The sequence below is a fragment of the Capricornis sumatraensis genome, chromosome 20 (genome assembly GCF_032405125.1).
Source record: "Capricornis sumatraensis isolate serow.1 chromosome 20, serow.2, whole genome shotgun sequence".
Taxonomy (NCBI): Eukaryota; Metazoa; Chordata; class Mammalia; order Artiodactyla; family Bovidae; genus Capricornis; species Capricornis sumatraensis.
Genome location: NC_091088.1, coordinates 60821306 through 61097140, shown reverse-complemented (window position 1 = coordinate 61097140; position 275835 = coordinate 60821306). Strand labels below are relative to the sequence as shown.

Here is a 275835-nt window from a genome sequence, read left to right as displayed (position 1 = left end):
GAAAGTTCCAGTTTTCTTCAATTTCCAAGTATTTGAAGTTTTCTTAAATATGTTGTTATTGATTTTAAATTTACTAACGTAGTCAGAGAATATACTCTGTGTGATTTTAATCTTCAAGAATTTATTGATATGTGTTTTATGGTTGATATGTGTTCTGCAGTTCTGAGGTTCTATAAATATCAATTAGGCCAAAGCTGCTGATAGCGTTTTTGGATCTTCATCTTTACTGATATTTTCGTCTTCTTTTTTCCTGCCAGTTACTGAAAGAGTGCTAACTTCTATTAATATTATGATTTTGGAATTTATTTTTTCTTTAATTTTTGTAAACCTTTGCTTCATGTATTTTGAGACTTTTATGTTTGAACACATTTGTAAATATTACCTTCGTGATGAATTGACCTTTTATTATGAATAAATGTCCTTCTTTATATCTGATAATATTCTTTATCTCAAACATAATTTTGTTATACTAATAGGGCCACTGGGCTTCCCTGGTGGTTCAGTGGTAAAGAATCCGCCTGCCATTGTAGGTTCAATCCCTAGGTCGGGAAGATCCCCCTAAAAAAGGAAATGGTAACCGACTCTAGTCTCCTTACCTGGGAGATTCCATGGACAGAGGAGACTGGCATGCTATAGTCTATGGGGTCACAAAGAGTCGAACATGACTGATTGAGCACACGCACACACACAATAGTGTGTTTGAGAATGGTGTGTGAAAAATAAAGACTCACCTACTCAAAAAAAGTTTTGCATGATATAACTTTTTCTAGTAATTGAATTTCATCTATCTGTATCTTTGAACTTAACAGCATATCTCTTCACAAGCATATAATTGGGTCTGGCTTTTTTATTCATCCTGACGAATTTTGCCTTTTAATTGGAATGCTTAAATTAAAAACCTTTAATGTAAATGATATGGTTGGATTTTAGTCTTCCATTTTATTATTTTTCTTTTTGTCCATTTTAGGCTTCCGTTTTTTCTTTCTATCTTCTTTTAGATAGTTTGAATAGTTTTTTAGTATTCATTTTAATTTATCTTTTGCTTTGGTAACTGTAACTCTTTGTAACATTTATTTAGCAGTTGTCTAGGGATTACAAGTCATGTTCTTAACTTTTTATAGTCTATTTAGAGAGAATATTTTATCAATTCACATATAATGTAGATATCTTGCAATTGTATATGTCCAGTGTATGCCCCACTGCTTTCAATGTGTTTTTCACATTTTTTCTACTTTCAATCTACTATGCAGTATAAAGCCTACAACTTATAAACTTTTTGTTTGTTTTCTAATTAATTTTTATTGGAGTATAGTTGATTTATAATGTTGTGTTAGTTTCTGCTGTACAGCAAAGTGAATCAATTCAGTTCAGTTCAGTCGCTCAGTTGTGTCCAACTCTTTGCGACCCCATGAACCACAGCACGCCAGGCCTCCCTGTCCATCACCAAGTCCCAGAGACCACCCAAACCCATGTCCATCGAGTCGGTGATACCATCCAACTATCTCATTCTCTGTCGTCCCCTTCTCCTCCCGCCCTCAATCTTTCTGTTATACCATTAGACCATGCAGTGAAATTTAATGCAGTTCTGCTTGACAATTTTATTTTATTTTTTAAAAATTTTACTGAAGTAAAGTTGATTTGCTATGTTTTTTAAGTTTCAGATGTTCAGCAAAGTGATCCTGTTATACATGTATATGTTTTTCATATACTTTTCCATTAGGTTTTATCATAGGATATTGTATATAGTCCCCTATGCCATACAATAGGACATGGTTATTTATTCATCTTGTATATGATTTTCATATACAGTTTGCATCTACTCATTGCAAACTCTCAGTCCTATCCTCCCCCGCCCCATCTCCTCCTTGGCAGCCATATGTCTGTTCTCTGTGTCTCTGAATCTGTTTCTGTTTCGTAGATAAGTTCATTTGTGTCTTACTTTATTGATAGATTTCACATATAAATGGTATCATATGTTATTTGTCTTTCTTTTTCTGATTTACCCTTATCTGGGCTTCCCTGGTCGCTCAGCTGGTAATCTCTGGGCTCAGCTGGTAAAGAATCCACCTGCAATGCGAGAGGACCTGGTTTGATTCCTGGGTTGGGAAAAATCCCCTGGAGAAGGGATAGACTACCCACTCTAGTATTCTTGGGCTTCCCTGGTGGCTCAGTGTGGAAGACCTGGGTTTGATCCCTGAGTTGGGAAGATCCCCTGGTGGAGGGCATGACAACACACTCTAATATTCTTGCCTGGAGAATCCCCATGGACCAAGGAGCCTGGTGGGCTGCAGTCCATGGTGTCGCAGAGTCAGACACGACTGAACGACTAAGCACACGTGATAATCTCTAGGTCCACCCATTAAATGACATTATTTCATTCTTTTTAATGGCTGAGTAGTATTTCATTGTGTATTTATACCACATTTTCTTTATGCTGTTATCTGTCGATGGACATTTAGATTGCCTCCATGTCTTGGCTATCGTAAGTAGTGCTGCTATGAACATTAGAATGCATGTATCTCTTTGAGTTATAGTTTTGTCTGGTCTGGATATATGCCCAGGAGCAAGATTGCTGGATCATATGGCTACTTTATTTTTAGTTTTTTGAGAAGCCTCCATACTGTTTTTCATAGTGACTTGTACCAATTTACATTCCCACCAATAGTGTCGGAGGGGTAGAGACCCTTTTTTCTACACCCTCTCCAGCATTTGTTATTTGTAGATTTTTAAAATGATAGCCATTCTGACTGGTGTGAGGTGGTACCTCATTATAGTTTTGGTTTGCATTTCTCTAATAATTAATGACGTTGAGCATCTTTTCATGGGCCTGTTGTTGCATTAATTGCTTTTTGAATGTTGTATTCATTCAGCCTTATATACATGGGATACATGGGATAAGTCCTACTTGGTCAAGATGTATAATTCTTTTTATACATTGTTGGGTTGTATTTGCTAATATTTTGTTGAGGATTTTTGCAACTATGTTTATGAGAGATATTAATTAATAGTTTTCTTTTTCTGTAATATCTTTGTTTTGGTGTCTAGGTAATGCTGGTCTCATAGAATTATTCCCTCTGCTTCTATCCTTCAAGAGATCGTAGAAAATCAGTATAGTTTCTTCCCTAAGTTGTTGGTAGAATTCATTAGTGAACCCTTCTGGTTCTTGTGCTTTCTGTTTTGGAAGGTTATTATTTGTTCAACTTCTTTAATAGAGACAGACCTATTTAGATTGTTTCTTCTTGTATGAGTTTTGGAAGACTTGTGTCTTTCAAGGAATCAGTCTATTTCATCTAGTTCTAGTTTAATTTGATTGTGGACTGAAAGCAGACATTGTATGACTTCAAATAACAAATCTGAAATTTGTTCAGGTGTTTTATGGATCAGAATGTGGTCTGTTGTGGTGAATGAACTTGAGGAAAATGTGTATTCTGCTGTTACTGGATGAAGTAATCTGTAAATGCCAGTTATATCGTTTTGATTGGTGGTATTGTTGAGTTTAACTATATCTTTACTTATTTTCTGCCTGCTGATTTTCAGTCTTTGTTCTCTTTGCTTTTCAGATTTGGAGGCTTCTATTTGAGATATTCTCAGGCTCAGAGATTACTTTCTCAGCCATGTTTGGTCTACAAATAAAACCTATCAAAAATATTTTTCATTTCTGTTACAGTATTTTTTTAAATCTCTGTCAGTCCTTTTTGGTTCTTTCATCGGATTTGCATCTTTCTGCTCACATTGCCCATCTGTTCTTGCGTGCTGTCTACTTAATCTATTAGAGCCCTTAACATATTAATCATAATTATTTCAAATCCCTGGTCTGATGATTTCAACATCTCAGCCATGTCTGGTTCTAATCCTTGTTCTCTCTTCAAATTGTTTTTTTTACTTTTTGGTGTGCCTTTTAATTTTTCCCTTGATAGCGTGAACTTGATGTAATGGTAAACTGCTGTACATCAGCCTTTAGTAATGTGGTGAGCTGTAGGACGAGGGGAAATGTTCAGTAATCCTGTGACTAGATGTCAGTCTTTTAGTGCCTGTGTTTCTGGACTGTGAACTTTACAAATGTTTCTCAGGTTTTTGTTTTTCCCCTTCCCTTTTAGGTGGGACAGGGTGTCTAGAGTGGGCTGGAGTTGGGTATTTCCTTACCCTAGGTCAATTTGACTCTGATATTAACAGATGAGGCTCTGGTTAACTAGTTTCTCTTGAGGGCAAGCATTATTAAGAACAGAGTGTTCTAGATTGGTTCAAAATGGTTCTTTTTCTTCATTTTAAAATTATGAAAATATGATAACACTAACATGGTTCTTTTTCCCCCTTCCCTTGCTGGAAACCCAAGGGGATTTTTTCCTCTGATATTGTTATTCAGTGAATTTTTGTATTTGCCTATCTGTCTCTCCAGTCTTAAGGGCAGTGATTTTCCCTCTGTCCTCACTTTCCTTAGGGATCCAACAAGAGTTGCTGGTTTTTCACTCTGTTCAGATTTTTACTTATTAAGATGGAGTGGCAGGCCCTCCTTACAAGCTCCTTACATGAGAATCAGACACTGGAAGTCCAAACCCAGATGTTTTTCAAGTTCCAGCATTAATTTCTTATTTTGTCATACTTTCAGGCTTACAATTGTAATTTTGGACTTAAAATTCTTTTGTCTTTTCTTGTCTTCTTGACTTCAACATTTTTAATGAATAGAGGTCAGTTACTTTATAGAATGTCCGTCAGTTTGGGTTGGTGATATTTCTTCATAATTAGATTCTGGTCGTACATTTTTGGCAAGAATACCACTGAAATGATGTTGTGTTCTTCTCAGTGCCTCATATCAGGAAGCAAATGGTATCAATTGACTTTCATTATGTGGTTAAGGTAGTGTTTAACACTGTAAAGATACTATTTTTCTATTTGATGGGGAGGAGAGTATCTTGTGGGGAGACATATTAATACTAAGCACTTATTTTTGTCCCTGTCAAACTTTCTTGCATGAGCAATGATGAACAATTCTTGCTCAAGTCAATTATTACTCATGGCAAATGATAATTTTCAAATTTCATCATTCCTATGCATTTATTAGTTTGTATTTTACTGTAAGGAAGAGATTTTCCTTTTCCTTATTTATATCACTGTGGATTCGTAGATTCTTATTTTATTCTGTGGGTTCTTATCTGTTATTATTTATCTTGATGCTCCAGTTGTCCACGATTTGGCTGATGGGAGCTCTTTCAATTTGACTTCTGTGTCCAGTATCATCATTTTATTTTTAGTTTTTATTTAGTTACATATTTTTTCTTGATTATTAAAGTAACACTTTTAGACAATTTACTGGACTGATTTAAAATCAGAGGGAAGGCTAGAAAAATACCTATAATCCTCGTCTTCTATATATTAATGTATTTTGTTTTGGCCTTTTCTTTCTTTGCATTTTTTTTAATTCTTTTTTTTTTCATTGCATTTTAAAATGTAGTAGAAATAGAACTAAAGATGGAAATTTACATGAGTTTTATTTTTTTAACCTATCATTGAAATGTAAGCATTTCCTGAGCTGCTTAAGAACTCTCTGTGAGCAGTGTGTCTCACAGCTGATTTATCCTTGTGATCCAGATGTGCCTGTGGTGGCTTGGCACCTACTCACTGCCTCTGCTTTTGGGTGGCGTACTCTTTCCTCCTCTGAAAGAAAACTCCAGTTCCCTCTCTTCCCCTCTTCCACATCCTGTTTTTTTTCCCTTTTCCTTTCCATCACGATCCTTGCCTGTTCTCTTGTAGAGCATTTGAAGAGCCAGCAACAGATCAGAGTGGTGGAAGCACAGAGAACAGAGAGGAAAGTGGCCCCAGAAATGAGGTAAAGCGCCATCCACTTGTTGGGGACAGAGCAGTGGGGTGGGGAGCACGGTTAGACTGTGACTAGATTATCAAGAGATAATCACAGCAGGAGGTGAGAAATGCTATGAAGAAAAATAAAAGTAGGTTTGATGGAGAGAGTTGTGGGTAGGTAGCTACTATTCTAGATAGGCTGGCAGGGAAGGCGTCTCTGGTGAGGTGATATTTGAGCAGAAACCTGAGTGTTTTACGAGTGAAACAGCTCAGAGAAGTACAGCAGCTTTCCTAAGATTGGCTTACCAGGCAGATTTAGTATTAAAGTCCTTTCTTTGATTCAGAAGCCCACTATAAATAGTACTGTCCTCTGTATGGAGTGTACCGCAAAGTTTTCAGAAACTTTTTGAGTGGAATTCCTCACTATTAGCTTGGCTATTTGTCTTTATCCCTTGCACTGAAATGTTTCTAAGAAGTAAAACTTATGTGAAAGATTCTTTTGTGCTTTGAATTTCAGTGGTGGAAGAGACAGAAATGGGTCTTCCCAGTGGAGCTAGTGGTAAATAACCCACCTACCAATGCAGGAGACATAAGAGACACGGGTTTGATCCCTGAGTTGAGAAGATCCCCTGCAGGAGGGCATGGCAACCCACTCCAGTATTCTTGCCTGGAGAATCCCATGGACAGAGGAGCCTGGCAGGCTACAGTGCATAGGCTTGCACAGAATCGGATATGACTGAAGCCACTTAGCATGCACACATGCATGGTAGAATCTGGGATTTCCCAGGTGGCTCAGTGGCAGAGAATCCATCTGCCAATGCAGGAGATGCAGGTTTGATCCCTGGGTCGGGAAGGTTCCCTGGAGGAGGGCATGGCAACCCACTCCAGTATCCTTGCCTGGAGAATCCCATGGACAGAGGAGCCTGGCGGGCTACAGTCCATGGGGTCGCACAGAGTCGGACACGACTGAAGTGACTTAGCATATACACAACAGGGACAGAAATGGAAGGTTTTCTTAGGAGGTATTGAGGATTGTTTTGTAACTCAGTCATCTTTTTACTCTAAAACCTAAAATCTAGTTTTTGGTGTCCTTCAGGTCTACTCACAAAATCAAATCCTCCCTTGTGAAAGTTGGAGCTGCTCCTGAAAGTCTCCCTGAAATGACAACAGAGGCCCAGGCTTCAGGAACGTCATTGGCCAAAGTCTCATCTGCTGAAAGCTGCCCCGGAGGTCACTCTTTGGAAGACAAGAGCACAGCCACCTGGTCTCTGACAGCCTGGGTCTCTGAGGTCCAGGCTTTTGAGGCCCGGGCTATGAGGGCTCAGGCCTGGGAGACGCAAGCTTTTGAGGCTCAGAGCAGGGCCAGCCATCCCAAGGCAACCCCTGTCATGGGGGCAGAGGCTGCCCCAGTCCTGAGACAGAGATTCTTACCTGAGAAAGTTCAGGTGCCAGAGGAGGAGAAGAATGAAGTCCTCATTACTCGTCCATTCTGGTCCAACAAGGCTGAGTACCTCCTGGTCCAGATGGGCTATACCATGAGGCCTTCCAGTCTCTGGAGTTTTTGCTACCTGTGGCTTCACAGTGGAGGTGGTAAGTCTGGGTACCAGGAGCCACGGATCCACAAGGGGCTAATAAGATGGAGGCCTGTCTAGACGTCAAACTCCCAAGGTCTCTGGGGCCTGTAGAGGTTAAAGACTTGGTATCCTGAGCAGAATAGGAGTCAGATGCCTGAATGTGAAGGATCATGAGATGGGTAGAGGTATAGAATATCTGAACAGGAGGATGGTGGGGCTAGAAGCCTGGGTCAAGGGTGGAGGTGAAGACTAGATGTTTGGGTCTTCCAGGAATTAGAGACCAAAGAACTGGATGCCTGGAACTGTAAGGGATATGCAAACAGTTGACCCCTGATGAGATGCCCCTGATGGAGATCACTGACGGGGAACGAGTTTTTCTGTACCCGTGAAGAAGTCCAGATACCAAAAAGCCAGCTGGTTCTGAGAGCTCCTCCTTGAATCCCCTCCACAGGCATTTTTCTCATCATCTACATCTTCTTGCTGTTCTTGATTGGGATTCCTCTCCTCTTCCTGGAGATGGCAGCTGGTCAGAGGATGCGTCAGGGCAGCATTGGTGTGTGGAAGGTCATCAGCCCCTGGATTGGTGGTATAGGGTATACAAGCTTAATGGTGAGGAGCCCTGGGCTGCCCAGGCCTACCCTTTACACCCCTTCCCCATCCTAACCCTCATCTTGGAATGGGTCCCAAGGCTGCACTTCCATGGGTCAGATCCCTTCAGTTCCCCAGTCCTCTGTCAAATCCCCTCCTTTTTCCTGACCCCTCCGTTCCTCCTCAGCCACCTCCTCCCTGGCCCCTAGGTGTGCTTCATCAATGCCTTGTTCTTGAATGTGATCACTGCCTGGATCCTCTTCTACTTGAGTCAGTCCTTCCAGTATCCCGTTCCATGGGAGAAATGTCCCTTACTGGAGAACGCCAGTGGCTTTGGTGAGGAGGAAGTGAAAGATGAGAAGCGGGGAAACAGAGAGGTAGGAGGAAATTTGGAAGAGGAGAAAGGAGCAAGGAGTGATAAAGAAGAGGAAGATTGTGGAAGGAAGAAGAAATGGGGGGAAAGGGGAAAGGAAGAGGGGGAAGTGGGGGCGGATAAAGAAGAGGGGAGGGGTCATCCTGTCTAGCAGACATGTCCAGAGCCAGGTCCCCTCAGATCCTGAATGTGCACGGACGACACCCTCTCTGTACTTCTGGTACCGGATGACTCTGAAGGCCTCAGACAGGATTGAGGATAACGGGCCACCAGTGTTCAGTCTGTGCCTGCCTTTATTCATGTCCGTGTGTCTTCTTGGTGCTTTCATGCTTAATGGCCTCAAGTGGACTGGGAAGGTGAGCCACCCATTTTTTTGATATCTTGACGTTCTCAGATGCTTTGGCCCTCACCTAAATTTGTTACTCTTTGATTTGCTAATTTTTCACTCCCTCTGACTTTTTACTCCCAGTAGCCCCTGACCCCTGCTAGAAGCTGTCTTCTAACTCCTCCTTATTTCTGATTCAGAACTTTTGATCTTTGCTGATTTTTGGTTGACTCCCACTGGTACATGCTTTGTCCCACTCTCAATTCAGGTAATGTGTGTCTTGGTATCAACCAGTGGTCTCATAATGCTCTGTTTTGTCCTGCGGAGTATAATGCTAGAAGGGGCAGTATTTGGCCTTCACCATATGACAGTTATCAAGGTAAGGTGTATCTCCCTCATTCCCCTATCAGGCCTTGGAGGACATTTCCTGCCTATTCTTAGGGCATGCTTTCCCCATTATCTCTCTCTGTGTCCCCTCTCCCCCATTTTAACCCTTTTAAGATTCTCCTCTCCTTCTTTGACATCTTCCCCTAACACTTGTCTTCTCCCTTTTAGATATCAGCTATATACAACGTGAACGTATGGCGCGGAGCAGGGAACCAAGTCTTGTGTTCCTTGGGCCTCGGCTTTGGCTCCATTGTCTCCATAGCCTCGCACATTCAGTCATCCAGCAGCTGTCTCAGTGATGCCGTTATTGTGGCTCTGGCTAACCTGATCTCCATGTTGCTTGTCACACCTTTTATCTTCTCTATCTTGGGCTTCTGGGCCACACAGCTCACGCACCGCTGCAATGAGAAGTAAGCCCAACCTCTTAGCTGAGGATCCCAACTTCAGGGAACTACAAAACACAGAGAGCCTAACCTTAAAGTTGCTACAAAGACCCACATTCACACGTCTCAATCTCAGGTGCACTTGCAAGCCTCTACTTTTCCCTGTAGTGGAAAACAGAGACAGTAGAATCCCTGTCATATATTATCCTTCTCAGAGCCCTTTTCTAGTCCTAGAAATCTTCAAACTCTGAGAATGCCAACTGTTCACCTCAGAGTACCTCCACAGAGATATGAAAGCATTCAAGGTTACTCTAGTCCCAGATCGCATCCAGAACCATAGTCATCTGTAGAACTCTCCACTTCTTGAATGCCTTCATTTTTTACTGTCAGCTCCTAAATTTAGGGATTTCTGTTGGTCTTTCATCAGTTAAGTTCAGTTCAGTCGCTCACTTGTGTCCAACTCTTTGTGACCCCATGGACTGCAGCACGCCAGGCCTCCCTGTCCATCACCAACTCCCGGAGTTTACCCAAACTCGTGTCTATTGAGTCGGTGATGCCATCTAGCCATCTCATCTTCTGTCGTCCCCTTCTCCTACCCCCAATCCTTCCCAGCATCAGGGTCTTTTCCAATGAGTCAGCTCTTCACATGAGGTAGCCAAAGTATTGGAGTTTCAGCTTCAACATCAGTCCTTCCAATGAACACCCAGTCTATCATACTTAAACCGTAAAAGGACTCTCAGAACTAGAGCCTTTATTTTTAAAATTCTTTTTATTTTTTAATTCATCCCCATTTTTAATACTTTAGCCATTAATTTCAAAAACACTCTTGAAACATTTAGAAAGTACTCCTTGTATAACATGAAGATTGGTCAGGTGAATCAGACCATAGACCTTGCCTTCACTGAGTTTTAAGGTTTGGAGGGAGAACGGGAGGGGAATTAGATACTTGATTATATGGTCTTAAACTCATGATAACCAGCAGCAGAAGTCATGGGGAGGACAAAATACAGAGCTATTCATTCCGCCTGAGCTACTCAGAGAATTCTCAGAGGAGGCAAACCTAAGCTGAATTTATCGCTGGTAATCCTAATCCATGCAAATGGCCACTGTTTTCCTTCTAGAAGGTTGGGCATATTCAGACGCACACCTGCAAGAGTTCTCTAATGTATATGTTTAAGAATGGAATTGCTGGGTAGGGTTGGCACACCTATAGACTTAACATACATTGTCCGATTTTCAACATGGTTTATGATACGTGAGAATTAGTGTATTTCACTTTCTGCACAACACTCGATTGAACTTGGTCAGACTTTAAAATTTTGCCAGCCTGGTGGGAGTGTAATGGTATTTTTAATATTTTAAAAAACAGTTTATTGTATATTACATACATATAGAGGGACTTCTTTCATGTCTCAGATGGTAAAGAATCTGCCTACAATGCAGGAGACCCAGGTTTGATCCCTGGGTTAGGAAGACCCCCTGGAGAAAGGAATGGCTCCCCACTCCATTCTTCTTGCCTGGAGAATTCCATGGACAGAGGAGCCTGGTGAGCTACAGTCCATGGGGTAGAAACATGCATAAAACAAAATGTGTAGTACCCATTGTAAGAACTAGAATGACCTTGGAAGCTCTTCATGTATCTCTAATTATATCTTTTTTCTTCCTTCCTAGAGGTACCCATTATCATGACTTTTATGATAATTAGTTCTTTGTTTTCTTTACATTTTCTAATATGTATGCTTATCTAAGCAATATAGTTTAATTTGAACATTTATACAAAGCAGTAGTTTAATGTATCCATTTATGTAGTCTAATTTGTTCATTTACATACACATTTTCTTTGTATTCTTTTGTGTTTTACTTTTTAAATTCAACATGTGCTTGAAAGATTCATCTGTATTGTTGTATCTTCCTCTAGTCTGTGCTTTTTTAATGCTGTATAATATTCCAGTAAATGAACATACCACAGTTTATTTGCCCATTCTACTACTAGCAAATGTTTGTACAATCTTTCTAGTTTTTGGCTATTGAAACAATGTTTCTGTAAACATTATACATTTTCCTAAGTGCACTACATGTGTGCACATTTTTCAAGGGTATAAAAGTGAAATTGTTGGAGTGACCCCAGTCCAGTGCTCTTGCCTGGAAAATCCTGTGGACGGAGGAGCCTGGTAGGCTGCAGTCCATGGGGTCGCTAAGAGTCAGGCACGACTAAGCGACTCCACTTTCGCTTCTCCTGCATTGAGAGAAGGAAATGGCAACCCACTCCAGTGTTCTTGCCTGGAGAATCCAGGGACAGAGGAGCCTAGTGGGCTGCCGTCTATGGGGTCACACAGAGTCGGACACGACTGAAGCGACTTAGCAGCAGCAGCAGCAGCAGTTATCTATTGCTGTGAGACATATCACTCCAAAAGTAAGTGGCTGAAAACAGCAGTGGTTTGTTAATTCCTTCTGATCTGTGGGTTGACTGGAGAGTTCTTCTCCTGGGTGTGGATGGGTTAACTCACATGTCTGCATTCAGCTGGGCCCAGCTGGAGCAGCACTGCTCTGCTGTACATGGTGGTGGCTGGGCTCACTCTGCTTGCACGGTTGGCAGGTCAGCAAAGCCTGTTCTCTTCCAGGAGGCCTCACCTTGTGGCTAGCCTGGGTTTCCTCATATGGCAGCTCACAGAGAATAAAGGTGGAATCAGAAAAATATCTTGAAGACTAACCATGAGAATGCTCTCATTGTCACTGCTGTTACATTTTTTTGGTCAAAGGAATTCACAAAGACACCCCAGATTCCAGGAGTGGAAAAACAGACTTTGTCTCTTGATGGGAAGAGCTGCTAAATACCGTGACCATGTTTCTTCAATCTCCTGCATCTATCTTCTGCTTCACTAGATAATGCAAATTGCTTTCCACAGTGTTGATAGAAAACACACTGTCTCTGTGTCTGTCTCTCACACACACCCATTGCTTAATTCTGATACTAGAATATGGCTTCCCTGATGGCTCAGTGGTAAAGAACCTGCCTGCAGTGCAGGAGACACAGGAGTTGTGGGTTTGATCCCACAACTTTCTGGGTCAGGAAGATCCTCTGGAGGAGGAAATAGCAACCCACTCCAGTATTCTTGCCTGAGAAATCCCACGGACAGAGGAGCTTGGTGGGCTACAGTCCATAGGGTAGCAAAGAGTAGGACATGACTGAGCATGCATGCACGCACACACACTACACTGATTCTATGTTCCAGTGTTTGCTGAAAACTTGTCTTTATCCTGAATTTTATGGTCAAAATGCTGTGGTTCTTTCTCCTCAGTTCAGTGTGGTTATGTTATTCACTTGAAATACAGTTATATTCATTTATTTCTGTTTATATGACATTTTAGCACCCCTAATTTTATTTTATTAAACATTAATATGGATTCCAAAGACAAAATTATGCAAGAAGATACAGAGAAATGTCACTCTCCCAGATAATCATGATAGTGTGATCACTCACCTAGAGCCAGACATCCTGGAGTGTGAAGTCAAGTGGGCCTTAGGAAGCATCACTACGAACAAAGCTAGTGGAGGTGATGGAATTCCAGTTGAGCTGTTTCAAATCCTGAAAGACGATGCTGTGGAAGTCCTGCACTCAATATGCCAGCAAATTTGGAAAACTCAGCAGTGGCCACAGGACGGGAAAAGGTCAGTTTTCATTCCAATCCCAAAGAAAGGCAATGCCAAAGAATGCTCAAACTCCCACACAATTGTACTCCTCTCACATGCTAGTAAAGTAATGCTCAAAATTCTCCAAGCCAGGCTTCAACACTTCATGAATCTTGAACTTCCAGATGTTCAAGTTGGATTTAGAAAAGGCAGAGGAATCAGAGATCAAATTGCCAACGTCCGCTGGATCATGGAAAAAGCAAGAGAGTTCCAGGAAAACATCTATTTCTGTTTTATTGACTATGTCAAAGCCTTTGACTGTGTGGATCACAACAAACTGTGGAAAATTCTGAAAGAGATGGGCATGCCAGACCACCTAACCTGCCTCTTGAGAAACCTGTATGCAGGTCAGGAAGCAACAGTTAGAACTGGACATGGAACAACAGACTGGTTCCAAATAGGAAAAGGAGTACATCAAGGCTGTATATTGTCACCCTGCTTATTTAAGTTTATGCAGAGTACATCATGAGAAATGCTGGGCTGGAGGAAGCACAAGCTGGAATCAAGATTGCCGGGAGAAATATCAATAACCTCAGATATATGCAGATGACACCACCCTTTACAGCAGAAAATGAAGAACTAAAAAGCCTCTTGATGAAAGTGAAAGAGGAGAGTGAAAAAGTTGGCTTAAAGCTCAACATTCAAAAAACTAAGATCATGCCATCCTGTCCCATCATTTCATGGGAAATAGATGGGGAAACAGTGGAAACTGTCAGACTTTATTTTTTTGGGCCCCCAAATCACTGCAGATGGTGATTGCAGCAATGAAATTAGAAGACACTTACTCCTTGGAAGGAAAGTTATGACAAACCTAGACAGCATATTAAAAAGCAGAGACATTACTTTGCCAACAAACGTCTGTCTAGTCAAGGCTATGGTTTTTCCAGTGGTCATGTATGGATGTGAGAGTTGGACTAGAAAGAAAGCTTAGCACCGAAGAATTGATGCTTTTGAACTGTGGTGTTGGAGAAGACTCTTGAGAGTCCCTTGGACTGCAAAGAGATCCAACCAGTCCATCCTAAAGGAGATTATTCCTGGGTGTTCATGGGAGGGACTGATGTTGAAGCTGAAACTCCAATACTTTGGCCACCTGATGCGAAGAGCTGACTCATTGGAAAAGACCCTGATGCTGGGAAAGATTGAGGGCAGGAGGAGAAGGGGACGACAGAGGATGAGATTTTTGGATGGCATCACCGACTCGATGGACATGGGTTTGGGTGGCCTCTGGGAGCTGATGATGGACAGGGAGGCTTGGCATGCTGCAGTTCATGGGGTTGCAAAGAGTCAGACACAACTGAGTGACTGAACTGAACTGACCTGACCATCACTTCAACCCAATTCCCACCCATCCTCTGAAGGAAACTCATTATTTTTTTACTTTATCCTTCTGGTATTTGTAAAAATAAGTAGAAAAATGTATATTTTCTTATTTACTTTCTTATACAGAAGATGGGATACTATATATACTCTTGCTTTTCAGTTTTAAAGAATTTAAAAAGATATCCTAGAAATAACTCCCTTCACATTTGTTCCTTTCTTATTAATTTGCCTTAGGCCTAGTGGTATTGCCTGCCATTCTGTATATCTGCTGTTTTTCTATACTTTATAGAGTTCTCATTGCTGCTAGTAAGAGAGCCCTTATTATAGTTAATAATTGGACACCGTTGGGATTAATATCATTTTCTCTTTGAAAGATTCCATTAAGATAATGAAAGTACATGTTACAAAATTGGAGGAATTTATATGTTCTGTAGACAGTTGATCTTTTGCACAATGCAAGTTTGAATTGCACAGGCCCACTTACTTATACGTGGATTTTTTTCAATAGTCCTACAGTACTACATGATCTGCGATTGGTTGAATCCATGGATACAGAACTGGATACTGAGGAATTGCAGATGTGGAGGTCTGACTATAAGTTAAAAGTGGAATTTCAGCTGTGCAGAGGGATGGCTCTCCCAACATTCCATTTTTAAAAAATAGATAACTTTCAATGAGCTTTTTTTTAAAAAAAATTATTTTATTTTTGGCTGTGATATGTCTTTCTCTAGTTGTGGTGCAGGGGCTTAATTGCCCTGCAGCATGTGGAATCTTCCCAGATCAGGGATCTAACCCATGTCCCCTATATTGGCAGATGGATTCTTAATCACTGGACCACCAGGGAAGTCTCTATCCCCCATTTGTTGAAGGATCAGCTACATGTTATTTGGAGTATGTAAAGAAATCTTTCAACTCAATGAGAAGGCAAACAACCCAAGAAAAATGTGCACTTAACTTTTTACAATCTAATTAGAATTAATATTTTACGACTTCAAGTGGCTCAGAGGTTAAATCATCTGCCCACAATGTGGGAGACCTGGGTTCGATCCCTGGGTTGGGAAGATCCTCTGGAGAAGGAAATGGCAACCCACTCCAGTATTCTTGCCTGGAGAACCCCATGGACGGAGGAGCCTGGTGGGCTACAGTCCACAGGGTCACAAAGAGTCGGACACGACAGCCACTTTCACTTCACTTTCACTTTAAGTGACATGTAAAACTGTATCAACATAATAAGACCCTTTATCTTCCCCACTTTGTTTTATGGTTGTCATATGTACCACATACACTGAAAATCCTATCAAACAATGTTATAAATTTTACTTTCAACTGACATACGTATTCTCAAACTTAAGAGGAGAAAAATATCCTGCTATATTTACCTGGATATCATTTTCGTGCACTTCCTTAGTTTCTGAAGTTTGAATTTTTCCTCCAGTGTTATTTCCATTCCATCTGAAAAACTTTTAGCATTTCTTTAATATTAAAGATATGTTGGCCATGAATTTTTTGAGATTCCTTCATCTAATAATGCCTTTATTTTACACTTATTTCTTGGAGGAATTGTGTGTTGACAATCCTTCTCTTTCAATACCTAAAAAATATACTATTTCTTTCTGGTCTCCATTTCTGATGAGAAACACAGTCACTCAAATTGTTGTTCCCCTGTATACAATGTGTTATTTTTCTTTGGCAGCTTTCAGAGTAAAAACAATTTTTAAAAATTGAAGTAGATATACAGTGTTGCTAGTTTCAGATATACAGCAAACTGAATACACAAATCCATATATTCCAGATTTTTTAATGTTTAGTTTTCATTTGTTTGATTTTGATGTGTCTGAGTATAGGTTTTTCAGGTTTATCAACTCCTGTTTAAGTTTCATTGAGATTCTTGAATCTAAAGTTTTTATGACTTTGACCAAATGCCAAAGTTTCAGGGAACTTTTTCAGCCAGGCCACTGACTATTTCTTCTGTCATCTCCATTCTGATATTTAGCCACTGCCGGGGTCCTGCCCCGGTGGATCCAGGGAATTCGAAGCGGGGACGGCGTTGGCGTGAGGAAAAACTTATTTGTTTATTAATATAAGATTAGATTAAGAAACAATAGTGTAGCAGGAAAATTAAGTAGAGAAAGAGGGCTGAATAACTTGGATTACGTGGAAGACCAATAAAGTTCCAGACAAGGAACTTGCACCATCCACGTTAGGCCACCGGCGCCCGTTTGAATATCGGAGAGTGCCCCGCCTTGGGCTCTCTCTCTTACGGATCTTAGAAGCCAGGACAAATAAGTAGACATGATGAGCCTCCCTGCTCCAGATGGGAATTCAGCCGGAAAAAGAAAAGAACAACATGGGGAAGCCCAGCATTGGTGCAAGACTCCAAAAACTACTTTTCAAAATCAGCTTATATACCCCAAGTTGTACATAAAGAAATAGAGTTATGCAGGGGCAGCAGTCCTGACCCTCATTGAGACAAGGCTTTCTTTTTGCATACCCTCCTGTATACAAAAGGTCTCAGGTGGTTTACATTATCTTCTGGCCAAGAGGCTTGTTAACATTTTTATGGCTCTCTTCCTGGATAATTGTCCAGAAAACTCCTTTTCTGAGAAGTGTTTTTTCTTTACTCTGCAATCCCTCAAAGTACAAAAAAGTTACATTCCTATAGAACAAAAGTGCAGTGGGTTATAACAAAGAAAGTGCTTATCAAAGATCTAGTGTTGCTAATACCAGGTCTACTACCTGTTTTTCTATATACCAACTATACCAAAATATAAAAGGTATGAAAATTTGGCAGCAAGTATTGGCTCAACAAATGAAACCTTTAATCAGTCCTATTCTAATGATTTTGACTCGGAAGCCCAGACATTCCTAGGATGTTTTAAGCTTCTTGTGCCTCCCGCAGTCGGGAGGCCTCAAACAATCACACGCGCAGCTGTACGAGTCCTGCAGGCAGGCTAGAAAGCCATCAGAGGGGTTTTTGGATTGAAACACTCGTATTATGCCCAGGAGATTTATTATCTAAAACCTCTAATTTTTTCCAGAAAAAAGTGGTGGGGGGACAGTCCCCTGTTAATGACAGAAGAGTAGGTAGAAAGCATAACATAGTAAAGCAAGCAGATTCTGGTCTTGGGGGGTGGATGCTCAGGAATTTCCAGGGGGAATCCCTGAAGCCGAACTCGTCCTTGTGTTTTGTCAGGCTTCCTTCCGCATGACCTTGTCACGGGTGGGATTCCTCACGCTGGCTCCCGACAAGCCACTCAAGTGAATTTTCTGTTATTGTATTTTTCAGTTATAAAATTTTCCACTTAGTATTTTTCTTGTATCTTTTGTCTGCTGATAGTTTGTCTTTCTACTTGTTTCAAGAGTGTTTGCTCTGACTTCTCAGAGTATGATTATAATAATTGCCTTAAAGTCTGATAGTTAAAACTTCTGTGTCATTTTGGGGTTGTTATGTGTTGATTATCTTTTTCCTTGTGGCATATTGAGATTTTCCTGATTCTTTATACATTAAGTAATTTTGTGTTGTATGTATTTATTTTAAACATATGAGACTATTCATTTTCTTTGGATAATGTTTTTTGTGTTTTTTTTACAGTTTTATGAGACAACTGCCCTGGTTAGATTTATGTTGTAAGTTTCTTCCCATCTTCTGTGGGCTGTGGACCCAATGTCAGTTCAGTTTTTAATTTCAGTGCTGTTTGGATCCATTTAGTTGTGTGCCACTAATAGTTTGGAAGCTGGGGAGTGATATACCTTATTTTCTAGTTGTCCAAGTCTTTGGAATGCTGTTCAGGGTCAGATATAACCCTGTGCTACCAAGAATTTTGTATAACACTTTATGGGATCACCTTCTTCAGCTCCTTCTTACCTGAAGTCTCCCCAACACTTTCCAGTTCTTAAGCCCCACTACCTGACTTTCTGCCTGGAAAACTAGAGCTTTAGTTTCCCTGTTCTGCGACTCATTTCATCAACTCCATCTGCCTCCAGGGCTACACATTGAGACAATAGAAAAAATATTTAAAGTAACAGGGATTTTCCTCCATTATCCGTGTACTTGGAACCACAGTTTATTTGGTCAGAGGATGGATTTCCATCTCAGATGTATAGGTACTTGCCCAGCCACCTCTGTCGCTGCAGGATTGTCTGACATGTTTGATAAAACAGAAAAGAGCAAGAAAAATCAGGGGATTTCTCTTGTTCTCTCTGAAATTTGAGGCCTCTTTTCCTTGGGCCAGAAATATTGGACTTTTTCTCTTGGAATTCTTTTCGTCCATACTCGATAGACAGTTCTTGGTTTCAGGCTACTTTTGAGTCCAGGTCAGGAGATGCTATCGGGAAAAATAATTGTAAATTCACTGCTAATACAGTGGTACTTTGAATTTGGCTTTCCTTCTCCGAGCTGCCTGTTGCTACTGTTTACTTTTCAGAGTCCTTTCATGTACAGGACTTTCAATTGCATCAAATAAAAGTAGGGTAGAATGTACATCTGAACTCTGTTATTTCTGATGAGAAGGCATTCAAAAAATATTCATCCTACTTGGAATTGGCTAAGCTTTGTAACTTTGTAAATGTGTATTTTTCACCAACTTTGAGAACTCAACCGTCATTCTCTCTTTAAATATTTTTTTTGCCTCATTCCCTCCTCTCCTTTTCGAACTCTAAATTACGTGTATGTATATTAAACTCTCTGTTACCGTCCTGTAAGCCCCCAAGGCTCTGTTCACTATGTTCTAAAATATGATTTCCTCTGTTCCTCAGATTGTATAATACTATTGATCTATATTTAAGTTCACCAACTTACCTCTGATTCAGTCCATCCTAGTACTTACTTATCTTATAACTGGAAGTTTGTACTTTTTGACTATCTTCATCCAGTTCCTCCACCCCCCTGCCCTGATGCATCTGGTAACCACACGTCTGATCTCTTTTTCTATGAGTTTCTTTGTTTTTGACGTATAATTGACCTACAACACTGTGTTCTTTCTTGGCACATAACACAGTAATTCACTATTTCTCTACATTTCAAAATGTAAGTCTAGATGTCATCTGTCACCATACAAAGATATTACATAAATATTGGCAGTATTCTCCACATGGTACAGTTTATACCTATGACTCATTTATTTTGTAACTCACCAATTTCTCTCCTCCCTTAACACCTCCCTTCTAGCAACCATCTGTTTATTCTCTGTAACTATGATTGTGTCTATGACTCTGTTTCTGTTAGGTATGTGCATTCATTTGTTTTTTAGATTCCATGTATGAGTGATCTCATACAACATGTGACTTTCTCTATATGATTTATTTCACTTAGCATAATATCCTCTAGATCCATTTGTATTGTTGCAAATGGCAAGATTTCCTTCTTTTTTGTGACTGAGTAAATATTTCATTTTATATATATATATATATATATATATATATATATATATATATATATGTAGTTGGGTTGTTCAGTCACTCAGTTGTGTCCGACTCTTTGCGACCCTGTGGACTATAGACTGCCAGGCTTTTCTGTCCATGGGATTATCCCTGCTAGAATACTGGAGTAGGTTGCCATTTCCTCCTGCAGGGGATCTTCCAGACCCAGGCACTGAACCTGTGTCTCTTACATCTCCTGCGTTGGCAGGCAGGTTTTTTTTTTTAACCACTAGCACCACCTGGGAAGCTTGGTGTGTGTGTACATATATATATATATATATATATATATCTTCTTTATCATCAATTAAAATTTTTTTTAATTTTATATTGGAGCATACTTGATTAACAATGTTGTGTTAGTTTCGAGTGTACAGCAAAGTGATTCAGTTTTACCTATTATCCATTCATCTGTTATGGACATTTAGGTTGAGTTCATATCTTGGCTGTTGTAAGTAATAATGAACATGGGGTGCATATTTCTTTTCAAATTAGTGTTTTCATTTTCTTGGGTAAATACCCAGGAGTAGAATTGCTGGATCATATGGTAGTTCTGTTTTAATTTATTGAGGAATTTCAACGCTCTTTTCCAGAGTGGCTGTAGCAGTTTACATTCCACCAACAATGTATAACGGTTCCCTTTTCTCCACTTCCTCAGCACACTTTTTATTGTTGTTTTTTGATAATAGCTGTTCTGACAGGTATTGGGTGGTATCTTGCTGTAGTCTTGATTTGCATTTCTCTAATAATTAGTGATCTTGAGCATCTTTTCATGAGCCTGTTGTCCATCTGTATGTCTTCTCTGGAAAAATGTCTACTCAGTCCTCTGCCCATTTTCTAATTGGATTGTTTTTAAGTTGAGTTATATGTGCTCTCTGTATATTTTGGATTTTAGCCCCCTGCTGGTGTATCATTTGCAAATATCTTTTCCCATACAATAGGTGGCCTTTTTTTGTTTTATTAATAGTTTCCTTCACTGTGCATAAGCTTTTTAGTTTAATTTGGTCCCATTTGTTTATTTTTGCTTTTGTTTCTGTTACCTGAGAAAATATATTGTTAAGACTGATGTCAAAAAGTATACTAAGTTTTCTTCTAGCGATTTCAGGTCTTATGTTTAAGTCTTTAATCCATTTTTAGTTTATTTTTGTATGTGGTGTGAAAAAGTCGTTCAGTTTGATTCTTTTGCTTATAACTACCCAGTTTTCCCAATACCATTTATTGAAGAGGTTGTCTTTTCCCCATTGCATATTCTTGCCTCTTTTGTCACTGGTTTTGGATTGTGATGTCTTAATTTTCATTTATCTCCTGGTATTTTTAAATTTCCTCTTTGATTTTTTTCAGTGACCCATCGGTTGTTTAGTAGCATATTGTGTAGCCTTCATGTGTCTGTGTTTTTTTGTTTTTTTGTTTTTTTTTGCAGTTTTTTCCTTGTAGTTGATTTTTAGACACATTGTGTTTGGTCATAAAAGATTCCAGTATGATGTCTGTCCTCTGGTGGGTGGGGTTGAATCCTGGGCCCTCTAGTGGTTAGGACTGGGTCTCCATCAAGCTACCTGGTTGGCCTGAGGCATCCCAGGACTGGTGCCAACTGACTGGTGGGTAAATCTGGGTCCTTGGGACTTGGGACTAATAAGCTAGAGGTACATTTCCTAGACAGCACTTGCCAGCTGCACTGTCCTCATGGTAGAATGAGTTCCCCGAAATGGCTACTGCCAGTGTCTTTGTCCTCAGGATGAGTCCCAGTTGTGTTCTTCCTCTCTGGGAGGCTCTCCAAGATCAGCAGGTGAGTCTCACTCAAGCTTTTTTCAAATTACTGCTTCTGCCCTGAGTCCTGGAGTGTATGAGATTTTGTGTGCACCCTTTAACAGTAGAATCTCTATCTCTCATAGCCCTGACTCTCCTGAAAATAAGCCCCACTGACCTTCAAAGCCAAAGATTCTGGGGGCTCATCTTCCCAGCGCAGAACCTAGGGGATGGAGAGCCCCATGAGGGGCTTGTACCCCTTGCTCCCCGGGGAGAACCTCTACAATTGTATTATCCTCGCACTTGTGAGTCACCTGCCCTGGGGCCTTGCTTATGCCTTGTCTCTGCTCCTCCTGCCCATCTTGTTGTATTTCCTTCTTTATATCTTTAGTTGTAGAAGATTTTTTTCTACTAATCTTCTTGTTGTTCATATCAATAATTGCCTTGTAAATAATTTTAGTTTTGGTGTGCCTGTGGAAGGAGGTGAGCTCAGGGTCTTTCTACTCCACCCTCTTGGCCACTTCCCCCATGTAAGTTTTAGAAATAGTTTGTCAATTTTTTCTTTTTTTACAAAAAGAGTTATGCTCTGCTGTTGAGAATGCACTGAATCTATGGATCATTTTGGGAAGAGTGAATAATTAACAAAATTTTGTCTTCTTATTTAAGAACATGATATATCCCTATATGTTCTTTAATTTCTTTCAGTAGTATTCTGTAAATTTCAATATATGGCATGTCTTATAATACTTTGTAAAGTTTTTCTGTAATTTGTGTTTTATGTTCTATTGTAAATAATATTCTGAAATTTTAATCATTTAATTGTTCACTGCTTAGTATATTGGAATATAACTAATTTGTGGGTATTGGCCTTGATTAATTCACTTATTTTTGTGGCTTTGGGTTTTTCTACATACACAATCACATATCTGCATATGAAGACTTTTACTTCTTTCTTTCTAATCTTTAACAAAATTATTTTACTTGCTTTATTTCACTGACTAGACTCTCCAGTAGAAGATAGAAAAAGTGAGAATGGATATTCCCGCATTTTGCCATTTTCAGGGGAAAGCAGTGAATCACTAGTATGTACCATATTATTTGCAGGATTTCCTCCCCAGATGTCTTTAATTAGGTTAAGCAAGTTCCCTTATATTCCTTATTTTGTGCAATTTTTTACATAAATGAATGCTGGAATTTTGTTATACAGTTACTCTATAACTACTGAGTTGATTGTTTATTTCTTCTATATTTTTAGTGTGATCCATTATATTGGTTGATTTTTGAATGTTTAAACATTCTTGCATTCCTGAAATAAACTCCGCTTGATCATGGTGTATTATGTTTTTATCTGTTGCCGGATTAAGTCTGTTGACTTTTGTTAAGGATGTTGAATCTAGGTTGATGAGCGATAGCAGTATTTTGTTTTCTTCTGGTGTCCTTGCATGGTTTTATTATCAAGGTAATACTGGCTTCAGAAAACAACCTGGGTTCCTCCTCCTTCTCTGGTTTCCAAAAGAATCTTTGTAATATTATTATTTCTGACTCAAATTATTTGACAGAATATGCCAGTGAGCCATCTGGGCCTAGAGTTTTCTTCGTGGGAAGGTTCTTAATTATACTTCAATTTATCTAGTATATTGTGGGGCTCTTTTTGTTTCATCAGGTGTTATTTTTTTAAAACTAATTTAAAAATTTTATTTATTTTTATTTTTGGCTGTGACAGGCTTTTGTTGCTGTATGGGCTTTTCTCTAGTTGTGGCACGCGGGGGCTGCTCCCTATTTGTAGTGAGTGGGCTTCTCATTTTGGTGGCTCCTCTTGTTGTGGACCACAGGCTCTGGAGCACAAGCTCAGGAGTGGCGGCACACGGGCTTAGTTGTTCTGTGGCATGTGGGATTGTCCCACATCAGAGCTTGAAACTGTCCCCAGCATTGGCAGGTGGATTCCTATCTACTGTACCACCAGGGAAATCTCCCCTGGTTCTTTTTTCTGTCTTCCATTTCTCTACTTGTTAGGTTCATATTTTTAAAAAATACTTTAACATTGTTTTTTTTTTTAATAGATATTTTAATATCCCTGACTGTTAAGTCCTTCATCTGTCATTTATTGCTCTATTTTATGACTGTTTTATTTACTGGTTTTTATACTGATCAAGGTCACATTTTTCTCTTTTGTCATTTGTTTACTAATTTTTGACTGGAGGTTGGACTTTGTGAATTCTATATTTTTGCGTGTCTGACTTTTTGTTGTCTTCCTTGAATGAGTATTGATTGAGCTTTGTTCTAGCAAGTAATGATACTTGTGATTCAGTTTGATACTTTTGAGGCTTGATTTTAAGCTTCAGTAGGGTGGGTCTAGAGCCCTCTTTTCTCCAGGAGTCCTTCAGTCCCATTTGGAAGGCATGGCCCTCCTGGACTCTCTGCTGAATACTCCATTCAGATTGGATGTTTTCCAGTTATTCTTTCTACAGGAGATCAGCCCTGGGTCTTCTTTGGAAAGAATGATGCTAAAGCTGAAACTCCAGTACTTTGGCCACCTCATGCGAAGAGTTGACTCTTTGGAAAAGACTCTGATGCTGGGAGGGATTGGGAGCAGGAGGAAAGGGGGACAACAGAGGATGAGATGTCTGGATGGCATCACCGACTCGATGGACATGAGTTTCAGTGAACTCCGGGAGATGGTGATGGACAGGGAGGCCTGGCATGCTGCAATTCATGGGGTCGCAAAGAGTCGGACACGACTGAGTGACTGAACTGAACTGAACTGAACTGAGTTGTTCTTTATATATAGCCTTGTGGATTTTCATCTTGTATGTGTGACTCTTAAAATTCAGCACACACTCAACAGACTGGATGCAAATTTTTGGAACTCTTTTTCTTCATAACTACATTTCCTCCAGAATTCTTTCTTGGAACTTCAACTTCTTTGGCCTCCCTGAACTCCTTCTTTGTCTCCCCAACTCAGTGAGACTGCCATGGTTTACTTGTGATCTTTTCTGCTCTGCAGATTAGAATGTGCTTTCAGGCAGAAAACAAGGATAATTACATGGTGCACCTCATTTGTTTTCCTTCTCTCAGGGATCATGGAGAAGGCAATGGTACCCCACTCCAGTACTCTTGCCTGGAAAACCCCATGGATGGAGGAGCCTGGTAGGCTGCAGTCCATTGGGTCGCAAAGAGTCGGGACACGACTGAGTGACTTCACTTTCGCTTTTCACTTTCATGTATTGGAGAAGGAAATGGCAACCCACTCCAATGTTCTTGCCTGGAGAATCCCAGGGACGGGGGAGCCTGGTGGGCTGCTGTCTCTGGGGTCGCACAGAGTCGGACATGACTGAAGCAACTTACCAGCAGCAGCAGCAGCAGGGATCACAGTTCTGTACTGCCTGTTCAGTTCAGTTCAGTCGCTCAGTTGTGTCCGACTCTTTGCGACCCCATGAATCGCAGCACGCCAGGCCTCCCTGTCCATCACCATCTCCCGGAGTTCACTGAAACTCACGTCCATCGAGTCTGTGATGCCATCCAGACATCTCATCCTCTGTCATCCCCTTTTCCTCCTGCCCCCAATCCCTCCCAGCATCAGAGTCTTTTCCAAAGAGTCAACTCTTCGCATGAGGTGGCCAAAGTACTGGAGTTTCAGCTTCAGCATCATTCCCTCCAAAGAAATCCCAGGGTTGATCTCCTTCAGAATGGACTGCTTGGATCTCCTTGCAGTCCAAGGGACTCTCAAGAGTCTTCTCCAACCCCACAGTTCAAAAGCATCAATTCTTCAGTGCTCAGCCTTCTTCACAGTCCAACTCTCACATCCATACATGACCACTGGAAAAACCATAGCCTTGACTAGATGGACCTTTGTTGGCAAAGTAATGTCTCTGCTTTTGAATATACTATCTAGGTTGGTCATAACTTTCCTTCCAAGGAATAAGCGTCTTTTAATTTCATGGCTTAATTGTATTATAATTTTTTGTAATTCTAATATTTGTAGTAACTTTGGGGATATTTTTATTGTATTATTTCTCATGATGTCTTGTTTTTATGTGTGGTTCTCTCCATGTCTTATTTATTTGACTGTTATTTGTAAGAACTCTTTAAGGCCTAAGAAGAGAGTATATTCATCTAGATAGGACTTTTGCTTTTACTTGATACATAGGGACATTAGAAAGACTCTAACTTTAGCTTTTGTGACAACCAGGCTTAAATATTTGGGCTCCAAGTTTAAGCTAGGGTTGGCTGTGGTTATGACATTCAGGAACCTTAAAAATTTGCCCTTGTTTTGTCCTTTTCTGAAGCAGCCTTCCTTGTGTTCCCTGTGGTGTGGAACAGTTGGGTGCAAGCTTCTGGTTCATTTTTTATTATTGAAGGTGCAACCCTTTGAAATGCCAGATTTAGGGGAAGACCTTCTGTTCTTATCCTTACTTTGGGCATGCTCTGGTGCTTTTACATCAAACTGCCTGGAAACTCCAGGTATAGTTTGATGTATGTGACGTACCCTTCAAGGCAAAACTGCTTTGCAAGTCTTCTTCCCCCACTGCTTTTGTTTGTACTCTGATTTTTGTCCAATACTGTAATTCCTTATTATCTTATCAATATTTTTATTTTTCAAGATTTAACAATATCTTTGAGTCTTTTAAATTATTTCCAGTGAGAAGTTTGGTCCAAATATTTAACTTGCCTATTACCAGAAGAGCATATAGTATTTTATTTTCTAAAATGTGATTAGAAATGCCGCTTTGTTGTTGCTGTTCAGGCACTAAGTCATGTCTGACTCTTTGCGACTTCATGGACTACAGCATGCCAGGCTTGCCTGTCCTGCACCATCTTTCAGAGTTTGCTCAAACTCATGTCTATTGAGTCAATGATGCCATCCAACCATCTCATCCTCTGTCCTACCCTTCTCCTCTTGCCTTCATCTTTCCCAGTATCAGGGTCTTTTCCAGTAAGTCGGCTCTTCATATCAGGTGGCCCAAGTATTGAAGCTTCAGCTTCAGCATCAGTCCTTCCCGTGAATATTCAGGGTTGATTTCCTTTAGGATTGACTGGTTGGATCTCTGCCACTTGCATTTTGCTATTATCAGCAAACCTTCCATTGAAGTTACTATAGAGCAATGAGCTGAAGTTTTAAGGATTTATAGGAATTAGCCCAAGTGAAGAATGATGGTGGGAGTGGGGTTGGTCTTGAGCATGAGAGAGCATGGCATGCCCTGGAACTGTAAGAAGTTAAGTGTGAGCAGAGTAGATCTGCAGAAGGTCATGGGGTAAGATAAAAGTTAGAGAGCGGGATCCAGATCAAAAAGTGCAAGAAGTTTCTCACAGCATAGTACAACTTCATGGGACTGTTATGCATATGGTACACTTAAGTAAATGCTCCCTGACATTCAGTTATACAAAGCTTAGAAGGTTGACTTTCACCTGCTAGTCTAAGAAAGAGGTAGGGCGTGAATAAGAGGTAGGGAGTGAATAAGAGATCCCATCATTAGAGCAGGGACTCAGAGTTTCCAAGAACTCTATAAGACTCAAGAAGACTATAGGAAAGGCTTCTCCTGCCCCATCCCCTCAGGGTCATAAATTATCCAGGCTCATAAAAATTCATGACTTTGAAGGTGGGTGGCTTCTAGATTTAATCCCAGGCTCTACCTTACCCTGGAGAAGGCTCTACCTTACCCTGGAGAAGGAAATGGCAACCCACTCCAGTGTTCTTGCCTGGAGAACCCCAGGGACGGGGGAGCCTGGTGGGCTGCCGTCTATGGGGTCGCACAGAGTCGGACACGACTGAAGTGACTTAGCAGCAGCAGCTACCTTACCCAGATCAGTAACATGATGTCCTTTCTTATCTGGAAGGTAAGGGAAAAGCAGATCATTTTCTAAGGAGCAAAATAATTCTATGTAATTCAACTCCTTATCCTCAGGAATACTGAAACACTTTTGAAGCTGGTAAACATGGGGATACTGCCTCCTGAGGCCCAGCCACCTCAAAATCTGATTGGTAACCCAACCTCTATCTTCACCTCCTGGTTCAACAGCCTCTCCAACCCCATCAAGAAGGAGGTCCTCAGCCATGTGGCTGAGTGCAACTTAGAGGAGCAGTTTTTGAAGGTCAGTAAAAATAGGTGAATGAGTCCTAGAGTTCCTTCAAAACCTTTTGTAAAACAGAAATTTCAGCTTTTATTGGCACCAGAAAAAAAAATCCCAGAAGCACCAGGATAAGCTGCAACCTTGGTAATGCAAAGAACTACAGTTTGCAGAATGCCCTTCTATGAGTAATACTAGGTGGACTGGTTTTCCATGTCAGAGGGTCAGCTTGGAAATCTGGTTTTCTCAGTGATGCAGGGGTTTTAAGAATATTTTCAGGAAAGATAGAATATATCTCTGTACTTTTTGTTAAATTCAAGGACACTTTAACTCCTCTCCTTTCTCCCCTTCACAGATTAAGGGGAGCACAAACTTTGCTTTCCTGGCCTTCATTGAAGCCATGTCTTTTATTCCTGGGTCTGTCTTCTGGTCCTTCCTGTTCTTCGTAATGTTGCTGAACCTGGAGATGTCCACCATGATAGGGATCGTGGATAGCATCATTACGTCTCTCCAGGACATCTTTATTTCTGTCCAGAAATATACAAAGCTGTTTACAGGTACTCTGACCTACATGTGTATACCCATCAATGACCCTGACTTCATTCAGATTGTTATACGGCCCTAGTCTATCACCTCTGCTTAGCCCTTGTTACCCAGCCAAACCTCTGACCTTGATCTAAATCCAATGTTCCCTCCAGTGGTTGTCTTAATGCACATGTTCCTGTGTGGCCTCTTCTTCATTCGACCATCAGGCAGCTACTACATCAGACTGCTATCTGACTACTGGACAATCCTCCCTATAATCATCGTCATCATATTTGAAAACTTGGCTGTGAAATGGTCCAGAGAGGCCAACAGGTGATAGCTTGGGTCTATAGGGAAGGTTGATCCCTTTCTTGTTGCCTCTATTTTCACTTGACAAGAGTGACATAGGGACCCTTAACTTCAGGGAACTCCAGGGCCCTCTGAAAAACCTTTTTATTCATTCATTCATTTAACATATTTCTGGGATGCTTAATATGTTCTGGGAACTGTTTTAGTAATCAAGGACAGAGCATTGAGTAAAACAAGCATTGAGTAAAACTCCCTGTCCCCAGGGAGTTTACATTCTAGTGGTAGAGATTCATAATAATAACCAAATGAACAAATACAAATGGCAAAAGGTGATAACTGACAGAAAAGTCAAAAAGTGAGGTAACATGATCGAGAGTGGGAGTATGTGCTATCAGTAACTTTGATAGGATCACAGGGAAGGCCTCTCTGGTAAGGTGACATTTGAGCAGACTCCTGAATGAAATGAGAGGAGGAACCATGAAAGGATTTTGAGAGAGCATTCCACGCAGAGAAAACAGTAAGTACCAAAGCAAGAGGAAGCATCATTCCTGAAGTTTTTGAGCAACAAGGAAATCAGAGATTAGAATGTTATGAGCTGATGCCAAAGAGGTAATGGGAGATGATGTAGGCCTTTGTAGCTAAGGCAGGACTTAGTTTTTTATGTAGAATGAGAGAGGAGGCATGGAAGGGTTTTGAGAAGGGGATTGACATTATCAGGTTTGTTTTTTCAAAAAGATACCTATGATTGATTGTTGTATGATGAATAGACTCTGAGGAATCAAGGGTGAAGCAAGGAGAGCAGTTAGGAGCTATTGTAATGTTCCAAATGGGAGTTAATGAATGGCTTGGGCTAAGGTGGGAGAGGTGTAGGTTGGGAGATGTGGTCTAATTCTGCAAGGAAAAGCTACTAAGGAAGAGGGAACAGGATAATCAGGAACATTAAGCATAACTGGAAGAAAGAGTGGGAAAATCCAAATAGAATACAAGGAATACAAACAACTCCCAGGCCCCATTTTTAAACAGGCAGATGGGTAGTCATCCACATGGTATAATTTAAGGGTAGAAGTTTCAGGTGGCAGCGTTTTCAGCTGACAGTGGTTCTTGGAGTCAGTTTACTCACTCATTCACTCATTCACATGTATCTTGAGTCTTTCTTTGTGTCAAGAAAGTCTTGTGGTAGTGGGGTACAAATGAATGGAATAAGCTCCTCTCAAAGAGTGCAGAGTCCAAGGAGAAAGACAATCCCAGTACAAGAAGGAAAGCCTATAGTAGAGGTAGCCTGGGACATTTAGGGGCATCTGGAGAGTCGGGGAAAGCATCCTAGGTACAGGATGGTTGAGCTTAGTCTGGACAGATGAATATGCAGACAAAGAGGGAGAGAGAAGGGCACTCTAGACCAAAGGACTCCATTTGTGTATTCATTGAGATTGAGAACACGCAGTAAAGGACGATGAATATATTGGCTGGAAGAAGCTAAGAAAAGCTTGCGACCCCATAGACTGCAGCCTACCAGGCTCCTCTGTCCATGGCATTTTCCAGGCAATAGTACTGGAGTGGATTGCCATTTCCTTCTCCAGGGAAGAAAAGCTGAAGGAGGGTCAAATGTTACTCTTAGAGTCTGTGTTGTTCACTATGGATGAATACCCAGCAACTAGAAGAATCCCTGGTATGTCATAGACACTCTCATATTCACAGAATGAATGAAAGGGACTTGGCCTTTATCCTGAGGGCATTGATATCCATGAAATGTTTTTGAGCAGTAGAGGAATATTTGAAATTTTTTCTTGAGTAGGGATAGAAGATTGACTGAGAAGAAGATAGAGGATGAGGCTTGAGCTGAGGCAGGGGCTAAGGTCTGGCTGATCTTGTCCTCCAAGACTGGGTAAGGCCCAACTGGGCCTTCTACAGTCTTGTGGCCCTTCCTCCCAGTTTCTTTGCAGACACGGCTAACCTCTGGGGCCATTCTATGTACTCCATCATTTGTTGGCTGTGGTCCTGTCTAATTCCAGTTGTGCTGCTAACCCTGTCTGCGACCACTGTATTTCAACTATCTCTGAAGAATGTCACGTATCTGGCCTGGGACTCAAGCACTGTAAGTTGCCCTCCTCAGACCCCTGACCTTCATAGGGAGTGGGGGGCTAGATTTTTCAATCCACTCTTGGTCTAAAGACTATCATCTCATTCTCCAATTCCCTGAAAACTCTTAGTCCTCTGTCCTGGTTCTCCTCTGACCCTCCCTTTCCCCAGTCCTTCCTCTTCTGGGAACTTCTACGTTCTGAACCCCTTTCCCATCTCTCCACAGTCAAAAGAAATGGTTCGACAATACCCATCATGGGGGCTGTTCATATTGTTCAGCTTTTTACTCATTGTCATCCTTCCCATCCCTATATACTTTGTATATTGCTTCACTCATGGGATTCCCTTCAACTCCACCAGCTGGGACAAGCCTATGATATCCTCCAAGTCCTTACCCCTAAGTTTCCAACTGACACCCATTAAAGAGGTTGAAAATGAAGAAATCCTCCAAGGTGATAGTGAAATTGCTGATCAACCTGTGGTGTGACTTCCTAACTATTTATTTGGCCTGATATCATATATCCCTCAAAACAGCTTTTAATAGGCAAGTCAGTATCAAATTGCAACTGTTAATGTCTCTAGACCCAGAGCTGCTTTTATTCCCAAGGATAGGGACATTTTTGGGTGGGGTGGGGGAGCTCATGGAGCCTGGCTTTGCAGTTCGTCTCCTAGACCACATCTTCCCTGGTTACTACTTTCACTGTGTTTTCCCCATCCCTTCCTCAGTATATACACTTATCATTTTATATGCCATTGGTGATGCCTACAGAACCTGCTTCTCAACGGGTCTACCCAGTGTCTGGAATGAATCTGGAGGAATAATGCTGTTGGTCAATAAATTAGTCCACTGGGATTCTAAGCACTGGGTGTGAGCAGATTTTTTTTTCTTCTATAAATATCTCAGATGTTCAGTCTTCCTCTCATGAGGCTTCCATTTTTTTGAGAGCCAAATGTCCAGCCCTGAGTTCCTGCCTTTCCTTGCCATGGTAAATTAAATGCTAGATTACTCGACTTGCTTTATCCAAGGATTGACCTTGAGCCAGAAGAAACCCAGGAAATGGTGACTTCAATAAAGATGTAAAGGGTATTAATACACTTGCTGATGGGAAGTGGTAACCCTATCATTCGTCTAAAAATTAATCTTCAATAGATTCCAGGACTGTTGCAGACTCTGTATCTGTGAATTGACACACAACCAGCTTGGGGAACTACCAAATTGTATTGCTGAACCCATCAGGGTCCCATATCTGCTTGGTAAGAGAAACGTGGCAGGTTATACCACAGAGTTACGTCAAATGAATTTGCCTAGTGGATGATAGGGCTTTCCTGGTGGCTCAGACGGTAAAGAATCTGACTGCAATGCAGAAGACTCGGTTTCGATCCCTAGGTCAGGAAGATCCCCTGGAGGAGGAAATGGCAACCCACTGCAGTATTCTTGCTTGGAGAATTCCATGGACAGAGTAGCCTGGACGGCTACAGTCATGGGGTCGCAAGAGAGCGGGACACTATTGAATGACTAACACACTTGGCTCCTCTGTCCATGGGATTCTCCAGGCAAGAATACTGGAGTGGGTTGCCATTTCCTTCTCCAGCCTATCTTCCCGACCCTGGGATTGAACCCGTGTCTCCTGCATTGTAAGCGGATTCTTTACAGCTGAGCCGCTGGGGAACCCCCACAGTGGATGATAGCTGAGTATTTCAAAACGTGTGTGTGTGTGTGTGTGTGTGTGTGTGTTGGGGGGGGGGGTGACTTCATAACAGCTGAAGCACTTCTCAAGAGGAGGTGGGGTCAGTCCCTTAGGAACTGGGGATTGGAGGCTGTGGGTGGAGGTTTTGGAGACTTCCGAAGATCCCGGGAATGGGTTTCCCTTAAACGCTCAAGAGATCCCAGGACTTCAGATTGCTTAGGACTCACAGGGAGGTTGTCCCTGTTTAAGTTTCTGTGACAAAAGAAGAAAGAGCGGACATCGTCAACCACTGGAGCGTGGGACCCCTAGGTGAGTCTGGTGAATGGGAAGAGCAGAGATCCCAGATATGTCTGGACCTCGGACGTTTGGAGCTCAAGCTTGAGGACTGCAGGGCTGGAAGGGATGTGAACCTCCAGGTCATCACCCATTGGCTCCGGTACCTTGGTAGCCCCACCCTCCCAAGCTCCTTCCTTCCTTCCGTGTCTCCCCACTCCCCACCCCAATCCAAACGATCCGTCCGCTTCAAGTCCCGTTCTATTGAGTCGGGTAAGGTGGGAATCAGAGAGAGGAGGCAGTCACCGTCTCATGATCAAATAATCTTTGAGTTTTCAGCCTCCTCCTATCTGGGAAACCGGGAGCTCATCCTCCTTTGTGCTTACACCCCGCTGCTCCAGTTCCAGTTTTGGGAATAGAACCTGTCGGTGCAGGGAGGATTGAAAAGTAGGGTTTTACCGGATAAACCAAAGGGAGAGGAATGAAGATCTTGGTGTTTTTCTGCCTCCCACTCTAAATCTTTCCTCACACCGCTTGTTGAATGTCCGTTGACACCTAACGTCAAGGATATTTAAATTGAGAATATCTCACATTGCTGTAAAGGAAAGTGATTAGAGTTAGGCAGACTGATTTCTACAGTAAGTGTTTCTCTTCTCTGGTTCATATGGTCTGAAATTGGGTTTCGTACACAGTATATGTGATGAGCGGATTTTCTTTTGGATTGTTATTGGGAATCTCTGTCTGTGTTAGACAAAATGGAGCCCTGTTACTTGGGGAGGGAACCTTACACGTCTTCACTTTTATTCCTCACAAGAGTGGTGTGAGATAAAGGTATTGTCATTTTCAAGTTTAATCGGGAACCCTGCAGTAAGAGGTTCACACAGGGAGTCAGGGGTAAAACCTGAGAAAGATTCTTGACTTGTGGCCTCTGGCCATTTTATTTTGGAAATTTTCAAACACATATGAAAAAATAATGTAGTGAATTGCTTTGCACTTATCACGCATCTTCAATAATGACCAACTTGCGACAAATATGATTTTCTCTCTCTCCTTCCCCACTACATGTCTCTCCATTATTTTGAAGCAAATCCCAAATATATCATTTCACCTGTAGATGTCAGTATATTCTCTAAAAAATAACACTTTTAAAAAACCTGGCAAAACTATTATCACACCAAAAACAAATAACAGTAATCCTTTAATATCATTAAATATCCATTCAATATTTAAAATTTTCTGATTGTTTCATAATTTTCTGGTAGCTTTATATTTTTTAACAGATTTATTGAGATATATCAATAATTCTTACACCATACAATCTACTCGTTTAAAATGTACAATTCAATGGCTTTTAATATATTCAGAGTTGTACATCTATCATTACAGCTTTTGTACATTTTCATTACCCCAAAAATAAACCCCACACTCCTTAGCCAGCACTGTAACTGTCCCAGCTGGCAACCTCAGCCTTAGATGAACACTAATCTTTTTGTCCTGTAGATTTACCTATTCTGCACATTTCATGTACATGGAATCATGCAATATATGTAATTCTTTGTGACTGGCTTCTTTCACATAGCATGTTTTCAAATTGACCCATGTGTAGCATGTATCATTACACATTTCTTTTTATTGATGAATAACAGCCCATTGTTTGGATAGAACACATTTTATTTATCCAATTATCAGTTGATGGGCATTTGGCTTGTTCCCACTTTGGGGCTATTATAATAATAATGCTATTATGAGCATTTATGTAAAAGTGGGTTTTTTTGGCTGGACATATGTTCTTATTTCTCTTGACGTATATTTAGGAGTGAAATTTCTGGATTATATGCTAACTCTATGTGTAACTATTTGAGAGACTGTCTCATAACTTTTTAAAAAGTTGGTTTGAATCATTATCCAAATAAAATTTATATGTGGCAATCCATTGCTATATCTTTTAAGCATCTTTTAATGTGTAGGTCTCCCTCCCTCTCTTTTCCCCCCTTGAAATGTATTTATTGATAAAACTGGGTTATTTGTCCTGTACAATTTCTGGCCATCTGGAATTTGCTGATTACCTCTTATGATGTTATTTAATATATTCTTTTGTTTCCTGTGTTTTGAGTAAATTGGTAATTAGGTGAAGAAGTTTATTACTTCTAGGTTCAATATTCTGGCAAGAATACTTCATGATTGGTTTTATATATTTCAGTTAGGAGGACAAAAAAAAACCCTCAAATGCCCAGATGGCTCTCCTTTTGTGGTGTTAGCAGCCATTGATGATCATTGTCTAGATTCGCCTTTCAACGAGAGATAAGATGTGGTATTCTAAGTTTATTATTCCTTCTTTTTTTCTTAGTTGGAATAATCCTAGGAAGAGAACTTCGTGTCAAACATTCATTACACTGGCATACACTTTGTACAGGAAAAGCAAAATAAATTTTTATTCTTTCCCTTTATTTACCAGCTTAAAAAATGAGTTCATTGCCTAATATCCTCTGAATGTGATCACTGAGATTTTTTATTTTAGTATCTCTCTGAACTCATTGATTTAAACTTATTTGATGTATTTCAGTCCATTGCAGTCATTCTTATTGATGCTCAAATCATCTCATCTTGGACCCATGGCAGTATCTTCAAGTTGACTCCTGAGTCCTTTTGACAAGACCCAAGTATATATAAAAATTTCCTTGCTTTCTGGTATTAACTGAATGGTCAATGAAATTAACCTTGAGATTATTGTACATTTCATGGCCCAAATCTGAAATCAGTTATTTTTCCAAGAATACCTAATTTATTTTAATGGAAAATGCTATTTCAGCTCAGTTCAGTTTAGTTCAGTTGCTCAGTCATGTCCAACTCTTTGTGACCCCATGAACCACAGCACGCCAGGCCTCCCTGTCCATCACCAACTCCTGGAGTCCACCCAAACCCATGTCCATTGAGTCGGTGATGCCATCCAACCATCTCATCCTCTGTCGTCCCCTTCTCCTCCTGCCCTCAGTCTTTCCCAGCATCAGGGTCTTTTCAAATGAGTCAGCTCTTCCCATCAGGTGGCCAAAGTATTGAAGTTTTAGCTTCAACATCAGTCCCTCCAATGAACACTCAGGACTGATCTCCTTTAGGATGGACTGGTTGGATCTCCTTGCAGTCCAAGGGACTCTCAAGAGTCTTCTCCAACACCACAGTTCAAAAGCATCAATTCTTTGGTGCTCAGCTTTCTTTATAGTCCAACTCACATCCATACATGACTACTGGAAAAACTATAGCCTTGACTGCTGCTGCTGCTGCTGCTGCTAAGTCGCTTCAGTCGTGTCCGACTCTGTGCAACCCCATAGACGGCAGCCCACCAGGCTCCCCTGTCCCTGGGATTCTCCAGGCAAGGATACTGGAGTGGGTTGCCATTTCCTTTTCCAATGCATGAAAGTGAAAAGTGAAAGGGAAGTTGCTCAGTCGTGTTCAACTCTTTGCGACCCCATGGTCTGCAGTCCACCAGGCACCTCCGTCCATGGGATTTTCCAGGCAAGAGTACTGGAGTGGGTTGCCACTGCCTTCTCCGAATATGCTGTCTAGGTTGGTCATAACTTTCCTTCCAAGGAGCAAGCGTCTTTTAACTTCATTGCTGCACTCACCATCCGCAGTGATTTGGAGCCCAGAAAAATAAAGTCTGACACTGTTTCCACTGTTTCTCCATCTATTTACCATGAAGTGATGGGACCAGATGCCATGATCTTAGTTTTCTGAATATTGAGCTTTAAGCCAACTTTTTCACTTCCTCTTTCACTTTCATCAAGAGGCTCTTTAGTTCTTCACTTTCTGCCATAAGGGTGGTGTCATCTGCATATCTGAGGTTATTGATATTTCTCCCGGCAATCTTGATTCTAGCTTGTGCTTCCTCTAGCCCAGCATTTCTCATAATGTACTCTGCTTATAAGTTAAATGAGCAGGGTGAAAATAACAGCCTTGATGTACTCTTTTTTCTATTTAGAGATTACAGTTTTGTGCTTGCAGTGTTTGTTGTATTGCATTGATCATTGTAAGCCATTTTAATAGATACAGGTAAGAAATCCTTTTTCCCCTAAAAATATATAATAAATGCTTACTTATGTTTTTTCAATTCAAATTTAAGACATAGAGTTTTTAGCCTCTTGGATCTTACTTTATATATTTTTTTCTCTATGTGGTTTTAGATTCTCTCTCTTTTTAAAAAATCTCTCTATTTGGCTGCACCAGGTCTCACTTGCAGCATGTGGGACCTTTAGTTGCAGAATCTTTGGTTGAGGCATGTGAACCCCTAGTTGCAACATGTGAGATCTAGTTCCCCGATCAGGGACTGAATCCAGGCCCCCATGCCACATTGGGAGCTTAGAGTCTTAGCCATTGGACCACCAGGGAAATCACCAGTTGAGGCTCTTGATGTTTGTTTCTCAGTTAGAAGTTGGTGCCCACATGCCCTCACCCTCGTCATCTCCCCAAATTGTCTCTTATCGTTGTCTCTTATCAATCTCCCCATTCCCAGACCTACATGTGTGTTTCCACCTAGGGAGCAGGGCAGGTGGAGCTAGACCTGGTGGGCCTAGAGTCTAGGTAGGAAATTGAGCCAAACGTGCTTTAAGACTCTTTGTGGTAGGGTTTGTACACATCTGAAATGGAAATGTTCACATGTTCTCTCACCGTGTTAGAGGTCCATGGGCAGCAAGACTAATCCCAGAGGTACTCACTGATGGTTCTGTTGTTCCACTCCCTGTCTTGAGAGGCTTCTGGGCCTGGTGGGAAGAACATAGCATTTGGAGATAAACGAATCTGTGTTTATATGTTACGCCATATCCTTAGATCATTCTCTTGAGTCTCTCAGCAAGCTGCTTTTTCTTCTTTTTCTTAGCTTTCTTATGTGTCAAATGGAGATGGTGAAACAATCCCACAGATTTGTTGGGTAAATTTAATGTTTAAGCATAAGGGAATTATCACAAAATTAAAGAGCTAACAGAGATGACAGTATGCTAAGATTATGTAATTTTCTCCAAATCTGTACTTTTTTTTTCAGGTTTTATACACAGGTAACTTTAAGTTACTAGAATGTAGGCTCAAGGAAGGTGGGACTTTTGTTTGTTTACTGCTCTGTCTATAAGGCTTGGAACAGGGTCAGACATATATTTTCAAGGACAAACAGGCAGTCAAATATTTGTTCAGTGAACAGATTAATCCCAGAAGTTGATATTTAAGTAGGTAAAAGCAGCTGCCAGTCTAAAAGTCAGAATTTTCCACTTCAAATTTTATTTCTCTCTTAAGTAAAAAAAGGAAACCTCTTTAACAGTCTGAAGTGGTAAACTACAAATATGAAAAAAATTTGTTTTCCCCCAAGTATTATATTCACCTTTATGTTGACTTTCTCTTCCTGTGTTCCAGATCTCTTAATTTCTCATTTTCGTTCATTAAAAATCTGTTCTAAGGTCCATTTTAAAACTGCAATCTTATCTAATTCTAAGCTGGCTATACTCTTTTTTATTGTGGAAAAATACACATAATATACAATTTACCATCTCAACCATTTTTAAGTGTCCAGTTCAGTGGTTAAATACATTCATAATATTGTATAACCATCACCATCATCCATCTCCATAATTTATTTCATCTTGTGAAACTGAAACTCTGCCCATGAAGCAGTATATTCCTTATTACTCCCTCCCTCTAACCCTAACAATTACCATTCTACAGCCGTCTGTCTCTATGATTTTGACTATTCTAAGTGTCTCATACAAGTGGAAACATACAGTCTTTGTCTTTTTGTAGCTGGCTTAGCAATGAACATAATGCTCTCAACGTTCATCCATGCTGTAGTATATGTCACAATTTCCTTCCTTTTTTGAGGCTGAATAATATCCCATTACATGGATATACCACATTTTGTTTACCAATTTATCTGTCAGTGAACGTTTGGATTTCTTCCATGTTCTAGCTAATGAGAATAATACTGTTATAAATATGAATGTACAAAATTCTCAAGACCCTATTTTCAATTACTGTAGGTATATAGCCAGAAGTGGAATTGTTGGATCATGCGGCACTTTTATTTTTAATTTTTTGCAGAACCTTCATAATATTTTCCAGACAATGAAGTGAAGTGAAGAAGTGAAGTCGCTCAGTCGTGTCCGACTCTTTGCGACCCCATGGACTGTAGGCTACCAGGCTCCTCTGTCCATGGGATTTTCCAGGCAATAGTACTGGAGTGGATTGCCATTTCCTTCTCCAGGGGATCTTCCCAACTCAGGGTTTGAACCCAGGTCTCCCGCACTGTAGACAGACGCTTTACCATCTGAGCCACCACTTTACATTCCCACCAACAGTGCACAAGGACTCCAGTCATTCCACATCTTTGCCAGCACTTGTTATTTTCTGGGTTTGTTTTTTTTTTTTAAGTAGCCATTCTCATGGATGTGATATAGTATCTTATTGTAGTTTTGATTTGTATTTCCCTCATAGCTCAGTTGGTAAAGAATCCACTTTCTGTGCAGGAGTCCACCTGCAGTGCAGGAGACCCGGGTTTGATCCGTAGATTGGGAAGATCCCCTGGAGAAGGAAATGGCAACCCACTTCAGTATTCTTCCCTAGGAAATCCCATGGCCTGGCGGGCTACAGTCCATGGGGTGGCAAGAGTCGCACACGACTTAACGACAAAACCACCAACATTAGCGATGTTGAGCATCTTTCCATGTACTTCTTGATCATTTATTTATATATCTTCTTTGGCAGAATATTTATTCAAATCCTTTCACTGTTTTTGAGTGAATCTGTGGTGTTCTCTAGGTGGCTCTAGTAATGTAAAAAACCTGCCTGCCAAAGCAGGAGACATGGGTTCAATCCCTGGTTGAGAAGATCCCCTGGAGGAGGGCATGACAACCCACTCCAGTATTCTTGCCTGAAGAACCCCATGGACACAGGAGTCTGGCAGGCTACCTCCATTGGGTTGCCCAGAATCGGACACAACTGAAGCAACTTAGCATACACACTGTATATTCTGGATATTGATCCCTTGTCAGACATATGGTTTTGAAAATATTTTCTCTTATTATGTGGGTTACATTTTTACTTTGTTGGTATTATTTTTTATACACAAATCAAAAATTGTTTTATGGAGTCCAGTTTATCTACATATAGTTTTATTGCCTGTGCCTTTGGTATCATATCCAAGAAATGAAATCCAGTGTCATGTAAGTTTTGCCCTACGTTTTTTCCTAGTAGTTTTATAATTTCAGGTTTTATATTTAGGTCTTTGATCCATTTTGAGTTAGTTTTTGTATAGGGTATTAGGTAAAGGTCCAACTTCATTCTTTTGCATGTGGAGATCCAGTTTTTCCAGCACAAATTATTGAAAATACTATTCTTTCCCCATTGAATGATCTTAGCACCCTTGTCGAAAATCAATTTACTGTATATGTAAGGGTTTTATTTCTGGGTTCTCCATTCTACTCCACTGGTCTATATGTCTATCTTTATGTCAGTATCACACTGTTTTGATCATTGCAGCTTTGTAGTAAGTTTTGAAATCAGGAAGTATGAGTCCTGCAGCTTTATTCTTCTTTGCCAAGATTATTTTGGCTATTTTGGGATCCCTTGAGAGTCCATGTGAATTTTAGGATGAATTTTTCTATTTTTATAAAAAAATTTCCTCAAAAATTTAAAGTAGAACTACCATATAATTAAGTGTGCAATAGCATTGTATCTGAAAGTTGTACATAATTTTAAAATATTTTATTGCTAAAGAATGTTAGCCATCATCTTACAGTGTGGGGTTGCCACAAACCTTCAGTTTGTAGGAAAAAATGCAATTTAAAAAAAAGAGGTGAAATATCTATACACTGAAATCTATAAAACACTGATGAAAGAAATTGAATACGATGCATATAAATGGAAATGTGTCCTGTGTTCATGTATTGAAAGAATTAATATTGTCAAAATGTCCATACTACCCAAAGCAATTTACAGATTCAATGCAATCCCCATCAAAATTCCAATGATGTTTTTCATAGAAATAGGAAAAACAATCTTAAAATTTGTACAGAATTGTAAAGGATCTCAAATAGCTACAGCAATCTTGAGAAAGAAGAACAACGCTGGGGGCATCACATTTCCTAATGTCAAATTATATTGCAAAGCTATTGTAAATCTAAACAATATTGTACTGGCATAAAGATGGACACCTAGGCCAGTGGAACAGAATAGAGAACCTGGATATAAGGCCACACACATTCAGTCAACTAATCTTAAACAAGCGAAGCAAAAGTCGTTCAGTCATGTCTGACTCTTTGCAACCCCACGGACTATACAGTCCATGGAATTCTCCAGGCCAAAATACTGGAGTGGGTAGCTGTTCCCTTCTCCAGGGGATCTTCCCAACCCAGGGATCAAAGCCAGGTATACCGCATTGCAGGTGGATTCTTTACCAGCTGAGCCACCAGGGAAGCCCAAGAATACTGGATTGGGTAGCCTATCCCTTCTCCAAGGGATCTTCCCAACTCAGGAATTGAACCAGGGTCTCCCTTATTGCAGGCGGATCCTTTACCAGCTGAGCTACCAGAGAATCCCCAATCTTAAACAAAGGATCCCAGAATACACAGTGGGAAAAGCATATTCTGTTCAATAAATGGTTCTGGAAAAGCTGGATTTTCACATGCAAAAGAAATAGGACCCTTATCTAACCCCATACAAAACAATTCTATGTTGTTTGAAGACCAGAGGCCATAAAACTCCTAGAACTAATGATTTGGAGGGAGGGAGTTATGATACCAAAACACAGGACAAAAGCAAGAACAACTGCATTAAATTTAAAAGTTTCTCCTCAGCAAAGGAAACAATAAAAAAAAATACAAAGGCATTCTATGAAACGGGAGAAAATATTTGCAAACCATGTATCCATAAGGTATTAACATTCAAAATATACTAAGGAACTCATACAACTCTGGCAAAAAAAAAAATCCAACTTCAAAAATAGACATTTTTTCCAAGAAGACATAGAAATGGCTGCCTATAGTTATATGAAAAGATGCTCAAAATCCCTAATCAGGGAAATGCGAGTCAAAAGTACAATGAGATCTCACCTTACATCTGGTAATATGGCTATTATCAAAAAGTTGCAAGATAACAAGTGTTGGCAGATGTGGAGAAAAATGAACCCTATACCCTGTTGGTAGAAATGTAACGTGGAACAGCCACTATGGAAAACAGGATGACATTTCCTCAAAAAATTGAAAATAGAGCTACCATATGATCCAGCGATCCCAATTCTGGGTATATATTGAAAGGAAATGAAATCAGAATCTTGAAGAGATATCGGCATTCTTACATTCATTGCAGCATTAACCTCAACAGCCAGGAAATGAAAACAGCTAAGTGTCCATCAGTGGTTTAGTGGGGTAAAGAAAATGTATTAATAGCACACACATGTACAGACACATGTGTGCACCCTGGAATATTATTGACCTTAAGGAAACTACCATTTGTGACAACATGAACCTCATGGACATTGTGCTGTGTGCTGTGCTCAATCATATCTGACTCTTTTGCAACCTTACGGTACTATAGCCTAACCAAGCTCCTCTGTCCATGGATTTTCCAGGCAAGAATACTGGAGTGGGTTTGCCATTTCCTTCTGCAGGGGATCTCCTCAACCCAGGGATCGCACCTGCGTCTCCTGAGTCTTCTGTATTGGCAAGCAGATTCTTTACCGCTGACCCATGGGGGAAGCCCTTGTGAACATTAACCAAGAGAAATAAGCCAGGCACAGAAAGATAAATACTGCATGATCTCACTTATATGTGGAATCTAAAAAAGTCTAACTCACACAAAGAGAAGAAGAGTGATTACAGGGTCAGAGGGAAGGAGGAAAAGAAGTTGTTCGTCAAAGAGAACAAACTTTCAATTATAAGATGAGTAAGTTCTCGATGTACAGCATGATGACTTTACAGTTAATGATGTATTGTAAATCTGAAATTTACTAAGAAAGTAGATCTTAAGTATGCTTACCACACTCACAAAATTAATGGTAAGTGTGAGGTGAGAGATGTTAATTGACTTCATTGTAGTAATCATTTCACAGTGTACACATATATCAAAACATCACATGTATACCATAAATATAATTTAAAAATATATATATACATATATTTACATATGTATATATTTATTTGGCTACACTGGGTCTTAGCTGCAGCACAGGGGATCTTTAGTTGTGGCATGTGGGTTCTAGTTCCCTGACCAAAGATTGAACCTGGGCCCACTGCATTGGGAGCATGAAGTTTAGCCATTGGACCACCAGAGAAGTCCCTACAATTTTTATTTGTCAATCATACCTCACTGAAGCTGGAAAAATAATAAAAATTTTTAAAATAAGTCTGTGTAATAATTCCATCATCTGGGTCACCTCAGGGTTGATATCTATTATCTTTTTCCCTTGGGAAATGGTCAGATTTGTGTGTATGTGTGTGTAAGTGGTGAGTTATGTTGGATTATATCCAACATAAAATTTGAATATTATATCTTGAGATTCAAGATCCTGTTAATATCCTCTGGAGAATGTTGAATTCGTTTGCTTATTTTGTTTTAACAGACCATCAACCTGGTTAAGTTGAGATGGCAAATTTTGTCATATCTTCTATGGGTGTGGTTACAGTGTTAGTTCAATTTTCACAGCCTTTGTGATGCTATTCAGGTTAGCATGTGCCACCCCAGGGTTAGTCTGTGGCTTGGGCAGTTGTTTCTACACTGTTCAGTTTTCAAAGCCTTGGTGTGCTTCTTTGCATTCATTCCATACTTGTGTAGTTCAGAGGTGAACCTCCAGGTTGTGAAGGGGAAATTGGTATTTCCTTCATCCTATTTGGGGGGAGGAGTAGGCATAGGAGCTCCTTTTCCTGGTCCTTGAGAAACAGGGGATTTCTCCTGGAGTTTTTTCATTTAGTGCTTGTTGTATAGTTCTGATTTGGCTTATTCTTGGATCAGAGACAAAGGAGGGGAAAAATATGTGAAATTCATTCTCTGCATTATAGATCATTATTCAAGTTAACTTAAATGCCCATTCTGATTGCTGCTATTTACTTTTCAAAGTCCTCAGGTAGTTGCTTTTTGTATTCTATCCAGAGATTTTAACTGTAATTAGTGAGGATTGGTTATATGTCGTTAGCTTACTCCACCTTTGTTCGTAGTGATGCTTTCTAAGGCCCACTTGACTTCACATTCCAAGATGTCTGGTTCTAGATGAGTGATTACACCATCGTGATTATCCAGGTCGTGAAGATCCTTTTTATACAGTTCTTTTGTGTATTCTTGCTATCTCTTCTTAATATCTTCTGCTTCTGTTAGGTCCATATCATTTCTGTCCTTTATCGAGCCCATCTTTGCATGAAATGTTCCCTTGATATCTCTAATTTTCTTGAAGAAATCTCTAGTCTTTCCCGTTCTGTTGTTTTCCTCTATTTCTTTGCATTGATCGCTGAGGAAGGCTTTCTTATCTTTTCTTGCTATTCTTTGGAACTCTGCATTCAGATGCTTATATCTTTCCTTTTCTCCTTGGCTTTTTGCTTCTCTTCTTTTCACAGCTATTTGTAAGGCTTCCCCAGACAGCCATTTGGCTTGTTTGCATTTCTTTTCCATGGGGATGGTCTTGATCCCTGTCTCCTGTACAATGTCATAAACCTCATTCCATAGTTCATCAGGCACTCTATCTATCAGATCTAGGCCCTTAAATCTATTTCTCACTTCCACTGTATAATCATAAGGGATTTGATTTAGGTCATACCTGAATGGTCTAGCGGTTTTCCCTGCTTTCTACAATTTAAGTCTGAATTTGGTAATAAGGAGTTCATGATCTGAGCCACAGTCAGCTCCTGGTCTTATTTTTGTTGACTGTATAGAGCTTCTCCATCTTTTGCTGCAGAGGATATAATCAATCTGATTTTGGTGTTGACCATCTGGTGATGTCCATGTGTAGAGTATTCTCTTGTGTTGTTGGAAGAGGGTGTTTGCTATGACCAGTGCATTATCTTGGCAAAACTCTATTAGTCTTTGCCCTGCTTCATTCTGCATTCCAAGGCCAAATTTGCCTGTTACTCCAGGTGTTTCTTGACTTCCTACTTTTGCATTCCAGTCCCCTATAATGAAAAGGACATCTTTTTTGGGTGTTAGTTCTAAAAGGTCTTGTAGGTCTTCATAGAACTGTTCAACTTCAGCTTCTTCAGTGTTACTGGTTGGGGCATAGACTTGGATTACCGTGATATTGAATGGTTTACTTTGAAAACAAACAGGTCATTCTGTCACTTTTGAGACTGCATCCAAGTACTGCATTTCGGACTCTTCTGTTGACCATGATGGCTACTCCATTTCTTCTGAGGGATTCCTGCCCGCAGTAGTAGATATAATGGTCATCTGAGTTAAATTCACCCATTCCAGTCCATTTTAGTTTGCTGATTCCTAGAATGTCGACATTCACTCTTGCCATCTCCTGTTTGACCACTTCCAATTTGCCTTGATTCATAGACCTGACATTCCAGGTTGGCCACAGGACTGGAAAAGGTCAGTTTTCATTCAAATCCCAAAGAAAGGCAATGCCAAAGAATGCTCAAACTACTGCACAATTGCACTCATCTCACACGCTAGTGAAGTAATGCTCAAAATTCTCCAAGCTAGGCTTCAGCAATACGTGAACCATGGACTTCCTGATGTTCAAGCTGGTTTTAGAAAAGGCAGAGGAACCAGAGATCAAATTGCCAACATCTGCTGGATCATGGAAAAAGCAAGAGAGTTCCAGGAAAACATCTATTTCTGCTTTATTGACTATGCCAAAGCCTTTGACTGTGTGGATCACAATAAACTGTGGAAAATTCTGAAAGAGGTGGGAATACTAGACCACCTAACCTGCCCCTTGAGAAATCTGTATGCAGGTCAGGAAGCAACAGTTAGAACTGGACATGGAACAACGGAGTGGTTCCAAATAGGAAAAGGAGTACATCAAGGCTGTATATTGTCACCCTGTTTATTTAACTTCTATGCAGAGTACATCATGAGAAACGCTGGACTGGAAGAAACACAAGCTGGAATCAAGATTACCAGGAGAAATATCAATCACCTCAGATATGCAGATGACACCACCCTTATGGCAGAAAGTGAAGAGGAACTAAAAAGCCTCTTGATGAAAGTAAAACAGGAGAGTGAAAAAGTTGGCTTAAAGCTCAACATTCAGAAAATGAAGACCATGGCATCCTATCCCATCACTCCATGGGAAATAGATGGAGAAACAGTGGAAACAGTGTCAGACTTTATTTTTGGGGGCTCCAAAATCACTGCAGATGGTGATTGCAGCCATGAAATTAAAAGACGTTTACTCCTTGGAAGAAAAGTTATGACCAACCTAGATAGTATATTCAAAAGCAGAGACATTACTTTGCCAACTAAGGTCTGTCTAGTCAAGGCTATGGTTTTTCCAGTGGTCATGTATGGATGTGAGAGTTGGACTGTGAAGAAGGCTGAGCACTGAAGAATTGATGCGTTTGAACTGTGGTGTTGGAGAAGACTCTTGAGAGTCCCTTGGATTGCAAGGAGATCCAAGCAGTCCATTCTGAAGGAGATCAACCCTGGGATTTCTTTGGAAGGAATGATGCTAAAGCTGAAACTCCAGTACTTTGGCCACCTCATGAGAAGAGTTGACTCCTTGGAAAAGACTCTGATGCTAGGAGGGATTGGGGGCAGGAGAAGGGGACAACCAAGGATGAGATGGCTGGATGGCATCACTGACTCAATGGACACGAGTCTGAGTGAACTCCAGGAGTTGGTGATGGACAGGGAGGCCTGGCATGTTGCGATTTATGGGGTCTCAAAGAGTCGGACACGACTGAGCGACTGAACTGAACTGAACTGAACTGAACTACTCCAACTTGGCCAGTAACAGAAGGTGTCTCTTCATTATTTTTGATACTTTATTCTTCTATATAAATTGTAGAGACTTCCCTGGTGGCCTAGTGGTTAAGACTGCGCTTCCAGTGCAGGGGGTGTGAGTTTGATCCCTGGTCAGGGAACTAAGATCCCACATGCCGCCTGGCACAGCCAAATAAATATAGAGTAAAATCTTGCTAGCTTTCATGAAAAAAAAATTGAGGTTTTGATTGGAATTGGGGGAGAAATTCCATCTTTATAGAATATTGTGGTGTCCTCCCAAATATTTTATTGTGAAAAAATTCTGAACCATACAGAAATGTTCAAAGATTTATACAGTGACCATCCATAAACCCATCAACTTAGATTCTACAGTTAACATATTGCCATACTTGATTTATCACATATACACCCATCTGTTCTCATTTGTGGTTTTAAATTACATTTTCTTATTGATGAATGAAGTTGAGCATTGAGTATCTTTTCTTCTTTCTTGGCCATTTGTATATCTTCTTTGATAATATGCCTGTTTGAGCTTTGTATTCCCTTCCCTCCACTTTTTCCCTTCCTGCCTTTTGTTATTTATTTGTGGATGTTTATATATTTATTTATATTTTTTTCTTAAATTTAAATTTATTTATTTTAATTGGAGGCTAATTACTTTACAATATTGTATTGGTTTTGCCATACATCAACATGAATCTGCTACGGGTGTTTCCCATCCTGAACCTCCCTCCCACCTCCCTCCCCATACCATCCCTCTGGGTCATCCCAGTGCACCAGCCCCAAGCATCCTGTATCCTGCATCGAACCTGGACTGGCAATTCGTTTCTTATATGATATTATACATGTTTCAATGCCATTCTCCCAAATCATCCCACCCTCTCCCTCTCCCACAGAGTCCAAAAGACTGTTCTATACATCTGTGTCTCTTTTGCTGTCTCACATACAGGGTTATCGTTACCATCTTTCTAAATTTCATATATACGCATTAGTACACTGTATTGGTGTTTTTCTTTCTGGCTTACTTCACTCTGTATAATAGGCTCCAGTTTCATCCACCTCATTAGAACTAATTCAAATGTATTCTTTTTAATGGCTGAGTAATACTCCATTGTGTATATGTACCACAGCTTTCTTATCCATTCATCTGCCGATGGACATCTAGGTTGCTTCCATGTCCTGGCAGTGGGTGTTTTTTAAAAAATAAATTTTAGAGGAAGAACATGCCCTTTTTGATTATGTATTTTGTTAGTTTCCTACTGTTGCTGTAACAATAACTACAAACTTAGTGGCTTAACACAACATGAATGTATTATCTTACAGTTATGCAGGTCAGAAATCTGAAATCAGTTTCACTGAACTAAAAGCAAGTTGTCAGCAGGCCTATGTTCTTTACATAGGACCTAAGCTTTGCCATTTCCTAGCGTTTTCCGCATACTAGAATTTATCTACATTCCTTGAATCATGGCTCCTTTCTACATATTCAAAAGATATCACTCTGATTTCTGCTTCTGCTATCCTATTTCCTTTTGTGATTTGGAACCTGCTGTCTCCTTCTTTCCCTTACAAGGATCCAGTAATTACATTGTGTCCAACATAGATAATCCCAAATAGTCTCCCCATTTCAAGATCCATAATTTAATCACATAGAAATGTGAGGTAACATATTGGCAGGTTCCAGGAATTAGGATGTGGATATCCTGATAGAGGGCATGATTCTGTTCACCATGTATGTTGCAGATATCTTCTGTGACTTGTCTGTGTTTACTCAATTAATGGTAACTTTTGATTGAAAAACACTTCTATTTTTAATTTTGCCCAATATGTCAAACTTTTCCTTTATGCCTAGTGCTTTTTGTGTACTGTCTAAGAAATCTGTGCCTACCCTCAAGTCATACAGATATTCCCCTGGGGTTTTCCTCTTAAATCTTATTGTTTTACCTTTTGTATAACTACAGTCTGCTCTGAATATATTTTTATTTAATGTGTGAAGTTGAGGAGGCCGAGGTTCATTTATTTCTATATAGATGTCCAATTGCGCAAGCAACTAGCCATTTACTGAAAGCAGTGTCCTTTCTCTACAGCTTTGCAGTGCCATCTTTGTTGTAAATCAGGTGTCTGTATATGTGTGAGTGTGTTTCTGAGCTCTCCCACTGGTATCCAAAGAATTTTCTGTGATAATGGAAATTTCTATATCTGTCCTTCTAATATGGTATCCTTGTGTCTACTGAGCATTTGATATGTGGCAGTATGACTGAGGAACTAAATTGTTAATGTTACTTAGTTTTAATTTCGATAGCCCCTGGCTAGTAGTTATCATATTGGACAGTGTAGCATATTTCTCCATTGATTTATTTGTGCCGTAGATCCTTCTATCAATACCATACTCTTTTAATGACTGTATCTTTATAATTAGTCTTTACATTTTTTCTTCTCCATCAAGATTGTGTTAACCAGTTTAGGCCTTTTGCTTTTCATGTACACTTTAGAATTCGCTTGTTAATTTTCTCAAAGACCCTGCTATGATTTTAATAAGAATTATATTGAATCTATAGACCAAATTGGGCAATGTGGATGTTGTTAGACTTCTGAGACTTCCAATTCATGAACATGTTAGGGCTTCTTTATTCTCTCAACAACATTTTATAGTTTGTGTGCATGTGTAAAGGTCTTGCTTATTTTTCGTTATAAAGTTATTCCTCATAAAATTATTTTAAGTCTTTTGGTATTGTAGATGGTATTGTTTTAAGTTATTATTTCCTAGAGATCTTTTCTAGAGTGGAGACTCCATATTCTTACCACATAAGGATAAGAAGGTTGGGGCGGCCTCAGGGATTTTTTGCCGGATTAATCTCATTTTCCCTTAGCTCATAAACCTAAAGTCTGCAGTTCTTAATGTCCTTAAGGTCAGTGAGGAAGAAGGCCTCATCCCTGCAGAAGCAAGAATTAGAGTTCACCCAGGATGACAACTGTTAATGAAGACATGGAGGCTCAGGAAGAGAAATCTCAGCTGTCTGTACCTTCAACTTCCATATCCCTGACTGCTACTACCTCAGCTTACCAGTTAATGTCCGAGATACCTACTGAGGACAGCCAGAAGTTTGACCTTCTGTCAGCACACGTTTGGTCTGATGAAGATAATGAAGACATACTGGAGACCCCAAACAAAGATGAGCCAAAGGATGAAGCCCCTCATCAACGACCAATCTGGGCCAATAAAATTGAGTATCTCCTGGCCCAGGTGGGCTTCTCTGTGGGGCTGAGCACCATCTGGCGCTTTCCTTATCTGTGTTTTCACAATGGAGGTGGTAAGCCTGGGGACCAGAAATCATGGACCCACAAGGGGGTGAGGAGCCAGAGACCTGTTCTGGCTACTCTGGGGTCTCTGAGATATGTAGGGGCTGAGGATTTGGGAAACTGGGCTAGGCAGGGGGCAGGTACCAAAACCCTAGAACCTTGGGAGGATGGGAGCAGGATGTCTGAATACTTAGTTTCACAAGAATGGTGAAGCTAGAGGCCTGGGTCAAGGCAAGAGAGACTAAGTATCTTGGTCTTCCAGGAATTGGGGGCTAGACACCTGGGACTGTGAGGGATATGGAAGCAGTTGACCCTTGATGCCTGTGGCCCTGAGGGAGGTCACTAGTGGGGAACATGTCTTCCTGGACCTGTGAAGAAGTCCAGGCCAGATGGTTGGTTCTAAGAGCTCCTCCTTGAATCCCCTGCACAGGCAGTTTTATCATCATCTACATCCTGATGATGTTTTTGGTTGGGATTCCTCTCCTCTTCCTGGAGATGGCAGCTGGTCAGAGGATGCGTCAGGGCAGCATTGGTGTGTGGAAGGTCATCAGCCCCTGGATTGGTGGTGTAGGGTATACAAGCTTCATGGTGAGGAGCCCTGGGCTGCCCAGGCCTACCCTTTACACCCCATCCCCATCCTAACCCTCATCCTGGAATGGGTCCCATGACTTCGCTTCCAAGGGTGAAGTCTGTCCAGTTCCCCAGCTCTCCCTCCGGCGAGCCTACCTTTTTCCCATCTCCAGAACTCTTCATGGTCCCTAGGTGTGCGTCATCGTGGGCTTGTACTACAGTGTGCTCATGGCATGGAATCTCTTCTATTTGGTTCAGTCTTTCCACTCTCCACTACCTTGGTTATTGTGCCCCGTATCAAAGAATTCCAGTATTGGTGAGAAGTGAGGGAAGAAAAGGGCAACTGGGAGGGCTGAGAGGACAGAGGAATGACGTAGGAAAAGGATCCTTGGGAGAATATGATGAAATGGGACTGGAAGGAGTGGGTGGATGTGAAGAAGGGGGAGGCACACCTGGTCTTGCAGTTTCCTCCATGGCCAGTTCACCACAGATTCTGAATGTGCACGGACCAGCCCCATGACATACTTCTGGTACCGGAAGGTATTGAAGGCCGCAGATGAAATTGAGATAGATGGGAAACCAGTCATACATTTGAGTGCCTCTGTCCTTGCGATCTGGTTAATCATCTGCATCTCCATGATCAAAGGGCCAAAGTCCACTGGGAAGGTGAGCTACCCTCTGACTTACTGAGGCAGTGGACTTCCTTCTATCTGAGATCCCCTACTATTCTCCTAACTTGACCTCATTCCCTCTAATCTAACCTCCCTCTGATTCCCAATAGCCTTTGATCTTAGTCTACAGACTTCTGCCTCTGCTGAACTTTCTTTGTGAATCATACTTCCTACTCAGATGCTGTATATCTCAGTACTCCTTCCCTACATCATCCTTTTCTCTCTTCTTATCCGGAGTCTCACGATGAAAGGCGCATATTTTGGCCTCAAGAATTTGTTGGCTACCAAGGTAAGGCATCACCCACCCTTTAAGTCTCTTATCCAAATAGTAGGGTTAATAGTCTGATAGAGACCCTCCTAGCTCCCTCTTTCACTCCCTTCTCATCTTCTGTCTCCATCATGGCTTGTCTCTCCCCTCTTTGTATCCCCATTTACATGGTACTTTTCCTTCTCAGGTTCCAGCCCTGTATTCTGCGGAAGTGTGGCGCCGAACAGGAAACCAGCTCTTTTTGTCCTTGGGCCCTGGCTTTGGCAGCTTCACAGCAATCAGCTCGTATATCCCTCGGTCCAATAACTGTGTCATCGATGCCTATGCTGTGGCTTTTCTCAACTTGCTTGCCTCACTGACTACCACAGTGTTTGTATTTGCTGTAATGGGCCACTTGGCCACAGAAAACAACGAAAAATGTTACTTGATGTGAGCCCAATCTTTCATATGGAGATCGTCACAAAAACCCAAGTCTTAGAAATGGCCCACACAACTCCAGTCTAGGCTCCCATCACTCAAGGAAGTTGGCTGTCAATATGGGGTCCTCAGATTGGATCATCCTAAACCTTAGAAACACCTGAATCCTACCACCTCTGTCTCTTTCAGAGATGCTTTTCTAAACTAGGACATTCCCAAAACTGGAAGTTTTCAAAAGTGTGTTCACCCCATCCTTAACTGAAGGCTGCCATGGACAAATTAGAGGATACTTTCAGCTGAACCATTAGACAAAAAAGGGCCTGCTGCCCCAGGGTCCCCATAGCCCGTTCCCCGTTTTCTTCTCCTATAACGTTCATTCCAAAAATGCTCGTCGGACGTTTATAAAAACATCTCCTATCTACCAGCCCCTGTGTTGAGCTCTGGCAGCACAGCCAGTGGTAAACTAGACGACCATCCCTGACCTCAAGAAAACGAGGAAGCAAATAGTAAACAGATAGTCACAAACTAGACGAGGACTAGTAGTAGGGAAGATGAGCGGACACAGAGGAGGAGCTACTAACTGGGAGCAGTCAGAGCAGGTTTCCTGGTAGAGGCAATCCTGAGCTGAGTTTGTTTCCTAATAAGTAATCACTAGGAGTGTTCTTTCAAGTGTTTCCAATTCAAGACCCGTATATAAAAACATGCCATTAAAAAAAAAATTGGCCTATACCATACTACTTTTCTGCAGTTTGTTGATTTGCCCTCATAAGAGACCATGAATAGATTTCCATGGCAGTAAATAGTGCAGTGAGCTGAGTAAGGATTTGTAGGAATTTGCCAAGTGGAGAATGTTTAGGGGGTAGAATTGGGGTAGACTAAGTGCGGATAGATAGCGTAGGATAGTTCTAAGCAGAGAGAACATCAGGGACCAAAGATACTAAGACAATCGAGAGAGCACGGCAAGTTGAAAAAAGCTTAATAATTGAGGACAGCTGAAGTATAGAAGGTTGAGAGAGTTGTGAGTAAAGAAGTTGAAGAGGCCAGCAGGTCAAGAAAGCTGAGAAGCCATAACATTATCCTGAGATTGTCTAGTAGGAGGTAAAAATCTGAAAACCCTCAATGGTACTGTAGGAAAGACCCCTCCAGGAGTCTGCCTCAGTCAGAAATTCTCTGGCCTCACACAAACATTTCTGTGATTATGAAAATAGGTGTCATGCAGGATCCTGGATACCTAGGATTCAGTACAGGCCCTACTTTAATCAAATCAAAAACTTTAGGCTAGTAATTTCCCTTTTCATCTAGAGGCTGGGGGAGGAGGTTATTATCAAAGGCCAAATGGTTCTATATAATTTTATTCTTATCCCCAGGAATGCTAAAAAAGTGATGGATCTGGTCATTGCCCAGGTCCTGACGCCTGAGGCCCACCCTCCAGACAGTCTGAAACATGATCCGAGCTCCACCTACCCCAAGTGGCTCAACAACCTTCCTGAACACATCAAAAGCAAAATCCTACCCAATCTGACCGATTGCGACTTATCTAAGGAATTGAATAAGGTAGGTAGGGGATTGAGGATAGGGCTGTAGAGCTCCCCTCAAAGCCCCCAGAGCACCAGAAACTTCCACATTGCTTAGGTGTCTGTAGAATTCAGAAAGGCAATTCTCAGAAGCATTTTGGACAACCAAGACCAAGATTCATAGTATCCTTTTGTGATAAGGCAGTTGTAGCCTTTGTAGCACAAAGCACTAGAATTCATATAAGCTTCTTTACCCCTACCCCAAAGACTTGCTAGACCAGGAGGAAATCTTCATGCCTCAAGGCCAGATGAGTATAATAATATCCATGATCAGGGCTACAGATAGTTTTCTAGAGGAGAGGATGGAAACAGAGTTAGGGCTCCCCCGACTGAGCTCAGAGCCCTCACCATTCTTTCCTTCATTCACAGGTTATGATCGGTCCAGGTGTGGTCATTGTGACATTTAGTGACATTGTCTCTTTGTTTTCTGGACCCACCTTCTGGTCCATCATTACCTTCCTGTTGCTGGTGAACCTGGGGCTGAGCACTGCGATAGGAATCATACAAGGCATCATCACCCCTCTCCAGGATACTTTCTCTTCCCTCAGGGAGCATTCAAAGCTGCTCACAGGTACTCTGACCTATGACTCTACTCCCACCTATGGCCATCATTTAGTTTAACCCCAATGGGACTTACACAGCACAGGTTCGATACTGACCTTGATTTATATCTGATGTTTCTCTCCAGTGGGTGTCTGTGTGCCTATGTTCCTGGGCAGCCTCCTTTTTGTGAGGCCCTCAGGCAGCTACTATGTGAACCTACTGGATGACTACTGGGTGTCTCTGCCCCTTTTCTTCATTGTCATCTTGGAGACCATCGCCATGGCCTGGATCTATGGGGCCAGAAGGTAATGTCCCAATCCAGGAATTTCCTGCCACACAGCTAAGAGTCCCTTTTGCTCTCACTGCCAGGCTTTTATCCCAGGGCATATGGAGAGATCCCAGGAGGGTGGGGAAAAAAGAAGAGCATGCTGGTTCCAGGGGAATATCAATATAAAGTGGGAAAGTGGCAAGCAGTCTATATCAAGTCCTAGGGGCTCCTGAGCTCTTCTTTCAACCAGGGTAGTGTGGACATCTGAAATGTGTAATCCCTCGCTTCTGAAAGCTTGTTCTGTGGACCGGTGGCATTGGCACCACCTGGAAGCTTATCAGAAATGCAGACCCTCAGGCTCCACCCCAGACCTTTGGATCTGTATCTGTATTTTAACAGGAACCCCAAGTGATTCATATGCACACTACCATTTGAGAAGCCCCGTGTAATCCAAGGGTGGTAGTGTTTATAGGTGATAGTGACTCTTGGCATCAGTTTGTTCATTCATGCCACCAGTCACTCTCAAATATTTCTTAGAGCCTCCTATGTGCCAGGCAGGCCTTGTGGTGAGTACTGGGGGATACTGAGATAAATTAAATTTAGTTTCGGCTCTCAGAGTCCAAGGAGAAAGACATATCCTTGAGCAGGATGGAGGCAACTGAGGGCACTCTAGAAACACAGATTTTTATCTAAAGAAGATCGAAGAGTCAGTCAAGGAGAGGATGCATGAATAGAATATAGAAAGATGAAGGAGAAGTTTGTCAAGGGAGAGAAAGAGAGAAGGGTGTTCTAAGCAGAGAGAACTTGAATTGTATGTATTGGGATTAAGAAGGTGCACCAAAGAAAGCTGGATATGTGGGCTTAAAGAATCTACTTTCAGGAAGTTGGGCTTTTATCCTGAAGGGTTATGGAGGAGAGAGATTTAAAAGAAAAACCCTGGGGCTGGGACAGAAACCAGACTGAAAGTGGATGAATTAGCGCCAAGAAGACTGGTTGTGGAGGTGTGAATAGAAAGGTTTAAGAAATGTTAAGGGTTTTCTCCCAGGTTAGGTTTGGACTGACACCCACACCAAGGCTGGGTAAGGCTTGAATGGGCCTCCCAAAGTCTTGTGGCCCTTCCTCCCAGGTTCCTTACAGACCTGAGTATCATGATGGGCCGCCCCATCTCCCCCATCTATCGTTGGCTGTGGTGTTTTGTGTCTCCATTTGTGCTGCTAGTCCTGTTTTTAAGCACCCTGATTCACCTGTCTGTGAAGGAGATCACCTACTTGGCCTGGGACTCAAGAATTGTGAGTCTCCCCCGCCCAGACCCCCCTAAGGTGTGGACATGAGACTTTTCAGTCCACTTTTTTCCTCCCCACTCCCACTCCTAAATCCACTTTTACAACTAGGACACACTCATCTGATTCCCTGGGGATTCCATTATTTAGTCTGGTGCCTTTGTTTGGCTCCTATCCCTACCCTCTTCAGCCTTCCACTTTAGAGAACCTGGGGCGTTCTAAACCTTCTTCCCTTTTCTCCATAGTCACATGAGGTGACCCGAATTTATCCATCATGGGCTAAAGCCTTGCTTATATTCTTCGTCATCATCACCGTCCTGCCTGTCCCTGTCTACTTCTTTTACACCGTCATCATTCGGGTGGCTTCTCCTGTCTCCATGAGCCACAGTACGGCCATAATAACCTTCCAACCTGAAGCTAAGGGGAACTCACCGACGGTTGGTCCACGGCTTCAGTTGAGGCAAAAAAGACAAAAGATTATTAAAATGGATAAACCAGAAACAGAGGGAAAACTTTCTGTCCTGTGAATAAATTCAATTGGAAATAAAGACTTGGTTCATTTGGCACAACATCACTCCTTTATCAAGGTGGAACTGTCTGGTTGGCAACTTTTATTAGAAGAGGCAAATGCAGAAACTGCTAATGTAACTGGACCCAAATACCAGTTTTCCTGGACTGGCAAAGTTTTTCTGGCCTGTTAGGGATTAACATAACAGTCATTCCCTGTATTTCCCACACTTTCCCTCACCAGACCTATAATAATGGTGTTCTTGACTTCTGGTATTTGGTTAATGGTAAATGCTGATATTACTTCTCCTAGGCTACTTTCCTCTTGGAATTGGTCTGTATAAGGTCTGGTCCCTATGAAATCAGAGGAAAAATAATCCTGGTAAATTAATCAGTTCAGTGAAACTTTACTTTTATCATAAAGAATATCCCAGTTTCCAGTATTGCCTCCCATTGACTGTTAAATTCAAATGCTAGAACCCCAGGTCCTCTCTTCCTGGTTCTTCCTGTAAGTACGCTAGACCAAGTAGAGTAGAGTCACTGATTACGGCAAAGTAGTTAGCTATCTGCTAATCGGTGACCTTGTCAATATCTTTTAAATACCAAGGGGCTTAAAACTTTACAACATCGTATTTCCTACTAAGGTGGGAGTTTGGAAGAAGGATATTTGGCAGGGAATGAGGGGGACAGTAGAGGCTGACTGCAGAAACTGAAGAAAACCCAAGGAGGACTCCTTTTGGGCAATGTGACAAAAAAATTAGACAAAACATGCTTTATTACAAGACACCTAAATGTAGCATAAAATATATCAACCATCAAGTGATAAATGTGTGTAAATGAGCTTAGAATAAATTAGAAGAAATCTTTAAGAGGCCAAAAATTAATTCTAAACTTGAATTAAGATAGGTAAGGTAGTAAAGCTAGTAATCACTTTGGGGGAATTGCCACTGTCTGGTAAGTTAGGGATTTTGATTTCAAAGGCTAGGTGTAGACAAAGCCTTGGTTCCATGAAAGAAAAAGAAACCCCTGTACATAGAAAGCTTAAGCACTGTGAAAGAGTTAAATAACAATAAAATGCATATGTCTATTGCTGTCTTTGATAGGAGAGAAATAGTTTATTTTTTGAGAATTTGTAACTCTTACATGCAATTTTGGTTCAAATTCACACAACTGGCGTAATCTGAAAAATCCAAGTTTGGATGAGCATAAAAGGTGTCTGGTGGATAGCACATTGCCCCAGCACCTGTCATAAGTACATATAAATAATCTTGGGGAAACACAACTTCTACCAGGCTTCATAGGATTCCCAGCAATAAACTACCAATGAACATGAGATAACAAAAAGAAATCACAAAATACGCAAGGAAATGAGGCACCCTAAAGGGAGGATTAGCAGAATCAACAATGAGCAGAATCAGACCTGCAAAAACCTTATATATCAGAATTATCAAGTATATAATATAGAATAAATGTGCTTAATATATTTAAAGACATAAAGAAAGAGTTGAAATTAAGAACAAGGAGCAAGAGATTCTCAGAAATGATCAGGGTATTTGAAAAAGGACCAAAAAGAACTTTTAGAAATGAAAAAAAACCGTTTGGATTTAAAACATCAATGGGTAGGTTAAACAACAAATTAGAAAACTAAGAAGAGAGACAAATCTAAAGAGAGCATAATGATGTAGCAGAGAAACTATAGCATTAAAAATATGAGATTAAACCTAAGTGTCCATTGACAGATGAATGGATAAAGATGTGGTGCTGCTGCTGCTGCTAAGTCGCTTCAGCCGTGTCCGACTCTGTGAGACCCCATAGACGGCAGCCCACCAGGCTCCTCCGTCCCTGGGATTCTCCAGGCAAGAACACTGGAGTGGGCTGCCATTTCCTTCTCCAATGCATGAGAGTGAAAAGTTAAAGTGAAGTCGCTCAGTCATGTCCGACTCTTCTCAACCCCATGGACTGCAGCCCACCAGGCTCCTCTACCCATGGGATTTTCCAGGCAAGAGTACTGGAGTGGGGTGCCATTGCCTTCTCCGAAAGATGTGGTACATATATACAATTGAATATTACTCAGTCGTAAGAAGGAATGGAATTGGGTCATTTGTAGAGATGTGGATGAACCTAGAGTCTGCCATACACAATGAAGTAAGTCAGAAAGAGAAAAACAAATATCCTACATTAATACACATATGTGGAATCCAGAAAAATGGTACAGATGAACCTAGTTCCAGGGCAGGAATAGAGATGCAGACAGAGAACGGACGTGTGGACACAGGGCAGGGGAAGGTGGGATGGATTGGAGGACTGGATTTGACATAAATACACTACTGTGTGTAAAGTAGAGAGCTAATGGGAACCTGTGGTGTAGCACAGACAGCTGCTCAGCTTGATGCTCTATGGTGACCTGGATGGGTGGGACTGGGTGTGGGGGAGATCCCGAGAGGGAGGGGATATATGTATGCATATAACTGATACATATAGCTGATTTATGTCATCGTGCAGCAGAAACAGAAGAAGGCAATGGCAACCCACTCCAGTACTCTTGCCTGGAAAATCCCATGGACGGAGGAGCCTGGTAGGCTGTAGTCCACGGGGTCGCACAGAGTCGGACACGACTGAAGCGACTTAGCAGTAGCAGCAGCAGAAACACAACATTGTAAAGCAATTATACTCCAATTAAAAAAAATATGAGTTTAAGAGACATGGAGGATAGTGGGACAAAGTTCAACACACCTCTAATAGGAATTCCAAAAAGAGATCTTTGAAAGACTACGGGAGAGACAATATACAAAGACAAATAAAAAGATGACCATATTCCCCAAATCAAGGAAAGACTCAAATCTTTGGACTGAGGAAACATAACAAATTGAAAAGATTAAACAAAAGGAAACCGCAGTATCCCCAAAATAAAGAGCAACCAGGCAGAAAAGACATTACCTATAAAGTATCAACAGAAACAATAAAAATCTATTATTAGGACTGGAAAAGAGTTTTATCTGAGCCAAACTGAGAGCTACAGCCCTGGAAATACAGAGTCAAGAAGCACTTGAATTGTGTTCTGCTAGACTACAAGATGGAGGTGGCTTATAAAGGCAAAAACTGCAAAATTATATATATTTTTAATCAAGATTATAATCAGAGGCTGCAAGAAATAAAGATGCTTATTAAGCAAGGATTGGTTGGGGTCCAAAATGGTTGCCTAGTTTTACGGAAAGACCTTGAGATCTCAGGTTGCAGCTGACAGCTGCTAGCAGACACTGTTTTGAGAATGGCTGGTGGAGTCTTTGAGTCTGATACAGTCCAGAAAATTCAAGTTCTCAGTGATGGAGGAACCTGTCTGAAACCATATCAACAATGGCCATCCAGCTCCAATTTGGATGCCTGAACTGCAATTACTCCATTTTTACTTTTTAAAATGCGTTATTTTCTTTAATGGTTAAAGCAGATGTACAATGACTCGAAGGACATGAGTTTGATCAAGCTTCGGGAGTTGCTGATGGACAGGGAAGCCTGGCATGCTGCAGTTCATGGAATGGCAAAGAGTCGGACACGACTGAGTGACTGAACTGAACTGAACTGAGCCATATATGTTTGATAGGCCACAGGCGGGCTGTTTTGGTTATCATAAAGCTGAAGTTACATCATGTATAAGTTAGAATGACTTTCATCTACCTCAATATGTGAAAATTTCTTCCATCAAAAGGAATGACAGGACTTCCCTGTTGGTACAGTGGATAGGAATCCGCCTGCCAATTCAGGGGACACAGGTTTGATCCCTGCTCCAGGAAGAAGCCCTCGCAATGCAGCAAAGAGTAGCCCTGCTCTCGGGAACTGGAGAAGGCCCTCCTGCAGCAGCAAAGATGCAACGCAGCCAAAAATAAATAAATAAAATGTACAAAAAGGAATGACAGTCCACAGCTGGTTTCTTATCAACTACAAGAGAATCCAGGGTACAGCAGAAGAGTATCTGCCAAGAAGTGTTTTCCAATGAGTCAGCTCTTCCCATCAGGTGGCCAAAGTATTGGAGCTTCAGTTTCAGTATGAGGCCTTCCAATGAGTATTCAGGGTTGATTTCCTTTAGGACTGACTGGTTTGATCTCCTTGCTGTCCAAATGATTCTCAAGAATCTCTCCAACACCACAGTTCAGTTCTTCAGCGCTCAGCCTTCTTTATCGTCCAACTCTCACATCCATACATGACCACTGGAAAAACCATAGCTTTAACTAGACAGACCTTTGTCAGCAAAGTAATGTCTCCACTTTTTAATATGCTGTCTAGGTTGGTCATAACTTTTCTTCCAAGAGCAAGCGTCTTTTAATTTCATGGCTGCAGTCACCATCTGCAGTGATTTTGGAGCCAAAAAAAGTAGTCTCTCACTGTTTTCATTGTTTCCCCATCTATTTGCCATGAAGTGAGGGGACCAGATGCCATGATCTTCTTTGTAGTGGGAATTCCCAATAATGTACTTTCACAGCCTTGAGAAATTTCACAGAAGCAGCACCTGGGAAAACAGTGTATATTAAGAAACTATGTTAATGATTATCTTTCACGTTTTTCTTAAGAATAATCGCCTTGTTACAAACTCCAAGGCCAGACCCAGAATGGAGTATGACTGGGATCATGAAAGGAAGGACCTTGGAACACCGGGTGGGCGCCAGGCATTTATGCTGCCTACGCACTTGCTAGTTCCTGAGACTAGCCCAGAAGGGAAGGGTCTGGGGTAAACACAAGGAAATCTGGACTATGTCAGCGTAGTCCATGACATTTAGGAGTACGTGATTAACACAGCATGAGTCTTGAAAAAAAAAATCTGAGAAAGTCTTGTAGTCTGCAATTAGGAATAAAAGCTGGACTCAGAGTGGACTCTGCACCTCAGTCCAACAGAGGTTGCAGGTCCCTGGACCCATTGCAACAGATTTCGTGTTCTGTCTTCATTCTCGTTGCTCGCTCCTGGACCATTTAGGGCAACACTTAGTTTTTTGAAAGTTGAGTTTTAAGCCAACTTTTTCATTCTCCTTTTTCACTTTCATCAAAAGGCTCTTTAGTTTTTCTTCACTTTCTGCCATAAGGGTGGTGTCATCTGCATATCTGAGTTTATTGATATTTCTCCTGGCAATCTTGATTCCAGCTTGTGCTTCATCCAGCCTGGCATTTCTCATGATGTACTCTGCATATAAGTTAAATAAGCAGGGCGACAATATACAGCCCTGACTTACTCCTTTCCTGATTTGGAACCCGTCTGTTGTCCAGTGTCCAGTTCCAACTGTTGCTTCTTGACCTGCATACAGAGTTCTCAGGAGGCAGGTCAGGTGGTCTGGTATTTCCACCTCTTTAAGAATTTTCCACAGTTTGTTGTGGTCCACACAGTCAAAGGCTTTGGCATAGTCAATAAAGCAGAAATAGATGATTTTCGGGAACTCTCTTGCTTTTTTGATGATCCAACAGATGTTGGATCCAGCAATTTGATCTCTGGTTCCTCTGCCTTTTCTAAGTCCAGCTTGAACATTTGGAAGTTCATGGTTCATATACTGTTGAAGCTTGGCTTGTGGAATTTTGAGCATTACTTTGCTAGCATGTGAGATGAATGCAATTGTGCAGTAGTTTGAACATTCTTTAGCATTGCCTTTCTTTGGGATTGGAATGAAAACTGACCTTTTCCAGTCCTGTGGCCACTGCTGAGTTTTCCAAATTTGCTGGCATATTGAGTGCAGCACTTTAACAGCAGCGTCTTCTAGGATTTGACATGGCTCAACTGGAATTCCATCACCTCCATTAGCTTTGTTCGTGGTGATGCCTCCTAAGTCCCACTTGACTTTGCACTCCAAAATGTCTGGCTCTAGTCCAGTGATCACCCCATCATGGTTATCTGGGTCATTAAGATCTTTTTTGTACAGTTCTTCTGTGTATTCTTGCCACCTCTTCTTAATCTCTTCTGCTTCTGTCAGGTCCATACCATTTCTGTCCTTTATTGAGCCCATCTTTGCATGAAATGTTCCCTTGGTATCTCTGATTTTCTTGAAGAGATCTCTAGTCTTTCCCATTGTATTGTTTTCTTCTATTTCTCTGCAGTGTTCATTTAGGAAGGCTTTCTTATCTCTCCTTGCTATTCTTTGGAACTCTGCATTCAAATGGGCATATCTTTCCTTTTCTCCTTTGCCTTTCGCTTCTCTTCTTTTCTCAGGTATTTGTAATACCTCCTCAGGCAACCATTTTGCCTTTTTGCATTTCTTTTTCTTGGAGATGGTCTTGATCACTGTCTCCTGTACAGTCTCACAAACCTCTGTCCATAGTTCTTTGGGCACTCTGTCTATCAGATCTAATCCCTTGAATTTGTTACTTCCACTGTATAATCATAAGGGATTTGATTTAGGTCATACATGAATGGTCTAGTAGTTTTCCCTACTTTCTTCAATCTAAGCCTGAATTTGGCAATAAGGAGTTCACCATCTGAGCCACAGTCAGCCCCAGGTCTTGTTTTTGCTGACTGTATAGAGCTTCTCCATCTTTGGCTGCAAAGAATATAATCAATCTGATTTCGGTATTGGCCATCTGGTGATGTCCATGTGTAGCATCTTCTCTTGTGTTGTGGAAGAGGGTGTTTGCTATGACCAGTGCGTTCTCTTGGCAAATTCTGTTAGCCTTTGACCTGCTTCATTTTATACTCCAAGGCCAAATTTGCCTGTTACTCCAGGTATCTCGTGACTTTCTACTTTTGCATTCTAGTCCCCTGTGATGAAAAGGACATCTTTTTTAGGTGTCAGTTCTAGAAGGTCTTGTAGGTCTTCACAGAACCATTCAACTTCAGCTTCTTCAGCATTACTGGTTGGGGCATAGACTTGGATTACTGTGATATTGAATGGTTTGCCTTGGAAATGAACAGAGATCATTCTGTCATTTTTGAGACTGCACCCAAGTACTGCATTTTGGACTCTTTTGTTGACTATGATCATTGCTCCATTTATTCTAAGGGATTCTTGCTCACAGTAGTAGATACACCCACTCTAGTCCCTTTTAGTTCACTGATTCCTAAAATGTCGATGTTCACTCTTGCCATCTCCTGTTTGACCACTTCCAATTTACCTTGCAGAGACATTACTTTGCTAACAAAGGTCCATCTAATCAAGGCTATGGTTTTTCCAGTAGTCATGTATGGATGTGAGAGTTGGACTATATAGAAAGCTGAGTGCCGGAGAATTGATGCTTTTGAACTGTGGTGTTGGAGAAGATTCTTGAGAGTCCCTTGGACTACAAGGAGATCCAACCAGTCCATCCTAAAGGAAATCAGTCCTGACTATTCATTCAAAGGACTGATGCTGAAGCTGAAACTCCAATACTTTGGCCACCTGATCCAAAGAACTGACTCATCTGAAAAGACCCTGATGCTGAGAAAGATTGAAGGCAGGAGGAGAAGGGGACGACAGAGGACGACATGGTTGGATGGCATCACTGACTCAATGGACATGAGTTTGAGTAAGCTCTGGGAGTTGGTGATGGACACAGAAGCCTGGTGTGCTGCAGTTCATGGGGTCACAAAGAGTCGGACATGACTGAGTGACTGAACTGAACTGAATTTACCTTGATTCATGAATCTAACATTCCAGGTTCCTACACAATATTGTTCTTTACAGCATTGAACTTCCATCACCAGTCACATCCACAACTGGGCATTGTTTTCGCTTTGGCGCCATCTCTTCATTCTTTCTGGAGTTATTTCTCTACTCTTCTCCAGTAGCATATTGGGCACCTACCAAGCCGGGGAGTTCATCTTTCAGTGTCATATCTTTTTGCCTTTTCATACTATTCATGGGGTTCTCAAGGCAAGAATACTGAAGTGGTTTGCCATTCCCTTCTCCAGTGGACCAAGTTTTGTCAGAACTCCATCATGACCCGTCCACCTTGGGTGGCCCTACACAGCATAGCTCATAGTTTCATTGAGTTAGATAAGGCTGTGGTCCATGTGATCAGTTTGATTAGTTTTCTGTGACTGTGGTTTTCATTCTGTCTGTCCTCTGATGAGGATAAGAAGCTTATGGAAGCTTCCTGATAGGAGAGACTGACTGATGGGTCTTGTTCTGATGGGTGGGGCCATGCTCAGTAAATCTTTAATCCAATTTTCTGTGGATGGTCAGGGCTGTGTCCCCCCGCTGTTGTTTGACCTGAGACCAAACTATGGTGGAGATAATGAAGATAATGGTGACTCCGAGGTAATATACAAATGCTTGCACTTTGTTAATTGCACCTTGTGATTTCATGGCTGCAGTCACCGTCCACAGTGATTTTGAAACCCAAGAAAATATAATCTGTCACTGCCTCCACTTTTTCCTCTTCTATTTGCCAGGAAGTGATGTGACCAGATGCTATAATCTTAGTTTTTTGAATGTTGAATTTTAAGCCTCCTCTTTCACCCTCATCAAGAGGCTGTTTAGTTCCTCTTCACTTTCTGCCATTAGAGTGGTATCATCTGCATATCTAAGAAATATCTTGTTGGTATTTCTCCTGGCAATCTTGATTCCAGGTTGTGGTTCATCCAACCTAGCATTTCGAATGATTTACTCTGCATATAAATTAAATAAACAGGATGACAATATACAGCCTTGATGTACTCCTTTCCCAATTCTGAACCAGTTTGTTTTTCCGTGTAAGGTTTTAACTGTTGCTTCTTGACTGGCATACAGGTTTCTCAGGAGACAGGTAAAATGGTCTGGTATTCCCATCTCTTTAAGAATTTTCCAGTTTGTTGTGATTCACATAAGTCAAAGGCTTTTGTGTAGTCAATGAAGCAGAAGGAGATGTTTTTCTGGAATTCCCTCGCTTTCTCTATGATCCAACGAATGTTGGCAGTTTGATCTCTGGTTCCTCTGCCGTTTTCTTCGTGGATCATACTTTGAGTTATATGGTTTAATTGACATTAGAACCATCTGTTTTTTTAAAGGTTAAACAAAACTCAGCACTGAACCCATCTGGTCCCAGTGCCTGCATCCATGGTAGATCTTTACTCATCTTCTAAATCATTTCTGTTGATTCCTCCTACCCTCAAATTCTTGGGTCATTTTTAACAATTTAAACTTGCTAAATAATGTCAGTGTCCTCTAGGATTTTAGATTTGTTGACCTAGAATTTCATATAGGATTCCCTTAAAATTCTAATTTTGGTGACGACGTTGCTTTTCTCCTTCTTAATGTTGTATACTTTTATTTTTACTTTTTAAAAATCAGGCTCACAAGCAGCATTTGGATTATTTAGATTTTTTTTTTTACTTTTTTTACTTTCTGTTGTATTAATTTCACCTTTTTTTATTATACTGTTTCTAGCTTGTTTGGGTGTTATTCTGATTTCTTAGGGGGAATATTAAGTCCTTTTTATGCTTCATCTTTAGTAATGAATTCACCTATTAAAACCCAGAGATGCAATACCACCAAACTACTATCTGCCTAGCAACAGGTGATCTCACTCCAGCCACAGCAAGGGAGCCTTCTCAAATAAACTTGGAGAGAAGATGCTCCAAGAAGGCAGGGATGATGGGGTGAAAGGAGTGGGAAGAACTGAACTATGCATCACACCTAAGCGCGCAGATCCTCAGGTTTCAAAGCTCTGGGAACCGTGGGGAACGCGGCTCCCTTCAGAGAGATAAGTCCAAGACGTCCGCAGCGGTCTAGGACTGTGGGTCCGAAGCCTAGAAGAGTGAGTCCATAGGGGCTGGGATGGGGGTCTGAAGAGGGCAGGCACCGCAGATGCGAGCGCATTTTCAAGGGAAATTGCCCAACTCACCTTTCGGCTACAGCGAGACATTAAAATCTCCTCTGACCCCAGTGGCAATGGTTTGCACCGACCTTCATACCCTCCGTCGCGTGCCCAGGCCGCCCCCACCACAAAGCGCCCGCAGAAGCGACCGGTCTTGTCCAGATGCGCGTGTCAGTGGCGGGTAAAGGTGGGGGGTGGTCCCAGTTCCTGACCTCTCTGGGAGCCAGGCGTCTGTTCCCCCTTCCTGCACCGCTCCGCCTCTGGACGCAGACCTCGGAACTTACCCTCTCATCTCCCTTTCTTCCCAGGAATTTAGGGGTCCAGGATGCCCTGACCCTGGGAGGGAAGGGTCAGCCCCCAAGCGGGGTAACAAAACGCCAGCGGTTAGAGAGAAGTCTGGCGGCCCGTCCGCCCCGTCTCTGCTCCCCAGCTCGCCTCCCCTCTCCTCCCCCTTTCTCTCTCCTCAACCAGGCCTCGGATGGGCCCGCCCTGGAGACAACGACTCCCTCCAGCAGGTGATGGGGCTGAGGCCGGTAGGGTTGTGTGATAGGCGCGGCCTTCACTGACTCTAGACTCCTGGTACTCTCCCGTCTGAATCAAAGAGCAAACTACAGGTGAGAAGCCTTGAAAGGGTGACAAAGGGGTGGCTGCTGTTGGAGGTAGGGTGGGGGCTGGGAGTCGGAGGGGGAAGCAGTGGGCTGTTCAGGAAGGGCCTTGGGTGCTAAACTAAACCGGGTGTGAAGCATACTCAGGAAGATTTAAGACCATAGATTTGGTCAGGTTTATATAATGACTCCAGAATATTACGTCACCATCAAAAACCATATTTTAAAAGAATGCCTTATTACCTAGGAAAATACTCATTATATACTCATGTTATAATGGAAATGTATATTATATATATCCAATAAATCTCCAATCTGTAAGAAATAACATGTATGTTCATACAGTATATATTAATGTATATTTACATACTCTGTGTTACATTTGGGGCTTCCCAGGTGACTCAGTGGTAAAGAATCTGCCTGCAATGCAGGAGACCCTTGGGGTAGGTTTGATCCTTGGGTGGGGAAGATCCCCTGGAGAAGGGAATGGCAACCCACTCCAGTATTCTTGCTTGGAGAATTCCATGAACAGGGGAGCCTGGTGGTCTACAGTCCATGGGGTCCCGAAGAGCCGAACACAGACTGATTGACCAACACTTTCACTTTGATGTGACATTTAACAGTATTATCCAATATATATGTTCTGTCATCGTATCTCATTTGTAATAAATAGACATATATGTATTAATAATTGTAGTTTTAAATTTTAATACTTTTAGTTTTAAAAACATTTATTTATTTATTTGGCTGCACCGGGTCTTATTTAAGGCACACGGGATCTTCAGTCTTCATTTTAACCATGTCTGTTTATGAACAGATATACTAAATTCGAATAAACTCACCTTTACCTATTGTTTTCCGAATGGTTAGCCCTTTCTAAGTTCTGTTTAAGGAATCTTTCTTAACCTCCACATCATGAAGATATTCTCCCATATTAATTTCTTTAGAAGCTTCCTGGATTAATTTTTGTAAGTTGTGAGATAATAGTCAAATTTTGTTTTTTCAGTATGAATATACATTTTCCCCATCATAATTACTTAATTCTGTCATGTCCATGATCTGAGTTGACATGGAATACCTCTCCAGTTACTCAAAACTTTTACTTCTCTCAGTAATCATTTGTAGATTTTGGTATAAAGGTCTTATCTTTCGTTACATTAGTTCCTAAATGCTTGAAATATCTTCATGTTATTATAAACACTACCTTTAATTTTTTCATTACCTATCTATTTCTTGTTGGTATTAGAAATGCTATTAGTAGTATTCCATTAACTCTGTATTCAGCAACCTTGTTATTGCTCACTTATTAATCCAATTATGTACTTATGGATTCTTTTTTATTTTTCACATAAATAATGACACTTTTCCTTCTCTTTCCAAACTTTATACTCTAAAAAATCTTATTCTACTTTCTAAGACCTCATATCAATTATCTATTGCCATCAAAATGCTGTTTAATACATCACTTCAGAATTCAGTGACTTAAAACAACATGAACTTATTACTGAGTCTCATGAGTCATCAGGCTAGGGTCAGCAAATATGTGTGGGGCTACTGACTGATCTAAGCTAGCTTGAGCTGGGACCTCTGGAGTGATTCAGCTCCGGTTTCTATGTCTCTGTTTCAGCAGATTAGTCTAGATGCATCCTCGTGGTGATAGCAAAAGGGTAAGAGAGCAAGCAGTAACAACAGAGGTTTTTGCAGCCTAGTCTCTGAGTCGGCACACCAGCCTAGATGCAGGTGATAGGAAAGTAGATTACAGCCTCTCTTAGTGAGAGGATCTTCAGAACATTGTGAAGGGAGTAGATGAAGGAAAAATTGAAGATTTGGGGCCATGGATGCTATTAACCTACCCAAATTTTAAATTCAGTTTGACTAGAAGGGATGGTAGTGGGCACCTTGTCTCATTACTGATCTCCAAGGGAAGGCTTTCAAAATTTTATCACTAAGTTTGATGTTTGCTGTAAGCTTTTCTGTAAATAATCTCTATGAAATTAAGAATGTTCAATTTTAGTTGTGGTGCATGGGCTTAGTTGCTCCGAGACATGTGGGATCTTAGTTCCCTGACCAAGGATAGATAGAACCCACGTCCCCTGCGTTGAAAGGAGGATTCAAGGATCTTCATTTTTAGTCCTACTTTCCTAAGAGTTCTTTTTTAATGAATAGTTTTTTGCATTTTATCAAAAATTTACACAAATATTGAGATGATCTTATGACTTTATCCTTTGTTGTGTTATCTTGATTGATTAAAAAAAAAAACTTTTAAGCTTCCTTGCATTACTGGAATAAACTCAACTCAATTGTGATGTCATGTTGTTTTTATGTCTTGATGTATTTGATTTGCTAGTATTTTGTTTGGGACATTTGCATTAATGTTCATGAAAGACATAGGAATGTGATTTTCTTTTTTTTTTTCATAATTCCCTGCCAGGTTTTGGTATTAAGGTTAGGCTGGTCTCGCTACTTTTTCTATTCTGGAAGATTTTTATTCCAGATTAGTAGTATTTATTTATTTAATGTTTAGTACAATTCATCAGTAAAATCACCAGGTCAGAAGTTTGCTATGGAGGAATATTGCTAATTAAGAAGCAATTTATTTGAAAGTTATAGGACATGTATCTTTTCAAGTTATGATTTTCTCAGGATATATGCCCAGGAATGGGATTGCTGAATCATATGGTTAGCTCTATTTTTAGTTTTTAAGGAACCTCTGTACTGTTCTCCATAGTGGCTGCACCAATTTACAGTCCCACCAACAGAGTAGGAGGGTTCCCTTTTCTCCACACCCTCTCCAGCATATAGCAATTTATTGTTTGTAGAATTTTTTGATGATGGCTACTCTGACCAGTTTGAGGTGATACCTCATTGTAGATTTGATTTATATTTCTCTGAGTGCTTAGTCACTCAGTCCGACTCATGGCGACCCCATGGACTGTAGCCTGCCAAGTTCCTCTGTCTGTGGGGATTCTCCAGGCAAGAATACTGGAGTGGGTTGCCATGCCCTCTCTCAGCAGATCTTCCCAACCCAGGGCTCGAACCCAGGTCTCCTGCATTGCAGGCAGATTCTTTACTGTCTGAGGCACCAGGGAAGCCCAATAATTAATGATGTGAGCATCTTTTCATGTGCTTTTTGGCCATCTGTATGTCTTCTTTGGAGAAATGTCCATTTAGATCTTCCAACCCCTTTTTTTTTGGCCACACCACGACCAGTTCCCCAACCAAGGATAGAACCTCTACCCTCTGCAGTGGAAGTGCAGAGTCTTAACCACTGAACCACCAAGGAAATCCCTTTCCTCATTTTTGATTGGGCTGTTTGTGAAGTATTTTTTTGTTTGTTTTTAATTAAGCTGCATGAGCTGTTAGTATATCTTGGAGGTTAATTCCTTGTGGTTCTCTTCATTTCAAATATTTTCTCCCAAGTTGTGTCTTGTCTTTTCATTTTGCTTGTGGTTTCTTTTGCTGTGCAGAAACTTTTAAGTTTATTTTTATTTTTGTTTTCAGTGGATCAAGAAAGATCTTGCTGCGACTTATGTCAGAGAGTGTCCTGCTGATGTTTTCCTCTGGGAGTTTTATAGTACCTGGTCTTCTTTAATTCATTTTGAGTTTATTTTTGTGTTTGGTGTTAGAGACAGATTTAGGTTTAAATTTATTATCTGATTAGGTGTTTTGTACTTGTCTTATCTATTCTATATTTCTTTTTCTCTTCTTTCTTGCATTATTTGTACGTTGATTGTTTTCATTAGTCCATTTTTCTCCTCTGATAGCTTAGGAATTATACATTTAAACTATTGTTTTAATGATTCCCCCACATATTAAAGATATATATATTTTATCAAATTATATTTGTTTGTACTTTTATCCTATTACTAGACAATGAAAAGTACTTACAGTAATTAAATTCCCATTTACCACCCTCCTAATCTTTGTTGTTATATATTTAATTCTTTACTTAATTAGAACTAAACAAGGTGTTCATGTTTTTTTTCAGTCTCAATTTTATCCACATATTTTCATTTCAATTATTCTCAATTCTTTCCTGCATGTCTGACCTTTCTTCTGGGGTAAATTTTCTTCTTCCAGAAGAAACGTCTGTATTATTTTTAGTAGTGCCAGGCTTCTGGCAACAAAACTCCATGGTTTTGTTAGTCAGAAAATGTGTTTACTTCATCTTCATTCTTGAAGAATATGTTTTCTAGAAATGGAATTCCAAATTCAAAGTTATTTTCTTTCAGCACTTTAAAGATTTAATTCCACTTCCCACTTGCTATAACAGTTATTAAACATTTTGAAATTGATCTATTGCTTATAAGATGAGAAAAAAAACTGAGTGTCAGAGAAATGAAATGATTTTCTTGAAGTCAGTAACTCACGAGAAGGGCCAAGATCGAAACTCTGGCCTTCGTTGGTCTAAAACATTTTTTAAAAAATTAGTTTATTTATGTTTGGCTGCTCTGGGTCTTCCTGGCTGCTAGGGCTTTTTTGCTAGTTGCAGCGAGCAGGGGCTACTCTTCATTGCAGTGCTCGGACTTCTCATTGCGGTAGCTTCTCTTGTTGTGGAGCAAGGGCTCTGGGGCACATGGGCTTCGTGTTGCAGCGAGTGGACTCAGTAGTGTGGCTCCCGGGCTGCAGAGCACAGCCTCAATAGTTGCGGTGCATGGGCTAAGTTGCTCAGAGGCATGTGGGATCTTCCCTGACCAGGAATCGAACCTGTGTCTCCTGCATTGGCAGGCAGATTCTTTACCACTGAGCCACCAGGAAAGCCCTCTAAAACCTTTTCTGTCATGGGGTTTTACAGTCTGGTATCTTGAGACATGTTCCTTAAAGTCTGCTCTGCTTGGTGACCCCAAGATTCCCTCAGGAGTTAGTGGGCTTGTAAGAGGAAAGTCATGGAGTCCCTTGAAGAAATATCAGAGGAAGAGTCCCCCAAAGAACGCCACACTTCCTCAACACCGTCCTGGAAGCTCACAGCCAAGGAGATTCTGGCCACCAAGACCCAAAACTACTTTGCTCAGACTAAAAGAGCTGAGAACATCTTGATCCAGGTTGCCTTCTCCATTGGTTTAAGCAGCATATGGCGGTTCCCTTACCTGTGTCATCTGAACGGAGGAGGTGAGGCCAGGGACCTGGATCCTGAGTTCAAAGAAGGAGTTTTAAGACTGGGCACCTAGGCTCCGGGGATCTGGGGGAAGAGAGAACTGGAGATTAAGAGGAGGGGGGCCAGGACTCCTGGCTGTCTGAGCACAGCCTCCTGGTTCTCTTCTTCAGGCAGCTTTATCCTGGTGTACTTCTTCATGCTCCTCTTTTTCGGGGTTCCCCTCATGTACATGGAGATGGTCATGGGGAAATGTCTGCGCATGGACAGCGTCCGGGTCTGGAAGCAGCTCGTCCCCTGGCTGGGCGGCATAGGCTACGCCAGCATACTGGTGAATGAGGGCCCAGCCAGGGGCATCCCAGCCCACCCCTGATGGTCTCCAGGCTCCCTGTCTCCACCCATCCCGCCCTGCCTCAGGCCCACTTGTGTCCACCCCCAGGTGTGCATGTTGGTGAGCTTGTACAACAGTATTATCATCACCTGGAGCCTCTCCTACCTAAGCAACTCGTTCCGTTACCCCCTGCCATGGGACGAGCGCCCCCTGGTGAGGAACATCAATGTCACCGGTGAGGAGAGGGCGGGGGAGGCCCAGCAGAGCCAAGGGAGGCAGGGGCACCAAGCAGCAAGAGACAGGGAGTGAGAACTGAAAGGGCGGCAGGGACACACAGGGCAGCCGCCGGGTGAGGTGGCACCTAAGGGACTGGCTTCCCCCAGACCTTTCTTGCCTTCAGACTGTAACCCACCAGTACTTCTGGTACCACACCACTCTGAACGCCTCAAACCACATTGAAGAAGAGGTCGAGACCCTCGTCCTGAATCTCACCGTGGGTATCTTCACAGTCTGGTTCCTCCTCTTCTTAATCATGATGGTAGGGCTAAAGATTTCAATGCAGGTAAGCCACGCTGACTGCTGGTCTCACTACCCCTTCACCTTTGCCAGGTCCAAACATCCTCAGGCTCCCTGCCCCCACACCATCCACCTCCTTCCTGCTGACTTCTCTTTTCCAGTCCTCATGACCCATGCCCCCACCCACCCCCCCAGAGGGTAAGCTCAGAGGTGCCCACACAGCCACTCCATCAGGGTCCTAAGGAAGACGCTGTCACTAAGTGACGTTGTCACTGCTCCTCTCAAAGAGAACTGCTCATCTCCCATCCGTGGCACAGAAGAGCACCTCAGACTGACCCAGCTCCCTCTTCCCCATCTCTCCTCTGCATGTCACTGCATGTGGGGACCTGCAGACAGCCTTGTAGATCAGACCACGGCCTCACGCCCTGAGCCTGGCATACCCCACCTTCCTGCATCTTGACAGTGCCCATTAACCCCTAAAGGAGCCGATTGGCACTGACTTCAAAGTTTCTCATTTAGATTACTTTATTCCAATCCTTATTTCCAACCCACCCCCTTGGCACCCGGATATTCTCCTTCTGTGGAAAAGTAATGTCAGATTATCTTGGTTAACATTACCTGTACCTTCTGACTCCTCTATGCAAGCAATCAACTTTCATGCCACGCATCCCTGGAAGCCCAGCTCACCATGTCTTTGCAGCCTTCACAATAAGCCAGTCACACAAAAGTGCGTTTTACTAATGGCTTAGTAGAGCACACTGTGGCAGGGAGGTGAGTTTCCTTCATCAATCTCTGAGCAAAAAAAAAAAAAAAATTTAATTCCTATTAAGCATATCATCTTCTCACAAAGTCTCTTTTCCATTTCTTCTTTTCCCCTTCAGCCATGAAGGTGTTACATCCAGTCTTCAGCCTCACTGGTTCCTCTCCCCTTTGCAATTCTTGTCCCTAAATTCAAAAAATAGGCCAGAAAAACCAAAGCCCATGAATTGATAGTATCCAACTGCACCACAGGGTTTCCCCGGTATGGTAAAGAATCTACTTGCAATGCATCCCTGGGTCAGGAAGATCCCCTGGAGAATGAAATGGCAACCTAATCCAGTATTCTTGCCTGGGAAATCCCATGGACAGAAGAGCCTGGAGAATTAGAGTCCATGGGGTCACAAAAGAGTTGGACAAGAAGTAGCAGCTGAAATACAACTGCACCGCCATTTAAAAGCCATCTTTACCTGGGCCTCTGCCTGATTGGTGGATTTTCCCCCCCAAACAACATTGTTGTCTCCTTAGAATAATCCTCCTGTAGCTCCCTCTTGTCACACCCCGGCCACATTAACGCTGCTCACCTCACTGTCTCTGCTCCTGCTGGCCCCTGCTAAAGCTTGCCTCTCTGTCCTATGCTCCCCTCCTGCCCACGTCTCCTGACTTCGGCTCTCTGTCCTGACCTCTCTGACCAGATGCTGATTTTCTCAGTATTCCTTCCCTACATCCTCCTCCTCTGCTTCCTCATCCGAGGTCTCTTCTTGGAAGGTGCAACCACCAGCCTCAGACGTATGGTGACCACAGAGGTGAGGCTGGGCGCTCCAAACCTTCACTCTCCTTCTCTGAGTTTCCTTCCCCTGCATCTTCTCTCCTTCTGTCCCCTGGGTACCTCTTGTCCCTCCTGTTCCCACCCCAGCCTGCCCCCTCTGCCAGCCCACTGGTGGCTCTGCACTCTGAGCCCATTCCCAAACTCCTCTCGCCCACCACCCCGATCGACAGTTCTCTGCCTGGGCCTCGCTGGACCTGTGGCGTCAAGCAGGAGGCCACATGCTCTATTCCCTGGGCCTGGGCATGGGCACCATCATCTTGTTCTCCTACAAGGCTGGAGGTGACAACTACGCACAGGTGGCCTTTTTGGTGGTCCTGGTCAACCTGGTGACGTCATTGCTGACTACGTCCATCGTCTTTATAGTGCTGGGCTTCTGGACCACCACCAGTGGGCACGCCTGTATCCAACAGTGAGTAGTCGCAGCCTTGCAGATCCAAAAAGAGGCCCCCCTTCCTCTACTTCTGCAGTCCCCCAGCCTCAGGGACCTTCAAACTCAAACCTCTCCAATAGCAACAACAACAATATCACGTTACTCTCAGAGAAAAACAGCTAGAAGGGAACAGTCTAATATCCGTCACTTTATAGACAAGTAAAGAGTCTCAGGTATATGACCGTCCAAAGACTGGGCTTCCCTGGTGGCTTGGGCGGTAACGAATCTGCCTGCCGTGAAGGAGACTCAGGTTCAACCCCTGGGTCAGGTAGATTCCACGACTGTCCAATGGTTTCTATAAACTGCAAATGATGTAGAGAAGTTTTCAGAATCAATTGTTTCAACTCACAGAAATGACTGTTAGAACATTCTGAGCCACAGTCAGTGGTTGTGGCCCAGGCTGTACATTGGAATCATCTGGGAAGCCTTAGAAAATACTTATGTCTGTGTGCTCCCACCCCACACCCGACCCCCGCAGAAATTCTCATTTACTTGGTCTGGAGTGCATTCAGGCACTGGGATTTTTTTTAAGCCTCAAAGTGGAATTTTTCTTCCAGTTAAGATATTGAAGGATGCAAAAGTCCATATTTGTACAGCAGCAGCACTTTTTAGTGGATAAAATAAAAATCATACTTTGCTGTACAGTTATTGAAGTGCAGTGGACCCAAGAAGATTTAAAGAACTAAATCTATACCAAGAGAATACGAAAGGAAATTCTTGAGGCTGAAGGGAAGTACACAGTTTGTATTTAGATTTCATAAAAAGTACGCAGAAGAAAAGTAATTTCACCTGTCTAAGCTGTTCTGAACATACTTGCTAGTTTTTCAATAACTGAATAACCTAGCTTCTTTAGTTTAAATTAGTTAAAATTAAATAAAATTTAAAATTCACTTTCTCAGTTGTATTAGCCATATTTCAAGTATTCAAGCCACATCTCGTTAGTGGCTGCTGTAGACAGCACAGCTCTAGCGTAATCATCCAAAACAAAACAATAAGAGATATACGTCAAACACTAGATTCCAAATATCAGTGCCCTCCCCTGCTTCAGCTGTACCAACCAAAACTGTCTCCAGATGTTGTTAAATGTCCCTGGGGAAAAAGATGGGGGTATCACCCTCCGTTGAAAACCATTGTGTTAAGAATATCAACAACAGAAAAACAGTTACCATCATCCTTTTAAAAAAAATTATTTATTTCATTTATGACTGCGCTGGGTCATCTTTGCTGCACACAAGCCTTCTTTAGTTGTAGTGAGCAGGAGCTACTCTCTGGCTACGGTGGGCTTCTCATTGCAGGGGCTTCTCCTGTCGCGGAGCGCAGGCTCTAGGGCGCCTGGGCTCAGGAGTGGAGACTCGCGGACTCTAGAGCACAGGCTCAGTAGTCGTGGCGCATGGGCTCAGCTGTCCTGCAGCGTGTAGAATCCTCCCGGGCCAGGGATCCAACCCATGCCCCCTGCCTTGACAGGGGGAAACTCAACCACTGCCAGAGAAGTCCAATGTCATTCTTAACGGTTAATTATTGAACATTTTCCTCCAATATTAAAAACAAGACAAGGGTATCTCTTTTCACCACATCTCTTCAATATCATAGTGAAGTTCCTAGCAGTGAAAGGAAGCAAAAAAAGAATATAAAAAGAATAGAGCATAGAAAGAACTAAAAGTGTCTTTATTCACAAATGGCATAAGTATATACTTAGAAAACCTAAAAGAATCTCAAAAAAAAAGAAAACTAAAATAAATAAGTGCATTTAGGAATGTCTCAAAAATAAAAATCCCCATACAAAAACAAACAAATTTTTCTACATGCTAATGGCAAACAGCAGTTAAATCAAAAATTAAAAAAGGAAAACCATTTACATTAGCATCAAAACCCACCAAATACTAAGGCTAAATTTAACAGAATTTGTGCAAGATCTCCATACTGAAAATTACAAAGCGTTGCCGAGAGAAAGACCTAAATAAGTGAAGAGCTATGTTATGTTCATGGATTTGAAGAATCATTGATGTTAGGCTATAAGTTCTCCCCAAACTGCCAAGTGAAATGGCAGTTTCACATCCCAGCAAACTTTACTATAGAACTGACAAGATCACTCTTAAAATGTATATGGAAATGCAAAGGATGTATATTAGTCAAAACGATCTTGAAAAAAAAAACAAAAACAAGTTGGAGACATACTACTTGAAATGTAAATAAGTATTATGCAGTACAATCCAGCAGTCAGGAGCAATAAACTTGATGTACATTCAGCAACGTATGCTAAGTCACTTCAGTCGTGTCCGACTCTGTGCGACCCCATAGACGGCAGCCCACCAGGCTCCCCAGTCCCTGGGACTCTCCAGGCAAGAACACTGGAGTGGGTTGCCATTTCCTTCTCCAATGAATGAAAGTGAAAAGTGAAAGTGAAGTCACTCAGTCGTGTCCGACCCTCAGCGACCCCATGGACTGCAGCCTTCCAGGCTCCTCCGTCCATGGGATTTTCCAGGCAAGAGTACTGGAGTGGGGTGCCATTGCCTTCTCCGTCAGCAACGTATAGCTATCAGCAAGAAAAAAAAAAGGGAGAAAAAGGAAAAAACAGAATGCTGTTTATCGCACAACACTTCAGTGATGACACACAAAACAACATATTTTTTCCACAAAGTAATATCCATGCTTGAAATACATGAAAGTGAATCACTATAGAAGCAGAGGAAAGAGTGAAATTCAAAAATGAAAGAGAGTTTGCCTTCCAATGCAGGGGATTCAGGTTCGATCCCGGGCTGGGGAACTAAGATCCCACATGCTGTGGGGCAGCTAAGCCTGTGTGCCTCAGTGGAAGGGTCCATGTACTGCAACTAAGACCTGACACAGCCAAACAAATAAATAGTTTAAAAAAAAAATGAAGGAGAGAAAAGATCAAACACACCACTCCACTCTGCTGGTTGAGGAAAATGTATTATGAACAGGCCTAATGAACCCAGCACTCCAAACTTAAGGTCCAAAAAGAGAAAATCCTGAGTGTATTCATTTTCTGAGGCTGCCATAACAAAGTTCCACAAACTGGGTGGCTAAAACAACAGAAATGTATTGTCTCACAGCTTTGGAGGCCAGAAGTCTGAGCTCCATGCATTGGCAGGGCTATGTCCCACCTTGGGCTGTAAGGAAGAATTTGTCCCATGCCTCTTCTGGTGATTTGCTGGCAATCTTTGGTGTTCTTCTCTTGTAGATCTTACTGGCATTCTCACAGGGTGTTCTCCATGTCGTGTGTGTGTGTGTGTGTGTGTGTGTCTGTGTGTGTGTGTCTGTGTGTGTGTCCAAATTCCCTCTTGTTATAGAAAGATACCAGTCACAATGGCCCCTCGCCACTACAATACAACCTCATCTTTAATTACTTCCACAACAGTCTTGTTTCCAAATAAGGTCCCTTTCTGAGGTAGTGGAGGGTTAGGACTTCCACCGGATTAATCCGGGAGGCGGGGACACACAATTCATAACACTGAGGAATTAGCTACTGCAAATATAACATCTCCTGCCACTTAGGTGGGGTCCCCAGGCCAACTGGCCCCAAGTCCATGCGGTTATCTTCTGGTCCCTGCCCTTGTTACTCAGCTGCACTCATCTCGGGCAGCTCACTTTCCTCTTCAGTCCTCGACATCCCTGGTCTGCAGTCAGCTCTCCACCACCTTCCCTTTCCTCTCTCCCCGCTTCAGGAGTGTCTCAAAGCTGATGCAGCTGATAGACGAGGGGGTGCTGCCTCATAATGCCAAGCCCCCCCAAGACATCCTGCTGCGGCCCACCCTGGACTACGTAAAATGGATCAACAGTCTCCCAGGCCATCTCCGGCGACAGGTCGTCCACCTATCCCCACCCTGCAGCATCAAGGTGCAGAAGGAAATGGTGCGTGTGTGGGAACAGGAGGGGAGTTGGAGTCCTTAACGGCCCCAGAGGACCTAGGGATCTGCATTTCCTAGGGTCCTTGGCCGGGGTGGGGGGCCACCTAATCATCACCATTATAATCACTTTTCTACCACCATTTCATATGTGCCCAGGCCTCTGGGGAAACTGTCCCTCTAATTCTCACATTGACCTCAGGATCCCCATGTATTAGAGATGGAAACCGAGGCCTCAAGAGATTAAGCTGTTGGATTTATGTAGTCCAGGGTGGGCAGCAGCTCCTGAAACCAAGAAGGGCACTCGGACCATCCGTCACCACTCTGGCCTCTTTCTTCCACCCACGGCAGACATTGCTAATCGATCACTGCACCACTTCCCTCCCCGCATCCAGACCGACCACTGCCTCAGAGCCCTTCTCCCCCACAGTTCATGGAGGGCCCCGGCCTGGCATTCGCAGCCTTCTCCCAAGTCATCTCGTTGTTCCCCGGCTCCTCTTTCTGGGCCATCCTCTTCTTCATGGCCCTGCTCATCATAGGCTTGAGCAACTTGCTGAGGCTCTTGGAAGGCATTGTCTTTCCCCTTCAGAACTCCATCTCCATCTTCAGGAATTATCCCAGGATACTCTCAGGTACTGTGGATTCTCACCCCAGTGACAGCCTTGCCTTTGGCCCCTCCTTATCCGGCCACCCCCGGTCTCCAGGGCTCACTTTGACCCCTGAACCCAGCCCTACACATAGACCTCAAGTGTGGCCAAACCTGCCCCTGCCTTAGTGATCGTCTGCTTGGGAGGTTTTCTGGGCAGCCTCGTCTTCACCAGTCGTGCTGGCAGCTACATAATGTACTTGTTTGATGACCTCCTGGTCCCACTGACCCTCATCATCACCGTGGTCTTCCAGAACATGGCCCTGGCTTGGATCTACGGAGCTGGGAGGTGAATGCCCAAGCCCCCGGGGTCTGCCCAGCCAGGGAACCCTCCCCACAACCTGGGTCTCTGAGGAGAGTTGGGGCCTGGTCTGGTCCCTCAGTCCTTCCCACAGCAGGAAGGTGTGGCTGAGGGTGCAGGGGTACAGGAGGGAGTGATCTGAGGGAATAATCTGAGGCTGGGAGGCCCTAATGGGACAAGCAGTCAGGATCTAGGGGACTCAGGGGCCCTGCCATTGGCCACATGGGCTATTCTGAAGACAAAAGGCTGGGAGCAATGCATTCCCCCAGGATTGGGGGTGGGGGGTGTTTCCCATGGGGAGACTAGATGCAAGAGCCAACCCCAAGGAGGGCCTGGCAGGACTTGGCAGCTCTTAAATGTTGAGAAATTGTGAGAGAACCAGATGCCTGGAAAGCCCACCCTTCTAAGAGCCCCAGGCCCTGGCGGCCAGAGGGCTCCCTTCCAGACGTCCCTGACCATTGCCCCCACCCCAGGTTCAGGGAAGAAATGTTCAGTGAGATGGGCCGCCCTCTGTGGCCCTTCTCCTCATTCCTGTGGTGCTACGTGACCTTGCCAGGGCTGCTGGCCCTCCTCACCATCCACCTCATGCAGCTCTACCAGAGGACACACCTCTACTACACTGCCTGGAATACCAGTGGGGTGAGACTGCCCCACCCTGGCCTCCCACGCCCACCTTGGGGACCCCTTGTCAGCGGACGCCTCGCAGGACCCCAAGTCTGGGCTCCTATGGTCTCCAGGGACCCTTTGACCAGCTTGTCAGCCCCGGGGAAACCTGATCCCCAGCATCATGTGGCCTGAGACCCCACCCCCGCTGCCTCTTCCTCTCACCCTGGTCTCCCCTCTCTCTGCCCCCAGAGCCAGGAAGTGAAACATCCCTACCCGCAGAACAGCCGGGGCTGGGTCATCTTCCTCAGCATCCTCACCTTCCTGCCGATTCCAGCCCACCCACTCCACCAGTGGTGGTCCCTCCAGGACTACGTTGCCCCGGATCCCTTTGAAAAGCTAATGTCTAAAAAGACACCCATGATGTCCTCCATGTCCTCACAGAGGCCGAAGCACCACTCGGTGAAGTCCCAGGAGAGAACCAGCAACACCTCAACCAGAGGGTTAAGCATGTCCTTACTCAGGTCGCTGAAACCTGAGTCAGGGGGTCTCAGCCAGGACTCAGAAAAGTATGAGAGCTCCTCCTGGTTCAGCCTGCCTCTACTGACCTCCCTGTCGTCTTCCTTGACCGTAAGGAGTGCCAGCCTCCATGTCTCAAGGCAGGTGAGCCCAACCTCGGCAACCACAGACAACAGCTCCAAGGGCGGGAAGACCAAGGAAGAAAGCCCAAAAAGGAAATCTGTTCAGTAACTCACGACCTGCCCACCTTTTCCAAGGCAGCAAATCTGCCCAATGACTGGTGGCATTTGTGAACATTTTTCTACAGAAATAGCTGGTTCTGCCGAAAAGGAGGGGAAGGGGCACATGGGAAACTTGCCTAGCGATCGATCACATCAGTCATTCGACCTTGGAAGGAAATGGACAACCCAGAAGCTCTTTGCTCCCCTCCACCACTTTTGCTAAGTGGAACACTCTGCTTTGGGCTTGGGGGACTCAGAAGAAGAAGTCACCTCTGTTGCTACCAGGACTGGACCTGGTGCCCTTTTCCCCCTGCGAAGTGGGGGCACCGTGCTGGCGTGATGGCATGGGCATCACAGCGCTTCCCAGGACCCAACTTCCAGTTACCAAGACAATGTTCTCTCCAACACCCCCACCTCTGCCACCAGACTGGACTAGTGGGGCGGCTGACCTCTCAGGGGCTGCTCTCTCAGAATGAGGCTGAGACAACAATGCTGTGAGTTAATAAATGGGTCCTCTGGGACCCCACCCCCCTATGCACAGGCCGCGGGCATTGTGTTCTTTGGGTGAACAGCCCAGATGTCAGCCTCCGCCTGCAAATACACCCTCCAAACTGCCAACCTCTGGCAAACTGAGCATCCAGTCTGGTGATCCCAGTTTCTCCCTGCCTTTGAGACCCTTCTGTGTCCTGGAGTCGAGCCAAATTGTATGGGGAACTTCGCAGCAATCAGTGTCACTCAATCCAGAACGTGTGTTAATCTCTAAAGCTAATTTGGTAATTGGCGGCCATACTGAATCTATCCCATAACTCTCCTCTCATAACCCCTACCAAGAGGGAAGTATGCCTAGAACATTCCGATCCTCGCTAGCTGGCTGTTATGCTTCATTCTTACTTGAGATAGAGGCCTTCAGCCGTAGTAGGTGGGTCACCAGGTTTCCGTGAGATCAGGACCAGGGAATCATAGAGAACTTGGGCTTTATTAGGGTTTTCTGTGGGAGCTAGATAACACCGCCCTGCCTCCTGAATGGGCTTCTCTGGTGGCTCAGCTGGTAAAGAATCTGCCTGCAACGTGGGAGACCTGGGTTCGATCCCTGGGTTGGGAAGATCCCCTGGAGAAGGGCATGGCAACCCACTCCAGTATTCTTGCCTGAAGAATCCGCATGGACATTGGAGCCTGGCGGGCTGCAGTTCATGGGGTCGCAAAGAGTGGGACACGACTGAGAATCTAAGCACAGCACGGCCTCTCTGAATGTCACATGGAGTTAAGGCAGCTGGGGTGCAGGGGTGGAGGACCTAGGCCCTTTCTGGAAGCCACACCCCTTAGTGTCTTCCTGGGCAAAAACCCGTCTCTCCCACTGCCTACCCCCAAAGTTCATGACCTTGGGAATCAATGCCAGCTTCCATCATCCCCAACCCTGGTTCCCAATCACTTCTCAAATCTTTATGTGCACCTTTTATTTATCTCAAACATGTCTAAACATCTTTTATGACACTCCTTTATCAGCGCCCACTTTCTGAAAAAACATCCCCAACCTAGGTAGAAAATTTACCTGTTCAGTTCAGTTCAGTCGCTCAGTCGTGTCCGACTCTTTGCGACCCCATGAATCGCAGCACACCAGGCCTCCCTGTCCATCACCAACTCCCGGAGTTCACTCAGACTCACATCCATCGAGTCGGTGATGCCATCCAGCCATCTCATCCTCTGTCGTCCCCTTCTTCTCCTGCCCCTATTCCTCCCAGCATCAGAGTCTTTTCCAATGACTCAACTCTTCTCATGAGGTGGCCAAAGTACTGGAGTTTCAGCTTCAGCATCATTCCCTCCGAAGAAATCCCAGGGCTGATCTCCTTCAGAATGGACTGGTTCCTTGCAGTCCAAGGGACTCTCAAGAGTCTTCTCCAGCACCACAGTTGAAAAGCATCAATTCTTCGGCGCTCAGCTTTCTTCACAGTCCAACTCTCACATCCATACATGACCACTGGAAAAACCATAGCCTTGACTAGACGGGCCTTTGTTGGCAAAGTAATGTCTCTGCTTTTCAGCATGCTATCTAGGTTGTTTTTTTACCTGTGAACTCCCATTATTCTATATACCTGATGTCAGTTAAGTTTCATTTGTTTTGCTCACTGGTTAAAAAAAAGTAGATGTAAGTAGAAATTCTAAATTTTTCTTCCTGCATTCCCAATGAAATGGCTTCTCTAACCCTGTTTGGAGAGCCCTGAAAGAGGCAGAGGCCCCCAGGCCTTTCCTGCCCCGAGACTCCCCTTGTGGCCTCCTGCCTCCTCCCTTACTCTTCATGGATCCTGGAGCTGGAGGTGAGTGGAGTGGGTCTGGTCCCCCTTCCACCCTCACCTTCTCTTCTGTGTCTCTCCTCCCCTGTCAGAGTCAGGAAGGGCCACCATGAATCAGTATTGCCAAGCATCTGGTGGGCTAAGAGAAAGGCTAGTGTAGACGATGAGTCCTACACGCAGAGCGGTAAACAGAAGGTGGTTTTATGCGAGGCTGGGGGTGAGTGAGAAGTCCTGGCATGGAGGACACCTTTCCAGATGCTATGAGAAGCCCCCTGCCCCTGTTAATACTTGAACAAGGCATTAACAGACAGGCCTGTGGCCAGTGTCCCTCTCCCACCTCTCCTTTCAGGAAGTGGATATTGCAGGAGGCCCAGAGAAAAGAAAGGACAGCCCTGGGGTCAAATCAACCAGTCAGTGACCCAGGTGTAGAGAGAAGCGAGGTGGTCTCGCTCCCAGTCTGGGATCCTTTCATTTTTCATTTCCCCACCAGCTGGTTAAGTGCTTCTTGACCCTTGCGTCTAGGATACCGGCATGTGACCTACATTCCCTGGTCTGAGGGCCTCGCACAAGCTTGGGAGGGAATTGAGGACGTGCGAGGAGGCCTCTGTGTGGAGGGAGATCGGTGATCTTGGGAAATGTGGGGTAGGGGCCTCAGGCCCCTGTGCAGTGGGCTGTGGAGGAAGAGGTGTCTTGGCTAGGACGATCCTGCTGCAGCGTGTATGTGGAAGGGTGAGTTTTGTTAACTGTGATCTGAATGACCATGACATTGGCTTGGGGAAGCCATGTGAGGAACTTCAGCAAGTAGTTTCTGCTAAGACAGTTCTGCAAGCTTTTCCTATAAAGGGCCAGATGATATTTCTGGTCTTTGGGAACATGGTCTCTATGGCACAATACTGTCCCTCAGGACTGCTTGCAGGACCCTCCTCCCCCACTTCCCAGATACCAAAACCTTCAGATGCTCAAGCCCCTTATATAAAATGATGTAGTATTTGCATATAACCTACACACACCCTCCCGTATGTTTTAAATCATCTCTAGATTGCTTAATACCTAATATGACATAAATGCTAGGCAAACAATACCCAGTGTGGTAAGTTTTGCATTCTAAAAAATTTTTCATATATTTTCAATCAGGTGTGGTTGAACCCATGGATGGTGGAACAGGTGGATGCAAAGGGGGCTGCCTGTATTCTCTTTATTTGATTTTTACAACTCTTAAAAAATGTAAAAAACGCTCTTAGCTCACAAGCCAGATTTATCCCACACACAACGCATATAGTGTGCCAACCGCTGATCTAGGGCCATATGATGCCTACAAAAGAATGCTGGTGACTAAACCAGAAATCACTTTGAACTCTCTAGTTGGCCCACTTTGTGCCAGGCAGCCACCTGGAGGGTATAACCACGAGGCCGTCCAGCAGAAGGGAAGGTGACCCAAGAATGGTCAGGGGCAGAATCCTAAATTCTCAAAATGGCCTATATAACTCCCCCACCCCTTAAATCTCAGGAGATTAATTATCAGGAGGCAGCCAAGAAGAGACGCAGCCTCACTGGGAGGACCATATTCAGTGCCCATCCTGCCCAACTAAGCCGTGTGGAAGAAGGTAGGAGAGGAAGAAGGTAAAGTCAGGAATCTTTTTGAGTTGATTACTTAGGAGATGGGTCCAATAACCATTAACACCAGATGCATGTGGACAGGAGGGAGAATAGGAAGTCCCACCTTAGCTTTGACTGCAGTGTATTCCAAATTTGGCTCTGGGGTTGGATGACTGCTGTGAAGCCTCCTCCACTTATAAATTTAAAAAATTTTTGGCTACCTCGGGTCTTTGCTGCTGCAGGCAGGCTTGGTCTAGCTGCGGCGAGCAGGGGCTGCTCTTCCTTGAGGTGCACAGGCTTTTCATCATGATGGCTTCTCTTGTGGAGCACGGGCTCTAGGGTGTGGGCTCAGTGCTTGGGTGCACGGGTTTCGTTGCTCGTGGCGTGAAGGAACTTTCCAGGCCAAGGATGGAACCCATGGCCCCTCTACTGCCAGACAGATTCTCAACCACCGGACCACCAACCACTAGCTTTTTTTTTTTTTTGAACCCCCCTCCCACCACCCTCCCCCTAACATCTCTCTGGGTCATATCCACCCCCCCACCCTGCCCCGTGCATCAGCCCCAAGCATGCTGTATCCTGCATCGGACATAGACTGGTGATTCGATTCTTACATGATAGTATACATGTTTCAATGCCATTCTCCCAAATCATCCCACCCTCTCCCTCTCCCTCTGAGTCCAAAAGTCCGCTAAAAAATATGGAACGCTTCACAAATTTGCGTGTCATCCTTGCGCAGGGGCCATGCTAATCTTCTCTGTATCGTTCCAATTTTAGTATATGTGCTGCCAAAGCGAGCACCAACCACTAGCTTTTAACTCAGCTCAAAGAGCAGTGATCCAGGCCTAGTCACTTTCGAGAACCTGTGTAAATCGAAGTCCTCACTAAACCAGCAGATTTGCTTTAGGCAGTGTGTGTGTGTGTGTGTGTGTGTGTGTGTGTGTGTGTGTGTGTGTGTGTGTGGCAGTGTGGGGGGTGGGGGTTAAGTTTTCTTCAAATAGGAAGCCCCTACTTTTCAATTGCAAAACTGAGATGACCTGAGGATCACCCTAGCTGTGTCCTTGAACATGCCATTGACATTTAACCATTTAATGCCTTAATAGTTGAGCTACCGCAAAATGGAGGCATCAAGTCAGACAGTCATAAGGTCTCCATGGGTCAGGCAGTCCCTTTCAACGGAGCTTCAGTTCAGTTCAGTCACTCAGTCGTGTCCGACTCTTTGCGACCCCATGGACTACAGCATGCCAGGCTTGCCTGTCCATCATCACCTCCCGAAGCTTGCTCAAACTCATGTCCATCAAGGTGGTGATGCCATCCAACCATCTCATCCTCTGTCATTCCCTTCTCTTCCCACCTTCAATCTTTCCCAGCATCAGGGTCTTTTCTAATGAGTCGGTTCTTCACATCAGGTGGCCAAAAGTATTAGAGGTTCAGCTTCAGCATCAGTCCTTCCAATGAATATTCCTTTAGGATTGACTGGTTGGATTTCCTGGGTTCGATCCCTGTGTCAGGAAGATCCCCTGGAGAAGGAAATGGCAATCCACTCCAGTACTATTGCCTGGAAAATCCCATGGACAGAGGAGCCTGGTAGGCTACAGTCCATGGGGCCGCAAAGAGCCGGACATTACTGAGTGACTTCACTTTCCGTGGTGGTTCAGACGGTAAAGCGTCTGTCCGCAATGCGGAAGACCCAGATTCGATCCCTGGGTCAGGAAGATCTCCGGGAGAAAGAAATGGCAACCCAGTCCAGTAGTCTTGCCTGGAAAATTTCATGGATGGAGGAGCCTGGTGGGCCCCAGTCCTTGGGGTCTCCAAGAGTCGGACGCGAGTGAGCGACTTCTTCACTTTTCTTGAAAGGGGTATATGTAGCAGATTTGTCCGGCAGGTGGCGCTCTTGTACTGGGAAATGGCTTCTGAGTGCCTCCGTAGCCATGAAGCAGTTAAAATTGTGATTTTCCTTTCTTCTTCTGGGCTTCCACGTGGTTTCTGTATCCTGCCATAAAGAGGATGACACATGCTACAGTCCCTGGATGGGAGAACACCCTGACACTTGTGGGGCGATCACAGGATGAACACGTAAAACATCAGTAGCTCACTCGTCCAGTCGTATCGGACTTTTCGAGACCCCGTGGACGGAAGCCCGCCAGGCTCCTCTGCCCATGGGATTTTCCAGGCAAGAATACTTGAGTGGGTTGCCATGCCCTCCTCCAGGGGATCTTCCCCACCCAGGGATCAAACCTGCGTCTCTTGGGTCTCCTGCATTGGCAGGCAGGTTCTTTACCGTGGAGCCACCTGGGGACTCCAAAATATCAGTACCAATTATCTATTCAAGAAAGGAACTGGCTCAAATGCCCCTACTCTGCAAGGTCACTTCAGCTTCCCTTCCCTCGCAGTGACCCTTATCAGTCGAATTCAAGTGCTCTTTCCTCCTTGAGGAACATGCATGAGTCAGGGACTACAGCATCAACTTTAGTGAAATTTCCACCTGGAGGATGTACTGTCTGCAAACTCCACAAAGACTGATCCTTGTTGAACATCCTTTGAATTCAGGGAGTGCAGGACCAACAGTTTGTCTTTTCTAAGCTCTGACATGTCTATTTAAGCCTAAATAGTCCTTAAGATGATGACTTGGACAGTAGGGTCTGTTTTTGTCTTCCTTCAAGACCCATCCATCCATGGTTAACTGTGATTGGTGGAGGGGAGTGCTATAGACGCAGTGGAGGTCATTACTAAAAAACCGTTTTTTCCCAAAGATATACAAATGGCTAAAAAGCACATAAAAAGAAGTTCAGTGTCATTAGTCATTATGGAAATACAAATCAGACTCACCATGAAATGTCACACAGGATGTATGAAGTCGCTTCAGCCGTATCTGACTCTGTGCAACCCCACAGACTGTAGCCTGATAGCCCCATAATCAGGGCTTATACATTCCATCCAGGACTGTAGCATGTCCTCTTCATGGCAGGCTACAGAAACCATGTAGAAGCCCTGAATAAGAAAGGGAAATCACAGTTTTAATGGGCTGGCTTAATGGCAATGCAGGTACTTCTATGAGATTCTCCAGGCAAGAATACTTGAGTGGGTTGCCATGCCCTCCTCCAGGGGATCTTCCCAATCCAGGAATCAAACCAGTGTCTCATGTCTACCGTACATTGGCAGGGGGGGTTCTTTACCACTAGCACCACCTGGGAAGCCCACCCACCAGGAGACCGAAACCAAAAAAAAAAAAAAGAAAAGAAAATAACAAGTGTTGGTGTGGATTTGAAGAATTTGGAACCTCATACACTGCTGGTGGGAATGTGAAATGGAGCAGCCGCTGTGAAAATCAATTTGGCAGGTCTTCAAAAACTTAAATGTAGAATTGCCAGCAGTTCCACTCCTAGTTATATGCCCCCAAAAACACTGAAAACAAGTGTTCAAACAAAAAGTTGTATCTGAACATTCATAGCAGCATTACTCACAATATCTAAAAAATACAAACAACCCACATGTTCATCAGTGGGTTGATGGATTTTTTTGAAGTTATATATCCATACTATGGGTATTATTCAGCTCTGGAAAGGATGAAGTTATACTACAGCATCGATGAACCAGTGTGGTTAGTGAAAGAAGCCAGGCACAGAAGATCACATATTCCGTTTATGTGAAATATACAGAATAGGCAAATCCATAGAGATAAGAGCAGATTGCTGATGATCCAGTGTGGTTAGTGAAAGAAGCCAGGCACAGAAGATCACATATTCCGTTTATGTGAAATATACAGAATAGGCAAATCCATAGAGATAAGAGCAGATTGCTGATGATCCAGTGTGGTTAGTGAAAGAAGCCAGGCACAGAAGATCACATATTCCGTTTATGTGAAATATACAGAATAGGCAAATCCATAGAGATAAGAGCAGATTACTGGTTGTCTCGGGCTGGAGACAGAGGAGAATAAGCGAGTTCTTACTGGTTGCAAGGTTACTGTGTAGGGTGATGAAAACATGGAACTCAACAGTGGTAATGATTGCACAACGTTGTGAAGGGTCTAAATGCCACTGATTTATACACTTAAAAAGGGTTAAAATGGTAAATCTAACATGTATTTTACCACACTCACAGAAATGCAAATTGGAAAGAATAAAATAAAATTGCCTCTACTTACAGGCAACATGACATAGAAAATCCTAAACAACCTGAAAAAAATAATACTAGAACTAGTAAAGTGAGTTCAGCAAAGTCATAGAATACAAGGTCAAGATACAAAAATAAATAGCAGTATTTCTGTATACTAGCAACAAGCAATTAGAAGTTCTAAAAAAATAATATCAAAGACAACATCATTTTGTGTAGGAATACATCCAACAAAATATGTGCAAGATTTGTATGCTGAAAACCACAGACATTCAAGCCAGAATCAAAGACCTAACCAAGCTAAGATGCATGAATATTCATTGATTAGAAGATACAATACGATTAAGAGGTCAGTCACTTTGAATTGACCTGTTGATTCAACACAAATGCAAACAAAATCCCAACAGGTTGTTTAGAGAAATTGACAACCAGATTCCAAAGTTTATATTAAAAAATAAATCAAAGGAATTAGGATAACTAAAACAATTTTGGAAAGACAAGGCAAAGCTGGAGGACTCACACTACCCAATTTCAAGATTTATTGTAGTAGAAAGCTACAATAATTGAAACAGTATGGTACTGGTGAAAAGACTGAGACAGATGTATGGAACAGAATAGAGAGCTCAGAAATAGACCCACACAGGGACTTCTGTGGTGGTCCAGTGGTTAAGACTCCACACTTTCACTTCAGGGGGCATGGGTTAAAAGATTGGTGGGGCAGGGGCCGGCGGGGGGCAGGGTTCGGGACTAGGATCCCACATGCCTCGCGGTGTGGCCAAAAAAAGAAAAAAGAAATAGACCTATATACATCATCTACTGCCAACTGATCTTCAACAAAGGTGCCAGGATAATAGCGAAAAGAAGTCTTTTTAACCAATGATGCTGAACAATTAAGTTACCCATGTGCAAAAATACACAACCTTGACTATATGTATGTATAAAACCTAGGTATTTAACCTATGTATAAAAATGAACTCAAAAGAGATTTCAGGGACTTCCCTGGTTGTCCAATGGTTAGTACTCTGTGCTTTCACTGCCAAGGGCACGAGTCCAGGAACTGAGATCCCACAAGCGACACTGCACGGCCAAAAAACAAAACCAAAACAGATTGCCGACCTAAATGTAGAGCCTAAAACTATGAAAGTCAAAGAGAAGATCTTTGTGACTTGGGTTAGTCAGAGATCTCTCAGGACAAAAAGGCATCTGCCGGGGTCCAGCCACGGTGGATCCAGGGTAATTCGAAGTGGGGACGGAGTCAGCGTCCTAGGAATTAATTGCTTAATTAAAGATGTAGAGAGAGATTAGAAAGAAATAGTGTAGTAGGAAAATAGTAGCGGAGAAAAAGAGGCTGAATAACTTGGTTTACGTGGGATACCAATAAAGCTTCAAGACAAGAAGCTTGCACCACCTACGTAGGCCACCGGCGCCCACTTGAATATCGGAAGGTGCCCCACCTCGGGCTTCCTCTCACGTGGAACTTAAAGGCCAGGGCAAAATTAGCAGACTTGGCGAGCACCCATGCTCCAGATGGGAATTCAGCCAGAAAAACGGAGAACAAGAAAGAACAACACAGGGGAATCAGTCTTTCCAGAAACTGATCTGATTTCTTTATTTTTAGGTTTGCTTATATACCTTTTGTTACACATAGAGACAAATGGAAATTTTAAAGTCACACGAGGGTCAGCAGTCCTGACCTTTATCAAAATCAGGTGCTTCATATAAATGTATACAAAAAGATCTTAGGGGTTTTACATCATCTTCTGGCCATGAGGCCTGCTGACATTTTATGGTCCTTTCTTTTCTGATAACGGTCAGTCAACCAGAAACTTATTTTCCAGGGGTGATTATTCTTAAACCAGGCACTGCCCTTGGTACCAGATAAAGCTGCATTCCTATAGGGTGAGGGTGTAGTGGGTTACAATTAAGAAAGGAATTTACTCAGCCTAAGGTTTAACATGATTAATCTTAAAGGTTAATACTTATTTCTCCTATATGCTAGTTATATATTCATTAACATGTATAAGGGCAGGGGACTTAGCAGCAAACATTGGCCCAATAAATGAAAAACCCTTCACCAACGTGATTTTTATCTTTAGAAAAACCCAATGCTAACTAAGACTTTCAAAATACTCCAACCTCTCTGTGCTGTTTATGGTTGAGAGGTTGTAAACAATCATGTACGTAGTAGCAAGAGTGTGAATAATCCTGTCACACAAGCTAGTCTGCCAGCAGAGAGGTTAGACCTGAGACACCCTTGTCACGCCCAGGAATTTTTATTAACTGGAGCTATAGGTTAACTCCTTCTCCGAGAGAGGTGATGGGGGAGAGCCCCCCGTAAAGTCAGAGGTGTAGGTGAGAGCATAAAACAGTAAAGTAGGCAGACTCTGGTTTTGGGGTTAGATGCTTGGGAACAGGGGGTTTCCTGAGGCTCGATCCCACCTTTGTGTATGTCAAAGCCTCCTTCCTCATGACCTTTGCCATGGGCGGAGTTCCTCATGCTGGCTCCCGGCAGGCATCAACTGTAAAAGAAAATGCTGATAAAATTTCATTATTAATTTAACAATTCTGCTCTCCAAAAGACACTATTAAGAGAATGAAAAAGTAAGCTTTTGAGGGAAAACATTTTCAAAGTACATATCTGATATAGGTGTATCCATAATACATTAAATTTTATAATTTATTGATAAGAAAACAACTTATTTTTTAAATGGGTGAAAGATTTGAACTGACACTTCACCAGAAAAGCTATACAGAGGGCAATAAGCACATGTGAAGATGCTCAACCTCATTAATCATTTGGGAAAGGCAAATTAAGGCCACAACAAGACACCATTACAAACCTATTAGAATGGCTAATTTAAAAAGTACTGATAACAGCACGTACTAGTGAGAATGCAGAGAAATTGAAATTCTCTCATACATTGTTGGTGGAAATGCAAAAGGTACAACCACATAGGAAAAGAGTTGAGTCACTTCAGATAAAGTTATACAGGGGGAATTTCCTGGCAACCCAGTGGTTAAGACTCAGAGCTTTCACTGCTGGGGCCCAGGTTCAATCCCTGGTCAGGAAACAAAGATTCCACTTATTATACGATCCAGACCCCCCTGTCTTAGGTATTCACGCAAAAGAGAAAAACATCTCTGATACTCAGTTTTTCTCTAGTTCAGTCTAGGTTTGCGTATCAGCCCCTTGATTTGTCTTAAGTCTTTGCTCCACAGCAGCTACCAAATCCATTCCAGTTTTTGGCTGCAGCTCTGCACAGCCTTCACAGCTGTCTTCTCTAGCCCAGCTTGTCCCTTTAACGTAGCAGGTCCTCAGCCCTCAGTCACCAAGCACATGCATTCATGAGTCCTCACTGCACCCTGCCACCTCCTTTTCTCTGATGACTTGCAGTCTCTTATCTGGGGTTTTCTTTTCTGTATGAAATAAACCTCTTGTTCAAATGACCTGCTTGTTTAGGATTTTAGTGGCTTGCATATTCTACGGATGGCCACTCTCCCTTCCCCATATCTGAGACTGGAGCAGATATAATTTTTTTGTTTGTTTTTATTATTTATTTATTTATTTGGGTTTCCCAGGTGGTGCTGGTAGTAAAGAATTCATCTGCCAATTCAGGAGACGTGAGAAATCGAACCCAGGGTTCAATCCCTGGGTCAGGAAGGTCCCCTGGAATAGGAAATTCCAGTTTTCTTGCCTGGAAAATGCCATGGACAGAGGAGCCTGGCGGGTCCTTGGGCAGGTCATTTGCAGTCCACGGTGTTGCAAAGAGTCAGACACAACTGAGCACGTATTTATTTATTGAGACTGAGCCTGGTCTCAGTGGCAGCAGGCAGAATCTTCAGTCTTTGTTGTGACATGCGGGATCTTTAATTGAGGCACATGGGACCTAGTTCTTCAACCAGGGGTTGGAGACCCCTGCACTGGGTGCTCGGAGTCTTAACCACTGGACCACCAGGGAAGTCCCCAGAGCAGATATCTCAGGGATATGGTTCTCTTGCATCACAGGATAGTGAATGATGCGCTCAGCAGCCGCTCCAGAGGACCCTAGACTAGCAGATCATAGCTATGCTGCTCAATCTTGGTTGATGGACATCCAGTCACTTACTGGCCTTGCTGGTGACCTACCATCACTCCTAAGAGGGGATATCTTTCACTTTCATAATGGTCCAGGTAAACTCTGTGTGGCTTCAAAAACAGCATCAAGACAAGTGCTTTGTGGCCACGAGTGGTCATGCAAAGGGGTCAGGATACCCACCACACTAAGGCTGTGCAATGGAGAAGTAAAATGGGTGCTTTGTGGGAAAATATACAAGTAGGAAAGATTCAAATATAAATTTATAGTATTTTATAATTCCTCAAGAACACCTAGCCTTCTCTTCAATTCCAGGACATTGTTTCCAAAATTGATTTATGTGTGGAAATGACGTGCAGGTTATATCTCTCCATCTGATGACTCATGCCCGGATTTCTACGTGCCAGACCTGGGGTTTTCCTGTCATACAAATATTTCAACAGAAATAAACAGGCGTCTTCCAGTATATGCAAAAGTAGTAAGTTAAGAGCTACCAGGAGTAACAAGTAAATTTGGCCTTGGAATACAAAAAGCAGGTCAAAAGCTAACAGTTTTGCCAAGAGAATGCACTGGTCATAGCAAACACCCGCTTCCAACAACACAAGAGAAGATTCTACATATGGACATCACCAGATGGTCAATACCAAAATCACATTGATTATATTCTTTGCAGCCAAAGATGGAGAAACTCTATACACTGAACAAAAACAAGACCGGGAGCTGACTGGCTCAGATCGTGAACTCCTTATTGCCAAATTCAGACTTAAATTGAAGAAAGTAGGGAAAACCAGTAGACCATTCAGGTATGACCTAAATTAAATCCCTTATGATTATATGGTGGAAGTGACAAATAGATTCAAGGGATTAGATCTGATAGAGTGCCTGAAGAACTATGGACGAAGGTTCATGACATTGTACAGGAGACAACGAACAAGACCATACCAGAGAAAAAGAAATGCAAAAAGGCAAAATGGTTGTCTGAGGAGGCCTTTCAAATAGCTGAGAAAAGAGAAGTGAAAGGCAAAGGAGAAAAGGAAAGATATACCTGTTTGAATGCAGAATTCCAAAGAATAGCAAGGAGAGATAAGAAAGCCTTCCTCAGTGATCAATGCAAAGAAATGGAAGAAAACAAAAGAATGCTCAAACTACTGCACAATTGCACTCATCTCACATGCTAGTAAAGTAATGCTCAAAATTCTCCAAGCCAGACTTCAGCAATACGTGAACCGTGAACTTCCTGATGTTCAAGCTGGTTTTAGAAAAGGCAGAGGAACCAGAGATCAAATTGCCAACATCTGCTGGATCATGGAAAAAGCAAGAGAGTTCCAGAAAAACATCTATTTTTGCTTTACTGACTATGCCAAAGCCTTTGACTGTGTGGATCACAATAAACTGTGGACAATTCTGAAAGAGATGGGAATACCAGACCACCTAACCTGCTCCTTGAGAAATCTATATGCAGGTCAGGAAGCAACAGTTAGAACTGGACATGGAACAACAGAGTGGTTCCAAATAGGAAAAGGAGTACGTCAAGGCTGTATATTGTCACCTTGCTTATTTAACTTCTATGCAGAGTACATCATGAGAAACGCTGGGCTGGAAGAAGCACAAGTGGAATCAAGATTGCCGGGAGAAATATCAATAACCTCAGATATGCAGATGACATCACCCTTATGGCAGAAAGTGAAGAGGAGCTAAAAAGCCTCTTGATGAAAGTGACAGAGGAGAGTGAAAAAGTTGGCTTAAAGCTCAACATTCAGAAAACTAAGATCATGGCATCTGGTCCCATCACTTCAAGGGAAATAGATGGGGAAACAGTAGAAACAGTGTCAGACTTTATTTTTGGGGGCTCCAAAATCACTGCAGATAGTGACTGCAGCCATGAAATTAAAAGGCGTTTACTCCTTGGAAGAAAAGTTATGACCAACTTAGATAGTATATTCAAAAGCAGAGACATTACTTTGCTGACTAAGGTCCGTCTAGTCAAGGCTATGGTTTTTCCTATGGTCATGTATGGATGTGAGAGTTGGACTGTGAAGAAGGCTGAGTGCCGAAGAATTGATGCTTTTGAACTGTGGTGTTGGAGAAGACTCTTGAGAGTCCCTTGGACTGCAAGGAGATCCAACCAGTCCATTCTGAAGATCAGCCCTGGGATTTCTTTGGAAGGAATGATGCTAAAGCTGAAGCTCCAGTACTTTGGACACCTCATGCGAAGAGTTGACTCATTGGAAAAGACTCTGATGCTGGGAGGGATTGGCGGCAGGAGGAGAAGGGGACGACCAAGGATGAGATGGCTGGATGGCATCACAGACTCGATGGACGTGAGTCTTAGAGATGGTGATGGACAGGGAGGCCTGGCGTGCTGCGATTCATGGGGTCGCAAAGAGTCGGACACGACTGAGCGACTGAACTGAACTGAACTGAGAGATCTCTTCAAGAAAATTAGAGATACCAAGGGAACAATTCATGCAAAGATGGGCACAAGAAAGGACAGAAATGGTATGGACCTAACAGAAGCAGAAGAGATTAAGAAGAGATGGCAAGAATACATAGAACTGTACAAAAAAGATTTTAATGACCCAGATAACCACAATGGTGTGATCAGTGGACTAGAGCCAGACATCTTGGAGTGCAAAGTCAAGTGGGCCTTAGGAAGCATCACTACGAACAAAGCTAGTGGAGGTGATGGAATTCCAGTTGAGCTATTTCAAATCTTAAAAGATGATGCTGTTAAAGTGTTGCACTCAATATGTCAGCAAATCTGGAAAACTCACCAGTGGCCACAAGACTGGAAAGATCAGTTTTCATTCCAATCCCAAAAAAGGCAATGCCAGTGAATGTTCAAACTACCACACAATTGCACTCATCTCACACGCTAGCAAAGTAATGCTCAAAATTCTCTAAGACAGGCTTCAACAGTACGTGAACTGTGAACTTCCAGATGTTCAAGCTGGAATTAGACAAGGCAGAGGAACCAGAAATCAAATTGCCAACATCCACTGGGTCATTGAAAAAGCAAGAGAGATCCAGAAAAACATCTACTTTTGCTTTATGGACTAAGCCAAAGCTTTTGACTGTGTGGACCACAACAAACTGTGGAAAATTCTTGAAGAGATGGGAATACCAGACCAGCTGACCTGCCTCCTGAGAAACCTGTATGCAGGTCAAGAAGCAACAGTTAGAGCCGGACATGGAACAACAGACTGGTTCCAAATGGGGAAAGAAGTACGTCAAGGCTGTATATTGTCACTCTGCTTATTTAACTTATATGCAGAGTACATCGTGAGAAATGCTGGGCTGGATGAAGCACAAGCTGGAATCAAGATTGCCGGGAGAAGTAGCAATAACCTCAGATATGCAAATGACACCACCCATATGGCAGAAAGAGAAGAAAAACTAAAGAGCCTCTTGATGAAGGTGAAAAAGGAGCGTGAAAATGCTGGCTTAAAACTCAACATTCAGAAAAATAAGATCATGGCATCCAGTCCCATCACTTCACACAGCAAATAGATGGGGAAACAATGGAAACAGTGAGACCTTATTTTTTGGGGCTCCAAAATCACTGCAGCTGGTGACTACAGCCAGGACATGAAAAAACGCTTGCTCCTTGCAAGAAAAGCCATGACCAGTCTAGACAGCATATTAAAAAGCAGAGACATTAGTTTGCCTACAAGGGTCTGTATAGTCAAAGCCATGGTTTTTCTAGTAGTCATGTATGGATGTGTAAAGAAGACTGAACACCGAAGAACTGATGCTTTTGAACTGTGGTGTTGAAGACTCTTGAGAGTGCCTTAGACTACAAGAAGATCAAACCAGTCAATCCTAAAAGAAATCAGTCCTGAATATTCATTGGAAGAACTGATGCTGAAGCTCAAACTCCAGTACTTTGGCCACCTGATGTGAAGAACTGACTCATTGGAAAAGACCCTGATGCTGGGAAAGATTGAAGGTGGGAGGAGAAGGGGATGACAGAGGATAAGATGGTTGGATGGCATCACCACCTTGATGGACATGAGTAAACTCTGGGAGTTGGTGATGGACACAGAAGCCTGGCGTGCTGCAGTCCATGGGGTGGCAGGGAGTCAGACGTGACTGAGTGACTGAACTGAACTGGGTATATGAAACATGTTTCAGAAAACTGGGAAAGAAATAGAAGCACAGAGTTAGAACAGAAATAGTAAACTGCAGGAAGCAGATATCACCCCATGGAGATGTCTCTCCATTGAGAGACAAAGGGAAGAGAATAGAGTTAGCAGAACCTAAACTTCTGGAGAAGTGCTTTTGGGAGCTGAAACCCACTCTAGAAAAGGGGGCTGCCTGGATGGAGAGGGTGTGACTGAGGGCATACACGGAACTTGTCGTGGGAGTGCTGGAGGGGAGATGAAAACTACAATCAGAGAAAGCCATGCTATGAGGCTGTCCTCAGGAACCAGAAGCAAACAGGAAGCAGCCCGTCCCCTTCTTCCTCCTCCAGTTGCCGTTCTCCTTCTGCTGTTGTTCAGTCGCTCAGTCATGTTCGACACTTTGTGACCCATGGACCGCAGCACGCCAGGCTTCCCTGTCCTTCACCATCCCCCAGAACCTGCTCAAACTCATGTCCATTGGGTCAGTGATGCTATCCAACCGTCTGGTTCCCTGTCGTCCTCTTCTCTTGCCTACATTCTTTCCCAGCATCAGGGTCTTTTCTAAAGAGTCAGCTCTTCGCATCAGATGTCCAAAGAGTTGGAGTTTCAGCTTCAGCATCAGTCTTTCTAATGAATATTCAGGACTGATTTCCTTTAGGTTTGACTGGTTTGATCTTGCAGTCCAAGGCACTCTCAAGAGTCTTCTCCAACACCACAGTTCAAAAGCATCAGTTCTTCGGCATTCAGTCTTCTTTATGGTCCAACTCTCACATCCATACATGACTACTGGAAAAACCATAGCTTTGACTATACAGACCCTTGTAGGCAAACTAATGTCTCTGCTTTTTAATATGCTGTCTAGACTGGTCATGGCTTTTCTTCCAAGGAGCAAGCGTTTTTTCATGTCCTGGCTGTAGTCACCAGCTGCAGTGATTTTGGAGCCCCAAAAAATAAGGTCTCACTGTTTCCATTGTTTCCCCATCTATTTGCTGTGTGAAGTGATGGGACTGGATGCCATGATCTTATTTTTCTGAATGTTGAGTTTTAAGCCAGCATTTTCACACTCCTCTTTCACTTTCCTCAAGGGGCTCTTTAGTTTTTCTTTCTGCCATAAGGGTGGTGTCATTTGTATATCTGAGATTATTGCTATTTCTCCCAGCAATCTTGATTCCAGCTTGTGCTTCATCCAGCCCAGCATTTCTCACGATGTACTCTGCATATAAGTTAAATAAGCAGAGTGACAATATACAGCCTTGACGTACTTCTTTCCCCATTTGGAACCAGTCTGTTGTTCCATGTCCGGCTCTAACTGTTGCTTCTTGACCTGCATACAGGTTTCTCAGGAGGCAGGTCAGCTGGTCTGGTATTCCCATCTCTTCAAGAATTTTCCACAGTTTGTTGTGGTCCACACAGTCAAAAGCTTTGGCTTAGTCCATAAAGCAAAAGTAGATGTTTTTCTGGATCTCTCTTGCTTTTTCAATGATCCAGTGGATGTTGGCAATTTGATTTCTGGTTCCTCTGCCTTGTCTAATTCCAGCTTGAACATCTGGAAGTTCACAGTTCACGTACTGTTGAAGCCTGTCTTAGAGAATTTTGAGCATTACTTTGCTAGCGTGTGAGATGAGTGCAATTGTGCGGTAGTTTGAACATTCACTGGCATTGCCTTTTTTGGGATTGAAATGAAAATTGATCTTTCCAGTCTTGTGGCCACTGGTGAGTTTTCCAGATTTGCTGACATATTGAGTGCAGCACTTTCATAGCATCATCTTTTAGGATTTGAAAAAGCTGAAATTCTATCACCTCCACTAGCTTTGTTCGTAGTGATGCTTCCTAAGGCCCACTTGACTTTGCACTCCAAGATGTCTGGCTCTAGTCCAGTGATCATACCATCATGGTTATCTGGGTCATTAAGATCTTTTTTGCACAGTTCTGTGTATTCTTGCCCCCTCTTCTTAATCTCTTCTGCTTCTGTTAGGTCCATACCATTTCTGTCCTTTCTTGTGCCCATCTTTGCATGCAATGTTCCCCTGATACCTCCAATTTTCTTGAAGAGATCCCTAGCCTTTCCCATTCTATTGTTTTCCTCTATTTCTTTGCATTATTCACTGAGGAAGGCTTTCTTATCTCTCCTTGCTATTCTTTGGAACTCTGCATTGAAATGGGTGTATCTTTCCTTTTCTCCTCTGCCTTTCACTTCTCCCTCTAGCGTCCCCTTTGTGCTGTGTGCTGAGTTGCTTCAAATCGGCCTTTCTAGATACTCAGTTCTGTCATCCTGGGGCCCTGCAAGGAGCTTCCCAGGTAGCTCAGCTGGTAAAGAACTGGCCTGCAATGCAAGAGACCCTGGTTCTATTCTTGGAGAAGGGACAGGCTACCCACTTCAGTGTTTTCAGTATTCTTGGGCTTCCCTGGTGGCTCAGACAGTAAAGATTCCCCCAGCAATGCAGGAGACCTGGGTTGCAAAGAGTCCGACACGACCGAGCACATAAGCATATCACAGCAAGTGCTCTTTACAACCCTATGGACTGTAACCCACCTTCTCCAGGCAATAATACTGGAGTGGGTTGCCATTCCCTTCTCTAGGGGACCATTTTCTAGCTCTGTGACTTTGTGAGTCACTTAATTTTGATTGTGCCTCAGTTTTCCAATCTGCAAAATGGAGACGTCAGCACTTACCTTATATGGTTTTCATGAGAATTCCTTGATTTATCACCCGTGAAGCACTTAAACACAATGCCAGGCACATAGCACTCTCTTTAGCTGCTGCTGTTGCCATCATCGTCATTACTGATGATATTACTACTTGGGTTACTGAGAATTGACTCGGTTATCTTCCAGAGATAGCTGGCTGCCACAAAACACTTGGCAACATTTCAAAGCTACTCTGCACCCAAAGTGGCAGACAGTTGGAATTCCTCCAATTTGGAAAAAGGATGTTTTGGTTTTCATTTTTGGATGTGTGTTGTTGGTGGCTTTCTTGCTATTTTACTAATAATTGCTGTCAGTTCAGCCTTGTCATTACCAGTTTAGTTTGTTACGGGTTGTTTAGTTAAATGGCATGTATAATGATGCATATTTGCCTCAATTCCGGGCGTGCGTGGCCTGCAATTTTCCACTAATTAGACTTTTTAAAGACACATATGCAGTTATCTACTCAAATTTGCATCATCTGTTCCCCTATTGCCAAAGCAGATGTACACAGTGCCCACCCACCCCTCCTCCAGGAAATAATTTGCTTTTTATCTCCAAGTTCTTTTTGCACTGGTAGGCAGGAATGGGTGTTGGGGGGTACAGATGGATGGGGTTCTTGTCCCACTGAAGTGAGAGTCATCAAGCAGTGCAGACAAGAGGTGCTGGGCCTGAGTCAGACAGGAGTAGTGGGGCTGAGAGGAAGCAACAGCCCCAGTGAGACCTGAAATGCAGTAGTAGCAAATGGACCAAGGACCCCAAACACACCCCCAGCTTCTGCTGCCATCCCAAAAGGATCTAGCCACCCACCAATTCCCCAAAGAATCCAGCATTCAGACCCTACTCCTCTCAAATGGCTTTATTTCCCCAGTGTGGGGAGCTGTGAGTGGACTCTCGTCCCTGTACCACAAGGACCTGGTAGCCTTCTCCAGTCCAGTGGGCTGAGATACAGCCCTCAGAGAGGGAACGCCTGGGCTCCAGAGGCTTATCCTCCTAGAGTAGGGCTGGTTCTGGGAGGAGCCAGGCCTGCCGTGGTCTGCATGGATGACACTCCCTGAGTGACCCTGACAGCATCCAAGGTGGTAGTCCACGGGCATCCAGTTCACCTCAAAGACAAGGTCGTCAGGTGCAGGAGTCAAGGACCTGCTAGGCCTTACTCTGGGAGCAAAACTCCCTCTGGCCGCTACTCCTTGACGTCCACCAGCAGGGCTCAGTCTGGGGGAAGAGAGGAGAGAAAAGAAGCGATGGGCATAGAGAGGAGGGCAGAAAAAATGAGAGACTGGCAAAAAGAAAGATGCACAAAAAGCCCAAAGGAGACCAAGAATGAACCAGGGGCAAAGGAAGGCCAGTGAAAGAGAGAAACACTGAGATATGGGAAGAGACCCTGAAAGCAAGGACACAGACGTAGGTGGTGACAGACGCCAGACATACACGCAAGTAGACGGTAAACACTGACCTTTGGGCCCAGGTGGGATTGGGGGGGGTGGTCCCCCTGGGGGCAGCAATGTAGAACGGCTCAGGGCCTCAGCTACCCAGCCCAGGACACGGGTACAGTGCTGGACCTGGGGAGCAGCGGAAGACATCGGGGCACCTGATTGGAGTCTGCTGCCCCTCACCCTAGCCATCCTCCTCCAGCCTGGCCCGGAGCCCTCACCTCCTGTTCCAGCCCTTTCAGACGCTGCTCGTACTCGCGGATCTGTCTCAGCTGCTTCAGTGCTGTGTCCACCCTGGGGATCCAGGGTTTTAGGTGGGCGCCAGCAGCCTACCAGCCCCGCCCACCTTGAAAGACCCGCCCCCTGCAGCTCCGCTTTCCTCCCTGGCGTTCCGGGACCCTGCCCCCGTAGGCTCCGCCTCTAGCCTGGGCCTTTGCAGGAAGTCAGTCAAGAGATCAATCCCGGAGGACAGAAGCCCCGCCCAGAGCCAGGCCCCGCCCTCACTTCTGCGACGTGCGCTTCAGACGTTCAGAGTCGCTTTCCCGTTTGTCCCGAGCACGCGCCAGCAAGAAATTTTCCTTTTGCACTGACTCCCATGTCAACAGCCTCCGCTCCGCTTCCTTCGAGAGGTGGACCCCTGTACAGTGGGGCCAGATTAAAGTCAAAGGGACTGCCCATCCTCGGGCCACGCCCGCTCCTAGACCCAGCTTCCCCACCCAAAACCTCGAGCTTCAGTGATCTCCCAGACTGCACTTCCTCACCGTTCTTGGTCTTCCACTAATACCCCACGCCCAGCCCCTTGCCAGAGTAAGCCCTGCCCACTAGTGCTCCTAAGCGTCCTCCTCCTGCATATACATGCTCTTCTTTCTCTCCAGGTTCCGCCCCCTGAGTTTCTCTCTTTTGGGCCAAGCCGGGCTCTCACGAAAATGCTCGGCGTCTGGGGACGGTGGCAAGCGCGCCCGGCGCCTGCGAAGTCGATGGATGAGGGAGCGCACGTGCGATATGAAAATGAGAGGCGGGGCCAGTGCGGGCCGAGAGTGAAATTCCCGGATGAGGCTGTAGCGCTGCGCCTTCCAGTAGAGGTCGCTGTTGCCCTGCACTTTGCCGAAGGTATGGCTGTAGGGACCGGAGATCAAGAGTCACTAGAGGTAGAGGCGCCCCTTGGAAAAGCGGATCAAGATTACCGGTCAGGCAATATCTGTTTGAAACCCCAAGCAGAAGGCAGATGTCAGGATCAATAAAGTCAGAGGCATTTGGTAGCTGGGTTAGGAGGCTCCAGAGTCGGATGTCAGAGATCAAGTTGGGAAAGCTAACACAAATTAGGTAGAGATTGGAGTCAGGCTCACAAGTCAGCCTGGACACAAGTAACTAAAATAAAAAATGAAAATGGGGACATTACTTTCTACCTTATAGAATCCTACTAAAAACCATTATGTGTGTGCTAAGTTGCTTCAGTCGTGTCCAGCTCTTTGCGACCCTGTGTGTAGCCTACCAGGCTTCTCCGCCCATGGGATTTTCCAGGCAAGGATACTGGAGTGGGTTGCCATTTCCTTCTCCAGGGGATCTTCTCGACCCAGGGATCGATCCTGGGTCTCCCACATTGTAGGCAGGTGCTTTACCATCTGAGCCACCAGGGAAATTAAAGTCAGATAAAAATATCACGATTATAGACCAATAGCCTTTATGAATATACATGAAAAAACCCTCAACAAAATACTAGAAAACTAATTCAACCGCATATTAAAAGGATTTTAATTGGGATGTGTGCATGCTAAGTTGCTTCAGTCGTGTCCGACTCTTTGCAACCCTATGGACTGTCGCCTGCCAGGCTCCTCTGTCCATCAGATTTTCCAGTTAAGAATACTAGTCATTAGGAAAATGCAAATCAAAATTAAAATGAAATAACAAGTTCATGCCCACTAGGATGTCTATAATCTCTTAATAAGGAAAGCACCTATTAGAAAGGATGTGGAAAAGCCAAACACAGAATTAACACATGACCCAGCATTCTATTCTAGAAATAAAACCAAAAGAAATAAAAACAGAGGCTCAAGCAGATATGTAAACACCAATGTGATTGCAGCATTATCCCCAACAGCCAAAAGATGGAACAACCCAAGTCTCATTAGATGAATGGATCAACTAAATGCCGTTTATCTGTACATCAGTATTGGTCAGCCATTAAAAAAAATGGAGTAGTGGTACATGAAAACCTTAAGCCAGACACAAAAGAACAAATACTGTATGACTCTACTTACCTCCAAGAGGCAGAGTCATAGAGACAGAAAGTAAAGTGGAGGTTACCAGGGACTGGGGGGAGGGGAAAATGAGAAGTTATTCCGTGCTTAATGGTTACACACTCTGTTTGGAGTGATGAAAATGTTCAGGAAATAGACAGTGGTGGTGGCTGTATAATGTTATAAATGTAATTAATGTCACTGCATTGTACACTTTAAAATGGAGAAGGTGGCAATTTTTATGTTATATATATATAGCCACAATTTTAAAAATTTTAATCTTCAGCCTGGACTCAGAAAGCGGATCAGATTCCAAAGTCCAGGTCAAGAGCACACTCTGGGTGGATTTGGGAACAAGCCAGCAGTAGATTTTAATCAGAGTTCAGAGACTAAAACTAGAATTACTTAGACTGGATCAAAAATCATGCTGGGGTCAAGGGTTAAGCTGGGATCAAGAGTCACTCTGGGGTCAAGGGTCATGCTGGGTCAGGCCAGATCATCAGAGAGCAGTAGTGAAGTCGCTCAGTTGTCTCCAACTGTTATGTAGGTCAGGAAGCAAGAGTTAGAACTGGACATGGAACAACAGTCTGGTTCCAAATAGGAAAAGGAGTACGTCAAGGCTGTATATTGTCATCCTGCTTATTTAACTTCTATGCAGAGTACATCATGGGAAACACTGGGCTGGAAGAAGCACAAGCTGGAATCAAGATTGCCGGGAGAAATATCAATAACCTCAGATATGCAGATGACACCACCCTTATAGCAGAAAGTGAAGAGGAACGAAAAAGCCTCTTAATGAAAGTGAAAGAGGAGAGTGAAAAAGTTGGCTTAAAGCTCAACGTTCAGAAAACGAAGATCATGGCATCTGGTTCCATCACTTCATGGCAAATAGATGGGGAAACAGTGGAAACTGTGTCAGACTTTATTTTTGGGGGGCTCCAAAATCACTGCAGATGGTGATTGCAGCAATGAAATTAAAAGATGCTTACTCCTTGGAAGGAAAGTTATGACCAACCTAGACAGTATATTCAAAAGCAGAGACATTACTTTGCCAACAAAGTTCTGTCTAGTCAAGGCTATGGTTTTTTCAGTGGTCATGTATGGATGTGAGAGACTATAAAGAAAGCTGAGTGCCAAGGAATTGATGCTTTTGAACTGTGGTGTTGGAGAAGACTCTTGAGAGTCGCTTGGACTGCAAGGAGATCCAGCCAGTCCATCCTAAAGGAGATCAGTCCTGGCTGTTCTTTGGAAGGACTGATGCTAAAGCTGAAACTCCAATACTTTGGCCACCTCATACGAAGAGTTGACTCACTGGAAAAGATTTTGATGCTGGGAGGGATTGGGGGCAGGAGGAGAAGGGGACGACAGGGGATGAGATGGCTGGATGGCATCACCGACTCGATGGACATAAGTTTGAGTGAACTCCGGGAGTTGGTGATGGACAGGGAGGCCTCTCGTGCTGCAATTCATGGGGTCACAAAGAGTCGGACACGACTGAGTAACTGAACTGAACTGTTTGGGACCCCATGGACTGTAGCCTGCCAGGTTTCTCCATCCATGGGATTTTCCAGGCAAGAATACTGGAGTGGATTGCCATTTTCTTCTCCTGGGAATCTTCCCAATCCCGAGATCAAACACAGGTCTCCCACATTGCCGGCAGACTCTTTACCGTCTGAGCCACCAGGGCAGTAGGGACTCACCTGAACATCGCAATGAGCAGATTGAGCAGCAGGATGTTGGCCACCAGCAGGAAGACAACAAGGAGGAGCACCACCAGCCAGTTGGCATAAAGCGAGACGCATTTGCCTGAGAGCTTCCCTTCGGGGTGCCCCCATGAGCCCTGCGCCAGTGAACAGTTGCTGTGCTCCATGAGGGCCACTGTGAAGGGAGACAGTCAGAGATGGAGCCAGAGGGACCGGGACCTAAGGAAGACAGAAATCCAGAGAGGGGAGGAGAGCAAAGACCCGGGGAGAGGGGAACAGAATCCCAGAGAGAGACGGGGACAGAGACACAAAGAAAAAGGGGGAAGGGTCAGAGACCCAGAGATAAGGGAGGAGGAGGAGGGCTCACTTGGATGTCAGGTCCTCTCATCCTCCTTACCGTCCATCTCCCCCTGAGGGATCTGCCCAAAGATCTGCAGGTAGGGCCGGTAGAAGACGCGGCGCAGGATATTCGGGAGGCTACGATCCTGGGGCCTAAGGAGCCCCTCAGTGGCCACCCCGTAGGCAACCAGCCACACGCCGAGGAAGAAGAGGAAGAAGAACACATCCTTCACCTGCAGAAGAGGAAGATGAGACCAAGCCTGGCCCCGCCCTTCCCTACTCTAGCCCCGCCCCAGTACCCGAAGCCCCTCCTCCTCACCAGACGCTCAGTTACAGCGAATCCATGACAGCTTCTTGGTCCCGCCCCTTTCATCCTCAGGCCCCACCCACACCAGCGTGACCCCACCTCTCACCATCTTGCTCACGATGACGATCTTGGGGCCCAGCTGTTTGTTGACTGTGAAGATGTGCAGCAGCCTCAGCGTGAAGATCATGAAGTCAAGGGAGAGGACAGTGCGGCCCATGTCATACAGGCTCGGGGTCAGCCTGGGTATGGAGAGACGCGGCAGACGTCACTCAAAGGTTACAGGGTGCAAAGAAAGCCCCGAGTCTTCCCAGCCCAAGACTGAAGGCGAGGATGTGGCCTCTCCAGGGCCAGAACTGGGACACTCCCCACTCCAGTTCACGTGGGGCTTACTCAAAATTTGGCACCGTGACATTGCCAATCTGGGCCTCGCAGGGCGCTGGTACCCATTAAATAATGGCTGTATGAAAAACGGCCTTAGCAAAAAGCTGGGAAGGAGGTCCCTATAACATAAAGTTGAGAAAACTTCAGGTATATTTGCCCAACCTATAAATGGGAAAATATGGAGCCTTCCAGCAAACCAATAAGCAGAAGACAGTGAACCTAACAGGAAAATGGGTAAAGGATAAGGACACACAATTCACAGAAGAAGGTCAAACAGTGAATAATGTCAGCAATCCCTAAGGGGAAAATGAAAATTATATCCCTATTTTGCATCATCGTGTACTTCAACTTTGAAGGGATTAAATACCTAAAGTTTAAGGTAAGACATTAAATCTTAATAAGAAAATATAGAAGAATATTTTCATGAACTTGAAATAACTGTCATATAAGAAAAAGAGTCCTATATACAAGACACAGAATCATGACAAAAGAAAATACTGAGAAGTTAACTACTTTGAAATATAAAACTTATGCATATTAAGAGATAACATAAATATGATGGACAGAGGCAAAATTTTCTGCCAAAAAATGTATAGCCTAAGTTTGATTCTAAGGGAGTACTAGACAAACTCTAATGGAGGCAAATAACTAGTCTGGACTGATCGTAAAAGTTAAAAATGGACTGAAAACCTGTCCCAGATTAGAGACAATTAAGGAGACGTGACAACTAAAGGCAACATGGAATCCTGGATTGGCTCCTGATCCAGAAAAAGGATGTCTGTGGACAATTGATGAAATTTAAATAAAATCTCCCGATTTTGATAGTGTAAGGTGTTGACATTTGGGGGATCTGGATAAATGGTGTATGGGAATTCTTTGTGCTGTTTCTGCAACATTTTTTTATAAGTCTAAGGGTTTTTCAAAATGAAAAGTTAAAGAATAAAAAATGTTTAAAGAACATATGAAAGTGGAAAGACAAGTTGCAGATTGTGAGATGATATTTAGAACAAAACCACCAAGGATTGGGACCCAGAGTATAAGAAGAGCACCTACCAAAAAATACATACATGCACGAGATCAGTGAACTTACAATAAATTAAAAACTGGGACAGAGAATATGAAAAGACAGGTGACTAAGCACATGTGCCATTAATTAACGAAAGTTGCCCAACTTACCCAACTAGGAGTCTTGGATGCGTGAAGTAAAACAAGGAGAGGTCATTTTTACCCATCAGATTGGCAAAACATATAAAGGTTAAATGGGAGAGCTACGAACTCTTAGATTGAAAATATCAGGTATCATCAAGCATGTCCTCAAGGGGGCAGTGTCTTACCCAGATGGTGGGTGTGTAGCTGGAAGAAGCTATTTTTACAAGGAAAGCAATGAACCTCAAAAATACATATACCCTTTGACTCACAAAGTGTAAGTCCAGGATGTAAACTTTTATGACTTTGGAATAATAAAAAATTAGAAACAACTGAAATGCCCATCCAGAAGGGACTGGCAAAATAAAACGGTTCATCCATTCAATTGGAGAATGCTGGAAATTTGTCCTGTGTAAACTGAGATTTTTGGACTTTTTTTTTTCCCCATGCAATAATTCTTCCCCCATCTAGGAAATGATGAGCTTGACAAAAATATCTAAAATATCAGAGGTATTCCTAAAGAATGTTACCACGTGGCCTTAGTCCTTTCCTCTCAGAAGATACTTGATACAAAATACAAGGAATGAACAAAAGCACAATGTTCTATAAAACTTTCTTATCTTGCTGTTTGAAAAAATTATTCATGTCAAGTGACTCTGTACCATTTTTAACACAGCACAGAGGAACCATGCCTTCAGTGCATCAGAATATTGAAAAGAATAGAGGGTCATCGCTGTCAACTGTCCAGATTATGAAAGGGGGTGTCAGGATCCTTCATCCCCTATAAGCAGTCACTAGGTTGTGACCACAAAGTTCTTTGCTGTCTTAAAAAGCAGCAGTATTCTAACAGCTAATACTTTATTTAAAAAAATATATATCATCAGAGTACTGGACTCAGAGCAGCTAATATCTGATAAAAACTTCATGTTATCTCAAGTAGAAAATGAAAGACGCTTTAGAGAGATGTATTTGGTCTGATTCTCTCTCTTGAAGTGCAGAATTTTTGTCCCACTGCCTCATGAAAAGAATTCATTCATTCATTAAACCTGGCAAGGAGAAATCTTTCCTGGCTGCTTTAGCCGGCAATGACTGGCTGAAACCCCTTCTTCAGGAATCGGATGCGGCATTTTTAAAGAAAAAGGAATATTTGCAAATACTAACATGGAAAGAATGTCAGGGACATATTATGGAGAAAAAGAAGAGGTTGCAAAAAAATACATAACATATAGTATCTTTGACAGAAAACAACAAAATTCTGTAAAGCAATTATCCTTCAATAAAAGAATAAATTTTAAAAAACATATAGTATCTTCTGTGTATAATATCTGTGTATAGAAGAAGTATGTAAATGCATAGAGAAAGAATGGCAGGATGTTCACCAAACTGTTGATGGAGGTAATTACAGAGAAAAGGAGGAAGCTTGGGGAAAAAAAAAAGGAGGAATCTTGCAATGGCTGAGGAAGATAACTGGTTTCTGTTTTATTCTCTTCTACACTGGGACATAATCTTGTTCAATAAGGATGTACTTCTGCATTTCTTTGGGAATAGACTATATTCAGAGATGTTTTAAGTTGCTGGGGGATGAGACAGATGGGGCTTGAGGAGTTTATAATCTTGCATTGAGGAGAGAGACGCAAAAGCCGTGACCTAACCTCTATGGCAGGGAGTTCTCAGGATGTTAGGGGAACATAAAGGAGAGACCCAGAGTCTGAGAAGGAAAAAGGAAGACTTTCAGAGACACAGATAGTAAAGCTGAGGCAGAAAGAAAGTACAGAAGGCTGGCCTGGCCAAGGAGAGGAGGGAAAAGCATTTCAGGGTGGGGGAATAGCATGTGCCAAACCCAAAGACAACATAATGTATTCCCAAGAATATTTTCGTTTCCCTTTGCCCTCTCTCTGGGCACCACACAACATGATCTAGAAACTATAGGAGAAATGAACTAACATTATATATACATATATCCCAACCTGGGCAACAGAAAATACTTCACAATTTATTAATTAGCTAAGAAATAAGCAGAAAGTCAAGATTTTTATGGAGTAACTGAAAGTGAAAGTCGCTCTAACATGTCCAACTCTTTGGGACTCCATGGACAGTCCATGGAATTCTCCAGGCCAGAATACGTGAGTGGGTAGCCTTTCCCTTCTCCAAGGGATCTTCCCAACCCAGGAATTGAACTGGGGTCTCCTGCATTGCAGGCAGATTCTTTACCAACTGAGCTATCAGGGAAACCATGATTTTTCAGGGAGTAAAAAGTTGATAGAACACTCAGGCTTCCCTGATGAAATTTAAAACTATGAAATTTGACCCAGGAAAATCAGACATGACAGAATTAAAGTCACAAAGTAAAATTCACATAGTTTGAGCAGATTTTAGCAAAATCTGAAATGGATTAAAAACACGAACAGCGAACCAAATACTCGTAAAACTTAACTCAAACAGTAATCAAACTGAAGTAATTTCAGAAACGGAAAAAGAAAATAATTGAAGCTACTTTCACCACCTTGCAATATAAAATTGATCGAGGCAGTTTAAAGTAACTAGAAAATACTTCCTTGGTAAGAATCTGTCAGTCGAATTCTGATTACCATTTTACAATCATGCAGATTCAAAGTACCGAGGATCAAGGTCAAAGCCACTGGCCTTGTGAAGAAGGAATTGCAAGTAGTTCTCAGAGAGGCTGAAGTATAGATGAAGAAGAGAGAAAGGAATCAGAGAGGCACCCCTGCAGAGAAGGGCAGACCCAGACCAGGTCCAGGGACTGTGGCGTGGTGCCGGGGAGCCCCGAGAAGCAAGGGAGCTCTGAGAGGCCAGCCCTGGGTATAGAAGGCCCCTTGCAGACCCTGTAGAGGATGGACTAGGGAGGGAAGAGAACGGGGTCCAGGAAGCTGGGCGAGGATCCAGGTGGCACAGGCAGCCATGGAGATGAGCTGGGGATGGGACAGAGGAAATCAGGGGACCCGAGGATGGGGCCTGGGACCGAAGACTGTAGAGGAAGAGCAGGAGAATGTGAGGGTGGCTCTCGGTGTGTGGCCTGGTGTCCGGGGGCCAGGATGGGAGTGCAGCTGCAGGGACAGGCTGGGACTAGAGAAACATCTTGTGAAGTCCAGATCTATTAACAGAACAAAGAGCAGTGGGATTCTCATTTTACCCCATCAGCCCCAAAGCCAGATATCCACGTGTGAGCAAACGACTTATAGAACATCTTTAGCCGGTACTTTCAATCAAGGTGGGATCTGAGCCTTTTTTTTTTTAAGAAAAAAAGTTGGGCACCTTTCATATCTAATGGCACATGTAATTTATCACCTGTCTTTTCATATTCTCTGTCCCAGTTTTTAATTTATTGTAAGTTCACTGATCTCGTGCATGTATGTATTTTTTGGTAGGTGCTCTTCTTATACTCTGGATCCCAATCCTTGGTGGTTTTTCTAAATATCATCTCCCAGTCTGCAACTTGTCTTTTCACTTTCATATGTTCTTTAAACACTTTTTTAAGAAAAAAAAAAAAAAAAGTGGAGTTGTTTTAAAATTGTGAACCACCATACTGTACATCTGCAACTGATATCACAGGTGGCTCAGTGGTAAAGAATCCGCCTGCCAGTGCAGGAGATGCAGGTTTGATCCCTGAGTCAGGAAGATCCCCTAGGGAAGGAAATGGCAACTCATGCCAGTGTTCTTGCCTGGGAAATCCCATAGACAGAGGAGCCTGGGGGACTACAATCCATGAGTCACAAAGAGTCAGACACGACTTAGCAACTGAACAACAATATTGTACGCCTACAACTGCTATAATATAATATTGTACATCGATTACACGTCAATAGAAAAAAAAAGAAGCAGCAGAATTGGATTTAGCTGCTGCCTGCCGCAGAGAAGCCAAGAGTTGAGGCCCCTAACCCCACCCCTCACCTCCCATCCCCACCCTCCCACCCCCAGGAAGGAAGGGTCAGAGGTCGTCGTGGGCAGGGCATGCAAGGTCGCAGGGCACTCACCTGCAGCCCACGCCCAGGACGAAGCAGGTGAGGGCCACCAGGTCGCACTGGTTCCAGGAGTCGGAGAGGTAGAGGTGCAGGCGGCGGCGCAGTGGGGCCCGGTGGGAGTCTGTCCCGGGTCCCCCCATGGCCAGGCTGCCCAGGCCGCTGCCCAGGCCCTGGCGGAACTCCTCGCAGAGCAGGGTGAAGGCCCAGAAGTAGAGCAGCAGCTCCAGGACGCTGGGCCTCTCGGGCTCGAAGTCGATGAGCAGCACGCGCGCAAACAGCAGCAGGAAGAGGAGGTAGCTGACCACGTTGCCCATGAAGGCCGTCACCGGCGCCCCCCAGAACTGCGGCCAGCGGCGCAGGCGCGGCAGGCACCCCCCACAGCAGTCCCTGTGTCTGGGCGGCCTCAATGCCCCCAGGGGCACCTTCTCAGGGGGGTCTGTGGGCCTGTGCGGGAGAAAGGGGGAGAAGGGAGGCGGGCTCAACCTGATCTCTGCACCTGACCTTCACCACCATCAAGACTCTGAGCTTCCCTACTCTCCTCATCCTGCTTTCCAGTCAGTCCCCACCTTCACGCCTTCTGACACCCTCCATCTCCTAGAGTTTTGACCCCTGATCTAACCTCTTAAATCTACCTTCAACACTGCTGAGCTTTCACCCCTGACTTTTCCCACCCTTCTGACCTCTGGCCTCTGGACTGACCTCTGACTCTTGTCTGGCTTTTGGCTCCAAGTCCCTCTTCTTTCACCCTCACAATCTCTGACTCTCTGTCTGACCCTGGACCATCTTCCTGACCTCTGACCCCCTCATTTCATGACCTCGGTCTCCCAGGTTTGACAACTCTGTTAACTACACTTGCCATCTATCTCTACAGGGCTTCCCAGGTGGCAGCAGTGGTAAGAGATGCGGGTTGGAGCCCTGGGTCAGGAAGATCCCCTGCAGAAGGAAATGGCAACCCACTCCAGGATTCTTGCCTGGGAAATCCCATGGACAGAGTAGCCTGGTGGCCTACAGCCCATGGGGTGGCAAAGAGTCAGACACTGAAGTGACTGAGCACGCATCTGCCTCGGCAAGGATTAACTCAGGCCCTGCTGCAGCTGCTGACCTTCAACACCCCTTGAAGGGAATTCAGGGTGGAGAGCAGGAATGAGGCACTCTGTGCTCCGGGTAAAACTGGCAGAACAGGTTTTCCGACAGATATTTTCAGGTGCTGATCTTAGGAACCCAATTCTTGCATCTCCTCATATCTAGAAAAGCACCAGATTCCCTCCTGGAGCTCCATCCCTGAATGTTAACTTCTGACCCACAACCAACAGCAGATTATCCAGCCGCATTTTCTCAGTTAATTCTTCCTTCTTGATATCTGATCTCTCACTGTATAGCCTTACCTGAATTCTAACCTTCTTGGTCTACTCGTATCTCTGGCCCTTTTCACCTGAGTTCTGATACTCTTCCCAGTTACATCCTAATTCTTAATTCTGATCTCAAATCAGAAACAGCAAAATGAATACTACTACTACTACTACTAAGTTCAGAAAGCTAACAGGAAAAATAAACTGGCTTGGAAAGGCATCCTGTCTTAAAAAAAAAAAAAAGGCAGAAAGGAAACCCCAAAGTGGAGACAACCCAAAAGTCCATCAACTGATGAACAGATAAAAGGTAGTGGATCCAAACAATGGAGTATTATCCAGCAGTTAAAAGGGGATGAAGCACTGATACCTGTTACACAGTGGATAAATCTTGAAAACATGATGCTAAGTTAACGAAACCAGTCATAAGACACCACATAGTATACGATTCCATTTACACGAAATGTCCAGAACAGGCAAATCCATAGAGACAGAAAGTAAATTAGTGGTTGCCTGAGGCTGGGGAAGGGAGGAGTGGGGAGGGAGACTGTTAATAGACACAAGATTTCTTGCTGCAGTGATGAAAATATTTTAAAATCAATTTTGTGATGATTTCACAACCCTGTGAATATACTGAAAACGACTGAGAATTGTACACCGTAAATGGGTGAACTGAATGTATGGGAACTATATCTCAATAAAGCTGTTCTAAAACAAATAAGCAGAAAGAACAATAAAAGTTAAAGACAGTGAGGTGCAGAAAGAAGAACTAGTGACTTCCCTGGCGGTGCAGCGGTTAAGAATCTGTCTGCCAGTGCAGGGAATTCAGGCTCCTAGAGCCCGTGCTCCACAAGAGAAACCACCGGAATGAGAAGCCCACGCACCGCAACTAGAGAATAGGCCCCGCTCATGGCAAATAGAGAAAGCCCTCGCACAGCAAGGAAGACCCAGTGCAGCCAAAAATAAAGACTGCAAAAAAAAAAAGGAGAATTAGCTCCCCAATAACAGGAGGATATAGACCTGGTAACAAAAATATGTGGTGGGTCAGAATGCTCCCCGAAGTCTGCCATCTTAAATCCAAGCAAGACACACAGGGATTCCTGGATGCTTCACTGAGGGAGCGCCAGGAATCTGTCCTTTAAGAAAGTTCTCCAGGAAGGTGGCTCTCCACAGCGGCTAAGAGCACAGATTCAGGAACAAGAAGATCTGGGTTCAAATCCCACCTCCCACCACTGACCAGTGAATCACATGATCTGAGGCGGGTGACATAATGCCGCAGTTATTTCATCTGTAAAATGGGGATAACAATAGATACAATAGCATACAGTTGTTGAGAGAAGTAAATGACCTGAGTTCAAAATGGTTTAGTACACTGGCTGCCCACTGTAAGTGTTCTATAACATCATCTATTTTTTATATTTATTTGGCTGTGCCTGGTCTTAGTTGCAGGATGCGGGATCTTCGATTTTCACTGTGATCTTTAGTTGTGGCATGCAAAGTCCTACTTGTGGCTTGTGGGATCCAGTTCCCTGACCAGGGATGGAACCCAGGCCTCCTGCATTGGAAGCATGGAGTCCCAGCCGCTGGACCACTAGGGAAGTCCCCATCATCTCTTGTTATCATTGTCATATGGCACCAATGTTGGGAACTCGCCAGGCAAGGACACCATTATGGATCCTGACACTGGAACCTTCCATCTAATTTATTTCAGAGGTCCGATTTTTTTTTTTTTTTTTTAGTTTCCTCTTCTACCTTGACAAATATTTTATATTCTGTGCATTATCTCAAAAAAATGTATACATAATATATTTAAATTTGACTTGTTTCACAGTAGGTGGTGTGTTTTACAGACTTCTGGCAGTCTGACTATGTTTCTAACAGTTACCAGAAACATTTTTTTCTTCTAGAATATTGGGGCTGAGGTTCCTCCCTTTTCCTATTCAAGTGGTTAAAGTAGAGATGTGTGTGTATGTATGTATATGTTAGTTGCTTGGTCACGTCTGACTCTTCATGACCCCATGGACTGTAGCCCACCAAGCTCCTCTGTCCATGGGATTTCCCAGGCAAGCATACTGGAGTCGGTTGCCATTTCCTCCTCCAGGGGATCTTCTCAACTGTGAATGAGTACACTGTATTACTGTGGACCAAATATTTTGGTTCCCTCCCAGTGGGAGAATTAGGAGCTAAGGAATTACCATATGACTAGTTTTTGCCAATGAAAGGTGGGCAAAAGTGACATGTCACTTCCAAGTTGAGGCTTTAAGGTCCAGTACCTCCCTGGTTGCCACTGGGGCTTCCCTGGTGGCTTAGACAGTAAAGAATCTGCCTGCACTGCTGGAGACCCAGGTTTGATCTCTGGGTAAGGAAGATCCCCTGGAGAAGGGAATGGCTACCCACTTCAGTATTCTTGCCTGGAGAATTCCATGGACAGAGGAGCCTGGAGGGAATCAGGCATGACTAAGAGACTGACACACCTGGTTCTTGTCTCTTCTCCTGCTACCATGAGACCAGCAACATCTCAGCTAGAAGGTGCTTGCTTATCCCAGAGTGCAGACCATGTAGAGCAGAGCCACGAACAACCCAAAGACGGAGCATGAATGGCAACACAGTCCTCACTGTTGCCAGCCACTGAGAGTTTGGGATGCTTCGTCACGGCAGCGTTACCCAACCTAACCTGACTAATACCATACAACCTTCTTTTCATAGAAAAGAAAGTTGAGGCTCATGGGCGGAGCCACTTACAAAGTCAAAGTCAGGATTTGAACCCAGGTCTGCTCGACTCAGGACCAAGTCCTTCACGCCTCTGTTCTGCAGAATTACCGACTCTTAAGTATTCTATTCCATTTGCACAGGGCTCTGATTTTGAAAACACCTTCATGGATAATGCAGCATGGAGATTAAGAGCAAAGGTTTTGGAGACAGAAAAATAAGAGAGGCAAAAGATCCCTAAATGAACCAAATCCACCCAGTTCTACTTGCTCTGTCAAGACAGAAATACATGTCGCATGAGACAAATTGAGTGCCAGTGAGGAACCCCTTGGCAGCAGGACCAAATCTAGAACCAAGCCTTGAGCTTGGCATCTGAGAAGCCTCCTCAGTGTTTTCAGTGGCTTCAAGAAACCCCCATCTCCTGAAGCCCCACGTCTCCCCTCTGGCCTTGTTCCCAGTGCCTGGTGCTCCTGGGGCTGCCCCGGGTGCCCCCACCCCTGCAAGGTGCTGGTGCTTCACTCACTCGACAGGCCCTTCCCCATTGATGTCGCCATCCACGTCAAGCATCGGGTCCTTCTGCGTGGGCTCCTCATCTGACTTCCTGGCATGGAGGGATGCCCAGAGTGAGGAACAGGGGAGAGGGACAGTAGGAGAGGAGTTCTCCAGAGAGACCCAAACTCGTCACCCAGAGACATGGCAGGAAGGAGAGGAATTACCCCAAAGGCACCTGCCCCCAGAGCCCTGGCCAGAAAGCAGAGGAATTGTATTGAGTCCCCCGAAAGCTCCCCTCCTGCAATGTGCCCCCAGTCTGGGGGAGGGAAAGAATGAACATGGTTAGGGAAAGCACTGGACAGACCACGTAGAAAGGCGGCCAGAATTGAGCAGGAAGGAGAGGCTGATCACCCCACCCCACCCCCAACCCCACCTCCTGCCAATCTAACCCCAGGGACTGACCTGAAGGTGATGAGGTCGGTGTAGATGAGTAGGGGGCAAAAGAAGGCAAGAACCAGGGCCCAGATGGGCGTGGTGCTGTCCATCTCCCCCCACCACTTCTGTGTCAGCAGAGACTGTGAGGGTGGGGAGGATTAGGAGCCTGAATCTCCCCCGCAACCCCCTCCCGAAGACCCCAGGCAAGGATTGGACCCTGCTCCAGAGCCCAGGGCAAATGCTCACTGCAGTGGTGGGGCTGGGGGTGGGGGTGGGGTCAAAGGCAAGGACCACCTGTCCCAGATTTTAGTAGAGTTAAACAGCCAACATTTGTTAACACAATACACCAGATACTGGGCTAAGCACTTTGCACAGATCAGCTCACTTAAGCTTCACCACTCCCCCAGGAGGACAGGTACTATTATTTTCTCCTTTTCCATAGATGGGGCACAGGGAGGTTATGGAAGGGGCGAAAACTGGAATCCAGGAGTTTAACCATCATTCAGAGTAAAGGACTCTGGGAAAGTACTTGAAGTGCCAACAAGTCATTCCGACAATGAAAGTGGGACTCCCTGCTGGGTAAGCAAACCTCGTACTTGGGGTGGGACTCACTGAACCCCTGTCAGATTTAGACTAAGGAAACCAAGAGAAGTTTCAAAATGTCAGGATTAAGGACTTCCCTGGTGGGTAGTCCAGTGGTTAAGATTCCACATTTCCACTTCAGGGGGCATGGGTTCGATCCCTGGTCAGGGAAGTTCCACATACCACTGTGTGCACCCCAAAAAAGAAAGAAAATAGAAACTGGCAACCAGAATGTAAAAATGCAAGGCTGACTACAAGTAATGAGGTACGAAATTTACTCCCAATTATCAGAAAGAAGACTTTTTTTTTTCAATGTCAGGATTAGCAGAACGGGAGAGACAGAGGGGGCAAACAGGGCTTCCCAAAGGAAGGGTAGGATTCCCTAAACCAGAGTTTGTCTACACCTAGAACACTAGGTAATTGGCCAGTGAGGCTGTTCTAATTGTTGAAACCTGGAAACGGGGACCTCTCTGGGAAGTGGGAAGGACTTCTTGTGTGAGAGGCAGGACTTCCTACTAAAGTCACCAGTATTCCTGTATCTGGAATAGAATTTTTTTTTTTTTTTTGCCACATTGCACAGGCATGCAGGATCTTAGTTCCCTGACCAGGGCTCAAACTTGTGCCGTGTACAGTGGAAGCGCAGAATCCTGATCACTGGACTGCCAGGGAATTCCCTGGAATAGAACTTTTTAAAAAAATTGTGTATTTTATTTATTTGGCTGTCGAGTCTTAGCTGTAGCAAGTGGGATGTTTTAGTTGCAGCATGTGGGATCTGACTCCCTGACCAGGGATCAAACCCAGGCCCCCTGCATTAGGAACGCAGAGTCCTAGGCATTGAAGCACCAGGAATTCCTGGAATAGAACTTTCTAGAAGAGTATGCTTTGCTGCGGGAAGGTTGGCTTTCCTGTGGCAGGGCGTGGGGCTTTTTTGGGGAAGAGCAAGCTTTCTGGGAGAGGGCTGAGATTTTCTGGAGGAGGGGTGGTCTCCAGGAAGGGGGTCAAGACCACGGACTGCCCATGGTCAAGACCATGGCAGGGGCTCATCCTCCAGACTCCCCAGAGTCCAGCTGAGGACTGTGTGGGTATCTCAGATGCTCACCTGTACCCCATCCTGGGCAAAGAAGGCACGGGCATCCGCCTGTGTGGCGAGCTGCAGGCAAGTGGCATCACCCCAGAGCGGGCAGCGCCGAAGGAGCAGGCGGGCGGATCGTTCCTCGCTGCTGCGGTAGCATTCTCCAAAGAGGTCTGGGTGTGGAACATTCGTGTGAGAGGGAGAAGAGTCGCGGGAAGACGGCAGGAGGGAAGAGGCAAGGGGGTTGCAGGGGAGGGGGCAGGGTTACCAGAGAAGGAAAGGGGAGGCTTACAACCCCCTTTCCTGGCTGCTCCCTGCAGTGCCCCCAGGCACCCGTACCCCACGCACCGACACCCAGCCCCTCGAACTTGGCCGCCAGTTCCTTCCTCCGCGCCGCCTCCTCAGCCTCAGTCTCCAGGCGCCCCAACACTCGCAGCAACAAAGAGGCCCCAAGAGCTGAGGCCACAGAATTGGAACCCTGGAGAGACAGAGACAGGGGGTCATGGGTAGGGACAGAGTTTGAAGTGAGATTCACGGAGGCGGTGAAGAAGATGGGAGGAAAGCTTGTGATCAGGGGAAGGGACAGAGGCCAGAGGTCATCAGAAATTAACCAAGGGAATCAGAAACCAAGGATGTCTGCAGATGGATCTGGAAGAAACTGGACGTCAAGGGAACATGTCAGAAGTCAGATGGTTCAGAGACTGCCCAGGCTGGGCCGGAATTAAAAGGACATCAGAGGTTATGGACAGACGGGGAAGCAGTCAGAGGTGTCACCTAAATGGCAGAGGAAGAAGGGAGACAGCATCTCACGTCTTGGCCAGACCTGCCGATACAGAGCTACATGCTAAGTCCGACTCTGCAACCACACGAACTGTAGCCCACCAAGCTCCTCTGTCCAGGAGATTCTCCAGGCAAGAATACTGGAGTAGGTTGCCATTCCCTTCTCCAGGGGATCTTCCCGACCCAGGGATTGAACCTGAGTCTCCTGCACTGCAGGCAGATTCTTTATCACTGAGCCACCTAGTAAGTTGAGAGAGATGGCAGAGGCTGCTGCTGCTGCTAAGTCGCTTCAGTTGTGTCCGACTCCGTGCAGCCCATCAGGCTCCTCCATCCCTGGGATTCTCCAGGCAAGAATACTGGAGTGGGTTGCCATTTCCTTCTCCAGTGCATGCATGCATGCTAAGTCGCCTCAGTCGGAGAGAACCTCAAAACTTGGTCCTTCCACAACGGTAACAAATAAGCTGGTTAAAAAAGAAAAAACTGTCAGGATCAACTTTTTTAGAATTCTGGAATCTAACATAAAATTTACAACAAACAGGAGAATGCTTAATGAAGAAAGATTTCAGTAAAAGAGCACTGTGACATTTTAACTAATCCACTTATCATTGCCAATTCCCCAGCACAGTGGTTGAAAAAAATAGCCCATGTTCCTGCTGCAGGTTGTTGTTATCAGAGGGAACAACTCAGATCTTAACTCTTTTCTTTTTTAATGTCTATGGGATCTTCCCGGACCAGGGGTGGAACCCATGACTCTTGCACTGGCAGGCGGATTCCTTACCGCTGAGCCACCAGAGAAGCTCCAAATCTTACTCTTAAATAACTGTGGTTGTGTGTATCAACCTAGCTGGTGGCTCTCTGAAAGGACAGCTCAAGGGCTGGGTGTTGCTTCACTGTTCTTGCAGCTTCCCCCAGAGCAGAAGTGGCTTCCCAGGCGGTGTTTAAAAACATGAAAGACAAACGTATTAGCCTCGGCTCCTTGACGCAAATAATAACAGTCAAGGCAAGCGAGAGATACTCTGAACAACCCCGGAGGGCAGAGGGAAGCAGCAAGGAAAGGGGATGCTTGGGGGAGTGGGGGGTTTAAAAAGCTCCTGCATGGAGCTTCCCTAGTGGCTCAGTGGACAAGAATCCACCTGGCAATGCAGGAGAAACAGGTTCGATCCCTGGTCTGGGAAGACCCCACATGCCGCAGAGCAACTAAGCCCATGTATCACAACTACTGAGCATCTGCTCTAGAGCCAGAAGCGTGCACACCTGGAGCCTGCGTTCCACAACAAGAGAAGCCATGGCAATAAGAAGCCCACGCACCACGACTAGAATGGAGCCCCCACTCACTGCAGCTAGAGAAAAGGCTGCGCAGCAATGAATTGTGACATGTATGCGTGCTCAGTCATGTCTCTTTGCCACCCCATCGACTGTAGCCTGCCAGGCTCCTCTGTCCATGGAATTTTCCAGGCAAGAATACTGAAGTGGGTTGCCATTTCCTACTCCAAGGGATCCTCCCAAACCAGGGATCGAACCCACATCTCCCAGGTCTCCCGTGTTTCCCAAGTCTCCTGTGTCTCCTGAATTGACAGGCAGATTCTTTACCACTGAGCCACCAGGAATACAGGTAATAAAGACTCACTGCAGCCAAAAATAAATAAATTTTTTTTAAAGCTGCTGTATATACCAGGAAATCTAGAAAACTGCAAATGACTGAGCCTGGATGCGTGCTCAGAAAAGACTAAGGAAACCCCTAAGCTTTCGCCTCTGGCTGACCTTTAGGCTCAGCCAAAGCAGGAAGCTGAAGCCAAAGCAGAATTGTAAACAGTCTACCCAAGTGTTGAAAGACAGCTCCACAAACAGCCAGTTTGCAAAGTGGGAGAGTTTCATTCCCCCACCTGCATGCATTTAAGGAAATCTCTGTCAAGTCACTATCCGACCACTAAGCTAACAGAACCGGATTTCAGTGCTCATACATAATAAAGAATATGGACTTTACAAAAACACAAAAGTCACTAAACAAACAACGACAACCCACAAGCAGCAGCAACAACCCCCGAAGAAAGGAGCTACGCCGACTTCCAGAGTTGCCATATTATAATAGTCAAAATGTCCTGTTTTCAACAACAAAAAACTATGAGGGTTGCAAAGAACCAAGAAAGTATGACCCATTCACAGGACGAAAGAAATTAGGAAGCTGAGTCACTGGAATTACTAGAAAAAGACTTTAAATCAACTGTCTTAAATATGCTCAAAAAGCTAAAGGAAATTATGAACAAAGAGCTAAAGGAACCCAGGAGAACGATGTCTCAGAAAACAGAGAATAGAAATAAAGATATAGGGACCTCCCTGGTGGTCCAGTGGCTAAGACTCCATACTCCTGATGCAGGGAGTCCAAGTTCAATCCCTGGTTAGGGAACTAGATCCCACATGCCACAGCACATGACTGCTGCAACTAAGACCTCTCACAGCCAAATAAATAAATAGATTTTTTTAAAAAAGAAATAAAGATATAGAGATTACAGAAAGTAATCTGTAATTACAAGTAGAAATTCTGGAGCTGAAAAGTGCAATAACTGAAATGAAAAACTCTTTTAAAGGGCTTAAGAGCAGCATTGAGGAGGCAGAAGAGTTTGTAAACTTGAAGATAGGTCCACTGTGATTATCCAGTTTGAGGTGTAGAAAGAAAAAAGAATGAAGAAAAATAAACAGAGCTTAAGAGATATGTGGGACACCATTAATGAGGTCAACATAGGCATAACGGGAACCCCAAAAGGAGAGGACAGAGAGAAAGAGACAGAAAGGCTATCTGAAGATATGACAGACTGACAATTCCCACAACTGATGAAATACACGAATCTATACATCCAAGAAGGTGAAGAAATCCAAGTAGGGTAAGTCCAAAGAGATTCACACTAAGAAACATTATAACCAAATTGCTGAAAGCCAAACACAAAGAGAGAATTTTAAAATCAGCAAGACAGAAGTGACTCATTAAGATCAAATAATTATACATGATAGTTACAAAACCATAAAACTCTTAGAAACATAGGGATAAAACTTTATGACCTTGTATTTGGCAATGGTTACTTAGATATGCCACCTAAAGCATAAGAAATAAAAAAATAAAAAGGACAAGTAGGACTTCATCAAAATGTAAAACTTGTGTGCATCAAAGGACACTATCAGTAGAAGAAAAAGACTGCCCACAGAAAGGGAGAATGTATTTGCAAATCATATATCTAATAAGGGATTAATACCCAGAACATATAAAGAATTCTTTAAACTCATCAACAAAAATGACTGACAACCCAATTTAAAAATGGGCAAAGACTTCAATAGACATTTCTCCAAAAATATATAGATCACCGAGAATCACATGAAAAGATGCTCGACATCATCAATTGTCAAGAAAATGCAAATCAAAACCACAGTGAGGTACCATTTCACACCCATTAGAATGACAGTTATAAAAAAGAAAGAGAGAGAAGACGGAAGGAAGGGGAAAAGGGGAAGAGAAAAGCAAGTAACAAGTGATGGTGAAGATGTGGAGAAATTAGAACAACTGTGCCGTGCTGGTAGAACTTTAAACGGTAACACCATCGTGGAAAACAGAATGGTGGTTCCTCAAAAAATGAAACCTAGATGGTCCAGCAATTCCACTCTCAGATATGTACTCAAAATAATTGAAAGCAAAGACTCAAATAGATGTTCACACACCAATCATAGCCGTATTTTCCAAGATAGTCAAAAGGTCAAAACAATCCACAGCAGATAAACAGATACAGAAAATATAGTATTCCCATATAATGGAATAGTATTCAACCTTTAAAAGGAAGGGTATTCTAACACATGCTGTAACACTGCTGAGCCTTTATCTCAATTTTTAAAAAAATCTATATTTAGCTGATGACCAGATAACAATCCAAAGTTGAAGAACTCCTGTCAAGGTACTTCTTTGACACAAAAATAAGGTCTGTCTCTGATCCTACTTGAATTCCATGACCTTCTTTTTAAACTTCTCAGATGTGTCCCAAGACCTCAGCTTTAGCCCAGGCCCCCATCTTGGCTGCCTGAAGGACCCCAGCTTTACTTTCCCGTGCGGAGCCCTTGCCTCTAGTTTTGTCTGCTTCTTGCATTGCAACTACAGCAATGCATCTAAACTGCAAGAACAATTAAGATGAAATGACGGCCCATCGTCTTCAGATAACATCTAACTTCCTCGCAGAGGCAACCATCTGGAAGGACGAGATTGAGGCACATGTGCTGCTGTTGTTGTTAGTCGCTAAGACAGGTCCAGTTTTTTGCGACCCTGTGGACTGTAGCCTGCCAGGCTCTTCCATCCGAGGGATTTCCCAGACAAGAATACAGGAGTGGGTTGACATTTTCTTCTCCTGGGGGATCTTCCCTACCCAGGTATCCAACCCGCAATCTCCTGCATTTCAGGCAGATTCTTTACTGCTAAACCACCTGGGAGAAGCCCCGATGCATATGCATGAATGGGGTAAACGCCCAGCATACATGGAGAATGGAAGAATCGAGTTACAAGAAATGCATAATGGAAAAAAAAAAAAGAAAGAAAGAAATGCATAATGGGAGAGGCAGGAGAAAGAAGCAGCACTCAGAGTCATATATCAAGAATGGAGGGGGACCTCCCCAGCAGTCCAGTGGTTAAGATTCCTTCTTCCAACGCGGGGGTGGCAGAGGATAAGGGTTCGATCCCCGGTCGGGGAACTAGGATCTCACATGCTGCCGAGTATGGGCAAAATTAAAAATAAATCAGTAAAACTTTAAAAAAAAGAAGAAGAAGAAGAATGAGAGGGGAGTGGGTGCTTCCTGCTCAAGCACTGGAGTCCGGTAGAAATAAAGGGCAGGGACGTAGGAGAGAGTAGAATCACAGGTCAAGTCAGCACTCACCATCTCCCAGAAGTACAAGGCCATCTGAGCCCTGTTGAGCAGCAGTGCCCAGAGGAGCAGGTCGCTCCAGGGGGCCTGCCCGGGGACAGCTTCCATCAGTTCCGAGGCAGCCTTGTCTGACAGCATAAACGACTGCAGACGGGAAAGGCGCGATGAGGGTTGGCTCCGCCCCAGACTCTTCCTGACTCCGCCCCAGCCATCAAGCCCACATGGCGTTCAGTCGCACACCCAGCTCTCTGATCACACCGCCTCCTGGCAGAGCCCCGCCCCCAGGTCCCTCCGTGCTCCCCCTACTCCCACCCTCCTTTCTTACATTCTCTCTGCTGCTGTCGCTCCGGCGGGTGCCCCCGGCGGGGAACGTCGGCGCGCACGTCTTCCCCAGCAGCATGCGCAGCACCTGCCCCACCTTAGGAAACTGTGGCTCCGCAGAGGGTTTAAGGGCTGGGGCTTTGGTGCTTGCACCGTGTGACACTTGGTCCAGAAGGTTGCGGATAAGTGAGTTGGGGGGCGCTGCGTTGTAGAGCTGGGCCAGGCGCACCGGGGTCAGGAAGTGGCCCAGGCTGAGGCCATGGGAGATAAGCAAGCGCACGAACTCCGGCCGGTCGTTCAGGAGGGCGTCCATGAGGGAGGCCTCCAGGTGGAAGGACTGGTGGGGGCGGAATGAATGGGGGAAGAGTTGAGCACAGAGACGGGCAGAAGGCCAGGTGAGGTCAGAGATTAAGGACAGGAGATGGGAGTACAGAACCATGAGTGATGGACAGATGGACGGATGGGGAGAGAGGAAATAAGATAGGGACAGATGGACAACCAGAGACGGGTGGACAATTAAGAGAAGGCTGGAGAGGCCATAATGGAAGACAGAGCCAGATGTCAAAGGAGCTGGAGTGGGGAGAATGCACCCCTTTTGTCAGGATCCCCGCCTCCAGGCCCCACCCCCTCACCCGCCACTGGATGTCCCCCCGGAAGAGTTCACTCTGGGCAATGTCCACACGGTTCCAAGCCACAGCCAAACGCAACTCATCCAGGTAAGCTGAGGCTTCAGAGCTCCCACAGGCTGAAAGGGTGACAGGGAGAGGGGGCATGAAGTCAGAGGGGGGGACTGGGAACAGGAGGGGCATCTGTATTGCTTCTTCTTGAGATGCCCGACATTTAAACTCGGAATAAAGTGAGTGTTGTTAGGCAGAGTCTGGAGCCTTTAAGAAGCCAGGCTATTACAAGCATAAAGTCATTCAGCTCAGGGACAGAACACGGACCAATGGTTTAGAGGCCCCAAGAAAAGGGAAAGGAATCATGTATATTCACTTTACATTTATTGAGGTAGGCTATGAGCCAGGTGGGCTTCCCTGGTGGCTCAGACTAAAGAATCTGCCTGTGATGCAGGAGACCCGGGTTAGATCCCAGGGTCAGGAAGATCCCCTGGAGAAGGAAATGGCTACCCACTCCAGTCTATGGGGAATTCCATGGATGGAGAAGCCTGGAGGGCTATAGTCCATGGGGTCGCAGACTATAGTCCATGGACTATAGTCCATGGGATCGGACATGACTTAGCGACTCAACAGCAACAACAACAATGGGCCAGGCAGTGAGAGAGATGGAGAGAGAAACTGGATGCAGGCTCTGCCCTAAAGGAACCTCCTTCCAGGGAAATATGTCTCAGAATCACATAAACACCCTCAGAGTGATCAGTCCCCTTGGAGGTGGGTGTAGAATGTGATAAAGGCCAGAGGAGGCTACAGTCAGAGGTATGGAGAGACCCAAGGGAGCCTCCTAGAGGTGGACAATGAGGAAGGGCTTTTGAAAGACTAGCAGGATTTGTAAGTGTGTGTCTAAAATGAGAAAAGAATCTGAGGCAGCAGGGGCAGCCCAAGCAAAAGCCTGGGTGCAGGAAAGCACAGGATATGACAGCAAACGTGAGTCACTCTGGCTTCCTGCAACTTGGGAGTATTTGTGAGAAGAAAGAGGAGCACGTAGCAGGAAAAAAAAATCCAAACATTAGCAGGGCTCCAGGAGACCCTGAGGCCATTCAAAAGAACAAGGAAGAACAAGTGGCCTTTAAAACTTTGATCCCAAAGTGTGCAGTCAACTGCGTGTGACCTTGGGCAAGTCACTACCCCACTCTCTGAGCATCATTTCTTCATCTGCAACCTGAGGAGACAATCCTTCTAGGCAGGAGTGAAGGATCAGAGCAGGATCGGAGGACGTGAGCTACCCGCTCAGCCCGGGGCCTGGGTGTCCCTAGACTCTAAGAAGCATCCGGCCCCTTCCCCCATTCCTTCTTCACCTGCTGAAACCCCATCCCTTCAACTCTGCCAACACTGAGCCTGTCCAGCCACCTTCAGTTTCACCAGCAGAGTGTGATCACTTGCCCTGCTGCAAGCCACGGACTTATACCACCACCCCCTCAAACCACATCTTAGAGAGCGGCTGTGTTTTCTCCCAGGAGGCTGGTGAGTTAACTTCTGTGAAGTGAATCGCATTTGCTCACTGACTGCCATCCTCTATTAAAGGATGTGTCCCCACAAGAAATGGAATCATATTAAGGAGAGCTCCCATTTATCAGACTTCCCCTGGGGCAGGCACTGCTGAGGCTCAAAACACTCCTGCCAGGTATTATCTCAATGTTTTCAGAGACAGAAACTAAAGCTCAGAGAAGGTAAGTCTCTTTCTCAAAGTCACACAGCAGAGAGGGGGGCCACACTGGTATTCAAATTTTAGTTTTATCTGATTCCAAAGTCAAAAATAACTACCTCACCACAGAATATGGTAGATGTAATTGGGGGGGGACCTGGGGCTCAGAACGCATTAAAAATTCACACTATGCCTCTTGGGAGTCTTTTTATCTAGGTGAGTGCTTTCCATGTAAAACTCTTCTGATACCAAAATGACCCTCCTCACACACATCTCCACAGAGCCCTGGGGATCCACCATAGCACTTATTTATCCCACCACCCCATCTTACTAACTCCAGGTTCTACTGGCTCTTCAAGGCCCAGCTCAAATCCCACCTCCCAGTTGAATTTTTCTCGCCTTTCTGACAGCAGTTCGTCTCCCATGTCTTTGTCTTGAATTTTACTTAAGATGTGTCCAAACAGCCCTGGTAGGAACTGCTTTTATCTCTGAAGCCTAAGCTAGTCTTGGCTGAATGAATAATGAGCTCCATCATCAGCCTCTACCACGTGGCCATTGCGCTCCCTATCTTGGTTTTCATCATTCATTCCTCTAGTGGAATATCAGAAGTCCCTCACTGCAGGAGATGGCACTCTGGTTCATCTCTGATGCCAGCACGCCTCAGGGCTTAAAACATATCAGGGGCATGTAGGAAAGGTAGAAAGGGTGAGTGGGTGGATAGATGGAAGAATGGATGGATAAGATGGATGGATGAAAGGATAAATGGATGGATGGATGAAAGGATAAATGGATGGATGGATGAAAGGATAAATGGATGGATAGATGAAACGATAAATGGATGGATGGATGAAAGGATAAATGGATGGATGGATGAAAGGATGGATGGGTAAATGAAAGATGAATGGATGGAAGAATGACGAGTGGATGGAATTGTTAACAGAGGAGTGAATAGATTGGTAGAAGGCTGGGTGAATGGCAAGATGGACGGATGGTTGAACAGATGGTGGAATGGAAGGATGAAGGGAATAATGGGTAGATAGATCAGTGTACATATGGCTGGCTAGATGGATGAAAGGATGGGTGGACGGATGCAACAGAAAGAAAGCAATGCTGGAACGTAATGAAAGTATCTTGGGAAAACTGTCCAATAGCACCGTGCAAAGCCCCGAAAGGCACTGACAAAAGGAAAGAGATAAAAAGAGGCACAACTTATTAGAGAGGATGGGTAAAGTGCCGAAGACAGGAGAGTGTCCGAAGTTGAGCTGACAGAAGCAGAGGCTGGGGGATTCCAAGTCTTACCCTTGACAAGGGCCCTTAAAACGATGGTCTCAAATTCCTCAGGGCCATCGTCAGTTGAATAGACTGTCAGCAGCTCCTTCCGGGTCATGATCCTCTCCACCTGCAGAATACCAAATTCTGCCACCCCGACCCAACTCCCTGGTATTGTCCACAGAGATAAAGGAGAACATTCCCCTGCAGGGCCCCACAGTCTAGGTGCCCAGAACCCTTTACTCCCAGAACCTAGCGGTGTCCAGGCCCCCAGGCCTCTTCTCCCTCAGACCCGGGAGTCCACGTTCCCAGGCTTTCCTCATATCCACGAGGCTGGGCCCCCATTCCCCTTCCCTTGGATCCAGGGCTCCAAGTCTTCAGCATCCCCACATCTCAAGAGTCAGGAACCCAGGTCCCCAGCTCTCTCCCATCTCAGGTTCCAGAGTTGGGCCCTCAGTGTCCTACCTGGGCCTGCAGGACCTCAGGGTCCCCACTGGGGAAGAAACGCTTAATCAGATCTCGGGGTTCACGTCGCCTGCCCCCGCCACTCCCTGGAGCCAGAGTGTCCTCCAGAATCTCTGCCAGGCAGTCTGCAGCTCCCCCAGATCCGGCCACCAGGAGGCAGGGGAGCTGAGCCTGGGTGGCGTTCTCTATCCGCTACAGAATAAAAGGGGCAGGCAGGTTAGGGAAGGAAAGCACTCACCCTTCCTGGAGCCTAGATTCCCAGCCCTTTTCTCCTCCAGGACTTGGGACCCAGGAGTACAGCCCCCAGGCCTCCTGGGCGCCTATACCTTCAACATCTTCTCATCACCGTCAATGAGGAGGAGGAGGACAGGGATGTCAATGCCAGTCCCTGCAGGGAGAACAGAGCAGAAAGCTTGGTCAGCTCCCATCAGCCTCTGCTGGGGATGGCAGAGAATCACATTTCCCAGGAGTCCCCGGGGCAAACGCTGGCTTCTGCCTAAAATCCTCAGTCCTGAGGCTCATGGGAACTGTCATGCCTTTGAGGGTGTTAGGAGGGGCCGGATCTTGAAGACAGTAGTGTTCAACTGCTCAAGGGAGGACAGGGCTGGGAACCTGGACTCCAGGGTTCCTAAATGAGGCATGAGTCAATCCTGTGACTGATTAACTGACCTGGAGCCAGGAGAGGATGAAAGTTCAAACAGAAAATGAAGAAAATAAGGAATAGGAAGGACTATCCAAATACAATAAAGATATTTATCAAAGCCCAATAGCAAACTCATAAAAGTTTTCTATTAACTCTATTCCCATTAAAATAAGAAATGAGACAACATTACTACTAGTCACACTTATCTGGGTGTTTTGAGCTAATGCAATAATACAAGAAAATGAAATAACTGGAGTGAAAACTTGTATTTTTTTTAAGTTGGAAGAGACAAAGGTATTTATTTGAAGAAAAGATGATTTACATTCTCAGAAAATTGGAGAGACTCCACTCAAACTAACTAAATACCAATAAGAGAATTTGGTTAAGTAGATTAATACAAGAAAAATAGACAAAAATAAAAAACTTTTTTCCAGCTAGTAAGAATATGTATCTTATCCACATTTCCACAAAAATGATAAAATACCCAGGGATTAATTTGTATAGAAAGTTATGATACTTTTATAAGATTGACAAAACCTTATTTAAGGACAAGGTATGAGTAAATGGAAAGGTAACACATAAATTCAATGCAGTTTGGGGAAAGAGGGAAGTCGAAGGAGGTTGGCAGTGTTTTTCCTCTGTTCTTTTTTAATGGAACAAAATAATTTTAAAATTCATATGAAAGATAAATATTGAAGAGTTAAGAAATTGTTGAAAAAGGACAGTGAGGAGGAACTTTCTCTGATATATATATTTAAACATCTTTAAACTGCTGTAAACAAAATATGTTTTTGGCACAGGAATAAATACATACAGAAGTAGAAGAGGAAAAGGTTTAGAAATAGTTCAGTGTATAAAGGAACTGAATATATAACTGAAGTGACATTTCAGTTTAGCTGGGAAAATATAGCTTATTTATTAAATGGTCATGAAGAAAATACAGCTTCCCATTTGGAAGAAAGAAATGTAGACTCTACCTCAAAACATGTAAAGATCATTTCCAGATGGATTAAGGTTTAAATATAAAAGTATACGATATTAAAAAAGAAGACTTAGAATATTTGTGTAGCATTGGAGTTGAATGGACTTTTCTAAAAAGACCAAGGGAAATCAAGGATATATAAAAGGAACAACAAATATATCTAACCACATTAATATGATCAAATTTTTATGGAAGTAGACACCAGAATTAAAGTATCTTTTAAAAATTTTACAATACATCTAACAGTTAAAGCTCTCCTATCAATAGGATACAAAGAATTCTTATAAAAAGATTTGTAAAAGAATCCAATTCAAAAAGGGCAAAGAATATGAATAGACATTTCATATTCCGTTCATATTGAATAGAAATCTGATCAGCCAACAAAATGTGTTTTTATCTTTTAATAATGGTTAGATAAAACATCAAGTTAAAAGTGGGAAGTCAGGACTTCTCTGGTGGTCCAGCGGTTAAGAATCTGCTTGCCAATGCAGGGGACACGGGCTCAATCCCTGGTCTAGGAAGATTCCACATGCTGCGGGCAACTAAGTCCGTGTGCCACAGCTGCTGAGCCCAGGCTTCTCAACAAGAGAAGCCACTGCAATGGGAAGCCTATGCATCGCAACAGGAGCGTAGACCCCACTCGCAGCAGCCAGAGAAAGCCCAAGTGCAGCAATGAAGACCCAGCACAACCAAAATTAAATTAAAAAAATTTTTAAAGTGATACATCACTTTCTACCCATCAAGTTGGCAAAAAAAAGAAAAATTAAGGCAAGAATATCCAGAGTTGGTTAAGACTGATCGGAAAAGGAAACTCACACATTCTTGATGAGAGAGTGAATGAAAACTGCTACACATTTTGAGAAAGTTACTTAGTACTATTAGTACACACACAGCAATCCCACTTTCAAGATCTACTGTATAGAATTTTAAACACCTGGATGTTGGGAGTTCCCTGGCGATCCAGTGATTAGTCCTGAGTTGCCTCCCTGGTCGGGGAACTAAGATCCCGCAAGTGGTGGGGCACAGCCAGGAAAAATAAATTTTTAATTTAAAAAAATTAAAATAAAACACTGGGATGTAATTATGGACATTTATTCAAAGATATTTTTTCAGCATGGTTTGCAGTGCCAAACACTGATAGCAGTTTAAGTATCCACCAATTGAGAAAAATTTAAATAAGAGACGGAACAAACATTATGAAGGATTATCATGCAACCATTAGAAGGAGATGTAAGATAAAGGAGTTTGGACCTAAAAGGATGGTTGTAAGAAAGTGATATGTATATGTATAGTATAAAAGAAAGGAAGACCATAGAGGTGGAAATATAATCGCATAGGATTTTATAAACATAGAGAAAGGTATAAAAGGATAAACCCCAAACCATATAACACGGATTACCCCAATAGAGGGGGCTGGAGCTGGAAAGGGAATTTTCTAACTTATTTTTTTCTTCTTCTTCTTCTTCTTTGGCCTGCGGGTTATTTACAAACTACAACTCATGCAATGATAAGAATTTCCTTACATATCTTCTCATGGTTTGATTAGCTCCAATAAACACATATTAAAGTTGCCACATATTAAACACATTAATTTTTTAAAAATTAATTAAAATATTAAATTAATATTAAAATATTATGTTGAGTGAAAGGAGGCAATTTCACAAGGTCATATATCATATTCCATTTATTTATCTTCTGGAAGAGAGAGGCCTAGTGTGATAGAAAACAGATTAGTGATTGGGCACCAAAGGAATGCCTTCATGGGAACAGAACTGGTCTGTGTCCTGATTGTGGAAATGGCCACATGAATCTCTGTACATATGCCTATCCACCCCAAAAGTCAGTTTACACCCCAAAAAGATAATTTTAAAAATAAGGTTAAGGGAAACCTCCTACGTTGTTGGTGTGAACGTGAATTGGTGCAGCCACTATGGAGAACAGTAAGGAGGTCCCTTAAAAAACGAAAAATAGAGCTGCCATATGATCCAACAATCCCACTCCTGGGCATATATTTGGAGAAAACCATGATGTGAAAAGACACATGTTCCCCAACGTTCATTGAGCACTATTTACAATAGGCAAGACATGGAAACATCCTAAATGTTTATCGATGGAGAACTGATAAAGAAGATGTGATGTGTATATGTTTATATGTGTGTGTGTGTGTGTATATGGGCTTCCCTGGCGGCTCAGTGGCAAAAGACTGCACCTGGAATGCAGGAGACCAGGGTTCGACCCTGGGTTGGGACCATCCCCTGGAGGAGGGCACGGCAACCCACTCCAGTATTCTTGCCTGGGAATCCCATGGACAGAGGAGCCTGGCGGGCTACAGTCAATGGGCTTGCAAAGAATTGGACATGACTGAGGGACTAAGAACAGCACATATGTATAAATATATGTGTATATGTATATAAGATGTGATGTGTGTATACATATAATTATAATATATATATATATTATATATAATGGAACATTACTCAGCCATAAAAAAGAATGAAATAACGTCATTTGCAGCAACATGGGTGGACCTAGAGACTGTCATCCTGAGTGAAGTCAGACAGAAAAAGACAAATATCAGATGATAATTGCTTATATGTGGAATTTGAAAAAATGGTACAAATGGAACTATTTACAAAACAGAGTCACAGATGTGGAAAAAAAACTTATGGTTACCAAGGCGGAAAGCAGGGGAGGAGGGATAAGTTGGGAGATTGGAATCAACATATCACATTAGGTACAAAAAGTGAAAGTGTTAGTCGCTCAGCATATCTGACTCTTTGAGGCCCCGCAGACTATAGCCTGCCAGGCTTCTCTGTCTATGGGATTCTCCAGGCAAGAATCCTGGAATAGGTAGCCATTCCCTTCTCCAGGGGGCTCTTCCTAACCCAGGGATCGAACCCAGGTTTCCTGCATTGCAGGCAGATTCTTTGCCATCTGAGGCACCAGCAAAGCCCATTATGTATAAAGCCCACTATGTATAAAATAGAAAACTAATAAGAACTCTACTCAACACTCTGTAATGACCTATATGGGAACAGAATCTAAAAAAATCATGGATATCTGAGTCACTCTGCTGTACAGCAGAAAGGAACACAGCATCGTAAATCAGCTATATTCCAATAAAAATTAATTATATAAAAAAAAACCCCTACATGTGTGAGTCAGACTCTGGACCCACTGGGTCCGATAAACTAGTGTGTATGCCCTGGATACTTTGACTTTGATCAAGGAGTAGTGGCTGGAAGGAACTTTGAGTTGTCTCTTCTGAGAGGGTGTGTTCTGTGAGTGGGAAGAAAAATAAAATGGTTTGTCAACCAAAAATAAAATAAAATGATAAAAATAAGATTAAAATTGCCCCCAAACTAATTAAATTTCAAGAATTAGGTGGACGCCTTTGAAAATATAAGAAACGTTCATAAAGAAGCAGCTTTCTGCTCAGTTGATTTTCTACACTGGACGTTTGTTTGTTTCAGTGATTATGCTCTTGTCTGTATTAGTTCACTGCTTCTACTGCCTCTAGCTGTGTCTTGCTCTTCTGTTTCTAGGATTTTTTAAAATTGGAGACAATCATTGATGTTCAGCCTGCCTTTTCTTTTCTTTATTATATACACATTCAAGTCTACAGGTTTCCCTCTAGGTATCGCATTGTGCTGTGCTATGCTTAGTCGCTCAGCCGTGTCCGACTCTTTGTGACCCCGTGGACTGTTAGCCCACCAGGCTCCTCTGTCCATGGGATTCTCCAGGCAAGAATACTGGAGTGGGTTGCCGTGCCCTCCTCCAGGGGATCTTCCTAACCCAAGGGTCGAACCCAGGTCTCCCACATCGCAGGAGGACTCTACGGTCTGAGCCACCAGGGAAGCCCAAGAATACTGGCGTGGGTAGCCTATCCCTTCTCCAGGGGATCTTCCCGACCCAGGAATCAAATCTGGGTCTCCTGCATTGCAGGCGGATTCTTTACCAGCTGAGCTACCAGGGAAGCCCAAGCATTAGCTGCACCCCCAAACATGTTGGTATGTCATGACATAACCATCACTCGGTTCAAAATAGTACCTAGCTTCTTTTTTTTTCCTTCTCTGATCCATGGGTTAATCACAAACTACAATTCATGCAATGATATGGATGAATCTCACATTGACTATGAGAAGCGAGAATTTAAGACGTGAGGATGGTATGATTCTAGTCACATGAAACAGGTTCAGAACTACCCGACGCTCTGACAAACACGATGAGGTGGCCTTTGGGTGTGGTTAGGAGAAGGCTTGTGAGGGGTGGTATTATTCTCTTTCTTGATCTGGGTCCTGGTTGCCTAAGTGGGTTCAGTTTGTTAAAAACGCATCAAGCTGTCCACCTTCGTGTATTGCAGATTTCAAGATAAAGGATTTTTTTAAACACAGCAAGTGATGGGAGAAGTCCCTTGACCACAGGAAACTCCCCCTGGCTGCAGTCCCCAGATTCCAACCAGAGGGGACCACTGGGATCCTGAGCAGTGAATCCCCAGTGGAGGAAGCCACTCACCTCCCACTCCCGTCTTCTGTTGGGCCAGGTAGGACTCGAAGCCCAAGCGGAAGCGGTTCTCGCCTCCCAGGCGGCCGTGTGTGCCGTCGTCCACCAGGAAGAAGGCCGAGTAGTTGTAGTCGAGAGGGAACTGGACCCCATCCTCCGGGTCTCCACGCCACCGGTACCTTGCAGGGAACGAGCCCTGGGGGGACAAGTGGCCAGACCAGGGGGTCTCTCCATCAGGGCCAAAGGGACAGACACTAGGCACTCATCCCTCCCCCTAACTCTAAGCCCCAGCCCCCTCCCGACTCAGACCCAGGGCTCCATCCAGGTCCCCAGCCCCCGCCTTCCAAGACCCTGAATCCCACCTTGGGGTTGGTGAGGGTGTCTCTATTCCGCACCACGCCCCAGGGGGCCACGCCCATGGCCACCACCTTGCTGCCCCCAGTGCTGGCCGTCTGGTGGTCCCGCACAGCAGCACCGACATGCCGACCGATGCCTTTGTGCAGCCCTCCGGTGACAATCCAGGCCCCTACACAGGGACACAGAGAGTAGTGGTGAGGTCCAGAGACAACGCAGGCTGCAAGCAGAGACACAGAAAGAGACCAGAGAGTGAGACAAAAGCCACACAGAGACGGCAGAGAGGAAGATAGGCATTCCAGGGAAATGGGGGCAGGTGGGGGGGCCAGGAGGAACAGCCCCACCCCGCCTCAGTCACCTGTGCTCTGGGCAGCCCGCACCAGCCCGCGTCGCAGCAGGTCCTGCAGCCAGGTCTGGAGGATGGGGCCCCCTGACCCCCCCAGCACTGACACCACCAGGTTCGGGGCCCGGAAGCCCCAGACTTTGGTGACCAGAGTATAAACTGTAGCTGGATCCGTGCGGTCCGAGAGCCGGAGGAACTGTGGACACACGAGAGGAGGGGACACAGGGAGAGGGGACAGAGAGAGAGGGACAGAGATGCAGAGAGAGGAGCACAGAGGTGGGGGGACAAAGACCCAGAGAGAGGAGGACAGACTTACAAAAGACAGAGCGGGTGGAGAGGACAGAGATCCGGGAGAGGTGAAGACAAGGATGGGCAAATGGGGAGACACAGTGTTCAGCTGGGACGCTGAGGCACGCAGTCCCACTGGCCAACCCCGGCCTTGCCCAGACATGCTGGCCTCACATTGCTGATCTTGCGGCCAGCACCCAGGAAGTCCAGGTCCCCGAAGGCGTCTGTGGGCTTCTCCGTGGTGTGCAAGTCACTGTCCCATACGGTCACCACAGCTGCCCCGAATGCATCCTCCACAGCCACGGATGGGTGGGCACCCCGGGGATGCCCACACTGGCACAAGGTCCCCCTGCGGGGGAATGAAGAGGATGAACCCCAGGAGTGTTCGCACCGACCCTGCAGAAACGTCCCTATCTCTGTGTGTCCCCCCAGAGGCGCTCACAGTCCATGCTGACCTTGGCACTGCCCCTCCTTGGTAGGGAGAGATTGGGGCAGAACAACCACAGTCACCTCGCCCACCAGCAGGAAGCCACGGCGGCTCAAGCAAGCCTGGGCAGGGAGGTCTCTGTACAGGGCCCGACACCCACTGTTGCCTTCAGGGCCTGAAGTGGGAAAGTTCAGGGGCTGGGGGTCATCAGGGTGACCTTGCTGCCCCCAGTCCAGACAGATGATATTTGCATGAAAAGGGAAATCAAGAGAGTGATTCAGAGAGCATGCAGGTTCTAGAGGTCGAGGCAGCTGTGTGACTTTGAGCAAGTAGCTTCACCTCTCTGAGCCTCAATTTCCCACTCAAATGAAGAGACAATAATAGCACAGCCTACTTCAGAGAACTGTGAGGAGCCAATGAAATAACAACATTTCTTCAGATGGGGGCTGCATACCAGATCCAGTCTCCATGAACTCCACACAGAGCTTTAAATAACCTTGAATAGCACAGTGAGAAAGTCATTCCTTTTTGAGCTCTCCTGATAACTGTCAAGGAGAGAGGCTCAGCTGAGTGCTAGAATACTTGTCATGCCTAACTCTTTACTATTTTTTTTTTTTTAATAACAGAGACAAGTTGGCCTCGGGCTCAGAAAAAGGCTGGCAACAGCATCCGTTTAGAAAGTAAATACTTCGGCTTAGTTTTTATTGTAATTGTCTTCAATGACTTGTTTCTTTCTCTTTGTGGCAAATGGAATGGATTTTCCATTTATGGTGATCATATATGAGACATTTTCCCCCTAAATAAATATACAATTATCCCTAGTGACTTAATGGGATTGGCACCTGAGTTTTAAAAGAGCAAGCACCGAGGGTTGAGAGGTGAGGGATTGGTTTGGAAAGGTATCTAAATTTGTTTGGTCCCTGATGCCAGAAGGGATTCAGGTATCAGGGGATACTGGCATTTATGTAAACAGTGAGTGAGTGATAGTTGCTCAGTCGTGTCCGACTCTTTGCGACCCCATGGACTGTAGCCTGCCAGGCTTGTCTGTCTACGGAATTCTCCAGGCAAGAATACTGGAATGTAAACAGAGTAAGCTCCAACTTAAACAGACTAATTTTCTAGAAGGAAGAGCACGAGTGGTCCAAGGATTTAGCAAAAGTTGTAAAGACAGTAGGGGCTTCCCAGGTGGCGCTAGTGGTAAAGAACCTGCTAGCTGAGGCAAGAGACAAAAGTTAAGAGACTAGGGTTCAATCCCTGGGTCGGGAAGATCCCCTGAAGGAGAGCATGGCAACCTGCTCCAGCATCCTTGCCTGGAGAACCCGATGGACAGAGGGGACCTAGCGGGCTACAGTCCATACGGCTGCAGAGAGTCAGACCTGGTTGAAGCGACTTAGCGCACACACACACACACACACACACACACACACACACGCAAAGACAACAAAAAGAATCAAGCAACCACACTGAATATACCAGCTTCGGGCAGAGTGAGGACTATGGGACACACCTCTCCTCCTTTCTGAGTCAACCGTCAAGGTCCTGGCATGCCTCAGTTTACCCACCTGATCCTTGCACCCATCTCAACCCCGTCCCTGGGCGCCCCCCTCCTTCGTTCCTGTCCATCTACTTCCCATGAGCCCTTCCTGGCAAAATTTTTTCAACGAATGTTCCAGAACTTGAATTCTCCAGTACAATAACCTCTAGCCACACAGCGCTCCTTGTAGTCAAATAAAATTAAACACAATTAAAAATTCAGTTCCACAGTCACTCTGGCCACATTTCAAGTGACCAGGAGCCACATGTGTGTGGCCAGTGGGTGCCATATTGGACGTGACTATAGAACAGTTTCATCATTCCAGAAAACTCTAGTGGACAGCACTGGCAGATACCCCATCTGCCTGTCTCATCTCCTACCCACCCCTTTCTCTGCGTGGCCACCGAAACCGAAATTGTCCCCGATAAAATCAGCGGTTTACCTGCATGAAAAAATCAGCAGTTACCTGCATGTCTCCAAATACAATGGTTTCTATTCAGGTGTTGTCTGACTCTGACTAAACGACACCAGTCATGGCTAAAAGGCTCTGATTCTAGAAAACTTTTTCCTTGGCAGAGCACGCCCGTTCCCCTGGCTGCCCCGTCCGGCCTCATCTGCAGCTTTCTCTTCCTCTGTGCCTCCTTCGAGTCCAGGTGTTCCAGAGCCAGGGCCATGTGCCTTCCCGACATGGGCCTCAAGCTCATTGTTCCCGAGGGCCAGGCAGGGGAGAGAAAGAAGCATCATGGGGAAGATTGTAAGTGGGTGTGCTGGACACCGTCCTGACTCGAGGTAGCATGTCTGTCTTGAAGCATTCAGAGACGCGTTTTTAAGGAACCCTCTTCCATGGCAGTGGGTGAGAGGTGGGAGAGGGGTGGAGAGATGGGTCATAGAATTACCCATTCACAACATCCTCCGATTTTACGCTTTCTTCCCACGCCCATCCCACTTCCACAGTTTCCAATACCATCTACAGCTGCTGCTGCTAAGTTGCTTCAGTCGTGTCTGACTCTGTGCGACCCTAGAGACGGCAGCCCACCAGGCTCCCCCGTCCCTGGGATTCTCCAGGCAAGAGCACTGGAGTGGGTTGCCATTTCCTTCTCCAATGCATGAAAGTGAAAAGTGAATAGCTAGGACTTCTCAAATCCTTCTCAAATCTAGGATGGAAGTCGCAGACCTTTCCTGAGTCCCTGACCCAGGTCTGCCATGCCCTTGGTTCTCATGCTCCTGGGTTCCCATCTCTGGGGCTCCCAAGCCCCAGACCAGATGTCTGGGTCTATCCTCCCCTCACCCCTCATTCCGCAAATCTGTCGGCCCCCAGGCTCCTGCCCCCTGAATCTTTGCCCTGACCCCTCCTCTCTGCGTCCCCACAGCCCCAGCCTGCCTCAGGCCTCTTCTCCTCCCATTTGACCCTTGCCCAGCCTTTTCCCCGGCGTCCTGAACTCCCATTCATCTTCACGTGGCCCCCAGGGAGTTCCACACCCAGAGCTGACCCTGCCCCTCCCAGGGCTCCCTGGAACACCCAGACCCGGTCCCCAACCCCTCAGGGTGGCATTTGAGGCCCTGTAACTTCTGGTCCCACCCTCTTCCTTGGTTTCCTCTCTCCGATGGCCCTGGTACCCTGAACTCTGCCCTCTCTTCAATCCACAATGTCAACAGGGGGCAATTTATACTTGCTGTTCCCACTCCTGGAATCCAGCCCACCTTCAGCTGTCAAACTCCAATTCTGTCACCTTCAAATGTTCCCTCACTGACCCCTCTTCCTGTGTCCCCTCCCAGCCTTAACCAGATGCTCCCCCGGGGGCCAGCGGTGTGTCCTCCGCAGCTCTCACTTCCTTGCCTTAGAATCATCTTCCTCCCACCAGACCAGAGGTTTCTAAACTTCCTTGACCATCCTTCCCATCAGTAAAAGTTTCTGAGCTGCTGCTGCTGCTGCTGCTGCTAAGTCGCTTCAGTCATGTCCAACTCTGTGCGACCCCAGAGACGGCAGCCCACCAGGCTCCCCCGTCCCTGGGATTCTCCAGGCAAGAACACTGGAGTGGGTTGCCATTTCCTTCTCCAATGCATGAAAGTGAAAAGTGAAAGGGAAGTCGCTCAGTCGTGTCCGACTCCTAGCGACCCCCCAAATAGTATTTATATTTATGCATCATACAAGCCATCCTGCACTAATAGAAAATATTCATAATAGAACACACCTTAAATTAGGAACACCGACATTTCCCACACCCCAAGGGTGGTCTTAAGGACACCAGAGAGCCAGAGCCCCCTTGAGAGACCACCACTGAAGGCCAGGAGCTCCTAAGAGCCGCCACTCTTCACCCCGGCTTACCCAGCGCAAGCACAGGGTCTACGCACACTAGTTAGTAACTGCGACCTTCCAGTGGGAGTCACATATATTTGCCAGGGCTTACTAAGCACTGAGTGCTGTTTCAGAAATACCGCAAGCATTAACTTGTTTAATTCTCACAATAGCTTCAGGACTAGAGCCTGTTTTTACGCCCAGATAATAGATGAGTACAATGTCCAGAAAAGTAAAATGATTTGCCGGGAGCCACCTAGCGCCTCAGTTGAAATTCATATCTCGGTTCAAATGTGAACTGTGGCAAGGGTCTGTACTCTTGCAAACAGTGCTCCCCCTTGGAAGTGCTGAGTGAGAGTGTCTTGGAGGAATGAAGGAAGGGATGAATGAACGAGACAGGAACAGCCAAGAAAGAAAGACAAGAGAAAGTGACACCAGAAGGCAGACACCCAGAAGGGAAACCGGGAAGGAAAGAAACAGAAGCCTGCCCTGGGGCTTTAACACTGATCCTGAGCGCGAGGCCGGGAAGTTGCAAGTGTTTGCAGACTGACCCAAGGCCTCCCCGATATACAGGGCCACCGGGGAACGCCCTTGGGAGTGTCCGCAGTGACAAGACCCGGGACCGAAAGGACCCGAAGGGCGCGGTTTGCGGTGTGCGGGGCTCAGCGGGCCCGGGACGCTCGAGGGTCTGTCCCCCGGGCGAGCTCCTCACCCCGAATCTGTGGGGTCAGCGACGAAAGTCGTGCACGTCTTCTTCTTGAAGATCTTGGGAATCCAGCTCTGGGGGACAGGAACAAGGGATGAGGGGATCCAACTCAGTCCTGCGGACACAGAGTGACCCGCCCGCGCCCTAGCGGGAGATCCGGGAGTCCAGGACCCCAGCGTCATCCTCTCCCGGATTCCGGAGACTCGACCCCCACCCCCAGCCTCCCCCCTTCTATCCGTCCCCAGGGACCCAGGAGTCCCGGCCTCCAGCAATCCCCCCCGCCCCCGCCCTCCTTTGTCTCACCCGAGAATCTAGGTCTCAAGCGCCCTCCTCCCTGCGAGCAAGGAGGCCCGGCCCAGGCTCCCTGTTCCCTCAGACCCGGGTCCGACGCTGTACCTGCTGCTTCTCCGCACCCACCATGCTGCCGCGAGCACAGCGACCTATCTGGCAGCCCGCACCCCCTGCACCAACCCGGGGCTCTAGGCGCGCCCGGGACAGACCGGATCCGCCGCCTCCCCGCCCAGCCCGGGGCGGGACCAGGTCTGCGGGGCGGGGAGCCCAGGGGAGGCGTAGAGCGGGAGGCGGGGCCGAGGCTGGAGCAGGACCCGGGGAAAGGGGTCGGGGACCAGAGAGGGGGGTCGGGGACCCGAGAGAGGGGGCCGGGGACCCAGAGAGTGAGAGACAGAGTCCAAGAGAGGGGGGACAGAGGTCAGAGAGAGGAGGACGGGGCGCAGAGAGGAAATGCCAGCGATGAGGGAGAGGGTCCCCTGACCACACTGACAAGGTGTTGGGGGGACACAAAGAGTTAGGTGGGGGCAGAGAACTGGATGGGTGGAGGGCTACACTGACCCAAAGAGACAGTGAGAAAGGCTCGGATAAGGGGGGGTAGTGTGCACACAGACACACTCAAGAGTGAGAAGAAGGGGACGGAATCCTCAGGATGGGGGACAGGGGTCCTGAGAGAGCAGGTGAAGAAACAACGGTGGAGAGAGGGAGACCCGTGAAGAAGGCTGGGGCCCCAAAGAGCTGAGCAGCAGTGCTGGGGTGAGCAGTGGGAGGTGTGGGTAGGCGAACGGGCAGGGCCGCGTGTCCCCTGCCAGCTCTCTGACAGGGACAGCTGTGGCCGCCCGGGTAACCTGAGCCCCCCGCCCCCCTGCGCCACATTTATAGCCCTGGCCTGGCCCCATCCCCTGCCCCCAGATCTGAGTCCCAGGGACAGGAGGTCACGGGTATGTGTGCTGCAGCAGAATGCCTCTCACCCCTCGCCAGGGCCTCCATGCTGGCATCCACCATTTCAGCAGAGCAGCCCATTCTGGCCAGAAACTCCCGGGAATCTAACCCCCCAGTCCTTCCTTGGCAGGGGTCTCTCGCTTCACATACATCCCTCCTGCTCCCCTCCCCCGGGGTCCAGGCTCCCCGACACTGACCAACTAAAAATCTAGCCACTGTCTTGGCAGCTGCCAAACATGAACGCGTTGGCAGCCCAAAGTCAGAGACCCTCAACTTCTCTCTCCTGGCCAAAAAGAGACCCCTTCATTCACCCCCTTCCCAGCTGAGAGGAGGAGGTGCAGGAGGGGAGGGGCAGGAGGGGACTGACCCAGAATAACTCAGGGCCCAGAGTAAATTTAGCCACAGAAAGGGGAGGAGAGAGACCCTATTGGCTGGGAAGTGGGAAGGAGGGCCTGTGAGGGGGGTCAGGGGACTCTGAAGACAGTCTCAGAGGGGTGTCCAGAGGCTGACTGTGAGGGCCAGAGGGCAGAGACGGGGAGGGACACAGCAAAGGAACGACACACGGAGCCAGAAAGGGAAGGAGCCCCAAAGGGACAAGGAGCCCAACATCCATCCTCGCAGCCACAGTCGCAGTGGGAGCCAGCCCTGCGAGCAGCTCCGCTGCCCGTCTGTCCCCATGGGCCTCTGCGGGCCGTGGCTGCACGCTTCTGTCCTCTGGGCCGCAGTGGCCAGCCTGCTCCTCCCCCCCGCCATGACCCAGCAGCTGAGAGGGGCTGGACCCGGCCCCAGCAACTGGGACGACCATGCAGGAGCTCCGGGGCCCTCAGAGGACGTGTCGGGCAAGTCTGACCACCCCACGCACAGCCACGGAGGCCATGGAGATGAGAACAGGGATGTTTCCACAGACAGTGGGCACCATTTCTGGGGCCACGGAGACCATGGAGAAGAGGACGAAGATGTCTCCAGAGAATCCCAAGGCCATAGGTACCAAGGCCGCAAGGTGGGAGATGAGAACGTCTCTGATGAGGAGGAGTACCCCGAGCATGCTCAGCAGGTCCACGGACACAGACACCACAGAAAAGAAGACGCGGATGATTCAGCTGAGCGCGGGGACCACTTCCCCAGCCACGAGAGCCAGAGCCATCAAGACGAGGAGGAGGAGGAAGTTGTGTCCAGTGAGCATCACCATCATCACGTCGTCAGGCAGGCCCACCGAGGCCACAGAGAAGAGGAAGATGAAGACGAGGAAGAGGAGAATGTCTCCACTGAGTATGGACAGCAGGTCCACAGACGCCAGGACCGCGGGGAGCAGAAGGACAAAGACGGCTCAGAGGAACGTGACCGCGGCCATGGCCCCAGCCACAGACATGGGGGCCACGAAGATGACGATGACGGCGATGATGCTGTCTCCACCGAGCGCAGACATCAAGTCCACAGGCACCGAGATCATGGGGAAGAGGAGGAGGAGGAGGCTGCCTCAGAGGAACATCCCCACCATTACAGCCCCAGCCACAGACACCAGGGCCACGAAGAAGAAGAAGATGATGAAGATGATGATGATATTGTCTCCACTGAGCACAGACATCAAGTCCACAGGCACCGAGATCACGGGGAGGAGGAGGAGGACGATGACTCAGAGAAACATCACCACCATGGCCCCAGCCACAGATACGGGGGCCACAAAGAAGAAGAAGAAGATGATGATGAGGAAGATGACGATGATATTGTCTCCACTGAGCACAGACATCAAGTCCACAGGCACCGAGATCACGGGGAGGAGGAGGATGACGATGACTCAGAGGAACATCACCACCATGGCCCCAGCCACAGATACGGGGGCCACAAAGAAGAAGAAGATGATGATGATGATGAAGATGACGATGATATTGTCTCCACTGAGCACAGACATCAAGTCCACAGGCACCGAGATCATGGGGAGGAGGAGGATGACGATGACTCAGAGGAACATCACCACCATCATGGTGGCAACAAGGAAGATGAGGATGAGGAGGTGTCCACAGAGCACTGGCACCAGGGCCCCAGACATACCCACCATGGCCTTGGAGACGAGGAGGAAGAGGACGAGATCACAGTCAAGTTCAGCCACCATGTTGCAAGCCCCCAACCCCAAGGCCACAAGAGCGCTAAGGAGGAGGACTTCCCGGAAGATTATAAAACAGCAGTCCCTGGCCATGACCACCATGGAGTCCCCAAGGAGGAAGATGAGGACATCTCTGCCAGGCTTGGCCACCAGGCTCCCAGCCACAGGCAGCAAGACCACAGAGATGAGGGGACTGGCCACAGAGGGTCCATCAGGGAAGAGATGAGCCACCGGTCCCCAGAACACATGGGGGTGAAGGATAGAAGCCACTTAAAGGAGAGCGATTCTGAGGAGGACGAGGAAGAGAAGGAAGAGGATCACAGCTCCCGTGAAGAAGCCAACGAAGGTTCAGAGGAGGGAGGAGAAGGCACCCGCCATGGCAGCCTGGATGACCAGGAGGATGAGGAAGACGAGGAGGAAGGGCATGGCCTCAGCCTGAGCCAGGAGGAGGAGGAAGAGGAGGAGGAGGAAGAGAAGGAGGAAAAGAGAGAAGAGAGAGCTGAGGTTTGGGTCCCACTGAACCAAGACCACCAGGAGGAAGACGAAGAGGAGGCAGGGCTCGAAGAAGATGAACTCCCCTTCACCATCATCCCCAACCCGCTGACCCGGAAGGAGGTGTCTGGAGGTGCCTCCAGTGAGGAGGAGAGTGGCGAGGACACGGGTAAGTGATCTGACTGGTTGGGGGTGGGGAGGAGCGGAGTCAGCCTGGGTCACTGCTGCCCTCTTGTCCCCACAGGTCAGCAGGATGCCCCGGAGTATGGGAACTACCAGCCAGGGTCCCTGTGCGGGTACTGCTCCTTCTGCAACGTATGTCCGCAACCCAGATCCACCCACCAAGCTGTTTCTAGACTTTGGTCCAGGGCTCTGGTGTGCCTGGGGAGGGTCGTGAGCAAAGGAGAATCAGGGACAGTTCTGAGTGAACAAAGATATTTCTGGGGCCACCGGGGGGTGGGGCAGACTGGAGGCCAGGAGGCTGGGGAGGAGGCTGGGACAACGGTCCAAGAGTGGGAGGGTGAGGCCTGAGCTGCACTTGCAGACCCGAGGACAGGGAGGAGGGTGCAGGGCAGAGCCGGGGGTGGTGGTGGGGGGAGGTGGGACAGGACTGGAGACGGTGAGCAGGGAGGGAGGTGGTGAAGAGACTACCCGAACGTCCAGCCCACAGTAACAAGGTGGTGTCGCGGCACCTGGCAATGGGGAAATGAGAGGGTGGAAAGCAGGTTGGGGGAAGATAACTGAGCTCAGTGCTGGAGGTGAGGAGGCTGAGAAGTTGGGGAAACGTCCAGCCGGCAGGGCGGAGGACTGGTGGATGGCTCCCAAACATCTCCGTCTAACCTGGTTCCTCTGGTCCCCAGCGATGCACTGAATGTGAGAACTGTCACTGTGACGAGGAGAACATGGGAGAGCATTGCGACCAGTGCCAGGTGAGACTTCTCCCAGACCCAAAGACCCTCCCAGGCTCAGGGTGGCCCGGGACCAGCTGAGCACCCCCAGCCCCAAATCCTGCCCTCTGCCCTCAAACCGACCTAACCCCTTACTCTTGATGGAGCCTGGACTCCAAACCCCGTCCTACCTCTGACCTTAAGCTCCACCTAGCTAGTCTCCACAGCTAGTCTCCTGCCCTCGTGCTGCCCACGCCCCATCCCGACCCCGCCCCTGACCGCCTCCTACCTCTCTCTCTCCGTATCCTCACCCCCAGCACTGTCAGTTCTGCTCTCTCTGCCCGCTGGTCTGCGAAACTCTCTGCTCACCGGGTGAGCATGGTTGGGGCCCAGGAGGAACCCGGTGAAGAGGCGGGGCCTAGCGGGGGCGGAGCCAACTCGAGGAGGAGACCGGAAGGCTGTGGGGCGTGGCCATGTGGGGAGGCGTGGCCGAGGCTGGGCATCTTTGACAGGAATGGGAGGAGCACTGAGGGGTGGGGCCCGCACAGGGGGAAGGTTGGGGAGAGATGCCAAAACTAAAGGGGTTAGGATTGCCTAGAGGATTGAAGGGCGAGCCTAGAACCGAGAGGGTGGGGCCAAAGCAAGAATGGGGCTCCTGAAGCATGAGGGGAAGGAGTGGGCCCTTCAAAGGTGTCCCGGAAGAAGGAATTAATTTGGGAGAAGGAACCCAGAAAGGGGGGCGGAACTAGTCCTGTTCCTGGACTGAGTGAAAAGTGACCCCCAATTCACCCGTGATGTACCCCTCAAGCCTCTTCTCTCCCACAGGAAGCTACGTCGACTATTTCTCCTCGTCCCTGTACCAGTAAGTATGTGGAAGGGAAAGTGTGAGGGCTCCTTTAGAAAGGTGCTGTCCCGCTATGAATTACTGGACAACTCTGGGATTCTATTTCCCCCTTGGTGAAATGGGCAGGTTAAGGACCTCTAAGCGCCCTGGGGTGAGCTAGGGACACTTCGACTGTCCAATCTCTGCGTCCTTCTCTCCAGAGCCCTGGCAGACATGCTGGAAACTCCGGAACCCTGACCCAGCCTCGCGGCTGCGGCGCAGACATACCTCCTTGGCCCTCCAAACCCTTTCCACGAGCCATATTTATTTCTCTGAATAAACGTGCTCCCTGAGACCTCACTGTCAGGCGTGGGGTCGTGGGGTTGAGGGAGAAGAGGCCTGAACTCCTCGAGGTGTTTGGTTTACTAGGTCCTGATAAATAAATCAGTCAACACGGGAGCTTTTTGAAACAGTTCTCTTTACCCGTGATCACTGAGTGACGCCTGGGGCAGGGAGGCCGACCAAGAGTCAGGGGCGAGGGCTCCCCCACCGTCCTTCCTCCCCCCACGCCACGTCGCCCAGTGGCATCATGGAAAGAGGATTCTCCCATGCAAACCCCGGAGCCGGAGCGGAACGGGGAGCGCAGTTCTGCACCCCGTACCCCCGGGGCACGGACACGGCCACAGCACGGGGGGCGGAGGAGCCTCGGGGACACGAGACACTGGGGAGAGAGAGGGAGCCCCGCCCGCAGCTGACCCCAGGCACCAGCGACGGGACGCGGCGGGGCGGGGCTGAGTGGCACAAGGGGCGAGGCTTTTAGCAGCGAGTCCCCCCTCCCCTCCTTTCGGACGAAGAAGGAAGACTTGGGCCCCGCAACTGAGAAGAAAGAGGAGGGGTCAGCCTCTCCCCGCATGCGGCCCGGGAGGGAAGCCCCGCCCCCTTCCCGCGGGGAAAGGGCACCCATCTCCCATCGGAAACTGGTCAATAAATTACAAAGTAGAGGAAAGGGAGGCGGAAGTTTGGGGCGGGATTTCTTCCTGCCCTCTTCTTCCCCCCTCTCAGTCCAGTGCATGTGGTTTGGTCCAGGCCCAGTCCATTTGTGAGGCGGGGACCACCATCCCCCGTTCGTCTGTACAGATGGTCCAGTCCGCGGCGCGAGCTCCCCAGTACACTCTCCCCGGCGAGACCATACTGTGGGCAGGAGAGGGAGCAGCCCAGCCTCTGAAAGGTTCTTCCGTCCGAGTGAGGTCACCTGCATTGACGCCAGGCGTGAAGATCCACTGTGCCGCCCCGATCCCCAAGATCGCCCAGTATGGTCCTCACCTGGAAGCCTACACTAGCAGGAATAGGTCCGGACAGAAACGCCATCTGCCCGGGAACTCCCAGAAGTCTGGCCTGGAGGAAGAATGAGCATTGGTTCAGCACACACACACACACACACACACACACACACACACACCCGCCCAGTTAGCATTGGTTCAGTAAAGCGCGCTCACACACACACACACCCGCCCAGTTCCTCCTCCACCCAAGCGTCCTCCCTTGGATTCCCCCTCCCTAGAAGCCAACGACTCCCTCCAAGTCAGTTTCCATTCCTTTCTCAAAGCCTCAGATTCCTTCAAAATGCCCCAGGTGACACTGGACGAGTTCATTTCCCACCCTGGAAAACGGGGTATGATAGGATTAATCCATTCCACACCCTGGGGAGGGAGTTGGCTTGTTGGAGCGGTCCATTTGTCGTGGGTGGGGAAAAAGGGACTAGACCATTTCAGAACTCGGGAAGGCTGGTGGAATGTGGAGATGGTCTCTCCCCCGACACCTAAGAAGGGGAGGGGAGCAGAGGCTGTCCCATTTAGTATCCGCCCACCTTCCGGCTGCAGCTTGCGGAGAGGGAGCCCCGGCGAGCCCAGAGCCCCTGCTGCGGCCGAACGAAAGTTGGGGGGCAACATCTCAGCTGAGTCGGGGGTTACGCCTCGGAGGTCCTTCTCTCGGAACATCTTCCGCCAGGATGGGGAGCGGCTGAAGGACTTGGCACTGTCCTAGGTATAGGGGTGCAGCCAGCTGGTGAAGGACTAGGGCCGCGTTCCCACTCCACTCCTCCTTTTGACCCCACCCCTTTCCGGCTCCCTCCGCTCCTTTAGCCCCGCCCCTTCCCTGGCACCGTCTGCAACCGCGACTTCTTGGGCAAGTCAAGCCCCACCCCTTTAGCTGCGAGTCTAGAGGGGCAGCTGGGAGAGTGGAGTCCCCTACGCTTGCTGCTGCTGCGCCCACCTCATCCAGCCGCCTGTCTGTGCCCAAGGAAATGAGGTTGCTGAATTCCTTTTCCAAGAGCTGCCGGGCCTGCAGGGGAGAGGTGGGAGAGAGGCTGCAGCGTGCAGTCTGCAAGATGGGGATGCTCAGTGTGCCCCGGGCTCGGCGGCAGCTCACCTGTGCATTTTGCGTGGGGATCTGCAGAAGCAAGGCCAGGTCGGAGTAGTCGAAGGTCTCGTCCAGGGCGAGCAGTGCCCCGTGCACCCCGCTCTCCGTGAGGTTCGTGGCGAATTCCTTCAGGCCCAGCCCGGACACCCAACCCATGACCCGCTCATTGGACCACACCATCACGTCTGGGGATGGAAGGGACCCTCAGTTGCACCCTTCCTGGGGCCTGGCCCTTCATTTATCCTGTATCTCCAACCCCATTTCCTCTTCCTGTCTCCACCCCATCTCCCCTGGCCTCCCTCCCCTTCCCTATTTATGCCTCCTCCAACCCTGTCCCAAACCCCTCCACATGGCTCCCAGCTGGACTCATACTTTTCTACTCACCTCGGATCTGGGTCTGACTCTCTTCCCGCCTCCGCTCCAAGTCCTTCCTGTCATAGTTGAGCCGTTTCAGGCACATGATCCCATAATGCAGGCTCACCCTGAGTAGCAAAGATAGCGGAGTCACAGAAGAGCCCCACAACCCCAGTGACTGTTTTCCCTGTTGCTTGTGGTTTTCTGGAGTCTGGGGAATTGCTCCACTGGATCTGTTCTATCGATTGCTGACCATCCCAGGAGCTGGGATATTTTTTACAAAGCAGTTCCTGTTAGCCAACCTGTAAGGAGTATGGGGTCAGCTAGCCAAGGTGTCTCAGGACTTGGACTATTCCTATTGGACCATCTTAATGGGTGGAAGGGGCACAGGAATCTGGATTTCCTCACAATCCATGCTAAAGGACCAAAGATAGTCCAAGATGAATTAATTCCCACATCACTGGTCCTAGTTGCCAAAGACTCTAGAAGTGGGGGCTTCCCCCACTTGGACTGTTGCCACGGGCCAGGCAACCTCACCTGTGAAAGCTGTCCACCATCTTGAGCTGGCCCCGGAGTTCCTTCTTGTTAAGGTGATCTAACATTCGGGCATCCACCAGCGACTCCATGAAGTAGCTGCGGTACTGGGGCAGCCCCAGGCTGGGCAGCCAGTCGTTCCCCACCCATTCGTGGTTCATGTCGCCATATGCCAGGATCTGGGGCCATGGGCAGGTGGGGGAGCAGTCAGGCCTTCTGACCCCTTCGCATGTGTGTACGAAGCGGTACAGTCCAACCCTCTCTCTCCGAAATCCAAGGTTGTTCTTTCTCTATCCCATAGCAGGACAATGGCCAGTCTCTGCTCAGGACAACGGGCTATTCAAAACTGTTTCCTTCTCCTTCATAATGACAACACAGGCCCTTGTCTACTCAAAGCGTCATCATCACTTGCGAACTTGCTGAAATTGCGGAATCTCAGACCCTAGGCAACTGAATCGAAATCCTCATTCTTACAAGAGCCTCAGGTGATCTGAACAGTACATTTAAGAAGTACTAGTCTAGCATCGTCCCAAGTCAGAACAATTGATCAGTCCAATATCACTACTCCTCCAAGTCCGCACAACAGATTCTTCCAGCGTAGCTCCCTCCCCAACAAAGGATAACGGATTCATCTACCACTCTTGCGCTGTCCCCAAAATACTAGCCCGATGCTACATCTGGCCCAGGACAATATTCTGGATCCACCCCCAAGTCCTTCACTCCTCCCAGCATGAGGAAACAGTCCATACCTCGGGCTACTGGAAACAAAGACCCAACATAGCTCCTGTACCTTTGGTGAGTTCATACCTCTCGCCCTCTTGAGAATAAAATGTACCTCCTTCTACCCAACTTCTTCTCAGCCTGATGTACCCTGCCCACCCACAACCCCGCCCCAAATGCTTTCCCTTTTGCCCCAGTATGGAACAGCCCCACTTCCCTCTGCCTAGGGCAAAGAGCCGCTCAGCGTTTCCCTCTAGTGACAGCAATGAAACAGCCCCTGGAGCCCGCGCAACCAACCATAATGGGATGACCCGTGCACCACTGACAATGGAACAGTCGGGCTTCTACACCAGCCCACCAAGTCACAATGACAGCCCTGAGCAGAGCTCCGCCAGCGCCCCCCCGCGGTGAGGATGGAATGCTCCGGCGAGGGGCGGGGTGGGGCGGGGCTCGGAGAAGGAGGGGCGTCCATGCAGCGTGCACAGCCTGTTCATGCGCCCGCGACCCGCCCCGCGCCCCCTACCTGCTCCCAGCTGATCTCCTTGGTCTCCTGACCAGTTAGTGGGAAGAGCGGAGAGAAGGGGTGGGTTAAGGGGCAGGCGGAGGAGGGCGGAAAGGACGAACGGACGGACAGACAGCCACAGACTCACCCACCACCCGGCCCCTGCCCAGGGAAAGTTAGTGCCACCCCCAAGGCCACGGGCAGGGGGCACTCACAGGCTTGGTCGTCGCGGTAAGGGACTCCATCTCCTCGTGTGTCATCCACACGTTTCCTGTGGACTGAGGGACAAGAGGTGTTATAGAGGTTGGGAAAGAGCTGGACAGGGGAGGGGAAGAGAGTCGTGCTCCTGGAGGAGCCGAATTAGGCATGGGAACACATAATTTTCTGTATGGAACAAAATGATAAAATGTTAGAAGGCAGTAAATGCCGTGGGGTTAAAAAAAAAAAAGGTGTTCGTATATGATGGTGGTGGGGACTAGTTGAGTTAGGGAGGCCTCTTGGAGGTGGTGACATTTGAGCTGAGACCTCAGGGATGCGCAGGAGCCAGCTCGGAGGTAAAAAACAGGGAGCGGTGCTCCAAGAAAAGGGACCAGCAAGTGTCAAGGAGCAGAGTAGAAAAGGAGCTGGGGAAGGGGCCCCTCATTGTGGGACTTGTAGAGAACCATATGAATTGGGGTTTTTCTCCGGGGTAGGATCCTTCTGCTGCGGTGTGTAAGACAGACTGAGGGTTGGAAGTAGAGGGGAGGCAGGGAGGCCTGAAGGGCGTCCCACCCTCAGAGATAATCCAGGTGAGAGACTGCGGAGCAGGGTATATCTGACAAGACAGAGCTAGAATGAGCGGACTCAGGATTGGCTCCCCTGAAGACAGTACTCTGAGGATTGGCTGCTACTCTGAGGACTGGCTACTCCAGCGGGGGCTGGGATTGGCCCTGGACACTCACGGTGCGAGAGGAGGCAGGAGCAGAGGGTGAGGTGAGTGAGACCATCTCCTGGATGGCAAGGCGCAGCTTGAGCCGGTGCAGTGGGTTGCTGATGCCGATCTCGCGCTGGATCTCCGTGTCTGACAAGTTGGCCATGATGGCACCACTCTTGACATTGGCCCGGCAGGCGGCCACATACCACGCAGGCATGCCTACCCACAGCTGGACCAGAGGGAGAAAGGGAGGAAGGGGTGGACATGAGACAGAGAGACAGAGAGACAGAGATATATCACAGGAGAAATGAGAGAAGGACAGAAAGAAAGGGGGAGAGGGAGACCGAGAGGTGGGGAAAGGCAAGTGGGGGAGAAACAGAAAGAAATGAGGAAATTAGCAGTGAGGCAAAGACATCAGGAGTCAGAGGGAGACACAAAGAGACGAAGGACAGTCAGAGAAGGGTGAGCCCAGGGTCAGAGGGGAAAGAGCGATGGGGACAGAGATGAGAGGCAGAGAGGCGGAGAGAAAGAAGCAAAGCACATTGAGAGAGAGACACGGGAAGAAAAACGGGGAATGACAAAAACACAGAGATGAGGAGAGGCAGAAAAATAGAGAAAGGGAATCCCAGAGACAGAGGCATGGGAAGACACAGAGAGAGAGACAATAGGACCAAGATGGGCATGGTGAGGGGTGAGGGGAGAAGGGAAAAAAAGCAACAGGAAAGTCCACAAGAAACTGACCCCTCCCAGGGCCTCAACCCCCAGCTCCCTTCCCCCGACACCTCTGGGCCAGGAGGATGGCACAGGGTCAGCCAGCCCTGACTGTGGGGTTCTCAGAGGGATTGGGGATGAAGAGTCAGGACATTTCTGGACCCCAGTACCTCTAGCCAGGAGACCACAGTGGGCCCATCCCAAGCAGCAAAAGGCAGGCCCTGACGGCAGGCCTCTTCCAGAAGTTCATGCCTGAAGAGAGAGCGCCATGGCAGGAGGTCTCGGGGGTAGAGACACCTAGCCCTCTCGGACAGCTCCCTTCACCAACTGCTCCCCCGCCCCGTCCACAAAAACAACCTCTATGAATGTAGAAAACGTGGAAGAAGGATAAAAAAGAAGCCAAATACCTGTGACTCTTTGTAATCCCCCTCCCCCGACACACATGTACACACACACCAAACAAGTGAAAAGAGGAGGGGAAAAAAAACCAACCCTCTAGGAGTTCCCAAATTTCCAAGCAAGCTCAGGATCTCGGACGCCCCTTCCCAGAATTTTCTTACTTATGACCAACCCTCCCCCGCACACATACCACACACCCACACTCACTTCCTCTTGTTCCTTCGGTCCTTATCTCCTGGGCCCGTCAGCTTGGCTAGCCCCAGAGGGTCAGTGGCCAGTGTCTCGTCTGAGGGTGTTCCAGCTGGAGGCAGGGAGGGGCCAAAATTTGGAGAGTCTCAGAGGGGAGGCAGAATCTTTGATGCTGGGGGGTTGAGAAGGATGCCAGGAAAGCAGAGGCCCAGAGGGATTAGTAAATGAGGCCACACAGAGGGAGTGATAAAACCACACAGGAACCAATGTCACCTCCTAGGCAAAGAACTGGAGAAATCCCCCAAATAGAGCTGATTCACTAGACTGGCCTTGGTAAGGTGGCAGTGGTATGCTGCTAAATTCTTAACAACTGGCTCCCTGGGGAAGAAAAGGTATTTCCTGATTGGTAGTATTTGCCAGTTTCCATGGTGTAAATAATCCCACCAATTTCAGGCTACCGAATGTGATGTCAAAGCAGCTCATAAAATTCCTGAAAATTTGACTAACTTGGATTTCACAAGTCAGACAAGCAAGCTCCTCTCTATTTAAAAAAAACAAAAAACCAAAAACAGGTAAATGAAATAACAAATTCGTTTGTCCAACCATCACTCAGGCAGGCCTCAGAGTGCCCATCTTGCCCCTTCTCCCCTCAACTTCTGCCAAGGTTCCAGTGCTCAAAATGCATTACCAAATGATTGCGGACAGGACTGTATGTCAAATGAATATGTAAAGAAAGAGGAAGGAAGGAATAAAGAAAGGGAGAGGAAATCAGGGGACTCACCCAGAGAAGAGCTGTCCCGACCTGGTGGTCCCATCCTCCCCTTCTCCTTCTTGCCAAAGAGACGGCCTATGGATGACTTGATGCTCTTCTTCTTGGGAGCTTTGTGCAGGGAATCTGGGGTGCCCTCACTGGGTGAGCAGGACAGAGTGAAGCTAGATCCCATCTGGTAGGTTCCAAGTCTTTGTCCACTCCCATCTCCTCCTCCCAAGCAAGTCCCTCCCTGTCTCGTCCCTTATTCTTACTGACCTTCCCCGTGATGGCCCTCCATCCTCCAGGGATCCCGCCTGCAGTGCCAAGGCTTGCGTCATTCTCTCAAGGCGGGCAGAGCGAGGAGTGGGAGGTGGGGTGTCTCCTGGGATTGCTGGCCCCTCCCCTCGGGGAGCCACAGCTTCCTCCTTAGGGACATGATTCTGTAGACAGGCAGAGTTGCTACACTGAGTCGGAGGGATCATATTGGGGGCTCCTCATTAGTTGGGAGGTATGCCAGGTGTCTAGGATACCCCTGATTTGGACTATCACTTCTAAAGATAGGCTAGATTAAGTGAGAGTGAATTGCAGAAATATAAAGGCAATAACTTCAGTCTCTCTGGAGCTTGATGAGCCCATATTTCTACTGTCTTAGCTTCTGGTGTCAGGAGTGGGATCTGCTCAGTTTCAAGGAAATCTAATGAGTTACAAGTTCTGACAATAGGAAAGCTGAGTTTAAGGCAATAAAACAGGGTTATAGCTCTTGTGCCCGTCTCTAAGGTCAATTCTGAGGCCATTATGGTAGTTCTCAAATGTACATTTAGTCACAGAATATATATATATATATTCTGTATCCAGTGGTTAAGTGGTTAAGACTTGGTGCTCTCACTGCTGGAGCCCAGGGTCTGATCCCTGGTTGGAGAACTAAAATCCAGCAAGCTGCATGACACGGCCAAAAAAATTAAAAATAAAAATCCTATGTAGAAATTTAATGCATAAAGTAGGTAAAAGTAAATCAGATCTGACTAAAGTACAAGTTAGGGTTCAGGAATCTAGTGACTCAGCCTCCCCTTTGCCCCCTTTTTTTAAATTTTAAAAATTATTTTTAGCTGCCCTGGGTCTTCATTGCTGTGCATATGCTTTCTCTAGTTGCAGTGAGCACAGGCTACTCTTTAGCTGCAGTGCACGAGCTTCTCATTGCAGTGGTTTCTCTTGTTGTGGCGCATGGGCTCTGGAGCCCAGGCTCAATAGTGGTGCACGGGCTTAGCCTTCCCCCACCATGTGAAATCTTCCTGGAGAAGGGATCGAATCTGTGTCCCCTGCACTGGCAGGCAAATTCCCAACCACTGGACCACCAGGGAAGTCCTCCTTTGCCCTTTGAGTTGAGCTTTTAGGGGAAGCTAAGGTTGCTAACATTGGTGTGATGGTTATTGTTGCTGTTTGTTAGGGAGCCCTGTTTATGACCTCCCTCCACCGCCACCACCACCACCAAGCTGAGGAGACTTAAGAATACTCACAGCTTTGTCGGTGCCCTCACGGGCAGGGCTGGGGGGTGCCAGACGGGGTGTTGAGTGGCCAGAGCTGGGAGGGGAGGGGCTGGCGAGGGTAGAGGTGGTGAGGGAGGGGGGCAGTGAGCAGCTACTGCGGTAGCGGCCCAGTGAGTCCAGGCCAGAGCCTGACACCCGGCTCTCCAGCTCTTCTGCCCTTTGTTCTGTTGTCTCCTTCTCCTCTTGGATTAACCTGAGGAGGGAAATGGGGAGATGGGATGAGAGGACTGAGGCAGGCAATAGGAGAGGGAGCCTGGGGAGACTTCTTGGTGGTCCAGAAGCTAAGACTCCATGGTTCCAATGCAGAGGATCCAGGTTCAATCCCTGGTTGGGGAACTAAGATCCCAATGCTGCACTGCACGTCCAAAAGGAGGAGTCTGGGGATCCCAGTGGACCAGGAAGGCTTGGTGGAGCAAAAATAATTCTGGGGAAGGCACAATGAGGTCTTGGTGGATCCCTGATGGCCTCACAGGTTCAAAGAGAGTCAAGAGATCATGTTAGGCTCTGGAGGCTATGGAAAGATTAGGGATGACAGGATGACCAGAGTGTGCCTCAGGATGACCCTGATGATGCTCAAGTGGCTCTGGAAAATCATAAATGGATGACCGTGGGCAAGAGGTAAAGTTCTAAGGAGGGTAGAAAGAGCAAGCTCATAACAAGAGAAGGCTGAGATCAGGGACTCTGCAGTCAATCTGGGATCTGGGAAGGTCATAGAAACATTTGGTGAGAGTCAATATCTCCAGTCAGAACGAGCTGGAATGGAAGACCGTAGTCAGGTTGATATGTTTGCTGGGGCCCATGCAAAGTGTGTTATCAGAGAATTGCTAAGTAGGGCAATTGCTGGGGAATCCAAGTAGACCTTATGTGATGGGGGAGTCTAAATAAACTGAGGATTTTTGTTATATCAGGTAAAAATTCTTGTTATCTAGAGTCGAGGTTCAGGTGTTTTGGATTGGGGACCTTGTGTTGAGATTCTTAGGGTACCGGGAGTCTCTGGGTAATGGTTGCTTGAAGTCAGGAAAGCCATGATATAATGGAGGACTCTTGATGGATTGGATTGTGATTTTTGGTATCTGAGGATGCACTCTTGGGTATTTTGGGAAATTGTGAGTACTGTTTGTGGGGGGGGGGGGCGTGTATAATGTATAAATAGCACATAGGAGACTTCTGGGTATTTCCTCAGGGATTCCTGAATAGTGTTGGGCTGGGAGAACTCCTTGAGGATGGTTAGGAAAGGAGTTGGGCTTAGGTATTCAGATCAGTCTCCAGAGCCAGAGGGGCTGTGGGCTTAGCTCAGGCAGGACGAGCGAGAACTGGGCCAGTGCTCACTTGATCTCTTTGTTGATGGCCTCCAGCTGCTCCTGAAGCATGATGGCCAGTGTCTGAACATCTGCCTGCCCGCTGGGGGACAGCAGCTCAGCTCCAAACATCCCCTCAGCCTCCTCTTCATCTGAGCCATCCAGCTCGCCAGGGAATGGAGGTGGCATGGACCCCGCAGGGGCAGACCTCTCCCACTCCTGTCTCTGTGTGGAGACAGAAGGATGGCAGGTGGACAGGGGCCAGAGGCAGACACTGGGTCTCCCCTCACTGCTCCGGACCTTTCCCACCCTCCATGACCCTGCCCTCATCCGTTGACACTAACTACCCCCACCCTGTGGTCCAGTCCCGTTTCCCCAGCCCACCTTTCTCTCTTGGTGGGGCCCTTTTTTTGAGCCCCCCCCCGACACCCCCCACCAACCTCCCCTGAGTCCACTGTTTCTTTTGACACAGCCCAATTCTTTTCTTCACTTAGCCCCATCCATTCTAGGATTCTACACCTTGCACATCACCCGCCCCCCAAACCCTCTTCCCAGCCCATCATTCCTCTAAAGTTCTCACCAGGCAGCAGGACATCCACGTGAGGAGACATCCAGGCAAGTGGGGATGGTGAAAGAAGAGAAGACAGTGTGGGCCCAGGAAGCCTTTCTTCTCCACTAGTCCCCGCCCAGAGCCCTGCATACGGGGCACCACCTGCTACTGCTGCCCTCCCAGGCCCTGCTCAGCCCAGGCCCCAGAAGCAGCTGCTGACCTTAGAGGGCTCATCCTTGACCCCTGACCAGCGGCCCCTCTTGCTTGCCCGGCCACTGCCAGCCCCATAGGGGTCCAGGTGGGCACCAGAAGGTAAGGTGGGTGCCTGAGAGTAACGGAGCTCCAGGGCACTGCCAGGGAGAGATCTGTGGGCATAGAGAGGGTGGAGACCAAGGGGTCAGGAAAAGGAACTAGAGGTCAGTGGTCATGTGGAAGGGCTTGGGGTCAGAGGACCGGAAGAAGGATCTTATGTTAAAAGTCAGAAAAAAAAGGGTCTGGGGCCAGAGATCATGAAGTCAGGGGTCAAAAATAAGAGGGGCCAGTGGAAGTCTCAGGAGGACAGGGAGGGGAATGGGGAGACTTGGGAAGCAGAAGGGATGTGCTTGGCCAAGGGGGCCCCATGGACACAGGAAAGTTCCTGTCACCTGGAGTAGGACGACGGTGGCCTCCCCCGAAGCTGGTCAATCTCCATCTGCATCCGCTCCATCTCAGCCAGGAGCTGCTCCTGGGGGAGGAGGTTGGAGAGGCCAGGTCAGAATCTGCCCCCTTCTGAGATCAGTCCCTCCCAGCCAGGCTGATTCCAGCCCCAGCAAAGCCTGCTCCGTTTCTCTGGCCCTCACCCGCCAGGCTCCTCCCTACCTTGTTGAGCAGCAGCTCATCCTGAAGCTTCTTCATGTTGGCAATCTCCTCGCTTAGTGAGTTCTGTAGGGGGACAGGGGTGCAGTGAGGGGCCAGAACCTGGAAGCAGCCTCCAGTGCACAGAGGCAGGCCTGAGGGGACCCCAAGGGGAATGGATGGGCTGGAATGGTGAGTTAGAGGGTTGTGGAGTGAAGATGCTGCTGAAAAGGGAGAGTCCCTGGGAGCCCAGAATTCAGCATCCTGTGTAATTTCAGCAGATTCAGAGTTTGAGGGCCCATAGGGTTATAGGCTTGGGGAAACACCAAGAATTCAGTGTATAGGTGCCCCAGAATTCAGCTCTAGGGTGTTCAGGTGAAATAGTGCTGGTCCCAGCAATAGAACAGTCTGTCAGATTTGAATTCCGGATGCCTAGATTTGAGGAGATCTCAGATAATGGTTTGGGGAAAAGTCTGGGGCCCCAAGATTCCAGTTTATGGAAGTCCTAGATTGGGGCGCACCTTCTCCTCCAGGGCCCCCATGCGCTCCTTGAGATGAAGCTGCAGTCGTTCGTTGGACTCGCTCAGCAGCTTGTCCACTGTCTCGGACAGCCGCTTATTGTGGTCATCGTTCATCTTCTCCCGCTGCCGGGCCTGCCCAGAGGAGAGCAGGGCACAGGCGCTGGAACCCTGAGCGCTGCCCCTGCTCCCAGCTCCCACCCCCTTCAGCCCACCCTCTCATCTAAGGCTCATCCTCCAAGCCTCAAAGCCCCCTTACCCGCTGCAGCTCCTGGTTCTTCTCCTCCAACTGGGCCTCCAGCTGCCGAAGCCGCTCCTCAAAATTCCCATGACGTTCCTCAGCCTAGAAGTTGGAACCCATGGCATCTGACTGTCCCACTAGGACCCGGTCAGGCCCCAGGCCCCACCTCCTCCAAGGCTGGCTTCCAGGCCCCGCCCCTGGAGCTCTAGGCTCCTCCCCAACAAAACTCCAAACCTCGCACTTGAGTCTCAAGCCCTGCCCTCTCTATAAGCTCTGTCCCCTTCTCAGTTCAGGTCCCACCTATCCTTTTAGTCCAAACTAGAAAACAGCCCTGAGTCGGGAAGATCCCCTAGAGGAGGAAATGGCAATTCACTCCAGTATTCTTGCCTGGAGAATCCCATGGACAGAGGAAACTGGCGGGCGCTACAGTCCACAGACAGGGTCGCAGTCGGACACGACTGAACCGACTTAGCAGAGAACATCACCTCCCACCAAACCTCTAGGCCCTTCACCCATTCTAAGTCACGTCCCTTTCTAGATCCCACGCCCTGCCCTTTCTATCTGAATTCAGGCTGTAGGTCTTCAACCCCTCCAGACTCTAGGCCCCGCCTCCCCTAAGCCCCTCCCCTTCGCCCCAGAGACTCCAGGCCCCGCCTCAGGCCTCCCTCACTTTATTGAGAGCCGCCACGCGCTGGGCCAGCTGGGCCTCAATTTCCGGCAAGGTCTCTGCCTTCTGCAGGGTCTGCTGCAGCTTCTGCTTGGCGTCGTCCAGCCATTCGGCCAGCTGACGGCTCTTCTCTTCACTCTGGGGGACACAGACAAGGGAAAGGGAGGAGCTTGGTCATATGGGCCACAGCCTCGCCCCTACCGCCCCTCCCTGGCCGAGCCCCCACCTGTCGGTACAGTGACTCCTTGCTGGCCAACTCGTTTTCCAACTTGTCGTTGGCGTCGTGCAGAGAGGTGGCCTCACGCTGGGCACTCAAGTAGCGCTTCTCTAGCGTTGTGATCCGTTCCTCCATATCCTCCCGCTGTGCCAGCGCCTGCAGAGGGGACAAAGGACCGCGTGGACTACAGCTCCCAGAAGGTCCTGTGGGTAGCCTAGGCTTAGAACCTCAATTCAGGCACCCCAGGGTACACTGGGAAATGAAGTCCCTTGCCATCTGGGCGTCAGAAAGATGGAACCACAACTGCCAAGAGCTCCTGAGAATAGGCAACATTACATTGCCTGCCCTCTGCCACCTGAGAGATAAAATGGCGGTACAGCACCTCCCATAAACTTTTGGGACAGTACTGGCTTATCATACAGATGACCTAAGGCCCAGGGGATGGAAAGTCTCCACTCTTCTTGGCCCACTCAAAAACCCAAGTCTTACATTTTTCAGCAACTTCTGGCACAACTCAGATTTAGAATCACAGAGCAAATGCCCTAGGGTTTCACAGAAAACAAAGGTCCCTTCCATCTGGGAGGCAACATCTCCCAAGACCTCCCAGGGTAGCACAGGTTTATAAAACCAGAGAAGGTGTTCCAGGGTCTTGTGGGGGATGGACTTCTGCCTGGAAGCTGGTGTGGTGAGACCACACTTCCTAATAAGCTCTCGGTCCATCCACACTTCAAATCCGAGGTAAAAGCCCCAGTGGATGATGAAAGCAAAAGTGCTCTCTCTTCTTTCTCATTCAGTGCTTTAAAGAATCCATGCCCTACATTTCTCAGCAGTCCCTGCAGCGTGGGAGTTGAGATCAAGGAGCTTCAGCCAGGATGGGGTGAAATACAGCCAATGGAGTTCAACCAAGAGGTGGGAAAGAATTTCCCAATGGTAACATAAAAACTACGGCCAGATACTGGGTGACTACCATGTACCAACTCTCTGACAAGGGCCATAAATCCCATTTTACAGGTGAGGAAACAGGCTCAGAGAGAAGAATCCGCACACCTTGTGGACTGAATCCAGGTTCATGAGTTCTGTAACTATGAGAAGAGGGGAATAGGGAGGGTTGGGGGTAGGGACAGAGGGCAGCCCAGCAGGGGCTCCGGCCTCACCTCCTTGAGGTCGCGCTGGAGCTTGGCGTTAGCTTCCTCGGCCTTACCCAGCTCGCGGTGGGCGGTGCCCAGCTCCTCCTCCAGCTGGCTCATCTGGCGGCACAACACCGCCAAGCGCTCCCGCAGCTGGCACACCTCCGCCCGCTGCCGCTCCAGGGCCTCCTCCAGCTCCGCCGTGCGCCGGTTCGAATCCCCACCAGGACCCAGGCCATTGGCAAGAGTCTGGAATGGGGACAGTGAGGAAGGAAAGCACAGAACTCAGATTGGGTAACAGAGATAGAATGCAAAGAGAAAGCTGATGGGGGTGAGGGGGAATGAAAGATCAGTTAAGGGCCATGGAGATCACAAATTTAGCTAGCTGACCTGAATCAGAGGTCAAAGGTCAGCAAGTCTGAGGGATTCAGATGGCCTAGAGTCTGTGAGAATCATACCAAACATTAAAGGGACCATCACAAAGTCACGGGGCTGAGTAGGACCACAGGCATGGGGGCCAGTGAAGAGCAAAGGAGAGTGAAAGACGTCCACCTCTTACCTGCCCATCCCCATCCTTGCCGGGCTCCTCTAGCCCCGACCGGCGCCTAGACAGCTGCTCTCGAAGGCTCAGAGTCTGGCAACAGGAAAGGGAGATCAAGGTGAAGGGGGTCCTAGAATTCCCGTTTTATTCCCACTGGCTCTGGTCCTGCTGGGGCTACCCTTATTCCATAGTCTACCCTTCGGCCCTGTGTCCTCATATCTCTCCTTAGCCACCCACCAGAGAGGAAGCCACCCTTAATCTTAACCTTAGCCTCCTTGTGCCCAGACTTACCCCACCCAACCATTTCCTCCGAAGTCAGTTCTTTCCCTTAGCCGCCCCCAGCCCTGGTTCTCACCCTAGTCTCACTGTCACAGAGCAGGAATCAACTCCCCTTAGTCCTGCCCAGTGAATTTCACCTTAGGAACCTGGTTCTCCACAGTCCAACCCTATTGGTCCTGTGCCCTAGTCCTGTCCCCGGTAGATTCTAGGACCCGCCCAATCAACTCCACCCCATTGGTAGTTCATTAGTCCCGCCTCCTTCTTGGCTACACCCCCACCTCCTGATTGCTCAGCTCCAGTTCCTCCTCTAGCACAGCCACCCGCTCCAGCGCCATTCGCAGCCGCTCTCGGACCTGAGGATGGGGGCAAGACCCAGTGAGAAGGAGATCAGACCTGAGCAAGCACAGCTGATGCAGAACACCTTGGAATGGACCTGATAGGATGACATTATCATTCCTCTATTTATAATAGGTGTGCAGCCTCAACCAGCTAGCAGGGCAGCCTCGCCCACTGGTATACCCCTATCTTATTACTTTTTTCTATTATCAGGTCTCAGTCTGCAGTAGTCTGTTTCAATCAATTTCAAGACAGTCATCATTCTTCCCACTTGGGCTATTTCCAACCAGTCACAGCCAGAATTTCTGCCATTCAAGACAGCCCAGCCGACCACCGGTTTCTGTTCTATATGCAGTCTCTTATTCTCATACCTTCTCATCCAGGGCCTTGTGATGCTCGAAGAGGGATTTTAGAGCCTTGAGTACTTCCACCTCGGAAGAGACCCCGCCCGGAGACTGGGCCTGGCGCTTTACCACGGTCATGCGCAGTGACCTCTCGTGCCTGGACACCAGGCATTCCAGGTGTTCTAGGAGAAGCTACAGGGATAGAGCACCGGGCCAAGGAAAAGTGTCAAGGGCAGAGAGGCAGAGTGCAGGAGGAGGATTCAGACAGGTGCAGACACAGGGAAGAAGTGGAACCGAGTAAAGAGGTGTGGAGAGACAGGTCCGGAGAAGAGAGGGATAACGGGTCGGTGGTGGGGCGGTCAGGAAGAAGTGGTACAGAAAATGAGAACGGTTATGGAGATAAGGGAGGGGACATGAAGGAAGGAGGGGGCCAGAGGAGACCGCCCAAGTTGTGCAAGCAGGAAGAAGAAAGGAAGGCAAGAGAAGGTATAAAAAGATGGGTCAGGCTGCAACACCCAAGGCCCCGCCCATCCCGCTTAAGTCCCGCCCCCAAGACGCCTCACCCGTGTATTGTTCCGCTCCGCCTTCAGCTCCGCAATTTCTTCCTCCCGTTCCAGTAGCTGCTCCCGACACAAGTTCAGCTCCTTCGTCAGAGCCGCAAACTCCTGTCCAGTGGTGAGCAGAATTGTACAACCAGATCAATCCTTTTCCCATCTCCCTCATTCCAAAAGACTGGGAAGTTAGTAAGTCCCTCCCATCTCGGCCAAGTCCCTCCCCTTCAAGCGACCTAGGCCCCGCCCATCACAGGCAAGCCCCTCCTCCTTCCAAGAGTCAGGTCCCGCCCCTTCCGGCCGCCCTGCCCCTTGCCATAGCGAGCAGAGGCCCCGCCTCCCTCAGGCCCCGCCCTGGCCCCGCCCAGACCTGGGGCAGCGCGATGCTGAGCTGGCGCTGCAAAGAGTCCTTCTCGTGGCCCAGTTCGCGCAGCCGCAACTGCGCCGTAGCAAGCCCGTCCTGCGCTTCGCGCAGCGTCTCCAGCAGGCGCTCGCGCTCGGTGAGCATCGTGACCATGAGGCGCTCCAGCTCGCCGCCAGCCTCGTCCGGGCCCAGCGCCGAGCCCCGCCGGCCATCCTCGCTGATGGTGGGCATCACCTCGCACATCATGGCGGCGGTGCTGGCCTGCGTGTACCGGGAGGTGGGCAGGGAACCGAGAGCGGCTTCGTCAAAGCGCAGGCAACGAAACTGAGGCACGGTCACTGGGATACTACATAGTGAGAACTGAGGCTAGACAACCCAAGCAACTGCACAGCAGAAACGGAAGCCCATCCATTCCGATCATGGTGCAAGATAAACGGAAACCCAATGCTCTCAGGAAACCAGACCTGGGTGAGAGCACTTGGAGAAACTGAGGTCAGACTTCATCTGACAACGGGGAGCAAACCTAGACTCAGCTTATTGGGAGAAACCAAAGCCGAGGGACCCACTCCCTGAGAGAAAGCGGAACGCTTGGAAGCCCCTCCCCTCCCACCCAAGGGCTTCCGAGGTGGCTCAGTGGTAAAGAATCCACCTGCCAATGCAGGAGACACAGGTTCGATCCCTGGGTGGAGAAGATCCCCTGAAGAAGGGAATGGCAACCCACTCCAGTATTCTTGCCTGGGAAATCCATTGGGTCCCAAAGAGTCGGACATGACTGGATGCATGCACATTCCCCTCCAGTCCAGATCCCGCCCCTGCAAGGGCCTCAGGCCCCGCCCATCACTGGCACTGTGGGAAAATCAGTCTACCTATTCTGGCCCTGCTGAGAATTCCCTTCAACCTCACTGTATGAATGAGAAAACTCAGGCCCAGGAGAGGGAGACTATGTCTTCAGGAGGTCACTGGTAGGTAGTCACCTGTATAATGTCACAAGGATGGTCCTGAACTGCTATTCAGCCCAATTTCTGCCTCCTTCAACTGACCAGATATCTAGATATCTAGTTACAGGAGAATCTAAAGACTCTCTCCAGGCAGAGGGAAAAAAAAAGATGGCATGGACCATGCTAGCCATTTCACACTACACGGGAATCCTAGATCCAGCTACTTCTCCCCTCAGGTCATAGGAATCTAGGTTCCCCTGTCCCTTCTGTCTCCCAGAGAGAGGAGTCTGAGCCTCCATCCTTCTCCTCCCCAGGCCCAGAAGTCCGAGACCAGATCCCTCTCCTTCCAGGGCACAAGAGTCTGAGCTTTCAATCTCCAACCGTATACCCAGAAATCTCAGCCTTCAGATTTCTCTTCCCTCAGAATTCAGGCCCCCAGGACCCAGGAGTCTGGGTGCATGAGCCGTGGGCGGGGATGAAGGGAGCTCTCCGAGACACTCCCCCTGCTCATATCAGGTCAGACGGGTCTGGCTGGCCCAGCAGAAAGCAGGAGGGACTTTCACTCTGTTCTCTCCTTTCTTTCTCTCCCTTCAGGGAGAGGAATAACCGGTTCTCAGAGTGGATAATTCCCAGCCCCACCCAATATTTGGACTATATCTACAGCCTGGGACTGGAACCTTGGACTCCAGGGAAGAGAGGTAGGGACTGAGAGCCCCAGGACCTGGGAGGGGAGGCAACTAGATGCCTGTACCCTTGGGTCTTTGAAGAGGTATATCTGGGAATCTAGACATCTGAGTCCCAACATGGGGAGGTCAGATTCAAGAAAATGTTTATAAGAGAGCAAGCCAGCCGTAAGTAAAAAAAAAAAACAAACAGCATGGTATCTAAAACTCAGAACCTACACATGAGATGCAGCTAAGGATGTTTTCAGGAGGCTGCTCTAGAACTTCAGATTCCCTGAGAAGGAAACAAAACTCAACAAGGCTAACTGTAGACTCTAGACCCAGTACAGCATGCAGAAAGGATATATGCTTCCACATTTACAGTGTGCTTGGGGTAAGAGCGTCACATGGGGCCAAATAGAGGGGCATATTCTGGAACCCAGGTCTAGAACCGTGAACCAGCCAAGAGCAATCCAATAACTCAAAAGAGTGTCTGGTTCACCCCCAGAACCCCAAACATAGAAGGGAGGGTGATGATATCTAAGGACAGACCTAATGCAATGCTTAACAAACCTAAGTCAGAAGCCAAACAAGAACTCAGAACCTACAAGGGACGAAAATATAACACAGAATATAACAGAGGTCACATTCTTGGTTTCTTCACATGTCTAGATAATGTTAGAACTCAGAGGGCAGAATATTTGCTCTAGAATTCAGAACATGCCCTGGAGCAAAGGAAAAAAACCTAGAAAATAGCAAGGAGTTTGCCTGGAACTTAGAATTGCCTGGGGGAGAATGCTGAAGGAGGCATTCTGGCAACTGAGAATTTACTGGCATAAGGACTGAGCTGGCAAAGGAGGTGGGGGTGGGGGTGGTGTGTTCTAGAAATGAGGACATTTCTAGGCTGAAGACTCCAGAACAAGAGAGGGCCTAGAGCATGTTTAGAATGCTGAAGTGGCAGATGGAAGAAGCCCACAGTCCACCAGGGGACAAGTTCTGAGCCAAGGTCACACTGGGGGAAAAGATAGACAGAGAAGGTGGGGATGGATGGGCTTAGAATACAGAACCTGAAGAAGGAAGGCGCAGTGTAATCCTGGGGACTTAAGACTGTAGAACTGGATGGTATATAAAATAGGGAGGTTCAGAGACTTCCCTGGTGGTCCAGTGGTCAGGACTCTGCCCTTTCACTGCAGGGGGTGTAGGTTCGATCCCTGGTTGGGGACCTAAGATCCCGCATACCTCACAGCAAAGTCCAAAAATAAATAAAATGAAATATGGAAACATATTCTAGAACTGATAACGCAGTTTGGAGAAAAGCTACAGCCCATAAATGGAACACACACACACATTCTAGCACTGAGAATGCCCCTGGGAAAAGAACAGAATCTAGAACATTGCCAAGGATGTGGCTAGAACCTAGAACACACCCAAAATGAAATTTTAAAAGAAAATAAGCACTGGCTTCTTAAAAATTGGAATATGTCAGGAATTACTTGGCGGTCCAGTGGTTAGGACTAGGCACTTTCACTGCTGGGGCCTGGGTTGGATCCCTGGTCAGGGAACTAAGATCTGTGGGGGAGAAAGTGGTGGGGGGAGGAAGGAACATATCTAAGGGGAGGAAAGTGGGCTTGGTCGCTTGGCTTGGGAGCACTAATCAGAAATTTGAATTTACCTGGGGAACATCATGACTCGAATTTAGCACCTGACCTAGAATTTAGAACATACCTTGGGTGAAAAAGGAACAGAGATGTTCACTGAGAATATTCTAGGATTTTGAAAGAATTCCACGAAGCACTGCCAGTGTGCCTGTTTAGTTGGAAACATGGAAGGCAGTTCTAGATCACGAAATGAACCTAGGTCACAGAACACATCTGGAGAAAGGGATGTATGCTCGGTTTATCAGTCTGAGAATGTACTTGAAGGATGGGGCATCACGATATGAAAAAATCATGATGGGGTGCTGGAAGCATCTCAAGAACCTGGGTCTCAAGGGAAAATATTGGAAACCCCAGGAAGCCCAAAATCTGAGCTGATACGGGGATGAGGCAGGGGTTTTTCAAGGCCACCAGAGTTGATGGGCAATAGTGAGGCTGTAGGGACTTGGGTCCCTAAGAGTAACAGCTGAGCAGCTAGATACTTTGGAGGTCAGAGTTGAGGAACTGGACTCCTGAATCTTTGTGGAGGCAAAAGACAGGATATGGAAGTTTGGAGCCTGAGTCCTTGTTGGAAGGGAGGGCAGGGGTAGATGGCTTTGATGAGCAGTACAGAAGGTGGGGTCTGAATTCCTGGGTCGCTGAGGGGAGACAGGATCAGGGACAGGGCATTTAGGTCTTCAAGGGGGAGGACGGGCAGAAGCCAGCGAATTGCATTAAGAATTGCATTCTGAGCCCCTGAAAGGGAGGAATCATGGCGCCTGAATCCCTAAGGGGGCAGATGCTGGGGTGCCAGGAGGCTGGGTATATTTATTGCAGGGGAACAGGGCTTTGAACTGGGTCTCTAAAGGGGCAAAGGCTGGGAAACTGGATTCCTTCCTGGAGTGGTGAAGGCTACCAGCTGGGGCCTCTAGCCAGAGGAAGTGAGGACTGACAAGGCTTCCAGACCCGGGTAGGATCTGGATCCCCGGATTCCAAGATCCCTAAGGTGGACCAGGCAAGAACATTCAGAAGCCACGACTCCTCAAGTAGCAGCTGGGGTCACCGCAACTGGGGTGCTGAGGATGGGGCTGAGAGCCTGGCCAGAGGAATCCTGAGGCCCGGGCGCCCAGGTCGGGGAGGGCCTGGGTATTCCCGGGTCAAAGGCGCGGCGAGGGGGATCCCCGCGCCGCCGGCGCCCCCTCCCCGGCGGCGGCAGCGGGAGGTGGGGGAGACACGGCTGCCGAGAATGGTGACCATGGACAGCTCCAGAGCGGGCCTGTGTCCAGGGCGGCCGCTGAGCCGGCCTGGACCGAGGGACTCGGCCGGCTGTACAAGCCGGAGGACCGGAGATGGGCTGACTGGGTCCCCGAATGGGGGACTATGCCGACGCGACCGAGGGAGGGGGGGCCGGCGGCTCTAACTGGGGGAGTCTGACACAGCCTTGGTAGGTGTCGATCTCCCAGGACTGGGCCGAGGAGGAGGATCTTGGTCCAGAGGGGGTTCCCGGGGCTGACCTGGGAAATTAAGGCTCCCGGGCCCTGGAGGAGGCGCAAGGCGGCAGTACGCCTGGGATCCTAGGGTTCGGTTGGTGACTCTGAGAGCCGGGAGGGACACGCCTGAGTCTCTGGGGTCGGGCTGTGAAATCTGGGCTGTGAGGTCCTCGGAGAAGGAGAAGAGAATCCAGGTTCTCGGGGAGGCGGGGGAAGCTCGGCGAGGGGTCCCCCGGGTGGGCGCTGCCAGGCGGGCCCGGCTGGGCTCTTACCTACCTGGTCCGCGGCGGCTGCGGGCGGAGCTGGGCTGCAGGAGGGACGTGGGGGTGGGGTGGGGGGACCGGGCGGGGCCCCTGGCGGCGGCCGGGGCCCGGATCTGTAGCTCTGGAGCCCAGTCTCCGCGGCTCGCGCGGGCTCCGCGTCTCTTGCTCCGGCTTGGGCGCTGGGGTCCCCCTCCCCTTCACGGTCTAACAGCCCTTTACCCCCTAAAATAGCCCCCTGCCCCTGTCACCGTTCAGCCTCCCCCCGCGAGGCCGCAGCCACCAGATCTAGGGGTGCTCACCAGCGCCCCCCAAATCCCACCTTCCCCCGCCAAAAAATTCTTCCTCCCTCCTCCCCCCCGCAACCAGCGCTGGGGCGGTCGTGGCCCCTTTAACAGGAGACAGACAGACGGCGCCGAGTGGCCAATGGGAGGCGGTGTCGGCGCCGGCCGGCGGTTAGGCCCCGCCCCCGCACTGCCTGGGAGGGGTCGCGCGGGCGGAGAGCGGGAGGCGGGGCTAAGGCGGGTCGGCCAATAGGCACGCGGCGTGAGGCGGCTGGGGCGGGAGGCGGAGCCCGGCATGGGGATGATGTCACCTGGAGCGAGTGGCGCGCGGCGTGGAACGCCAGTCGCGACCCCGGATTCCGGCGGTGGCGCGCGCCTGCCCTCGCGCCGCACGGGACAGGAGGGTTGGGCGGGCGGCGAGGTGGGAGTAAAAGATGGCTTTTAAGACGGGGGCGGCTCCCGGAGACACGCGCTCGGGTTATAAGGTGGGGTGAATGGCTGGTCGGCGAGTGCACCTTACTCTGCACCCCATGAGCCCGCCTCGGAAACTGCACGTGGCACCCCCACCTCTCGCGCAGACTATTGCGCGGCCGGCAGGGCTCCCCCCGCGGACTAGGCTAATGGTTCGCTCCGCCCCGCCCACACAGAGGCCGCCCACTGACTCTGGCGCGTTTCAGGACTCCTCTGTCAGACCAGCTATAGAGAAAGGGGGCTTGGCTTCCGCCCTCAGAATCTCGGAAGGGTAGGGGGGAGTTGTCTTCAGCTCTGATCCCGCGCTCAGACCCAGATCGGGTCCCAGCCTCCATCCTGGACTTATCGTTGGGAAACCGGCCAGCCTCTGTCTTCGGACCTGGCGAAAAGTCTCAAGCTCCGCTCTCAGACCCTGAAAAGGGTCTGGTCTCGACTCAGCTTCTCTCCCTCCCACATCTCCAGACACTCCAACCCCTGGATGCAGGACATACACAGACACTCAAGGAGGGTCAAAGATCTTTAAATAAGGAGTTGGTGACAATAAATACTGTACAGGGGAGGGGGTGAGGGTCCAGATCTGTGGTTTCAGCCTCGAGACTCCAAGGACCTAAAAGGAGGGTGAAGAGAGGGGAGCCAAGCTCAGCGGAGAAGACAGTGGTAGGCATGGGAGAGATAGCCAGGATTGGGGTTCCAGAGCAAAGAGCCCAGGGAAGTGGGTTGAGGGATTCCAGAGAGAGCAGGTTCCCCATCTTGGGGTGGAAGTAAGCTAAGTAGGGGCCCCCAAGGTAGTCAGAATGGTTTGGGGTGAGAGTCGGGGTCAAGGGTCAGAATCCCAGAGAAAGGAGCCAGGGCTAGGGGTGGCAATCAGTGTCTCAGAAATTACCGGCCTGGTCTGGGAGTCTGGGGATGAGGGAGGCAGAGGAGCCCCAGGGGTGTGGTGGCAAAGGGCTCACGAGTAGCTCTGATGTTGCTGGCGCCGCCGGGCGGAGCGCATCTTCTCAAAGCGGGCTTCCATCTCCTCCAGCACTCGAGGTGTGTAGCGTACCACCAGCTTCACTGAGCCCTGGGCAGCCTTCAGAAGCTCCACTGCCTTCTCATGCTGCTCACCCTCAACGCTCTGCGGGGACCGTTCAGACAGTTCATCTTTATCCCCTTCCCCCCTGGCAAAGCCTGATGACCCCCAATCCATCCCTCCTGCCCTGTTTTTTGTCCCCACCACCTGGCCCCAGCTCAGACCTCATCCTTGGTGTTCCAGCCCCCAGTCTCTTATTCCCCAGAGTCCCAAGGGGGGTCTTTATATACCTCCAGGCTGAGCAGCCTTCCATTGCTCACAGTCCTCCCAGGCTGACCCCAACCACCTATCTAGCTCTGCCTCCTTCTACTCTAACCATAGTGGTTTTAATTATCTGCATGCCCTAGTCCATCAGAACCAAGTCCTTTCTCTTCAGCTCACAGGAATGCAGAGCCACAGTCCCTGCCTACTGTACCTTCAACCTAACACTCTTCTCCACCAACTCCTACTCATCCTCCAAAACCCAACTCAAGGAGACTTCCCTGGTGGCCCAGTGGCTAAGACTCTGTGCTCCCAATGGAGGGAGCCCAGGTTCACTCCCGGGTCAGAGAACTAGATCCCACATGCTGCAACCAAGACCTAGAGCAGCCAAAAACAAAAAACAACAAACTCAAATGTTCCTTAATCTCCAAAAACTTCCCTCATCTACACTGGTCTGGTGCCACATCTGGGCTCTCACAGTGCTCTGTGCTTCCTCATTATCTCCCTGGTTTAGGATTATTTCAGCCAGGGTCTATCTCCCTCACCAGAGAGGGTGTCCTTGGAGGTACCAGCAGAGGCCAGTTACTCTCAGCGTGTGTGCATGCTAAGTTGCTTCAGTCGTGTCCAACTCTGCAACCCTATGGACTGTAGCCCGCCAGGCTCCTCTGTCCATGGGATTCTTCAGGCAAGAATACTGGAGTTCGTTTCCATTTCCTTATCCAGGGGATCTTCCTGACCCAGGGATCAAACCCAAGTCTCCTGCATTGGCAGGCAGATTCTTTACCACTGAGCCACCTGGGAAGCCCCCTAGTTACTCTCAGGGTCTGCAGCAAAGCCCAGAACAGGGTGAGACACAGAGGCAGTGTTCAGTGTGTTGAGTGAATATGAAAAACCGGGACTCTGCTACCTTGGGCAGACTATGACCCCTAACCCTGCCTCAGCCCCCAACTCACCACACCATTGACTGACAGCAGCTGGTCCCCACGCTTCAGGCCTCCGTGGCGGTCAGCCACACCCCCAGGGATGACACGGGAGATGTAGATAGGCGAATTCTGCTCCTTGCCCCCCATGATGTTGAAGCCCAGGCCCTCGTCCGTCTTGGGCAGTTCCACTACCCTGGGATGTGCATGGCCCTCACTGGCTGTGAAGGCAGCCACCGTGGCCTGGGAAAGAGAAAGCCTTGGGAGGTGAGGACCCCCCACAATGGGCATACGCATTCAGGTGGAGGCTAGGCCCCCGCTCAGGAGAGGGATTCGGCCAGGGAGCTCTTCTCAAGAATGGGGCACCTGCCACACAAGTCAACACAAGATCACTCTGTAGTGACAAGATGTCCATTTTCGTCACTTTGGACACTTCAGACTGTCAAAGAGAAAGCCTCCATTTGCTGTGTGTGTCTTGAATCTCACTTTTTTGCCAATCTCACTTTTTTACAGAGAGAAACAAAGGCCTGAGAGAATCTCGAGCCTCGAGCAAGCAAACAGCATCTAACCATGATTTAGTAAGATTTCAGTGTTTAACCCAACTTCATTGTTTTCATCGTGTAAAGGTTTAAACTTATCTTCTGGTCAGGCATTTCATACTAGTTTCTAATTGTACTTGCTAATTGCCTGGAGAATTCCATGCACAGAGGAGCCCGGTGGGTCACAAAGAGTCGAACACGACTCAGTGACTAAAACTTTCACTTTTCACTTTCAAAGATACCTTTATATGACATTGAAGCTACAAATGTGAGATTATTCAAAATATATTATAAATACTAGTAAAGGTGATAGATAGATATGGCAAAAATCATGAAGGAGGAAACAGGAATGACTGGCTTTAGGAAGACGCTGAGCTGGACCATGCGATTCAGTGGATCCCATGAGCCAAGGGGTGGGGGGAGCCTACCTTGGCCGTGGCGTGGGCCCGGATCTCAGCACTGCCGGTGATGTCCAGCGTGTCGTAGAGCTGCTCATACACCTGGTGAGGACGCAGCCCTGCCTCAGGGAGCCGCCAGCCCAGCTCCTCAACACAGGCGTCCAGGCCCGCAGACCCTCCCACCCAAGGGTCCGCTCCGCCCCCGCAACTCCGAAGCCGCGGAAACTACAACTCCCGAAGAACCCCTGGGCTGAAGCGCGGGCACCACCCCCCAACCCCCAGGAGCGCCGCCCCGGTCGCTGCCGGGAGGCGTAGTCCCTCGGCTCGGGGCGACCAGGAGGAGAACTACGGCCGCCCGCCCCGTGCCCCGGCGCCGCGGTGCTCTCACCTCCCGGATGGCAGAGCAGAAGCGGCTCTGCAGGACTCGCTGGAGGGCCTGCAGCTTCTGCGGGGGCAGCTCCCCGCTGCGCTGGAGCCGCTCGAGGAGCTCCACTGCCCGGGACACTTCTGCGGGGCGGGGGCGGGGCGCACAGACACACACAGTCAGAGACGCGAAGACGCAGAGAACCCGGAGAGATTGCGGCCAGAGACCAAGTCAGGGCGAACGCAGACCCGGGAAAGAACAGCCGCGTCCCGGCCGGACACCCGCAGAGTCGCCGCGGGTGGCAGAGGAGAGACTGCGGCCAGCCGGGCGCCCTGCGTGCCCAGGATCCCCACAGACACCCGCGCAGAGGTGTGCGTGCAGCGGGCGCCCCCTCCCCGGCCCGCTCGCCCACGGACCCTCCCACACCCCCCGACGGCCGGACTCTCGGCGCCCCGCCCCGCCCACCCCCGCCGGGCCCGCCCACCCGCCGGGGTCTTGCCCGGGGAGGGGCGGGAGACTGGGATGCAGACCCGGGGCCGGGTGGGCAGGGCCGCGGGGCGCGCTTACCCCGCTCCAGTCCCAGCGGCTCCACCAGCGCAGCCATGTCCGCGCCGCCTCTGCGAGGAACCCGCCTGCCGGTCGCCGGCGAGGAGGGCGGGGCTGCTCGAGGCCACGCCCCGGCGACGAGCGCCCCCTGCGGAAGCAGGGCCCGGCGAGCGCAAGCCTGCCCACCCGACTCGGGTCCTGTCTCGCTGCCCTGCCCTCAGACCCCATCCGGGTGTTGGGTTAGTGACCCCTCCTATTGCAGCTTCTGTCTGCACCACCTTCCATCTCATCTGTCTGTCCTGCCCGCCTCACCTGTCTGTCTCCTTTCTATCCGTTTTTTCCACATTCATTGTGGAAAGATTGAAGGCAGGAGGAGAGGGGACGACAGAGGATGAGATGGTTGGACGGCATCATAGGCTCAATGGACATGAGTTTGAGTGAACTCTGGGAGTTGGTGATGGACAGGGAGGCCTGGCGTGCTACGGTCCATGGGGTCGCACAGAGTCGAACACGACTGAGCGACTGAACTGAACCATGTCACACATTGGGCCCAAGATCATGGATACAATGGTGAGCAGGGCAACTAGGCCCACTGCCCTCCTAGAGCTTATTGTATGACGCGGGTGGTGGTGGAGGCGAGTAGACAGATATGAGAGTAGGGAGGTGACGATCTAGGAGAGACACTGGTGGAAAGTCCTTGGAGGTAAGATCTTCATGAGGTGCGGCGTGAGTCACTTTCCAGGCAGAAAGAGCCCCCATGGCAGGATAGCGGAATAAGGACTGGAGTGGTTTGTGAGGAAGGCGGAAAGGTTGACAGGATATAACTGATGCACCGCCTTGTGTGCTGGCTTATTCATGTTGAGGATTTTGGACTTCATGGTAACTCCCGAGGGTAAAATGCAATAGTCACATGTGTATGTTAAGATCACCGTGGACACTGTGTGGAGACTGGATTGGATGGGAGCAAAACTGGGATCAGGGGTACCGATCAGGAGGTCATCCTTGTAATCCTGTGATGAGCAGAGGCGTGGAGGGTATGTGGACAGATTTGGAGATGTTTGGATGTGTCTTAATTGTATATGAGACCTGAGAGGTGGAGGAGAAGGGGATATTGAGGTGCGTGTGGGGCCTTTTGCTAAGATGGTCTATGCTGGTGACGGGACAGTGGATATTTTGACTTTGAGGAGCCTGTGCAGTAAACCAGGCCTGCAAGCAGTTCTGAGAATTTAGGCCAAGGTGGTAAATAACACCAGGAGAGTGGACAAGAATGCTAGAGAGAAGAGAATATAGAATGAAGCGGACTGAGGACTGAGTCCTCAAAACTCCTATTGTATAAAAGTCGGGAAGAAGACAAAGAATGGCCAGAAAGGTAGGAGGAAAACTCAGCTGGGAGAACCACAAAAACAGAGTGTTTCTGAAAACGGAAGTGGGCAGTGGTATCAGATGCTCTAGAGAGTCAGAGACATGTAGATGCAGGCGAGGCTAGAGAAGCCTGGCTGTTGTTCAGCCATCAACTGACGCAGAAAGTACATCCTCAGTTAACCTCACCATTAGTGGGATGGAATCCAGAAAGGGGTTTTTGCAAACTGAGAGGACTAGAGCAGGTTTGTTTGGCCTCTTGCCATCATAGTATGTTTCTCTTCTCATTTTAACAACAACAAAGAAAAGAACATAGTTATGGACTTTAAAACAAAATGAAATAATACAGAAGGATAAATATTTTTTGTCCATTTTTTTTCCAAATGTTTTATTTTGTATTGGGGTATAGCTGATTAATAATGTCATGGTCAGGTGAACAGCAAAGGGACTCAGCCTTACACACACATGTATCCATTCTCCCCCAAACCGCCCCCCCAATCCCAGCTGGTGCATAACTTTGAGCCAAGTTCCATGTGCTGCACAGTAGGTCCTTGTTGGTTAGCCATTTTAAATAGAGCAGTACATGACCTAGAAGGATGAATATTGAAAAGCACCAGCCCCGTGGGACTTTCCTGGTGGTCCAGTGGTTAAGACTCTGCGCTTCTAAAGCAAAGAGTATGGGTTTGATCCTTGGTCAGGGAACGAAGATCCCACGTGCCGTGTGTGGAGGCCAAGAAAATTAACAAATACAAACAAAACAACCCCCCCACACACACAAAACAGAAAGCACCAGCCTCCATCCCCGTCCTAATTCTCCTCACTGCAAGAGGCAATGAGGTGTAGATGTTTCGCCTGCTAGTTGCTTGTGTAGCTAAGTAACATATCATTTCTCGATTTTTCAATTTTAGATGTTAGCAATATATTACATATTGATTTTCTGCTCTTACAACCTTTCCCCTCTCTTCCCATGGTAGTTTTGTGGTACCGGTTTTTAGGTCAGTCAATAAAAGGCTCACATTATGTCTAAGTATTCGATACTTACTGTTTGCTGTATGAGCTTGAGTATTGTCCTGTGATTACATTTCCTTTCTTGAACAGCTTCCATTTTTTACCCTGTAATGTCTATCTACTTTTGTTTCTTTCATCGCATTCTTAATTTCTTTCAAACTCTGCATCACAACACATACTTTATTGACTCTTTTTATCCTGAAGCTTCTTGTAAACTTCAATCCTCTGACTCCAGTCCGGACCAAGAAACTGCCGTCCTGGGATGTCCCTCCGCTGCTCTGCTGAACCGGATCATCTCTTTTTAAATCCCTCATTTTGTTAAAGTATATCCCCCGTTATTAATAACTTCCTAAAAAGATTGTTGGGGAGAAACAAAGATTGCGAGATTTGTCCTTCAAGAAGTTCCTCTAATTCTTTTTTCCCCTTGCACGTCTAGTATCTAATCAACTACCAAATGTGTCTACTAATTAATTGCAGATGGTTTCCAGTTCTGAAATTTCCAATAGACTTTTTTAAGATTCCTGTTAAACTTTACAATTCTAAAGGTCTCGTCAAATTCTTTTTTCCTTATTTTGGGAACATAGTTATTTCAGCCTCTGATAATTCCATCGTGTTTTTATTGTCTTTTTCTCCTTGAATAGATGCTAAGTACTGGCACTAAGGGTTAGCCTCTGGTTGCTCAGATGGTAAAGAATCTGCCTGCAGTCAGGAAACCCTGGTTCGATCCCTGGGTTGGGAGATTCCCTGGAGAAGAGAATAGCGACCCACTCCAGTATTCTTGCCTGGAGAATCCCATGGACAGAGAAGCCTGGCGGCTTACAGTCCAGGAGGTCGCAGAGTCGGACATGACTGAGCGACTAAGACACACACACATTGTACTAAAGACCACGTAGGCTCTCCCTTCCTCCAAAGAAAGTTGTTTTCTTCTGGCAGGGGAGAGATCTGGTTTTAGGTTTTCTTAGGCCTGGTCTGTTTCACATGTGACCTGACTCCGATGTTGTATTACTCTGGGGGCCTCAAGCACAGCCATTTCTCCACTGCAGGCCTGGAACCCCAACCTGTCTCCCCCCCGGGTTACATGGCTGCTCAGCAACTTAGCCTTCTTTAGTGCTTTCTGATGAGCCCCCTGGGGGTCCTTGAAAGGACAATGAGCTGCTTAGGAGTTGGCAGATGCCTGCGGGGAAGACGGCATGTCCATTCTGGGACGCAGTGCCCCATCTGGGAGTTTCTCCCTCAAGTCCCACTGTCTGGTACAAACTGTCAGCTCAGCCCAGTCGAGGACTGCCACTTTCTGAGTCTTTTCCACCACTTTTTTGCATCTGTCCTGCCACAATAATTGGCAAATATCCTCAAGGGAAAACTGAAAGAACGTGTTAGTCGCTTAGTTGTGTCCGACTCTTTGTGACCCCATAGACTGTAGCCCACCAGGCTCCTCTGTCCATGGGGATTCTCCAGGCAAGGATACTGAGTGGGTTGCATGCCCTCCTTCAGGGGATCTTCCCAGGTTCTTTACTGTCTGAGCCGCCACGGATAAATATGAAGCTCACCTCTGTATGCTTCCTCTCCTGGTATCAGCGCCCCTCAAGCGTGGCCTACAATTGTTTGCTCCCCAAAGCCTTTCACAAGTTACTTTTATGTTTTGTCCAGTCATTTTTTAAGATTTATTTATTTATTTACGGCTGTGCTGGGTCTTTGTTGCCGCGTGCAGGCCTTCTCCAGTTGCGGCAAGCGGACTTCTCATTGCAGTGGCTTCTCTTGTTGCAGAGCACACACGTCAGGGAGCGCAGGCTCAGTAGTTGCAGTTCCCGGGCTCCTCAGTACTTGTGGCACATGGGCTTAGTTGCTTTGAGCTACGTGGGATCTTCCTGGACCAGGGATCAAATCTGTGTCTGCTGCATTGGCAGGCGGATTCTTTACCACCAAGCCACCAGGGAAGCCCCTGTCCAGTCTTTATGTACCTGGTCTATTGGCGAGCTATGGTCCACAGAGTCACAGAGTCGGATGTAACTGAAGTGACTTAGCATGCACACTATGCCAGGAAAGTCCAAAATGGGCTGTTTTTCATAGCCAACTCCAGAAGTATGGTTTCAATATCTGGAGTATCTATGAAAATACAGTAATTAGAGGAATTAAGCTTTTTTTTAAATTATTCCCTAAATTGTTTTCTCCGGGACCAGTTTCTCTATTTATCTTGTGGTCTCTTTTGGCAGATTTTTTTCAAATGTCTGGGATCTTTGGTTATATGCTTGTAAAAACTGAGGCAGTTAAAACAACAGTAGAACCTGGGCTGTGCAGTTGGATTTCACTGATAGTTTGCCTCTAATTATTAGGCCAACTCTGCCTTCAGGCTGAGAAACTCGTATTTGAAAATGCCCAGCTCCGAGGCATTCTGCTTGTGGAAACAGTGCAATTGTTCTGGGTACAAATCCTGTTCAAGTCTCCTATCCCGGGGACAGGGGAGCCTGGTGGGCTGCCGTCTATGGGGTCGCACAGAGTTGGACACGACTGAAGTGACTTAGCAGCAGCAGCAGCAGCCTTATTATACCTGAAGTTGCAGTCCTGAGCCTCTGTAAGTTCTCCGCCAAGGTCTGTGGATGGCTCCCTTCTCAAGTGGCCACCAGACTGACGTGTTCTCACCACTGTCCTATTTCGTCTTTAATCCAGAAATGTGCTGACATCTCGACCGCTGACGGAACCTTGCTTTGTTACTCCTCTGCTATCATTAGGAAGTAAAAACAGACAGTGAACCTGCCATCATGAACTGGAGGCCATTTTCTGTCCTGGCCCTGTGAGGACCCTCTGCTCTACCTGATTTTTACTTTTTTAATTTATTTATGCTATGCTGGGTCTTAGTTGTGACACACGGGATCTTCCATCTTCCTTGCGGCATGTGAAGTCTTAGTTGCTGTATGTGGGATCTAGTTCCCTGAACAGGGATCCATCAAATCCTGGCCCCGTGCATTGGGAGCTAAGAGTCTTAGCTGCAGGACCACCAGGGAAGTCCCTCTACCCAATCTTTTTACATCTTAAAATTTTTTTTTAATTGAAGTACAGATCTACAATGTTTCAGATGTACAGCAGTGATTCAGTTGTACATGTGCTCTTTTTCAGATTCTTTTCCATCATAGGTTATTACAAGATCTACTGAGTATAGTTCCCTGTGTTATATAGTAGGTCCTGGTTGTTTTATATATAGTTGTGTGTATCTATTAACCTATTAATCCCCAACTCCTAATTTATCCCTCTCCTCCCTTTCCCTTTGGGTAACTGTAAATTTGTTTTCTGTGTCTGTGAGTCTGTTTCTGTTTTGTAAATAAGTTCATTTGTATCAGGGCTTCCCAGGTGGGGCTGGTGGTAAAGAACGTGCCTGCCAATCCAGGAGGCATAAGAGACAGGTTCGACTCCTGGGTTGAGAAGATGCCCTGGAGGAGGGCATGGCAACGCACTCCAGTATTCTTGCCCAGAGAATCCCTATGGACAGAGGCGCCCGGACCTGAAGCGACTTAGCACGCACAAAGCATGCGTCATTTGTATCATTGTTTTAAAAGATTTCACATATAAACAGTGTCATATTTGTCTTTCTCCTTTTGACTTCACTTAGTGTGATAATCTCTAGGTCCATCCATGTTGCTACAAATGGCATTTCATTATTTTCATGGTTGAGTAATATTCCATGGTATATAGAGGCCACATCTTCCTCATCCACTCCTCTGTCGATGGACATTTAGGTCGCTTCCATATCTTGGCTATTATGCTATCTTTTTTGTTTTTTGGCTACTCCATGTGGCATTTGGGATTCCCTGGTAGCTCAGCTGGTGAAGAATCCACCTGCAATGCAGGAGACCCAAGTTTGATCCCTGGATTGGGAAGATCCCCTGGAGAAGAGAATGGCAACCCACTCCCAATATTCTGGCCAGGAAAGTTCCCTGGACTGTATCGACCCTGGGGTCACAAAGAGCTGGACATAACTCTCACTTCACTCACGTGGCATGCAGGTCTCTTTGGACCTGTGCCTCCTGCAGTGGAAGTATGGTGTCCTAACCACTGGACTGCCAGGGAACGCCCCTTGCTATCGTAAACAGTCCTACATACACTGGGATGCATGTCTTTTCAGGTTATTTTTTCTGGACATATATGCCCAGGAGTGGGATGGTGTTATTTTTAGAAGTGTTTTTAAAGGAACTGCCATACTGTTCTCCATAGTGGTTATACCAATTTACATTCCTACCAGTGGTGTGGGAGGGTTCCCTTTATCCACACCCTCTCCAGCACTTATTTGTAGACTTTGGGTGATGGCCATTCTGTCTGCTGTGAGGTGATCATGTGGTTTTAATTTGCATTTCCCTAATAATTAGCAATACTGAACATCTTTTCACATGCCTGTTGGCCGTCTGTACATCATCTTTGGAGAAACACCTGTTTCGATCTTCTGCCCATTTTTGGCTGGGTTGTTTATATTTTATATATTAAGCAATATGAGCCGTTTGTATTTGAAAATATTTTCTCCCATTCTGTAGGCTGTCTTTTCATTTTATTGATTCCTTTGCTGTTCAAATGCTTTTAACTAGGTCTCATTTATTTTTGCTTCTATTTCCATTACTCTAGGAGTCGGTTCCAAAAAAGTATTGCTGTGGTTTATGTCAGAGTGTGTTCTGTGTTTTCCTCTAGTTTTACTTATAATACCTGGTCTTATATTTAAGTCAGCAATCCATTTTTTAAAATCTTTATTTTTGCTGCACTGGGTCTTTCTTGCTGCATGTGGGCTTTCTTTAGTTGTGGCAAACGGGGTTCCTCTCTAGTTACAGCATGCAGCCTTCTCATTGCAGTGGTTTCTTATTGTGGCACCTGGGCTTAGCAGCTCCTTGGCATGTGGGATATTCCCACACCAGGGGTCAAACCCATGTCCCCTGCATTGGCAGGCAGATTCTTAACCACTGGACCACCAGGGAAGCCCTAATCCATCTTATTTTTGTATATGGCATTAAGAGAATGTTTTTTTCTTTTACATGTAGCTGCTGTCCAGTTGTCCCAATACCACTTACAGACAAGCCTGTCTCTTCTCTTTACCTGTTTAGCTCGCTCTCATGCTTCGTGAAAACACGGCCCAGAGCCCCATCCCTGCACTAAGATAGGGCTATGAACAGCTCCACAAGAAATGTGTGGGAGCGCCGAAAAAAGCACGGCATCAAGGACCCTTAAGGACTTCCTTACTCCAAACAGCTTGGCTGTCCCGGGACTAGCCCTAGCCTTTAGTTCATACAGCTCCAGTCCTGGAACACCAATCAGAGTGGGGCCATCTAAGTCAGGTGACACCCTCCTGGGGAAGACAGTAAGAGCAGTGAAGAAACCAAGCGCCCATTATCAACAAGAAATTTTATTTTTAAATCCAAGAGACCAAAACAAATAAGGAGACTCCTACCCTTGGCTGGCAGATTTAGGTGGTGACCAGGAAGGTGGGGGAGAGGATGACAGCAGGGAAGAGTAGGAACACGTCCAAGCGGCCGGTGAGCGGCCTCTTCACTCCGGCGCAGCCTCCATCAAATACCCGTTCTCCGGAGCGAGATACCCGTCGCCTCCCTCAGACTCCATGTACATGTCTCGGCCATCGTTGCCCAGACCCTCGAGCCCGTTGTCCTGGCCGCCGCCACCCCCACCTCGGGCCTCATCCCTGCCCCGCTCGCCGCCCCGCTCCCCCCGCTTGTGCTCCCGGTCCCGGTCGCGATCGCGGTCCCGGCGCCGCTCCCGCTCGCTGCGGTGGCTTCGACGTCGGTCCCGGTCACGATCCCGGCCCTTCTCCTCTGGGCCATCCGGGCCGTCCGGACCCAGCTCCCCGGGGGGCCCGTCATCCGGGGGCGCGTCGCCGGCCTCGGAGGGCTCGGCCATGTCGCCGCCACCACCTCCGCCTCCGCGCAGCTCCTCCTTGCGCTCCCGCTCCCGCCGCGCCCGCTCCCGGCTCCGGCTGCTGCGCCGCTTGCGGTCCCGGTCCTTGTCCTTGCTCCGCTCCCTGGAGCGCCGCCGCTCCTCCTTGTCGCGACTCCGAGAGCGCCGCCGCCGGTCCCGAGAGCGGGAGCGTCGTCGTTCCCGCTCCTTGTCTCTCTCGCGGCTTCGCTCCCGGCGCTCCCGCTCGCGGTCCCGGTCCCGGTCCCTGTGGGGCAGCGGGGAGGGGCCGGGCCTGGATGAGGTGGGCAGAGGTTTGCGGCAGGGCTCCCCCACTCACCGCCCCGCTCCCAGGACACCCGGCCCGGCCTCACCTCTCATCGTAGCGGGAGGTGTCGTCCCGGCCTGAGTGCCGGATGTTGACGTCCGCCCCGCCTCTCCGGGTGCCGCCCAGGCCGCCTCCTGGGGAGGGGCAGACACAGGCGGGTCAGGGCGGGCGGGGACCCCGAGACGGCGGGCAGTGCGGAGATCACAAGGGCACAGCGCCAGCTGGACGCGCCCTCATAGGGCTCCGGGCTCACCTCCCCCACTGGGGAGGCCCCAGCCCCTGACAGACCCTCTCCCCCAGTCATTCCCGGCCCGAGGCACAGCCCCGATCCTTCTAACTGAAGCCTGACCTGCCTCAAAGCCCGCAGTGGCTGCCCACCGCCCAAGCCAAGGTCAGAGGCCGGCCTCCTCCCTGTCTTTCAGCCCAAGGGCCCCTGGCTCTAAAGGTTCCAGGCATTTTCCAGCCTCTTCGTGGTCTCCATGTCCTTCCTGCCCAGTGTTGGGGATCATTCACCCGTTCCCCTGGAGCCTCACCTTCCTTTCTACTTAACTCCCACTTACCCTCCGCACCTTAACCCACACCTCACTTCCTCACTCGGCCTGCCCTGACCTACCGGCTGAGGCCCTTCTCCACTCACAGACCACACACTGGCTTCAGAACTTCAGTGGAGTTTCCGATTTCACATGTGTGTGTCTCAGGTGGAGTTTCCAATTTCGTGTATGTGTGTGTACACACATGTTCAAGAGAGAGCTGATTAACAGCTGCCTCCCCCTCTAGCCGGTACTGAGCCTTCAATCAGGACGCTGGACCAGCAGCCACAATAAAAAGCTGGACGAGCAAATGGCGACAAGGACAACCGGAAGCAGCAGCAGCTACCATCCTCCTTCAGGTGGGAAACAAACGCAGGCTGAAAAGCCACCTGCCCAGGGTGACTCGGCAAGAAAGGGCAGAGCAGAGACGTGACTCCCTGCTAACTCCAGAAGCTGCCCTCTCACTCAGTCTTCTGCCCCCACTGCCTGGAAGGGAGCTTCGTGAAGCTATTTCATCTAAGGAATAGCTTTCAGCAATGAGGGTCAAAAGGGAAAAGAGGCAGCTTGGACATGGACATGAAACATCTGAACAGAGCACAAGCCACCCAGCAAGGATGCGGAGAAACAGACCAGTGCTTTCCATGTTCAGGTCACAACCCAGCAGTGGAGTCACATCACTAAATCTGACAGGATGCAACCAACCGTTTCTTTAAAAGATAAAGAAACAGAATATAAAACACTAGTATATACTGCCCGTAGAAAAGATAAATTACTGTTTCATCAAACTCTTGTTTGGGTTAAATGTATTTTTTTTGCATGTACACTGGGTCAAAATGCACTGGCTATCACCATCAGAAAGTTGGAATGCCAATCAAACTAGAAGATTCTGAGATTCCAGGATTCTACAATGGGCAAGAGCAGACTCTGAAGGACTCACTCCAACCCAAAGAAACCAGAGAGGGAGATGAGAACCTATCTATTGAGTTGACACTCGGCAGATACATGTGTAATTTACTCAGTAAAGGCAAGTCAAGCATAAGAACAGCAGGCTGGGGGCAGAAATAAGATCAGAGGGTACTGGACCCGCCTAGGGTGTCTGCCTAGCGAAGACTATTTTCTCTGACAATTGGGTCACTCTCCTTCACTGGAGTTGGTCCTCGACAGCCAAGTCTGGATGGCACAACCTCAGCCCCAGGTCCAGGCCCAACGCTGAGCCACTTAGATCCACCCACCCAGAAGCGCAGACTCATCCAAGACTGCGTTGTGGAATACCACACTGGCTCCGTGGGGAGAGAGCCAGAAGGGACCAACTCACACAGACAGCAAGCAAACAAGGCAGAAGGCACAGAGCTGCCTCTGGATGCTGCAGGCTCAGCCGCCAGGGCCTCAAGGCCCACAGACTTCCCCCGTCTTTGGGCTCCAAGCCACTGGGGTTTCTACACCAACAAGGCCCCAAGACACCGGGATTCTATACCAACAGACCCCTTTATACTGTTTTCTGGTACTTGCTACCAACCTGACCTTGACTGAGACGGTAACTGACAATAAGAGATGACAGTGAGAGGGACTGAAGCTTTGAGGGCAGCGGCCAACCATGTATGTCTCACCCTTGACTAGAAGCCTGCTACGCAGCTGGCTGGTGATCATACCAGTGTTTACTCAGTAATCAATGAACGAACAGGCCGGATGAGCAGGAGCAAAGTCTAAGTGGATGCCAGAATGACTTTTCAAGCCCCACTGTACACCATTTGCCAGGCTGTGTATCTGAGACACTGAACTCAGTGAGCTCTTGATATTATTCCCACTTTCTAGGATGAGGAAAATGAGTCAGGAAAGGGGAGAAATCCACCTGCCAGGTATGCGCAAGTCAGAATTTGATCCCAGACTGGCTTCTCCAGGTCAGTACTCTTGCTCCTAATTGGTAACCCAGAATAAAAAATAAAAACAGACCAAGAGAATGCTGGAGACCGAGAGGCTGAGCTGGAGAGAGGGAGGAATGTGAGCAGCTGCATGGGGAAGAGAAGACAGAAAGCAGCAGGGGGGGAAGAGAAGGGAGGGGAGCCAGCAGGACCCCGAGCCCAGCCAGAGCAGGGCACGCTCACCTAGCCGCCGGGGCCTCCAGCCCTTCACGGTGCGGCCCCTCTCCACGTCCACGAGCACTCTCCTGCCGTCAATCTTCTTGCCATCTGCATGCTTGTAAGCGGCTGCAACAGATGCGGGGAAGGGGAGGGGGAGGAGTCCCCAGAGGATCCTCTAGTCAGGCGACGGCCCCACTCTGTGGCATCCCGACCCGCCACACCCGCCATGTCCCCGTCAGCACACTTCGGTGCACACACGCACGCACACACACAGGCCCACCAGACAGCCAGGCAACTGACAGCCAGACAACCTTCTCCCAACCCGGGAGGGGCCTGCTCCATCTCACCACCTGCCTCATCACCCCCAAACACTCTTGGGGGGGCCGGCCCACTCCCAACCACTATGCTAACCCTAACCACTGCCCTGGGCTCCCAGGCCAGGCCTACCCCCCTTTGACAGAGCAGCCCCCTCCCACCAAGGCGGCCAAAGTCGCTGCAAAGAAACTGGAGGTTAACTTAAGGCTGGACTCTGCAGTGGGGGAGGGCTCCTCCACAACCCCAGGCATGCACCCTAAAACGTCATGCTGGGAGCAGAGGCCCGGCTGGCCGCTCCGCACCCCAGTTCACACCGGTTTCCTTTTACTGTGGTTTTTGTTGGGGGAGGGTGAGCATGGGGGAAACAGACATCAGAACAGAAAATGAACCAGAAGGGGGCAGGAGAAATCTTTAGGAGATGGCAGGGAGTAGAGGGTGGGTTGTGGGGGCCCCCTACAGCAGGTGGGGCAGAGGGAAGTGGAGGGAGGCATGGGAGTCGTGCGGTGCTACTGAAAATCCCTGCCTTACCTGCCGAGACTATACCCACCCAGCCCCCAGCCCAGCTCTCCCTCCACACCCCAGTGCAACACGCGCCGGGAAAGGCCGAGCCCGACCTGAGCCTCAGGAAGGGTGCGGAGTAAGGGGGGAGAGGCGGGGAGGAGCGCGTCCCGCGGGTGGGCAGGACACAGCCAAGGACAGGCCCAAGCCCGGGGCTGCCTCACACGGGGCTCTCGGGAGGCCAAAAACGTCCCTGTTTCCCAACCCCCAGCCCTGGCGGAGGGGGTCATCCTCAACCAGCCACAACACCCGGCCCCGCCCCAGCCCGCTCCCCCCCCAAATAACAACCAGAGGAAGAGAAAAAGGTGCCATTTACCGATGCCAGCCTTGCGGGTGTCCAAACCGAGCGGGATGGGGGGGGCTCGGCAACTCCTGGGGGCCTGGCGAGGAGGCGGGCTTCCCGGGGGGGGACACGGGACCGCTTACCTGGAGCCCCCAAGCTTACCTGAGCACGCGCACAGACCCCACACCCACCACCATGGGGTCAGCTAAAGCTACGGGGGAGGGAGCCAGGGGGTTCTAGGGAGCCCCTGGAGGGGCGAGGAACCACATCTCCTGTACCGCCTGGAGGCAGGCAGAGGAAGTGGTGGACCCCAAAGAAACCTCATGGAGGCCTTGAAGAGGGGGGAGACAGGGTTAACATAGAGCTTGAAAGGACTATCTTGCTTGAATTCTACAAAGCGGCTAGGGAGGCCTTAGCAAACCTGTCCACCTTCAGCTTTTCCCCATAAAATCCACGCTCAGCTAGGCACAGGCCCCACCCCCTCTCAGCACATGGAATGACTTTTCCACCTTGAACTTCTCACTCCCTCCCACCATCTGCTTCAGCCCAAAGGCTGGCACACAAGGGGACAGCTTCGGGGGTCCAGGAGATGGGAGTACTGCCCATGATCCAAGGGGAAGGGGCCGCTGGGCCCCTGAACCCAGAGGAGCATAGTGGGGGCGGGATTTCAGGACTGGGGACACAGTCAAGCAAAGGACCCCTGCTCTGGTCATGTCCCAAACCCCAGAAGAGGCCCAACCCGGGAAGAACAGCAGAGGAAAATGTGACGTGTGTATCTCTAGGCTTCGCTCGCTCTCCCTCTCTTAGGTCTCCAGCCAGTGGAAGGGTTTTCAGTAAAAGCTCCAGCACCTTCAGCTGTTCACAGCCTGTCGCTTGACCCCTCCCACAGCAACCCCCAAGTCCATGCACTCTGGAGAGCAGCTGGGCTCCACAGCCTCTCGGGAGGCTCCACTGTGACAAGGCAGACAAGACATGAGCAGAGCACCCCGAGTCTAGCAACCAAAAAGACTCTCCAGGGCCACCACGGTGAGGGCCTGCAGAAGGGGCAGGGGCAGGGGCCAGGAGAGGAGGGAGGGCTGAAGGGTTCCACCAGGAGCCCTGGCCCTGCTGCGTTCCCACCGCCGTGCCGCGGCCGTCGGGAAGCCAGGAATGCTGGGGGTTAAACCGAGGCCAACTGGGGTGGCCAGCTGCCTTTCCCATCGGGGAGCATCGCTCCCCTCCTGGGGTCAGCAAGATTGTCGGAGAGCACCTGGATGGGGCCAGAAGGGACAGAGGGCACCCAAACAAGGAAAGGGCTCTGGGTGCGGGGAGGCGGAGGGGTGGCTGGGGGTGGGAGGAGGGAGGCCTCGCTGCTCCTGAGCTGCCTGGCTAAGCTGGGCTGGTGTGCGGTGCTGAGTGATCTTACCCATGATACAAACCCTTATACCAACCATACACTGAGGTGTTGTAAGGGGAGCGTAAGCATCAGCTGCAAGCCAGCTGCGTGGTGGCTGCAGTGACAATAAGAACAGTCAATTAATACGGCGGCCCCTGGACACGCCGCAGCCCTGCCCACCCCCGCCCACCCAGCCCTGCCCATGTGGACGCCGCCGCGGCCTCAACGGGGGCTTTGGAGGTGTGGGGGCAGGCGCTGAACACGCAGACCAGCCCACTGCCCGCCGAGGAACAGGGTGAGGGCCAGGGGTGGGGAGGTGGAGGGTCGGGTGGCCCAGCCCCAGCTCAGCTGGGGGGAGGAGAGGGCAGGTTCAAAGGCCAGTCCTCACTGCAACCTGGCCGCCCCCAAATCTGCTGAGGGAAATGGGGAGAGGCTCCCCGAAAATCCGACCCCTCCCCCCACCTCCAACTAGCCCTAGCCCCCACCGGGTTCCCTCCTTGCCCCTGAGGTTCAACGTGTGACACTTACCTCCCCAGGTTCACACACACACACACACACACGTTGTGGGGGGTTTTGGTTTTTGTTTTTTAAAAAACACGTATATAAAAAACAAAAAAAAGATATATCAGAAACAGAGGGAGGAGGAGAAGAGACATCGCTAATGTCAGGTGTGGCGGGGAGGGGGGGTAGGGGACAGACGACGGGAAGGGGCTGGGGCAGTAGAGAAGAGAGAGGGCCAGAGGGCAGGGTGCGGGGGGGCCACTCACAGTGCATGTCCCGCTCGTGTTCGTACTCGATGAAGGCATAGCCCCGGGGCTTTCCCGACCGCTTACTGTAGACCATGTGTATCTGGAGGGTGGGTGGCAGGAGGCAGAGGTCAATTCTGACAAAGCGACAACTCACCGTATCAATCACACAGCTCTGGGCTGGATGATGCCAGCAACAGATGCTTCTGACCCTGCCCCGGCCCCTTCAAGGACCCAGAGTGACTGATGCTCTAACGGCCTTGGGCTTAGCAACTGATGTGCACAATGACCTGAAGCCCTTGCTAGAGCCCAGAGCATCTGAGGAACTTCTAAACCAAATAAAGAAATGTCCATTATACATGAAGCCGTGCTCTAGAACAAGAGTCAACATACATTTTCTACACAGAGCCAGAGAGCAGGTATTTCCAGCTTGCAAGGCCACCCAGTCCCTGTCGCACCTGCCTAACTGCCTTGCAGCAACAGCAGCTGCAGACAGTGAAGTGGGCCTGGCTAGATTACCAACGAACTTCACTCACTAAGTCTGCAGTTTGCTGACTTGTGCTCTAAATCAGCAGCAAGTAATCAGGACCTCTTTGCCTTCCTTCCGCTATCCCGAGACTCCGGCATGGATGTGCGCGCAGGACAGAAACCCAGGCTGTGGCGTCTGAAGCCCGAAGTGGCGCGGTGCCTCCTCCCTCCCTCCGCACACCTTCAACTCAAGCACCCCTGCTCTGGTCCACTCACCCTTTTGATGGGTCCATACACCTCAAACTCTCTCCGGAGCTTGGACTCTGTCGTGTCATAGTTCTACAGGGAGACAGAAAGGAAGTGAGAGAAGCCCTCAAACACCCCATGGACCGAGTCTACTGTCCACAGCCACGCTCTCCATAGCCTAGGGCGCCAGGGGTTGGGAGCTGGGGACTCACCACTCTAGCCACAAAGAGAGTCTTGAAGGCATCACCCTGAGCATTGGGATCATTGTGAGGGTCCCCTGTGCAGGATAAAAAAAATTCTGTAAGTAGTCATCAACAGCATCACAGAGCAAGAAAGAGACTGATGGACATAGGCCCAGAACTTCCAGTCGGCTACCATGGGCAGGCCCCTCTCTGAGCCCCGATTGCCCTGAAGCACAGCAGACCTCATCTGAGTGGCTGATTTAGGTTGATTAAAGGAAGGGATGAGACTGACTTCAAGCTGACAGGATGGCGGCCAGCCTACTGCCCACCTTTTCCAGGCCTACATATCCTGAGTCCCAAGTCCCTCCCAGGTGGGAGTAGCTAAGCCCAAAAGGGCATCTCTGGAGAAGCAACCTGATCCTGCCAGGCACTGCTTCCTCTGCCACCTGCAGTGCCACAGTGCCACCCATTGGTAAGGCCTGCAACTGCAGCCCAAAGGAAAACCTGAGATCAAGCAACCCTTAGATGGCAACTCGATTTCTTCCCTGTGCCCTGTGGCCTCAGGGAGGAACCCACAGCTGGCCACATTGGGTGGATGGGATTAACTCCCAGCCTTACTACTGCCAGACCACTGAGGACCAACCAGCTCCACAGACAAAGCCAGACTCTTACAGAACTAATTCCACAGGTGATTCGGACAGGTCACGTTCATCCCTGTGCCTGCCCCTCACTTCCTCACCTGAAGCCCGTTCTTCTGGGTTGTAACCATCTGTGCCCACATGTCTCAATCTGCATCCATTCACCCAAAAGGTATCTGTTAAGCACTATCTGCCTGAAACTCCCATAGGTGCTGGAGTAACAACAGTGAAAAAGAAGGAAAAAAGACCCCTGCCTTCCTGGAGCTCATCTATTACTGCAGGGAGGCTGCTGGTAAACCCCCTAAGACCAACCATCATCCAGTTCTATCCAGTAATAACAGAGAGATGGGGAGAAGCATTTTACTGGGAACGTCAGGAAAGGCCTCACTGAAATACCATTTGACAGGAAGGTGTATTTAACAGGAAACAAACTTCAGCACCACCAGGGGGTAGGTGGTACCACAGTGGCATTACAGGGGACCCAATCACTGCCTGCAGGACCGGATGGAGCCCAAACAGCAGAGAGCAGAGCTTCTGCATGAGCAGCCAAAGGTTCCTGGCAGACACAGGGAAACCACCCTGCCACAAGAGACCCTATGGTTTTTGCTTAACCAAGAGGCCCAGGAGCGTGACCCAAGGTAAAAGCTAGCGCAGTGCCCACGAATCTCAGCCAAGACGGTGGCAACGAGCTGAGGTTCATCAGCAGTTCACTGGCAGCACGCGCACACCCTCACGCCATTCCACCTGGCTGGCAGCTCTGCCCTCAGGGACTCCTTGGGCAAAGGGTTTATCTACGCAGCAGCCCAGAGCAGGGGTTCAAAAGACTAGACTGTGGGGATGAGAAACGAGGAAGTATCTCAGAACTCTGACTCTTGCTAAGCGGACCCAGACTCCACAGACCTTCATTTTCTCTTAAAAACTGGAGTAACAAACCCTACTGCACTTGGAAGCTGTAAGTAGAAAACACAAAATACATCAAGTGTTCAGCAAGGTGCCCTTGAACGGTAGCTGTTAATGGTGGCAAGGCACAGCCTGTTTCCGCACCGGGGGATGGAGGCTCCTAGGGCAGAGCCATGCTGTGCTTGAGCCATCCTTTTTGTTTCCTTTTCTATCACGGGGAAGTCCAACACTTAAGGAAAGAGAGGACAGTATAATGAACCCCTCAGAACCAACCTCCATGGTTACCACATGGCAACACTGGTTACATCTCTATCCCAAGCAGTATACTAAGGCAAACTCCAGATATACACCACCTCTGCAGCAGCTAATAAAGACTTTAGAAGCCAGTAACCACGGTACTAGTATCACACCTTAAAAAGTTAACATCAGTTCTTTATTTTCACCAAAACGCAGTGTTCAAATGTCCTTAACTGTTTCCAAACAAGCTTTCTGCAGGTGACTCATTTAGATCAGGACCCGAACAAGCTCCACAATGACCATCTGGCTGAGGTGCCCTTTGACTCTTTAACCCCTTTGGTCCACTCCCTTCCCACCTGCTTCCCCAGCTTTCACGTTCATTTAAGGAAACTGGATCACAAGTTTGTCGTATACAGTTTCCCATATCCTAAATTCAACTATCCTCAGTATCGTTTAACATGCCAGAATTCTTTTTTTTTTTTTGAACTCACGTGGGTCAGACTCCATGGCCTGTGCCCCAGCAACAGAGCTGAGAGGATCCCCAAGTCAACTGCTGTCAACAGCTGTTGTGTGCCAGGTCCTACAGGAGCTGGGGCCACAATGGTGAGCAAATTCCACCAGAACCCTGCTTCCTGCACTGTGAACCAATGTAACATGTTCATCAGCGAATTCCTCCCGCAGACTGAAATGACCAAGCTGCAGCAGGACTCAGGGCTTTCGGTGTGCAAGGGGACTCTACCTGAGCAAGGAAGCCATGAAAGGCTTCCCTGAGGAGTGACGCTGCCAGACACATAAAGGGCAGTTGCATACACAACAAGGTACCATGTGAGACTGGCGGAACAGCCTGGGCAGAGCCCCAGCAACAGGAGACCATCTGGGAAAGAAGAGGCAAGAAAAGACGCCAGCGCAGGCTGGAGCAAGAGGAGAGGGAGCATGGGCAGAATGCACCCTCAGCGGGCAGGGAAGGGACTTCGGTCTTTAGGTTGAAAGCCAAAGGAAGCTGTATAGGAGTTTCCTGGCGACCCAGTGGTTAGGACTGCACTTTCACTGCAGAGGGCCCGAATTCAATCCCTGTTTGGGGAGCAAAGATTCTGAGGGCAACATGGTACAGCTCAAAGGGGGGAAAAAAAAAGCTGTTAGCAGAGAAAGGTATAATCAAGAGCTGTACTTCAAAAAGCCCTAGAGGACTTGCGGAAGACAGAGATGTAGGTAAATTCATTAGACTGCGTGTCCAGGCTGGAGGGGCCTTCGGGGGTGGTGGACACAGAGAGGATGCTCAGATCTGTGGCATTCAGAGAGTAGCATGGGTAGGTCTTGGAGACAATCGGGGGAGACAGCAAGAAAAGGTGTTAAAAGCAAACTGAGTGGAAACGATTGGCCATGACTCGCAAAGCTGGATGACCATGTTCCAGTGAAGCAAACATCGAAAGAAGACCAGGCTGGTGAGGAGAGGAAATCCTGATTGTGGTCCAGACACAGTGCAAGATGCCTCTGAGGCATCCAAGACGACAGGAACGCAGTGAAAGCCAGAGCTCAGAGCGCTGAATTGAGACACCCAGGTATTCGGTTGTCAGGTGTCTGTCTGATGAGCTCCATGAGCAATGGACTTCTCCAGGAAATGTGATTCAGAGTGACGTAATTCACTGGAGCCTCACGAGCATGGGAGGAAAACCCGTCTTTTGACTACACAGTCCTTGCTCTAATAAGAAAAGGGCCCCTGTGGTTGATATGGGACTCTTTTGTGAAGTCTGGTTAATGACTACAATGTCCCTCCCCCAAACTCCGACTCCTCCTGTACCTGGAAGGGATGAAGCACTTCCAGCCCAAGGGCCAGGGAGCTGAGGTGGAACCAGAACTGCCTCATGAGCCTGGACCTCACTGCCTTGGCCTGGGAGACCCAGCTGAGCAGGGGCCACCTCTCCAAGGGCAGACATCTGCAGGAGGCAGCCCAGAGTACCAGGCTCCCTTCCTGTCTGCCTTATTCCATGAGCTCCTGCTTAAAAGCCTAAACCAAATATAGGCTTTGGCAAATAGTGGGGGCTAATAAAGTGAACTGACAACAACCTACATTCTGAAATAAGAGTCCTGGGGTGGACCTGGGGAAGAGAAACACAAGCATGCTTGAACAAGAGATAAAAAGAGGAGAGACTTACACATTTTTAGCTCTGTCTCGACTTCCTGCTGTCGCCGCTCAATCTTTTCCCGTCTCTGTCAGGAGAAAGGTAGACAACTGAATACAGATAGGAGGGCCCTGATATCAGGGAACATCCTGAAGTAAGATGCAAAAAAAAAAAAAAAAAGTGAGGCAGAAGGCAAACGTTACATACCTTCCTCTCCATGCGTTCCTCCCGGGTTTCTGCTCGAGTTGGAGGAGGGGCATCTCGAGGGTCCTGGGAATAAGGAGAGTGACAGCGGTGGGAGGAAGGGGAAAACAGCCAGGAACAGCCAATCAAGAAATAACAAACATCTTGGCCACACTCTCCTGCACGTTTACACACATGCCCACACAAACATGGACAGTTCCCAGGCCAGTGGAGGTGGGGGAACAGTGCAGATCAAAGCGTGGTCCGTAGACGAATGCAATCTGAGAACAGTTACTGGTCTGTGACAAGAGAAGTAGAGAAACTGAGACAAAATATGCAGAAACGTCTACAGCAATCTAACAGAGTAGTTTTATGTTCACTGAACTTAGAAATATGATTTTAACTCTGTATTCTCTAAAAATACTAGAAGAGAGAAAACAATCCTCTTGTATTTATCAAAAGCATTGATCTGCACTCCTCTATCATATCACACTGTGAGTATCACAATACTGGTCCTCTATTACAGACAGGAATCAGGACCAGGCCTGAAGCAAAAGGAGCTGGCAGTGCAGAGCTCGGGGTAAGCAACTGGACACCCTCTGAGGGCCAGAGCAGTTCTTAAAGGCCTCAGCAAGCTCCCATCAAACACCTGGCACATGACCCTCGCCTGTCACACACCGAGAGTTATTAAATTAGTTTAATTGGCTAATAACATTTTCCAAGTACCGGTTCACCGAGGGCGGCAAGTCTCACCAAAGAACCACTCTTCTGTCATCTCACTATTAACTTCTGCTCCACAAGTTCCTCCTCCTCCCCTTTCCCTCTCAGGCCAGATGATTATTCTTCTGACTTCTGGCCGTGTGCCAACATACTCAGATGTTCTTTGACCACCTTAAGAGGTGGACTGTTGTTATTCCAATTTCACAAATGAAAAAACTGAGGTCCATGAGCCTAAGTCATTTATTGATGTTTGCCCTGAGAGTACAAAGCTGAAATCCTCAAGACCACCATCTTAACAGCACATCACCTGGTGTTAACCCTTTAATGACAAAAATGGTAAATAAAATAAGAAATATTGACCATTCCTGACTGCTTGGTGCCAAGCCCCGTAACAAAATTTTCAATTAATTCTGTCAATTATCACAAAGATATAAACATTCCCTTGCTATACATAAAGCGACCACAGGACTAAAAGAATCTGCTGCTTGTCCAAGGTTACACAGCCGATAAATGTGCCAAGGACTACTTAACTCAACAGTCTGAATCCTCAACTGGTAGTTACTGTCACAAACTACTGAACTGTCACAAAAACTCAACAAGGGATACATAATGAACCCTGATCAAGACAAGAAAACTGGGACTTTCCTTGTGGTCCAGGAGCTAAGACTGCTCACTCCCAGTGCAGGGGGCCTGGGTTCCATTTCCATCTCTGGTCAGGGAACTAGATTCCACATGCCACAACTAACAGTTCCCATGCCGTGACTAAAACGGGGCACAGCTAAATAAAGAAATAATAATCACCCAGCCCAGAAAACTGTCCAGACACTGAACTCCCCAGTCCAGCCCCACGACGCCCCAGAACCCAACCCAGGTCCAAGTCTGCTCACTGAACTCACCTCAAACTCTCGGATGTAGGGCGCGATGCCACAGTAAGGTTGATTGTGGTGTTTTTCATGTGGCAGTTTCTCCAAGGGTGGGAGGTATGGGATGGGGTCACGGGGAGCAAAGAGGGCCAGAAGGTTGGGCGGCAGGAACTGGGTCATCTTGCCAAGTCTGAGAGCAGAAGCCTTATATTAGGGTGGGCTGGGGCAGGTGAAGCCCCTATAACCCCTTGACTCCCCGGAAAAGAAGGAAATAGATGCAAAAATCTCAGTATCAAAACAGGTTCTGTACAGCGCGCTCCTAAGTCACAAGGAAAAGGAGTAGATCTGAATGAAAGAGGGTTTTGGTGGGAGGGTTGTGTGAAGACGGGCCAAGCCGGTAAAGGAAACAAAGACTAAAAAAGGGGTTTCTGAGTAGTGAAGTCTCAGAGTCCTGGGCAAGGAACCGCGGGGCTTAGGGTCCGGGAGCGGCTGTGGGGACATCAAGGATCCTGAGAAAGGGAGTCCAGGGCAGTGGTGGCTGGTGGTCCCATACCGTGGATAACAGGTTACGGGGCGAGGGTCGCAGGAAGTCTTCGATTAAGGAAGGGGGTCAAAAGTAGCAAGCCTCTCAAGCCAGGGGGTTGTGGGTAATAGATCTGGACCCCACAAGCGAAATGAATTATGGGTAAGGGTCCGCGGAGGCGACAAGAAAAAAGCAACATACCGCAAGGGCCTGTGGGTAAGTGCTGAGGAGGACAGGGGCTATGGAAAGAGAGCTTAAGTGACCAGAGAACTCTGGATAAGGGATGCAAAAAGGTGCTGTGACGGTGGCGCGGGAAAGGGACCCGGCCGCGGGGAAAGGACCGGGACCCACCGCAAGGGCTTGTGGGTAGCGGCCCCGCACCCGGTAAGGCTACTCAGTCACACTCACCCGCCGCGCGGCGCCCTCCTCGGCCTAGCGACGGTCCGGGGGCTCGCGGCGGCTCCGGCGGCCCCTCAGCAGCGGATACTCCGGCTCTCGCTCCGACTCCGGCGGCGTCCGCGTCCCTCAGTCTCTGTCGCCCGCCTAGCGCGCGCACCAGGCCGCAGCTCACGAGCCCGCGCGGCCTCGGCTCGCGACAGGGGCAAGGGGTGGGAACAGCCTCAAATCCCTCCGCCGTTCGCAAGGCGCACGCGCTACGCCAGTCAATCACAACTCAGTCACAGGGACCCAGGTGCCGCCGCATGCACTGCGCAGGCGCGAAGCCACTACCCCCGCCTTCCGGCGTCTTAGACGCCTTTGCCGCGGCAGGCTGGAAGTCACAGTGCGCACGCGCGCTGAGCCCCAAGCGGTCCCTTTCCACCTCGCGTTCTGGACTCCAACCGCCTCTGTCCGCGAGACTCTTCTGGATGCTCCACCCCTTTCCCTAACACACTTCCCGGATCTTGGGCGCATGCGTGTATGATCAGTTACCAGTATTATACCCTTCCGCCACCTAGCAAAGAGTCCCTACGTGGAGGATGTGCTTACCTAAGCTATTAAATCAATAACTTCTCCATCCAGCGCACCATGTACTCGACACTGTTTGGATTCTGAAGATGTAGCATGTGACTAAAGCAAAGTCTCCCTTTTTTGAGCTTGCATCGTGCGAAGGGAGACAATAAAGGCATTAAAAAATTAACTGCTGATAGTGGCCGTCACAATAAAAAAAAGGGCAGAATAAGGTGTTCAGCTATGGAAGAGGAGCTGTTTTAGAAAGGACGACGGGGTTTCGTCGGTGGTGTAGTGGTAAAGATTCCGCATTTCCACTGCAGGGGGCGCAGGTTCAATCCCTGGTCGGGGAACTAAGATCCCGCATGCTGTGTGTTGCACCAAAAAGAAAAAAAAATTTTTTTTGAAAAGGATGATAATGGAAGGCTCTTCCGAAGATGACATTTAAACAGAGGCCCAAGGAAAGGGAGATCGGGGCGGAGTTAACAGCAAGTGCAAAGGCCCTGAATTAGGAAGGATGGTGGGAGTCCCAGGTTGTTGGTGGAGAGAGTAGAGAACTGATGGCCATGTTATTTAGGATTCTGGAGAAGGCAGTGGCACCACACTCCAGTACTCTTGCCTGGAAAATCTCATGGACAGAGGATCCTGGTAGGCTGCAGTCCATGGGGTCGCTGGGAATCGGACACGACTGAGCGACTTCACTTTCACTTGTCACTTTCATGCATTGGAGAAGGAAATGGCAACCCGCTCCAGTGTTCTTGCCTGGAGAATCCCAGGGATGGTGGAGCCTGATGGGCTGCCGTCTCTGGGGTCGCACAGAGTCGGACACGACTGAAGCGACTTAGCAGCAGCGGCAACAACAGACGTGTAAAAAGTTAAGTATTTTTTAAGTTTTTTGGATAGATTCAATTGCCTATTTAATAATTGCAGGAATTATTACAGATTTAAATGATTATTATCATGTTTTAAGTACTTTGACATATTTGGTTTATCTACGTATGTATATGGGAACCCCCTGAACTATTTTTTTGGAGCCTTCCCAAAATTCTGAAATTATTTCGAAATAAAAAATTTAATGAAAATAAAGTTAAACGTGCTTTAATAATTTTTTTCCCCTGTATCATTGAAAAGTAAATTTCTGAGGCACTGCACCTCTAAATGTTTCAGCATGCATCTCCTAAGATTAAGAGCATCCTTCTACATAACCACAAAACTACTTTCACCTCTGAGAAAGTTTATCCAGTCCCACAAAACAATTTTCACCTCTAAGAAAGTTTATCCAGTCTCTGTTTCAGATTTATTCAGATATCAGACTTTCCCAATAGACCCACAAGTATTTTGTTTTAATCTCAACCAGAAGTCAATCAAGCCTCATGCATTGCATTTGGTTGTCCTGTCTCTTTATCCTTTTTTTTTCTTTATTCTCTTTTAATATAGAATACAGACACAGGCACTTTTTCCCAAATTATGTTGTTGGTTTTTCCCCTAAGTTCAGACCAGTTTCCAGTAGAAAGTCCCACATTCTGGATTTCTGATTATTTCCTCATGGGGTTTACAGTGTCTTCCACTAACCCTGTTTGCCTGTAAAATGGAAATTGAGTCTGAAGTTTGAATAAACTGATGTTGAGCATTTTTGGTAATAACTTTTCCCTGGTGATACTTAAGACTTCGACTGCATCACATCTGGAGATAGTCCCACTATTATGATGCTGAGTTTGGCCACCTGATCAAGGAGCCAACTGACAGATCTCCCTCTAGAAATACACTTTCTCCTTGGTAATCTGAGCGGTGAGACTTTGCCACTGTTCCCCAACCATCTCGTCTCTCACCCCCTGGTTGTAGCAGCCATTGCTGATCTTTGCCAGAATAAAGTATCACATGGGGGAGAGGGCAGATTTTATTTGAAAATAAATAGGAAGTTACTAAAGGACTTAGATCAGAAGATGGACAAAGCATAATTTGCGTTATTAAAAGATCACATCAATAGCAATAGACAGAAGAAAATGCAGGAAAGAGGCTGAAGGGGAACAAGCAGATGCTCAGGAGGCTATAATTTCCAGGAAAGAGATGATGGGTTGGACTAAGAAGATAGTGTTATTGAACTCAGGTTCAGCTGCTCATCACTGGGAAGTCAATACTCCAGAGATGAGTGTTAGTAGGAAGGGAAAGTTGCTTTATTCAGGAGGCCAGGCATCTGGGGAGAAGGTGGACTCATATACCAAAGAACCAACTCCCCCCTACCAATCAGAGCACGAGAACTTTTATTTATTTATTTATTTTGACTGTGCCATGCCACATGGAGGAATCTTAGTTCCCCAACCAGGAATGGAACCTGTGCCCCCTGCAGTGGGAGAGTGGAGTCTTAACCACTGGACCACCAGGGAAGTTCCACAAGAAATTTTTTTCTCTCTCTCTCTTTTTAATTTGGTTGCTTAAGTGTTAGTCACTCAGTCATGTCTAACTCTTTGTGACCCCATGAACTGTAGCCCACCAAGTTCCTCTGTCTGGGATTCTCCAGGCAAGAATACTGAAGTGGGTTGCCATTCCCTTCTCCAGGGGATTTTCCTGACCTGAGGATCTAACCCACATCTCCCGCATTGGCAGGTGGGTTCTTTACCGTGTAAGCCACCAAGGAAACCCTGGTTGCTTATTATTTATTTATAATAGTGAAAGATGTTTATCAGTTTTCACAATCAGTAGCCAGACAAAAAAAAATAAAAGATAATTACAATTGCAAGCCATAATGGGAACATGAGTAACTTAACAATATAAAATAATTACATACCACTTGGGGGTCAAGCAGAGTGATGTGGTAAGTGGAAGTGCATACATACACATGTTCTCATCCACCCAGCCAGTCTATGTCTTTTGGTTGGCGCATTTAATCCTATTTACAGTTAAGGTAATTATGTAAGACCCGTTACCATTTTCTTAATTGTTTCGGGTTTATTTTCTGTAGGTTTTTCCTCATCTTATGTTTCCTGCCTAGAGAAGTTCCTTTGGCATATGTTGTAAAGCTGGTTTGGTGGTGCTGAATTCTCTTAACTTTTTTATTTGGAAATCTTTGATTTCTCCATCAAAAATGAATGAGAGTCTTGCTGGGTAGAGTATTCTTGGTTGCAGATTCTTCCTTTTCATCACTTTAAATATATCATGCCATTTCCTTCTGGCCTGTAGAGTTTCTGTTGAGAAATCAGCTGACAGCCTGATGGGAGTTCCCTTATATGTTATTTGTCATTTTTTTCCCTTGTTGCTTTTAATATTTTATCTTTGTCTTTAATTTTTGTCAGTTTGATTACTATGTGTCTTGGTGTGTTCCTTCTTGGGTTTATCCTGCTTGAGACTCTCTGTGCTTCCTGGACTTGATTGACTATTTCCTTTCCCATGTTAGGGAAGTTTTCAGCTATTATTTCTTCAAGCATTTTCTCAGATCCTTTCTCTCTCTCTTCTCCTGCTGGGACCCCTATACTGCAAATGTTCACGCATTTAATGTTGTCCCAGAGGTCTCTTAGGGTTCTTCATTTGTTTCCATTCTTTTTTCTGTATTCTGTTGTGTGGCAGTGATTTCCACCATTCTGTTCTCCATGTCATTTATGTGTTCTTCTGCCTCAGCTATTCTGCTGTTTATCCCTTCTAGTGTGTCATTCATCTCTGTTTGTTCTTTAGTTCTTGTTGGTCTTTGGTAAACATTTCTTGCATCTTCTCCATTGTTTTTCTGAGATCCTGGATCATCTTCACCATCATTATTCTGAATTCTATTTCTGGAAGCTTGGCTATCTCCACTTCATTTAGTTGTTTTTCTGGGGTTTTATCTTGTCCCTTCATTTGGGTTTCCCTGATAGCTCAGCTGGTAAAGAATACACCTGCAATGCAGGAGACCCAGGTTTGATTCCTGGGTTGGGAAGATCCACTGGAGAAGAGATAGGCTACCCACTCCAGTATTCTTGGGCTTCCCTGGTGGCTCAGCTGGTAAAGAATTTGCCTGCAATTCAGGAGACCTGGGTTCAATCCCTGGGTTGGGAAGATCCCCTGGAGAAGGGAAAGGCTACCCACTCCAGTATTCTGGCCTGGAGAATCCCATGAACTATATAGTCCATAGGGTTGCAAAGAGTTGGACACGACTGAGAGACTTTCACTTTCATCTGGGACATAACTGTCTGCTTTTTCATCGTGATTCACTTTCTGTAATATGGTTTTTGTTTTAGCTGCTTGGGACTGTGCTTCTGTCTGCCCTCTGATGGATGAAGCTAAGAGGCTTGTGTAAGCTTCCTCATGGGAGAGACTGATGATGGAAAAAACTGGGTCTTGTTCTGGTGGGCAGGGCCTTGCTCACTAAAGCTTTAATCCAGTTATCTGCTGATGTGTGGGGTTGCATTCCCTTCCTCGTAGTTGCTTGGCCTGAGGTGACCCGGACCTGGGGTCTTTGGGCTTTATGGTAGGGTTAATGGTGAACTCCAGGAGGGTTAAGGTCAAGGGGAACCTTCCTGATCTGATGCTTTGAGTGCCTCCATCCCTGTGGTGAGCCCCTGCCAACCCACATCTCCACAGGAGACCCTCCAACACTAGCAGGTAGTTTTAGTTCAGTCACCTGCGGGGACATTGCTCCTTTCTTCTGTATGTTGGTGCACACAAGGTTTTGTTTGTGCCCTCCAAGGACTTCCCTAGAGAGTCTGCCTGCAATGCAGGAGACCCAGGTCCAATCCCTGGGTTGGGAAGATCCCCTGGAGAAGGAAATGGCCCCCGACTCCAGTACCCTTGCCTGGAAAATCCCATGGATGGAGGAGCCTGGCCGGCTACAGTTCACAGGGTTCCAAAGAGTCGGACACAACTGAGCAACTAACTCTTTCTTTCCAAGACTGAACACTCTGTTTCCCCCAGACCTGTGGAAATCCTGTAATCGAATTCTGCCTGCCTTTAAGGCTAGATTTTCTGGGCATCCCTAGTCCCTTTGTAGGATCTCCAGACTGGGGAGCCTGACATAGGGTTCAGAACCTTCACAGCAGCGGGAGAACTTTTTCTGTATGACTGTTCTCCAGTTTGTGGGTCACCCACCCGGCAGGTATGGGGTTTGATTTTATTGTGATTGTGCCCCTCCTACCATCTCGTTGTGGCTTCTTCTTTGTCTTTGGAAGGGTATCTTTGTTGGTGGGTTCCAGAGTCCTCCTGTCAATGGTTATTCAACAGCTATTTGTAATTTTGGTGTTCTCCCAGGAGGAGATGAGCACACATCCTTCTACGCCACCATCTTGAACCGGAAGTGCCCCCCACGAGAACTTTTAAAAGAGTGTTTCAAGGATGTGTAGGCAGCAGGAGGGAGCTGCATGCAGAGTAGTACAGTCATCTCTGACAATCATCTTGAAATTCGTCATGCAGTTGTCTGACCAACATCATCTTGATTGTTTTAAGTACAGTTAATCTTCAGTTGGACCATAAAGAAAGCCGAGTGCTGAAGAATTGATGCTTTTGAACTGCAGTGTTGGAGAAGACCCTTGAGAGTCTCTTGGACCGCAAGGAGATCAAACCAGTCAATCCTAAAGGAAATTAGTCCTGAATATTCATTGGAAGGACTGATGCTGAAGCTGAAGCTCCAATACTTGGCCACCTGATGCAAAGAACTGACTCACTGCAAAAGACCCTGATACTGGGACAGACTGAAGGCAGGAGGAGAAGGGGACGACAGAGGACCAGATGGTTGGATGGCATCATCGACTCAATGGACATGAGTTTGAGCAAACTCTGGGCGATGATGATGGACAAGGAAGCCTGGTGTGCTGCAGTCCATGGGGTCGCCAAGAGTCAGACACGACTGAGCGACTGAACTGAACTGAATCTTCATTTCCAGAGGTAGTTTGTTCCCATTTCTTTGAGGGCAGTTCGGGAACTGTGCAAGGCGAAGCAGCTTATGTTGTGGCCACAGTCTGGTTATCATGCAGTTAACTTCTTCCACCTGGTGGAGGTTTTGGTATCTGCAAAACATCTCAAAGGAGATGGCTCAAAATATTATCTACAGCCCTTGAAGAAGAACTAAAGGTCGTTGACTTTGTTTAATGATTAAACTATTATTTGTTTGACTGCTCTTCTTCGCTTCTGCACCTTTTCTTTTTTTTTCTGATGAAATTTATTCTTTGGCTAAAGGTTTTTTACAAAAGGCAGGCAGAAGACAAGAGTAGGGTGGAGGTTTGTCCTGGGAAGACCTCTTAAGGTCCTGCCCAGTTAGTATAGCAGTTGAATGAAAAGAAGGGGTAAGATTTAGGATCTATTGTGAAGGTGACCTCAGTTATTCAGTTGCTATAGGAGTGGAATTATTAGAAATCATTCCCAGAGAAGTTAAGAGACATCTCAGTGTAATGTGGGATCCTGGATTAGATTCTAAACTGGAGGAAGAACATCACTGGAAAATTGTTGAGACTCAAATGAGGTCTGTAGCATTATTTGTCAATGGTAATCAGTTCAGTTCAGTTCAGTCGCTCAGTCGTGTCCGACTCTTTGTGACCCCATGAATCGCAGCACGCCAGGCCTCCCTGTCCATCACCAACTCCCGGAGTTCACTCAGACTCACATCTGAGTAATATACCATTGTTAATTTCCTGGCAAATAATTGTACTATGGTTATGTAAGAAGTTGATGTTGGTGAAAGCTGGGTGAAGGATATATGGGAAATCTGTGCTATTAATACCTTTTGCAAATTTTCTGTAAGTCTGAAATGATTTCAAAATAACAAGCCTAAAGAAAAAACTTTTTAAAAGATTTGTGTTTGATGTGGGCCGTTTTTAAAGTCTTTATTGAATTTGTTGCAACATTGTTTCCACTTTTTTTACGTTTTGGATTTTTGGCCACTTGGCATGTGGGATCCTAGCTCCGTGACCAGGGAGCGAACCCACACCCCCTGCTTTGGAAGGTGAAGTTTCAATCACTGGACTGCCAGGGAAATCCCTAAGGAAAAACTTTAAATAAAGCTAATTTTCCATTAACAATAATCCTCACTCCTAGGTTTGTAGGGTAAGCAACTGGGTGACTGATGGTGCCATTCATTTAGAGAGGGAAGATGTGGGGAAGAGTGGGATTATCGAGAAGGAGTTCTGGGTTTGGACATGTCAAAGATGTCTGTTTGACACTCAGATGGAGCTGTGGAATTGCAGGTTGGAAGATATGGCAATTACAGAAGAGTTTGAGGCTGGAAACCTAGATTTGGGAGTCATTGGAGTTGAGGTGGTACATGAAGCCACGTGACTGAATGAACTCCGCTACGAGAGAAGATGGAGAAGGGAACATGTCTGAGCACTGAGTCTCAAGGCCCTCCATCAGAATTGAGATAAAGCAAGAAGATTCACCAAAGGAGACTGAGTAGGAAGGATCACAAATGTAGGAGAAAAGCCAGGAGAGTCCAGAGTCCAGGAAGCCAAGGAGGAAAGTACTTCAAGAAAGAGGCAGGGTCTGGGACTTCCCTGCAGTGGTTAAGACTGCAGGGGGCATGGGTTCTAACCCTGTTCAGGGAAATAAGATCCTCTCATGCAGCGCGGGAAGGCCAATGGGGCGGGGTGGGGTGGGGGTAGGGTGCGAGGCAGGGAGAACGAGCCAGTGTCAAGATATGGAAGCAATCTAAGTGTCAGTCAACAGATGAATAGATAAAGAAGACGTAGTAGACAATGGAATACTGCTCAACCACAATAAAGAAGGAAATGTTGCCATTTACTGCAACCTGGATGGATTTGGAGGGCGTCATGCTAAGTGAAATAAGCCAGAGGAAGACACATACTGTATGATATCACTTATATGTGAAATCTAAAAACTACAACAAACTAGTGAACATAACCCAAAAGAAGCAGACACAGAGATACAGACAACAAACTAACAACTACCAGTAGGGAGAGGGAAGGGGGCAGGGGCATTACGGGGTGGGGGGAAAAGAGTAATTATGGAACTAGATGAAATCATGTGTGTGAAACTTTTGAAAACTGTAAAGCTCTGTAGAATTTAAAGAATCTTTCATTCAATTTTAAAAAGGAGGAGGATGGGGCTTCTCTGGTGGCTCAGGGATAAAGAATCCACCTGCCAATGCAGGAGACACGCATTCTCCCTGATCCAGGAAGATCCCACATGCCGCAGACCAATGAAACCCATATGCCACAACTACTGAGCCTGTGCTTTAGTCCAGGAGCCCTACTACAGAGCCCGTGAGCTGCAATTACTAAAACCCTCACGCCCTAGAGCCTGTGCTCCACAACAAGAGAAGCCACTGAAATGAGACGCCTGCCCATTGCAATAGAGAGTGACCCCCGCTTGCCACAACTAGAGAAAGCCCTCACAGCGACGAAGACCCAGTACAGCCAAAAATAAATGAATTAATAAATTTTTAAAAAGAGAGAGAAGGCGATCTGAATCTTGAATCCTTATTCAAAAAAAAGAAGAAGAAGGAGGAGGAAAGTCAACTATACTTCAATAAAAAATAAAAGGAAAGAGCTACTGGTATGCATAGCAGGAATGAATCTTCCATGCACTATGCTAAGTGTAAGAAACCCTACGGAAAAGGCTACACACAGTATGATTTCATTTATACTGGACTCTTGAACAAGTATAAATGAAACAATGTATCTACTTATAGGTGAATGTGTTTCAGCACTCAGTACTGCAGTACTAAACCATTTGGTTGCTTGAATTCCTGAAAGTGGAACCATGGATACGGAGAAAACACAGTACTCAGATTTTCAACTGGGTGGACCATTGGCACTCCTTTCCAACCTGGAATTACTCAAGGGTCGGCCTTATTTGACATTCCGAAAAACGCAAAACTACAAGAAAAGAGGGAGAGAAAACAAGAGCTGGAAGTGTGGGAGGCAGCTGACTACAACGGGAAGAAGGGAACTTTGGGGGTGGGGATGGAGCGGTCCTAAATTTTTACTGTAGTGGCAGTTACATGACTATACATTTTTCAAAATTCATACAAATGTACACTGAAAAGGATCAAGTTTATTGTATGTGAATTAAACCTCAATAAACTTGACCAGAACCCCCCCAAAAAAATGGCTGTCCCAAGTTAATTCATTAATTACAAAGGGAAAAATAATAACTTTATAATTGAAAATGAAGATCATGGCATCCAGTCCCATCACTTCACGGCAAATAGATAGGGAAACAATGGAACCAGAGACAGACCTTATTTTCTTGGGCTCCAAAATCACTGTAGATGGTGACTGCAGCCATGAAATTGAAGGATGCTTTAATTAGGGATTGGAATGAAAATTGACCTTTCTTAGGGATTGGAATGAAAATTGACCTTTTCCGGTCCTGTGGCCACTGCTGGGTTTTCCAAGTTTGCTGGCATATTGAATGCAACATTTTCACAGCCTGATCTTTTAAGATTTGAAATAGCTCAATTGGAATTCCATCACCTCCACTAGCTTTATTCACAGTGATGCTTCCTAAGACCTACTTGACTTCACATTCCAGGATGTCTGGCTATAGGTGAGTGATCACACCATCGTGATTATCTGGGTCATGAAGATCTTTTTTGTACAATTCTTCTGTGTATTCTTGCCACCTCTTCTTAATGTCTTCTGCTTCTGTTAGGTCCATACCATTTCTGTCCTTTCTTGTACCCATCTTTGCATGAAATGTTGCCTTGGTATCTCTAATTTTCTTGAAGAGATCTCTAGTGTTTCCCACTCTACTGTTTTCCTCTATTTCTTTGCATTGATTGCTGAAGAAGGATTTCTTCTCTCCTTGCTATTCTTTGGAACTCTGCATTCAAATGGGTATATCTTTCCTTTTCTCCTTTGCTTTTGGCTTCCCTTCTTTTTGTAGCTATTTGTAAGGCCTCCTCAGATAGCCATTTTCCTTTTTGCATTTCTTTTCCTTGGGGATGATCTTGCTCCTTGTCTCCTGTACAATGTCACAAACCTCTGTCCATAGTTCATCAGGCACTCTGCCTATCAGATCTGCTCCCTTAAATCTATTTCTCACTTCCACTGTATAATCATTAGGGATTTTATTTAGGTCATATCTGAATGGTCTAGTGGTTTTCCCTACTTTCTTCAATTTAAGTCTGAATTTGGCAACAAGGAGTTCATGATCTGAGCCACAGTCAGCTCCTGGTCTTATTTTTGCTGACTGTATAGAGCTTCTCCATCTTTGGCTGCAAAGAATATAATCAATCTGATTTCGATGTTGACTGTCTGGTGATGTCCATGTGTAGAGTCTTCTCTTGTGTTGTTGGAAGAGGGTGTTTGCTATGACCAGTATGTTCTCTTGGCAAAACTCTATTATGCAAACTGAAGAATAGTCCACTGACCTTCAGTAGGGACAGAATTCTTCAAAAGTGTTGAAGTGATTAAAGACAAGGAAAAAGTAAAAAAAAAAAAAAATGGCAGAATTGCAGGAGGCTAAGAGGACATGAAAGCTCAATGTAACATGGTATTCTGGATTGGATCTTAGAAGGAAGAAAGGACATTAATCAGAAAAATGGAGGCAATTTGAACATCATTTAGTCAATAGTATTGTACCATTGTCAGTTTCTTCAACAAAGGAACCATGGCAATGTAAGACTCTAACAGGAGAATCTGGGTGAAGGCTATCATGAATTCTCTGTGCTATCTTTGCCTGTCTTTTGTAAGTCTGAAAATATTTCAAAATTAAAGCTAATTTTAAAAAAAGGTCCTACTGTAACACAGGAGCAAAAATGATACCAAGGAAGAGGAGAGACTATCTCTAGTGTCCTGTTACTGCTGTAGCAAATTACCTCCAAATTGTGGGTGGTTCAATTAAGGGGTGACAGATAGGGGTGTAGAGTTTCTCTGGGGGGATAACAAAAATGGTCTAAATTTGATTGTGGTGATGGATGCAAAACTCATGAATACAGGAGGAGCCATTGGGTTGTATACTTTATTTTTTCAAAGTGTATTAGTCGCTCAGTTGTGTCCGACTCTTTGTGACCCTATGGACTGTAACTCGCCAGACTCCTCTGTCTGTGGGATTTTCCAGGCAAGAATACTGGAGTGGATTGCCATTCCCTTCTCCAGGAGATCTTCCCAACCCATAGATGGAACCTGGGTCTTCTGCATTGCAGGCAGATTCTTTAGCATCTGAGCCATCAGGGAAGCCCCTTTTATTTTTTAATATTTATTTAGGATGCTCAAGGTCTTTGTTGCAGGACTCAGGATCATCAATCTTCATTACAGCATGAAGTATCTAGTTCCCAGACCAGGGATTGAACCCAGGCCCCCTGCATTGGGAGGGCAGAGTCTTTTTTGTGTGTGGGAGTAGTAAGTACAGAATCTTAGCCACTGGACACCAGGAAAGTCCTCTGTGTGAATTGAAATGAGTGAACTGTAGCTTTATAAAACTTTAAAAATGGAAGGAAGGAGGGGGGAGGCAGGAAGGAAGGGAGGAGGCTAGGGTAGATTGGATGGAAATGATAGGCTCAGAGTACCAAGATACCACATGTGGATTATCTATTATTGTGGTGTGTGTAACAAACCACCCAAAGACTGTGTGACTGAAAACAACAAAGACCATTCATTTTGCTCACAAGGCTACAAGCTGGGCATGGCGGGGCAGGGGGGTTGGCGGGGAGAAGACTTATCTGTGCTACAGTGGATAGCCTAGCTAGGGCAGGAGGATGTGCTTCTAAGATGGCTCACTCACATGGCTGCAGGCTGATGCTGCTGATTAGCTGGAAGTTTAGTGACCTAGGGTCCTTTCTACATGGGCCTTGTCATCTGGCCTGCACAAGTTTCCCAAGGAAAAGAATGGGGTGGAAGCTTGCCTTTTATGATCTAACCTCTAAAATCACATAGCATCTGTTCCAAGGATGATGACTGCAGCTTTCCCTTTTTTTTTTTTTTTGGCTGCCATGCAGTTTGTGAGATATCAGGTCCTCTCCCAGGGACTGGAAGGACTGGGTCACTGTTAGGACCATCAGGGAATTCCCTATGACAGTAGTTTTAGAGAGATGAATATGGAGCTAGGAATGAAACTCTTACCTGAAAGAGTGGGAGTGGCCAGAAGGGGGAAGGATGAGTTTTTAGGGAAGGCTGGAGAAAGGTGTCCATGGATAGCATGAATGTCAGAGGAGCTGAGGAAGGGAGAATTTTCTGGAAGTGAAAGAAGGAGAATTTTCTGGAGGTGAAAGAAAGAGTGAGCCCATCTCCAGGCTCAGTAGTGGGAGGGTGTAAGAGATACGGGTTATAGAAAGGAGGAAGGATCTGTTCATACCAAATGTTCAGAAACCCACAAAGAGGCTTCTGTGAGTTCTGAGAAAGAGGAGAAAAAAAAGAGAGAAAAGACCAGAGAGAAGGGAAAAGGCCAGAGAGATGGGAGGGGGCAGCGGGGAGAGAGATTCAGTCGCGGGAAGGGTTAAAGACCATGAAAGAAAGGGACACAGACACACAGAGAGGGACACAAACTCAGACGGATGGTGACAATATCGCAGAATCTGTAGACAAGAAAAGATCCTGATGCTGGGAAAGATTGAGGGCGGGAGGAGAAGGGGACGACAGAGGATAAGATGGTTGGGTGGCATCACCGACTCAATGGACATGGGTTTGGGTGGACTCCGGGAGTTGGTAATGGACAGGGACGCCTGGCGTGCTGCGGTTCATGGGGTCGCAAAGAGCTGGACACGACTGAGCAACTGAACTGAACTGTAGACGGGAAGAGGGCCAAAATTCCTAGGGAGCTAAAACCTTTAATGGCTCTCTCCTCTCCCCCAGCAGAGGGCGCCCAGGGACTCATTCCCAGGAGTCTGGGTGTCCAATCCTCACTGCTTCCCTCCAAGCTCAACCGATGGGGCTATTTTTACCCGGTGTCATAGGACACCGGTGGCTGGAAGGCCATCGTCGGTCTGTCCTTTGGTCCCTTCGAGTGACCCTGCGGCATCTCCCCAGCCCACCCCCCACCTGTTCCTGGCAGGCCCGGCCTTCTTTTGCACTATTCAGGGCCCCAGCTCAGGCCTTGCTGGGGCTCAGAAAGTCTGGCAGAGAAGCCAGGTGGAGACCCTGGGGTGGGGGTGGGAGGGGAGAGCGAGGGGATCCGGTGTGGGGGGCTCACGCTCATGAGCAGCTGCTGGAGCGTCCCCAGGATGGGGCAACCACCAGGACAGTGGCCGAGCCAACCTAGAGTGATGGTCGGAGAGAGATTCAGAGGTATGACTCGAGAGAGGCTCAGTGGTCCAGAGGCCCCGAGAGAGAGACTTGCAGTAATCCAGAGACACAGGGAAAGAAAGCTAGCTGAAAGGGAGCCCCAGAGAATCCCAGGGACAGAGACACAGCGAGCTAAGAGATAATAAGAGAGAAGAGAGCCGGAGAGACAAGAAGCAGAGAGACCTAGGCAGAGATGAAAGACAGAAACCAAGAGAAACAAGATATAAAGAGAGAGTGATATCTCTTTTCAGAATCAAACTGAAGACAGAGATTCAGAGAGACCAAGACACAGAGACTGCCAGGAATCCCCAGGTACAGGTGACTCTAGAACGGCAAAAACCCAGGGAAAAATGACCCAGAGACATACTCATAGATACATCCTTGAGATCAGAGAGACCCAAAGCGATGACATAGCCAGAAGCAGAGACATACAAAAGAATGAGAGATAGAAATTTGTGACTCCCACAGAGGGGCTCAGATTCTCATTTAAAAAATAGATGAGACACACACACACGGAAACCCGGAGGGCCGAAGAACAGAGGTCTCAGGAGATGGAGAGACGGGGAGAAAGGGGCCCCGAAGGCGGAATGAACCCGGAGAAACCCCAGCGCGGCGGCAGCCAGGCGGAAGGGAGGGCGCCCCGGCAGAGGGCGCGCGGCCGCCCTCTGCCCCGCCGGGGTCACAGCGCCCCCTCCCCCGCGCCTTGGCCGCGCGGCCGGGCTATTTTTACGCGTGGACACCGGACACCAGGCTGGGGCGGCGGCGGCGGCGGCCGAGGCGGGGCCGGGCCGGGCCGGGTCGGGCGTCGGGGCCACACGTCCGTTCGCGGGTCGCCGGGGCTGCGCGCGCCATGGAGCCCGGGTGCCCGCCGCCCTGCGGCTGCTGCGAGCGGGTGGTGCTCAACGTGGCCGGGCTGCGGTTCGAGACCCGGGCCCGCACGCTGGGCCGCTTCCCGGACACGCTGCTCGGGGACCCGGTGCGCCGCAGCCGCTTCTACGACGGCGCGCGCCGCGAGTATTTCTTCGATCGGCATCGGCCCAGCTTCGACGCAGTCCTCTACTACTACCAGTCGGGCGGGCGGCTGCGGCGGCCGGCGCACGTGCCGCTCGACGTCTTCCTGGAGGAGGTGGCCTTCTACGGGCTGGGCGGCGCGGCACTAGCGCGCCTGCGCGAGGATGAAGGCTGCCCCTTGCCGACCGAGCGCCCCCTGCCCCGCCACGCCTTCGCGCGCCAACTCTGGCTGCTCTTCGAGTTCCCCGAGAGCTCGCAGGCGGCGCGCGTGCTCGCCGTCGTCTCGGTGCTTGTCATCCTCGTCTCCATCGTCGTCTTCTGCCTCGAGACTCTACCCGACTTTCGCGACGACCGCGACAACCCGGGGCTCGCGGCGGTGGCCGCCGCTGGCCCGGTAAGGGGGCGGGGCCTGAGTGTTGGCGGGGCGGGGTTTGGGAGGAGGTGGGTAGCGTCCACGGGGTCCTGGCCAATCATAAGGTGGGGTAAGGGGCATTGGGAGGCGGGGCTTCTCAGGAAGGTGGGGCCTGGCCGTGCGTGGGCAGGGCATTGGGGTTGGAAAACCAAACGAATCAGAATTGGGGGCGAGGGGCTGTGCGTGCTAAATTGGTTCAGTCGTGTCCGACTCTTTGCCACCCTATGGACCGTAGCCAGCCAGGCTCCTCTGTTCGTGGGATTTCCCAGGCAAGAATACCGGAGTAGGTTGCCATTTCCTTCTGCAGAAAATCTTCCCCACCCTTGGATAGACCCTCTGTCTCTTAAGTCTCCTGCACTGGGAGGCAGGTTCTTTACCGCTAGCGCCACCTGGGAAGCTGTGAGAGGGGGAGCAAGCCAGGGACAGCGCCCGACTAGGGGATTCTATCATTAAAATCTGGGCTGGGGAAGGGAAATGTATATAGCTTAATGGGGAAGGACCTGAGGATCTGAATAGGAGGATCTGCCTTAGAAGGTGAGAGTTGAGGTAGGTGAGAAACCCTGCCTGTGGAGGGCAGAAGGAAAGGTGTATTAAGAAATCGAAACTGAAGGGTAAGGAGAAACTGAAAAGTCGGCCGTCTGTGCGGCCGGCAGTAACCAATGGGAAGGATGGGCTGCAGGCACTGAGGGCTGGGATCTGAAGAAAGCCACCTACGGAGGTGGAGATAGAGGGGTGGGGCCCGGGGGCTGGGGTAAGAGGCCTCCATCGTAAAGAAAATTGAAATGAAGTTAGTGAGAGGAGGAGCCCGGGTTTGGGCATTAAAGATAAGGTCTTTAACCATCACGGTCTGGGCTGAGTTTGGGGAGGGCGAGGCCTAAGGGAGTGAGGCCAGAAATGGGACTCTCTCCATCTGGAAATTCAACCCTGTGGGCGGGATTTCGGAAGGGACGAGGTTGAGCTCCACTCTAGCATCGTTTCAGGAGACCCTGCCAATGAAGGATCAGGGATCCTAAAGTCCGCCTTACAGGGATGATCCCTGGGGTCCTGGTAGGAAGGCTCTGCCAACTGGGTCAGCGGGGTTCTGGAGACAGCGGCTATTGGCCAATTTGTAAAGAAGTACTTGAATATTTAACCCGCAAATAATGGCCATTCCAGTGTGTCCCAGCCCTGGCATGGTCCTTCCTGAATCCCTTCCTCCCTGCAGTTCCCGGCTCGGCTGAACGGCTCCAGCCCAGTGCCTGGACCCCCGCCTCGCTTGCCCTTCGATGACCCATTCTTTGTGGTGGAGACTCTGTGCATCTGTTGGTTCTCCTTCGAACTGCTGGTGCGCCTGGCGGCCTGCCCAAGCAAGACAGCCTTCTTCAAGAATGTGATGAACCTCATCGATTTCGTGGCCATCCTACCCTACTTTGTGGCACTGGGTACCGAGCTGGCCCGGCAGCGGGGAGTGGGCCAGCCAGCCATGTCACTGGCCATCCTGCGAGTCATCCGACTGGTACGCGTCTTCCGCATCTTCAAGCTCTCCAGGCACTCAAAGGGCCTGCAGATCTTGGGCCAGACCTTAAGGGCCTCCATGCGCGAGCTAGGCCTCCTCATCTTCTTCCTCTTCCTTGGTGTGGTCCTCTTCTCCAGCGCAGTCTATTTTGCCGAGGTGGATCGGGCCGACTCCCATTTCACCAGCATCCCTGAATCCTTCTGGTGGGCGGTGGTCACTATGACCACAGTTGGCTATGGAGACATGGCACCCGTCACTGTGGGTGGCAAGATAGTGGGCTCTCTGTGCGCCATCGCCGGTGTGCTGACCATTTCCCTACCTGTGCCAGTCATTGTCTCCAACTTCAGCTACTTTTACCACCGGGAGACAGATGACGAAGAGGCTGGGATGTACAGCCACGTGGACACGCAGCCCTGTGGCCCCTTGGAGGGCAAGGTCAATGGGGGGTTGGTGGATCCAGAGGTGTCTGAGCTGCCACCTCCACTCTGGGCCCCCCCTGGGAAACACATGGTCACCGAAGTGTGAGGGACAGTTGAGGTCTGCAGGACCTCACATTTACTTGGAGGGAGGGCGGGAAGGGAGGAGGGAAAAGTTAGGGGGAGGGTATTGTTTCTAGGATGAACTAAGCTACGTGGTAATGAACTGGGGAACACTAAGTCTTATTGGGTCTTGAGTTGTGGATTGGTAGCTCCTGTGGGTATCTCCTGCGGTGACAGTGAATGGCAATGGGTTATACTGAGTTGAGATGGAGGCTCCATTGGTTTGTACTGCACTCGGTTGTACAATGCTTGTGGAGCCTTTTGGGGTAGTGTTGAGATAGGTTTGGTCACATAGTTTTGTGAGTTTCTTGCTTCCATGTTGGGTTGGGAGTCTTGTCCAACAGCATTGTGCAGGGTTCTGTGGTTTTATGAGTCCCCTGGGGCCATGTTGGATCAAGTAAGGTGGTCACCCATGGCATTGTTGGGACTGATTGTGTGTTCATGCATGGTGTCGAGTTGAGTTGAGACATTGGAAACTGAGTGGCTCTGTGATTCTTCTAGGGCCATGTTATTTTAGGTTCTGTGAACTTGTGAGCCATGTAGAAATACGAAGAGTCAAGTGATAGAATGTGAGCTTTCTAGGTCATATGAGGTCAAGTTGGGTTGGAATGTAAATGCGTAGGAGTGTTTCAGGGTTCTGTCATGTTGAATTGCATAGCGTTATGTGGCTAGAAATTTTCCAGGGCAACATTAAGTTGGATCATAATGAGTTGTATAATCATGTGAGTCTCATAGGGCTGGTTCACTTGGGACGTAAAACTGAGTTGAGTTACATCAAGGTGTGTTCGCTGAGTCCTGTAGGAATATTGGGTTGAGTTGCAGTGTATGTATGAGGTCTATAGGGCCATGTTGGTTTGCTTGCATTTAGTGGACCTAGGGATAATAGCACTAGGAAGTAATCATGTGTCAAGGAGCAAATGTAGTGTGTGGACTCTAGGAGACCAACTGAACTGGTTTGCTCAGTGTCATCACTATAAGGAGGGGCAGGGCTGGTTTCTGTATCTAGACTCAGTTGGTCATGCAGAGGGCTTCTGGGTGAACTAGCAAGATGTAGATACCCCTTCCGTTTACCACACACCTGCCTTGTTTTGCCATTCAAACCAACCCCTTCTTTATCTGTCTTCCCCTAGAGTTTTGCTTTCAGGCATGGAGATCAGAGCCACAAGGGAAGGGAAAATGGGTAGAAACTGTACTCTATTCAGACCTGATTGGGGGATAGAAACCCAGAGGAGGGGGATAGAGAGCTGGGGAGGTATAGAGACCTAGAGAGAGAAAGGGAAATCCAAAGAGGGGAAAAAAGATCCTGAGAGAAGGAAGACAGAGACCCAGAGGGGGCGGGTGTCAGCCATCCAGAATGAGAGGGACAGAAATCTAGAATTGGAAAAGAGGCCAGAGCACCCCAGAGAAAGAGAACCAAAAAGGAAAAAGGCAGAAAAAGTCAGTGCCCCTGAACCCAAGAGATATGCACCCATGGAATCTCACAAAGATCCCCAATTGGGTACGCCACCCCTCCCGCGGTTCAAGAAGTGTATCAGACAAACTGCAGGGCCCGCTTTATTTCCCTGGGGAGAAACCAGCATCTCAAAGCATGGGAGGGGCTTCCCGAGGTCGTGTGGAATGTTCCAGTTGGGGCGGGGGGCAGGACTTGTGGCCAGCTGCCTGACCCCACGTGTGCCCATCAGCCTGCTGATCAGCACCGGAACTTAACAGCTTCATTTCTCACAAATGAGGAAACTGAGGCTCAGAGGGGAGGGGGTTATCCAAGGTCAGAGATCTTTCAGTACTAAAAGGGCATTTGGAGGAGGAGGAGGACAGTGAAATCACTAACACATATAGGGCTTCCTATGTGCCAGGTACTTGTATTAATTCAAAGTACTTGTATTAATTTATTAAAATCCATCCAGTGGTTTACAGAGACTTCTTGTTGTTATTTTTAGCTAGAGACACCCCCCACCCCTTTCTTTTTTGTTCAAATGAAATCTTACTTAGCACCAGTGTGACACATCAGAGTGTTTGAACTGGTCTGAGGGGAACCTACCCTTTATGGTATCTCTCTTGGTAACGCAGTCTGCAGCTAACAAATTCAGTTTGGAAACCCCCGATTTAATCCAACCACCTTTTTACACAGAGAGATAGAAGAAGGTACAGATTGTGGGAAGCATTTGATAAAGGTCGAAAATAATGTAACCTTTAAATAATTTAACACTTCTCTCTGAAAGGGAGGGAAAGGCACGTTTGGAGACAGAAATGGAGACAGACACCCCCACCCCCACCCCCGCCCCACATCGCAGTGACACGACACAAGACAGAGTCTGGGAGGCAGGCACGGAGCCCAGCACAGGGACCCAAAGAGGACAAGACATATGAACAGTGGACAGAGACACCCAAGGGGAGAAGGGAGAGGAGGAGAGAAGAGGGCAGCGCCCCGGGAGAGGGTAAGAGACAAGGAGAAGGGGCAAAGACCCAGAGAAGGGGGCAGAGATCCAGAGGAGAGGGACAGGGGACACAGATGGGACAGGGACCCAGACAGAGGGAGATAGAGACCCGGAAAGTCTCTATCTCACCCCTACTACCCCATCGGAGAATGGAAGTTCCATAGACTTCTTCTGGTAGGGGGTGGGGCAGGTAGGATACTTAGGGATGGGGGAAGCCTGGAGAGGTCTGGGAAGTGACTCCAGTGGACGCTCCTGTGGGCAGGGCCCCTCCCCCATCCCAATAAACAACCGCAGCCACCTTCTACGTCGCCTTGGCCCGGGATGGGGAGCAGAGAGGGGAACACCCTAATCCGGGGACACCCTTCCTGCCACCTTGCCATGCTATATTTAGGCTGATGGAGGGGTATGGGATGACCCCTGCCCACCCCACCCACCAAGGCGGGTGTCAGTTTTCCTTCTGAAAATAGCTCCAGAGGAGGGGTGAAGCAGTTAAATCTGTCCCGGGGACTCTCAGCTCCTGTCTGAGTCTCCATCTGTCTTGAGGTCTCTCTTTCTCTGGGCTTCTCTCCCCTTCCTCAATGTGTCTGTCCCCTCTCCTGGTCTGTGCCTTCTCTCTGGGTGGGTGTTTCCCTCTTTCTCTGGGAGTCTGTCCCCTTTTCTTCTCCCCATCTCCCTTCATCTGTCACTATTCACTTTCTTTCTCCAGGCAGGTCATTCTGTTCCCCAACCATATCTTTGTCTGTCTCCGAGTCCTAGAATACCTTGAATTTCTCTTATCTGAAACTCAGGACAAGACCCTCTCCCCAGTCCCCACCCAGGAAATTCCAGCAGAGAGGACTTATGTGGGAGAGACCCCCGCATCTACCGTCTCCCCGGGCCTCGGGGCCTTATCACTCCGCGAGCCCAGCTGGTTAATGTCTGGCCTGGAGCTCCTGGGAGACTCGGAGATGAGAGCAGAGGGTGGGAATCTGCCCGCGGATTGACACTAAACTGGCTAGAGAACGCACAGGAATCTCAGGCCCAGACTCCTGGGTCTGCGGAGGAGGGGGCTTGGGGTCTGGACTCCTGGGTCTGAAGGAGGAGGGGGCTGGAGCTGAGGAAGAAGGACTGGGTTGGGGGGGAGTCCTAACGAGGAGGAACCTGGGGGCCCAAACTCCCGGCGTCTGCGGGAGGAGGGGCTGGGGGTCCGGACTCCCGTGTCTGCGGGGAGGAGGGGGCTGCGGACCCGGACTCCCGAGTGTGAAGGGAGGGAGGTGGGGGCTGGCGCCTGGCCTCCTGGGACTGAGGCGGGCTGAGGGCTGAGCGAGCCAGGCCGGGCTTCCGAGGTCTCGGCACGCGTGTGGAAGGCGGGATCCCCCGGCCCCTCCTCCGCCGTCGGGCGCCGCCCCGCCCCCGCCCCCGACCCGGGCCCTCCGGGGCGTGTGCAGCGAGGAGCCGGCGGGCGAGCGGGCGTCCCTACAGCCAGCGAGCAGGAGGAGGAGCCGCCGCCGCGCCGGAGACGGCCGGGGGAGCCGAGGAGGGCGCCCCAGGTAAGCGCCTCCGCGCCTCCTCCCCCGGGATTCCGGCGTCCGGGTCGCCCGGCCCCCGGGTAGGGAGGGACGGGGGCGGGGCCGGCAGGGGCGGGGCTTGGCGGAGGAAACTGAGGCAGGAGGGAAGCGTCTGAGACGGACAGTCCGCGATCCCCAGAGCGGTCTCAGGAGTCCCGACCCCCAGGCTTAAACTTCCCGGGAGAGGAGGGGCCGGGGAGTCCGCGCTTCTGAGTGCCTCGGAAGGATGGGGTTGGACCCCAGAACTCTCGGGTCTGAAGGAGGACGGCACTGGGGGTCCGGACTTCTGGGTCCGAGGGAGGAGGGGTTTGGGGCGCCTGACTCCTGCATCTGCGGGCCGGAGCTGGCGACCTGGGTTCCTGAAGGAGGAGAGAGCTGGGGAGCGGGGCTTTGGGGTCTGAGCGAGGAGGGAGCAGGAGCCTGGACTCCTGCAAAGGATGGGGTGGGGGAGGTGGGCCGCCGGCCCCCACGACTCCAGGTCTGATGGAGAAGGCACCTGGGAACCAGGACTCCTGGTCTGAGGGAGGAAGCAGCTGGGAACTCACGCTCCCGGCTCTGGTTGGGTCAGCATGTACTCCTCTTCACACTTTACCCTTCTCATTTCCCTATCTCCCAGCCAGGGCAGGCAGCCACTCCAGGTATGTGCAGTAGAAGTCTTGGACGGGCCCTGGCCTGTCCTGTGAGTGGAGAACATTCCAGGAAGCAGCCAGGGGGACCCAGGGCTTCTTAAGTGTGGGCCCTCGGGGACCTGGGTGTCCAGGCCAGCCCCGCCCCCGCCCCATCTGTGAGATGAATGGGCCGAGGAGGATGTAATCTTTTCCAGCCTCCTTCATCCTCAGCCTCTCCCCTCCCCTCCCCTCCCCTCTCCTCCCCCCATCTGCTTTCCATCCAGGGCCATCACCTGGGCAGAGCAGGGGCCTCTGGGAGGGGCTGCAGCCTTGACTCTTGGTCCCCTACACTTTCAGAGGAACACTGAGAAGCGGAGTGTTCAGGGGTTCAGGCCCCCTCCCCCACCTGCCTGTCTAACCTGCCTGTTCCCTTCTTCCCCTAGGTGGTTGCCCCCTCCCTCTCCTGAGATGTCAGGAAGGAGGGGGCCACCTGTGTCCCCAACAGGGCCCCCCCGGAGCCTGGGGGCCCCCAGCCCCGGAGCTCGGAGGTGGAGGAGGTGCTGACAGGTCTGGTAACCACCCACCGCTTCTCAGTCCTTTCCCAGAACCCACAGGCTTCCAGAATGTTCTAGAGAAACTTCAGCATCTATGCCCCCACCAGCATCTCCCAGCCCTGGCCCAATTTCATGGATAGGGAAACCAAAGCCTCACCTGGGAGGAAGTGTCTTACCTTCTTACAGGCAGTTTTAAGCTGAACTTGGGTCTCCCTGGAATTCCAGGGCATGACTGTTCTCAGAAATTTTGGAACTTCAAACCTCATCCAGGCTGCAGGACTTAGGGTTCCTTGGGGTTATGGAGGCAAAATGGCAGAGTGGAGTTGCTGGGACATGTTTGGAGTCCTCCCACCTCTGGCATTTGCTGGCTGTGTGACCTGGTACAAGTTACTAACCTCTCTGAGCCTGTATTTCCCCCTTTATTGGCTATTATTACTAATAGAAGAATAATTATGATTAATCTAGAGGTTGGGCATTATCAAAGTCCTAAAATATAGGGGTCCTCCAAGCTTCTAGAACCTGTGGTTCTGTCATGCAGATGCCCCTGGAGTTGCCATGTGTCCCCCCACGAAGTTATCATCCTAATTCTAGCTTCCCTCTGTCTATCCTTAGGTGTTCAGCGAGATGCTCCCCCACCCCTCAGGCTCCCTCCCCATCCTCCTGCTTTTCCTCCTCCCCAGTGTCCCGATGGAGCCCCACCCCCCACCCTCACCCCTGCCCCCATTTCCAGCCCCTGAGTGGGACCTCTTGTCCCCCCGGGTGGCCCTGTCCAGGGGTACCCCCACGGGGCCCCCTCTGCTCTTTCTGCTGGAGTCTGGGGCCTTTGGGGAGCCAGCCAGCAGCCCAGCTAACCGCAGTCGGCGAGGGGTGAGCGAGACAGCACCAGCCAGTCGCCGTGGAGAGCTGGCCGTATGTGATGCAGTCAGCGGCTGGGTGACAGACCGCCGGACTGCTGTGGACCTGCGTGGGCGCGAGGTGGAGGTGCTGGGCGAGGTGCCTGCAGCTGGCGGCAGTCCCCTGCGCCAGTACTTCTTTGAAACCCGCTGCAAGGCTGCCAGTGCTGGGGAAGGTGGCCCTGCTGGGGGTGGAGGAGGCTGCCGGGGTGTGGACCGGAGGCACTGGGTGTCTGAGTGTAAGGCCAAGCAGTCCTATGTGCGGGCATTGACCACTGATGCCCAGGGCCGTGTGGGCTGGCGATGGATTCGAATTGACACCGCCTGTGTCTGCACGCTCCTCAGCCGGACTGGCCGGGCCTGAGACCCAGGCCCAGGAACTGGGCAGGTAGAGGAAGAAGGAACTGGATGCTGAAGGACCTCGGGAGTAGCCTGGTTGCTCTAGGCCTCAGTCTGGGAACTTGTCAAATGGTCACACAAAATCACAATGCTCTGGTTTTGAGAGCTCATTCTGGGAAAGACAGATGATGAAACCAAATGGGGTTTTGAAGGATGAATAGGAATTCTCCTGGATGAACTTGAGGGTAAAACAAAGATGATGATGATTATAGCCAACATTTCCTGAGTGCCTACTGTTTATGAACTCTAATACAACTTGTCAGATCAACTCTGGTGGATTTGACCATTGGAGTTCCTCAGCTTCTAAGCTGCTGACCATGTGATCTCAAAGGACATCACTTTGCTCATCCTGAAGAGAGTGACAAGGAGGGGATACTTAGGGGGGATTATAAAACTGGCGGGGATTATAAAAACTGGAATATGTAGGCAACTAGTTGGGAGCTGGGGTTCAAATAAGAAACCTTATTTGGTCAGATGGGGCAAATGCTTAGAATGCTCTGTTTTGAGGTAGTGAGCTACCTATGACAGGAGTACAAGCAAGGTTGAATGACCAGAGGTCAGGATGCTTAAGATTTTGGCCTTGGTGGGGAGTTGGAGTCAGGTTTCCATCCCCTTCCCTGTCCCAGCCTTTGCAATATACTCAGAAAGAAATAGACCTTATCATTGTCCAGCTTGAGTAGGACGTGAGGTTTTAACCAATTGGCCTGCCCCCTGGCTGAGATCAAGGGAGATTTGAACACTGATCAGTCTAGAATGAGCCAGGAAAATCCAATAGGATAAGTGTTCCCAGAAGCCTGAATGAGGGGGTCTGTGGAATCCTGGGGCAGCTGCAGAAGGCAGCCTCAGTTTTCCCTGTCTGAAGAATGGGTTGGGGGGGGAGAGAATGGGGACTGAGGATGCAGAGGCTTTGATCAAAAGGGTTTTAAAGTGAGGAACTGACAAGAGAACTCAGAGGTAGACCCCACACCTTCAGAACACCCATTCATATGTTACCACTCTGTAGACACACATATGTGCACACTCGCACACATGCACACACATTTTTGCCTTTATTTCTACATCTTGTTTTCTAGGTCTGTGGTTCCTGCTCTCTTCTGCCACCTCCTTTGCTGTTGCTGTCTAAATTCTTGTCCCATAATCTCTGGGTCACTAGCTCTCTTTCTGTCCCTCACTCTATTTTTCTCATTCATCAAAACTCTTTCCACATCCCCCTCTTTATTGCTAAGTATTTCCCTCTGGATCCCTCCCTCTTCGCCCACCCCCATACCCAGGTGGAAGTTTTCAACCAAATCAAAGGCAGGCCGGACAGACGAAGCCGAAGCCGATGCTGACTCCTTCAGCACACACAGGGAGGGAGGGCGAGCCCCGGGGAAGTCTGGAAATCGTTACCCACCCCCTCACCCCCATCCTCCCTCTGCCGCTGGAGGTGGGCTGTCCTGGCAGAGGGAGAAGGTAGCTAAGAAGGCTGGGACCTTATAGGGAAGGGGGGTGTGTTTCTCGTGGATTCCCTGATGTGCTGGGTGACTCTGTCCTCCTTCCACTCTGTCTATTTCTGGGTCTCTGACACGCCCCCAGGTCCCAGTCTCTCGCTCTCTGCTACCCGGTCTCTGGGTCTCAGACTCTAAACTCTGAATTTCTATGCCCCTCCCTCCCCCCGCCTTTTACCCTCCTCTCCCTCTGGGTCTCCCCCCACCATTTATCTGAGCTTTTGTCCCCTTCTTGGGGGTCTCTGCACTCTCTCAAAATCCCGGTTCCTCCATGCCTGAGTCTCATTCTACCCATCCAGCCACGCACTAATAGGCCCTCCATTGGCTGCGTTCAGGGTGGGCGGGTTCTGTCACCCGGGGCGACAGCAACAACAAGCCTGCTCCTGCTAGGCTACCGGGCAGGGGTGGGACCATGGCGGTTCGGACCCTAGCTGTGCGCTACGGTCCCCCGTGGTCCCCCATCTCTGGGACCGAGGTGCCTGGATCCTGGCCCAACTGGCATCTCACAAGCAGTGGCGTCGCCCACCGCTTTATCCCGCCCGTGTCCTTCCCCCCGCCCACAGTGCAGGTGAGAGGATCTTAGCCTCTTGGCCAAGAGGAGACTGGGGTCCCAGACTCAAGGAGCTTGGAGATTCAGACACTTGCTGAGAGAAAGGGCGATTTGGGGCTTCGACTCCTGTTTGACTGAAGGGGGAGGGTCTCAGTGTCTGGGGCCGAGAGAGGAGGCGCCAGCTAACCCAGATGCCTGGAACTGGCGGGAGGAAAGGGCTGGGAGCTGACCAGACGCCTGAGTCCTTTCAGCTGACGGCCCGCACCTTCTGCTCAGTCCACGGTCGCGGAGCCCCTGCCCCCAGCCGCAAAGCAGGATTTGCATATCTGGGCTTTCGACGAGGTCATCAGCAGATGGGAGACAACCTCGGGCTCAGCTCTAGTGCCTAAGACCCACGGAGGGCCCTACGCCCAGCCCAAGACCTCAGAACCTGCGAACCCCACCCGGACTGTGGGGATCAAGGATTTAGGGGAAAAAGTAAGGTTCCGGGATGCCCAGGTCCGGGGTAGACAGGGCTGCGGGCCGCACTGGAATCCCGTGCACCCTCACGCTGGGTCCCCGCCTCGCCTTCTCTCAGCTCAGACATCGCGGCCGGCGTCTCCCTCTGATCACCAAGGACCGGTGCAGTGAGACGAAGGCGCAGTACGGCGGCTGGCCCGACCTGGACCGGGGCCCCACCTCCTACTTCGGGCCCCAGCCCCTAGAGCTTGCGGACCACCACCGAGGGGGCCCGTCCCAGGTAGCAGAGAACCGCAGTGGCAGTATCTGGCAGAACTTTGAGCGCCTGGGGTGGGGGGAACCCCCCCTCAGAAGCTAGGAACCCGGCTGAGACCCTAGCGCCGGGTCAGACGAAACTCTAAGTCTAGGGGCTAAAGAATGGGACCGAATCTGAAGTTGCATAGACTAGGGGAGGGGGTTGGCACTTTAGAAGCGGAGCCAGGAGGAGGCAGGGACTGGAAACCCGAAAGCCCAGCTCTGAGGCAGGTCTAGTAAATCTTGGGGCGGGCCTAGGAGCTAGGGGCGGGGCTACGCAGCCTGAAGTACTCGTGGGCGGAGCTCGAATATCCTGAGGCGGGTTTGATAACCAGAGAAAGGGCTGGCTTCTCCTCTTAGGGTAAAGTAAGGAGGAACGGTTTCTGCTGAATTCCAGTGGCGGGACCAATCTAGGGGAGGAGCCAGGGAGGTCTTTCAGTGACTGGGAACTTGGCGGGCAGAATACTTGGATTTTGGAGGTGAGGCTAGTAAGGGTTTTGCCTTGGGGAGCGAAGTTGAAGTGCTGCTGCTGCTGCTAAGTCGCTTCAGTCGTGTCCGACTCTGTGCGACCCCGTAGACGTCAGCCCACCAGGCTCTGCCGTCCCTGGGATTCTCCAGGCAAGAACACTGGAGTGGGTTGCCATTTCCTTCTCCAATGCATGAAAGTGAAAAGTGAAAGTGAATTCGCTCAGTCATGTCCGACTCTTAGCGACCCCATGGACTGCAGCCCACCAGGCTCCTCTGTCCATGGGATTTTCCAGGCAAGACTACTGGACTGGGGTGCCATTGCCTTCTCCGAGTTGAAGTGCACTGACGTGCAATTGACCAAGGATTCTGATTCTGGGGGCGGGTAATCAGGGCCTGGCTCAGAGGGGCTGTTGAGACCCAAGAAAGAGGAATTCTCAGTCTGGCACCCAGGGCATGGGACGGGTTATGAGTTTTCTTGCTCATTCCTCCTCCCCCGATCTTTCTCAGGCTTTAATCCCTTGGACCAAGAACCCCGAGCTGGCCGGCCGGCCTTTCACAATTTCTGACCGGGGCATACTGGACCGCCATCAAATCTATCTGACCACTTCGGCCCGGGACTTTCGGCACTATTCGAAGTGAGCTTGCGTCCTCTCTTGGCCCCTTCCCCCTGCATAACCCCCGCAGAGGCTGGCAGGACGCCAAGCCCCCCGGTGTTGACTGACCCTCTCTGACTCAGTAGTCTCGGCCTTCAGTCCCTGCGCGGGCAAGAACCAGAAATTCAGACCCAGCCCCTACCTCTTTCAGCACTCTGGTTTACTTAGTGTCAACTCTCAGGAACTAGGAGCCCGCAGAGGGCCCATGAGGGAGTTCCGGATCTGAGGGCATGGCCCTGAGGGTCTAAGGCTGGCCTCTTTTGGTGTTTGAGTCCCCGGATAATTCCCCAGTCCCAAGCCTCCTAAAGGGTCCCAGACTCCTACAAATGTGTGCTCGAGGATCCAGCTGTGCCCTCCCCATCCTGCCTCCACCCCAACCCGACAGGAAGGAGTTGTCAAGCTATCGTCGCAAGGACTCGATGACCTCAAACTTCGGGGAGACGCCCCAGGCAGGCGGCCACAGCCAGAAGCAGCTGCCCTGTCCGTCCTCCTCTCGACCACCCCAGCAGGCGAAAATCCGCTTGCCTCGCGGCTGCCGGGTGATGCCCGTCGTGCCGCACCGCGGGGCGCTGACTCTGGCTCAGGAATCCTACAGCCTCCCGCTGCACCCACTCCGCCGGCTGGACCGCTTCTGCCCGCTGGAGCTGCCCTGGGGCGGCCCCCACTGGAAGCCGGTGTCAGGCATCTACAGCGTGCCTCATGCCTACCGCACCGAGAACTCCAACTACGGCAGCTTGAAGCCAGCGTTGGTCTGAATCAGACCAGCCAGCCCCGCCCTGCACACGCCCCCCAGACAAGGCGGGGCCAAGCCTGGAAGACCGCGACTAGGGGCTCGCTGGGCGGGGCCCCCCCATCTGGGGGCGGACCAGATCTTTGCCCTTGGGCGGGGCGAATCTAACATCCACTCAATTGCGGGGGCGGGACTTCTGCGGCCGAAGGGGCACAGCTTATCTTACTCGATGAGTTAAAGAGCCTAAATCACCCCCTTTGCTGGGTTTGGTTCCGGCATCCTGGCTTTTGGGGCCCGAGTATGGGGCAGGTGGGATTCCACTGAATCCTTTTTGGAGGGGCGGCGCGAGTGGACCCCCACTACCTCTGGCCACAGAATCCGATATTGAAGCTACGCCCCTCCTAAGAAGTTGGACTCAGGCTTTGGCCGGAGGAGCAGCCAATCATCATCGGAGACTTGTCAGAGGGGCGGTGCTGCAGCCTCTGCCGGGTCCCCTCCTGATGGGTAGAGGCGCGCTCACAAGGCAAGCGGCACAGCTGAGGGCCTCCAATATCCGATTTCTTGTACTCCCACCACGACCTCCCTAGCACCCGGGGATTGAGTCTGTGAAGTCACCTTCTCCTTGGGTGTCTTCTGCTTCGTGGTGCGGGAGCCGCTCAGGGAGTGGGGGGAGGGATGCGCCGTTGAGCCGCTCTTGCCTCTCCCTGACCTTGTCTGCCTCTCGCCCCCGGGGAGATTAGTGTCCAGGTTACCCCACCATGCTGCCACCCCCGGTGGCCTTGCCGCCCCCACAGCCTGCAGGTATAAGACTAGGTAAACACAGCAGGGGAGGCACCAAGGATGGAGATGCTCCAGGTAAGTCTGTAGGGCCCCTTGTGACTCCATCCAGGCCACAGCTGGCAGGAAGTGGGAGAGTCCGGGGACCTGGTAAAGGAGGCCTCTTTCGAGAAGAGTGTGGGGAGAACAGTAGGCCTGACGGTGGGAGGAGGGCAGCAGGTGGGGCCTGAGGTGTTGGGGTGTCTGGGGTCCCTGGGGATGGGAAATCCTTGAATGGAAGGTGGCAGGCACAGGAGCTGGGTCCCTGAACGTGTGCATGCAGGGCTTGGGGGTGGGGTGAGGATCTCGCTGGCCCTGAGGCACTGGCCTTGTCCCAGGGACTGCTGCTGTGGCTGCTGCTGGGCGTGGCCGGGGTGTGGGCTTCCAGGGGGCCACTGCGGCCGCTGTGCCAGCCCATCAACGCCACCCTGGCGGCTGAGAAGGAGGCCTGCCCTGTCTGTATCACTTTCACCACCAGCATCTGCGCCGGCTACTGCCCCAGCATGGTGAGCTGCCGAGGGCGGGCGGGTGCCACCAACCCAGCTCCAGGCAATTACTTGGGGCTAGGCCCGCAAAAGACCCGCAGTGGCAGTGGGGGTGGAAGGGTGGCCTGCCGCCTGGGGAAGGGGCCGGGCAGGTGGGAGGGAGAGCACAGAGGGTCCCTGGGATCTGTGGGGTGCAGTGGGGGAGCTCGGGGGAGAGCTCAGCCCCATGGAGACACTCAAGCTCCCCACCCTCCAGAAGCGGGTGCTGCCTGTCATCCTGCCGCCCATGCCCCAGCGGGTGTGCACCTACCACGAGCTGCGCTTCGCCTCCGTTCGGCTCCCCGGCTGCCCATCTGGCGTGGACCCAATGGTCTCTTTCCCCGTGGCCCTCAGCTGTCACTGTGGGCCCTGCCGCCTCAGCAGCACTGACTGTGGGGGTCCCAGAACCCAACCCTTGGCCTGTGACCACCCCCCACTCCCAGACATCCTCTTCCTCTAAGGATGCCCCACTTCAACCTCCCATGCCCACCCTAACTCCCAAAGCCAGCAGATGCTCCTCCCCTCCCCTCCCAATAAAGACTTCTCAAACTGCACTCTGGTGTTGTCTTTTTGGGGGCTTGGGTGTGTGCACCCATTTGTGCACGCACGCACACACACACACACACACAATGGGTCCAGTTTCAGAACCATTTTATACAAAGTCACAGTGTCAGAACTCTAGTAGAAAACGGGGGGTGGGGGTGGGGTGGGGGGGAAGGGTGATCAGCTCAGGAGGTGTCCATGGTTTCACCTTCTGAGAGAAGGAAAGCCACATGGTCAGCACGGCCCAGCAGGCAGGGCCAGGGCTCCCTCCTCCCTCTCCGGGGCAGGCACGGTGGGGGACACTCACTGAGCTCATTGAAGAGGAAGGCGTCTTGGTATTCCTTCATGTATTGCGTGGAGCGCGACTCGTCCAGGAAGAGAGAGTAGACCCGCTTGATGTCGTCCACCTGCACCTCGGTGCCCTGATGGGGGACACGAGACCTCAGGGGGGCCCCACCCAGGAGCCAGGTCACGTCCCACCATGGCCACCTCCTGGCTGTGGGCCCCACCGCTCCATCCCTCAGTTTCTTCACCTGTAAAATGGACTTAACGGCATCAACTGCAGCCAACAGATATTTACCCAGCACCTCCCATGTGTCAGGCTGGGAGCCATAGAAAGAAACCCAAGGGCCTGAAGTTCCCGCCTTCGAAAACAAGTTCTGGGACTAAATGCAACCGCCCAGGGAAAGCCCTGGGAGTAGCGTGTGGACCACTCACTCCTCTGACGCTGGGTGGACTCAGCGGCTCACCTTGCGTTTCCGGCACACCAGGCTGGCAGCGGTGATGAGCTGGATGGCATAGCGCAGCGAGGTCTCCAGCCCGATGCGGGTCAGAACCGTGTAGGCGTCCTCACTCATCTCCACGTCTTCTTCCTCGCACCTGCAGGCAGGGAGCGGGGGGGGGTGTTCAGCCAGGGATGGAGCCATGAGGAGTCAGAATCCTCGGAAGCCCAGAACACGGAGTGAGAAAGGCCACCGAGGCAGGAGCTGGACCTCAAACTCGGGCCTCCCGAGCCTCCCCCTTTCAGGGCTCTTTCCCCAGCGCCAGGCACCCGCACAGCCCCTCCCTTGTCCAAAGAGCCCCGCCCCCCCATCAGAGGCCACTGCTAGGATGCCCCACCCAGCCCTGCTTCTGGCAGGCCCAGTGACCTCCCCTGCAGACCTCAGTGGTCCCCACATATCAAGCAGGATGGACATCAGCCCTTCAGGCCGGCAGCCTGGTCCTGCCCGGGAAGGCCGAGGGCCCCACCCGCACCGGATGCGAAGGATCTGCTTTGTGTCTTTCTCGCTGTAGGGGGAGGTGGAGACGATGAGCAGACGGTCCAGCAGGTCAATGGGGATGCCGTGGGGGCTCTGGTAGCTGGTGCCGCGGATCCTGCAGAGGAGGGAGGGCCATCAGGGTGACACTCCTAGAACCCAGCTCTCCCCTCTCTACACTTAGAACACCCCACCCCACCCGCCCTTTCCGCCACAGCCCACTCACTGGGCCAAATACCGCTGAGCCTTCAGCTTAGGGCTGGCGTCACCGCCTGACGTGGTAGCCACCCCCTGACTGCGTTGCTCCCCATCCAGAGCCAGGCTGGTCCGAGCTAGAGATCTAGGTCTGGGATTACTGGATCAAGGTCCCACTCCTCTGCTGGACCCAGAGCTCCACAAGGGAGGGACTGGGCCCACCCTGTACCCTCACTGCACCTGGCCCAGCACAAGGTCAGGCACGTGGCGGGTGCCAGGAAATAGCAGATTCCTGTTATGTGTGGGAGCTGTGATCTATGACTGGGGCGATCACTCAATTAGCAAGTACTGAACCACCACCCATGGAGGAAACAGTAACACATGGCTAGGCTCTTGGCAGCCTCTGTCACAATTTTTGGCCACCAGATAGCCTGGTTTCAGGTGTTTCTGTTTAAAGACACCCGATTCAGTATATATTATTGACTTTTCATGCTGAACTCATGCCCACAGCCTCTGAACTTGTGCCTGACGAATGCTATCTAACAACTGTTTTCTCTATACGGTCCATCCCTGCTGTGCTCAAAGACATTAGACAGCTAGGGGACATTTTATAATTTGTTTCATTTTTTGGCTGCTCCACACAACATGTGGAATCCTAGTTTCCCAACCAGGGATCGAACTCTTGCTCCTTGCTTTGGAAGTGTGGACTCCCAACCACTTGACTGCCAGCAAAGTCGCCTAGGGGCCATTTTAAACCACAAAATCATCCGGAAAAACAGCACACAGTGTGACGCCTGTGGCAACAAGGAGACAAAGAAAAGGACGCCTGATTATAGCTCATGAGCTCAAACTAGGAGGCGGAGCATTGCCTGCTTTGACCCTCGCCTGGTCTGCCTGCTGTGGGCCATTCAATTTTTCCCTGCTCTGCACACGTCCGTGAATGACCACCAGAGTGTGGTAAATATCGATTTGGGAGCTACAGATTATCTGTAGTGAATAAGCAGAATCACAAATATGGAACCTGCAGGATAATGAGGAGTGACTGGGTTTGCAGCCTCTCACAGGTGATGCCCCTGATCCCATGGCCTGACTTGCAGATGCTACAAACACGCTCATCTGGATACCAAACTCCAGCCTGCTGCCTCCCACATGTGACCCAGGGCAAGTCACCGGGCCTTGCTATCCCCCATCTTGAAAACAGGGCTGAGGGAATTCCTAGGTGGGCCAGCGGTTAGGACTCCATGCTTCCACTGCAGGAGGCACAGGTTTGAGTCCTGGTTGGGAAACTAAGATGTGGCAAGCCGTGTGGCATGGCCAAAAAATAAAATTAATAAGATAAGGGGCTTCCCTGGTGGTCCAGTGATTAAGACTCCAAGCTTCCAACGCAGGGGGCGCGGGTTAGATCCCTGGTTGGCGAACTAAGATCCCACAGGCCCTGCAGTACGTGTTTGGCTGCAAGAGGAATGGAACGGAATGGGGCTGAGACGATATCTAGCTCCTGAGCTCCTTTTGAGGAAAGGCTGAGCCAAAAGCCAGGGACAACCTGCCCATTATCCCTGGTAGTCGCCCCTTTCTTCCCTGTGCTTCAGCTGGCAAAAGGCTGTAGTCATGCCCCTGAGCAGCCCCGGGCAGAAGCTGTGCTGGGTGCAGCCTTCAGGCCCCTGGCTCTCCTGAGCTCTTGGTCCCCTGCTTCCGTCTCCCTTCCTGTGGACTTTTGAAGATGAGGTGAGGAAGAGCCAGCAGGCAAAACCAGGCACAGCAAAACCCTACGGCAGAGGTTCCCAAGTTTTGTGGTATCTGGTACTCTTCCTGCCTCAGGGATTTTTCCACTGTATCCTTAGATCAAGAGAAATACTAAGCTGCGTTCCCTTTATTTCTATTCAGCAGTGAGGCATAAGCGACTTGCTCCCTGTTCTCCCAGGGGCCTCCTCAGGGGCCAGCGGGGCTTACCGGGTGATGCCGCGGTTGGTAGCCATGATGAGGACAGGCGCCATGTCACTCTCCAGGGCCCGGTTGAGGAAGGAGAAGCTCTCAATGTCCAGCATGTGGACCTCATCGATGAACAGCACCTGGGGGCCGTTGGGCAGGTATCAAGCCCACCTCCCACGCTTCTCTTCTCCCGCACCCCCCGACCTGGCCTGGCCCGGGTACTCACGCCGGGGATGATCTCTGCCTTGCCCTCCTCCCGCCACTCGGCCACCTTGGCGTTGATCTGCTCTCGGACTTCGGACTTGATCTCCCCTGTGTCGCCTGTGGGAGGCAGGATGTCAGAGAGGAGAAGGGATCCAGGGCTGGGGGTCGGGGAGGGCAGTGGACGAAGGCAGAGAGAGACAGGACGCCGGAGACACAGAGAGCGAGCTGGAGTGGTGACGTGACAGTGGCCGGGGACTCAGAGACGTCCCAGAGAGGCAACAGACGAGCCAAACCACAGGTGGAGAAGAGCGGAAGACGGCAAAGAGGGATGGCGGAGAGGGGAAACGCCAGGCCGTCCTGGTGAACGACGGGGCGGGGCAGGGCGGGGCGGGAGCCTCCCGGCGTGGGTGGCACAGGTGGGCCTCACCTGAGAAGAGGGCCAGGAAGCCCTGGGTTCGGGAGTTGATGACGTCGATCTCGTGGAGAGACACCGTGTGCACCACCTCCTTGCGCTTCTGCAGCTCCCCGTCTGGGCACTGCACAAACTTGGTCTGTGGGGCCAGGGCGGGGTAGACAAGGGCAGAAAAGAGCATGAAGTGGGGGCCCCGGGGGCTGTCGAGGGGAGACGGGCTCCCTGGAATGGAGCTAGGAATCCAGATGGGGGTGATGCAGAAACCCCAGGCCTGAGGGGTAAAGACTAGGGCAGCCCAGAGCACTGAAGGATACAGGGGTTCCTGGAGGACCCCAGAAACCCCTGGCTGTTCTGGAGGGTATGGGGAGGCACCAGGAGGGCCAGGGACACAGGGCTGGGATGACAGGAGGGTCTGGACCCTGCAGACGCCAGGGGCAGTGGGGAGAGAGAAACGTGCTGGTGCCTGAGCGAGGGGACCCAGGAGCCCTGCCCACCTGGGAGCCCATGGCGTCATAGTCGCGAGCCCGTGTGAAGGAGCGTCCCAGCTTAGAGATCTTGCCTGTGGCCTTGTCGATGGTGATCACGTCCCTGCAGGGGAAGGCGGGCAGGGGTGAGGACGGGAAGGGCCGGAGGTCCCCTACCCTGGCCACCGGTGTGGCCCCCAGTGCTCACCCGGCCTGGACCTTGTCCTTGGTCAGGGACTCGATCATCTTGGTGCCCAGGTCATATATGGTCTCCATCTCTGTGGTCTTGAGGGTCAGCTTGCCGACTTTGGAGCCCTGAGGGGTGACAAGTAAGGGGTTTAGAGGGGGCCCTGATGTCTCCCCAGCACAGCTTCTGAACCAGCATGACATGGGGCAGTGCTGGGGGCTTGATGAAGATATGCACTGTCACAGCCTCGGTGACAGCTTTGTGGCTATGTGTATGTCAAAACCTAAAATCCTGAAAACTTTCTGGGGCATGGCTTATTGGAAGTCAGTTGCGCCTTAATAAAGCTTTTAAAAATCCAGTAAAGGGGACTGGCCTGGAAATCCAGTGGATAAGACTCTGTACTCTTAATGCAGGGGGCCCAGGTTCGATCCCTGGTCAGAGAACTAGATCCCATATGCCAGAACTAAGACCTGGCTCAGCCCAAATAAATAAATTAAAACCAGTAAAGGAACAAACAGGGACTTCCCTGGTGGTCCAGTGGTTAAAACGCCACACTTCCCATGCAGGAGGCATGGGTTTGATCCTGGTTGAGGAGCTGAGATCCCACACGCCGTGAGCACTGCCCCTGCCCCCCAAAGAGAAACAAAAACCTAAAAGAGAAAATCTGTAAAAACAACAGGCACCTGAGGTCCCACCGAAGGGTCAAGGGGGCGGGTCCCACTCTAAAATTTGTTTTTCATACCCAAATAAAAGGTGGTCTTTTGTTAACCACATACCCAGAAGAACACAGCTAAACACAGCTAAGACAACAAAAATGCCACACCCCATCCCCGAGATAAGCTAAGAAAACAAAATGTCACACACCCTCCCCACCAGATAAGCTAAGAAAACAAAATGTCACACACTCCCCCCAACAACACCCCCCAAGGTAAACAGTCACCAAGTCTGGGCTTTTCCCAGCTTATCCTGTCTCACCTGTTTCCTGGAGTTGTTTCCATAGTGAGATGCTCCCTTTGTAGGGAGAGGTGGCAAGTGGGTTTGGGGAGGGAGTTAAAGGGAGTTTTGGTTGTTCATTTTCAGTTTTTCTTTTTGGCTGTGCTGGGTCTTGGCCGGGGCATGCGGATCTTAATTCCCTGGCCAGGGATCGAACCCAGGCCCCCGGAATTGGAAGAATAGAGTCCCAGCCACTGGATCACCAGGAAGTCCCTGGTTGTTCATTTTGATGAGGATATATCCATGGATTTCTTCTGTAATCTCTTTAAACTCTAATTTAAAGAACTATCTGGGGAATAGCTTTCCCTATACTTAGAGTCTCCCACCATGTTTTTTTTTTTCTACCATGTTTTTAAAATTCAAAATTGCCAATAGATAAAACTAATTTAGGAGGCTGTTACAAGTGCTAAAAGTGCAGTTGACCGCAGTTATTCACTTTAAGTCTATTTCCACTGAAAATGAGAAGCTAATGAAAAAAGAGGAGGGTGTTCCTACGAGACACAGAAACAGAAGGTAGGACTGTGCATCAGGTCAATGGATTTGAAGCAATTTTAGATTTCCTTTTATTTCGCATTTTATTAACACCTGTAACTTAATATTTAACAGAGAACTACAAACACGGCTGAACCTCGAAGACATACACAAAAAGCCATATACTGTCAGATTCCATCAGAGGCCAGTCCACTAAGACAGGAAGTAGATTTGTGGTTGCCAGGGACGGCAGGTGGGGTGGGAGGGGAGGAGAAGCAACTCTGAAAGGGTTGATGGTTAGTTTATGTTGTGTGATTTTATGTCAGTGAAAAACAGACCTACAGAAAAACGGAAAGAGAGAGATAGAGATGAAGGGGAAACCAGACTATGACAGAAGACTTAAAACACATATAAGTTTTTAAAATGGGCAGTCTTGGAATACACAGTTGGGTGATAAAAGCTAATGAAACATGTAAGAATTAAAGATTTTAAAATTTAATAAAAAAAAAATTAAAAAAAAAATAAATAAATAAATTAAAAAAAAAAAAAAAAAAGCTAATGAAACTCAAACAGGTGAGGGCGGCTATTTCTATGGGGTACTGCAGAAAGAGGCAGAGGAAGGGGCAGGGTTGGAGGTGCTGGCCAAGTTTTAGGTTTTTTTTAATCTTTTTTTAAAGTTTTTTTTTTTTGGATGTGGACCATTTCTTAAAGTCCTTATTGAATTTGTTATAATATTGCTTCTGCTTTGTCTTGGTTTTATGGCTGAGAGGCACATAGGATCTTAGCTCCCTGACCAGGAATTGAATCTGTGGTGGAATTGTGGAGTCCTAACCACTGGACCACCAGGAAAGTCCTGTTAATTCTTATTGGAGTACAGTTGAGGTACTACGATTTATAAATCCAACAGGTCTGTAAGCCTAACTATTAGGAATTAACTGTGAGAAACTTCAAGACCTCCTCTGTCATTCCATTGCTTGGTTTGTTTTTTTTGGGCAAGTATAGTTGATTTACAATATTGCGTTAATTTCTGCTGTACAGCAAAGTGATCCAGTTAGACATAAATGTGTTCTTTTCCATATCCTTTTCCATTGTTCCACCACTTAGCTCACTGTGCCCCTCACAAACGGACAAACTGCCATCAATTCAACCGACCCTCTCTTGCCAGCATATGGATGACTCTAAGCTGCATCTCGAACTTTCCATGGGATTCTGACCTCAGTGCAGACCCAGCACACCCCACCCACCCCCAGCCCTTGGGGTAGCCTAGACTTGGGAGCACACTCACCGTCCCTGTGGCCGGCCGATCAATCTGGATCTCCACCACCTCCCCTTCGATGATCTCGGTCTCCTCCCTGGCGAGAGAACAGATCTAAGGAGATAGCCCGAGGCCTGGGCCCTCAGGAACTGCTCACCCCTGTGGGCCCCTGGGCACAGGACGAGCTGGCATCCCCCAGAGGGCGTCCCGAGGCTGCTGGGAGTTACCATTACTCCTGCTTACTTGATGCGCACGCCGATGGAGCGCCGGAAGGCCTGGGTCAGTGCCTCTGTCTTGCTCATTTCCAAGGAGAAGATCTCACTGCCTGCGATGGCTGTGAATGGGGTGTCGGGCCCCAAGGCCTGAGCCATGCCTGAGGAAGAGGGGAGGCAGTTTGGGTAGGTGGTCCAGGCACGAGGTCCCCACACCTCCCCAACCAGCTCTTCTTCTTCAGACAGGAAAAAGGGGCTTGGTGCTGTGGGGCAGACAGGGAGACTTGCAGAAAGCGAGTGATGGAGGGCCATGTTGGGAGGCCCTGGGTTGGAACCCCACACTGCCCAGACCAAAAACTTTACGACTCTACAATCATGCTGGACCTGCCTCCCAACCTCTGAGAGCTGTTTAGCCTCAGGGCTTTGGGGAGATGAGCAGGGGTGGAGGCAAGGGGCTAAAAGAGGTTAAAAGAGACTGTGCAGGTTCGAATCCCGGCTTCAATGCTTAGCACCAAGTTATCTTAAGAAGCCTAAGCTGCTCCCCAAGCCAGCCTGCCCCTCTGGGTAATGGGAACCATAACATAACAAGCGCTGGCAGGGAACGACATTGCTGCATAGGAGCAATGATAAGGGCGGGCAGGCATGCCCTGGTGCTCAGCCGTGACCCCGATATGTGACCTGGGACCAGCACAGGGAAGGGCCTCCTCTATGATCTAGGGCCTGGGGTCAGCTGGCAGACAGTGGGCAGTTCCTGCCATCACTCCAAGCTCCGGGCCTCTCTGCCAGCTCCCCTTCCTGGAGGCTCTGCCCAGCTCTGTCTCCCAGACAGGAAGTCACTGAACCCTCCTGACCAGTGCGAGGTGGCAACTCTTCCTGGTCCCCTTTCCAGAGGCATGCCACACTCTGCACCCGGGTATCATGCTCCGTACTGTCTGTTCAGGAGACTCCCAGACTTTCTGCGAGTCTCAGTTCCAGTACTGACTCACCTGGGATGTCCCTCCTGACAACTGCCACCCCATTCTCTCCCCATCACCCTTCATCAGAGGAGAAGCCTCCTCTGTTCTCTACTTGGACGGGATTGTGTCCACGAACCCCTGCCCCAGGCTGGAAGCTCCTTAAAGTCAGGACTTCGGTCTTAATCATCTTGGTGTCCCCAAATGTGAGTGTTACTTTTTCTTAACTGAGGACCTAGCTGTTACCTTGAGTCTCACTGCCTGGCCCCACAGTCCAGGCACAAAGGTGAGAGTGAGTGGGAAGAGACTCCAGGAAACCTTCAACAAGGAAAAGATGTCAGAGAGCAGTTTTGAAGGATAGATAAGAGCTCAACAAGGATAAGGGACAGTTGTGAGTAAAAAGCTCTTAAATTACTAATGGATTGCAAGAGAGACTGCTGATTGCCTATACAATGCTCATCTTGCACATCTTCCTTTGTTCCAGAATGCCCATTTCACTAAGGTAACAGTAGTCCCAATTAAAATATAAAAAAAAGTTTTAATGCCTCTCTCTCTCGTGCAGTAGAGTGTGGTCATTAACTTCTAGTCAATAAAATATAAGCAAGAGAATGTGGGTGCCCTGAGACAGCTGCTTAAAAGGAGCTCCCTCTAGGAAGTACACCCTCATTGCAATTCCTTTCTCCTTCTTCTTGTATGGAGAATGGGTGGGATGGCTGGAGCATAGGCCACCTTTTTGCAACCCGAGGTGTCCCTGACATGGAAGTAAGTGATCTTGAGGCAAGAAGGTAGGAGCCCTCATAGAACTGCTCAACAAGCCTGAATGGGCCTGTGTTTAGGCTCTTCTATGTGACAGAACAAAGCCTTAGTGTTTAAGCCACTTCCATTCTGTGCTATCTGTTAGACAGGGCTGAACCTGACCCTGACTTACATGGGAGGATCATCCGGTGAGGCCAAAAGAGCTACTGCCTGGAGAAGCACCTTACCCATGGCAATGGCTGTCTTCCCAGTGCCCGGCTGGCCAGCAATGAGAACCGCCCGGCCAGCAATCTTCCCTTCTCGGATCATCTCCAGCACCACACCGGCTGCCCTCCGGGCCGCCAGCTGGCCCACCATGCCCTGGGAAGCCTGGGGGCGGGAGGTGACAGGACATATAAGGAAGGTGACTTTCTACTGAGCTGCCACTGCATTTCAACCACCTCCAGGCCCACACTGTTGGCTGGGCCTTCAGAAAAAAAGGCTTTTCTCCATCCCCATCTTTTAGAGACCTATGTGTGGCTGAATTGTATAAATACAGCACAGCCAAAGATCTGGAACATCATAACACAGTCCCTGCATTCCCCAGGGCCTTGGGTTCCCTCCACCTGAGGCCTCCCTGGGGCAGCCTTCCCAGCCTGATCCCCTGAGTTCTACCTGCCGTGGCTCCAAGGCATCATCGAGTCCCAGCCCCCGGATGTGGGAGTGAGCGCCTGCGTGCAGGGAAAGAACCAGAAGACACGGTTACCTGCCAGCTCCTGTCAATGCGTGGTGTGAGGGGTTGGGGCCTGGCAGGGTCCACCCTACCCCACCCCTGGGCATCTGATCTGCTCTGGAACTCAGGATCCTCCCTGCTTAGATAGGGGGAGAGATGGGGGGATGGTGTGCAGGACCTCCCCCTCTTGGGGTTCCTGGGTAGGTGGGCTCTGTCGAGGGCACAGGGGCCAGGCAGGCACTAGGGCCCATTCCGGATCCACGCTCACTCACCGATACGCTCAATCCGCGTCACATCGCGGATCTCTGGAACCTTGGTTGTGGCTGTCTGGGGTTGGAAGAGGCGTCAGTACAGACTTTGTGGTCCTAGCTGTCCCTCCTGGCCCCCTCCCATGAAACAGTCCTTTTCTCTCCTCCCCAGAGGCAGGCTGGCAGCCCAAACACCAGACCCTCCTTGGCAATCACCCACTAAGGCTGGTGGGTTGACCCCATGACACTGTCAGCCCCAGCTCCCTGTCACCAGGCCTCTGCATGTGCAGGTCCCTGGTCCTGTGCTCTCCCCAGCCTCCTCACTGAATTACATCGAACACCAGTCATTAAGGGAGGCCTTCCCTCACCTCAGCCCCTGCCTGGCTAGTTCTAGGGTCTCTGGACGTCCAAGCAGAAGGAAGGGCCTCCCCTGGTAGGTCAATCTCATGCCCAGAAGAGAGACTATTGGATCAACATTCTCAGCTCCAATGGATGCTCTAACCCATAAAGGGCACAGCACACATCTCACTGCTTTACCTCGGGGCTCAGTGTTTGGGGTCTGAATGAATGACATCCTGAGCTCATTCAACAAGCAGGTACTGAGGCCTCCTGTGTCCCCAGCTCTCCAAAGAGCAAAGTCAGACACTATCCTTTCTCACGAAGCGGGGAGAGATCACTAAACACTGCCTGGGATAATTCAAGAACTCAGTGGAGATCCTCTCAGATACTCATGGCAGTGTTATTCATAACGCAAAATATCCATCAGTGGATAAACAGATAAACAAAATATGGGTAGCCATACAACATAATATTATTCAGCCATAAAAAGGTATGAACCTCTGATCCAGGCTACAAGGGTAAACCTTGAACACACTATGCTGAGTCAAAGAAGCCAGACACAAAAGGTCACCTGTCATATGATTCTATTTATATGCAATGTCCAGAATAGATAAATCCGGAGATATAAAGTAGATCAGTGGCTCTCCAGAGTGAATACAAAAAGGAAGCCTAGTAGCCAGCACACTGACCCAGCTCCTTGGCCACCTGCCCACAACCCTGTTTCTGCACACAGGTCTCCTAGCCAGAATGAGAGGAGATACAGTCATAGGACCCCAAGAAAACCCTCTCTTCGGAACCAAGAGTTCAGACTTCCTGATCACCAGCAGGTCACATGCCTCCTCCCTTGCTGTTTGTGACCCTTCCGCTCACTCTTCCTCACAGGAGGTTGATCACTGCCCCCAAAGCACTACCAGAAGATTGAGAACATACTCCCACTCACCCCTACACAGCCTGTCAGACACTACTTGAGACAGAAAAGAGACACTGATCCAGGAATCCCAAACTTTAGCCATCCCAACATAAACAGACCTGCCTCCTACAAAACCTTTCCTTTCACCATAAGCCTCTTCTACCCCCTGCTGCCTACTGATCCCATGGAAACAGAGGTCATTACGAAATTCTGCCCCTACCATCCCCTCACACTTCCAATGCTTTATACACACCCATGGGGACTGCGTCTCAGGAGGGTGGCCACTGCCCTTTCCTCTTCCACTTCACCATCCACTCCCCTTTGCCATGACAACAGAAACAGAGTGATAGTTCACACCACAGGCACCATCTCATCTCCATCCTAGCCCTCCATCTTGACTGGGGTTACCATGGGGACTGAGGCCTCGGGAAGCCATGTCCAACCCTCAAGCTAAGGCTACATTCTTTTTTTATTCAGATGTTTCTCAGAAAAGTACTTGGGGCCTGGCCCAATATACTTGGTCTCTCCTTTGCGGAGTTCATTCAAGTGATAACTTATTGAGCATCCACACTGGGCATGCCCTGATGAAGTGCTAGGAATATGAAAACAGTTGAAACAATTCCATGACAAGATTTCAAGCCTCTGTGCCCACAACCATTTTCGACTCTGAGTTCTCAACACTCTTTCTTTTGGCTCAAGACTCCGTAAGCAACTCCACGATATGAAGCTCATACGGCAGGTCCCCGCCTGTGTTTCTCCCTTGTACTCAGGTACCACTCACACCATCAACAACCCAAGACTGTTTTATGGCTTGCAGCCCAAGACACTACAACCCTTATCAGACTTCAAAGCAAAGAAGATTGGAAGTTGGAGTTCCTACGATGGAGTCGGATATGACCACTGATTACGTAAATATTCACTTGAACCCAAGATGCCGGGATTCTAGTCTCTTCTTTTTTCCTCCCTCAGATCCAGAAGCCCAGGCCCTTAGCTCCCTCCTTCCTCAGATCCAGGAGTCAAGGTCCTCAGCCTCCTTTCCACCGAGATCCAAGAGTCCCCGTCCAGCCCCCTGCTTGAGACTCCTCAGCCCTCAGCACGCCGACACTCACCACGGTTGCCATGATGCTCACCAACCGCCAATATCCTAACGGAAACGGAAACGCGCTAGGAACGAAGTGCTCTGGCCCCTCTAGACTGCCAAGTCATCCAAAAATCTCGGTGGTTCTTTATAAATATGCAAACTCTCCTGGTGGGGCGTGGTGTCACTTTTTAGGCCCCGCCCACGCGCCGAGGCCGCGTCCATTCCTCTCGCCTCCCGGCTCCTCCTCCTTTTACCCAGAACCTCCTCTCTAAGGCGATTGCAAAACTCTTTTAACACTTCTTCGGGGAACCACACGTTCCCCACGCTTCATTTCCTCCTTATCGACCGTCTTCCCTCCCACTCCAATTCTGGGGCCTCAGCTTCGGATTGACAAGATTGAAGGCCAATCAGCTAGCGCAGCAGCAAACCCCGTTCACCCGAGTTCCCTTCAGCTGTGAGGCGGAGGTGGGGCCGAGCCGAGTGAACGCTACCCTGTCCACCAATGAGAAGACGCGGGAGCCCCGCCCCCAGGCGCAGACCAATAGCCTTGGCCGGGGGGCGGGCACCGCCTCCTGGTGGCCGCAAGGTTTCACTGCAGGAGTCCCAAGGGGTTCAGTGACGCTGCGGCTGCTTTGCAGCCCCGGTCTGACCGCTCCGGGCGGGGGTGCGGTCGTGCAATAGGAAGCCGAGGGCGGTGCGAGCTTCCCGTCGGGCACCAGCTACTTGGCCCGGGGCCCTGCCCAGTGCATTCCTTCGACACCTCCGGGGCCCCCACCGGTGGCCCCCCGGAGCCCTCTAACCGCGTCGGCCATGCCTCTAAACCGCACTTTGTCCATGTCCTCCCTGCCAGGACTGGAGGACTGGGAGGATGAATTCGACCTGGAGAACACAGTGCTCTTCGAGGTGGCCTGGGAGGTGGCCAACAAGGGTGAGCAAACCGAGCAGAGGGACCCGGACGAGAAGAGCAGGCGGGGATGAGGGCCCGAATATTGAGTAACAGCGAACGAGGCTTCATGGCATGATTCTGGGTCCTGGGCAAGGAGCCTGTGACTCCTGTGCCCTTGGAGAGGGGCTGGAGTTTGTCTCCTGGGCCCTGGAGGGAGGGGATGAGTCGCATAAGACGAAAGCAGCCTGGAAACCCAGGTCCTGGGTCCTAGGGGAGAGGGCGTTAAAATGAAAAAGACCACAGAGACTTGGGTCCTTGACAGGGAAGGAGATGCGGGGGGAAGGGTTTGGCACTTCAGAACTGTGGCCCTAGGTGGGGAAGGATCTTGGGATGTAACTCCGGATTTGAGAGAGAGCCCACTTGGAGATGGGATGCACGAATCATGGTGGGAGAATTTGGGGAACTGGTCATTTGAGAGTAAATATATGAGGAGGCTGGAGACCCTAATTCTTAGATCCTAGGGTGAGAGAGCGTTGGGGCCTGGAAGGCAGGGTTCTGAGTGCCTGAGCTCCGGATTCGGAGGAGTAGAGGAGCCTCCTCAGACACATGCGCGCTGGATTGGGGGAAGACTGGGAAGTCCTAAGTTGGTCAGGGGCTGGGCCCTGGGATGGGAGTGGCTGGGGGCCTGGATTTCTGGGTCCCAGGCTCCAAAGCGCCTGATGTTCTGGGTTTGGAGAAGGCTGGGGCAGGAAACCCAGGAACGAGGCAGTCTAGCTCCACAGAAGGAAGGAAGCTGGGATTTTGCATTACTGAGTTTTGGGAAAGAAACAGGAGCAGGGGGTGGCGGGGCTGCGGGTTTGTGCAGACACGAAGCCATGGGTCGCCAGGGTCCAGGCTCCAGGGGGTAAGGAGTCTGGAATGGAGTCATGGGAGGGGCAGGGCCATGCGTGCCTGTGTCCCCACGTGGGGAGAGAGAACTGGGAGACTGGTCGTCAGAGTCCCTGGCGGGTGAGGGGTGACAGCTCTGGCTTCTTTGGGACGACTGTGGGAACCTAAATGAGGCCATGAAGAAGGATTCTTCCTTATTGTGTCCTGGAGCCTGACTTGGAATTTAAACCCAGCTCCCTTAAGCTGGCAGTTCAAGAACCTGGACCCTGATAACCCTCGTCAGCTTCTGTCCTCCTCGGCCCCAGCCCCTAACTCTGTCACACCTGGGAGCCAAGGCCCCCAGTCTCTTCTCTTAGAAGTCCAGCCTGAACCCTCTTCTCCCTCCAAGTCCTGACCCCAGCCCCCTCCTCCCATCGACCCAGGAGTACCATCCATCAAGCCCCCCTCCCCTCCTCCCTGTGACCCTGAAGTGTGGGCTCCCAGTTCCCTCTTCCCTCTGAGCCAGAGGTCCGTGACTCCTGTGCACCCACGCCCCTCCCCAGGCCCCAGGTATGTGGCTCTCAGCTGGGGCCTGTCCTCATGTACTTGGGCCCACAGTGGGCGGCATCTACACAGTGCTGCAGACGAAGGCAAAGGTGACGGGCGATGAGTGGGGCGACAACTACTACCTGGTGGGACCGTACACGGAGCAGGGCGTGAGGACCCAGGTGGAGCTGCTGGAACCCCCGACGCCGGCCCTGAAGAGGACGCTGGACTCCATGAACAGCAAGGGCTGCAAGGTGGGGCATGGCCCGGCCGAGCGCTGGGTGGGGGCAGCGGAAGGAGGAAGAGCAGGGGGTGGACAGTCCCGGGGAGACAGGGAGGCCCGCACAAAAACTCAGGATGGCCCAGTACTTTCCCAGGCAGACATAGAGGAGGTAAGATTGACAGACACTCAGAGAGATCCAGGACTCTGTGAAGTGAGTGGGTGAACCCCCGGCTCTAGGACATTGGTGAATGAACACAGAGAGCAGGTACAAGGCAGACAGAAAGATGGTCCTAAAGAGGAAGAGGCCAAGATCCTCAGATGCAGAGAGAGGAAAAGAGCTAGATGGACAGATAAAACCTGGTGGGTGTGTGGTGGGTGTGGGGTGGGGGTGAGGCAGGAGGTCAGAGCAGTTGTTCTGGAGCCTGAAGTTCAAATTCATCTATGGGGACTTGCCTGGCAATCCAGCGACTAAGACTTTGCCTTCCAATGCAGAAGTTTGTGGGTTTGATCCCTGGTCAGGAAGCTAAGATCCCACATCCTTGGTTGCCAAAGAAACAAAACATAAAACAGAAACAATATTGGAACAAATCCACTAAACACTTTAAAAATAGTTCACACACACAAAAAATTCACCTTCTCTGCTTCCTCCTGTGTGACCTTGACTGATGAGCATTGCTGATAGCATCCACCATAGAGATTTCTTGGGAGGATGAAATAGCTCATAAAAGGTCTTCAACCCAGGTCCTGGCATGCAGTTCACATGTCTGTGAGCTATTATCTTTGTGGTTATTATTATCACATCATTATTACTTAAAACAGCTTGCAGAGTGAGGTGGGCAGGTAAACAAACAAGAGAGCCGATGGAGACATGCTGAGTGTCCCCAAAAGTGATGGTTTCCCAGTGGTTAGAGCAACAGGGAAACAGAGTCTAGACAGGGAAGAGAGGTAGCCTGATGTTTTAGAGAGAAGGGTCTCAAAGGAGAGAGGAAGGTGGGTAACTGAGGAAGAGAGGCAGGCAGACCCAGGGGACAGAGTTTCAGATGAGTGGAGTCAGGAATTAAAAAGAGGAGGGGGAAAATAAAAAATAAGAAAGAGAAGGGGGAGAATGCCAGGCACCTAGTGAGCACTGAGGATGAGAACAGAGGTTAGGCCCGAAGGCAGCAGGGCTGAGGCATAGACAGGTTGGGTTCTGGGAGGGAGGGAGAAGTATAGGCTTGCCTTCATTCATTCACCGCCTCTGGTTTGGGATGGGGTCTGGAGTCCAATCAGGAGGGGCTGTGTCCCTAAGGAACCCTAGGGCGGCCCAGTCCCTCCCCCAGGGCAGCTGCTATCCACGTGCTGGGGGCCTAAGAATAGCCCCCCCAGCGAAAGGGCAGACAACAGCTGGGAGGGGGAGGGAAAAGCCACGTTGGGAGGAGTAGGGTGGCTCAGCCGGATGGAGGTGTGGCAGCAGGCCCAGAAGCTGGGCCACAGGAATCTGGAGGAAGCCAACAGATCAGAGAAACATGGCAGAGGGCAGAAATCCAACCTGGAGGCTTAGAAACACAGCAGTGGTAGCCCCCAAGGTGTGGAAAGTGGGTGGGCAGTATTAGATAGAAGGCTGCAGAGTATAAGATGGGCTGGGGGCAGGGGAAAGAGGAAGCAGGTGATGTATAAGGTGAAAGAATCAGAAACAAGGCAGCGAGAAGGGTAAAAGCAGTGGCCAGTGACCCACAGAAAGGAAAGCTGATGGGAGAAAGCCGCTTGATGACTGGTGGGAGAAATGTGGCAGCGGACATAGAAACAAGGCAGCGGGTTGGAGAAATGATTAAGTGAGTAAGTGAAGTCACTCAGTTGTGTCCGACTCTTTATGACCCCATGGACTATAGCCTACCAGGCTTCTCCGTCCATGGGATTCTCCAGGCAAGAATACTGAAGTGGGTTACCATTTCCTTCTCCAGGGGATCTTCCCGACCCAGGGATCGAACCCAGGTCTCCCGCATTGGAGGCAGATGCTTTAACCTCAGAGCCACCAGGGAAGATTGGAGAAATGATTAGCAGGGTGGATAAACAAGGCAGTACGGGGCACGGAGGCAGGACATGCGCAGTGTGGGTTATAAGTAGTGAAGGGCGACAGCCGTTATAGCAACTAAGCAAGGGGGACTTTCCTGGTGGTGCAGTGGTTAAGACTCCACACTTCCCACGCAGGGGGCACAAGTTCAATCCCTAATCAGGAACTAAGATCCCACATGCTGTGCAGTGTGGCAAAAATAAACAAAAAATTTGAAAAGAAAGAAAAGAAGCATGGAATGGGGAGAGGTGCCGCAGCCGAGATGAGAAAAGACTATGGGAGGAATAACTAACAGCAAATGGAGAAATAAGGCCATGGGTGAAAAACTGGCGGATAAACAAGAAGAAAGTAGAAGAACCCAGGCTGTGAGCCCGGACGTCCGCCTGGGGGTGGGAGAAACACAGATGCTGTGACCAGACACAGGTGCCCACAACCCTAAGCCTTCCTGTGGTCCCCCTGCAGGTGTACTTCGGGCGCTGGCTGATCGAGGGGGGCCCCCTGGTGGTGCTCCTCGATGTGGGGGCCTCAGCCTGGGCCCTGGAGCGCTGGAAGGGGGAGCTATGGGACACATGCAACATCGGGGTGCCCTGGTACGACCGGGAGGCCAACGACGCCGTCCTTTTCGGCTTCCTCACCACCTGGTTCCTGGGTGAGGTAGGCCCCACTGTCAGTGCCTGTGTCCCTCCTTTTGACCCCAGGTCCCAAATTACAACGGCCATCAGTCCCTGGCCAGAGGGTTGCCAGGTGGTCGGAGGGTGGTTGGTGTCTCTTCTGCCCGAGCATTCTGGGAATTGTAGTCCTTTAATCCAGGGATTAGATCTAATCTTTGGGAACATAGACATCCAGGGGCCTAGATTCTTCTTTCTTCAGAGAGCCAATCTCAACTCCAGATCATCCACTCCAGTCTTCCAAATATGGAAATTCCAAGCTCCTAGCTCTAGAGGAGGCTGGCTTGACGGGAAGGCTCACCCCAGGGAATTCGGGGAGTTGTAATTCTCTCATCCTATATTGGGCTATGCTATGCTATGCTATGCTAAGTCACTTCAGTCGTGTCCGACTCTGTGCAACCCCATAGACGGCAGCCCACCAGGCTCCCCCGTCCCTGGGATTCTCCAGGCAAGAGTACTGGAGTGGGGTGCCATTGCCTTCTCCGATGTTGGGCTAGACTTGGCTTTCAGATGGGGCCCCGGATGTTTAGGAATCCCCAGCCTATCTGAGAACCAGGAAGCCTGTTACTGACCCTCTGTTAGGTTTTAAAAGACTCAAGATGCTTTTTTTCCCCCATACCTTGGGACAAACAGTTTATAAACTGGCTGCTTCTAGGGCATCCTGGGAGTTGTAGTCCTTCAGCAAGTATTGGGTACAGGTCTACTCTTGACTGCCATAAAGGGTCTCCAAGAATTGTGTTCATGACCTGGGGAAAACTTTGGTCTTACCAATTCACCTCTGCTGGGACTTAGAAGATTGGTCAAAAAAACAGTTCCCATAAGCCTCTGGGGCTGAGGTCAGCTAGTCCAGTGGCCTCAGGGATTGAGAGGTCCTTGTCTGATGGGGATTGCAGTAGGTCACCACCCACTCTGTGCAGTAGTGGGGGTAAGTTTACCGCTCTCCTACTTCCTCATCTATGTGGGGGAATCACTGGTTGTCTTCACAAAATACATGGAGACACACCGGCCCTGTCTCTACTGCCCCACAGTTCCTGGCCCAGAGTGAGGAGAAACCGCATGTGGTTGCACACTTCCACGAGTGGCTGGCAGGTGTCGGGCTCTGCCTGTGCCGCGCCCGGCGGCTGCCCGTGGCTACCATCTTCACCACCCACGCCACGCTGCTGGGGCGATACCTGTGTGCCGGGGCCGTGGACTTCTACAACAACCTGGAGAATGTGAGCTGGGAATGTGGCAAATGGGGGTTGACAATGTTACAAGACAGCCCAAAGCTGTCTTCAGAGCCCAAGGGGATCAAGTTCTCTCTTCTGGGACCCAGGAGTCCAAATCCCCAGTCCTTTCCACCCTCAGACCCAGGAGTCCCAGCTTTCAGCCCCCGTCTCCCCCAAGACACTGGAGACCGGACCTTCTGTCTTTCCCCAGTCCTTCTAACCTGATCACCCTTTCTGCCTGCCCAGTTCAATGTGGACAAAGAAGCAGGTGAGAGGCAAATCTATCACCGCTACTGCATGGAGCGGGCCGCAGCCCACTGCGCTCACGTCTTCACTACTGTGTCCCAGATTACCGCCATCGAGGCTCAGCACCTACTCAAAAGGAAACCAGGTAGGAAATAGGCTGGGGACCATAGATGTAAATGAGGTAGTCTATGCCAAGGCCTGTACCAACCTTTTTTTTTTTTTTGGTGTAAAGAGCAGAGAACTACAACTCCCAGAAGGCCATAGGTTGCTGGCCTGAATATGAGGCTGCCTGACTGTATACCCTAGAGACTAATGGGAGATGTAGTTTCTTTAATTTCAGAAATGATAAAATTCTTTTACTGACTAATATAGATATTGGTCTTACAAAGAGGAAGGAGGTTCCTTGGATTTTGTTTTTGAGAAAAGCAGTGTTGGATCCAATTCTTCTTTCCAAATTAGAGCATCTGTTGTCAGTGGGTGCAAGGCCTTTGGCTGGACAGCTCCTTATATTCCTGGAATTTTACCCCAGGAGCTGGTGGGGGTTATAGTTTTTCAATGACACACTTTAATTTCTATGACAATAGCAAACAGTTGGGGCCGTAAAAGAGGCCTGAAGGTAGAAAAACAGGATGGGGATATTGATTCATTCCCCCAGCTCAGGGTAGCATAGGGGAAACAAAAGAACTACAACTCCCAGAAGCCTTGTTGCTGATCTGTTCCCTGTTTAGTTAACCATTCTCAGGGGCTGATGGGAATTGTGGTTAGGCTTCTGAAATAAGCAAGAAACAGTATTGGGAAAGAAGGTGTCTGAGTGGTAGGGCAATTGGGTCACTGCAGGAACTCACAGAGGAGCTATGGAAACAAAGACATTGTGAAAGGAAAGGGGTCTTTCCTTCATTTATTCATTCAGCCACATTGATCTGAATGAAGAAATGAAGAAATGAAATGTGGGACCTTCTCCCCCAATCCCAGATATCGTGACCCCCAATGGACTGAATGTGAAGAAATTCTCTGCCATGCATGAGTTCCAGAACCTCCATGCTCAGAGCAAGGCTCGAATCCAGGAGTTTGTGCGGGGCCATTTTTATGGGTATGTAGGCCAGATACTTAGGTCTTGAGAGGAGGGGGTTGGGAGCCCAGACTCCTGGGGCCAACAGAGGGGAGAGCTGAGGGCTCAGTCTCTTGAGTTCTTGAGCACCAGCACAACGGCTGAGTATTTAAGGAAATCCCTGTCTAAGGAGAAGAGAACCACAGTTCCCATGATGAGTTCCCATGATGCCTGTGTCCTAAGATGTTCTTTGCCCCTGTGGCTTCTGGGGTTTGTAGTTTTGAGGCTGGGGTGTGTGGGTGAGGGTCTTGGCTTCACCCTGGGTTGTGGCTTCTTTAGGCACCTAGACTTCAACTTGGACAAGACCTTGTACTTCTTCATTGCTGGCCGCTATGAGTTCTCCAACAAGGGGGCCGACGTCTTCCTGGAGGCCTTGGCCCGGCTCAACTATCTGCTCAGAGTAAGGCCTGGGCTGCGAGGGGTCAAAGAGAAGGAGAATGGAGACCTGGGAAGGTGGGGGCAGGGAAACCTATGCATAAAATGGGACTGTGGGGATGACTCAGAGAAGATCAGAGTCCCAGTGGGGACGGCAACTCTGTCCTATATCCCTGACAGGAAGGGGCATGGCAAGGCCCTAGCGGTCTTGAGGGGTGGAAAAGGATGGGTGTCTCAGCCTTCTCCCATGTGACCCTCACTCACACACACATACACACACACACAAGGCCCTCCCTTTCCTCTGCCCCAGGTGAATGGCAGCGAGCAGACGGTGGTCGCCTTCTTCATCATGCCGGCTCGGACCAACAATTTCAACGTGGAAACCCTTAAGGGCCAGGCCGTGCGCAAGCAGCTTTGGTCAGCAGTCCTTGGCCCAGCGTTTCCTGCGGCTCCCATTCCCATCTGCGTACTTTGGGTCCCCGGTTTCTCCCGGGGTCTCAGTTTTGTCATCTGTAACATGATCAACCCATCCCTGACCTGATTCCTAGCAGAGTCACTTGCTTCAGATGTGTCCAGCCCCAGGGTATATGAAGTTGCAGTCACAGGCAGGGTGAATGTGACATAGCAGGACCAGGGCTCTGATATCCAACCAGTGAGTTCAGCTCACGCCCCTGTCCCACTCTGGCTTTGTAACTTGAGGCCAAACTCAGCATCTCAAACCTCCCTCTCTTCCTTCCTTCCTTTTCTTGGCTGTGCTGGGCCTTCATTGCTGTGCATGGGCTTTCTCTAGTTGTGACGAGCAGGGGTTACTCTCTAGTTTCGGTGCGTGGGCTCAGTAGTTATAGAGCTCCCGCTTATTTGCTCCGTGGGGTGTGGAATCTTCCTGGACTAAGGATTGAACCCGTGTCCCCTGCATTGTGCCATATACGGTCATGGGAGTGAAAGTCACTCAGTCGTGTCCGACTTTTTGCGACCGCATGGACTGTCCATGGAATTCTCCAGGCCAGAATACTGGAGTGGGTAGCCTTTCCCTTCTCCAGGGGATCTTCCTGACCCAGGAATTGAACCTGGGTCTCCTGCATTGCAGGCAGATTCTTTACCCACTGAGCTATCAGGGAAGCCTTCTTTTTTCTTTTAATATTTATTATTTATTTGGCTGCCTTGAGTCTTAGTTGCAGCACACCAGATCTTTAGCATGTGAACTCTTAGTTGCACAAGCCTCAGTTTCTTTTTAATTAATTTTTTTATTTTTGGCTGCACCTGGGTCTTCGTTGCTGCACATGGGCTTTCTCTACTTGTGTTGAGCTGGGGCTACTCTTGAGTTGAAGTGTGCAGGCATCGTGTTGCAGTGGCTTCTCTTGTTGCAGAGCACGGGCTCTGGGGTGCACAGGCTTCAGTAGTTGTGGCTCGCAGGCTCTCGAGCGTGGTGTCAGTAATTGTGGTGCACAGGTTAGTTGCCTGGGGCATGTGGGATCTTCCTAGACCAGGGATTGAACCTGTGTCCCCTCCATTGGCACGTGGATTCTTAACCACTGGACCATCAGGGAAGTCCAAGCCTCAGTTTCTTCACCTGTAAAACCCACTCACTAGTCATTGGTTGGCTATTCCTTGAGCTCCTACTGTGTGCCAGGTGCTGTTCCAGGCACTGTGAACACAGTTGTGAACCAGAAAGATAAAATCCCTGCCCTCATTAAGTTCACATTCTAGAAAGTTCTATAGAAAGTGCTCTGGCCAAAAAAAAGAAAGAAAAAAGCAGGACTGGGATATGAGATGGGGTTGTTCTGACAGGTCACAGTGAGAAAGTACCAGCAAGTAGAGACCAAGAGAGGAAATGAGGGAGAGAGCATTGTGTATATCTGGGGAACAGCGTTTCAGGCAGAGGGAACAGCAAGTGCAAAGGCCCTGGGGCATGTTTGAGAAACAGCAAGGAAGCCAATAGGGATGGAGCAGAATGCCCTAGGGAGATGGGGTAGAAAATGAAGCCAGAGCTCTGAGAGGACCACGAACAGAAGAATGTCAATGACATTGTAGGGTAGCACTTGGCTAGTTTTACTTGTGTCCATACATTCTCCCCTCTCAGAACGTAATTTTCCCTTTTAATAAAATGGGCTTAGGATCGCTAGCACAAATCCTAATAATAGCTGACATTTCTGGAAGGTTCACTGTGTGCCGGGCACTGTGCATTTTTTGTCATGACCTCATTGAATTCGCACTGCAAACCTTTGAGGTTGCTTCTATTTTTATCCCCATCTGACAGATGAGTCACCGAAGTCAGAGAGGGAAGGCCATCTGTCCCTGGTCACACAGCTGATGCAAGGCACAAGGAAGCCAAGCCTTCTAGGACCTGATTCCCCGAGTCCCCATCCTCCAGCCCAGAAACCCCCAGGGCTTCTCTCTGCTCAGACCTCAACTTCCCAGCTGCCCCAGAAGCCTAACAGTGAATGGCAGCTGGTCTCTATGTAATGTTGTCGCTCTGCTTCCTCCAGGGATACGGCCAACACAGTGAAGGAAAAGTTTGGGAGGAAGCTTTACGAATCCTTGCTGGTGTGAGTGCCCTGCCCTCAGCCCTGCATCCTCCTGGGCTCTAAACCCTCTCGTCACCCATGCCCAGATGCATCCCCCTGCTCGCCTTACAGGGGAAGCCTCCCAGACATGAACAAGATGCTGGACAAGGAGGACTTCACTATGATGAAGAGAGCCATCTTTGCCACGCAGGTATGGTTTGGACTCCTGAGTCGAGAGATGGCGATTCCCAGCAGCAGCCCCTGAGGCAGACTGCCATGTTAGCTCTGACCCCAGAGATGGCTGGGAGTTCTGCTTTATCGCCAAGCCCTTATTCCAGGAATCAATTTTGAAGTCAGAAGGGTGTGAGCTGACAGGTATAACTTCAATTCCCAGAAGCCTTTAGGGTAGCCTGCTTTCCCACAGCTTATTCTGCCACAGAGGCTGCTGGGAGTTGTAGTTCCTTTGAGTCCTTGGGGACTCCATGAACAAAAGGTAGAGGGGACCTTAGACTAAAGTCAATAATGAAAGTGTTAGTTGCTCAGTTGTGTCAGATTCTTTGTGAAGGTCACCACAAAAGGAGAACTACAACTCCCTGCTGACTTGGGCTTTACTGCCGGCTACTTCTATCTCTTCCCTCAGAGGCTGCAGGGAGTGGTAGTTTTGTTGGTCCTCTGGGGGTAGACTGGGGTCAGCTGAAACACTCCTTGAAGAACATTGAAAATTCTCAGCAGTTGGTGTTTCTTCTCCCACTGGTTGTTTCTAAGTTCCCAGATAGCCCACTGTAGCTTCTGTACATACTTGGGGTTAATTAGAGGGATGGGAAACCTTAGAGAAAATTGGCAGCCACAGAATGAGAACTACAACTCCCAGCAGCCCCTGGGGCTTTTTGCTACCTTGACTCTCCCTACCCCCAGAGACTTCTGGGAATTAGAGTTCTTTTCTTCTCTGGAATCGGGTTTTTGGTATCTGTAGTCAGTGTTGGTGATCCATTATCTGGGGAATGGAAACCAAGACAGCCAAGTTGCTCAAATAAGATGTGACCTGTTTTTGGCCAAACTATAATTTCCAAAAGTTCCTAAGGCAGTGGGTCTCACTGAGGATGTTTCTGCCATGAGGCTGCTGGGAGTTGTAGTTTCCTGGGCTCCTGGAGTCAGTAAACGGAAGATGAGTAGATTTTTTAATGAGAGGAATGATGGGACAGCTGCAAAGAACTATACATCCCAGCAGTCCCTGGGACTGCTATCGCACTAGCTCTGTCTTCCTCTAGTGACTCATGGGAACTGTGGTTTCTTTTGAGAGTGGGGTTTTGACGGTGGAGGTGGAGAGGAGATCCAGGATTTTCATAAGAAAACTGTAACTCCCAGCAAGCAGCCCCTGAAAGGCACAGTCTCTGCCCCCATCAATTGCTGGGAGTTACAATCCCTTTGGGTTTCTTTGGTGACAACCCAGAGTATAGAACAAGTTTAGCTACAATTCCCTGTATTCTGTGAGGCATGTTAACCCTGGCTCTGGCTCAAAGACAGCTGAAGATTATAGTTTCTTTTCAGCTCATGGTGGTTAAAGGGAAATGAAAACCTTTACAGATAGAGCCAAGTAGGAAATCTACCACTCCTGGTAATCTTCTGGGTTTGTTGCTCCACAACCTGGTGAGAATTGTGGTTCCCTTAGATCCCCAGGATCAGCATGGCTTATGGGGAAGGAGGGAGCCCTCTGGCCCTCGCCTGACCCCACACCCCGCCTTGTGACCCCTACAGCGGCAATCTTTCCCTCCTGTGTGCACCCACAATATGCTGGATGACTCCTCAGACCCCATCTTGACAACCATCCGCCGAATCGGCCTCTTCAATAGTAGTGCTGACAGAGTCAAGGTGAGCGCACTGGCCAGGGTGGGGTTGAGCAAAGTTGAGGGGAGTGGTTTAGGAGGAAGAGGTGTGATATGGGGGATGGAGCCTGGCCCTCATGTTCCCTATCTCCCCTAGTTTATGAAAGGACTGCAGTGTTTAGAAAGAACCTTTGCTTCCGAGGCAGACAGCCTTGGATTCCTATCTTTGTCCTGACACTGACTTGTGTGGCTTGGGTCAAGTCTTGCATCCTCTCTGAGCCACCAGGGAGCACCCTGGGAGCTCCCTCCACCCAGGGAGGAGCTAAATAAGGTGCTCAGGCTGAGCCCTTGTTTCCCACTGCCAGGTGATTTTCCACCCGGAGTTCCTGTCCTCTACGAGCCCTCTGCTCCCTGTGGACTATGAGGAATTTGTCCGTGGCTGCCACCTTGGGGTCTTCCCCTCCTACTATGAGCCTTGGGGCTACACACCAGGTGAGTTCAGCATCTGGCATGATCCTGAGCCAAGGGACTCACCCTCCCTGAGCTCCAAGCTCCACCCTTGCGAAAGAGGAACAATGGGAACAGTCTGTTCATGTGTTTCTGTGACACAGCAGCTCACGTGATGAGTAACTAGAGGGCTGATGTCAGAATTCACACGTGATTTCTCTGTTTGCTACTGTTCGGTTTCCACAAACAGCAACAGCTTAAATGCACAGTTTGCTAACAATCCAGCTACTTTCATATGTTTTTAAGGCAAAATAAATACCACATTTGCTGTAGTATTTCTTCAGTGATGAGTAATTTGACAAATCTTTTAAACAGTGCTTATGTGATGATTAGGAAACTTGCCAGTTTCGTTTTCATCCACGGTTAAAACGATGTGACCAGCCCCAACCCTATTTTTCCCATGGTGGTGGTGGTTTAGTCACTAAGGTGTGTCCGACTCCATGGACTATAGCCTTCCAGGCTCCTTTGTCCATGGGATTCCCCAGGCAAGAATACTGCAGTGGGTTGCCATTTCCTTCTTCAGGAGATCTTCCCAACTAAGGAATTGAACCCAGGTCTCCTCCATTGCAGGCAGATTCTTTACCCACTGAGCTAAAAGTGCTACCTCTAGCCTCTATTTTTTTTTTTTTAAATAAGCCTTGTCATATGTAGTGCCTACTTTTGCAGCTTACAGATATTTTTAGAAACACTTACATAGAATGTATAATAAACTCCTTGAAGCATTTCTCAGCATTATTTTAAGGTAGTAAATGAGGTATAGAAGGTGCTCTGCACACAGGGTTAGTAATAATGAGAGATCTTATCTTACCTCCTATCAAAACAGACTATGGGGACTTCTGTGGTGGTCCAGTGATTGAGGTTCCTGGCTTCCTATGCAGGGGGCACGGGTTCCATCTCTGGTTGGGGAACGAAGATCCCACATTCCGCACAGTGTGGCCAAAAAAAAAGCAAAAGAACAAAACAAACAGACAACAAAACAGTCTATGAAGCTATGAAAACCAAAACAGTGTAACCTTGCTCAGCAAAGTATCTTACAGGTTTTAAGGATTCATTAAAATGGTCCACACTGGCCCAGAGTACCTGGGCTCAATAAATTAGCATCCTTATTGCCCAGTTATAGACTTTTTCTTACCCTGAGCCCTTGGGCAAGTGAATTCCCTTTTCTGGACCTCTTAGCGTCCCCTCTAAGAAATGGGGACTATCACTCCTGGGCTAATGCACAGCTTGATTTTTCGGGCCTCTGATTTGCTCAGCACAGCACCCGGCACTTGTTAAAGGCTCCAGTAGAGGGCGCGATTGAAGCTTTTATTGGGATTTAAGACAAGGCAATGGCACCCCACTCCAGTACTCTTGCCTGGAAAATCCCATGGACGGAGGAGCCTGGTAGGCTGCATTCCATGGGGTCGCTAAGAGTTGGACATAACTGAGCGACTTCACTTTCACTTTTCACTTTCATACATTGGAGAAGGAAATGGCAACCCACTCCAGTGTTCTTGCCTGGAGAATCCCAGGGATGGCGGAGCCTGGTGGGCTGCCGTCTATGGGGTCGCACAGGGTCGGACACGACTGAAGCGACTCAGCAGCAGCAGCAGCAAGACAATACTGTAAAGACGGAAAGTAAGCAGACCTTTCTCACACCTTCCCGCAGCTGAGTGCACGGTAATGGGTATCCCCAGTGTCTCCACCAACCTCTCCGGATTCGGCTGCTTCATGGAGGAACACATCGCAGACCCCTCAGCTTACGGTCAGCGTCTGGACTGAGAACCGAAATTCTTGAATACTGGGAAAGAGGGGCGTGGACTCTGGAGCCACTAAAAGGAGGGAGTGGACTCCTTTGTCCCAGTGGGTGGGAGGCCTCCTGGTCCTCGCAGAGTCCCAGAAAGAATGAAGGTTTCAGTCTGTTCTCTGAGACCCCCGTCCTGGCCCCGACAGGTATCTACATTCTGGACCGGCGATTCCGCAGCTTGGATGATTCCTGCTCGCAGCTCACCTCCTTCCTCTACAGTTTCTGCCAGCAGAGCCGAAGGCAGCGCATTATCCAGCGGAACCGAACGGAGCGCCTCTCTGATCTTCTGGACTGGAAATACCTAGGCCGGGTATAACTCCCCTCCCTGTCCTCTGCCGGTGAATCAATCACTTCCGGCTCTGGGTGTCTGATTCCCCAAGCCTCGAAAGCGGACACAAAGGGCACGCTCTCTTTTTTTGTAACACTTGCTGTCCCTTTAAGAAACTAACGTCCAGAAGATACCTGGGTTGGAAGTTCTCTATTTGCATAAGGGTGTGGCCAAAGATGTACCTGATTGGAGAATCCCAACCCTCTTAGTGGGTGTGGCCCAGAGACTGTCCATTCACAGCCCTGCTTATCTACATAAGGGGTGGAGCCTCGGACGTGATTGGCCTAGAGGCGAACTGGAAATTGCCGGGCGTGTGCTTATCTGATTGAAGGTGTAGCCAGGACTCACCCAGCCGCCAAATCTCGGGGGGCAGGGTCTGCTCCTGCCCCCTGATGCCCACCCCGCTTCTTTCCCTCCAACAAGTACTACATGTCAGCGCGCCACATGGCGCTGGCCAAGGCCTTTCCAGAATACTTCACCTACGAGCCTCACGAGGCTGATGCGGTAAGTGGATCCAGAGGTCCCTCTGGTGGGCCAGGAGCTAGAAAGGGGGTTTGGGGGTGAGGTGGGGTGTCCCTCCTGGAGTCGCAAGGCCTCAGGGACGTTGGACGCCCAGGCTGGCTGTAGGGAGCCTCTGCTCACTCTGCGGTTTGTGTCCACACCTCCGTATACAGACCCAGGGCTACCGCTACCCACGGCCAGCCTCAGTGCCACCATCACCCTCGCTGTCGCGACACTCCAGCCCGCACCAGAGCGAGGATGAGGAGGAACCCCGGGACTTACCACCGGATGAAGATGGCGAACGCTACGACGAGGACGAGGAGGCCGCCAAGGACCGGCGCAACATCCGCGCGCCCGAGTGGCCGCGCCGCGCCTCCTGCACCTCTTCCACCGGGAGCAAGCGCGGGTCGGTGGACACGGCGCCCTCCAGCTCAGTCAGCACCCCCAGCGAACCCCTTAGCCCCGCCAGCTCCCTGGGCGAGGAACGCAACTAAATCCCCAACCTCACACTATCCTATCCCGCCCCCACCTCCCCCCCCCCCCCCCCCCCGCCCGCCGCCTCCAACCCTGCCTCCCTTATCCAGAGAATGGATGTGGAATGGCGCTGTCTCAAAACTTCACTCCAGATCTTCAGCCCTCTGTGGGGTCCACAACCCCGCCTCCTCTGCCATATACTCCAGCCCCTCTAGCCCCACTCTTGGAATCCCCAACACTCCAGTATCCACAACACTGTGCCTTTCTTGTGCCCTGGAGTTACCCCCCACCCCCCACCCCCCACCCCGGCCGTCCCAGAGGCCAGGGATCTGCCATTGCCCTGTTGTGGTGCCAGAGGTTTTCACAAACCTGCTCTGTTGCCTTTTATGCTGGGGCTCCTACAATCCCTTGCATTTACTAATTCTACAGCAAACAGAGTCTGCCACGTGCAGGCCTGGCCAGGACGCCACGGAGCACTGGAAACCATGTGGCATCCCTGCTAATGAGACAATCAAGTCCAGAGCTGGCGCTCTTTCAGGGACTTAACTGAGTGCAGGTTCTCTATTTCAACTCCAGAACTCGGGCTCCAGGCCAGTGCAGTCCTGTTTACTCTGAGGGAGCCTTCCCTGGGGTGTCCAACTCTGCCTGGAGGATCCCTCCACCCCAACTCCCTTCTTTCTCTGCACTTTGGCCAAGCAAGTGGGGGCAGAACCACTTGGCTTCTCATTCCTACTGGAGAACACTGTCTTGGTCTAGATGCTTTTCTGGCCTTTTCTGGACCAGACCCTACTCCTCCTTCCCTGAATCTGAATTCCCCCATATCTCTAGACTCCTGTGGCTTTCAGGGAATCCCTCTGCTGAGGACCACTGGCTGTCTTCTCCTGCACCCTCCCCCAAACAACCCTCAACCGCTAGATGCTCCATGAAACCACTGGGTTCTGGGTCCCAGCTGCTGATTCTAGAACCCCCCCTCTGTGCTGCATCCTGGTCCCATCCCCCTGGTCTAGAATTCAGCCCACTGGATTCTAGAACCTCCATATTTACCTCACCTCGAGGTTCTTCCATCCCCAAGCTGTCCCCTGCCCCCAGCTTTGGTGAAAGAGAGGGGCGCCTCATGTGTGCTGTGCTGTGTCTGCTGCACTTGGTTTGCAGTTGGGAGGGGAAGGCAGAAGGGGTGTGATTGAAGTGTGTCCAGAGATGAAAAAAATACATCTATATTTAAGAATCTCAGGTCTAGTCTGACATGAGGGCTTGGTGGACCTGAATCCTGGTCCCGCCCTCCTCTTCCCCCACTCCTCTTTATTCCTATTCTTCCCCCTGCCCACGGCTGGGTCCCCGTTCCCTTGTCTCACTCTGTCTTAGAGATTTGGCTTGCCATTGGATTCCACTGTTATTTCAAAGGCACCTCTCTTGTTTTAGACTCGACTTTAAGTGGCCAAGTTGCCTCAAGCTCTTTGGCAGAAAGGGGCTGTCCCTGGAAAAAGGATAGCCATGAGCCATATGTGGCTATTTAAATTCCTCAGTAGCACTAGTCGTATGCAAGGGTGGCCACATGGCTACCCTATGGGATAGCAAGATAGAGTACATTTCCATCATTGCAAAAAGTTCTGTTGGACAGCACTAGTTCAGACCATGTTTCTACTAGGGACTCTGGCCTCTGCACTTTGGCCTTACTGTCCCCTGGATGGCTATTTTTGGAAAAAAAAACTTTCAGTTATAATCTTCCCTAGGCTACATGTGCATCTCCAAACCAATCGCTTTTCAGGGGAGTAGAAAGCTCTGGTTGTTTGAATTTGGATGTCTTATCTTCCTTCTGTTAGCCACTGTTTGCACCAGACACCAGAAGTCCCCTCCCCCACCAGCAGAAAGGGCATGGTGCTTGTCTACCAAACAGGACGGGGTAGGGGGGTCAGCTTTTGTCCCCATTCCCCCCCACCCCGCCCCTGCTTGGACTTCACAGCTGCCTGCTAAGGCATCAAGCTTCTATTCCCATTTGGACAATTTCATAGTGCTGAGCCCTAAACCCTGGCTCAGTACCTGCTTCGCATGATGTACTCTCAGCTGCTCAGACCCACAGGCCGGATTCTACCTATCATGTGCCTTGAATTCCACACAAACAGCCTTTGGAGGTCAGATCTGGCTGTGCATCCTGATTACCATGGGTAATTTACACAGTAATTGTCTCAAGTCACCCACATAAAGGAGCTGGCAATTCTATTAATACTGAACCTCCCAGAATTGAACCACAGACAGTAACTTTCAGAGCTCCACAAGTGCCTGGCAACATAACTCATCTGAACCAGTTTCTAGTTACTGATTAACAGCTGTCTGCTTCTAGTTACCAACCCCAGGTTTTACCAAACTCTCCCTGGAATCTGGGCTCTACCCTTTTAGGAAGGGCAGTTAACAGCCTAGTGAAGCAGAGAACCTACTACTGCAACACCCCACAGGTGTTATGTAACCGAATCGACTCCTTTCTCCCTTGCCAGCCCAGGCCAACCAGCTTTGTGAAAAGAGACCCCACCTTTTCCCCACCATGATACACACACAAAACCAGGATATGCTGCAAAAAGCTTTATTGTTTCCATTTGGTCCAAGGCTTGAGAGAGGGCTCCAGGGTGTTAAAAAGCTGCCTAGTGGCTGCAGAGAGGGGCTTCAGGCAGCCCTGATGTTAGGTGGGTTCTTCAATGGCCACTGGTCTCCAGAAGCTCCTAGTCGTGCTTGAGGGTAAGCCTTTCGAAGAGATACTCGCCCAACCCAGCCTGGGGACCAGCCAGCCTGCGGAGGTTGGTCAGGTGGTCACCCATCTTCTTGATGAGTTTCACTTCCTCATCTAGGAAGTGGTTCTCCAGGAAGTCACAGATCTGAGGAACAGAGAGAAAATGTTGCCACTTACAGATCTAATAATGGGACAGATCGGGCAGGGAGGCTCAGAAGGACATCTGCTCATCCAAATGGTCAGTGCTTAGTTGGAATGTAAGTATCATTCTGGGTAAGGTCTTTGGATGGGCAGACGTGAAAGGAGATACTTACGTGGGGGTCTCCGCGGGCAGAAGCCAGGCCATGCAGATCCAGCAGGGCTTGATTCAGGTTCTTCTCTACGAGAAGGGCGGCTTCCATAGCATCCTGGGTTTTACCCCACTCATCTTGAGATGGCTTCTATACCGAAAACAGAAATGGTTCAGTACTAGCCACTCTAGAAAGGACTAAAAACTGATATTCCAGTAGTTGCCAAAGTAAAGGGTTTAGCCAGAAAAAAAAGTCGAAGAGCGTGTATATTTCATCCTCCGTATCCTACAAACTACACGTCACAAGACAACACACGTTGCGTCCTGGACCGCCACGTCTTGGGTGAACGGTTGCGCCTCCATTTCCAGCCATAACAACCCATACAAGACTGAACTCAGTCTCCCAAGAGCCTATGCAGTACCCAAACCGCTACAGTCAAGGGGTCTCTAGCGCAGGGGCTGTTGGGAGACGTAGTCCGCTGCCCACACACTATTTACCTGCACGTCCAGGAAGAGGGCGCGGCCGCCACGCTGGTTTTGCAGTTTCAAGAGACGCTCCGCGCCCTCGCGCTTCTCCTTGGCCAATTCGCGAAAAAAGTGACCCACTCCTTCCAGGGCCACATCGTCGCGGTCGAAATAGAAGCCCTGCAGGAAGAGATGGCGGGAACAATGGTAAGCAGGAGGCGAGGCCAGGCAACCGGACTCTGCCTTCTGACTATCGAAGGGGACAAAGAAGGCCAGCGCGTGCGCAGAGGGCCGGAGGTGCACAGCTGAGGGAAACTTGGGCTGGGGTCGTCTTGGGGAACCTCACCAGAGAGAGGTAGGTGTAGGAGGCCCGCAGTTGCATGTTAACCAGGCGGTTGACGGCGGCCTCCACCTCGGTAGAATAATTCTGACGAATCTGGGAGCTCATGATTGGTCGGTAATAATAAGGAGTTAAAAAATGGTGGCTGGTCCCGGTGATCGCGGACAGCTGAGTGGCTGACTCCGGAGGTTGCGACTGGAAAAAAGGTTGGAGGGTGGTCGGAGGCTGGAGCAAGGGGCGTCCCTGGGTCTGTTCCGTCCAAGCACTGTTGAAGCAAGAGACAGATCCGCGGGGCCGCCGAGCGCACTTCAAAAGCCTGTGGACAAGGCGGCTTCTTTTATAGCGCGCGGGCCCTCGGAAGTGGGGCGGTCAGGGAGAGCGGTCGGCCAATCTGCGGTGGCGGGAGGCGGGACCTAGTGCCCGCGAGTGACCAATCAGGAGCAGATGGGGCTTCCAGCTCCCCGCCCCGAGGTGGGAAAGTCACGCGCCTGTACCAGGAGGGAGTTGTGAAATGGGAATTGGGGGGCTGCGGGTTTTCGCAGTATGCAAAGGTTTGGGGGCTAATTCTGGGAATCCAAGGGATTCTGGAGGGGTCTCGCTGATAGGTGAACAATTAATGAAGACACTGGGAGCCCTGCAAAGTAATGATCCCTGGGTTCCCCGGGGTGTCACAGGAAAGTAAGCTGGATTCTGGCGTGTCAGAGCATGGACGTTACTGGAACCCCGGGGGTTCTTTATAGGTGCGGAAACCTCCAGAAGACTGGAAATTGCTCTGGGAGATAAGAAGGTCCCCGGAGCAGTGAGAAGTTTGGAAAAGTGTGAGATGATATTTCTGGAACCCCAAGGACCTGGAGCCTTGGGGTTCAAAAGTCGGGGGGAGTTTCTGCAGCTTTAGAGTTCAGTGGAAGTCCATATTTTTCTGGAAACTTCCTGGGGAAGGTCTTTAGACCCTGGAGGTGATCTGCACGATTAAGAATACAGCTGTAGAGGCCTGGGGTTCAGCCTCAGAGTGGGGAGGGGAGGAGATGTTTCTGAAAGCCTTGTAAGGGCTTTTTAAAGAGGTCAGGAGTCTTGGAGAATCCTCTGGAGCCCTGGGAAGATAAGCCACTAGGAAAACCTAGGGGCTATTTTAGGAGCCCCTCTTTTTACTTCTGGGAACTGAGTTTGGGAGGGGGTGAACTGGAACTTTGTAGGGGGGGTTCTCTCTGAGACTGGGATTTCCTGAAGATTATTTTGAGGCAGCTAGAAACAGAATTCTTTTTTGGCTCTGAAGTAACCTCTCTGAAGTTGTCCCTGTCTTGCCTGACACATTCTTCAAGATCACAGAGAAGCCCTGGTTCCTGGGTAAACAAGAAGGGCCTGGGAACCTGTGGATGGATGTCTGTCTTCAACCAATGGACGTTTTTAAAGTATATCTGGGCCAGGCTGGTGCCTGTGTGGCAGATCTGGTTCACAACAGGACTCTGCCCTCAAGGAGCTCCCCATTGTTGGGGGAAAAGGAGAAACAAAGACCAGAATTTGACCCTCTGTAAGTGCCCTAATGGAGCCAGCTGGCGGGCTGGGGCAGAAAGCTGAGGCCACAGGGGTGTTGGGGGCAGAGGTCAGGGCCCCTCCTGGCAGAGAAGTTTCTCCAAGCAACTTGGGCAGGGTACCCCTTGATCAGGGGGAGGCCAGTCAGGCTGGTATCTGGGGTCCTCAAGGGGTGTCTTGGCCCAGAGCCAGACTAGCAACCGTGCTGAGTCATGCTGAACTCAGCTCCGGAAGGGGCTCCGGCAGGGGGGCCGGGTGAGGCCGGCTCACTGACCTCATCTCCTGGGGGGTGTACTGCAGTCTGGCTGGGACCCAAGTCTGGCCGCCTCCCCCAAGGTGCTGCCCTGAGTGTGCTTTGTCTCTGAGTCTTACTGTCTTTTTAGTTCCCTTGATGATTTCCCTGGGCTCCTGCCTGTGTCCATATTGTCCCCTCTCTCTGGGCGGTGACTCAGTCTCCCCTTACAGCTACTTTTTCAGACCTCCATCTCTCCCCTCTCTGGGTGTCTCCGAGGAAAGCCTGTGGGGGAGGGGCAGTTGCCCCAGGCACACAGTCACAATGGGCCCTGAGTTATTCATTCACCAAATTGCATACCTCAGCCCAAAGACCTTTAGCCTCAGCCTAAAGGAGCAGTGACCTGGAAAGTGCTCCCAGGTGGAGGGAGAGGAAGGGTGTGATAAAGGTGATCTGAAGCAGGACTGTCGGAGAGGGATTGGGGGATGAGGGAAGACTGGAGACCCAGGGAGACAGGGACAGAGAGACAGGGGGCCTCAGAGAAAGGCAAAGACAGACACAGAGGGGGACAGAGAGCCAGAGAGATGACAACCAACTCTGATTATCCCAGTGACCTTATTCTCCGTAATCCTCTTTTCAGATTCCCCTTCTTTTTAAAAATTGTATTCGTTTATTTTTGGCTGTGCTGGGTCTCCCTGGCTGCATGTGGGCTTTCTCTAGCTGTGGCAAGTGGGGGCTACTCTCTAGTTGTGTGCGGGCTTCTCATTGGGGTAACTTCTCTTGTGGAGAACGGGCTCTAGAGCACGGGTTTGAGTAGTTGCGGCTCATGGGTTTAAGGCTGTGGAATCTTCCCAGAGCAGGGATCGAACCCATGTTCCCTGCATTGGCTGGTGGAGTCTTAACCACTGGACCACCGGGGAAGTTCTTTTAAAAGAAAACTAATTGCTTAGCTGCACCAGGTCTTAGTTGACGACATAGGATCTTTGTTTCAGCAGAGAGATCTTTTAGTTTGGGATCTATTAATAGTTCCCTGATAAAGGATTGAACCTAGCCCCCTGTATTGGCACAGTCTTAGCCACTGGCCGGCCAGTGGCTCTTCCTGAGCTCAACATCTTCCCACAGGCTGACTCCTGTCCAGAAGGCACAGGGCCAGACCCCAGACTCCTCCCCCCAAAACCTGTCCATCTCTGCTCATGTCCCTCCTCCACCCAGACAATTCTTGTTCAGGCCTCCTCCAGAGCCTCCCTTGGACCCTCTCAGCCTCCTCAGCCATCCAACCTCCAAGGGCTTTCCCAAAAGGCCTGAGCCCTACCCCTGTCCTCCCGAGGCCTGCACACCTGCTTCTTCCCCAATTGTCCTCCTCAGTAAACGTACAACTTCCTGTAGTCCCATGTGGTGGAAGCTTCCGGGCCCTAGTTCCTGGGGTTCAGGAGGCTTGCTTTGCACCCTGCTGCCCTGACCTCCACACCCACCAAGCCTCTGTCAGGCTGGGGCCTGGCCCAGGGCTGCCTCCAACACAACACCCTGGGCTGTGACAAGGACACGGGTGACTCAAGTCGCCTCGGTTCCCCTCAGGACTGTGGGCTCCTTGAAGGCAGAGCCACGATTTAACTCACCACTGACCCACAGAGGGCACTGGTTACCCTCAGAAAAAGATGGGTCAGCGCATGAAGCCTGGTCTCCTGCGACAGCCAGGAAGCAGGCCCAGTGACTCAGACTCCAAAGTGTGGTCCGAAAGAGGTTTATTGCACCCAACCCCCCCAAGACCACTCCTCCCTACCCTGCCCCACCCCAATAATTACAAAAGTAAGAAAAACTCCCATGGCCCCCAAATCCACCTCCCCCCCTTGAAAAATGCCATAATTTATGCAGAAAAAGTCCAAGGCAGTTGATGGCCTCAGCCCATCTTCTTCCAGATGGTGAGCGAGGCGGTGAGCACTCCAGCCACAAAGATGGTCACCGTCTGCCATGTGGGTGTCCCAAAGTAGGAGAGGAGGCCGTCCTGGGGACAGGGACAGCAGGCACTTCAGCGACTCAGCCAAGGGGCAGCCCCTGGGCCAGCACGTGAGGGGTCAGAGGGCACAAGAAGGGACAAGGGCCTATGAGTGGGGGAGTTAAAGGATTATCATAGAACTTGAGGGATTCCAGAGGAATTGGAGGGAGGCACCAGGGAGGGCAGCGAGGCATCATGGCAGGGGTCACTAGGAGGTCGGAGGTCATGAGGAGGTCAAGGGTCATGGACAGGTCATTGGGCACCCTGTGAATCAGGGGTTGATCAGACATATGACCCCAAAGTGGGGAAGGGGGCACTCCTGTGGTGGGCACAGGAAGGCCCAAGGGCCCCAGAGGAGCAGGGGAATGGGATGGGGTTAGAGGTCTCACCCAACCACCCTGGTCCTGGATCCAGCCCAGCAGCCGCTCTCGAAGGAAGTCCAATGTCCAGCCCATGATGGTCCTGATCAACTCGGGGACCTTGGTGCACAGGGCCTGTGGGAAGTGGGGTGGGCCTCAGGGACTGAGCCTTGTCCCTACTGCCTGGGGCCACTGGCCCCCAGCCTCCCTTCTCATGCTCTGTCTCCCTCTTGCCCTACTGTGGTCTCTTTTCCACTTAGTCAGAATAAGCCTCATAAACTGTAATATGGGTCTTGTCCCTGTCACCTGCCCTGTTCATAAACCATCTTATGGCTCCCTGGTACCTCTGGGATGAACAATCAAAAGTGCAGCTTGGCCCACAAGGCCCTATATGAAGGCTCTGACTTGAACACATCCCAGTTTTCCTCTTGGTTTCTGCACCTGATTGCCCTTCTTCCACATCTTAATTCCCACCAAATTCTTCACCTGCCTCAGGACCTTGGCACATGCTGATTCTTCTGCCTCAACAGCCCTCAACCTTTTCCATTCACCCCTCAAAGCTCAGGTCTAATGTCACTTCCCCAGAGAGGGCTTTCTGATCTTCAGGCCATGTAAGGCCTGACACCCCCCCATACCCATGACCTACTCTTCAACTTCCTTAACTTTCCTTCTCATCCTTTATCTCACTGCTTCTCACCTGTTGTCCCCAGCTCCATATAGAGCCCTCCTACCACCCTGACTGCATCCCTCTCACCTCTTACATTCAAGCCCCATCAGCTCAATCTTGCGAACACATGAAGGAATCTACTTCCCCACCTCCATTGCTGCCGCCTGAGTCATCCATTATAGGACTATTATAGGTACCCCTCATCAGCTTTCCAGGTTTTGCTTTTGTGCCTCAGGATCCCTTTTTCTACTCACAATGGCCAAAATAATTTACTGGGCCTCCCCTCCCCCAATATTTTATCATGAGAATCTTCAGAGAAACAAAAAGAATTTCACAGTCAACAAGCATATACACACAACCTAGATTCTACAATTAACATTTTGCTGTCCTTGCTAGACAGGAAGAGACGGTTAGATGGCATCACTGACTCAATGGACATGAGTTTGAGCAAACTCTGGGAGACAGTGAAAGACAGGGAAGCCTGGCATGCTTCAGTTCATGGGGTCACAAAGAGTTGGACACAACTTAGCAATTGAACAACAACAATCCTTGCTAGAAAATTCTTTTCTGCTTATAAATCGGGTCACCTCACTCTTGTTTAAAACCAACCAATCACTCTTGCTACACTCAGAGTAAAGCTGGCTGATCTTTACAGAGGCCCACAAGACCCCTTGAGATCTGCCCTCATCACTCACCTTCTCCCTCTCCTTACTCTGTTCTAACCACGTGGGCCTCATTGCCCTCAACACACCAGGCTTGGTCCTACCTCAGGTCCTTTGCATGTGCTGCGCCCTCTATCAGATACATTTTCCCCCATCTTTATATATATCACTGCATCTTTCTTGTCGTTCCATCTTAGGCTTTAATGTCACCTCGTCTGAGAAGTGGTCTTGTGGCTCCCTTGCACAATCATGTCACCAGAGTTTACTTTGCTCAGCAGTCATCATACAACATGGGCTTCCTCAGAGCAGGGACCTAACCTAGTTCTGTTCTGCGTCCTGGGTGCCAAGTACAGGTCACACACATCATAAACCCAGTAAATGTTTGTTGAATGAATGTGTGTGTATGTGTGGGTCGCTCAGTTGTGTCTGACTCTTTGTGACTCCGTAGACTATAGCTGGCCAGGCTCTTCTGTCTATGGAATTTTCTAAGCAAGAATATTGGAGTGGTTTGCCATTTCCTTTACCAGGGGATCTTTCCGACCCAGGGATCACACCTCGGTCTCCTGCATTAGCAGGTGGATTCTTTACCGTCTGAGCCACTAGGGAAGCCCATGCTGAGTGAATAAATACATGAATGAAAAAGTTGATGAGCGGCCCATAGCTGACTCTCTCCGTTCCCTCTGTGGTTTCTGGGCTGTCCCGAGGGGTTGACCTCATGACTCCCAGGTCCTCTTAGGCCTGAAGGGAGCCTCCCTGGGCTTAGGGCCCTGCAGCTGCCCACCTTGAGCACCAGTTTGCTGGCAAAGTAGAAAAGGGCGACAACCCGGCCCCAGTTGAAGTTGCCGTCGGAAAACATTTCGGCCGCCACTCGGAAAAAGACCTCTCGGGGAGAGTCTGTGTCCACGGCTGCGATCATCCTGTAAGACAGAGGAGAGCCAGTGTTGGGGAGGGAGGATCAGGCAGAGTGTGGCAACTCTGGTGTCCACCCAAACCGGAGATAAAACCCGAGACCTGAGCCAGGCTGAAATCAAAAGAGGCTATCGTGGGGGAAAGCCACAAGATGGAAACTGGGGAAAAAGACTCCATGAAGGAGAGTGTCAAGATCCCAGGGCACAGGAAGGCTGGGAGTCCAGAGTGCTGAGTTGAGTGATGGGACCCTGGACCCTATGGGTCTGAAGGAAAAGGGGGCGGTGGGGCTGGACTCCAGCCTCCCAGTGGAAGTGGGGGTTGGGAGCTGGGACTCCTGGGTTCTGAGAGAGAAGGGGCCAAGTCGCTGTACTCCTGGGTCCCAGGGGCCACACCTCTGCAGCTCCATGTTACTGTCCAATTCATCTCCAATGCGCTTCAGACACTCGCTTAGCTTCTTGGTGGATGCATCCTGGGGCACCTGCTCCAAGCCCAGCTCGGGTGTCTCTCCCCCCATTCGCCCTGCTCGATCCTGGATGAAACTAGAGTGGGAACAGAGTTGCGGGGATGCAGAATCAGAATGGGGTCTCGTTCCTCAAATCCGTTCCGCAATAATCAGACCTCAAACTCACCCCTGAAGCAAAAGGGCCCCTGTCTTCATGATCTGCTCAGAGCTGGTGGGCCCTAGAGGAGAAAGGAGGGAAGAGGTGCCTGGACTCTTGGGTCCTAGGAGGATCCAAGGAACTGGAGTGGCTCCTGATCTCTGGGGGAGGACAACGCTAGGGGGCTCTGCATTTCTGGGCCCCTCATAGATAAAGTGAAGTGGGAGCCCAAGCAACTGAATCCCCGATGAAGAAAGAAGCAGGGGTCCTGGGCCTGTTATCCTTCATTCTTCCCGGGGCGGGGAGAGGAGGCTAAGGGAACACTTCACGGGTCCAGACCCCTGGCCTGAGGCGACTGAGGGGAGACGCGCCCCTCCCACCAGGAAGTGGTGCCGGCGACAAGCCCGGGCCTGCCCCCGGGGCTTGGATTATGGGGTTCTCCCGCTCCTTGGGGGTCAGAGAGCACCAGGCGGGAAGGGATCGGGATGCGGAGGCCGGAGAGCCGGGGACCCCCGGGGAGGGAGTGGGTGGAGGTTGGCAGCGCCGGACCCGGGAGTTTCTATGCCGGAGTGCTTGGCGATCGCACGGCCCCACACCGGCAGGAGGGATCGTGGGGTCGGTCGGCTGGGGGCTCGCCCTCCCCCCGCCCGTCTGCCTCCCGCCTCACCCCCGCCTCTGGGTTGCTCCCCGGACCCGTCCATCACCGCCGCTCCCGCCGCCGCCTCTCGCCGGGTCCGCCCGGGCGGCCGCAGCACGCCCCTGGTCACGTGAGCGCCCCGCTGAGCGTACGTCCTCTCACGTGACCGCCCCTCAAAATGGCCGCAGCGCGCCTCTGCCCCGCAGGGCTGCGCGGAGTCGGCACCGCACCTGCCTCACCTGCTCTTGGAGGGCTCGGCCCCTGTCACGTGACTGTCCAGTCTGCACTTCCCTTTAGGAACTGGTCGTGGCGCCGTTCTACCGGCTAAGCAGTGAGTCGCAGCTGTAACTTTTCCTCATTCCTGCAGTATTTTCAAAAGTTTCAGGGGGGACTCAAGCCCTTCGCAGAATAGAAAGAATATCAGAAGTCAAAAATAGCATTTATTGGGGCGGGACATTCTAGATGATTAACGTCTATGAATGTGTATGTGTGTGGGGAAAAAAAAAAAGGAATTTGAAGTTCAAGAAGTGAGAGACTGGCAGGGTGTGGACAGAAAGGGACCCCAAGAGAGGCTCCTGGGGTGCTAGAAATGTGCTATACTTACTTGAGCCGTGTGCTGTGTTCAGTGGTGTCCTATTTGGGACCCCCTGGCAGACTCCTCTGTCCGTGGGATTTCCCAGGCGAGAATACGGGAGTAGTTGCTATTTCCTTCTCCGGGGTTTTTTCCCAGCCCAGGAATTGAACCTGCATCTCTTGTGTCTCCCGAATTGGCAGGCAAATTCTTTACCACTGAGCCACTTGGGAAGCCCATGCACATATTTAAAAATTCCTTGAGCTGTACAGAGAAGATATGCACTTTAATGTATGGAAATGATTATATCGCCTTGTAAAAAGAAACTAGTAAGAAGAAAAACGAACTGAGATTAGAAAAATTGGCTGGGTCAAATGATGAATGGTTTAGCATGTAAGAGAAGGGAATCTATTTCCCAAGGGTGCCTGGGAGCCATGGAAATGGAAGATTATAGTGTCTTAGTCCATCAGCCTAACAACACCAGTTTATTGACAGTCAGTGAAGTTTATTGACCCATGAAGATGATGGAGATGACACAGCAGAGCAATCATGGAGCATCTTGACAGAGGAAAAGGTAGAGTTATTATTGGTTTGGAGGAAATGTAGAGTTTAGGTGACTATATGGTAGGCTCAAAGCCAAGCAGTTGGCGGACTGTGAAAGGAACCAGGGTTCTGTATCCTTGCAAACTACAAGGTTACTGTGGGTGTGGACTGTTGGGTCCAGAAACCCTTTGCTCTGCTCTTAAGTTGGAAATTGAAGCTACTTCTGCTGCTGCTGCTGCTAAGTCGCGTCAGTCCTGTCTGACTCTGTGCGACCCCATAGACGGCAGCCCACCAGGCTCCTCTGTCCCTGGGATTCTCCAGGCAAGAACACTGGAGTGGGTTGCCATTTCCTCCTCCAATGCATGAAAGTGAAAAGTGAAAGTGAAGTCGCTCAGTCGTGTCCGGCTCGTCGGGACCCCATGGACTGTAGCCTACCAGACTCCTCCATCCATAGGATTTTCCAGGCAAGAGTACTGGAGTGGGTTGCCATTGCCTTCTCCCTGCTACTCTGTATCAAATGAGTTAGATCCCCCAGGCAAGAGTGGGAGTGCAATGTTGCATTTTTACTGATAGAATTTTTAAGGCTTGATGATTTTAGAGAACAAACTTTCTCTGTGAGTAACAAAGCATGTCCTTGGGAGAAATAGTGTTTCCTATTAATTTAGAAGCTGGCTTTATTTGTGTGTTATTCCAGTCCAATGAATTAGCCCTCCTTCCATCCCATTTACAGAAAAGGAAGAAAGGGCTTTTAATGCTGCCACAGATGTCTAAACAGTACAAATGTTAATTAGTTGGAGGGAGGGGGAACCTTTGCGATAGTTCTGAAGTCAAAATTGTTTACAATAATAAAGATGCTATATCAGAACTATGAAGTCCAATTTCATCATGGGCCCCCAATGAGACCTACAAGTATTCATGCCCCTGTGTAGTCCCCTCCCGTATTGAATAGACTGATAGTGTGACTAATAGGATATTGTGGAAATAACAAAGTGTAACTTTCAAGGTTAAGTCATAAAAGTCACTGCAGGTTCTGCCTGGCTCTTTCTTGGATCGTTTGCTTTCTTAGAGGAAGCAGCTGCCATGTTGTAAGGACATTCAAGCAGTCATCCTCTGGGGAAACACACATGTGGAGGAACCAAGTCCTCCAGCCACGTGAATGAGCCGCTTTGGAAGCACATCCTCCAGCCCCAGTCAAGGCTTCCGATGACAGCTGTCCCCACCAACATCCTGATTGCAACCGCATGGGAGATCCTAGGCCAGAACCACCCAGCTAAGCCACTCAATGGATTACCAACCCTCAGAAACTGTGAGACAATCAACATTTATTGTTGCTTTAAGTTGCTACCTTTGAGGGCAATCAGTTACACAACAACAGATAACTAATGCATCTAGGATAGTGAAAGTGAAAGTGAAGTCGCTCAGTCGTGTCTGACTCTTTGCCACCCGGTGGCTCCTCCGTCCATGGGATTCTCCAGGCAAGAATACTGGCATGGGTTGCCATTTCCTTCTCCAGGGGATCTTCCCGACCCAGGGATCGAACCTAGGTCTCCCGCATTGCAGGCAGATGCTTTAACCTCTCAGCCACATTTAGGATAAGTACAGCCTATTTACAGATGAGGAAACCAGAGCCCGGAGAAGGAGATGGATTTGCCAAAATTGTCCAGTTCTTGTGGGTGCTGTCTCCAGGTCAACCATGTCACTTGGACAGGGCTTTCTTTTCTATTTTTTGGTTCTTTTTTTTAACTTAAACATTTTTTATATTGTCATTTGCTCTTTCATTTCTGACACCTTTTAAAAAATATTGATTTATTTGGTGTGCCAGGCCTTAGTGGTGGTACGCAAGATCTTCAGTCTTCTTGTGGTATGTGGGATCTTTAGTTGCAGCATGTGGGTCCAGTTCCCTGACCAGGGATTGAACCTGGGACGCCCGTGTTGTAAGTGTGGAATCTGAGCCACTGGGCCACCAGGGAAGTCCTTCAGTATCTTTTAATAATAACTTATAACTGAGGACTTCCCTGGTGGTCCAGGGGTTAAGAATCCACCTGCCAATGCAGGGCACATGAGTTCCATCCCTGGTCCGGAAAGATTCTGTATGCCACAGAGTAACTAGGCCTGTGAGCCACAACTACTGATCCTGTATTCTAGAGCCGGGGAGTACTGAGCCCATGCACCGCAGTTACTGAAGCCTGAGGGCCCTAGAGCCTTTGCTTCACAAGAGAAGCCACTGCAGTCAGAAGCCCACACAGCACAGCTACACAGAGCAGGCCCCACTCACCCTCACCGCAAACAGAGAAAGCCTGAGTGCAGCAACAAAGACCCAGGAGAGCCGAAAATAAAATAAATAAGTAAATAAAAATTTTAAACAGCTTAGAAAAGAATATGAAAAAGTGTATATATATATGACTGAATGGTGGAAGTAGTGAAAGATTTCCTCTTCTTGGTCTCTGAAATCGCCGTGGATGGTGACTGCAGCCATGAAATCAGAAGACTATTGCTTCTTGGCAGGAAAGCTATGACAAACCTAGACAGTGTGTTGAAAAGCAGTCACACTGCTCTGCCGACAAAGGTCCGTATAGTCAAGGCTATGGTCTTCCCAGTGGTCACGTGCGGTTGTGAGAGCTGGATCGTAAAGAAGGCTGAGAGCCAAAGAACTGATGCCTTCGAACTGTAGTTCTGGAGAAGACTCCGGAGAGTCCCTTGGACCAGGATGAGATCAAACCAGTCAATCTTAAGGGAAATCAACCAGAATACTCATTGGAAGGACTGATGCTGAAGCTGAGGCACCAGTATTTTGGTCACCTGATGCAAAGAGCCGATTCATTGGAAAAGTTCCTGATGCTGGGAAAGATTGAGGGCAGAAGCAGAAGAGGGTGTCAGAAGATGAGATGGTTGGCCGGCATCACTGATGCAATGGACCTGAACTTGGGCAAACTTCAGGAGAGGGTGAGGGACAGGGAACCTGGTATGCTGCAGTCCATGGGGTCACAAAGTGTCGGACACAACTGGGTAACTGAACAACATGACTGAATTACTTTGCTGTCCACTTGAGAGCCCTGGTGGCTCAGTGGTAAAGAATTCACCTGCCAAGCAGGAGACGCAGGTTTGATCCCTGTGTGGGGAAGATTCCCTTGAGAAGGAAATGGCAATCCACTCCAGTATTCTTGCCTGGGAAATCCCATGGACAGAGGCGTCTGGCTGGCTATAGTCCATAGGGTCACAGCAGAGTCAGATATGACTTGGCGACTAAACGACAGCAGCACTTGGGAGTAACACAATATTGTAAATCAGCTGTACTTCAGTTTAAAAAAAGAAGCTGACTGCCACGCCAGACAAAGAAGAACTCTGCACACCGAGGATGGGCCATAGAGGAGAGGGCTAATGTGCTGTAGATGCTAAGTTATTGAGGGTCAGAGGGCCCTGGTGGCTGATTTAGGTAAGTTTCTGGGGTGAAGAACAACAAGTAGGATTTCTGCTTAGACATATTAAAAATGAACCCATTTCTCGGTTTATAAAAGTTATACTACATGTACTGGTTCACTGTCACTGTGTAACAAGTCATCCCAGAGCTTAATGGCTTAAAACAATTATTTTATTATCTTTGATGGACTCATGGATAGTGAGATTGAGTCAAGTTCCCTGGGCAGTTCCAGCTTGGGGTCACTCAACGTCTGCAGTCAGATGATGGCTAGAACTGGAAGAGCAGGAAGACTGAAGGGTGTTGGGACTTGATGGAGCATCTCTTTATTTTCATGGAGCCTCAAGACTTTCTGTGTGGTTCCTTTTTTTTTTTTTATATCCACACAAAGAAACATTTATTAGGCACCAACCATGGACCAAAAAAAGGACTTCCCTGGTGGCTCAGACAGTAAAGCGTCTGCCTACAGTGCAGGAGACCCGGGTTTGATCCCTGGGTCAGGAAGATCCTCTGGAGAAGGAAATGGCACCCCATTCCAGTACTCTTGCCTGGAAAATCCCATGGATGGAGGAGCCTGGCAGGCTACAGTCCATGGCGTCGCAAAGAGTCGGACACGACTGAGCAACTTCACATACATGCATACATGGACCAAAAACTGTGTTAAACAAATCCACTGGTACAGACATTCAATTGTCCCTATAAATTTCATTGTTGTGTATATCATTGTTTCTTCCAGTTAAGTTAAAGAAAGCTCAGAGAATCTTTTTAAATCTTAGAGGGGATTCTAGTTTCTAAGGTTAGCCATTACATATAAATACTAAAAGAATTCCCTAGTGGCTCAGTTGGTAAAGAATCCTCCTGCAATGCGGGAGACCTGGGTTCAAGCTCTGGGTTGGGAAGATCTCCTGAAGGAAGGAACAGCTATCTACTCCAGTATTCTGGCCTGGAGAATTGCATGGACTGTATAGTCCATGGGGTCGCAAGAGAGTCGGACACGACTGAGTGACTTTCACTTTCATAAATATTAAAAAACTATTGAGTAGGAGTGAGGACAAAGTTGACCTTTTTTCCAATGCGGAAAATCCTACAAAGGATGAAAATTGGACAGCGAAATTGACAGGAGAATCCAAAGGTGATCATTTCACTTTGGCAGATGTTGAGCTGAAGGTGGTAGAAAGATATTCATCACATATTCATGTGTGTGCGTGTACTCTGTCATGTCCGACTCTTCGCAACCCCGTGGACCATAGTGCATCAGGCTCCTCTGTCCATGGAATTTCCAGGCAAGAATACTGGAGTGGGTTGCCATTTCCTTCTGTCCCTGTGATTTTTTAGTGTGGGATAGTTTCAGTTGCCTTTCAGCTTGGTGGCTTTGGGACAGCCAAACTATTGCCTGATGGTTGAAGGTTTCAAGAGAATTTCAGCTAACAAAGAAGAAATTGTACTGCCTCTCCTGATCTGACCTCCAAAATCATACAGTGTCAGTTCTGCCATGTTGCAACAGCTACGTAGGAGTCAGGAGCCCACTCTGCTTCTGGGGAAGGGAAACTAGACTCTACTTCTCAGTGGAGGGATATGAGCGGGGAGAGGAGATATCTTTTGAAAATATAAGATGGCATTCCAGTTCAGCTGCTTTACCAAAGATCAGTATAACAGTGGCTTAAACAATGCAGAAGTTTATTCCTCTCTCATGTAACAGTCCAAGAAGTTGCAACCCTAAGTGCTATTAACAGTGAGCACAGTTCCACAGTGTTAGGAAGTATGATGGTTAATTTTTTAAGGTTTATTTTTTTTTTTGGCTGTGCTGGGTCTTTGTTGCTGCCAGGGCTTTCTCTAGGTGCAGTGAGTGGCTGCAGTGCATGGGCTTCTCATTACAGTGACCTCTCTTGTTGCAGAGCACAGGCTCTAGGCAAACAAGGTTCGGTAGTTGCAGCACATGGGCTCAACAGTTGCGGCTCATGGGCTCAGAAGCCCTGGCTTGGTAGTTGTGGCACAAGGGCTTAGTTGCTCCGTGGTATGTGGAATCTTCCCTGACCAGGGACCAAACCCATGTCCTCTGCATCGGCAGGTGGATTCTAAACCGCTAGACCACCAGGGAAGCCCCTGATGGTTAACTTTACGTGTCAACTTGAGTGGACCACAGGATGCCCAGATGTTTGATGTAAAATTATTCTGGGTATTTCTGTGAGGGTGTTGTTGCATGAGATCAATATTATATCAGTAGACTTAGTGAAGTAGATTGCATAAAATGCCTGAATAGAACCAAAAGACTGACCCTCCTCTGAATAAGAAAGAATTCTTTCTGCCTCATTATCTTAGGACTGTGACATTAACTTTCTTCCCACCCTTGGACTCAAATTAGAACATTGGCTTTTCCTGGGTCTTGAGCTTCCAGCCTTCAGACAAGAGTCAACTGTCCTGCTATTCAGGCCTTCAGACTTGGACTGGAACTAAACATCAGCTCTCCTGAGTCTCCAGTTTGCCAACACATCCTGAAGATCTTGGGGCATGCTTACTTCCATGATCATGTCTTTCTTCTAGCCTTCTATTCTAGCTTGTTGCCTCACCATTCACAACACAGCACTTCCATCTCACAGTATAAGGTGGACACACCGATGTCCAAGACATCTCCACACCAGGAAGGGAAAGACAGGAAGGGTTGCCATCCTCCTTGCCTTTTAAGGCCATAACTCCGAAGCTGCCCAGCATCCCATTGGCCAAAAGCCAGTCACATGCAAGGGAGCCTGGGAAATGTAGTCTTTAGCTGTGCATTCATGTGTCCAGTGAAACTTCTCTATCAGAGGTGACATCTAGGCATCTCTACCAACAATTAAATGGTTGAAACCAACCAAGCAGAGGACTGAAACCCAATATGGTGATAGCTGAATGATGCATAGCAGGACTTGGATTAAGCAAACAATGTTGTTGTTCAGTTGCTAAGTCATCTCCAACTCTGCAGCCCCATGAACTGCAGAACGCCAGGCTTCCTTGTCCTTCACTCTCTCCCAGAGTTTGCTCAAATTCATGTCCATTGAGTTGGTGATGCCATCCAACCATCTCATCCTCTATCACCGCCTTCTCTTGCCCTCAGTCTTTCCCAGCATCAGGGTCTTTTCCAATGAGTCGGCTTTTCACATCAGGTGGCCAAAGCATTAGAGCTTCAGCTTCAGCATCAGTCCTTCCCATGAATATTCAGGGTTGATTTCCTTTAGGATAGACTGGTTTGATCTCCTCGCTGTCTAAGAGACTCTCAAGAGACTTCTCCAGCATCACAGTCTGAAATCAATTCTTCAATGATCAGCCTTCTTTATGGTCCGACTCTCACATCTGTATGTGACTACTGGAAAAACCACAGCTTTGACTATATGGACCTTTTATTTGCGTGATGTCTCTGCTTTTAAATATGCTGTCTAGGTTTCTCATAGCTTGCTCCTCAGAAGAAAAACTATGACAAGGTATGATAAGCAAACAATAGAAAACTCATTTAACTGATGTCTCTCAGTGTTCTGAAATTTCTACCAAATTTCTTGTTTCCTCATAGTGAGAGCTATTAGTGTCATAAAACCAATATGTCCATCTCATCTTTTGGAATGTGGTAGATATGAACTTCCTAGATTCTCTGTAGTTCATTCAGGTCACATGACTAGTTTTGGCCAATACATTCTGAGATTATGTGTATCACTTTCATGTCAGAGCATTTATGTTTTGGTACAGAAGCTTCCAGGGTGTTCTTTCCTTGGCCACACTTGACCAGCAGGACTCCAGATACTAGCGGCTCTGTCAGTTTGGGTCCCAGAAAGATACAGTCCAGAACTCTCAGTCAATACATAACACAAGTGAGGAAAGAACCTTGTTATGCTAAGCTGAGATTTGGGGATTGTTTGTTACTACAGCATAACCTAACCTATACTCACTACTATGGTAAAATATGGAAATGAGATCTTTCTTAGAGCACAAAGTTAACCCTAATTGGTTGGCCAAGTGCGCACATACAGCCCCATTCTAACTCTCTGTAATTTGGATGGGAATGACTTCCTACCCCTGCCACACAGAGGGGCATATGACCCAGGCTTTGCCAATAAGACCACTGAATACTTGTGAACATTCCTATTGAAATGACTCCCTATACCTTTTTTTTTTTTAAGCAAAGGTTTGTTTTGTTTTGATTGTAAAGATTATTTTTTTGATGTGGACCATTTTTAAAGTCTTTACTGGATTTATTGCAATATTGCTTCTGTTTTATGTTTTTATTGTTGTTTGTTTGTTTTGGCTGTGAGGCATGTGGATCTTAGCTCCACAATTGAGGATCGAACCCACACCCCCTGCACTGAAAGGTGTAGTCTTACCATTGGACCACCAGCAAATCCCCTTGTTTTTATTATTTTACCTATTTGTTTATTGGGCTGTGCCGTGTCTTAGTTTTGGAACTTGAGATCTTTGATCTTCACTGTGGCATGCAAAATCTTTAGTTGCTGCATATGAACTCTTAGTTGCAGCATTTGGGATCTAGTTCCCTGACCAGGGATTGAACCCAGGGCCCCTGCATTGGGAGCATGGTATCTTGGCCACTGGACCACCAGGGAAGTCCCATGAGTCTCTATACCTTAATGGGAGCCTGGAGCTTCTGGAGGCCTGACCTCAAAGTGAAGGGCCATTGGCTAACATCTACAGAGAATCTACTGTGTGCTAGGGCCCATTTAATCCTCACCAGAGGGTGTTTAGTGTGGTATCCTCCATTTACTGGTGATGAGACAAAGAGAGAGGCTAGGGAGGGTGCAGTTAGGGACACCTTCTACCCATATACTGTTCCCCAGCCAAGGTCACATGGGCTGAGGCAGGCAAACTGTGGATCTTCCCACACGTCTGTTCCAGGAGCTTGTGGGAAATACGGTCCTGACCCCATCTTCCCCCACTCTCATCCTTCCAACCAATTTATGCTCTAGTGACCTCTTTGATGGTGAGCTCTCTCCAGTGCCTATCAAACCACCATTGCCAAGATCTCTGTGGAAATCACAACTTTATTATTTATTTTATTTAACTTTTGTATTTACTTTGCCATGCCCTGAGGCTTACAGGAGCTTAGTTCTCTGACCAGGGATTGAACCCAGGCCCCAGAAGTGACAGTGCCGAATCCTGACCACTGGACAGCCAAAGAATTCCCAGCATGTGTTTATTTGTTCAGGGCATACATCAGCATTTGTCTTGGGGGAAGGTGATTCCAATGGCCTTCCTCACCTCCTCAAGGATGTCAGCCAGGAGCTCACTTTCCACCAGCGGAATCACAGGACTTTCCTTCAGGCCTGGAGGAGAGTGCAGTTAGGGACACCCTCCTCCTCATATCCCCAGACTAAAAAAACTATAATTCCCAGAATCCCATGAGGCACAATAATTCATGGTTCTAACATAAGGATGCCACAGGAGGTCCTGGGAGATGTAGTTCTAAACAGTTGCTTGAGTGGATGAGGAGTAGAGAGGACACTCACCTCCACTACCAGTCTTGCCCTGCTACCCTCTCACCCTCCCACCCCTGTTCTCCACATGCTTACCTTTCTGCAGGCATTCCCGGACATGCTGGGCCTCATAACACATGCCCATTCCATTTGTAAAATTGAACTCCTTTCCTGGGGCTGGAGGCAGTGGGAACTCCTTATGCTCCCCCTTCACCACCAGCTCTGTTGGGCTCCAGCAGGGGTCGAGGAGCTGAGAAAAGAGATAAGAGGTGGTCCCACTGCCCTCACCAACAGGGCTGCTCAGGAGCCTCTCTCTTGTCAGTTAAGCACTGATCACCCGCCATCCTCAGGAAGGTTTAGGTCCCCACCCAACCTAGCCCTGCCCTGGTTGCTGGAGGATTATTCTTTAGCATCATGGTTGCCACAGTACAAGACTGTCTTGTCTGTTCATTTCCCCAGGAACAAACCTTTCTGTAACCCTGTGCTCAGGCCTTGAAGACAGTTTATCATTGCCTCTGTGGAATCCCCTTTGCAAGGAGGAGCAGAGACAACCCATCACCTGCTTATCCATTTTGTTTTAGCCCCTGGGGAAGCCTAAATTATACCCATACCCAACTCTAAGTCAAAATGGAAATGCAGAGATACAGCTGGGGCAGATTCTGCAGTTCCAGTTTGGGGCAGAGTACAAATTCTTCTGCTGAGAATAGGATTTCTTTCCAGCAACATGGCTCCAGGAAGTCCCATGAAGCTGCCATTTGATAATGCCCATATTCTGTCCTGAGTGCAATCCCAAAGGTTGTAGCTGCTCTCAGAGGGTGGTGACTAAGAACTGGTTTCTCCCAAGAGAGGACTAAGGACTTCTGACAGACCAATGGGTTCACCCTCGGGAAGGAGCCTGGAGGTTCAAACTCCATCCCATGGCCTAGTAGCTGAGGATGAATTTCTTATCAGTGGTGTGGGAAGAGGCAAGTTCAGTCCCCATCCAGCTCCAACAGCCACGACTGGCCTATTCCTCTTGCTAAGGGCCCTGGTTCCCAGTACTTGGACCCATCCCAGCTCAGCCAATCGTGCCTCACCTGGGCCATGCCCTTGGTACCACTCACGGACACCGTGTTGGCGAGCTGGGCAGAGATGCTGCAGGTGAAGCTGCCGTGGACCCCTCCTGGGTACTGGAGTATCACAGTGACCGTGTCGTCCACACCTGGGGGAAGGCACAGGACGAGGGCAAGCCTGGCCTCACATCCTGCCTGAGTGCTTCCCTGGTGGCTCATTGGTAGAGTCTGCCTGCCACTGCAGGAGAAGCAGATTCGATCCCTGGTCTGGGAAAACAGCACAAGCTGTGATGCAACTAGGCCCATGCACCACAGCTACTGAACCTACGTGCTGAAGCTACTGAAGTTTGTGTGTCCTACAGCCAGTGCTCCGCAAGTGAAGCCACCGCAACAAGAAACCCACACACTGCAAGTAGCGAGTAGCCGCCAATCACCGCAACTAGGGAAAGCCTGAGCAGCAGTGAAGCCCCAGCACAACCCCAAAACAGTCCCGTCTGAAGAACCTTGGGCAAGATATCTTCTGTTTTCTTAAATTTTAAGTATTTATTTGGTTGCTCTGAGTCTTAGTTGCAGCGTGTGGGCTCTTTTAAGTTGCAGCATGTGAAATTTTTAGATGCAGCATACGGGAATCTAGTTTCCTGACCAGGGATTGAACCCGGGCCCCCTGCACTGGGAGTGCAGAGTCTTAGCCACTGGACCACCAGGGAAGTCCTGAGATCTCATCTCTAGTATGACAATGAGAGAGACTGAAGCCAGCAGTAGTGATATGTCCTACCACATGGATGAACCCTGAAAACACATCAAATGAAACAAGCCAGACACAAAAGTCACATGTTGCAGGATTCCATTCATATGGAATGTACTCAGCCACGTACTCAGTCATGTCTGACACTTTGTGACTCCCGTGGACTGTAGTGTGACGAGCTCCTCTGTCCTTGGAGTTTTCCAGGCAAGAATGATATGTGGCAAATCCGTAGGACCAGAAAGCAGATTTGTGGTTGGTTAGGGCTCAGGGGCAT

The 275835-nt window shown here is 48.5% G+C and overlaps 15 protein-coding genes and 1 non-coding gene across 24 annotated transcripts in view; 7 read left to right on the top strand and 9 right to left on the bottom strand.

The window, feature by feature from the left end:
* The first annotated feature begins 7184 nt into the window (after positions 1-7184).
* On the top strand, positions 7185-31058 carry SLC6A16 (solute carrier family 6 member 16). Its single transcript, XM_068993109.1, has 11 exons — positions 7185-7386; positions 7822-7979; positions 8168-8294; positions 8512-8687; positions 8925-9035; positions 9212-9453; positions 27499-27685; positions 28017-28218; positions 28360-28519; positions 30425-30587; positions 30798-31058. Exons 1-11 carry the CDS (start codon positions 7185-7187, stop codon positions 31056-31058), a joined length of 1989 nt encoding a protein of 662 aa, XP_068849210.1.
* Positions 31059-84869: 53811 nt separating this feature from the next.
* Positions 84870-84976, bottom strand: LOC138097263 (U6 spliceosomal RNA). The gene has a single exon (XR_011146464.1). It is a non-coding gene; the product is annotated as a U6 spliceosomal RNA (small nuclear RNA).
* A 15216-nt stretch (positions 84977-100192) lies between these two features.
* On the bottom strand, positions 100193-139875 carry TRPM4 (transient receptor potential cation channel subfamily M member 4). Its single transcript, XM_068991903.1, has 25 exons — positions 139852-139875; positions 139462-139529; positions 134667-134841; positions 134220-134400; positions 133870-134033; positions 133520-133703; positions 127706-127767; positions 127380-127571; positions 126945-127044; positions 123959-124071; positions 123331-123663; positions 123018-123149; positions 117684-117813; positions 117363-117508; positions 115709-115821; positions 115278-115355; positions 110712-111143; positions 105299-105431; positions 104944-105118; positions 104544-104721; positions 101529-101722; positions 101111-101243; positions 100828-100900; positions 100630-100735; positions 100193-100388 (listed from the first exon to the last, which is right to left on the bottom strand). Exons 1-25 carry the CDS (start codon positions 139873-139875, stop codon positions 100384-100386), a joined length of 3624 nt encoding a protein of 1207 aa, XP_068848004.1. The 3' UTR covers positions 100193-100383.
* A 1486-nt stretch (positions 139876-141361) lies between these two features.
* On the top strand, positions 141362-145246 carry HRC (histidine rich calcium binding protein). Its single transcript, XM_068993276.1, has 7 exons — positions 141362-141943; positions 142208-143447; positions 143523-143593; positions 144139-144207; positions 144483-144537; positions 144991-145027; positions 145210-145246. The coding sequence occupies exons 1-7, from the start codon at positions 141362-141364 to the stop codon at positions 145244-145246; spliced, it is 2091 nt and encodes a 696-aa protein (XP_068849377.1).
* Positions 145247-146324: 1078 nt separating this feature from the next.
* PPFIA3 (PTPRF interacting protein alpha 3) lies at positions 146325-162136 on the bottom strand. The gene is made up of 28 exons (XM_068993358.1): positions 161897-162136; positions 161539-161640; positions 161003-161167; positions 160574-160648; positions 160035-160109; positions 159503-159724; positions 158358-158504; positions 158135-158269; positions 157483-157566; positions 157227-157358; positions 156730-156792; positions 156516-156595; positions 156092-156236; positions 155353-155540; positions 153994-154216; positions 152756-152919; positions 152510-152637; positions 151747-151840; positions 151311-151392; positions 150458-150658; positions 149732-149794; positions 149538-149564; positions 148298-148473; positions 147791-147888; positions 147416-147591; positions 147260-147328; positions 146856-147027; positions 146325-146383 (listed from the first exon to the last, which is right to left on the bottom strand). Exons 1-28 carry the CDS (start codon positions 162134-162136, stop codon positions 146325-146327), a joined length of 3585 nt encoding a protein of 1194 aa, XP_068849459.1.
* A 6078-nt stretch (positions 162137-168214) lies between these two features.
* LIN7B (lin-7 homolog B, crumbs cell polarity complex component) lies at positions 168215-171727 on the bottom strand. 2 transcript variants are annotated; one of them, XM_068992907.1, is made up of 6 exons: positions 171691-171727; positions 171148-171266; positions 170790-170861; positions 169856-170065; positions 168583-168746; positions 168215-168236 (listed from the first exon to the last, which is right to left on the bottom strand). In XM_068992907.1, the coding sequence occupies exons 1-6, from the start codon at positions 171725-171727 to the stop codon at positions 168215-168217; spliced, it is 624 nt and encodes a 207-aa protein (XP_068849008.1). The 2 variants fall into 2 exon arrangements, with proteins under 2 accessions (XP_068849008.1, XP_068849009.1); XM_068992908.1 differs by lacking the exon at positions 169856-170065.
* A 7720-nt stretch (positions 171728-179447) lies between these two features.
* SNRNP70 (small nuclear ribonucleoprotein U1 subunit 70) lies at positions 179448-193786 on the bottom strand. 2 transcript variants are annotated; one of them, XM_068991849.1, is made up of 10 exons: positions 193615-193786; positions 192717-192873; positions 191125-191187; positions 190951-191005; positions 187053-187117; positions 186871-186933; positions 186148-186229; positions 182874-182975; positions 180288-180375; positions 179448-180208 (listed from the first exon to the last, which is right to left on the bottom strand). In XM_068991849.1, the coding sequence occupies exons 2-10, from the start codon at positions 192861-192863 to the stop codon at positions 179554-179556; spliced, it is 1320 nt and encodes a 439-aa protein (XP_068847950.1). In that variant the 5' UTR covers positions 192864-192873; positions 193615-193786; the 3' UTR covers positions 179448-179553. The 2 variants fall into 2 exon arrangements, with proteins under 2 accessions (XP_068847950.1, XP_068847951.1); XM_068991850.1 differs by having other exon boundaries at positions 179448-180181.
* A 14230-nt stretch (positions 193787-208016) lies between these two features.
* On the top strand, positions 208017-210733 carry KCNA7 (potassium voltage-gated channel subfamily A member 7). Of its 2 annotated transcripts, XM_068992714.1 has the most exons (3): positions 208017-208054; positions 208092-208695; positions 209918-210733. In XM_068992714.1, the coding sequence occupies exons 2-3, from the start codon at positions 208141-208143 to the stop codon at positions 210731-210733; spliced, it is 1371 nt and encodes a 456-aa protein (XP_068848815.1). In that variant the 5' UTR covers positions 208017-208054; positions 208092-208140. The 2 variants fall into 2 exon arrangements, with proteins under 2 accessions (XP_068848815.1, XP_068848813.1); XM_068992712.1 differs by lacking the exon at positions 208017-208054 and having other exon boundaries at positions 208141-208695.
* Positions 210734-216515: 5782 nt separating this feature from the next.
* Positions 216516-217148, top strand: NTF4 (neurotrophin 4). The gene has a single exon (XM_068991692.1). It carries the CDS (start codon positions 216516-216518, stop codon positions 217146-217148), a length of 633 nt encoding a protein of 210 aa, XP_068847793.1.
* Positions 217149-219082: 1934 nt separating this feature from the next.
* SAXO3 (stabilizer of axonemal microtubules 3) lies at positions 219083-221849 on the top strand. Its single transcript, XM_068993108.1, has 5 exons — positions 219083-219238; positions 219497-219697; positions 219798-219959; positions 220949-221076; positions 221480-221849. Exons 1-5 carry the CDS (start codon positions 219083-219085, stop codon positions 221847-221849), a joined length of 1017 nt encoding a protein of 338 aa, XP_068849209.1.
* Positions 221850-222664: 815 nt separating this feature from the next.
* Positions 222665-223624, top strand: LHB (luteinizing hormone subunit beta). Its single transcript, XM_068992919.1, has 3 exons — positions 222665-222679; positions 222979-223146; positions 223382-223624. The coding sequence occupies exons 1-3, from the start codon at positions 222665-222667 to the stop codon at positions 223622-223624; spliced, it is 426 nt and encodes a 141-aa protein (XP_068849020.1).
* A 218-nt stretch (positions 223625-223842) lies between these two features.
* RUVBL2 (RuvB like AAA ATPase 2) lies at positions 223843-236324 on the bottom strand. The gene is made up of 15 exons (XM_068992248.1): positions 236313-236324; positions 233979-234033; positions 233649-233704; positions 233222-233363; positions 231317-231446; positions 231104-231170; positions 228376-228482; positions 228198-228291; positions 227719-227842; positions 227314-227408; positions 227109-227227; positions 224962-225081; positions 224457-224586; positions 224015-224129; positions 223843-223918 (listed from the first exon to the last, which is right to left on the bottom strand). The coding sequence occupies exons 1-15, from the start codon at positions 236322-236324 to the stop codon at positions 223893-223895; spliced, it is 1392 nt and encodes a 463-aa protein (XP_068848349.1). The 3' UTR covers positions 223843-223892.
* Positions 236325-236946: 622 nt separating this feature from the next.
* GYS1 (glycogen synthase 1) lies at positions 236947-252415 on the top strand. 3 transcript variants are annotated; one of them, XM_068991700.1, is made up of 17 exons: positions 236947-237212; positions 238656-238837; positions 241319-241510; positions 242421-242435; positions 242571-242738; positions 242979-243123; positions 243951-244068; positions 244366-244486; positions 244772-244878; positions 246948-247007; positions 247098-247176; positions 248721-248834; positions 249154-249280; positions 250944-251039; positions 251228-251391; positions 251833-251913; positions 252084-252415. In XM_068991700.1, the coding sequence occupies exons 1-17, from the start codon at positions 237095-237097 to the stop codon at positions 252402-252404; spliced, it is 2208 nt and encodes a 735-aa protein (XP_068847801.1). In that variant the 5' UTR covers positions 236947-237094; the 3' UTR covers positions 252405-252415. The 3 variants fall into 3 exon arrangements, with proteins under 3 accessions (XP_068847801.1, XP_068847800.1, XP_068847802.1); XM_068991699.1 differs by lacking the exon at positions 242421-242435 and having other exon boundaries at positions 242553-242738; XM_068991701.1 differs by lacking the exons at positions 241319-241510; positions 242421-242435 and having other exon boundaries at positions 242553-242738.
* Positions 252416-254954: 2539 nt separating this feature from the next.
* Positions 254955-256486, bottom strand: FTL (ferritin light chain). Its single transcript, XM_068992432.1, has 4 exons — positions 256204-256486; positions 255891-256037; positions 255418-255543; positions 254955-255248 (listed from the first exon to the last, which is right to left on the bottom strand). Exons 1-4 carry the CDS (start codon positions 256303-256305, stop codon positions 255096-255098), a joined length of 528 nt encoding a protein of 175 aa, XP_068848533.1. The 5' UTR covers positions 256306-256486; the 3' UTR covers positions 254955-255095.
* A 3315-nt stretch (positions 256487-259801) lies between these two features.
* BAX (BCL2 associated X, apoptosis regulator) lies at positions 259802-263876 on the bottom strand. 4 transcript variants are annotated; one of them, XM_068992468.1, is made up of 6 exons: positions 263816-263876; positions 263179-263230; positions 262942-263088; positions 262422-262557; positions 260342-260446; positions 259802-259961 (listed from the first exon to the last, which is right to left on the bottom strand). In XM_068992468.1, the coding sequence occupies exons 1-6, from the start codon at positions 263847-263849 to the stop codon at positions 259857-259859; spliced, it is 579 nt and encodes a 192-aa protein (XP_068848569.1). In that variant the 5' UTR covers positions 263850-263876; the 3' UTR covers positions 259802-259856. The 4 variants fall into 4 exon arrangements, with proteins under 4 accessions (XP_068848569.1, XP_068848570.1, XP_068848572.1 ...); XM_068992469.1 differs by having other exon boundaries at positions 263842-263865; XM_068992470.1 differs by having other exon boundaries at positions 259834-259922.
* A 9628-nt stretch (positions 263877-273504) lies between these two features.
* The window catches only part of DHDH (dihydrodiol dehydrogenase), a 10613-nt gene continuing 8282 nt past the window's right edge, over positions 273505-275835 (bottom strand). Inside the window, exons 5-7 of the mRNA XM_068993107.1 lie at positions 274841-274965; positions 273861-274014; positions 273505-273614 (exon numbers count right to left, since the gene is read on the bottom strand). Coding sequence (XP_068849208.1) covers positions 273505-273614; positions 273861-274014; positions 274841-274965 — 389 coding nt within the window. The remainder of the gene's footprint in view (positions 273615-273860; positions 274015-274840; positions 274966-275835) is intronic.

Bases quoted from the DNA above. Each gene is read 5' to 3' on its own strand.
- SLC6A16 (XM_068993109.1), top strand. From the start codon at position 7,185: ATGGGGGCAGAGGCTGCCCCAGTCCTGAGACAGAGATTCTTACCTGAG. The intron at 9,036-9,211 runs GTAAGGTGTATC...TCTCCCTTTTAG, and splicing joins ACCATATGACAGTTATCAAG to ATATCAGCTATATACAACGT. The intron at 27,686-28,016 runs GTCAGTAAAAAT...TCCCCTTCACAG, and splicing joins TAGAGGAGCAGTTTTTGAAG to ATTAAGGGGAGCACAAACTT.
- TRPM4 (XM_068991903.1), bottom strand. From the start codon at position 139,875: ATGGTGGGTGCGGAGAAGCAGCAG. The intron at 127,572-127,705 runs GTATAGGCGCCC...TTTATTCTGTAG, and splicing joins GTGATGAGAAGATGTTGAAG to CGGATAGAGAACGCCACCCA. The intron at 101,723-104,543 runs GTGAGTCCCTAC...CGGTCCCTACAG, and splicing joins CTGCTCATTGCGATGTTCAG to CCATACCTTCGGCAAAGTGC.
- HRC (XM_068993276.1), top strand. From the start codon at position 141,362: ATGGGCCTCTGCGGGCCGTGGCTGCACGCTTCTGTCCTCTGGGCCGCA. The intron at 143,448-143,522 runs GTAAGTGATCTG...TTGTCCCCACAG, and splicing joins GGAGAGTGGCGAGGACACGG to GTCAGCAGGATGCCCCGGAG. The intron at 143,594-144,138 runs GTATGTCCGCAA...TCTGGTCCCCAG, and splicing joins GGTACTGCTCCTTCTGCAAC to CGATGCACTGAATGTGAGAA.
- PPFIA3 (XM_068993358.1), bottom strand. From the start codon at position 162,136: ATGATGTGCGAGGTGATGCCCACCATCAGCGAGGATGGCCGGCGGGGC. The intron at 161,168-161,538 runs GTGAGGCGTCTT...CTATCCCTGTAG, and splicing joins CGGAGCGGAACAATACACGG to CTTCTCCTAGAACACCTGGA. The intron at 152,920-153,993 runs GTGAGTATTCTT...GCCTGTCTACAG, and splicing joins GTGAGGGCACCGACAAAGCT to AATCATGTCCCTAAGGAGGA.
- LIN7B (XM_068992907.1), bottom strand. From the start codon at position 171,727: ATGGCTGCGCTGGTGGAGCCGCTGGGACTGGAGCGGG. The intron at 171,267-171,690 runs GTAAGCGCGCCC...CCCGCCCCGCAG, and splicing joins GCCGCTGGGACTGGAGCGGG to AAGTGTCCCGGGCAGTGGAG. The intron at 168,237-168,582 runs GTGAGCCCTTTG...CCCTCCTTTTAG, and splicing joins CAGCAACATCAGAGCTACTC to GTCCTTGGAGTCTCGAGGCT.
- SNRNP70 (XM_068991849.1), bottom strand. From the start codon at position 192,863: ATGACCCAGTTCCTGCCGCCCAACCTTCTGGCCCTCTTTGCTCCCCGT. The intron at 191,006-191,124 runs GTATGTAACGTT...TTCTCCTGACAG, and splicing joins AGGAACGCATGGAGAGGAAG to AGACGGGAAAAGATTGAGCG. The intron at 180,209-180,287 runs GTGAGGCCGGGC...CACCTCATCCAG, and splicing joins ACCTCCCGCTACGATGAGAG to GCCCGGCCCCTCCCCGCTGC.
- KCNA7 (XM_068992714.1), top strand. From the start codon at position 208,141: ATGGAGCCCGGGTGCCCGCCGCCCTGCGGCTGCTGCGAGCGGGTGGTG. The intron at 208,696-209,917 runs GTAAGGGGGCGG...TCCTCCCTGCAG, and splicing joins CGGTGGCCGCCGCTGGCCCG to TTCCCGGCTCGGCTGAACGG.
- NTF4 (XM_068991692.1), top strand. From the start codon at position 216,516: ATGCTCCCCCACCCCTCAGGCTCCCTCCCCATCCTCCTGCTTTTCCTC.
- SAXO3 (XM_068993108.1), top strand. From the start codon at position 219,083: ATGGCGGTTCGGACCCTAGCTGTGCGCTACGGTCCCCCGTGGTCCCCC. The intron at 219,960-220,948 runs GTAGCAGAGAAC...GATCTTTCTCAG, and splicing joins ACCGAGGGGGCCCGTCCCAG to GCTTTAATCCCTTGGACCAA. The intron at 221,077-221,479 runs GTGAGCTTGCGT...CCAACCCGACAG, and splicing joins GACTTTCGGCACTATTCGAA to GAAGGAGTTGTCAAGCTATC.
- LHB (XM_068992919.1), top strand. The intron at 223,147-223,381 runs GTGAGCTGCCGA...CCCACCCTCCAG, and splicing joins CCGGCTACTGCCCCAGCATG to AAGCGGGTGCTGCCTGTCAT.
- RUVBL2 (XM_068992248.1), bottom strand. The intron at 225,082-227,108 runs GTAAGCCCCGCT...CCTCCTCTGCAG, and splicing joins ACCAACCGCGGCATCACCCG to GATCCGCGGCACCAGCTACC. The intron at 224,587-224,961 runs GTGCGGGTGGGG...CCCTGCCTGCAG, and splicing joins AAGCAGATCCTTCGCATCCG to GTGCGAGGAAGAAGACGTGG.
- GYS1 (XM_068991699.1), top strand. From the start codon at position 237,095: ATGCCTCTAAACCGCACTTTGTCCATGTCCTCCCTGCCAGGACTGGAG. The intron at 237,213-238,655 runs GTGAGCAAACCG...TTGGGCCCACAG, and splicing joins CTGGGAGGTGGCCAACAAGG to TGGGCGGCATCTACACAGTG. The intron at 247,008-247,097 runs GTGAGTGCCCTG...CTCGCCTTACAG, and splicing joins CTTTACGAATCCTTGCTGGT to GGGAAGCCTCCCAGACATGA.
- FTL (XM_068992432.1), bottom strand. From the start codon at position 256,305: ATGAGCTCCCAGATTCGTCAGAATTATTCTACCGAGGTGGAGGCCGCC. The intron at 255,544-255,890 runs GTAAATAGTGTG...TTTTCGGTATAG, and splicing joins CCCTCTTCCTGGACGTGCAG to AAGCCATCTCAAGATGAGTG. The intron at 255,249-255,417 runs GTAAGTATCTCC...TCTGTTCCTCAG, and splicing joins CTGCCCGCGGAGACCCCCAC to ATCTGTGACTTCCTGGAGAA.
- BAX (XM_068992468.1), bottom strand. From the start codon at position 263,849: ATGGACGGGTCCGGGGAGCAACCCAGAGGCGGGG. The intron at 263,231-263,815 runs GTGAGGCGGGAG...TTTCTCCTCTAG, and splicing joins GGAGCAACCCAGAGGCGGGG to GGCCCACCAGCTCTGAGCAG. The intron at 259,962-260,341 runs GTGAGACCTCTA...CCCTGTCCCCAG, and splicing joins TCCAGGACCAGGGTGGTTGG to GACGGCCTCCTCTCCTACTT.